Source organism: Pithys albifrons, chromosome Z, assembly GCF_047495875.1.
Source record: "Pithys albifrons albifrons isolate INPA30051 chromosome Z, PitAlb_v1, whole genome shotgun sequence".
Classification (NCBI taxonomy): domain Eukaryota; kingdom Metazoa; phylum Chordata; class Aves; order Passeriformes; family Thamnophilidae; genus Pithys; species Pithys albifrons.
The window spans coordinates 63,154,963-63,443,320 of record NC_092497.1 but is presented as its reverse complement, the minus strand read 5'-3'; the positions used below and the strand labels follow the sequence as shown (position 1 = coordinate 63,443,320).

At 40.1% G+C, this 288,358-nt stretch overlaps 4 protein-coding genes across 5 annotated transcripts; 2 read left to right on the top strand and 2 right to left on the bottom strand.

Annotated features, from left to right (window-relative positions):
• Positions 1 to 62,567: 62,567 nt before the first annotated feature.
• On the top strand, positions 62,568 to 132,359 carry MAP1B (microtubule associated protein 1B). Its single transcript, XM_071580127.1, has 7 exons — positions 62,568 to 62,859; positions 67,483 to 67,584; positions 111,518 to 111,600; positions 114,551 to 114,691; positions 121,470 to 128,004; positions 130,491 to 130,729; positions 131,437 to 132,359. Exons 1-7 carry the CDS (start codon positions 62,682 to 62,684, stop codon positions 131,590 to 131,592), a joined length of 7,434 nt encoding a protein of 2,477 aa, XP_071436228.1. The 5' UTR covers positions 62,568 to 62,681; the 3' UTR covers positions 131,593 to 132,359.
• An 11,079-nt stretch (positions 132,360 to 143,438) lies between these two features.
• On the bottom strand, positions 143,439 to 186,419 carry MRPS27 (mitochondrial ribosomal protein S27). Its single transcript, XM_071581308.1, has 11 exons — positions 186,314 to 186,419; positions 183,950 to 184,027; positions 178,294 to 178,364; positions 176,322 to 176,380; positions 155,669 to 155,783; positions 155,091 to 155,169; positions 153,729 to 153,844; positions 151,448 to 151,550; positions 149,274 to 149,416; positions 148,027 to 148,182; positions 143,439 to 143,858 (listed from the first exon to the last, which is right to left on the bottom strand). Exons 1-11 carry the CDS (start codon positions 186,375 to 186,377, stop codon positions 143,619 to 143,621), a joined length of 1,224 nt encoding a protein of 407 aa, XP_071437409.1. The 5' UTR covers positions 186,378 to 186,419; the 3' UTR covers positions 143,439 to 143,618.
• Positions 186,420 to 213,843: 27,424 nt separating this feature from the next.
• LOC139684882 (cyclin-H-like) lies at positions 213,844 to 224,153 on the top strand. 2 transcript variants are annotated; one of them, XM_071581267.1, is made up of 9 exons: positions 213,844 to 214,119; positions 214,188 to 214,310; positions 215,836 to 215,909; positions 216,161 to 216,371; positions 216,676 to 216,839; positions 219,182 to 219,252; positions 221,412 to 221,523; positions 222,092 to 222,152; positions 223,932 to 224,153. In XM_071581267.1, the coding sequence occupies exons 1-9, from the start codon at positions 214,003 to 214,005 to the stop codon at positions 223,959 to 223,961; spliced, it is 963 nt and encodes a 320-aa protein (XP_071437368.1). In that variant the 5' UTR covers positions 213,844 to 214,002; the 3' UTR covers positions 223,962 to 224,153. The 2 variants fall into 2 exon arrangements, 1 of the variants encoding a protein (XP_071437368.1); XR_011699992.1 differs by lacking the exons at positions 222,092 to 222,152; positions 223,932 to 224,153 and adding an exon at positions 219,675 to 219,809 and having other exon boundaries at positions 221,412 to 221,503.
• A 1,086-nt stretch (positions 224,154 to 225,239) lies between these two features.
• Positions 225,240 to 278,808, bottom strand: RASA1 (RAS p21 protein activator 1). Its single transcript, XM_071580269.1, has 25 exons — positions 278,219 to 278,808; positions 263,790 to 263,939; positions 259,719 to 259,854; positions 258,948 to 259,018; positions 256,722 to 256,839; positions 255,821 to 255,852; positions 253,562 to 253,614; positions 252,163 to 252,313; positions 248,846 to 248,924; positions 246,038 to 246,158; positions 243,771 to 243,927; positions 242,065 to 242,152; positions 239,655 to 239,732; positions 238,447 to 238,604; positions 238,071 to 238,147; positions 235,851 to 236,023; positions 235,503 to 235,662; positions 235,194 to 235,336; positions 234,318 to 234,433; positions 233,069 to 233,155; positions 230,294 to 230,361; positions 228,950 to 229,038; positions 228,085 to 228,162; positions 226,783 to 226,917; positions 225,240 to 226,114 (listed from the first exon to the last, which is right to left on the bottom strand). The coding sequence occupies exons 1-25, from the start codon at positions 278,584 to 278,586 to the stop codon at positions 226,031 to 226,033; spliced, it is 2,970 nt and encodes a 989-aa protein (XP_071436370.1). The 5' UTR covers positions 278,587 to 278,808; the 3' UTR covers positions 225,240 to 226,030.
• Positions 278,809 to 288,358: the final 9,550 nt, after the last annotated feature.

Here is a 288,358-nt window from a genome sequence, read left to right as displayed (position 1 = left end):
TGTTTTCATTCAGAACTGCGTGTGCATGCAAAACTCTTAGTTTTGCTTTTAAAGCCCAGAGACCATTAGCAGTGTAAAGTCAGGTTTTATTTCTATAGGTAACTGTAATGAGTATGGAGTTATTGATGAACCTCAAGATCTCCTTACATTCTTGGTATTTGCTGTTGTCAGCTCACAACTAGGGCCTAGTAAGTTAGTAGGTGACCTGTAGAATTGCTGTGTCTCCCAAATCTGCAAATAGCACTTAGCATTTCATAAGCCATCCACCTCTTGCTGACACATTTGGCACCTTTGCAGCGCGGAGCATTCAGTATTCAGTTTTCTGGAGTCAAATGAAAGAAAATACTCCGTATGCTATTTTCCATCAAAAAGCGTCAAATATTATGCTGCCAATCACAGAAACAGGTATGAAAACGGAAAATCATCAGTACTGGAGTTACCAAGAAGGATCTTCCTCATCACACTGTCTATTCCCTGCCCCACAAAGTCCAGGGGCCAGACGGGTGTAACTCTACATCACTTTTCCTGTACTGTTTCCAAACAAGCTCCCTTCAACACAAAATGGCATTTCTCATTCCTGTTTTCCTTCTAACTGGTTGTGCTGTTTGGATGCTGAACAGGCATTTCTGCTTAATTTCTTTAGGTTTGCATAGTGAATATATCTATTGATTTGCTTACTTATTTTGTTCCTCTTTGGTGTCTCCTAGCACTGTCATCTGATGTCAGAGACCTCGTTTGTACATTTAAACATTTCTTTTATAAACGCTGCAGGTTTCATTCTTATACAAAGTTTACATAAAATATAATGTGAAATACCTGAGGGTGAATTTGGGCAGCTGCTGTATTGCATAGTTCATATCTTAACAGGGAGGCTTCCTCTGGGACCCTGACCAAACACACTGGGAAGAAACTTTTCATGGGAACATTTCTGTTCAGGTTGAAAGATCATTTCTGAAGCATACCTAAAGCACCCTGACTGCAAAGTATACTTATGTGGTTAAGGCCTTTTTCCATCCTCATGAAGGCCTCTGAACGCCTACTGCCATCAATGAGTCTGCTTATCTATACTGTAGTAAAGCTTGAACCAGTGATGGCAGTCTTGGTAATCTTTTCCAAAATTGCACTAATTCAAAGTCAACACTGACATGTAGCCCCAAAGGACCTTGGTCTTATGGGCTGACAGGTGGGTTGTCAGCAGCATTGCTTTCCCTCTCTCCTTTTGATGATGTCTCCTCCAAAATGTATTACTTTGTTCAACAGGTAAAGCTGAGAACAATCTTTCTTGCTAATGTCATGCTACAGGTCAATGTAATTATCTACAAAAGAAGCAGAATCAATCACTTGTCTGCCTCCCGTCACAAGTTGCTTAAAGAAAGATGATAAATGATCTGACTCCATCTGGTGTAGATGTTACTTCTCTTTTTCATTCAGGTTCATCATGTAAGTGCAGAAAATAAACTATTTCAAAGTAATTTTGCAGTTTAGCTTGACTATATGAGATGTGAAGAAGTTCCTTTGGATCCAAGATGAAGCTATCTCTTACAAAATTGTCAGTTTGCCAGGTCCTGTTTTAATGTTCTGTATACTAATTTCCTTCAGCATTACTGCTTTGCCATGCCTGATCTGTTGCACTGATGTGTGTCAGGAAGAATTTTACTTACTGGTGTTACTATTATTAATTCATAATTGTGTTCTAGAAGCAGTAGGCATTTCCAGACATCTACCAGGGACCACCTCTGCTCTAGAAAATCTGACAGGTTAAGGGAAGAAAGTCAAGTCTGTGATACTAGGTGAATGATGTCAGCAGATCATATACAGTGTATAAGTTGGCACATTTCATGAATGTGTTCAGCTGTGTAGAAATACCTGTGTGTGCTGAACAGCATATACCCATTGGCATAGGCACAGCAGCTAACACTACCAAAGTGTGCATTTCAATGAGTCTTAAAATTCACAGTCAGGGAGGTCTTGCTGAAAAATAATCATACATTTCAGTCTGGGTTCAGTAAATAAAGCATCACTCTGGGAGAAATTTAGCAATGATGAGTAGACTTCCTATTAAAAAAAGGGTATATTCAGTGAAGTACATATTAAACATACCAGCTTATGGGATAAATATTGAAATATCAATCCTTTTGGACCCACAAGGGAAAGAAAGATATTGCTGTCTGCTCCTGTAGAATAGTTTGGACAAAGGTGACAAATCAGAAAAAATACATGTATCAGAAGTGTATGTACTACACAAATGCATAAGAATTGCTAGAATTTTATGTTCAATCTTCATGATATGTACTTAATTATTAAACTATGCATTTTGTATCTGACACAGCATGTTGCAGAAATGTGTTTAGACATGTCAACTTACCTGTGCAAAGTGGATCACATTCATGATGCACATCAATATAAACACAGACACAGAGCTAAGGAGACAAATATAATATGGCAGAATGACCGCAATGACAGACTATTACAGAAATATCCAAAGCATTATAAAAAACAAAGCAAAAATGTAAGTAAGACATTACAGGAAAGTCATAATTGCCTTTTATTTCTGCCTTTGGAAGCTGAATGCTGCCTTGCTCTGGGTCTGTTTTTCCCAAAGGCCAGTGAAGTGCTAATTACAAAGTGTGAGAAGCAATCAATTTCCTAACAGATTTTATTTTGAAACCATTTTTAATCTAAGCTTCCTATCTAATGTCTCTACAATTTACCATCTTCAGTGTTATTCCTTCTTTTTTTTTTTTTTTGAAACAGGTTTTCAAGGACCAAGAAAGCTCCAGCAAAAGAAACTTACTCAGAGGAAGGGTATTTCTGAAGTACAAAGAAACAAAACATTTCTGCTCAAAGAAACAATCAATTAATGGGTATGAAAACCATGGTAAAAATAGCCTCAAAATAATTGTGTTTTAAAAGAAACTTTCAGGAATTGAACCAATCCTTGTTCATTTAGGTAGCAGATTTTGGTGACTGAAATAGGAGCAGAAACAAAATCAAACCACAACAGTGAATGAAGGAAATATCTATTTCTACTGATCATAGGAGACACATTTTTAGCCTTGAATGAATGTTCTAGTCTAGAAAAGCTCTCCTTCAAAATCTACAAATTTAAATAAAGTGACAATATTTTGCAAGCAGACTAATAAACCTTTTTAGGTTTTTTGTTTGTTTGGGGTATTTTTTTGTTTTGTTTTTGTGTGTGTGTTTTGGTTTTGTTTGGTTCTGGTTTTTAATAGGTCATAGAATATAAAGTGAGGTTGGTGAATCAGAGGCAGTCTGGTCTCACGAACAATGTTACCTGTATTGTGTGTCACCTAGGGAAGTGATGCTCTGTGGCACCCAGAGAGGCAGGTGGAATTCTCCAGGGACAGCAAGTATGCACTCAGTAAAAGGAAGGAAGAAACTGTGGTCTTAAATACCAATCCTAATTAAACACTGAATGCTGTAATCATGTTATTTATTATTGCTAACAACAGTAACTAGAGACAGTTGACGTGGTGATTCACATATGATGTGGAAAATGATGAGTATGGGATGAACAACAATGAATAAGCATGTGTAGAGCAAATGATGTTATCCCAAGGTTAATTGGGAATACTGTGGAAATTATTGAAAATATGGAACAAGCACTTACAGAAAAAAATCATTCAATTATTGAAGACGTGTTAAAAGAAGACAGGATAATATCAAAAAGCTTTCAATTATATACACTTTACTGCACTGAATCTGTAAGCAATGTGCCGTGCTTTGTTTCATACTCGGGCTACGTAGAGAGAGCAACCACCAGAATAACACTCTCAGAAATTTGTCTGCCGTAAAATTTATGGTTATATATATATATCCCATTCCTCATTTACAAATGAGATTTCCCACAGGAACACCTTACTGAGAAGTCACCTGCTGGGAAAATCTGAGTATGCATAGGCACAGCAGGCCGCTGAAAGAGTGTTATTCAGAAATATCCTCAATTATTTAAAGCAAATGAGTTTAATGAAATCTTTATCATTGTGAAAAATGGTATTATTTATCTGACTTTTAATTTTTAAGTAGTATTCTGATATCTTGTTAGGCATACTTCATTCTGTTGAATTGAGCTATGATTTATTGGACTAGGACAAAATGTCTAATTTTTTCCACAGATAGTTCTTACCCATATTCTTTCCCCTCCTCCCCCCATCAACTGAGAGGTAAAACCTACAAAACTACAGCATGGCAGTGATGTTTGGCTTTGCATAGGGAATGGCATATTTCATTTGTGTTTCAGAGATTTTACCCACTTTAATCATCTGCATTTTACTGATATATTTATATGTGTGTATAGATTAGACTAGAGAGCATAGTTTATTCATTATAGGGAAATCAGAGCTCAGGTGTGATATTTCAGTTCTTGCCTGGAGTCATGGTGTGTCTCTTGGCTATTTGCTTCTAGTAAGGTGGATGCTAGCCTGGGGGAATACCAGCCAAAAAGTCAGCACCTAGTAGTATTCCTCCTCCAGTCCTTTCTTTACTCTTTACCAGATCTCAGGCCCCAGTTCTTTCATACCCTGAAAATATTTTGGGGATCATGTGGCTTCACTGTTCTGATGGAGGCAACAAAAAGGTACTAGTAATACAAAATTTAAATCACAGTTCTAGCAAAATTTAAAATATGTTTAACAGTCTATTAACTAATGCTTGGCAATGCATGGGGGGTTGGACCTTATGGCTGTCTGAGCATACACACTGTTGCACTTTTATGAGTCCATCAGCAAGCTGCCTGACAGCATAATGCCTGTCACAGAAGATGAAAGGCTGTTATTATCCATATAGATTGGTAAAGATGATTTCTGAGAGGTAACCTGCAGGTTATAGAGCCCATAACTGATACACAAATTATGCCCATAACAGTCTGAGTATCAACTTATTATGTACTAGTATGTTGCACCTTGTAACTTGAAAATATTGTGAACTCAGAATGAAGGTTTTATAAAAACAGTGAGTGTCTAAGTGGAATTCTCTTTTCAAGAAAGCACGAATACTCTGATTTTTTTTTCCTTTTATCATATCAGAATCACAAAATTTTACATGCCCTTGTCTATTTCCTCTGAGTCACAAAAAATCCCAGCTTAGAACTAATTTTAAAAGCCTCAAGATATTTCACTCTAAACATACATTTCATTCAAGCAAATAATCACTTTCTTCCATGCAGTGGAGAACAGAGATTCAGCTGTCTGGACTCACTACCTTTTGCAAGCAGCTCTAGGTGTGCCTGCAGAAAGGCAAACACCTACTACCATCAGATGTTTCCTATTTCCCTCAACAGGTGACAGTGGAACATCCTGATCACTGGCCATGACTTGTGGGTATGCCTTCCTCATTGCTGTCCCCAATTTTTCTTTTATTTTCTCTTCTTTTCTCTCCTTTTCTCTTCTTTTCTCTTCTTTTCTCTCATTTGCCTTGCCTTGCCTTGCCTTTCTTTCCTTTGCTTTGCTTTGCCTTTCCTTACTTTGCTGTCTTGCCTTGCTTTATTTCCATTTGTCTTGCCTTGCCTTGCTTTGCTTTGCCTTGCTTTGCCTTGCTTTGCTTTGCCTTGCCTTGCCTTTCTTTCCTTTGCTTTACCTTGCTTTGCTTTGCTTTGCCTTGCTTTGCTTTGCATTGCTTTGCTTTGCCTTGTCTTGCTTTGCCTTGCCTTGCTTTGCTTTGCCTTGCTTTGCTTTGCCTTGCCTTGCTTTGCCTTGCCTTGCCTTGCCTTGCCTTGCCTTGCTTTGCCTTGCCTTGTTTTGCCTTGCCTTGTTTTGCCTTGCCTTGTTTTGCCTTGCCTTGCTTTGCCTTGCTTTGCTTTGCCTTGCTTTGCTTTGCTTTGCCTTGCTTTGCTTTGCTTTGCCTTGCCTTGCTTTGCTTTGCCTTGCCTTGCTTTGCTTTGCCTTGCCTTATTTGCTTTGCTTTGCCTTGCCTTGCCTTGCTTTGCCTTGCCTTGCTTTGCTTTGCCTTGCCTTGCTTTACTTTGCCTTGCCTTACTTTGCTTTGCCTTACTTTGCTTTGCCTTGCTTTGCTTTGCCTTGCCTTGCTTTGCTTTGCCTTGCCTTGCCTTGCCTTGCCTTGCTTTGCCTTGCTTTGCTTTGTTTTGCCTTGTTTTCCCTTGCCTCGCTTTGCCTTGCCTTGCTTTGCCTTGCTTCGCCTTGCCTTGCCTTGCCTTTTCCCTAATTCATCCTCAGTGACGAAGGTACTTTTAGAAAGGAAGTGACAATCTAAATCAGTAGGAAAAATCATCTGAAGAGACTTCTTAAATTGTGCAAATTCATTTTCTGAACTGTGTGAAATCTTACTGACATGTCTGAGGAAAAAGAAACCACAGATATGAAATTCTGAATGTGAAACAATCACAAAATTACATTTCATTCAAAAAGAGGTAAACACATGAAGACGAGGGTTTCAAGTGAAAGTGACTTTCTTTCTTCCCCGGAAACATTTCTGGTGGACCTATAAACTTGATGTGTGCATGTATCCAGCAAAAGTTTGCATATGTGTACATACACATGCACCACACACATCCCTGCACAAATCAGTAGCTGAGAGCCTTTCATTTCTGACAGGTAATATCAGACTGAATACAGAGCAATTGTGACATGCTCACATCTGGCATGCAGGTCTGGGCAGCTGACATGATCTCCACATTCTGTTGGAATGAGGAATGAAAGAAGAGATTTTTTGTTCCTGTCTTGAGGAATTATTTTTTGGGGGGAGGCTTTTCTTGTGTGTGCTTACTGTATGTATGTATGGCCAAACTTCACAAACGAAGGTTTGGGAAGGGCTCTCCCCAGGTGGGGTGTGCCTTTCGAGCCTGTGCAGTGGATTTTTTAGGTGAGGCACAGCGTGCTTACTGTAACTCTTAGCATAAGCTCATACCTGAAAAATACTACAAAATGTTTTATAACTTGCTGCTGGTGCTCAGGTTTTCCATAAATTCAAGTCCTGTGATTATATCACATTTGAACAGCACCTGTACATCAATCATGGCTGCTGTTCTGCCAAGTAAACACAAAGGTCAATCAGCAATGCACAGGAATAACAGAATTATCATAGAAATCTTCATGAAATATTGTTGAAAATAATGATACACCATGATCTTTTCCTATCATGTGTGTCATATTAGTTGGAGAGATGTTGGGACTTCACAAAGTTGTAAGTATGTCTAAGGCTGACACATGCATGAGATAGCCAAGTTCTGACTTTGAGAACAACCTTCTGCACTTTCAACAGCCCTGTGGCTATGCATTTCAAACTGCTTTCCAATCTCCCTTTATTCATTTCGAAAGCTCACAGTTTCTGCAGCTGAAGTAATTCATCAGCTAGGGATCATTCACTAGTAAAAATACTTTGCCATACCAAATCTTTTAAAACAATTGTAATGCAGTATTTTTGCTTCAGCTGTGCTCATAATTCCCATGCCCTTGAAATTTGGACTCTCCTGAGCCCTGCCTGGTTTAAGAATTTTGCTTTTTCAAAGTCAGGTCAACACTCAATGATGGTTTAAAAATACAACAGAAAGATAGCTGTGAATGGCTTTATCTGTGTTCTCACTAGTCTTAGAGGACTGTGTACATTCCCACACTCCTATTTACTTCTGTAAAAGCAGTTTGTTGTCTTTGTCCTGTGTCTGGTGAACGTTGGGAAGAAAGTAAGAAACAGCAGCAGAAAACATACTTGTCAGCAAGTAGTGCTTGCATGAAAAAAACTCTTAATCCTGCCAAATAAATCCATTCTCTCAGATTTTTCCTACTGCATATTTCCAGTGGCACTAAATGATGAAAGCACATCATGTACTGGGTATTATGGCCAATTATGCATGATGGGGAGTTGTGAACTCCATCTCCATGGCCCTGGGTGAGTCTGCATTTGGGGTGCTGTGCAAGGAGCTTAGTCTGTAGCACAATCTAAGAGTTGTCTGCAGTTGTGCAAGGGATGACTGCCAAGATGGTAGAGTTGAGACCATCTGGGTAGCACCAAACAGTGAGATGAGGCTGCAGGACTGCAGCTTGCAAGTTCAGAACAGCCATCTCACTGCATAGGAGGTGTTGAAGAACCACACAGAGGGGTCTCCAACTTTAGACACTTTAAAGTTTTGGCGCAAATCCCAGTCAAACTGTCAGAGGGATGGAGAAAGTCCTGCCTAAAATGGGAGGGCAGAGGAAAGATCTCCAGGGTGTCATCTCAGCCAACAGTTCTGTGATTCTCTATTTGAACCTATGAACCGCAACATGGTGTTTCAGACTTAAATGCACAATATATTTCACTTTCTTATTTAAAAGTTAAATTCACTCATGCTTTCTGCTTAAATTCACAAATGTTTTCTACAGTCCTTAGTGCAGGAGGTGTACAGTAAACTGATCCTTCTGCCCCCTCCCAGAATTGTGTGTGTTCCAATTCCCCTGACGGAGGCTTCCTGGGGGTGAGGTTTTCTGTCCATTCAAAGTTCTTCCTCTCTCTCTCATTTTTCAGCTCAAAATTGTGGATCTGGATTTTAACAGTTTGAATGCAGCTGAAGACAAATCATGATACAGTGTAGGTGCAATTTTTGCTTCAGAGTAATAAGATACCTGCAGCAGCTAGATGCCTCAGAAGCAGAATTCAATCTGATAGTTCATGGGGCTGTGACACAAGGGTGATGAGACTGAGTTTCTAAAGCAGGAATGAATCATTTATGTGTACTAAGGAAGAAGATTTCTTCATTAGAGTAAGGAAAGAAGATTACAAAACCATGTTTGCAAAAGTTTTCTGAGATGTAGAAATAAATTTACAGGGAAAGTGAGGAAGCAAGGTCACACTGACCACAGATGAAAATACCACAAATAATAGCACAGAAAGAGTATGTCTCTTTATATTTATTTATCTATCAATCATATAACCATAATACTTTCATGACAACATCAGAATTACATCTGAAATCAGCCTACTTAATGCCTCCTGCACCTTGGCTGCTAAACATCACTCTCACTTAATCAATCAGCCCTTGGAACTACCACTGGCATGAATCACATAATGAACACAAGCCATCATGGTTGTCCACATGTGAATTTCTCCATCTGACTATACACTTACTTTTTTAAAAAAATTTTTCTTTTTTTCTTTTTTTTTTTTTTTATCATGGTAGAGTCCTCTGTGAAGACATATTAGCTAAGGTCACAGCAGAGAGAGGAAAAGTGAAAATAATAACTAATGGGCAATATTTCAGTTTCTGTTGTAGAAAGGTATTAATTCAATTACATTAAATATATGGCATACAAAAATAGGGGTCAGGGTCAGTGGAAGGAAAAAAGCGATGTGCGATGATCTCTCGTTAGCATAGCAGGGGTGACAGAGAGAAGAAAAACCTACTAGCAAAGGCACAGGAAATAAAAAGTCTCCCTTCAGGGAAGTGTTTGGGTCTGACCTACCTTTGGCATTGTCACTGTGTAACCTTCTAATTTTTAATAACTTAAGGATCTCCCACCTTTGTTATCTTCTATTGTTGGTGCTGTTCTTCAGCTACCTCCTAAACTGATTGTTACCCTTCTTGTTTGGTACTGTTTCCAGTTTATATCTTCTTTATCATAACTTCTTTTCTTAATAATTGTTAGTAAACACAAAGGTTTCAAATTAGATCCATGTAGCCTATTGATTTCCATCCTTTCCAGTAACAGTAAATTTAAGTCCATAACTTCTTCTCTTAAAACCTACAAGTACCTCACAATGGAAGGTAAAAATAACCCACTGTGATTAATATCTGTGCACTTTTCATGCATGATATATATGAACTTAAGCAACTCCACCTACATTTTAAATAGGTAACTGTCATCGCAAATTTTAGCCAGTTCTGCAGGAAACTCCAGAAGAAAGAAACAAAGTTCTTTCTGTTGTTACAGTAAAATCAAAAGTGAGCAGCAAGGAGCTCAGCTGCTGCTGGCTGGTAGGGAGATGGTTTGCTCCCCAAGAATTCACATAGTAGGAATTCACAAGACTGCAGGTGCACGAAAATAGCCAGGATGAAACAATATAAACATGGGACTCATGAGAGATAGGTCCTAACCAATTGAAGTATCTAGCGTGGTGGTGTGTAACTCTTTTAGCCAATAAGCTGTAGTCCTAACCCGATATAAACTGTGTGCTTTGTGTAATAAAATGTCTTCACTATGAATGTCATAGATTGGTGTGAAGGCCAGATCCTCTGCTGTTTATTTTTAGTTTACTTTACCTTTCCCCCATAGTTTACCTCTGCTAACTTCTCTTGCCTTTTTCTTCCTTGTTATTAGCTCTGACACAAAGTGTTATAAAACTCTAGACTGTTGCTTAGAACTCACACCTTTCTCAGAAAAATCATCCTATTACCTTTCACAGACTAAGACATGTGGATTCACAGCATCAGGCTTTTGCTACAAAATTTACTGTAGCAATCTTTTTCTAGAGAAGAAATATCCCAGATAAGGCATAAATCCACCTTAACTTCAACCTTGGTTTTACCTGAAGTTACTCTCCATTCACCAGATAGTTTTCTCTCCAGCTTTGGGTTACACTTCTTGTCCACCCCTCTCTTTAAAGCAGGAGTCATCACATTCTTTACAGGGATGTGATTGTAATGAGACACCTGCATTTTCTGCATAGCGTGTGGCCTTGAGATGAAATTTCAATATGTGCAAAAACCACTGTATCAGTTGAGGGGTATGGAAAAATCTCCCTTACTTTTAAGTGCATGGCTATTTTAGCTCTGGCTGCTGTCACTAAAAGGGTTGAGCAAATGTGTCTCTAAAAATACAGAGATTATTTTTCAGCTATAAATAGATGCTTTGAGAAATGAATACAAACCCCAGAGAAATTTCAACCATTGCAGACACATGTAATGGCTTGCTTGTGGTAGATGTAAGCCACCTTGCACTTAGAGCAAGCAGTAAAAATGTGCAGCTGGGTGATGGATAACCACTGATGAGCTGCATACTCAGCCCTTTTGCTCAGTATCATTTGTCTGTGTGTCCGGCCTGAGTCTTTTCAATAAAATAGAGCTACAAGCTTCCAGTTAAAGATGGTACATTAGCCCACTTGGTGAGCTGGTGAGGGTTAACTCCACCAGGCCAGGAGGGTTCAGGCCCAGGGTTTCAAAAACTACATGGAAGTCTGGAGAAAGCACAAGGCCAGTGCTTGTTGCCTGTTCTGTCATGACTCCTTTATAGAAGAGGTCAAATAAATCACCCAATCATAACCTGAGCTGTATTTGTCATCTCTACTGTGGTTTAGAAACACACACAAACTTTCATAAGCATATATATCCAAGGTAATAAGCAGTGTTATCTCTTGAGCATGAGAGATCTCAAATGGCAGCTTAGTATTTGTTCATTCTGTTTTCATTTCTCTAACAAAAAGAAAACTGAAAAGAAAACTAATAATGCTTCTCTTTATAGGAATTGAAATAACTAAAATTCAAAAAATGACGATGGTCTGCCATCTTAACACAAAAATGAAGATGAGGCAGAAACTCCTGAAAGAGCATGCAGAATTTTGCTAAGACTTGTTGATTTATGTAGAAAGCAACAAAATGGTAAGGCCTTGAAAATGTGTCAGATCAATACCAAGCTTGGCTTGCTGAACTCACATGATACTGAGGCTAGAAATCAAGAGCTGCTAACTCCTCTGTCTGTTGCTAAACTGTTAGCTCATGTCTTTCTATTACCATCAGTGGTATTTTTAGTAATGTTTCATGTTACTCTTTTCACTCACCCATTCAAATACATTTGTTTTCTCTTGACTGAACTGTAGTTACTGTTTTCCCCTTTTACAGAAAAAATTATTGACTTGTGGAGATACTGCAGCTTTCCTCTTGATATCTGCTGGCTGTAAACTAAGGGCTTGCTACCATAAAAATGGCATCTGCTGTCATTCTTCTGATTATCATGGTTTCTTAATCCCTAACTTTCACTGGGCCAATTAATTTTCTGTGTCTTGTTTGGTGTAGTGTACTAAGAGAGAATGCTTTATGTTTATAAATATTTTAATTACAGGTTAACTCAAATATCAGGGTTTAACAACCTCTAGAACTCAATTTACAGTATGTTGATCTACCTGACCTGACTAATCATGCTGTCAGCTAATTAGCACCATGATAGGCACAGTGCTAGTTGGGGGCATGATCAGAGAGACAGACGCTGCAGTCTGTCTAGGGAACCCATTTTGCTCGGTGATACTGGGGAGAAGCACAGCTTTGTGTGGGGTAGAAGGTACTGTTGCAAAAGATCAGATGACAGCAAATCTCATACCTTAGTCTGATGCCTGTGAAAGTTTCTTCCCTGAACCACCTGAGATTTTTTTCAGCAAAGCTTCTACTATTTTTATGAATATCTGTTGGATTGACAAAAATCTAAACATTTCATAGGGAATGGACTGGTTTCCTTAGTTTCTGGACTGAAGACACTACTGCTATATCCACTTAGAAATGAGACAGTGATATTGTACTAGATCAGTGAAAACAAAAAAATGCAGAAGCAATCCAGAAAACAAATTTAATTACTAGGAAGGATGATAGGAGATATTGACTTCTGATAATGTGTAACTCCCTGGTGTGCCCATGTGCAGGACAGTCTGTGGAATTCTGTTTCCATGTCTCAAAAGGATGTCGCAGAAGTCAGAAAAGCCCAGCCTTGGGCAGGTGATGACAAGAGGCAAAGCACAGTCTCTGTCCAAGGAATGAAAGGGTTTTACCTTGCAGAGGAGCTGACAGAGTGAAAGGGCTCTGTACACTCCTGAAAGTTGCAGATTTGTGGTTAGAGGAAAAATGTCTCAATGCCTTTTTCATCAGATGCGGTGCTACAGGAACATAGACCTTCATGTGACATGCAGCTGAGTATGGGAGCTCCTGGGCACAGATATAGCAGCAGGCTGGTGCTAAAATTCCACCATAATGTAAAAGGCACTGAGCTGCTCAAAGCAAAAGTCACTGAAAGCTGCTAATGAGAAACCCAGGTGCCCTGGCTGAGGTCATCCTCATTTGACAGCTTCTACCGGGACAGTTCAGGGTCAGCTTCACAACACACTTGCTCTGCCCTTCCCCAAGGACTGGCTTTTGGCAGCTGCCAGTGATAGGACACAACATGGGACGAAGATTTGATGTAACCTGATACAGCACTTCTTATGCAATAACTTCTTGAAATTCTTTACCTGCTTTGTTTTGATGCTTTCTCAGCATCTTTCTGGAGAGATTTTGTTTCAAAGAATAAGACAATTTCAAAGGACAAAAACAAATAATAGCTGAAACCTCAATGAAAGATTTAGACTTTATTCTTTGCAGGCTTTCCTCTCCTCCATCAGGGAGATGCTTTGTAACCCAGTTGAGCAGGGCTGGCATTGTGAGAGCCCTCATTACGTGATCAGTTAAGCAAGCTGGAGGTTTTTCAGTTCCTAAACACTTACATTTTACAAGCCTATTAAAAACTGTTCTAACATTTCTTAGTAAGAAAGGTTTCTGCACCAAGGACTGTAGTTTGTTTCAACAGAAATTGGAAACAAACAATTCCTCAAAAGAGCTTTTTCAATGCACTTTTTTCTACATGCACAGTTCCAATGGCTACTAGCTGAATTGCCCCTTAGCCATACAAGTGTAAAACACAAGAAGCATTATATCAACAGTTGTGTAAACTACAGAATACAAGGTCTGTATTTTTCTCAAAAATTTGAACTTATAGGATAGACAGTCACAAAGTTTGCACTGACTGTAAAAAGAAAGATAGAAACCTGCCAAAATGGGAAATCCTATATTAGTCATGGTATCAAATCCTTTTCTTGAATCCAGCATACACAGAGAGGGTAAGGCTCTAGTCTGCTGTTAGAGTGGGGTGAAGAGAGTTTACTATAAAGGATGCTAACAAAGCTATCAAAGGTGCAGCCTCATAAAGCCACATCAGGCTACTTTTTTGGCAATGGGCACAGCTCGGGATCTGACATGACGTGCAGCCAGGTAAGGCTGTTGGAAGCAGCTGTTGGAAGCTACCTATAAAATGCAACTTGCTAGATTTAGCTAAAACATCGCTCAGATTAATAGGAAAAGAGAGAAGAGATGGAACCAAATGCTCATATCCACATCAACATGTTGTCTACTGGCCTGGTTCCAGGAGGCTGCTGTTTTCCTTTTGGAAAATTCCTAAGGGAGGGTGAGTATGGTAAACAGCACCTGCTTCACCAGAGGGAAAGGCAAAGCAATCCCTATGGACTACAGCCTGCAATTAAAAGCCTGTGTGACTGGTGAAGGGGAATCTAAATTGCACTATCACGTGCCTCCTGTCATCTGTCTGTACCGTGTACCCTGCTTCCACAGACTAAAAGAAGCAGGACCACTCATCTTTTCATGGTTGAAGGATACTGCATGGCTTTTAGCTTCAGGATGCAAACAGCTGAGGTTGTTGATTGTCACTCACATGAGGTAGGCTCTGGTGGCACATTCTGACAGCAGCACAGTAGCTGAATAGAGAAGCATTAGGCTATAGTCTGCTCACTGAGATTAATGGTCTTAACAAGATGTGCTTCTGAGCCAAAGATAGATATCTGCCAATTGCAAAGGGGAGGTGAAATGCCCTCCTTCCTAATGGAGGTGGAGTTTTCTTCTGATAATGTTTTGCAAGAATAAATGACAGTTCCTGTAGACGAACCTCTGGTGCAGGTACCTGCTCTTTTGTGACCTGTACAGAACATTTTGTTACTCAATTAAATGAATGTCCTGATAGTGTTTCAGCTTTACATGCACGGAATGTTTGCTTAGAAGAGCTAAGGTTTATATATGGAAAATGTAAACCTTTAGCTTTCCTTGTGAAGGAGGACATTCAACTATAATGTTTCCCAGGTATGTTGTGTGACCACATCTGTAATCCTAGTAACTGCTAAATGTTGTTATCTACAAGATCTGTTTTTCCTTAATGGTAAATCCCTCTTCCCCATTTTGCTGGCTTGTCAAATGTTATATTTTTTCTAACATAGCACTTGTTGTGAAACTTCTTTTTTTCCCACATGAATTTATTTTTACAGCACTGGATAATTTCAAGTTTCTTAGCCCAGGAATTGACTATACTTTTTATGTATTTCTATGACATTTTTTATGTTAGAATTTTGGAAGTGCTGTGCTAAATTTTGACTTTTGCCAAAAACCCCTGCTGAGAAGACTCTAGTTGGAAACACTCCAGCTTCTTGAAAGAATATGACTTTTTCCAACAGGGATCTACCCACTTCTGGTGGCCACAAAACAGGGACAAGTTGTTCTTAAGGATTTGCATACTGGAGCCTTCATCACATTGCACATTGCTAAGAGGAGTGGGGAAATGAGAAAAAACTGGGGAAAGGGACAGTGATAATCAGCAGGAGGAGGTTTAATGAAGGAGAGCTGATAGGTGATAATGGCTGGTATTATTAGAGCATCAATCAAGAGATTCAGGAATTGTTGAAGAGAACTGCTCATCAAGCACACCTTGCTCAGCCATCTTGCCATGCAAGAAAAGCTGCCTTTCATCTTGCATGCAGTAAGCTCCAACAGAAACTTTGAAACATCCAGAACAAATAGTGGATCAACCTAGCAGAAAAGACCCAATTATGCACAGATTTGGGTGACCACACAGGATTCTGTGAGGCACAGAAAGCAGTGTACGGACCCACACACCAGGTTCAAAGCCCCCTACTCAGTGCAGCTGGCCAAATGCTTCTCACAGGTAAAGCCTCCATCCTGAACCAATGGTCTAAACATTTTCAGACTCTCTTCAGTGCCAGCTGTGTAGTCCAAGGCTCAGCAATTCAGCACATTACACAAGAACTGGAGAAAAATAGGTTGGATACTACCCCTACTATGGGAGAGACACTTAGAGCCATACAGCAGGTGAAAACTGGCAAGGTAGCTGGGGTTGATGCAATTCCACTTGAAGTCTGGAAGCATGGAGGTCAAACACTCCATGCCAAATTTCACAAACTTGTTGTGTGTTGCTGTGAACGTGGTGAACTACCACCAGATCTCCGTGGCACAGTCATCATCACCCTGTACAAGAAGAAAGGAGAAAAATCAGACTGCTCAAATTACCAAGGTATTACTTTGCTCTCTATTGCTGGTAAAATCCTTGCAAGAATATGTCTGAACAGATTAGTACCTGCTATTGCAGGACTTCTACCTGAAAAGCCAGAGTGGTTTCAGAGCCAATAGGAATACCACAGACATGGTATTTGTTCTCAGACAACTGCAAGAGAAGTGTAAGGAACAGAACAAAGGGCCTCACCTAAGCTTTTGACACTGTGAGCAGAAAAGGCCTGTGGCAGATCTTGGAATGTTTAGGATGTCCTCAAAATGATCATCCTGCTACATGAGGTTCCTCAAAATGATCATCCTGCTACATGAGGATCAATGTTGACAAGTCAGATATGGCAATGCACTCTCTGAGCCCTTTCCAATAACCAGTGGTGTGAAACAAGGTTGTGTTCTTGCACCAACTCTATTCACAATCTTCTTCAGCATGATGCTCCAAAGAGCCACAGCAGACCTTGATGAAGAAAACGGCATCCGCATCCAATATCGTACTGATGGAAGCCTATTCAACCTAAGGCGACTGAAGGCCCACACCAAGACCCTGAATCACCTTGTCCGTGAGCTGCTTTTTGCTGATGATGCCGCCCTCATTGCTCACACAGAAGCAGCTCTGCAGTGCTTAACATCCTGCTTTGCAGAGGCTGCTGAGCTTTTTGGGCTGGAAGTCAGCCTGAAGAAGACAGAAGTTCTCTACCAACCTGCACTTCAGGAAGTCTTCCATCATCCGCACATCACCATAGGTGAATCAGAGCTTAAGTCAGTTCAGCAGTTCACCTGTCTGGGAAGTATCATTTTCTCAGATGGTGAGATTGACAAAGAGATAGACAACAGGCTAGCAAAGGCATACAAAGCCTTCGGAAAACTCCATAAAAGAGTCCGGTGCAATAAACACTTGAAGAAAAGTACAAAGATCAGTGTCTACAGAGCCATTGTACTGTCTACTCATTTATATGGGTCTGAATCCTGGGTTGTCTACTGCCACCACCTGCGGCTTCTTGAACGCTTCCATCACTGCTGCCTCCATACAAATCCTAAACATCCACTGGACTGATTAGGTCACTAATGTGTCTGTTCTTGAACAGGCAGCAGTCAGCAGTATGGAGGCCATGCTGATGAGAACGCAGCTGCACTGGGCAGTGCACATCTCCAAGATGGAGGATCTCCGCCTCCCGAAGATTGTGCTCTGTGGAGAACTTTCCACTGGCTGCTGCAAGAGAGGAGCCCCGAAGAAGAGATACAAGGACTCCCTGAAACAGCACCTCAGCCTTGGCCATATTGACTGCCATCAATGGTCCACTCTGGCCTCCAGTCGGGATTCATGGAGACACACCATTCACGACGCTGCTGCTTCCTGCTGCTTCCTTTGAGAACACACATAGAGTCAGTCTCAAGGAGAAAAGACAACGCAGAAAGAACCGTTCCTCACAAATATCGCCTAAGGAGACGTTCTGCTGTGCCTTTTGTGACTGGACTTGCCTATCCTGCATCAACCTTTTTAGCCACCAGAACGCTTGCAGCAAGCATGAGTAGACCCCTTCCTAAATCTTCGTTTGCAAAGCCTAGCCATGATGAGGATTAGCGCATGAATGAGGGAAGAGCAAAGAAATGAGGGAGCATCTGGAGACTGTCTAATATCTTTGCAGCAGCTGGGTGGCTGGAGTGATGCTAGTGTGGTGCATAGAGGCTAAAATCTTGCTCCGCTCTCTTAGTCCAGCTCTCTTCAGGCTGGTTCCTGACACTGTCAAGAAAGGAGTCTGTGGAGGTCGTCCTGTGGAAGCACTGTGCTGTGCTCAGTCCCTCTCACAGCCTTTCCTGGTTACTTGCACTGGCCCCTCTTGGAGAGAGATGTGTTACTTGGACCTGGAAGTCAGATTTTCAGCTGTTGTTGTCATGGTTTGTAACTAGGCCATAGGAATTAACTGACTTATTCCTACCTCAAGGGCTTAACTCCTGACATATCTTTGGTAAAAAAACAAGGAGTTTTGATATAAAACATCTAAGGGAGAACATTGGCCTAGAAAATTTCTTTATTGGTTACTGTTTTTTTAACAGTAGGGTTGTTTTTTTTTGCCATGAATTCAGCTAGCTTCTGCCTTTAGCCATTTGATCTTGTTAAGCCCCTGCCTGCTGAAGAGTTTTCTCCTAGTAGTAATTACCTGCCCATGCAGCTACTCCTGGACAGGGAGCAAGTCAGAGTCACCTCTTAACCTTTCCTTTGTTAAACTGACTAGACTGTGCTTCTTTGTCAATAGCTTTTCCTGGACTTCTTGTCATTCTTCTTGTTCTCCTCTGAGTTCTTTTCAGTGCTGCATTGTATCTATCACAGTGATACCCAGCAGTGGTGTGGGATTCCATGGTGGGCATATAAATACCACATATAGCTATGGAGTAGCAATTCCTTCTTTCATCTGCTCATAGTTGTATGCCTATTATTTGTTTTATTAAGCATGCTTTATTTGTTTTATTAGGCATGCTTTATTATTTGTTTTATTTGGGTAGGGTCAGTGGGTTCACTAGAACCTTTTTGTATCTTGGGTTTCCAAAGTATGAATGTATTTGTGTGTCCTATACCCCTCACTCCTACATGTACAGGTACAGACACATTGCAATATGTTAATATGAAGTTGTCTTACCACTGGGATACAGACCTGACAGTAGTCATAACCTGATCTATTCAGCAGTCCACCAGTTCTGCCTCATCTTACAACTTTTCCAGTTGTATATTTTTCATCTAAATGAAAATATACCAAATAGCACTGGACTGTGAACAGACTCCTTTGCCCCATCAGAAATGCTTGCATTTATTATCCATCTTTTTACCTTTGAGATCTAGCAGCAGGCAGACATCTCAAAATGAATCTGTCAAGCTGACACACAAATGTATCAAATGGCCAAGTTTATGCTGGTGGACAGATTTTATCCACTGACTTGTTCAAAACTGGCCTGAAAACTCACTGAAATAATGCTTGGCAGAGATCCAGGATCTGTGTACTTCATGATTCATTCCAGAATTCAGACTATGGCCAGTCCCCTGTGGTGGATTAACAGCAATTTTCCAGGAGTTAGACTTTTAAATACGTTATGAAAGCATTATATATTTAAAAAAAAAAAAAAAAAGAAAAAAGAAAAAAGAAAAAAAAAGAGAGAGAGAGGAGGAGAAAGAAATCAAAAGAGCCCTTTATGGGTTTGGTAACAGTGAAGTGAGAGCTGTGGTGGCTCTAAGGAAGGCATGAAAATAGAAATGCAAGTTTGCTAGACTTGCGTCTCTGTACAGGACAGAGACACATTTTAGGCCAGTTGGTCAGATCCTCTACAGATCTGAGCTCCTGGCTCAGCTCCTGAGACTGTTGCCACTCAGGTAGCTGGAGTCAATTGTGGTAGTTAGTTTTGTCCCTGCTGTGCTTCAGCCCCACAATGTGGGTATGAAGCACTCAGTCTGGCCCCAGGAATGCTTCTCCCTCTGCCTGCTGCTGTCTGTACCAGGCACAGAGGGTGCAGATAGTGACCTGCAGACTTGGATGACAGTAAAGGCTTGGTTACTCTGGCAGAACTAAGCAGGTAAAAGCCTCCTCTGAGGCAAGAAGAACAGCTGGTATTCCTGGAGAATTTCAGGTTAGAGAGGGGCTGGAAAACATAAAAAGGTAGCAATAAACATGGTGACAGTGACCCTCTGAAGATGAGCAAGGATGCTGTGTGTTGGCGCAGGAAGACACAGGGCTGAGGGAGCAGGCTGGAATTGGTGCAATAGGAAGTTTTGAGCTGGAGGCTGTGCTGAAAGAGTGGAAAACACCCAAAGCATCTCATGAAATAATCCCCCATCTCTGAATACGTAATTATTTATTCATGCAAATGTCCCAAGAAACATTTCAAAAAAAAAGAGGCTTTCACTCTGGGAAAAGAGAGAGCCCAGGCAGCACATCACAAACTTCAGACAAAAGTACTCCATTCCTTTCAGCATGGAGAAGTAAAAGAAAAGCTAGACCTGGGAACTGAAAGGTGAGAATTTGAACAAAGGGGAAGTTCAGTGGGTTTGAGCCATTGAATGACTGACAACTTCTCAGCTCTGCCATGGTGAAGATAACAATTTAGAAATAGGTCACCATATATTACAGGTAAATGATCATTAGGGGTTTACATGTACTCTGTTTTTCCTAATGTATTTACAGAGAATTTCACTGACTCAAGGTATTTTGCACATATCAGTGGTTTTTGTGAGTTTTGCCTTTCATGTGACAGCTCAATTATCTAAAAAGTCAGCGTAAAGAGCTAGTGCCTTTTTTTCCATAGAAACTTAATTTTGAATTACTGACCATCAAACTGGACCTGCTGGACTTTTGTGCTTAAGATCTCTTCACCTCTCCTTCCCAAAGAGCTGTGGATTGACTGCTATTTTTGTCTTCAGTTTTACTACACCTATTTGTCAGTCAGATCTTTCACATTAGTAAGAACTCATGTTGCTACTTAAATGAAGCTCAGACAGTCTGAAATGACTGATAATTTATCACTTGTGGAAATGAATTCCCAAATAAACCCTTTTATATTGTATTCCATTCAATGGTGAAGAAGCAAACCTGAATAAATAATAATAACTAAAAAACCCACACACACCTACACACAAGAAAGCCCACCTATTTATTGTAGAGTGTTTTCTAAAGACAGAAAAAGTACAAATGTCATATTTAAAAATATTCCACATCTCAGAAGCAACATAAACAACAATATGTTGTGGCAGTTTCTATAGTGACTCCTCGCTTTCCTTTGGAAGTTCACTGAGCAGTCAGACAAAACCAGAGTGACTGGCTGTAGTGCTGTGTATATTTCCCTTCATCCTTCCCCCTAAAATACTGAATACACAGATTTTCTACCCTTGAATGAAAATGACCCTCCTTGTAAGACAGCCTTTGTTGCATGAGAGAAAGGAGGGTGGGGTGTCAGAAACAGCTCAGCAGTGGTGTGGAGTGCAGGAAATTAGTCGTCTAGATGATGTGGCTTCTGGATTGTGGTCTGGCATATGGCTGGCTCCAGCAGGACCTTCTGTGGGACTGCTGCCTGTCAGGCAAACTGTCCCTGTCCACGAGGAACCATTGCCATCTCAGCCTCTTTGTCATTGGAGGCATATCACCAAGCAGAGAAACATCAACAGAAGCACAGTGTTACACTTGGGCTTCCTGAAAATCTCTGGTCTGTGCTGAGGAGTGGCACAGAGCACAGTTTACAGACCTTGAGAGAGAGATACATGCTGGTAGTTTCAAGGAAAATAAAAGCAGTGCTGGCGTATTTTTCATTTTTGTCTTTTTCTTTTTCCCCTAAGCCCTTTGTTCACTTCCAGCATCTTTGTCCTACTTTTATTTGATAGGCATTTAACAGCAACACTTTTCTGCTTTGTGTTATGAGCACTTTTATGGTAGAGAACTAAGTGAAATCACACACTTGACTCCTCCTCTAAGTTTTCATCTGACTTTCATGAATGCCTGATGGAGCACTAATTGCTAAGGAACAGAGAATCAGAGGTGGGCTCAGCAGAAGTTTAATTTTTTTCCCCAATGGCTGGTCCTGCTGTATAAGTAGAGTTCCCCTTGATGTTGTCACTCAACACTTTGAGACCTGACAGACAATCCCCTGTGGTTGATTGACAAGAAGGCAATATAAGCACTTTAGTTGTGGGGGAAAAAAACCCAAACCAATTGGTGTCCAAAGAAATATGACACACCTGACAGCACAGAATACAGTAACGTTGAGTTTAACTTCATGTCTAAAGCAACACTGTTACAAGTATGTCCTGGCTAGCTCTGAGTAAATAATTCAGTGGTGTTGATTTATTTGATTCATTTCAATTCTCACTCTTCTTGGAGAATGGTAGTGAGACAATCTTGATTCCTTATCTTTGAGTTTCTCTGCAAAATTTTTCACTTTTTCCTGAACTCTGGATTTATGGCAAACATTTTACTATGAGAATTCAGTGTTAAGACCCAGACATGTTGACTAGACAATCAGATGGCCCTCCTCTGTTGTGTTTAGAGTTTCCTGCCTTTTCTAGATGGATATAGTTTGTGATATAATACTAACAGTGTATTCCAAGGAATAGTCAGAGCAGAATATGTGCACACCTTTGGCTAGTGGTACTTTGAAAAATAGGTTGGCACACTTACCATGAACTGTTCTTAATTAGTTTCATTGTTACTGAATGATGTTCTGGTGCTACAATGGAGTACAGTTATGCTCTGACTTTGGAAGGACAATCTTGGTTTTGATGTATTAATTTTCTAATACAGATTAAGACAAAACCTTTGAAAAGGAAAAACAATTATTGCAGGGTGAGTTTGTGGCAAGAGAAGCGTCACTAAAATTGTTGTTTTTCTTAACATAAAATGAACTCAGATAACATTTTAATTAGAAGAAAAATAGTGTGCTATCAGAGTAGATCTTACCTCCCTTTAAACTGAGGAAAAGGAGTTGTGAATGATATGAAGTCATTAATCCATTTTCAGCCTGATGCAGCATTTTACTTTTGCCCCTGTAACAAACCCATCTTTTTTTAGATGCACCTCATAAAGAGACACCATAATTTAACATGTTGTCCACATTTAAATACTGAAGACTGGGTGACAAGCTGGTAAAAATGGGAGTTGCAGCAGTGCTCCAGAAATTAGGAAAGCCACTTTTAGCATCTGACTCTGCTACAGAGTTTCTTTTAAACCTTCAACAGACCCTTGAAGCCAGGTCAACATAATGCAGTCTGTGGTGCATGGTCTGAGCTGCCATACTTTCACTGATGTAGCCATCCATAGCACAGGGTCCGGAGTTAATCTGACATAAGGTGATTTATATTTGAATGGCTTATTGCCTTCCCAGAGGGTAAGATACTTTGAAGGTACAAATAATAGTGTTTGTGACTTGGATTCTCAGTATTTTTCAGAGCTGACCTCATTTTCTTCTGTGGAACACAAATCAAGGTAATGCAACCCAGCTTTGAAAATCTAGCCTTACAATGTCTTTTGAACATTATTGATAGCTTCAACTGATTTGTTTGCAGCAACAACAGAAAATGACACCCACATTATCTCTGTGATTTCTGTATTGTCATTTTAAGGGTGTTGGAAGAATAGAAATAAATCATTTCATAGCAAAGTTAGTTGGTTTACTACCTGCTAGGGTTTGTTAATAGATCATGAGTTTATATGATAAAAGAGAAGTCAGCCATGTGATTTATTGAAACATTCACCACCTTAGCTGATTTTGCTTGAGCACAGATATGTTTGTGGGATTTCCATGCAGGCTGGAGAGGAGCTTGGAGAAACCTCAATTTTTTCTTTTTTTCCAAGATGCACGTGCAGGCTTTTGTGTGAAATACCATGTTTATTTCAGAGGTCACCTTCCTGATACATATCCAGTCTTCTCAGGAGACAAGAGCAGTGACAGACCTTGCTGCTATGACTCATGTGACAGCTCTGTAACCCCATGCTTTCCACAGCCTGTGAGTGAGCTGTCACTTTAGCGTTTTCTGCAATTGTAAGAAGTTGGATTTCCTGGCTTCTTCCCTCCCAGGTCTCAACCTGAATCCCTGTCACTCAGTGAAGTACTCCGTCACCCACCAGGCCCAGGCAAACAGCAGACTGGATTAGTTTTCCTCTTGCTATTTGACCCTGGCTGTGCTGATGACAAAGGTGTCTACATATTTCTAACATGTAAGGGATGAGCATCTCCCAAGGTCTGGCGTCTGCTTTGTTCCACCCCAGGATGACTCGCCCATTACCTTTGCACATCATGCACATTTCATTTTGCACAAACGCTTGCTTTCAATAAAAGCTCAGTTATTTCCCTCTTGCAGAAACGGGTTTTGAATCACTGGCAAGATTTTGTTATCATCTGAAACCAGAAAAAGGATAACAGAATTTTTCAACATACGAAATGCACCTTTGCAGGTTCCGCTTTGCAGGTATGGCCTTTCACAGGGGGTAAGACTTTTGCAGTGACCTTACAGGAAGATCAGATAGGATGCAAAACAGACAGCACTTGTTTCAGGCAAGGGCAAATGAAGGTTGTATATACTGTCTTGACTGATGTATGTCTGGCAAGGGGGAGGAGGATTCATTATAAGAGCACTTTCCTCAGATGGAGGTGAGCAGTTGGGGCCACTCTGGGGTAATTTCTGTGCCATGTTGTACATCACAAAAAGGAGCCTGGGGCCTGAGAGTCATCAAATGATAAACTGGTAAGAAACAGAAGGCACACCCACTGCTATGAAAGTTCCCACCTCATGCTGCCCTGCTTTGGATGCTCTCTAATAGCTTAATATCTTCCTTATATTGTAGTACCCAAAACTGCATGCAGTTTTCAAGGTGAGGCCACCCCAATGCTAAGCAGAGCAGGACAATCCCCTCTCTCGACTAGCTGTTCACAGAATAAATTACTTTTTAGTAAAATAGGAAAGCAGAAATATTTTTCTTGGATTAGAGGGAAAGATGCATCTGAAAATATTCTTCTAACAAAAGAGGAAGTTCCCAAATTGTTAATGAGATATCATGTCTCAGACAATAAAACTGCCAAAAATATTTATACACTGAATTAGTAATATAGATAACTCTGGTTCTCTGTAGATACTTTAATTTTCCTTGCAATGAAACAGTATTATTCTGTACTGTTGGAGATATTGAAAGCTTGACTGAACATGGTCCAGGGCAACCTGCTGCCCTTGAGCCAGCTGGGGCATGGGGTGGGACTAGGGGATCCACAGAGGTGTCAGCCAGTCCCTAGAATTTTGTGTTTCTATTTTGCCTAATGTTAAAGATGTTATTAAATATCCCAGTCTTCCATCCATCTCTGCGCCCTCCCACTCTGCAACATATTCGACTGGTGCATCTGTCATCTCTTTTTAGTGAGCTATTATTAAATAGAAAAATTGAGAAGGGATAAATTGCATTTTTAACTTAAAAATACAGGATCTAGAAAGAAAACCAAGGCTGAGAACGGGTTAAAGTAAAAAGACCCAAAATGACGCTATTTATTCAAGGGTTGGACTTGATGATCTCGGAGGTCTTTTCCAACCCAATTGATTCTATGATTCTATGATTCTTTGAAAACCCCATTGGAACATTTGAACAGTAAGTCAGGGGAGACTGAGACAGTGCAAGATGGGCCCAGTTGGTAAAGCTGAGGCCAGAGGTCTGTTTTTCAAAAAAAGGCAACATCCTCACATGGACACAGGGCATCCTACTGATCCCCAGTCATCTGCTTTGACTGTCATCATCTGAATTTTTGAGATAATCACCTAACTGTCTGGTTTGCTGTCTTTCATCAGCTTGTCAGATTGGCCACACCCATATGTGGAGGAAAACCCTAATGTCATATCATGACTGGAAGTCCACAACAGGTGAACCTTGAAGTGACAAAGCCGCTGTTGGTTGCAGGGATCTTTCCTCCAGTAGAGGCATCAGTGGGATAGCTGGAGGAAGGGAGGATGAGTCCCACCAGGCCATCAGTTAATGAAGTTAATTGTGTTTTTGCTTTGCTCAGCTGCTGCTAATGCTCAACTAGCATTTGTTGGGACTGTACTATGCCAGATCTTAGCCCAGATGGTAAAGGCAACCAAAAGTAGAATCAGACATTGCTTTTAATTCAGCATTTTCTGCTGTCAAAAGAAATGTTTAATAATTCTTCATGAGTAGATGCTGTTTACAGGACTTGCAAAGGAAAAAATGGTGCAAGATTTCTAAGTAATTTTCCTGATCGTTAGAGAGGCACATTCTCACAGAAACACTTCTGAAGTCACTGGGACCAAGGATCAGAGATTAAATATGTAACTTGTCTTACTAACGGCACTGGTGGAACATAAGATCTTTCGTGTTCCTTGTGGTATGAATAAAAGACAACAGGCCTTGACAGTCTGATTAAAATCCCACCCTGAAGGAAGAAGGTAGGATTCAGACACTTGAATGTGTGATTTCATCCTGTCCAGTCTGCCTGAAAGGCCATCAGTTCTTTTATAATTTCTGTTATTCAGAATATGTTGGCTGTGTTGGCCACATTAGAAATGTCTTTCCATGCATCTTCTGTATAGTGAAAAGATGCAAAACTGAAGTAGTTGTGGTAACTGTAGTGAAACTTCATCTCCAATTGCTGGAAACAGATCCATGACCTGGAATAAAGGCTGCCCAGGATAAAACTTCTGTGACCAGTTGTCCCTGGTAAAACAGCTAGAAAAGTCTAATACAGTAACATGTCTTGCAATGAGATTTTGTCGTGACCAGGGGTCCATGGTAGTGATTTTACAATGAAAATGCATGAAAAGAACAAAAATCTAAATGGCACTCTGTTGTTCTTTGTATTTAAAGGGCATTTGCAAGAAAAAAAATACTTCGTGGGAATTAAAATAGGAAACAGTGACAAGCATCACTAAATTTTAACAATCAACCCTAATAAAAAACAGAATACTAAAAGGGATTGCGCAAGTGATTGATGCAGGCCTAACACATCCCAATTATATTAAGACAGCAAGATGCCTGCTAAGTCTTATGTGGTCTTTCAATACTACTTCAATTTAACTTGCCAACTCCAGCCCTTCTCTTGCTCTGGCATCCAGAGCCTATTCTAGTAACCAGAGTCCAGAGTGGTGATGCTGCTGCCATCAGAAGAACAATATTGGTGAGTAGTGTGAAGACTTGGTTCATGACTATTCCTGTTGCACACCCAGATGTTCTGCTTCTCTCTGAAGAGGTGGGTGGGAAGAGGAGGGGAGGCAGCAAAAACTCTCATCCGTTCTGATAGCAAGATTTATTGGTTCTTGAGAATATTACATTTTACAGTGGTCTACCTTTTCCAGTTAATGCAACTTGAATCTGAACCTGGAAAATTTATGATGACTTTATAGATCTATACAAGCCTGCCCAGAAGTACATTATTTATTCAGTGATGATAAAAGGGAAAAAAGACATGGTTAGGTGTTTCAGCTGCAGAGCAAGGAATAATAAATAGACTTTAAAGATGAAGCCTAATTTTGCTATGAAGCCATCCAGGTGTCTGACACATGAAGAGATCACAAAATATCCCATAGCCTACAAATAATCTTGTTTTACTGTAAACAAAAATTTTGAGTGAGGACAACATTGACATAACACCCTCTTTCATGCAGTGCCAGAAAAAAATCTGCATTGCTTTCTAAAGAAAGACAAGCATTGGCCCTTAATAGTACAGCTGATTTCTGAGAATGAAGTTTCCACATAAACATGCAGTTTACACATTTTAGAAACTCTTGTCTGCTATTTAGACCTCAATCCTTCTTTGCTAATGGGCCAGTCTAGGTGACTTGCATAGGACTCTGCCAGATGTCCCTTTATATTCAAGGCTGTAGCTCAGGATCTGAGAGGTAAGGGTACATGTACCTTTAGGGCAAGTTATATCATAGCTGTCTATTATCTTTTGTGGTGTGTTCTTTTTTTAGGGCATGGGCCTTTAGATCAGAATGTTGCCTGAGGTAGCCTGCTGAGGCAAGTGAGAACTCATATGAACAGCTAGAAGAGTTGTAGATGCAGCCTTTTAGTAGTTAAAAGGATCATATAAAAAAGATAGAGAGCACTTTTTTTAACATGGGCAGAGAGTGATAGGACAAGGAAGAATGGTTTTAAACTAAAAGAAAGGAGATTTATATTTTAGGGGAAACATCTTTACTGTGAGTGTGGTGAAGCATAGTAATAGGTTGCCTAGGGAAGCTGTGAATGCTCCATCCCTGGAAATGTGCAAGGCCAAGCTGGATGAAGCTCTGACCAACCTGGTCTAGTGGAAGGTGCCCTTGACTATGGCAGGAATGTTGAAACTACTTTTAAAGTCCTTTCCAACCCAAGTCATTCTAAGAGTTCCAAGGGCTCCATACGCTTTTTAGGTTCAATTCCCTTTTTTCAACAGGGTTTTCTGTCTCCCCAGCCCAGCTTAACCTTGATCAGGCAAGTTTCTCTGAGCCTCCAATAAACTCTGGTAAGCATGGATTGTAGGTTTTACTAGGATGCCAACATAACTCTCAGTTGTATGGACCACACATAAATACCACTGTCATCTTTTTCATTGTGGTTCTTCTTGTTTGTTTGTTTGTTTTCCCGAGAAATGTGTTCCAAACATACTATCACAGAACATCAAAGCCTCTGACTTATGACTTCCAGGTTTCAAAAAAGGTACTGTTTTTGTTCTGACCAGTGCCAGGGTCATTAGAACTCGTATAAGTTGTCAATACTTGGCATGTAGCTAGCAGGACAGCCTAAGCCCCTGTTCAGTAGTCACATAGATAAATGAAAGCCTGCGCCACTGACCTTTGGTCCATGCCCTTTGCCACTCTCAGAGGCTGTATCAATTTAGGGGAAGTCACCACAAGACATCCATTTTGCTGCATCCAGAGGAATGAAGATATCCACCTGTGGTCTGAGATGGGGGCAACTGCACATGGCTGTGCCACTACATACTTTCAGACCATTACCAGTAGGGTGGTGGGCAGCAGGCAGATCTGTTTAGCCTGTGGTAGCCTTCTACAAATTACTTAATCCAGTGTCAGCTTCCACCTAAAACCCAAGAAAAATTGTGCAATCTCCTGAATGGTGCTCTCAGCTAAAACTTCCTTAGCTCCAAGGCAATATCATCAGTAACAGCACACAGGTACAGAAGTAGTCTCATGACCATCTTCTCCTGCTAAATCCCTTCCCTTGTCGGGACACTCATGCAGAGCTCACTCTGCTCCTCTCTGAAGACAAGATGCACATATTTTTTAAATGGAGAGCATCCTTTAGGCTGCTTGGAAACAATGCAGATGTAAGATCCTGAGTGGCTGGTGTTTAATCAGTTGTTGAAACAAAATCAAAATGGCTTTTTGCCTCTGTTTTGTAACATGCCATGTCTCAGCACTGCAGTTTGGACTTTGTTGCCACAAACACTGCTGAGTTCTGGAATTCACCCAGTCCCCATTTGGCTTCTGAAGGAGTTCACGCAAGCAAGCACTCAGGATCCACTGAGGAGGACTGTGAAATGTGAGCAGTAAAGATATAAAGAAAAACACAGAAATTCTCTTAAAAGATTAAAAAAAAAAAAAGTGCTAGGTAAACATCAAGTAGGCCATTCCGAACAGGTTTTTCTTTTTATTTTGCTAAGTGAAATGTGCTTGGCAATCCAAAGGAAAGTTAGGGTCCTCCAGAATAAGCTAATCTTACGCAGTTTATAATTTTCCATCACTACTTCCCCAATACAGCTGCAGTGGATTGCAAAGCATTTCACAGATGCCAAGCCCCTGTGGTTCAACCCTTTTGCCTGGCAGTCTGCAAACAAATGCACTCATTTTCAATAAAGGTCATAAGTTAAAGGGAAGCAGGAGAGCTATAAAATGAAAATGTATGCTATCTGAAACACTGTGACAGAAACAATTTAGAGCAGATATTGGTAATGCAGTGTAAACATTGGATGCAAGCCCAGTAACAAAGATAGAAAAACAGCCTCTCAGCTAACAAAACCCTGAAAGAAGAACTGGAACTACAAAAAAGGGTTTTAAGCTTGTCAGTCTCTGTTTTGCCCCAATGGTTTGAAATTGCAGCAGCAGGGGTACTTGTTTACAAAGGACATCTTTCATCTCCATGCTTCCAGGGACACTAAAAGGCACCACGCACTCATTTTTTTTCCATGGCCATTTTGAACAGTGAGGCAAATCAGAAGGGAAGGTGTAGCAAGGGCCTTTGTGAAAGTAAGGATTAAATGATGGGGGATAATAGATAGTGAGCTGAAAATGAGCTTGCAAGCCACTCCCTACAGAGCCAGACCTGCTGCATTTGTTGCTGCTTTGTGCTGGAGGGGCAATTCCCCAGGGAAATGTCACACGTATGTGTGTGTGTGTCCTTGCTTTTCTTATTCAACTTTCTCAGGAGCAGCCCGCAGATGACAGCTGAAGCCCCTGATGAAAAACCTGATTAGTGGACCCTATTTTAATTGGGGACACTCACTCACCAAGTTTCAAGTTTCTTTAAAATTTTATCTAGAGATTATTTGCTTTCCATTAGAAGTTATTTGTGGGTTATTACAGGTTAGACCCTATGAAGTGAGCTTTTTGACTCAGCTGCAAAAGTTTTATGTAGAATTCTTAATTGCCCTTGGTTTGTAAAAGAATGTTGGCAAATCTTCAATTTTACTTCTCCAAATGAATGGTAATTGTGTTTGCTCTGTTTCATTTGGGATTAGTAACAGTGCTTTCATCCAAAATCAATCTGAATTAGCTTCATTCTCTTGGTGACTAAATGATTGCCCAATTTCAGTCATGTCACTTACTGCTCATATATTGGATGAAAACAGAGCTCCCGCTTCTTCTTTTTTTCCCTCATTTCTGAGTTTGAGCTGGTGAGTGAAAAAGGACAAAATGCCAGCGAGATACAAACTGATATTTGAGATCATGTGTACATATTCTGAATCTTCTTTAATATCTGCTTTCAGAATTAGCATTTCTGTCCATATGCAAAGGCCAGCTTGGAAGTATCTAACAATAAATACATGAATTCGAATGAATGAATGAATGAATGAATGAATGAATGAATGAATGAATGAATGAATGAATACCCACTTTCATGTCTATATGTTTCACATACAGTTTTAGAGGTGGGACTTTAAAAACTAGTACTGCAAAAAGAACCCTAGGGTAGGCAGAAGTGGCAAGAGAATAAAGAAACTTAATGTGATGACTATAAAGAACTGCAGAGCTGTCATGAAGCATCATCTATGGTACCAAAGCTCACTTGCATCAGGGTGAGTGATAGCAAAATTACTATGAGTGGTTCAGTGTGTAGTGAATTCAAGTTTTTAGTGCTGTGTCAGTGATGGAATATACTATTACATGGCCAAAGGGGGCTGATATGAACAGTGATTAAATCTCATGACCCTTTAAGCAAATTCAATATTAGATTTGCAATGTGCCAAATCTGTCACTGAGTGTTATGTTAATCTCCCATTGACTTCTGCAGCAGTTCCCCTTTCAAAGTGATGGCGAATGGCCAGGGGCTCTGAGGCAGGTGCCAGTGTCCCAGAAAACATTACAAATGGAAAAATAAGAAAATTTTCTTATCAAGCAACTTTGGGCATGTTGGGATTTGAATTGTGCTGTTATCTTTTAATGAGTCTTTGTGAGGGATGATCTGGGAAGTACTTCAGCTTTAAGACTTTATAGCATTAGGAAGTCAGAAAATAAAAGATTCTGGGAGATGACACTAAATACTTTGATGGAAAAAGAGACCAGGACATCAAAAGTTAAGTACAGTGCTTCTGAAATGAGAGGAAGTGGCATTTGAGAAAACTTCAGAGGTCAAGGCAGGCAATAAGAATAATTCTCCTGTCACTGCATCCAGGCACGTTGTGAAAGCTGCCTGGGCAGTGTCTGCTCTGAAGCCCTACAATATGAAGGCCCGTAGGTCGGAAAATACTGCAGCAACACACTTAAGATCCTCCCTTTTTATTATTTTGGTTTTTAAGCTTGCCCTGAGATCCTATTTATGTATTGATTTTGTTTCATCCAAGTAGGGCTTCCATCGCCTTAATTAGCTGATTTAGTAGAGCTCAGGTGCTTCTCTCACACAGCATGCTAGGGTGGAGGGTCTTGTTTCACTACAAATCCACTGTGACTCACAGTTTCCTGTTTTCTTGCATTGCTCCTGAGGGCTGTATAGATAATTATTTAAGTGCCCTCTTATTAGCAAACATTCTCTTGAATTGAGCAAACAGATATAAGCTTTACTAAACATGAAATCCTCTGTTTTTGTAATTAGAAAGCCATTAGAAATCATAGACAGCAAAAAGTAAGTTAAAAAGCTCATTTAGCAAAATGGGAATATTATGGTAATGATTATGAAATAAAAAGGAAAAATTTGATCAATTTTGAAAGTCACTGATTGACTGAAAACAAATGTTTTTGTGCTCAAATTCTCCCCACAATAAAAATGTAAGGAAATAGAGGTTGGAAATTACAGTAAAGACACTTTGAAGTGTCTAGTTAGGAAAGAGAAAAGGGAGGGAGAGAGGAAAATGGCATTGAGAGGATATGAAAGATGGAGTGAACAAAATTAAAAAATCCAAGGCAGCCAGCCAGAAGAAACCAGCAGAGATGAGAAAGGTAGCATGTGAGGCTTTTCTCCAGGCAGAGGCCATCTAGTTGGCTGCTGCAATAGAGGGGTTCATCCCTGATATCTACCACAGAGCTCACCTACTTATATGCAAGTGATGAATTCTGCTCCTCTCCTGTTGTTAAGTGATGAACAAGAGGACCAGCCCCTAACTCCCTGAAATCCACACAGGCCTGTGTGGGTATTGTGTTCCCTTAAGTCTTTCAGATCTTGATATTTTTTCCCATGCTGGATTTTAAATGAAATCTTTTTGGACATGGAAGAATAGCTTGGAGAGTCTAGTGTCAGGGGCAGGACATCCTCAATTGCTTGTAACAGTAAAACTGGAAGTAGCATCTTTGTGACCTTACATTTTGTGTGACCTTTGTGAAGCCAAAAGCGTTCTTTGAAGTCTAAATCAGCAGCAAAAAATATAGATGGGGCCATTTCTGAAATGTAATAATAAACATATGGGACCTGAATTATTCAGCTCTGTGTTTTGCCTTCAAAACTCACAGCAAATCAGCATGTTTACTTACAAAAACCCTAAAGCTATGAGAGTGCAAATGAGGAGCTGGGGTATCATGCACTCTTGAAGACAATTCATTTTCACTGCTGCTCAGCCCATACAATTGAAAGCAAACCTGGGCTACTAAGTTTGGTATCTGCAGAATGGGGGAACCCTAATATGCCCTTTCAGTTTATTCATGTTTTAGAGGTTAGAGGATGCTTCTCTGTGCTTGGAAAAGTATAGCCATTATAAAAGCTTTGTGAGCTGGTAGAGATGTGTGGGTGGAAAAGAGAGAACTGGCTCTTCAGGGTAGGAAAAGAGCAGTTCTGGTCCTTGTCTGCCTTTTATCTCCTGCCTTCCAAGTTACCAGGATGCTCCACTCCAGGGACCAACTTTTCCAACAAGTTTTGAGATGGATGGGGACAGTGTTCTTCAGATCCAGTTCAGATGGGTGTGGTCCCCACCCGAAATTACATGGTAGTATAAAATATTCATCACTGAAAATCCTTCCCATTTAACTAAAACTACAACAATCATGCAGGTTAGGAGGAGGCAAGTGGTGAGTTAAACTGTGCATAGCTAATCTACATGAATGCCCTCTCAGGTTACACTTGCTTTATTCCTCTCCTCATACATGTATTTGTTTGGGCAATCGTTGAATTTCTATTATTGGTGGGAAAATGTTGCCCTTGAATACTGCATAGTTCATTCTTTTGCAGGAAGAGCCATGGCAGAGGCAGAGATTTCTGCAATATTGCGCTGGTTTAAAGGTGAACCAGCAGGGGAAATGAACTCACCATGAGAGAGATTATAAGTCAGAGGCTAAAATTTAATAATGATATTACAATAAATACACTGACACAAAGGGAAATTGCTTTCAACTCACAAAACCCAGCAGTATAACCCAGTGTCCTGGGGCACAAACCCAAAGGGGTTTGTTAGCCCTTGTGATGAGACCCGCGTGGTTCCCCCAAGTCCAAAGCAAAAGAAAGTGAAAAACCTGCCGGTGCAGGTGATGGCTGTAGCCTGGTCGAGAGTGGCGGTCGTAGTCTGGTGAGAGTGGTTGTCTCCTCCTGTCGAGGTCCTGCTGCTCCTCTGGATCCAACAAGAAGTTCCTGAGGTCTTCTTACTCACCACTTATGTACCCTCAAGGAGCACCCAGTCCCTCCCCCTGGGGGGGGGACTCACACAATGGGTGATTAACTCTGGGAGTCATGGGGTATTGTTGAACTGTTGATGGCCCTTAGCAGCCATGCCCCCTCAGGCTGGGTGTGAAGGGGCCAATGACTCCCTGGGCAGCTGCTGCTAATGGTCCATTGTCCTTGGGGAATGAATAGAGGGGGTAGAATACACAGCTTTGATCACCCCCACACAGTGTTAACTGGTCCCACCTGTTAAACTAGGACAAATACTCACCACAAAACTGTTCATCCTGGAATTGAGCTAGTGGGTAATGTAAAATGAATAATGATAGTAATGATAAAGTACATCTGAGTGCAGAAGCAAAACTGAATAATTCAACCAGAAAATATTTTTTCCCAAGGAAACTTGGAAACTTTTTCCAAAGAAGCTTTGAGCCAGGTAAATAAGGGCTTGTGACCTCTGTGTGAATGTGTCTCAGCTATGTATAGCACAATATGCTCTTTTCTTCCATTACTAATCTGTATCTTCTTTATCCTGGCAGACTTTCATGAAGTGATGCCTTCAGACCCTGTACTCCTGTGAACAGAGACACACTGAAGACAAGTTAATGGAGAAAGATATAGGGTTTTATTACTGGAAGCTTCCAGGGTTCAAACCCAGAGGGTTGGACCCCAAGAACAGGAATTTTGCAGGTTTTACACTCTTTATTAACATCCAATCAGTATTCTTATTTCTCTTGAATGCCCACCCAAAAGGCCTGTCCCTCTGCCCCCTTCTTCATGGGGGCCAGTTGGGCCTTCTCCTGTTGTTTGTCTTCTGTTACTTTGCAGGTGGCTGCTCAAAAACATTGTGGCTTTGATAGGGCCTGAAAACAGCTCCCAAACTCGTGAGAAAGGCACTTAATATGCACACTTAAAATCAGAGTAACTCAGCAAAGCAAAACTAATTCTAAAACCTTCTAAAATTACATTATATTCTTAGGCATCAGAAGAATGGGAAATTAGGAGTTTTGTGACTTTGGCATGCCTGAACTTCACTGGGAAATTTTATTCTCAGTCCTTTTGCAGTATTTTGGGTGGATGGATTCTCTGAGATTTCCCAGAAACACTGAATGGGCGGCACCCACACACATATACACATAAGACTGGGAACTGCCTTCAAGCCCCCAAAATACTCCAGGAAAACACTGCTCCTTGACATGTGTGGTGTTAGTGGGCATGGACTGCTTGGACGTTCAGTAACTCAGAGAGCGTTTCTACATCTCCCCCTCCACAGCCCGTGCAACAAAGGACACGCCTGACTTTAGACACATAGCAACCCAGAGAGTGGGAAAAAAGGATATTCTTAAAAGGATGTGGAATAAAACATGTCTAATACAGAAAATCAATGTGCAGTGGGAAAAAGGTGCATATAGAACTGCTATTTTTCTTATCTTTGGAGCCACACAACCTATTGTAAGTTAGTATACTGCATATAAGATCTAGACAAATGACTTTGCTCTTTTTTTTTTGTTGTTGTTGTTGTAAATGAGATGGTTTCTATGCTATGGAAAGCACTTTGAAGTTAATCATACTGTATATAAAAGGCTGGCAAGTGTATAGTTTTAATATGTTATGCTATTCTATAATTACAATACTTCACATACAGGAGGCAGGATGGTGATCTCATTTCTACCAGTATAAATCCAAAATAACTTCATCAGCTTTGATGTCAACATATGGCACTGAAAGTCTGACAGTGCACTGTACTCATTTATTAACCAGCCATCACCTATTATTTGTTGGTCACACACTTTGTAAAACGCTGCTTAGCCTTAGGAGCAGCAAGGCCATTCTAGTCAATCCTATGTCCTTGGGCCCAGGTTATGCACATTGCGATGTCCCATACATGCAGCAGTAGCTCTGATGGAACGTCTGTGCCTACGCAGAGCTGCTCTGTCAGCTTCTCTGCGACAGCTGGTTCTGGGTAGCACATCAGACTGAGCTGCTCCACCCATACCAGGCTCACCAGCTCTGTCTGCTGTGGAGGTGCAACCATCATCAGAGCAAAAGCTAGGTGATTGCTGCAATCCAGCCTTCAGACTGTTGGGTGGGGGCTTTTGGTCAGACTGTGCACAGAGATAAGATGGCATAGAGTAGAAAAGGCTCCTTACCAAAGAAGAAGACATTTAAACAGAGAAGACAAATTGATGTATATTTTTTGGGTTCCAAAGGGCATTCTTGTCCGAAGTCCTTTAATTTTGAACAGCAGAGATCAGTCAAATCTTCAGAATCTCAAAGTCAGTTCAGAGCCCTTGAGACCTGCTCTTTAAAGATCCCAGCAGATAGATTTTCTCTGCCCTGTATCCTGAACTTTTCTGAACCACTTTTGGCAGCTCAGTATAGTCTCAGAATAGCATTACAAAGTGGAAATTCAGCACTGTTTCTTGTTTCATGAATAAGGATTTGACAAATGATGCAGATACTAGGATCAAATCCAGTCACATCATGATTCTTTCATGAATTTTCTGACCTGACTGCTAGTAAACTTTGTCTGAGTGTGCAAACAAATAATGCCTGCTCAGGGGATGTGATTAATAAATTAGCATAGAGCACTGCAATGTCTTTTGAAAGCAGTGCCCAGTCTTATACTAATGCAATTGGCTCTGGATAATAAAACAGTGGGAATATTTTTTTCTGACAGAATCACAGAACCACAGAATATGCAGAACTGGAAGGAATCCAGAAGGATCAACAAGTCCAACCCTTAGCCCTACACAGGGCCATCCCCAAGAGTCACACCATGTGCCCGAGTCACACCATGTGCATCCTCCAAATGCTTCTTGAATTCTGTCAGACTTGGTGCTGTGACACTTTCCTGGGGAGCCTGTTCCAGTGCCCAACCACCCTCTGGGTGAAAACATTTTCCCGCTATCCAACCTAAACCTACCCTGACACAACTTCATGCCAGTCCCTCAGGTCCTGTCCCAGGTCACCACACAGAAGAGATCAGTGCTTGCCCCTTCTCTTCCCCTCACAAGGAAGTTGTAACTGCAATGTGGTCTCCCCTCAGTCTCCTCTTCTCCAGGCTGAACAGACCAAGTGCCCTCAGCCGCTCCTTACACGGCTTCCCCTCAAGGCCCTTCATCATCTTCATTGCCCTCCTTTGGACATTCACTAAGAGCTTAATATCTTCCTTATATTGTGGTTCCAAAAACTGCACACAATATTCAAGGTGAGGCCGCCCCAGTGCAGAGCAGAACAGGACAATCCCCTCCCTCGACCAGCTGGTAATGCTGTGCCTGATGCCCCCCATGACATGATTGGCCCTCCTGTCTGCCAAGGCACTGCTGATTTATTTTCAGCTTGCCATCGAGCAGGACCCCCAGGTCCCTTTCTGTGGCACTGTTTTCCAGCATCTCATTTTCCAGTCTATACATACAACCAGGGTTGCCCCATCCCAAGTGCAGAATGCAGCACATGTCCTTGTTGAACTTCATATGGTTGGTGATTGCCCAGCCCTCTAATTTGTCAAGGTCTCTCTGAAAGGCCTTCCTGGTTTTGAGGGAGCCAACAGCTTCTCTTAGTTCTGTGTCATCTGCAAACTTGCTTAATATCCCTTCCAGTCCTGTGTCCAAGTCATTTATGAAGACTTTGAAGTGCACAGAGTCCAAGATAGAGGCCTGTGGGACCCCACTAGTGACAGGTCACCATTCTGATGTTACTCCATTCACTATTACCCTCTGTGCTCAACCCGTGAGCCAATTGCTCACCCACCACATGATGTGTTTATCCAGCTGTGCTGGACATTTGGTCCAGAAGGATCCTGTGAGAGACAGTATTGAAAGCTTTACTGAAATCCAAAGAGATTACATCAGCTGGCTTCCCTTGATGAACTAGGTGAGTTATCTTGTAAAAGGAAATCAGGTTTGATAAGCAGGAATTTCCTCTCATGAAACCATGCTGGCTGTGACCAGTGACTGCATTGGCCTTCAGGTGTTTTTCAATACCTCCCAGAATAATCTTCTCCATAACTTTACCAGGCACTGAAGTAAGACTGACACACCTTTAGTTTACAGGGTTCTGTTCCTTGCCCCTCTTGAAAACTGGGACAATTTTCACCAGCTTTCAGTCAGCTGAGACCTCTCCAGATTCCCAGACTGCTCAAAAATCACAGAGAGAGGTTTTGTTATGACCTCTTTTGTGATGATTCTGGGATGAATCCCATCAGGGCCCACAGCTTTATAGTGATCCAGCTGGAGCAGCAAATCCCTCACAATTTCAGTGTCAGCTGGGAGTTCATCATTCTTGCAGTCATGGTCCTCCAGCTCAGGGCACTGAGACCCCTTTGTTCTGTCATCTGTGTTGAAGACAGAGGCAAAGAAAGCATTAGTCACCTTTGGAAGAAAGACTGTTCTGTGACTTTGCCCCCTGTGTTTCATACTAGTGAATCCTATGTTCCCTGTCTCCTGCATCCACTGAAAAACAGGGGTTTTTTACATAACTCAACAAATAAAATATTTGGTCAATACTTTGGAACCCAAACATTTTCCTTATTTTCTATTCCTTTAATCAAGAAGCATGGTACAGGAGCTGTACCAGCTGTGCATCACTCTGTTATTACTGAGATATGAAGCATATGTGTCTGTGCTTTGAATGAAAGCACACTTCTTTGTAATGTTTTCCTTTCGTGAGTTAAAGTATTAAAAGAATATTTTTAATGCATTTAAATATGAAAGATAAACACTATGTATCAGTGAAACACAGTATGATCATCCATTCTGACACCCAAATGATGTATCTTATTTATGGGAAGTTCTCTGTATGCATCCAACTTACTTTATTATTGCATTTCCATCATGCCAGCTGAGGCAGGAATGTGAACCACAGGGAAATGAAGATGTCTGGGTTCTGACAAATCCCATGGAAGACTTTACTACATTGATGCTGAATAAAGAATGATACCACTGAAGAGTCTGTGTTAATAGGCTCCTTTTCAGTGAAGGTAAAAAAAGTCTGTAAGAAAAGAAATAAGGAAAAAGAACAAATACTTTGGTCTTCTCATCATTCAAAAATACCATGAAAAATGGACAAATAGTCTGTCTTCTTTCTTAAAAGGAAAGAAAAAAAGACACTCATAAAGGGAGGAGCATGCAAATGTTCCTTTCCAGGACCTTAAATCATAAGATCATGACTGCATGGTATAAAAATCAAAACTGCAAGGAGTGCCATGCCACAAACATAAGAAATTCTAGCATAGCCTCCAGGGATATTGTAACACTGATGGTGGACAAGATCAAAATGATCTGATAGTCTTTTTCAGAGTTGTACTGATGACATCCATTCCACCATCTTCATCATCACCCAGGTTGCATATTAAAAAGGAGCTGTCAAAAAACATCTTATGAAATCTTGAAAGATTGTTTTGTGTTAAAAGCCTATATTTATACGTAGTAAACTGTATGTCAGTTTATGATGAGTGCAGTTGTACACATATATCAAGCATGCAGACAACATTAAACCGTACTTAGCTCATCAATCCCTAACAATTCCTATTTTTTTAATTTCAGTGGAAGAGAAAGAATAATGAATATGAAGGATTTAAGTGAAAGCAAAATTATACCCATGGCATATGCCCCTTATTTGGCAAATGCACTCTTAACAAAAGAAGGAATAGAGTATTTCTTCTATATTTATATTGCTACTGTAAAATAAATTCTATAGTATATGATCTCTAAACATATTAAGAACAAAAGGAGGCTAAGAAGAATTTCCATCTTTATTGAATGTGGGGAGAAACAATCACACTTCAAATCCTGTGTTAAGGTTTGGGCCACTCACTACAAGAAATATATTGAGATGCTGGAGCATGTCCAGAAAAGGGCAGTGAAGCTTGTGAAGGATCTGGATCACAAATCTTTTGAGGAGCAGCTGAGGGAGCTGTTTTAGCCTGGAAGAAAGGAGGCTCAGAGCTGAGGTGAGGGGTGGAGGGTGGCTTATCTCATTCTATAACTACCTTAAACAACATTGTATCAAGGTAGGTGCCTACAGCTTCTCCCAAGTAACAAGTGATAGAACAAGAGGAAATGGCCTCAACTTGCACTAGGCAAGGTTTAGATTGGATATTAGGAAAAATTTATCTACTGAAAGGGTTGTCAAGCATTTGAACAGGCTGTCCACCACAGGGTGGTGGCTGAGTCACCATCCCTGGAGGTATATAAGATTTGTAGGTGTGGCACTTAGGGAGGGACATAGTTCAGCTGTGGACTTTGTAGTATTGGATTAACAGTTGGATTTAAAAATCTTAAAGATCTTTTTTCAACCTATCAATTCTATGATTCTATGATAATTCTATTTTTCAGCTTCAGGTGTATTTTCCAGCAATTAAATGTAGACTACTGAATCACTATTCTGGATATCATGTGTCCTGATTTCCAAATAGCGTGCTTGGGCAAATGATTATAAAGGTAGATGCTGGGTATCACACAGGAAAGTATTAAAACAATACAGAAACCATCTTGGTCATTTATCTAATAAAAAACCATTTCAGTTATGTCCCTCTGTAATGTTCCTGCCAAGCCATTTCCATCTGAAGCAAAATAATTGCATTGATCACCATGGCATCACTCTTGTTCTCACTAATGGACCTGGAAATAGCTCTGGTCCTCATATGCAGTTGTGCTTTAATAAGCCTGCAAAACTATTTCAGAAACTCAAATCTATTACTTTGTCAAAGCTAATTCTTAGCAGAAAGTAAATTCATGAGAGAGACTGCTGTGCTTTGATTAGAAAAAAATAACAACCAATAACTGAAATAATCCAGGATAAGAGATTAGAGTTAAAAACCTTTTTGGGAATGAAGAGTCCATGATAACACAAAAAAAAGTTTCCTTTCTTTATATCTAGTCTCATTCTCCTGTTTATTTTGGTGGAATTTAGTAGGTAGTTATCCTTTAAGTTCAAGATGCCACAGGAGCATTAACAGATATCTGGACCCAAACAGATGGAATATTCTCAAGTGACTTTATGCACATATATTTTGGATGGGGGTGCATAGATTTGAGATTTTTTTAGAATACTGGGTAATTGCACATAATCTTTGCTTCATCTGGAGTATTCATGATCATAGAAGGGTTGAGGCTGGAAAGGACATTAAAGATCAAGTCTAGTTCCAACTCTTCTGCCCTGGGCAGGGACACTTTTCAGTAGGACAGGTTGCTCAAAGCCCCATCTAGCCTGGCCTTGAACAATTCCCTCAGCACATATTCTTTATTGCTGCTGAGTAGCATATGGCATCATGCAATGTGAAAGCTGTGCAGTGTCTCCTTAGGTACAGAGTGACGGTCACATTCTGTTGTGGGGCTATTCCATATGGGACAGTCCCAGAACAATTATACTGTTGTGTGCATTGTACAGGATTTCTGCTTCATCACAGAGGTGTTATAGTGACTCTTTCTATTCTAGCTGCAATAATGAAAATAAAACCACTCAACCTAAAAGCATGTGTGAGCTGTGAAGATGCATAACACTGGGTTTCAGGGGATAATATAACAATGTTGGGCTGAGATTTCTAACACAGCTGGGGACTATTGAAAATCAGAAAATAAACTATTTTCAGTGAAGTAGTGCAATAAATCATGGGAATTGTTCTAGCTATAGAGCAAACAAGGAACAAACTTTACTATCAGGTGGTGTGAATGTTCTTTGACAAAAAAACATAGCTTGAATTAGAAAGCAAGCCTCTTTTTATGGTAAGCCTGATGTCAGGATTTCTTTGATTTTTCTCATCTGTTGAAATAAACTCAAAATCTTCCTTTCTGCTAGTGACTGTGAGGGAGCTATAAGCTCCTCATGTAAGTCTTCTCAAAAAGTCCTTTGTCCAAATTCTGCCATAGAAAATGACATCGAATTTAAAAATTTAATTAAAAAATTCACTGTTTCATTTGGTAGTCTTTAATCTTTCCCCAAAATTTTGCTAATTGTTTGGCTTTTATTATTTCTGCATTACTCTGAATGTACTATTTCTGTTCTTGAACTTATTGGCCACCTTACTCTTAAAGTCATTCTGACTTCTATTTTGCCAGATTGACCCTCTGCTATGTTCAGAAGTAATTGGGGGCTGCTCATTCAATTTCAGATCAACATTGGTGGAGGTGGTAAAATTTACCACTATTGTAGCACTTCTAAGAGTTTTTTAATCAATGTTGAATTAAACTGATAGCACTGTAAATTTATGACATTTGAAAAACCAAAGAGAAAGGGCTAAAAAAATTGGTTCTTTCAGGAGAAAATCTGTAATTCATGGCAATTTTTTTTTCATTCAAAGTATAGGATAATAGGGCTTAAGTTATCATCTAGGATGCACCTAATGCATTTACCTTCACAATTAATTTCACGGGGTGGGTATGTTATCTTTGTATGGAGATGGATTTTAAATTGGTTCCTGTGTGACAAATACTATACAGGAAAGGGAGTTGGGAGACAAAGATAAACTGTAGTTCATCAACTATTTATACTTTTAAAGACTACACAATCAGTGATTCACTATTGTACCTCGGAGAAGGGCTGAGGATTGGCTTTCTATTACACCTTCCAGGTCATAAGTGGATGCTGACAATAATCAGCAGTCAGTGGGTGTAGTTTCTGAGCATGCCTAGTGGAGAGACTTGTTTATTTCAAAGCACAGTTTCTATCTTGAGAGAAGGAGGAAGTTGAGTTGTGCTGCATCACTCTCCTTGCAATCTGTTCTGGCACAACTCCCTGTACTTTGCGAGGGAGTTCAGCCATTCTCCAGCATTGCCTTTGGGTAAGAGACAGGACTAATGAAGACTGAGGAATCAAAGAACTATAGCAGAAAAAGATTAAAATATTGACATGGGTTTAGGAGGTGAAGGATAGAAAATTTGAAATATATAGCCTCCTGTTTTGTATGAGACTGATGCTGGAACACAATACTAACCTACTTTCATAACAAGGTATACGTCAGAAGTCTCAAGGCTCCCCATTTCTCTAATCCAGATAAAATAGAAGAAAAGCAGACAATGCAAAGAAAATCTTTAATGCAGCTGTTTGAGACAAGCAACCTTCCTCGACTACATCAAAGAGACTACTCACTGTCTAGCTTAGCTGATTGTTAGCTTTGCTTCATCATCACTGCTGAGCCTTCAGTTGGATGAGGTCCTAGAGCTAAAAGCCTGAAGCTTCCAGAGAAGGAGCACATTTGGCAGCAGTTGCTGATGGTGTAGCACCTTTAAGAGCTACTTGCTTCTAAGCAATCAAATTGGAAATTTCTTCAGAGGCAGGTACAGACTGTGTTTGCCTTCTGTAGCCACCTGCAGAGCTCTGGTTTTAAATCAGCTTTTGAGCCTATCACACCACCAAGGAGAGCAGCACAGAGGAAAAATCTTCACTCGTCTTCTTTTTTTCCCAACACATTCCCCATTTATGTTTCATAGAAAACTTCATGGATAGCATTTTCCCTTGGGCTTACAATAGCAAACTAAAACTTGAAGTACAGGTTTTGCTGTGTTTGTCTGTGCTCTCCATTGATACACATTGTGAGGAACATTTTGATAACAAAGAGAAGTTTTGTTGGGCTGGCAGCAGTACAGTCACAGGCTGCATTTCTTTTAAGCTGTCATGGAAGCAAGAAGCAGCATAGCTATTCATGGCAGGGTTAAAGCTGGGAAAAGAAGTGCTGTGATAGCTCCAGTTATCTGTACAGCTCTGCTCTTGGAAATATGGTTCATAAACCTCTAGTGATGGTGTTACCACAGAGATGATGCTCTGTGTCACTCGCCCTTTCACTGCTGTCATCAACTTGCATGAATGAAGTTTGCCAAAAGATTTCTGCTAAGTCTTTTCTCTACGATGGAGGGTTTATATGACATGTAAATATATATTAGACACTCTACTCCTTACTTGTTACACAAAAGTTATTTAGATTCCTGATTTCCTAAACCACTTCCATAATTTTTCTCTTTCCCAAAGTTACTTAAATGATAGGATAACACTGCATACCGCCAAGCTGTGTATGGGCTCACAAATCTCCATGCCTGCAGTACTTACCTGTTTTTTCTGGCAGTCCAGATACTGACCAGTTATGCCCATTTTTTCCTATTTTTTTTTTAATGACAGACCATATGGTCACAGATGAGAATTCAAACAGCATTTTCTGTCCACAGGTGGTTCCTCTGCTTTAATCCTCCCGACCAGAGCATGTGCAAGTGCAAGCCATTGTTAGACACCACCTAAACCAGTCTGCCACTCAGCCAGGCAAACGAAATTACCATTAGATGTTACAAATTTCCTTCTGTTTTACAGCAAATTGCAAAGACATGTGAAATTTGAGCTGTGTTGAGATAGGTTTTGAAGGGCATGGGATTATCATGATCACACTGTCTGTCTGTCTGTCTCTTTGTCTGTCTGTTGATAGACTTCCCTTCCCTGTGGGGACTTATGGATTGGTTTTAACCAAGCTGGAGAGAGTGGATGGTGTCACATGGACAATTAGGGATAAATTAATGCCCTGTTTCAGAGAAAGGCAGTAAAATGTGACAGTATATGGTGTTTGGCAGGGATCTGTGATATTATATGGTGTTTGGCAGTAGCCTGTGGCAAGCCTTTGGCTGTATCAGTTCAGCTGTTTGTGTAACACTTGGCTATACTCAGTAAGTGTACTCAGGTGCCAGTACTGTAGAAAACAAAGGAAGGGAAAGCCACTCTCAGTGTAGCGGTATTGAAATAAAAAAGGAAAGACACCACCAGGGGCTGAAATCACCTTTCTTGGAATATTTAGCATCCTGTAAAGAAAAGTCCCCATTTCTGCAATTCTGTAAACAAGAGACTCCACTTTCATTTAACAACAGTTTCTACCTTACCTGTTTTTTGAGGAAATCTTATAAATAAAATATCAGCCTGATAATTATGGTTACCAAATACTACATATAGATGTAATAATTAACTAAAAGACTAGCAATTTCAGCTTTTAAGACAGAAAGAATATTCTACAATATTTTAGCTTCATTTTCTTAGATGTAGGCTGCTTTTGAGCTAGAAATTATAAAACTGAGTTACAATAGTGTGTTAAATAAAAACAGAAGGTGCTGAGAAGTGTATGTCTTCTTTATAATTTTAACTATGCTTAGAAATAGAAAGCTATAAAAGTAAAATACAGGAAAGTTCAGAATCAGCGAAAAAATATAATTTTAATATTCTTATTGAAATGTGAGATTCTTATCAGTATATTGAAGATGTGTGAATTTGATTCACAAATCACTGCAGGTGCACAAACCCCAAAGACGCAAACTGGTTGCCACATTGTTCACTGCTGTTCCGTTCACAGCTATGGTTGTGCAGAGCTTTGTCAGTGACTGCCCACACTACATGGTGGGTTTCCCCCTTTAGCTTACTAACAACACAGACAGTAAAGCACACTGAGAATGTATTAGAAGACTAGGGCTTCAGGCAGCAACATAGAACTTTCATAAGTTTTCATATTATCGGTTAAACATCAGGAGGGTATACCCCAATGATGACAAGTGCAAAGATGCTCTGATGTTTGGGTTGAATATATGGCCAAGAAATTTCTGGGACCTGTGAGGGTTAAAAATTTGCTGTGCACATTAGTTGCATTGGATTATGTTTCTCTACTATCTATCTGGGAATTATATCAGAACCATACAACCATTCAGATTGGAAAAGACCTTTAAGACCACGGAGTCCAAATGTTAACCTGAAACTGCAAAGTCCACAGATAAAGCATGTCCATAATCACCACATGTAGGGGTCTTCTAAATTCCTCCAGGGATGGTGACTTTAACCACTTGCCTGGGCAGCCTGTTCCAATGCTTGGCAACCCTTTGCAAGGAAAGTTTTCCTAATATCCAACCTGAACCTCCCCTGAGGTTCACATTCAAGGGCATTTCCTCTTGTTCTATTGCTTGTTACTTGGAAGAGGAGACCAACGCGTACCTTGCTACGACCTCCCTTGAGGTAGTTGTAGAGAGTGAGAAGGACTTCCCTCAGTCTCCTTTTCCTCAGGCTAAACAACACCAGCTCCCTCAGGTGCTCCTCATAGAGTTGTGCTCTGGACTCTTCAACAGCTTCATTGCCCTTCTCTGAACACACTCCAGCACCTCAATGTCTTTCTTGGAGTGAAGGGCCCAGAACTGAACACAGGATTCAAGGTGTGGCTTATCAGTGCCAAGAAAAGGGGGATGATCACTTCCCTGGTCCTGCTGGCCACATTATTTGTGGCACAAGCCATGATGTCCTGGGCCTTCGGGCCACCTGGGCACACCTCTGGCTCATGTTCAGCTGCTGTTGACCAGCATCCCCTGTTTCTTCTCCATTGGGCAGCTTTCCAGCCACTCTATCCCAAGTCTGTAGGACTGCCTGTTAATGTTGTGACCCAAGAACAGTTCCCAACATTTTACCTTTTCCGGCCTCACACCACTGGCCTTGGCCCATCAATCCAGCCTGTCCAGACCCCTCTGCAGAGCCTTCCTACCCTCCAGCAGCTCAACGCTCCTGCCAAAGTTGATGTACTCTGCAAATCCAATACCCTCATCCAGATCATCAATAACAACATTAAACAGTACTGAGCCCTGGGGAACACCACTGGGCACTGGCTGCTAGTTAGATGTAATTCCATTCACCACCACTCTCTGGGCTGGACCATCCTAACAGTTTTTTGCCCAGTGCACAGTGTAGTGTGCCTGTCCATGCTATGAGCAGCCAGGAGAATGCTGTGGGAAATGTTTTCAAGAAAAAGTCTTGATTTACTACACATTCAACTGTGGATCCATGGCATACCTATTATTGGTCAGTTACTTCATCTGTGCTCCTTTAAATCTCAGTAGCATATTTACACAACTACAGGAACAAAAGAGATTTGGGACTATAAAGCAGGGAAACAACAGCATTGTCGGCTGGAATTATTAAATGAAGCATCTTTTCTGCTTTTAGTGTCTATAACTTAAATATGTGTTGGCATATGTACAGACAGCAATTTTTTTTTCATATAGATGTCTCCAGTAAGATTCCTTTGCCTACAGGAAGCCAGTAGGAAAACTCCACTTAAAAACAGATTATGCCCTTAAATACAGGTATGGGTCTCTGGTTTCAGGGGCACATCTCTCAACATGTGTTCTCATGCTTCTGGAGTTAGACACAGGCATGACTTGCATCAGTTTATAGCAGTATTTTCAGAAATGGTACTTTTTATGCTGACACAAAAGCACAGTAAAACCCCTTGGCACAAATATATCTATGGGTGTTCACACACATACTTGGGTTTGCAGATACTCAGCATTTTTTGGGGACATTGTGCCGGGAACCAAAAACCTTACATAAAGCAGGTGAAACGTTCCCAGGAAGAACAAATGCATTATTTGGGTGTTTGTGACCGTGCCTGAATACCAACCCCATTAGCCTGAAACTGGATATAAATGAAACTTTGTACACTTTGTCTGAAATTGACTACTTCAGTATTTTGACCTTACAATATAACACTATATTAGGACTAGCCAGCAGGACTGTCAGGATTAGAAATAATGAAGAAAAATGATGCAATGAGTTTTAAAGACTTTCCCACAAACTCTTGGGATACTTTTTAAAGATGGTTTAGTGAACTGCTGATCTAAAGGGCTTGGCTTGATGTTCTGTGAAGTTCAGGAAATAGGTGATGAACCTACACTGCATAAGGAGCAGAAAACTGACAAGACAAAAGTTTACCATGTAAAAAGTGACTAATTGGCAAGAGTAGTTTTGAAGCTCTTTCAGGAATTAGACAGCTTGTCTAAAGGCTTTTCTCTTCTTTTATATCCTGCTCTGCTCTTATCATCAGACTGATCAATACATTGTTTTACAGAATCTACCATATCCAACCTCACCTACAGACTCACAAAGGGAATAACGTCAATATGGGACACAGTCAGGCCTCCTGGGTGAGAACACTCACTGCTCTCATTTAGCACTTAGCATAAAAATGGGAAAAGAGCAAGACGGGTTTTCTGAAAGGGGTAACATTGTCAAGAGGATGACAAGCTGAACTGCGGCTATTTGCATAAGCATGAACACAATTTATAAAATATTTCCATTCTAAATTTAGTTAGAAACATTTTTAAGGAAAATAAATCTCATTTGTAAGTGGTGCATAGAAATTTATGTTATTGCATTTTCTGAATTTGCATTCTGAAATGTTGAAAAAGTAGTACAAAATGATGTTCCAGAGCCAGAACTCAAGGCAAAACTGTTTAAAGGTCCTTAACTTAAAAAGAACAGAAAGTCAATTTTCCTTCAAACACCTTATTGGACAGTTGAGTTTAGATGAAACTCAGCAATAAAACCTCTGAACAAATGGCAAACCATTCACTCTCTTCAGCTGGGTTTCCTTTATGTGTCCTAATTTTGGCCAGGACATGGCCAGGACCTGGAGGTTATTCTATACCACCTCAAGAGAATCTCTTCCAGGGAGAAGGGATTCCTCTTGGTTGAGTAAGTGTGGCAGAGAGGGTGATGGGGTAATGCTGGTTCCAAGCCACAGAGAGCAGTCAGGTTAATGCCACTTCCGAGCTGAAGAGAGCAGTTGAAGTAGCATGGCTGTGGTTGGGGTCAGGCTCTGTGGTGAGGATTTTGCATGACAGTTACTCTCTTCTTTCTACTGTTGCTGTTACTGTGCATTTTCTTATGTTGTTTCTGTCACTATTCTTTTTCTTATCTCACTGCTGTTTCCAGTAAATTGTTCATATCCCAACCCATAATCTTTACCTTTTGTGCCTCCAGTTCTCATCTCCAGCCCACCACAGGGGGGATGGAGTGATCAAGTGGCAGTGCGGTTTGGAGAGTTTCAGTGGGAGCACTAAATTGAGGAGTACCATTAATAAACCACAACACATTACCACTGATGGATATGCAGTATCTTCAAAGAAACAGAGATGTTATCAGCTAAGCAACCAAAATTACTTTAGCATTCATGCAAAAACTATTAACTGAGTTACTTTCATACACAATACAAAATTTTAACATGATAAGCTTAAGTTATTGTTGTTACGGTAAAATCAAAAGTGAGCAATTCAGATCTATAGAAAAACCCTGTGAGACTTAGCTGTCAGCCAGAAGCAGCAAGGAGCTCAGCTGCTGCTGGCTGGTAGGGAGGTAGTTTGCTCCCCAAGAATTCACATAAGTAGGAATTCACAAGACTGCAGGTGCACAAAAATAGCCAGGCTGAAATAATATAAACATGGGACTCATGAGAGATAGGTCCTAACCAATTGAAGTGTCTAGTGTGGTGGTGTGTGTAACTCTTTTAGCCAATAAACTGTAGTCCTAACCCGATATAAACTGTGTGCTTTGTGTAATAAAATGTCTTCAGTATGAATCTCATAGATTGTGTGGAGTCCAGTTCCTCCACCGTTTATTTTTAGTTTACTTTAAGTTATCATATTTTAAGTTATATTTTTAGGCATCTAATCTAGTGTCCTGAATGGTTCAGCTTTCTCAGTCCCTGCTGCAACAAGCAGACAAAATGAGCTCTAACAGAGTACTTCTCACTGTACCAAGTTAGGGTTTTGCTCTGAACACCACTTCATTCCCTCCTGACAACCACACAATTCTCATTCCATGAAAAAACTGAGATTTTTGCTGTGACTTCATTATGACCCAGGTTAGACCCACTGTGAGCAAAGGCTTGGAAAGGTACACAAACAAATTTGAAAATAAAGGCAATAATTGATTAAATTGGACACCAGAGGATGAGGTGTCTCATTTTCTGGTAATGCAACCTTTTGAGACAGGTTAAGCCATTCGACTGGAAAAATTTTAAGCAATTAAAAAAAAAAGAAAAAGACTAGAAGCTACTCAGATTAATTTACATATATTTATAGCTATGAAATATTAAGCACACATTTATAACTGTGGCTTATGTACACCATAATCATTACGCATACCCTGTGCTTAGCCAAGGATGCTGGCTTTTCTTGCCCTTCCTCCAAACCTGAAACACGTGCAATCAGTCTCAGCTTATAATAACATCCACAGCTGCAGTTGGGGCTCTGCCTGGTGACTAAGGTCCTGTTGTTTTGCCTTGGGCCATGTATTTAGCCTGATCAGTCATCAAACCAGCAGCAATATTCATCCCCGACCATTATCACTTAAGCCAGTATCGGTCTAGTTTTACTGAGGAGATGAAATCTTACCAGTATGTTATGAGTGTGATAACTGCAGATTTGCAAGCCCATCAGATCATTCCCTACCATCCACAGTATGTGTAAAAATAATTCTTCCAGGTGGTTCAAAGCAGTTGGCCATGTGCCTAACAACTCACCAAGGCATTCTGGGATTGCATAATAAAACACTACTTGTCATGTAGTATTTTAATTATTGTTATCAGTTTCCAGAATTTCAGTAAACTGGGCATACTGCATAATGAGTTTATACTAAGCCAGAGGCATTGTACGACAAGTAGAAAGAGAGCTATGCTACTGTATTGTACCAGATATACTACTACTCCAACATAGTAAGCTTTTCAGTCTCTCTGGGGGAAAAAAAATCAATTTACTGTAGACTTTTCTTCAAAACACCTGGATCTTAAACTCTGTGAGAATGATAAACTCTTGATACGATACACTCCTTTTGTTAATATTATCACAGCATGCTTAAAGTGTATCTGGAGAGTAGATGAGAAAGCCCCTCCAGCTAGGAGACTGCAAAAGGAGAACAGTCATCCTCTCATACTATGTAAACTCACCTTCACTTCCTTGCATATGGACACTTCCCTGCTTTTGGAATCAATGACATCAAGAGCATAAATGCTTGAGGTGAAAAAACCCAAACAACTGAGTCACATTAGCAGAAGATTTCTTAAAATCAAAATATATATGTGCATTGAGCAGAAGAAAATGAATGTGAACAAAAATCCAGAGAAGAAATATTTCTTACTTTGCTGTTCTCTAGGAACTTACATCTACCTTTTTCTCCTGTGTATTTCAAACAGATTTCCAAAGCCAAGCAAACCTGTGGTTTATAAATGAGAAAACAGAATAACAATGAAGGTCAACTACATGATTTAATATAAAGACATGTATGTGACAAGACAAGTAAGTAAAATACATGGTTTCCCCGGGCAGGTGGGTTTCTCTCCTTCTTTCAGAATTATCTAAGATTACTCTGCACACTAAAATAATATTTATTTTTACTATCATTAGCAGTAGAGAAAAAATTCAGCTCTTGGAAGATGAGGTGGATTTTATTTGGCTTTATTTATCATCCAAAGAACTGTTAATTAAATTCTCAGTGCAAAATATCAGTGTAGATTCATCTACACAAAATAATCCAGTGTGAATTTCAGCATTTATTAGATTTTTGTGAATGTTTTCCTGCTCATGATCAGGAAAAAACAAACAAATAAACAAACAAAAAACCCCACCAACCAAAAAACCCAACAAACCCCCCCCAAACAACCTCCCAAAAACATACAAAAAAATCCCCTCCAAAACCAACCAACCAATCAAAACCCAGCAAAACAGAACAAAACTCCTAAAATAAGCTTTTAAATGGAAATTTATGTAGAAGACACTGGAAAACAAATCTTATGGAATGAAAATGCTAGTGGTTACCCTTGTCAGACAGCAAGGCAGCACCAATCTGGAAATGTGTTAGATGGTTCTTATTAGTCCTTCTGTACTTGCTGCTGCTACAATAGTGGATGGACTGGTCAAGCCACCAGTGGCACAATATAGAAATAAAAGGAGGAAGGGGTCTGCAAGCAATCCTGAGAAACTTCTCCCCGAAGATGTGCAGTTCAGGGAGATCATAGGGAACTCAGTCCAGGAAATGCTTACTCATGAGAGCATCCCATTAGCTTTTGGACTTGGAGTCAGAGCATGTTGGCACTGCTTGAAAAGAATTGAGCAGCAGCATGATGTACAGCAATCCTGTGACATGGTGCTGTGTGCTCTTTTTTTGGACAAACAGTTTTGCCCTCTGTATGTGCATGAGAATCTTCAGATGCCCTCTGAGGAGCTGCACAAGGGCAACTTGGAAAATCTATTCTGTTGTCAATAGGTCGAAATTCTCACTATGGTAATCTGCAACTACACGGCATAGCCCATGTATTTGAAAAAGTCGAAAATTGTATTAAAATAATGAATTGTTCCGCTGAATCTTAAAAATCCTGGAGGCAGTTGGGGAGTGTAATCAGTATTGTTCATAAGTGCCCAGAGGAAAAAATGAGAGTTGTTGCAGGTATCCTGATAGTCAGGAGACACCAGATGTGCCTACTGCATGTCCACTGTTATATTCTATGAGGAAAGTAGACAACCATTCCTGTAAGAAATCACTCTGCTTGTCTGAGGGAATGAGGGGACTCTTTTGGCCAGTGTGTACCTTGACTTACCCTTTGTGAAATGCCTTGGGTTTTGCAGGGTTAAGACTGAAGGGGAATTGTGCCAGAACCAACCCTCTCCCTTTTCTTCCCCAAATCATGAACTCCCATGCTGATACTTCCAAGGAGAATGCATGGTAAGAGAAGTGATCCTGTTTAAAGTTTGTTTCAATTCCTACTGTATCTGTCCAAATCTCCCTCTACATATGCTCATCCTTTATTTATTTAATTACTTTCCAATTTCAATTCACAATACCATGAGCCTCTCGCTCATCACCTCTTTGCTCTTACTCTACTTTCCCTGCAGTGCCAACAGCCTGAAACAGGTACAAGTATGTATTTTAACAGGAAGTTGCACAGTATCTGGGGCATCTTTTCCAGACAAAATAAACATGACTCTTTCTTGATTCCACGTTGTATTTATTCAGAAACTTTTTACCTTAAAAATATTTCACAGTCCTTTTTTGTGCTGCATGCTACCAGAATATGCCAACCAGCAATTCCCTTTGGAGCCAGACCATCTTGCTAGCCACTTAATTGGACTTTCTGAAATGGCTTATCATCAAACCCGACAACCCTTGGAGCATAAAACTAAAACCTACACTTCAGAGAATATTTCTGAGAGAGAAAATAACTCCTTCTCCATTTTTTTAATAACTTCATCAATGTCCTTTGCATTTCATCTCTATCATGGTTTCATCCTGGCCAGTAACTGAGCCCAACACACCTGCTGACTCACTCCCTCATCAGCAGGATGGAGGAGAGAATCAGAATGGTAAAAGTGAGAAAACTCATGCATTGAGTGTAAAACAATTTAACAGGTAAAGCAAAAGACTCATGAACAAGCAAAGTGAAGCAAGGAATTCACTGCTTCCCATGGGCAGGCTGCCTCCAGGAAAGCAGGGCTTCATCGTGCGTAACAGTGATTTGGGAAGACAAACACCGTAATTCCAAACTCTTTCCCCAGTTTTATGTGCTGAGCATGAAGCCATATGGTCTGGGATATCCTTGTAGTCAGCTGTGTCCCCTTCCAACTGCTTGTCCCTTCCCAGCCTCCTTGCAGGCAGGGTGGTGAGAGGGGTAGAAAAGGCATTGGCAGTAAGCACTGCTCAGCAATAATGAAAACATCCCTATATGATCAACACTGTTTTCAGCACAAATCCAAAATACGTCCTCATACTAGCTACTCTATAGAAAATTAACACTATCCCTTCCAAAACTGGCACAGTCTCTCAATCTTTTCTATTTATTCCTCTTCTCAGCACTTTACTCCATAAGGTGGTTTTAGCAGTTTTCTTCTAGATACGGTTTTACTGGTCCTTCTACCACAGTCTTAATTTAGTTTTCTATAAAAGAGGCCATGGACAGCTGCTTTACACTCCCTATTGAATTTGTTACTCTCACATGAGATTGAGACACTAATTGAGCCCAAGGAAAATGCTGTGGCCAAACTGAAAGACTGAGCCTACAGCCTTGAGATGTCCAAAAATTAAAAGGTTATCAGAGAATTCTCTGAAGATAAGAAAATATTTTCATTGCATGAATCATCTATAATGACTTTTTTTGCTGTTAAAAATACAATGTATAAATGCTGGAATATAGCAATGAACATTTTTATGACCCAGAGGTCATAAGGAATTGTTCGAGTGCTTTCTCTCAATGATAACAATATTTACTGTGACTCAGTGCAAATCCTCCAGAGAAAACATGCATAGCTTGTGGTAAGGATGCCCAGATAAATAAAACTGCTTTCTCAATTTATTAGGAATCATATTTCCTATTACAAATTTGATACATTATGGTTTGTGGAACTGGGATTTTCTCAGGGAAACATGAAAAAAAAGGTCTGACCATGTGTTGCTAAAATCCAGTGCCTTTGCATTACCCAAAAATAGAGACTACATTCTATCTATGCAATGTATTTCCATGACTTTGCTTGGGAAGGATATACTCACTCACACCTTTTCAAAAAAACTGAGTGTAATCGTGCTTTGTGTTATCTCAGAAATAGCAGCATTTCAGTACTGAAAAAAATATTCCTGTAAGCAAAAGACAGTAGTTGCAGAATTGCATAGAGGAGAAAGAGGTTTTTCCTATATCATTTACATGATATACACAAATACATACTATTGATACACAGAAAAGCAATATAATAGCTGCTATCTCAAAAGTATGTATGCAGCGTGACTGCAGCAAAATATGTCAGATCAGTTTAACACAAATCTTGCCTCCCTGGAGTTTTGAAGACTAAACCATAACCTTCAAAATTTGGAATTCAAGAAGTGTTGGGAACCAGAATAAAGAGAAGTTGGAAAAAGCCCCACAATCAAAGAAGTTCAAGCTATCTTGAGTAAAACTGAATGGAATATTTAAGCGAATTATGGAATACCTGACTTGGAAGGATCTCACATGAATCACTGAATCCAACTCCTGGCCCTGTACAGAACAACACCAAAAATCAGACCATGAATATTTAGAAAAGCACATTTTAAAAAAGCTCTTTCCTGCATTTTCTAATGTGCTTGATCTATATTTTTTCATTGGAAATCATGCTTTTCGGCAATGGCTTTACTGCCTTTGCAAGTACTGAAAAAGAACAAAATTTCTCCGTATTTCAGAAATTTGATAACACCATTCTAGCATTACCCGAAGAGGTTATAATGCAACTTCTGGCAAGCAGGATATGCAAGCAGGGCAATTATTAGGAGGAAGTCATGGCAGACTTTGTCATGTTGCATGGCAAGTCATTGTCAGTCGCATGGCATGGTTCCACAAGGACTCCGGGGGCACTGTCATGTCAGGACTAGAAGGCACTCCCATGGGCACAAGACAAACACTGACAGTGATCCCTTATCTATCAGCATGCACAGTGGTGGCAGGCTCTGCCCACTCCCCAGATAGGGGCCATTTAGCAAAATGCTTGGCTTACCACCCTTTTTGGACACCCCTGTTGCACCCTCTCCACTCAGGTCATTCACTAAATTCTGCAGTGCAACTCCTAGTCAGCATATCCCAACCCACTGCAAAACACCAATGACCAGGAATGACTTACTAAATTAAAGAGCATATAAAGTAGAAAAAAGACCAGAGGAAAAACATCCTTAAATTATCTTTACTTTGTGTCAGCCTATTATAGTGCATGGGACAGACAAACAAATAGCAGACAGAAAACACAGGGAAAACCAAGAAAGCCAAAATGATGCTGCAAAATTGCACAAGTAGTAATGTTACTATTAAGCCAAAATAATAGAGTAAACAAAAGGGGAAAGGAACCAGATGGCCAATCTTGTAGGTGGTCTGAATGAGCAACTCTGCAATTTGTTTTGAGAGACATATAAAATGAAGTTAACCATTCCTACTGTTTATGCTGTTTAAGTATCAAGTACCATACAAAAAGCACGAGATTTTGTGGTAGCTGAAAGAGCTAAAGGATGGAATGACTGCAGCAATAAGACTAAAGGTAACATCAGTAGAATGGCTAAACCCTTTTTATGCAATATCAGAGTCATAAACTATTCTCTCAGGAATAGGATGCACTGTAACTTTCTGCATAGCAAGAGAAATAGAATGAAAGGACCCATTAAGATCCTTGCAGGAATACAGTTTTCTTGCACAAAAAATCCTGGGCAAGGGTGCAAAATGATGCACTGCCCTAGCTGCAGCTATGAAATACATGAAATAGCTATAGTCTTGAAGACTTGTGATGTTCCCAGTGCAGAACTAGGGTCTGTTGGACCTTTGCAGTAGGAAGATGGAACAGTCTGCCAGATTCTGTGTTCAGAAGCCTGTCATTGCACTGTATGAGTAATACTTGTCTGGATTTCTTGCTTCCTATTCTCTAAGCAATTGCAGTAGCAATATGCTATTCCTATTGTACTGTGCTCAAGAGAACAGAGAATGGACCCTTGTAAAATAATAAGCAATTTTAAATCCTACAGAAATAGAAGATCTAGCAGGCAACCTCAGCAAAGTGTTTTAAGGCATGTCTTAAGACTAGATGAGACTATCATGTGAAATATCTGCTTGCTGTTGGGTTCCCAGAAGCAGCTTTAGACAATTCAATTTGGAGAGAAAACAAAGAAAAAAACACCAAACCAAAACTGGTTTTGCTTTAGAGCACCTCAATGTGCTTTTGTCACCTGAGTAGCTAGGTATGAGTAGCCACATGTGGCCAATAGCCCAACAATATTTTTCTCCTCTGTGCTTGCAGAGTTACAAGACACAGTTACTTGGCATACAAGGCGGCTGATGGTCTGCCAGCAGGGCCATTGTCAGCGTGTGACGCCAGGGCAGACAGACTTGAGGCAGCCTGTGGCTGAACATGTGTGTCATGGCAGCCAACAGCATGGTACAGGAACTCTCAGCTTTCTGCTGCCCCCCAAATTAAGCAGATGATGATGATGTACATAGAGTTATTCTTCAGAATACATGGCTTCATTTGCTGCCTGTTTTAAATCAAGAGTGAGCTCTATAGCCAGCTTGAAAGGAGGCATATGTGGAGACTCTGGACCACAGGACTGCTCAGGTTGGTGTGTTAGGACATGTATTTTACCCCAGTGAAGTTCTGTAACTTGCAGTTGTTCACTAAGAATTAAAAACTTGCCAAACCCACCTCCTGAAACCTAAACTATATCCCACACCAAGAGACCATTCTCTCTATTCTTCAGAAGGGTTCAAAACTGAACCCTGAGCTCAAAGAAAGCTCAAAACTACTGCCTGATGCCAATTACTTTCTCTCATCAATAGTTTTGCATCTGGTAATGTTTTATTTATCCATCCAGCTTTGTGGTACAATGTGGTACAACGTGGTACATTGCCTTCAATGTTTTTATAATAATTTATTATTGAATTTTAAGTTTCATTCTATTTAGTAAATATAAGTATTTAAAAGCTCTCTATTTTGCCTTCAAGAGTGGACAAGCAATCACTTTATTGTCATGTAAAGCTATGTGTTCTTTTCATAGCAAATTTCAGGATAAAATTATGCAAAAACCACTATTTTCTAATTTATCTCTTTTTAATAGTCAAGAGGATTTTTTCAATTAATTCTCATTGCAGTTAAATAAAGTTTTTTTTTCCTTTTTTACATCTAACTTCTTTTTCCACAAAACAGAAGGAAATTACTCTGATAAAAAATAATTAACTTTTTCAACTAGGAACTAAAGCAAAATGTTACTTGGTGTTATTTTTCCCTCACTTCAAGACAGAAAGCTGAAAGTGACAGAAAATGCTATTTTTAGAAGCAATGGTGTTGCTTTCTTCACTTCTTTTAAAAAAAATTTAACTTCACTTTTTCTGTGGGGAAAGTGGGAAGAGTAGGAAACAGATGAAATACCAATTGAAATGGATATTTCAACATGAGCAAATAAAAATTTTCTTTCCTTTGCAATTTAAAAAGTAATCATTAAAATTGAAGTAATATAATTTAAAATGCGTGAATGATGAGCAATTTTTATTTTCTATGTAGTTCAAAATAAAGCCCGCCATCTTAAAACATAAAGTATTTCCCCTCTTAAAGAGTGTCTCATGGAGTCCAAATCTCTGGCTGCTCATTCAGGTACAGCTCTCTCAGCGATCCTGGCTTTTGCCATATCACTGCTGCACGAGAAGCTCACCCTCCAATGCCTGCTTGAGGATATTAGAGATGAGGATGCTTCTCTGCCTGAAAAAAATGGGGGAAGGCAAGAGCAATTGCCTTCATGAACCACATATCCAGACGTCTGACGGGACATGAAGGGTTCATGACTAATCATATCATGGACAGCGGCTGCAAGGTAACACTTCTGCTGTGGTAGGGTCACGGTGACATCCTGACTGTCCCTCTGCACCTGTGCTGCTACTGCATACTGAGTTGCCCTAAAAGAGCATCATGTGGAAGAGACTCTGGGAGGTAAAGGCTGGACCATATGGGGAGGGTAGAGCTGCTGATGGCAGGAAATAGGGAATGTGGGGTCACACATTGGAGAATGGGACTATTGAGAGTTATGGCCACGTTGGGAAGGCATGATGTAAGGAACAGAATGTTATAGGTTTTATCTGCTGTAATGCTAGTGGCATATTCTTGACTTCATCAGGCATCAGGAAACACAGTGAGAGTGATGGAGCACTGGCACAGGTTGCCAGGAGTGGTGGTGGAGTTACCATCCATGGAGATACTCAAACCCCACTAAACACAGCTCTCAGAAATCTACTGTAAGTGGGTCTGCTTGGGCAGGATTAGACAAGATGACCTCCACAGGTCCCTTACGCTGCCAGCTCTTCTGTGATTCTGTTACCTTTGTTGTAGGCTGGCAAAGCTCCATCTCTAGAAGTTAGGCCTTCCTCCCTAACCCTATGAAATTCTACCCACTTTAGGAAAGCACTTTATGACACAGTGTGCAGTCTTCATACTGGAAATTTTCTCAGTGAAGACAGCCTTCTGACACTTATTCTTACATTCAAAGAATCATAGAATATCCTGAGTTGGAAGAGACCTGCAATGATCATGGAGTCCACCTCCTGGCCCTGCACAGAACCACTCCCTTCAAGGGTCACATCATGTAGCTGAGAGTATCATCCAAATGCTTCTTGCACTGTCAGGCTTGGTGCTGCGACCACTTCCCCAGGGAGCCTGTTCCAAGGCCCAACCACCCTCTGGGGGAAGAACCTTTTCCCACTATCCAACCTAAGCCTCCCCTGACACAGTTTCATGCTGTTCCCTCAGGTCCTGACACTGGTCACCAGAGAGGAGAGATCAGTGTCTGCCCCTCCTCTTCTCCTCCTCACAAAGACGTTTTAACTGCAATGAGGTCTTCTCTCAGCCTCATCTTCTCCAGCCTAAACAGAACAAGTTCCCTCAGCTGCTCCTCTTATGGTTTCCCCTTAAGGCCCTTCACCATCTTCATTGCCCTCCTTTGGACACTCTCTAAGAGCTTAGTATCCTTCTTATATTGAACTGCCCAAAACTGCACACAATAGTCAAGGTGAGGCCACCCCAGTGCAGAGCAGAGCAGGACAATCCCCTCCCTCAACCAGATGGAAATGCTTTACCTGATGCTCCCCAGGACACTTCTGGCTGCCAGGGCCCTGCTGACTCTTGTTCACCCCCAGTCCTTTTCTGCAGCACTGCTTTTCACCCTTCCATTCCCCAATCTGAATGTCAATTGGTCTGAAGTAATCCTTATGGGTATGTAATTCTTTTATGCTAGTACTAATATTTGGCCTCAGACAAATGGCTAGCCTAAGGGTTTGTATATCACTGAAACCTCATTTAAAATTTGAAGACAGGACTTGAATGAAACCTGAATATTAGTCAGTAACAAATGGCACATACACCCAAGAATAAAGTTTTAGACTTCAAGCACTTTATTTAAAACTGCCTCTTTGCTTTAAAAAACACTAGATCTAAAAAATACAGCTCTGCATGTAATGTTTGAACATATTCAATGGTGCGACTTCAATTTGAACATACTAAAACAATAAAACCAATCTTAACAGAAGTCAAATAGGTGACAGTCTCAATCATTGTCTCTTTGAAACAGCAAGACATATTCCATTATCTACAAATTTTGCTGTTACTTCTATTGAAGGGGAGTATTTGTGTGATTTAGCTGCAGCAAGTCAGCTGGTATCGCTTTCAAACAGCAATGGTCACATCACAGGATACTAAGTCAGCTTTATGCAGCACATCTCCACATTTCACCCAGTAGCAGACCAGATGTTATACTCCATACCACATAATATAAATGGGCTTCCAGATAAGGAAAGATGATGACAAACAAATTTACCTGACTGAGATACCAACAGGGCAAGTCACTGTATGAACACGGGCCATGAAACTGGGACACTACAGCTTCCTCAAGGACATTTTCTTGTCTACCCTCCATCTGAGATGATGTGGCATATGGTTGTGAATAGACAAGGGCAGAGGTCTGCATCCCTTGAAGAGTTTAGCACAAGGCCATTGTCTTCCAAAGAAAATCTCTTGTCTTTAGTATTTTAATGTGTGACACATCTCCTATCACTAGACAGTTTGACTGTAACAGTTCACCTGTTTTCATACTGTGTTCTAGCTGCATAATATTTTACAGTCCCGTAAAAAATGGAGGACTAGTTGAGCAGGCTACTTCAAGCATAACTGTATTACCTACCTGTATGTAAGCATTTTCTTCCCTGATAAAATACGTTCTTTTCACCTCTTACTTTCCAAGTTCAGAGGCATCTTTTCAGTTATGGATGTCTTCATTTTTCCTTAAAATAAGAAAGTGCTTAAAAGCACATACAATGCCTTCTGAGTACTGGTGTGAATTTCTCAGAGGTTCACATTCAACCTGCTATGCTTTGTGAGGCAAGTAATCACTTTACCTTCCTGTCCAGAAACCATTATCAGTCTGCTCTGCAACCAGTTGGCAAGTCTCCTTGGCTGGCAAGCCTTTTCCATCTTCAGAGACTAGTTGCTCTTGTTGGTGATGGAAATAAAGGCATATGCCAAAGCTACGTATTGCAGTAGGAGTAGTCTGAAGCTGGTATTCTCCAGTGGGCACCATGTGGCAAGTCTTGAGGGTATCTATAATTAGAATAGATTATTAGGAAGGGGGTCATATAGGACGTGGTCACTGCGGGTGGACATTATTTCTAAGTAGGCACCTTTACCACCCCATGGAAACTGACAGGATCAGAAAGGAAATAGTAAAGTCCCAGTGGGGCTCAGATGAACAAGGGTATTCAAAATGCAGAATGCTGTTCTTTTGAATACCTTGCAAACTTTAAAACTGCTGCTACTTCTTCTGCATCTCTGTCATTGCATTTGTTCTATCAGCAGTGTTAGCCGTAAATGAGCTCCGATGCTCTTTACTACTGTGTCATCTCAGCCACCTGACGTGGCTATGAAAATGTTTGTCCATACTCTATAACCTTCAAACTAATGGCAGTTCAGAAAAACAGTCTACTTCGGACGCAACATCCAAAGGATTATGCCATATAAACCAAGGCTCTCAGTTCTGTAGTTACACAGAGGAAGTAGTCATACTAAAAACACCAGGTGCTATAGACAGATACAATGTTATGGACCAGAAACTCTAACCTGGGTGTTTCAACCTTTGTGGTTTGAAAGGTTAGCCTCTAGGCTAGTAAGAAAAAAACACAACTTAGTTGTGACAACCTGAAATGCATGTTAATGAGTCCACTGTGTCCTGGAACTAAGTACAAATTAAACAGGGCTGATATACTGGTTCACCAGGCAAGCACTGTTTCTGAACAGCAGCCAGTGAATTTGAGCACCCAGTACTGGAAGGAGCTTCACACAGAGGAAGCTTCTTCTCAGTCAGGCACCAGAGGCCACCTTAAAACTCAGGCTGTAAAAGTTTATATCCTTTCCTAGGTCACAATGAAATTTGTCCCATATCACTTCAGCCATATAAACAACAGGCTTAGTGTAAACCAGCACCTTGCTTACGTCAGTAAAGTGAAAGGAACATCTCAGAGAAGATGATATATTTGACTGCTCTAACCCATTTCAAGAGAGGCTAAAACACTTTTAGGAGATGAGTATCTCTTCAGTGGGTCTTGAGTTTCGGGAAGCAGATATGTAACATCCATGTGAAGAGGAATGAAACCTTCGGTTGTGTTGTTGTAGAGGTTTTCCGCTACCATGGCTCCCTGTAGTTGCTTGAGCCTGATTAAAATTAGTTACCCAAACCCCTTTGAACTTCTGGAGCTTTAAGAATATGGGTTTCAGCAGCTTGTCCAAAACCAGGTTTTTTTCTGCTGTCTGTCATGTATCTATGGGTATTGAGTATGTACAGAAAGGCTATGTTTGAAATATTTTACTAAGTGAACTGCTTTCAAACGGCAAAGTTAGCAAGAATATTTATATTGCTGGAGGGGTGTGTGTGTTTAAGCATTATTCAAATTTTGCTGCAGTCCTACTGCAAGATGCAAGACAGGACCTCTGGCCTTGGGCAGAGGCACTGATTTTCATCTGGAGTCCCGATGCTGACCTTCCCAGATGAGCTCCCCAGGTCTGCCAGGGCATCACCTGCGGCTCCTAACCTCTCTCCTAGAAGGCTGGGACCCCCGACGGGCCTCGGGGTGAGCGTCCCGGCGGGGAGACGCCCCAGAAGGGCACGGGAAGCCAGGGACGCGAGGGGCGCGGTCCCGGGGCCGGCCGGGGCTGTGCGGGTTCGGGGTCCCATCGGGCGCGGGGAGCAGCTCTTGGCGTCCCCTCGGGGCGTTATTCGCCCCCCACGTCCTTCCTGCTTCCGGGGGCCGCCACGGGGAGGATTTGCCGCAGATGACATCAGCTGTGGATGCTGGCAACGCGGCGGCGACGGCGCGGAGGATGCGCCGGCTCCCCCCCTTCCTCCTCCTTCTCCTCCTCCTCCTTCTCCTTACCAGGTCCCTGCCCTGCACAGTCTCCGTATAAAAGCGCCGCCGTCTCCCCGCCCGCCTTCACTCCCTCCCTGCCGCCTGCGGAGCCGTCGCCGAGCGGCCCCTCTCCAGAGCCTCAGCGCCCCGGAGCCGCGGGGCGGAGGCGATGGCCACCGTAGTGGTGGAAGCGGACTCGGAGCCCTCCTGCAGCATCCCCAACCCCACCTCCACCTCGCCTAGCCTCTCCCACCGCTTCCTGGACAGCAAGTTTTACCTGCTGGTGGTCATCGGTGAGCTGGTGACCGAGGAGCACCTGCGGCGGGCCATCGCCAACATCGAGCGAGGTGAGGCGGCGGGAGCCGGGGCGCCGCAAGCAGCGCCGCGACGTCCCTCGCCGGCACCCAGCCCCTCCCTGGGCGCGGCCGACATCGCCCCCGGCCACCCATCCCACGCCGGGGTCTCCGGCTCTTCATTCCCGGGGGTCCCGCCACAGTACCCCACCTCACATCGTTCCTAGGTGGGGTGCGGGGGCTGCGGAGCGAGAAGCCGCAGCGAGCCCCCGCCCGCCATCGCGGGGCGCAGGGGCCGGGGCGCGAGCGCAGCGCTGCCGCCCAGCCCGTCTGCCCGGAGACACCGGCGGGTGGGCGTGGCGCGGTCCGCACTGCGGTCCCGATGGCAGCCCGGGGCGGACAAAGGGCGGCTGGGGATGCGGTGGATGGGCTGGGTTGGGCTGGAGCTGCGGCGCTGCTGCCGTCCGCAGTCCCCCGTTCCCCGCAGCTAGACCAAACCGGCGGGGATCAGGGCGTTTTCCCCCTCGGCGGAGGCTGCGCGGGCAGGAGCGCAGCCGCGCCTTTGTGTCTAACTTTGGGCGGTGGGACTTTTCTCTCGTCTGGAGAATTTTTCAGGACCCAAGTTCTATATACACAAATATATATTTCAATAAAGAAAACTCATGAGTAACAAGGCTGTTACCTGAGTGCTCAGCCTTATTGTCTGGCTGCGGGCTGCTCTGTTCCCGCATTTGTTTGTCCTTTTCTTTTAAACAGCCATGCAAGATGGTATCACAAGTGAAATAACAGTTTTATAAGTTTTCTTTGTGGTTTCTGATACAACCGATTGCAGTGTATATGCAGATAGGGGACCCACCCCACGCCCGTTGCAGTGTTAGTGGAATGAAGCACAAAGAAAATTGTTGCCAGACCCTACAGTCTGTTAAACTCAGTTGATACCTGATTTTATATCCTGTATTTTTTGTTCTAGGCTGGAGAAATCAAAGATTTCAGAAACCTGCCATTGTTAGAGGGGAGAAAGAGACCCCGAAACGGGGAATTGTAGCTGCCTTGTCATGTAGGTGTGGTTCAGCAGTACAGCCAGGACTTCATCTGTCTCTATTGTTGCTTTCTCGACCATTGTTGCTTTAGTTCGCCTTTTCTCTGGATTCTTTTTCACGACTGCTTGTGGTAAAGGGCTTACTCATCTCAGCTAATTAGTTTCTTCCATGACCTGTTCATCTTTACTGCTGCCATTGTCTCCTAGGGAGAGCTACTGAGGCAGTTGCTTTGTCACTCAGAGCCTCTTCAGCTTTGCACTTTCTTAATTCTATCTAATTTTCAGTTGTATCAGAAGTGAATTTGCTGCATTTTAATTAAATTATTAATTATAGAGAAAATGGTTAAAATTTCTTCCTTCAAAACAGCTGATACTCTTCCTCTGAAGAAATACTCTTCAATCTCTTCTTGAATCTTCTATTGTACAGTTCCTGCTGCATAGCTCAGTTACTGCTACCTCCTGCCACTAAGTGCAACGCCCACTTACAGGTTTAGCTGTTCAGAGGGAACATTTTTGCCTTTTAAGTAAAAATTTTGGATTAGAAGTCACCTCACTGCTTCTACTATCAGACCAGCTGATTGAGATTTTTGTCTTCTAGAAGAAATCCTCTATGAAATTTTGAAATACATTATTCTGAATGAATGCACTGAGAGTCTCAAGCTCTGTCTACGTGAGGCAAATATGAGCTCAGCTAATATCTTTCTCTCTGAATAGTCTTCTGTAGTCTGGAAAAAACCACCTCTTTCAACCTTTGTGCTCAACAGAGCTTTAAATACATTTTAGTTCTTGATAACTCTGCCTCACTGTCTTCTCTTGTACATCTCCTGAGCACCATCCTTGAAAATTGTGGATTCATGCGCCAAACTGCAGAGCAACGTGTCAAAGAAAACATCTGCTGATAACACATCAGTGGCGTGATGCTACGCAACCTGGTGGAATGCAGAGTCATTTCTTAATATATCATGAGAAGGGAATGGCATGGCAAGATGCATTTTCATTAATTGCATTTGGGATGTGACTGTCATAAGGGGACAATACTCCAACCTGCTGTCCACCAGAAGAGAAGAAGGGAGTGAAGAGAAAGCTTCAAGATTTTTCTACTGATTTAGTGATGCTACTGGGTGTGCCCTGCCTGCTGTCTGATTAATCCTGTATCTAGTGGCATTGCACCCTTAAAACTGCAGAAAGAAAGAAATGGCTCCAGTTCAGCCATGTTTACAGCAATTATGTCCATGATGTTAATGATCTACATCATTGGATTGACCTTGGATTTTAGTTCCAGATTTACCTTCATTCTACTCCAAACCTTATTTTGTTATATCATGTATTTAATCCATTATACTACTCTGTAATGTATGTGCATGATTTTTGCGTCCAGACTGCTGAATCATGCAATTGCAAATTTGGAATATCCTATCCAAATTACAGCTTTGGCTTCTGAGATTTGGTGTTCTGAGATTTTTTGGACTTCTGTGTGCATAGGGCATATAGGCTTTTTTTTCCCCCTCCTTTTCTTTTTTTCCCCTCCTGTATGAGTCCCGTTTTTGAACGTTGCCTGACACAGCATTTTTGACTACATCTAGTCAGAATCTTGTCCCTACAGCAAATCTGAATTCACAACAAAAGCACCTAGGGATGGTGGACAGGTCCTATCATTAGCAGCATTGCTGAATCATAGTGCGTATTGCTTAACTGACCTCCAGAAAGCTTTGTAGTCTCTCCACACAAGCTTGGTGTCATAGGCCAGCAAGCTGTTTATCTTCAAGCTTCTTGAAGTTCAGAACTCATTCATTCAGCGTACTTCAGCTTTGTGATCAATGTTGGTTTAATAGGTTTAGTTTTCATATGCAATTTCTGTATGGGATTATATCATCTTTGTAATCTCAGATACTCCAACAACTGGAAAATATTAAAGTCCGTTGAGCCGTACTAATCCGCCAGAACTTGCCTCAAAAATGCACCATATGGTCAAGAGTTTTTTGATAAAAGAAAATATGGAGACTCGCAGAAGCAGCTTGCTTATGCCTTGGAACAACGATGCATCAGTCTGAAAGTGGAGGTGGCTCGTTATAGCTGAGTTATTTTTCTCAAGTGGTTATGAAACACACCAGACTGTATTTTCAAATTGTTTTAGATAGTTCAAATGGCAGCTCCTTAATAGCTAGTAGCACAATACAGTAGTGACATGATTCTACCTGGACTTGGATACTGACAAGGAAAAGCCCTGAATGCATTCTCCTTGAAGAGACTTCAGGCTGTTGAAATGTAAATGTTCATATTTGCATGGAGAACCTACTCAGAGCTGCAGTGGGAAACTGGCATTGTAGATCTGGTTTCTCTGCTATTTCTCCTCTTTCTTTACCTCAACATGGGTTCTGCCATCTAAGCCCCGATGTTTCTACTGCCTTGAAACAGAATATATGGCATGGGGAGTAGCATTGACAGCAACATCCTGAAACCCTGACAGAGTTACCAGCAGTGTTAGTGCTAGACTGATGGTGAGGAATTGTCCACACACCTCTCCAGGCATCCCCTTGTGAAACCCCAAAGTGGTTTAACTCAACAATTTCTTGCAAAGGCATGGTCAAGAATGTGGGAAGGGGCCACCACGCACTTCCTCACCAGCAATCCCTTTTAGGTTTTCCAGTCAATTTGTGAAAATTTAATGATGTTCCTTTACAACAAAAGAAAATCAGTAATTTTGGTTTTCAAAGTTGAAACAGTGTCTGGACTTACATGTAGTGCTACTGCCTTATCCTTTTTTAAGATGAGAAGATTTTTCAGAGTGATTTCAAAACAAGAAAATTCTAGAAAAATCTCAAGTGTGTTGTGAGATTTTTTTGATTTTTGTTTGCTTTTTTTTCCTTTTTTTTTAAATTAGTCATCAAAATCTTACAGAGGGAAACTAGAAACTTGTCTTTTTAAAATTTGTCTTTTTGCTGCAATGACATTTTTTTCCTGGTCACATTTCAATCCTTAAAAATATATTTTAGAATAATACTTTTTTTTGTCATATATGTGTCAAATGTCTCACTTTTTAAGTAGTTGGGAGGAAAAAGCAGTAGTGATCAGAGGTGTGCTGTTTAGTTTTTAAAAGAAAAAGATCAAGCATAGCATTTTTAAATCTCAAAACTAGAGTTTTGACACTTCATAAATAAAAGATCACATAAATTTTATTTTAAAATATGAGATGCTTCAAAGCTTTTGAATGAAGAAAGCAGAAATTTAATACTTAATATTTAAATATTAGTAACATGCTAGGTGATACTGTTTTTTGTTTTTTGGTTTTTTTTAACTGCATTGTGACTAAAGTGTTCCCTGAGTGATTCACTCTTTCACTTCTGTAACCCTGTGTATTTCTATTTTAAAGTCAAGTCAGGGACATCAATAACTTCTTGTAAAGTGACTACTAGGATATGGGAGCCACAGTCCTAAAGGTGGGGTCTTAGAGGGTGGTGACCCTTTGGAAAGGCAGATTTGCTCTTCCTGAGCACTCGCCATGTTCTAAAACATAGGAAGTCAGGCTGGGTTTGGCATTTAGAAATATGCAAACAGCATGAATACAAATGGGAGATACTCAATTAAAACTTCCAATGTTTGTGTTTCAAGATAGATATGTTTTTTATTTTGAATTTTAGGAATCCGATCATGGGACACAAACTTGGTCGAATGCAACTTGGATCAAGAACTCAAACTTTTTGTGTCTCGCCATTCAGCTCGATTCTCTCCTGATGTTCGAGGTGAGTTTTAGAGCAGAAGTAAGAAATTAAACTTTGAAAATGCCTGACCCATTTGTTTTAGGGCCTTATTAAAATTTAGAACTCACCTTTTTGACTGAACAGTTTCTTTATGTCACACCAACTCTTTATATAGCCCTGGAGACTGAAGCTTATTGTAGTAGGTAGAGTACATACAAAAAATAATCTGAAAGGTTTGCTCTGCATTTTGATAGAGCCAGAACTGATGTCACAGCTGTTACACAAGTACAGCTCAAGCCTCATATTTCTTCACAAAAGGCATGGACTTTTCCTTGGTAGGAAAAGCTGAGTTGAGGTGGGTCTGCCTTCACTCACAGGAACTTTCTTTGGCTTGTATGAGCAAATCAGAAATTTGTAGGGCTCATAAGATGAAAACTCCTTGGCTGCCTTTTTTTCAAGCCTGTCCTTTGTGTAGATGATTCATACAATAAAGTGAAACATTTGTTTTCCAATTTTGTGAAGTATAAAATTTGGTTTTGTTCTGGTTATATTGGAATCAAGTGTTTGCTAAGTTTTATGATCTCATTACTCTAACACAAATGCTGAGTGAAGATGGATGAAATTAATCAGGGTTCTCAGGTAAAAATATATGACCTTCAAAGAGTAGAAAATCTTGCGCTTGGTGAAATCATTGTGGCCATATTGGCTTATAGAACTTAGTACTGATGAGTTTTACCAATTCCAGCTTCAGAGGTATCTCTTCAGTGGTGAAAAATGGTTATGAAATGTTATATCTTTCTACTACATCACATTCCAAAAGTCATTCATTGTACGTTGTTGACAAAGAGGTCCTAATGCCATGCTAGTAGGACAGCATTGACCTGATGGCTTTGAATAATGCGCGAAAATGTCTTGTGTAACTAATTTTTCTTCTTGCAGCACAAGTTAAATCATTCTTTGCTGTATCTCCCCATATCTATAGAGAGTAAAACATTGCTAGTGTTAAGAAAGCAATTGCATACTGTTATGATTCTTCCTCTGGTTTGAAAACCCACTGAACTAATACAACAATACACAACATGAAGATTTTCAGCCAAGGGATGTAGTTCCTTATTTATATGGAAATAAACTGGGGCCTAGGATACATGTCTTGTATTTCAGTTTAAATGTCATGAAGCCATTCATTTGCTCGGTCACTCTAGCTGCTTTGTTTTTACAGAGAGGAAATCTATTTTCAAGGAATGCAAAATGCAATGCATCCCATTTTTGGCATGTATATGTTTTACTTTAAAACTTCAGAGAGACAAAAAAATCCTGTGTAAGTCCTGTAGCGAAAATATTACAATATGTCTAATATTTTTACCATGTTGTTTAGATGACATGTTCTGATACCACCGCATGAATTAAAATAAAGCAAATACTTTGCTTTCATTTAATAAAAGATTATGTATCTCCTTTTCAACAGAAAGAAGGTAGAATTGTTTTGGATTTTTTTCTCTAGGAATTGTATTTTGGTTGATTTTTTTCCCTCTGTTTGTCTAGACTTGGCTGTTTAGTCCATCATTGTGTTGAATTACAGCTTAATTGCATGTGACTGGAATTCATCAGCATCTCTGACAAGCAGAAACTAATGTGTTTCATCACTGCTCAATCTTTAAACAATAAACTGCCAAAATCTGTGTTTAATGAGCATTGAGGGAGCCTGAAACTTGAATAAAGGCAATATCCAGGCATAAAGCTATCCCTCTTGACTGACTTTGTGTCTAAAGTTTTGTGGAGAAGCCCCTCCTCCAAAATCTCACTGTTCAGATCAGAGGGTCATTTATTTTAGTTTCTCTCTGTTCTCTTATGTTGAGTTAGAGAAGCATGAGTCTCCTTTGTATCCTCTCTGCTGTTTGTCAGAGAGAAAGTCTTTTTGTTGCCATTTTTTAGTAATGTTTCAGAATATGTGATTTCTGTTATACCAGCCAAATGTTGAATTCAGTGTGTTCAACTGCTGAAATGGTGAACTTTCATACTAAAGAGATAATTGTAAGTATGTATTCCTTTATAGTCTCAAACTTAGAAATTCTGTTAAATTTAGTTAACTAGGTGACCTTTTGTCCAAGGAAAGTGTTCATCCAAGGTGATGGGGTTGTCTGTGGAATGTAATTAAACAGCCTTTTTTCCAGCCCTTTGAGGCTGAAGTCTTTGTGTGACTCACACATAGGGACAGTTTACTCTTGAGGAAGGCTTCTCATGTAGTCAGGTCTGACTGCTGACTGATGCCTGTTTAATTATCATGTTTAATTATGGTAGTTGCAGTGCCAGCTCAACACATGCTTATATGCTTTTTAGAAACCCAAGGATACGCACAGAAGCATGTGAAGGGTAGGACTCATTCATCAAAAGGAAGCTTGGAGGAAATGTGGCCAATTCTGTCTTCACGTTATATGCTTGTGTTGCTAAAGGAGAGACATCCCAGAGATTGTCTCTGTCAAAGCATTCATGTGTTTTCACATAAAGAATTTAGGGTCTAATCCTTCTCCCAGTTTAATGAATAGCAATATATATACTGATACTGCAGGGAGCATGACTGGATCCAAATATCTTTTTATGTTCTTTTTCAGGGAGCAGGTTGTCACAGTGGTGTCTGTGCACATTGTATTCAGCTGTTGGGCAATTTATGGATGATTTATGATTCCTGAAAAGTAGGATTCAGATTGGAAATGCCAGCAGATCTTTTCTACAATCTTGTAAAGCAGCTGAGTTAGCAGATTCCTTAATAATAGCAAGTCTTGGAGAGATGATGTCAGGTTCTGGTGAAAAATGAGTAGCACAACTAATTAAGTGGTTGCCAAGACAACAGGCAACATGACTTTAAATGGGGTACCCCAGTGGTGCCTCTGTTTTCTCTGTCATATAATGATAACTTCCATCTTATGTTAATATCAAAAGGATAAAAAATGCAAACAATGAATTGTAACATGTATAAGTTGAAGAAGGAACTGTGCATCTGGTAGTGGGGCAGAGCAAGTGAAGTGTCTTAGAAAGAGCTCCATTGAAATTGCAGCTGTACCTACCAATCTTTTCTTAATTCATGAGAAAATTTCCACTGCATAAAGCAGCTTCACAAAAGACTAACTAAGTGGGCTCAGGGGTGGGGGATCATGAAGCCATTGTGGGCCCTTCTCTAAGACTTCCACACTGCCGTTTTGTCTCTCAGTTTCTGCCTGAGGATATTTGACTGTTGGTTTGGTGCATGTTCAAACCCTTGTCTAGATGAAATCCATTTAATTTAAATGACTGTTCAGTAGCTAGTCACCCCTAGCCTTCTAAAAATACTGCTCAAGCCTTGAGCTTTGTACTTTGTACTTTGTCCTGTGGTTACCAAAAATATGTATGTTTCCTATCTGAACAGTACCAGAAGGCCTCCTGTTACCCACATATCAGTGCAGACACCAACTGCTGACTTAAGTGAGTCCTTCCTTACCTGTGCCTAGGACTTTATTACTGGCAGCTTGCCTGCGACCCGAGGGGACCTTAGCAAAGTGCAAGACGTGTTCAATTTTCCTTTTGGCAGCCACAGCAGCAGCAGCAGCAGAAGCAGTGTGCTTGCTTTCTTCAGGCTTCCTAAAGAAAGGTCATGATTCTCTGAAATCATCATTATCCCAAAAAGCCTTGACAAGTTCCATTCTGAAAGTTATAAGTTCAAAAGTTACTGTTTAGGACTGCTAGTAACCTGTAGAAGATAACCTGTGGAGAATTTTTGGATCTGGGAATTTTGGTCATTAATGCCCACAGCTCCATACTTGGTCAAAGTGGTGCATCATTCCATTGCCTTTGTGAAAGCCGATCTACACCCAGTCAACACCACACCTAGTATCTTGCAATGTGAGCTCATGGAGTCACTGATAAAATCCTAAAGGGCATGGATTTAATGCTGATTTACTGAAAACTGCAGTTTGCCTAAATTCATCAAATCATCAAAAGGACATGCGTACTTGAGCAAAACCTATCACTTAAAATGAAAGAAAGAGAAAAAAGACAAGAAGTCAAGACCAGATTTCTCAGGTGGTATCAGAGTATCATCACTGAGTGTCTAGGACTTAGTTTTGCTTGAGATCTCAAGTAGTCTGGTATGTATTTTTAGGGATATGATATAAATATGCTTCAGGTATTAGAGAGAGATTGGGATAGCTGAAATAAATATGGAGTGGAGTAATTTTAGCTCATTATGTGTTTGGAGAGGGTAATTTTAGTTGACTAGTAGACTTGTTTTGTGTCTCTTTAGGATTTGCATCTTAGAAGAAAGAAAATGGAGGCAGACTAGGACATGAAAAGTGAATTGAGCTGACTCATGCTGCAGTGGCTGTGAATGGTATCCCTGCAGGGTGACCTGCAGCTGCCAGTGGTCCAGGGCTGCAGCAGTCGAGCTGCCCAGTGGGACCAGGTTAGGGAGCCCCTGGGTCCTTATTGAGGCTTTCAGCTGGGGAGCACATGCGGTGCTCTGGACTACCAGTGAGCTTTTTTGGAGGTGATACTAGGACTCTAGTGGTTTAGGAGAGGATTACAATGTAACAGCCTATGTGTTTGGATACAAGAATTGATAAAACCTTGTTCTCTTAGTAGAAATAAAAAATCAAGAGAAGGGCTAATAAGTGACTTCATCATCTTTTTTCCGGTGAGTAAGTTGTTGCACTTATGTGACAAGCATTCTGGCACTGACTTCCATTTCTACTTTTTTTAGGCACTATCTCAAAGAAAATTAGCATGAATTTATATTGCTGCCAAAACACAAGTACCTGCCAATGCTAAGCTGAGTCAGCAAAATTACCGAGATGTTATTTTTAAATGCCTTGTATCACGAGTGTATACCATGAGTTCAGAGGTCTTAGAATAGCGCAGGCTTTATGGGAACAGGTTTTTGACCTGTGTGAGGCAGCTACTGGAAGCATGGGCTTAAGTCAGTTATGAGTAGTGATAGCATTTTAAGCACATTATGAAATTTGAATTCCCATTCCTTTTTATCAGAATGATAATTAAGCATACCTAATGGTATATTCACAAAGGTAATTTTATTAAGGCTTATCTTACAGAATTATAATTCTTAATTTGTCCCTTTTGAGGTTCCTCAATCTTCCTTTCCTAACATTTTGTCTATGTGGGATTTCTGAAACTGTAAACTTCAGCATGATCTTATTTTTGATTCCTGCACAGCATCACTTAGGTGACCTACCTCTCATCTCTTCCATCATGGATTTATATTAAATGTATAATCAGAATATCATTACCACTTTGTAAATCTTATTTATGTCATGTGCAACATTTTTCTCAGATGTCTGTTTTTCTTAATTTTTTTAAGACTTTTTTTGTTTTAATTGTCTGGTCTTTTTTGTTACTTTCTCAGAGTTACTTTCTCATAGTTATTGAGAGAAACATTAAATGTTTTAATTGGACTTTATAATGAGAAAATACTTGATCCAAAGGCCACTGGAATAATTGGATCAGATTTTGGATTAGAGAAAATACTGTCTAGTGTTTTGAAGGTAGAACAAGGACCAAATTATCACAAGATGAGGAAGAAAGAAAACATTTTAACTTCTTTATTGCCATACAAAAGTATTACTTTATTTGCAGTGAATTGCATACCACTTTATTCAGAAATACGACTAACCTCAGGTAACAGCTTTGAGACACTCCTTTTCTCTGGACTAAGTGGAATGGGAAGCATATCATTATCCCCACTGCCAGTTGTAGAATGAGAGTTGTTGCTGTGGCTGCTGCTATCAGCCTTGCAGCAGCATGAAGAGTTCCAGCTGTCATTTGCTTTTTAGAGACAGGTGCCAGAGATGCATTAGTGTGATGCCTTGAGAGACCGCAGAAAACTGGACACTGAGCCAAGTTAGTGTGGGATAAGATAAAATGGTAGATTCTTTAATGTCTAGGCTTAGGGCCTTCAGGAATACATGATGATGTGTGCTCTCCTGAACCCTGGTTTCCATGGTTTTTATAATGTTGTTCACCCAGTCTTTTCATTACACATCTCTTTGGTCCAGCCCATCCTGCCCCCAGCACACTTCATCAGGATTTGAGTCTGGGGGACAGTGGGACCCTCTTTTCATCATCTTCATCTTCCTCAGCACACGTTTGAGGTTTTCCAGTGTTCTGATGTTGAGATCACTCTGCCTCTGTTTGTGTCTCATGGAGCAGGGTTTAAGATGTTATTCAGCCTTCTATCTTGAAAAGAAGTCTGCATGACTAATCGAATTTTAGGCATTGATACGGGATAGGGGTTAGAACATTGAACTTAAGCTGTTAAAGATATTAACATGCTAGATCTGCATTTTCACTACAGTTATGAGTACTTCTAAAATCTATAAAAATGAAAAAATCAAAAATCCAAAAACCCTGAGGCATCAGTGCTGGCTGCAAATCCAGGTGATTCTGACTGTAGACTGCTGTGAATATCCCATAGTATCTCACAGTCCCTATGAGGGTAGGGAAGTTAAGCACTTTGATTAGTAAAAGTCACAAATAGAAAGCTGAATAATTCTATAACAAAGGTTCATGCTTTTGCTTCAAACTCTTAGATGGCCCTACCAATTAGACAAGATGGTTAGTTTTGGCTTGTAGTTGTTGGTGGCAATCTGTTCCTAGAGTTGAGAAGAAAAGCAGTGCTCCTGGTGCCTTGGATTTACAGCACAGATTGGATTTACACTCCTATGTGTAAGGACGTGACTTCTAGTTCCTGGCTTTCAACTGTTTGGAATTAGTCTGATTCAAAACTATTTGCTGATACAAGAGAAAATGAAGTGTAAAAAAAAAAATTGAAATAATAACCAGTTCAGAAACAAATTTATGTGAATTTCGGTATTAATTCGATGTTGCAATTTTATGTATTTCAGTACTTGAACACGTGTCTGTAGTGGTGAGATGAGTCACTGTCCTGTATCCCTATGTCCCTGTCCCCTGCATTGCTGTGTGTGGGACATTCTGCCTGTCAGAACTCTGGAAAGCTTGCGGTTTTATTTAAAACAAAAAATCCTTCACAACCCCCCCTGAAAACCAAGCAAAAAACCCTATTCTGAAGAGATTAACCATATTCTTAGGCTGTGTAGTCTCTGATTTATTCCAGTGAGATACGGAAACTTTCATTTGGAAGTCAACTCCTCAGTGCCAAAGGCAGCTTTTGGAAGTTGAACCAGTTTTATGGCGGTTTTGTATCTCTTCTGGAGAAAAGACTGATCCCTGCTTTGGCTCCCATGTCCTGAGACACAAACAAGCTTTTCTAGGTCTTATAAGCTCTTTATGGTGGATTGAGTATCCTCCTCACCCCTGAAAGACTGGATAGAGCAAAAGTAATAAAACTCATGCATCCAAATAAAGGTGAATTAACAGGTGATGAAAAAATAAGATATAAACGAAAAACAGCAAAAGCCAAAACAAAATCAACAGGTAAAGTGAAGGAAATTGTTCAGCACCTCACCCAGGCAGACCAATGCCCTGCCAGTCTTTGAACAGCCACCACCTTGCTAACTAAAAACCCCACCTTCTTCCTCTACTCCAACTTTTCTTGCTAAGCATGGTATCATATAGTATGGAATATGCTTTTTGCCAACTTATGTTATGTCCCAGCTTTGTCTCCTCTGAAATTCTTGTCCACTCCAGCCTACTCACTCGTGGATGGAGTGGAGCAAAAGAAAGGTTTGATGCTATGTGGGCGCTGCTCAGCGGTAGCCAAAACACTGGGATGTTATCAACACTCTTCTGGACTCAAATCCGAAATCTGGCATTTTACTGACTGCTGTGAAGAAAGTTTTTCCATCCCAATCAGAAACACTAAACTCTGCTATAAAAGGTTGTTTATTAACATTCATGTCTGTATCCATTAACTGGATTAGTATTCCAGTCCTTGATGAGTCCTTTCAAAAGACCATCAGGAGGAGACTGAAGTTTCCTGGATCACAGTAAGTGTGCAGAAATTGGCTTAATGAAAACTGTCCCAGACACAGGGACTGACAAGACAGACTAGAAAAAGTTTAAAACAGGAAGGAGGGAAGCCTTGGTTTCATCTTTTTTAATGTATGTTCATGTCATGCGTTTTTGCTGACATCAGTGTTGAACCTCTGGGAAATAAATGGGATGAAGTTTGACAGAGCCCTAAAAGAACACAAGCTAGAGGGGTCTTTCTTCTGATCCTAAGGCTTTGGGACATCCAGTGCACATCCTGTCATGAGTATTGTGGCCATCTAGCATGCTTTCTTAACCTCAGGCTATGTCTGAAGTTTTTCTGGTCTTCCAGAACTTGCATAGCACTTAGACAAACTTAAAAAAAATTAATATAAAGTTATTTTCAATATGGACAGTACTTTAAATAGTTATAGAAGGCAAGCCTTCAAGGATATCTCAGGATAGGATTTAATGCTTGTCTCAAACTAATAATTTAATGACATTATTCATAATAATTTGTATAGTCCTATTGATTTTTTTCAAACTTATTATTACTAGCTGCAAAGCTCAAATTCTAAAAGTTCATTAGACATGGAAGATTTAAATATTTTTCAATACAAATTAGGCTTTCATATATTTAACATTTTCAAGAAACTTCATAAGTTTTAATCTTCCTGTCCACTGTTTAAATAATTCCACTTTTATTACATTTCAATCCACTCTATATTAGAAAAAAAACCCAATTTGAAATGGTATTTCATTTGGTTTTTTATTATGTCCTAAAATGTGAATTGCTGAATCAGATGAAAACATGTGACCTTTCAACGTAACATATGAAAGACATTGAAGTCACCAAAAAGAAATTTGTCTGGAGATGGTGTATTATTTAAGAACTCTTTAAAAAGTAGGGATTGGCTTCTTTGATTGTTGCACCATCTGTCCAAATAGTCTGACTGCACCAGTTATATTCCTGAAGAGTCCCTAGCAGGACTAGTTGCTCTGCCCCTAACAACTCTTGTATCTGTTAAAGCCTGTAATTATAACAAGAATCACGTTTTGTGTTCAGCTTTGATGGGATAATGTCATTGTATATCAAGTAGGGAATTATCATGTGTAAAGAGACCTTGCCAACATTCTCATTTTGTGTTGAATAGGAGGATCTGATAGTATTAATCTGTTATGAGCCATTGAGTGGAGGACACCTGTTTACTGTGCTGTGCTGATCAGCGTGGGTTGTGGGTTCTCCATAACCATTTATAGACAGTAATCACGGAAAAGAGGTAATGCAAAGAATTCAGAATTCCTCAATCATTATAGACTTACTATTCAGTCCATTGAAAAGTATAACACAATCATGTGTTAGAGTTGTACTTACCTAAAGAGGTATTGTTATGACTTCTGTACTGCTTGAAGTCTTGTGTGCTCCCTTTGAAATTAAATTGCATTAAACTCAAAGCAAATTCAGGGCCAGGGAATTGAGTTCTTTTGCAAAGAAACTGGAAAAAAATTAGAGAATTACTTTCATTTATGGTCTCTACTTTTTTGAGTTTCACACGGCATGTCATATATTGGCAGAGCTGATGCTTCTCCAACTTTCAGTCTATTCCCAAGTGGAGTCTGTTTTCCTGCTGGTCTTGGAGACAGCCGGGCATCTCTGAAATTACTTGTGTCCTCATGTATCTTTCAGGTGTTCCTAGAGTACTCTGAGAATCAAATGAGTTTTTAACGCAGTGCCTGCAGCTCTACAGGGGAGCTGTATAGTAGTGTGGTATATTCAGCACCGGGCAGTATTCCAGTCCTGACAGAATTAATGCTTTCTCTCTTCTTGTCTTGACTCATAGTCACAAAATGTTAAAAGGGCCACCCTAAAAGCTTTCCTTCACTATAGGAAATGAATGAGTGGTGGTACGAGGCAGCCCTTTGTACGCTACCCTGGCAGCTGCAGATGAGCTCGTACCTCTACCCAGTGTAGTGCAGCCCAGTGCAGGTGCAGCCCCAGACTTCAGTCCCTTGGACATTGCTGAGTGATCTCAGCAATGATGGGCCTCTCAGAAGACCATCAGGAGGGACTCACCACATCAGTATTTAGCTTTGCCACATCTGAGTTAAGCAGGGCTTTGCTGCCATGTTTCAGAGACAGCTTTGGTGACCCTGCAAGGGTAGTTTTTGCATGGACAAAGCATAGATCAGAGACTTTTTTTTTTCTGTGACACTAACGTCTGTAACTATTTTTCCCGTTTTCCTGATGTTTTATTTCTTGAGCTTACCTTAACCATTGTATGCCATTCCCTTCTGTTTTCCTGAAGTGAGTGAAATGCTGAGTTTTCAAATTAGCAAGCAAATTAACAGATGTTTTCAAGATTTCAGAGAAGCTTATGTTGATCCTAGGTGACACTTTTCTTTCTTTACTCATGCCATTCCTGCTGGAGTCTTCCTATATCTCATGGTAATTCAGTGGTAAAATGTGAATAGCTTCATGTCAATATTGGTTCTTCCAGGTTTGCTGCCTTTCTTGTAGCCGCACCACAGCTGACAACAATTAAATATTTGCTTTTTAAGAGATGAGTTTAAGAAGAGCTGTGGTCAGAGATGACTCTGCTCACTAATGATGCTTTGTAATTTTTCTTTTTACTTCTAGCTTCCCTCTGTTATTAAATATGTTGGAGACAAATTCTGTCACTTCCAGTTTTTTTGTTCTTCTTGCTTTTGAGCAGATTGATATCTCTTTGTCAGTCTTTGTTAACTTAACCTAAGCTATATTCAAATTATATTTAGACCAAAATCCTTGCTGAACCCCACCAAATGTTACTCCCTGTACTATCCTATGTTTGTTACTCACTTGTACAGATGGGACACTCTTAAAAAGTATTACAGCAATATTAGACCAATTGTTTTTTGTTAGATGGCTGTGGACTGGACACAATAAAACATTTCATCAATAGTAATTGAGGGTGAAAAAAGGGAACATATTTTCAAACAATGTTTTCTTCAGAAACCAGCAGAGATATAGCTTCTGTGGATCTGCCTTGCTAGAGTACTATGGCAACAGTCATTATTTTTTAAAGTGGAGTTGACAGAACAGATATTGTCCACTATTTGTGGTCAAATGACAAATGGCTGCATAAAGCTTGGAATCACAGTTGCTGGAGCTGATGGCACAATAACAGAGTCTGATTTTTTTTCAATTTTTAGTGTCAGAGGTATTCTTACCAAATATTTAAAAAATCCTGATAGTAATTTTTGAAACAGAAGACTCATAGAATGTGCCGAATTGGAAGTGACCCATGAGGATCATTTAGTGCAACTCTCAGACCTATGCAGGACACCCCAAGAATCACACCATATGCCTGGGATTGTTTTCCAAATGCATTTTGAGCTCTGTCAGGCTTCGTGCTGTGACTACTTTTCTGGGGAGCCTGATCCAGTACCCCATCATCCTCTCTGGGTGAAGAAGCTTTTCCTGATATCCAGCCTGAACCTCCCCTGACTCAGCTTCATCCCCGTTCCTTTGAGTCCTGTAACTGGTCACCACAGAGGAGAGATCAGTGCCTGCCTCTCCTCTTCCCGTCCCAAGGAAGATGTAACTACAAGGAGGTTTCCTCTCAGTCTCCTCTCCTCCAGGCTGAACAAATCAAGTGACTTCAGCTGCTCCTCAGAAGGCTTACCCTTCAAAAAATAGGAAAGTACAGGAAACCTTAGTCTTGCAGCTCTATTCATATTTATTTGTTATTCCTGGTGTCTTTTAAATTATTATTTTCAAATGTTAGCCTTTTTCAATACAAAATTAAGGTGTAATAATATTGTTCCCATTCAAAATCCATTCCCAACAAAGTTTCTGCATAAAATTCAGCATTGTAGCATGCATAGCTACTGTATTGAAAAACTTTGAATGAGCTATTAAGAAAAAAACCCAAACAACCAAACACACTAAAAATCCACATCATGTTTCTTACCCTTTCCTTATTTTGGAAGTTACTCTCACTTGTCTTTTTTTTTTTTGCTAGTAGATGGCATTCACAATGCCCATGTTCACTGCTGTGCAGTAAATGACCACACACTAAAGTCAGGATGAATACTTCTGTAATGGTTTTAGGTCTTATTTCTTAATGTTGGACATAAGTTTCTATTTTGCTTTAAGATCTTCCTTGGAGTTTAAATTTCAGGGACTTCTCTGTTGACTGAGAGATGAATCCCTCAACATGAAATGAACTCAGCAATCTTCAGATCTTTCACTGTCAGTGGAGGATAAGCAGAGTATACTTCATGCAGGGCAGGAGTTTTCTTAGTTTGAAGACCACTGATAGTGATCATTTTATGAAAATGATTAACAATGCATTAACTCTACAGAACCAGTAGGATGACAAGCAAGATCATTACCCACACAGCTGTATTTTGCATAAATTAATGCATCTGTAGGGATAAGAAAATTTGCTTTACAGATTACACATTCTTTGTATTTTCAGGATGTCTCTAACAGACCTGAGCTTCCCCTATTTTGAAGCTGCCATGTAAACCACAGCAAGACCTACGGTAGGGCCTCTCTCCCATGCTGAATTTAGAGCACAGCATGAAATAAAAGACCTGAGACCTAAGCAAGTAGAATCTGACTCACTTGTCAAGTGTACTCTATCTCAGTTTTTTTCCCTTGTCTCAGTCTATGATTTGACTGTCTGTTAGGAATACAGGAGTACAGTAGCAGGTACCTTGACAAAGCAGTTCAGTACTGTCTATTTAAAAATACTTGCTCATGCAAATGAAATCACAGTGTGGTATTTTGCATTTCTTAGAGATGGGAAAAAACCCCAATCATGTCTTTTTAAGTGACTATAAGGCACATGATATATCATAAATCAAGAGATCTAAATTTTACTTCTTAACTTTGCCCCTCAACTTTGGAAAGACTCTCTGTGGCAGTCACACTCAGATGCTGTGGACAACCCATAGTCTGGATTATTCAATGCAGTAATGTAATGGGATTTAATTCTTTTTGTCTTGCCTCAGCTTCTCGTTGAGGACTGCTCTGCCAAGTGTGCCAGTAGGGAATCTAACAACAGTGATTTATGCTGCGTGGTCTTCATTAAAATTCAAAATGAAGCCACTAACTCTCTTCAAGAAAGCTACTAGCCAGATGTTAGAAAGTAAACACTGCAGGAATCACTCAAATTGATTTGAAAATAAGAGCAAAGATGAAAAGCTGAGATTAGCTGTTCACAAAATTCTGTAACTCCAGATTCCTAAGCTGTATTAAAAAACCCCCGCAAACACGTGTGGACCTTTCTATGAAAGGGAACACCTGCATACATCTTCATGGGCAAAATCTCTTCAAATATGCAAATACTGGTAAATAGACAATCAAATACTTTTCAGTAGATTTAATTGTGGAGTAGCGGGCTTTGGATGTTCGCTGGGACCAGCTGTCTGTTACCACTTATTTAAAAAAACAAAAAAAACAAAACACAAACAACAAAGAAAAAACCCCACAGCCAGCAGTTTATTTTACACTGTGATTAACAAAACATTTTGACAAATTCTGCTTTGAACAAGTGTAAGGTATTAGGAATTTTACTGAACACAGGAGGGTCTCTCCAGATCTACCCAGTTACATATTAGGGCAGCATTGGAGTGCTATTGAAGGATTGCAATTTGTAGATACCATCTCTAGACAGATCAAGGGAAATGCCAACTATTGTTTGTAACAGGTTTCCACTATAATAATGTGCAACACTGCTGGGTTGCTGTGGCACCACTTGAAATAAAACTTAGCAATTCTCTCCTGTGGTTTCCATCCAAATCTGCTCACTGCTAGAGTTGGCAATAAGTCGTCTGACTTCCATTACACTTAAACCTCTGTAGGAAGCTGAGTGTCTGTCCACAGCATAAGCCAAGGTGGTGAAATACTGCCTGCCACCTCTAACAAAGCCCCATGTCAAGTGGGAGTGAAATGCTTTTAAGTGTTGCCACATGCTTGTGGAAATGTGTGTTTTGTGATTGCTAAAACATTGTTACCAGTCCTAAATCCATGAAGGCTTACCAGATAAAAGTCAAAATGCCATGGGGAAGTGAAATAAATGACATTTTGATTACCCCTTCAAATTTGGCTTCGTGACTGATGCAACCTTCAAATCCTAGGGGAAGTGAGCTGGCCTTTTGTCACCTCTGTAGTGCCATCCCCACCTCTGCATGACTGCTTATCTCATGGCTGAAGGTCAGTTAGAACAATCTGAGGCTGAAGATGTGGAAAGAAATTTAAATTACGTTTGTATGGATTGTGATCTGGTGGCATTCATCAGCATGCAGCACAGTTTCTGTGCCTTTCTGCCTCTCTTCCCAGACCTCACAGCTTCCAGGCACTTACACACTCCCTCAGATCTGTTGTGCCTTATGGGCTTGGCCCACGTTTTCATATTAGTGCAGTTTAATTAGGCAAGGAGAGAGTGCTGTGACTCCAGAATGATCTATGACTATGATAGATCAATATTTATTACAAGGATTTTTTCAAATAAACGTCTGCTCTGTTAGGTTTGCTCATTCAGATGCCTTAGAGCCTTTTAAGAAACAATTAAATCCTCTCTGGTAGGAAGTGGAATATTAAAAAGGATTAACACTGACATGGCAGACCATATATTTTCATTTGCATTCCTATGCCTTGCTATTCTTGTCTGATACTTAAGTTGGATAGAGGGAGTTGGGTTCAGGGACTACTGCCCTGCCCTTGCAGCAGTGTAGAGCCTAAGGGAGGATGTAAAATGGGTCAAGGCATCAGTGAAAAACTATCAAACCCAAATGTAAATATGTAGCTATGCTAGGGATAACTTTCAAGAGCTTAATTCCATCAAATTTATCCTGGCTAACCAAATATGTTGTGAAAGGCCAGTGTGAAGTGATCTAGTCTTCTAAACATTTACCCGGGTGTCCAGGCTTACAGAGGCCATGCAGTAAATGTCACATGAGGAGAGCTTGCATGATCAGGTCATTGTTGATTTTCTTTTCATGATTTTTCTTTTCAAATTAATTTTAGTATTCTCTGCAAAGGAGGTGTTTTTCCCCTTAGAGAGCATGTTAGAATAGTATGTAAAACATGCTCATTTGTGAGCATTCACAAAGATCTTAAAACAGAAGCCATAAATCAAAACTTTTTAACAGAAAAAATCAAAGTAAAGGACTTACATTTAGTTCATTTTCCTTATAGCTGGCTTTATTTAATGCATGTTTATAATACTATATAGTATAAATATTTTTATTTTAAAATATACATTTTTTAGGTTAATTTCCCATGAACTACCCAGTAATCTAATGTAACTTTGTAGAAATGTGGCCACCTCCAAAACATAAAGACCACAATCACAAAGTTAAAAAGTATGCTCAAACTGGCAAATACAGCTGATTTGACTAGTTCAGCATAATTGAACCTCATTTTTCTTTGCTGGGGTCTTCAAATATAAAGTGAATTTGTAGCAAGTTTTGTGTATGAAATTGTCCATTTGGAAATTAGTCAGTATTTTGCCCTTGATCCCAGAGAAAGTAGGATCAATCCCTTCGTTATTTATTATTTCTATTCTTCTCCATGGGTAAATAGTTTTTTTCTTAAGAAAAAATACTTGTGCACTTGTGCAGCTTAGAACTGTCATCAATCATAGGTTAGTTCATCAACATCTAGCAAGAGTTGTCCTGTTAGTGTAATATCTGTAGACTTGCAGTTCGTATGGAGAAAAGGAAAAGTGCTGTAACTCTGCCTATCATAGAAGACAGCAGAAGCTTCCAGTGGAACTCTAATGGCAATCTTCATATTTCTTTGTCAAGAAAATATTAAAAGTCATGGAATTTCTATTCCCCAAAAAGGAGAAAATAAATTAAATGCTGTGTTGTTTTAGCCTTTGGGGGGGGAAAAATGCAACTATATTGTTATCATGTTCCTTAAGCATCCCTGTGTTGTTTTCTTCAAATTACGATGATTCTAAAAGTGTACTTGAGTTGTGTTCATTTAATACTGACAGGATTAAATGTCTCACCAGTGCCGATGCTTTGTCATTATAATGAAATACAGTTCACCAGTGTCTGTAATTACACAGCCTGTGTGCAATCAGCAAGATTTCTAAAGGGAATCTATCACATCTAAAATAGCATTTTCTTCATTGCACAGTCTAATTTCACCTGACATTTTGCCAGCCAGGCCACAAACTTTCTGCATGAAACAGCAGAGTATCCTTGGTCTCCTTTACAGAAAAGAAGATGGAAAGTTAAGTTATCATAAATCTGCTTCTGATTATGTTAATAAATATTACATTGTGTAGATGGACCTGCTGTAGATCTTAGAATTTTTTTTATTGTTTAATAATTTGCTCCATTTGTTATGCATGAAAAATGTTTTTGATAACCCATGTTGATCATACTTGCTAATGAACCAATGCCTATAATTACTGCATTTAAGGATATATCTTCAGAACATGCAATGTTTGAAGGTTACTATTGAACATAACAGTAGTTGAAGACACTAATTAATTTAATCAGGGTTATTTTGCCTGCCAAAGTACAGGAGGATAAATTATGTGACTGGAAAATGCTGAAGCATTTAACCTGTGGCTGTGTATTTAAGGGGGAAAATCAGTCAGTGTGTTCCAGAAGCATTGGCAATACAAAATGTTTTCTCAGTTATAAAGGCAATAGATATTTACTACCTTATTCATATTAATTTATTATGAAGCAGCATGGCATTTTGTACTGTGAATCCTAATAATGCCCAGAGACCTTCACATGGAAACTGCTCATTTAATTTTCACTGGATTACTTTTCTTATTTAAACAACAATAATGTAAAGTTAAGTGTAGAGCTCCAATAACTTGGAAGGGTGCTTTCTAAATATTGTTAGCCTAATTTTAAAATCCTGATCTTTTAAAATGCAGCTTCAGATTTCAAAGGTCAATTTAGTTTTATTTTTTGTTGGCATGTGGAAAGCCGAATATAGTTATTAGTTCTCTTAATTCAGCCAAAGCAGTGTGCTTATCACCAAAGCATACAGGATGTTTTTTGAGGCAAAACTTCTGTCAATCCTGCTGCTTGAAGGAAGGTAGGCAATAAAGACAACTTGCACTAGGTCAGTGATTTTCATTGCCAGGAAAAGGAAGCCAGAATAATACTTAGATCTATGTGGTTTGAGACCAGACATGTAAAAGATGTACTTTTCCTTGAGATGGATATTGGTAACAGAATTGCCTTGTCTGCCAGATGAGGAATAGATCAGCACTAGCACAGCTTCTCAGAGGCTGCAGATCTGTCCTCTAAGGCAGAGGAGGAATGATGTGTTGGTGCCAGCAGTTCTCAGGGGAGGAATGATAGAGACTGAGGAATATATCAAGGGGAAGAGCAGTGGTAGACAGACTGGATGGCTTTTACTCACCTTCTATGCAATCTTTTGATGTGCCTGATGGTTATGAAAGAGTAAAATGGCAGAAATTTAGTATCCTTCACTTTTACATGGGCTGCAAGAATGTCTTTCAATTCCTTTGGATTTACTTATGTCCAGTTTTTCAATATTTTCACATCTAAACACCATCACAAGGTTTGGTTTTTTCTTGTGGCTCAGCAAAAAGAAACCCTGAAGAGGGAGAGCAGCATTTTTTCCCTATTTTTCCCCTTTCGTTTTCTGCTCTTTAGTGTGCTCTTTCAAGCAAAACATCCTCAGTCACCTGTCCAGGGGTTTGGGGCTGTGATCCACTAAGAACTTTTGTGGTACCTGTTCACATGTCATCTGACAGGCTCAAGCATTGAATGAGAATGGCCAAACAAACTAAGATGTAGTTGGCCAGAGACAGCCTCAGTTCCCACAGCTGCCAGGTACTTTATTGCCATGTCAGTGATAAGTACAGAACACAGAAGCCAAAGTCAACACAGGCATTGAGAGCCAAGTTTGCCCACTATTTTTATGCATTCTTTTCATTGAAAGTAATCCAGGCAAGTCTGCAAGATCAGAGCTCCAGAATCACTCAGGATGTTTCAGAAAAGGTGTGGATTTGTTTCTGATGCAGGGTTTTTTTGAGATAGCTTTTAAAGTAAGACCTCCGCAAAGTTCTAGACTTTGGACATCCATCCGTGCTGCAGCCAGCCCTAGAAGAGAATTGGTCTAATGCTAACTGAGAGGAAGAGAAGCAAGTAATGCGGGAGACTCGAAGAAACTTTCTTTTCCCTAGTGTTACTCAGAGGCTCACTGAGTGGGTTTCATTAATTACTAGTGAAAATGTTTTGTTGGTTATATCAAAGTGCAGTGTGCCTAGTGTTGCCTTAATTTTCTTTTTTTTTTTTTTTTTAAAAAAAGCTAGTTAAAAAAAAAATCTAGACCTTTAAAAAGCCTATAATTTCCCATATCAGCTCAAGGGAAATCTTGCTATTTCCAAAGTAATACATTTTTTCCCCTGGAGGCAATACTTATTAATAGCCTATACTGAAATTCAAACCTGGAAGTTTATTTTGTGTTCCCATGAAAAAAAATGCAGTATACACTTGGTGTTATATGTGCTCTTCAAACATCATTTCCATGTTAATCAGTGCTAAAGGAGAAGTCTTGGAAAGCTTAAACCTTTAAAATTTTACCATATGAGGGACACTTCATTCACCAGATGACCAGTTCAGATTAGTCATCAGCATAAAAATAATTGAGGGTAGGAATTCACCATTATTGTGTTTCTTTCTAGTTTCGGGGGTTTTTTTTATCTTACTCCTTTGCTAACAGCTCTATTTTACTGTACATAGCTGATAATTGAGGATAAATTGCAGCAAATCTTGACATGGTCATATAATTCAGAACTTTAAATGGTCAGTTTAATTATAAGGAAAATCTGCATTTTTTAACAAAGGAATAAAATGCAGAAATATGGAATCAATCCCCAAGTGAGAGACATGTGCACAGGAATGCTTACTCTGCATAAGTAGTCAGTAGTTTATTTGTGTATGTATAATTTGTATAAACAACTTAGAAGTTGCCACATCACCCTTTGAAAAATTATTTTAGAATTAAAATTTCTTTCCCTTTCTCTTTATGGAAACATAAGAGATGGGAAGCCAAATCCTTCCTTTGTGCCTTATTTAAACAGATTTCCATTTTGAATTTCTGTAGAAAGAAGGATGAGAAAATTGTCATTAATATCAGAGGAATCTGATATAGTCCATGCATTATCAAATGCAACTAGTCAGTGATGCTACAAACTATTACATATACAGATAATTGTGCTGATGCCACATCAGTTAAATGGCCCTTATGGTTGTGTGGACCACAGCATAGTGCACAATAACAGAAATGAAGGTATAACATGAGAGCTGACTCCTTCCATGGAGCATCCAGGTGTACCCTTGTTCTGGATGCAAGAGTCGAGGAACCCGAGAGCCTGTGATGTGTGCTTGACATCTTGGAAACCCTTGGTACTCTCAGACTGTTGGATCATTCTCCGGACAGCTGCCAACCCAGTTCCTTTTCTGAGGATAAGGAACCCCAGTCCAGAGTGCTGTCTCTCTGTTTCCTCTCTCACTCTTCCTTTGACTTGCTCGTGTGTTTCTTATGCTACTCTGCTTTTTTGGGTTTCCCATCTAGTTAGACTTGAAGCCCATCAGCGTAGGAAATATATAATTTTCATGAAAGAAAAGACTACTGGATTGCTGTAAAGGTCAGAACTAGATGATTCACAGGAAATTCTTAAGCTGAGGGAGGCAATTTTAAATGAGGGTTTGTATTTTTCTGTATTTATAGAAGAAACAAAAACAATTTGATCAGAGAAATGTAACTGAAACTGAATGTTTTTGTGAACTTTCATTACTCAGTTCAGAATGGTACAGTAGACTTTTAGCTTCCCATGCTTTTTTCTAAGGGAAGAAAATTACAATAGTCACATTATAAAGCAGTCAAAACAAGTAGCTAAAGTCTTGAAAATGTCTTATTTGTGTCTGTACTCTTGGGCCATTCTGGTGACACGGTTACAACCTAGATTTGACTGGTATACTACATATGGTCTTATACTGTCAGATAAATTCTGAGTAGAAATCTAGCCAGATCCCAGAAAGAAATACAAGAAAACAATTTTTTGGTCAGGAAATTACATTATGGTTGTATCTTGCTCTACTGATTTCCTTTGCTAGACCACTTCACATATATTGCCATGGATCCAGATGTTATCTTACAGTTGTTCCTGCTTCACACAGAAAGCAGAGATGGTGGTTCTATATAGGTCTACATTCAAGTCTGAAACTGTTTAATATGTTATTATAAAAGGTAGCCAGAATTTGTTAGAAGAATCATGGAGTAATGTGACACAAGTAAACATGAGATAGCAGTGCAGGAAACTCCTCTTCAGATTTGTGCTCCAGGCATTTTACCTGCTCTGTTGCCCTTCTCTGTACTTGCTCCACCATGTCAATGTGTTTCTTGGAGGGAGGAGCCCAGCACTGAATACAGGACTCAAGGTGCAGCCTCATCAGTGCTGAGGACAGCAGGATGATCACTTCCATGGTCCTGCTGTTCACACTATTTCTGGCACAAGCCAGGATTCTGTTGGCCTTGGCTACCTGGGCACACTGCTGTCTTGTGTTCCTGTCGACCAACACCCCCAGCTCCTTTTTCGCTGAGCAGCTTTCCAATCACTCCTCCCCCAGCCTGTAGCAGTGCCTGGAGTTGTGACCCAAGAACAGGATCTGACAACTGGTCTTGTTGAATCTCACCCTGTTTGCTTCAGCCCATCTATCCAACCTGGCCAGATCCTGTTGTAGAGTCTTCCAACCCTTCAGTAGACTGACACTCTCACCAAACCTGGTGTTGTCCACGAACTTACCGAGGGTGCGCTAAATCTCCTTCCAATACGAAAAAAAGAACTGGTCACAGTACGGACTCCCTGGGGAACACTGCTCTTAGTGCATCCATCCAAGCCATGAGCAGCCTTTCCCTAGAAGAATGCTGTAAAAAACTGTGTCAAAATCTTTACTGCCATCCAGGCAGATAACTTTGTTTGTTTGTAAACAACAAACAACCTTTCTGTCATTCACTAAGTGGGGTGCTTTTTCATAGAAGGAGGTCATGTTGGTCAAGCAGGGCTTGCCTTTCACAAACCCATGTTGGCAGAGCCTGATACTCTGGTTGTCATGTATGTGACATATGATGGCACTTGAGATGATCTGCTCCATGATCCTTCTTGGCACCAAGAGGCCTGTAATTCCCTGACTACTCCTTCCTTCATGTAGATGGGTGTCACATTTGTCAAACTCCAGTCAACTGAGTCCTTCACGGTTATGCAGGTGTCCTGGGTTGAGCTGGCAAAACACCAAGTGTCCAGGACAGAGAGAAAAGGGTTCCTCCTCCCCCCAACCAGCTAAGGGAAAAAGAAGAGGGAGAGGAAAAAAAACCTCTAAACCAGGTTTATGCTGAAACTAACTACATGTATTTATACAGAAAAGAGAAAATTAAAACTGTAATATAACACACACACAAGTTATGTATAGTATAACAAGAAATAACTTCCCACTCTCCAGTTAATACAAAGTGTATTACTCTAAATCTATAAGTACTCTAAAAGACACCCTGCAAGACAGAGAAAGTATAACAACAAAATATTTCTACTTCCCTGAATTCAAACAAAATATGAGCAGCAGCAGCCAGAGCAGGAGCATAGTAGAGGGGCTGCCAGATGTCCTCCTCTTAGTGCAGTCATGATGGAACTGACCAAGCCACTCCCACACACTGGATTTTACACCCTTTGAGATGATGTAGTATGGTATGGAATAACATATTATTGGCTAGAAGAAGTCAGCTGTTAGTTAGCTCAGCCCAGCTCAAATCAGCTGACAATCCCAGGCCTAGCTGAACTTTAAAACCTAAATTTAGGCCCATCTGGCCAAACCCATAACATCAGGACTGCCAATAAATGATGGAAAGTGACTCAGTGAGCACTTACACCAGCTCCCATTGAGTGGATCCCATCCACCCACATAGACTTGTGCAGGTCTGAGTGGTCTAGCAGATTGCTGACCATTCCCCTTGGGTTAACGGGGTTTCACTCTGTTCCCTGTGTCTGTCTTTTAACTCAGGAGTCTGAGTAGCTGGAGCACATCTGAACTTCTTGTTAAAGACTGAGGCAAAGAAGCATTGAGTACCTCAGTCTTTTCCTCGCCATTTGTCATGATGTTTCCTCCTATATGCAATAAGGGATGGAGATTTTCCTTAGCGCTACTTTTGTTGCTTCGGTATTTATAGGTTCATTTTTACATTAGTAGACAAATTAGGTTCTAGCTGGGCTTTTCTCCTCTAATTTTCTTCCTTCATAACTTCACAACATCCTTGTAGTCATTCTGAGTTGCCTGTCCCTTCTTCTAAAGGTCATAAACTTTTTTTCCTGAGTTGCAGCCAAAACTCTGTTCAGACAGGATGGCCTTTTCCCCCACCATATTGTCTTTCGGCACATGTGGACTACCTGCTCCTTTGCCTGTAGGATTTCCTTCTTGAAGAACGTCAAGCCATATGGAGTCCTTGGACCTTCAGTACTGACTCCCAAGGGACTCTGTGAAGCAGTGTCCTAAATGGGCCAAAGTCTGCCCTCTCTAAGTCCAAGGTACTGTGCCAGTTTTGATACTCCTCCTTACTTCTCCAAGTCAGAAACTTATTTCATGAGTGTTGTGCTCTAGACAGCCTCCGACCATCATATCACCTACCAATCTGTATCCATTCACAAGCAACAGGTCCAGCTGGGCGCATTCCCTGGCTGGCTCCCTCATCGGATCTGATGGGACAATTATCTTCCACACACTACAGGAACCTCCTAGGCTGTTTCATCTCTGCTTTGTTCCATTTCCAGCAGACATCCATTAATTTGAAGTTCCCCACATCAACAATGGCCAACAATCATGATACTTCTTCCAACTGCTTTCATTTCCTTATCATATTCATTGAGTGATCTGTAACAGACTCTTACCAGAATATGTACTCTGTTGGCCTTCCCCTTGATTATTACTCATAACCAGTAAACCTTATTATGACCATGATTAAGGTATAGATAATCAAAAGCCCCTAACATGCAGGGCTACCCAAAAACATCTATTTCCTTGCCTATCCCTTCAGAAGAGTTTATAGCCTTCCACTGGTCACTCCAGCTGTACAAGTTGATTTTAAGGTTATCTGTGTAGGAATTGATGCCTTTTTTAATCTATTGACCTTCAAGGCGTCTGAGAACTAGACTGATTACTAGTTGCTAGAAGTGCTTGAGACGGTGCTGCAAAGAACTTGAGAGATGTCATAAGCAACAGTAGTTATCCTCAGGGAAGAGGGTAGAAGTCTGACCAGGCAGTTTCTTTATATTTAGTAAATCCCTCTGTCTGGTCTTGTAGAATATTTGTTATACATTTATTTTTGTGTCAGTTGATAAGCCGTGTGTGGTACGAAAGGAGATCACAAAAGACAGGCATGATTAAAATCAGACTTGCTAAGAGGTAAGAGAGGGCAGTGAAGTAACTTTCCTTTTCATCTTTCACTTGTTCTTAAGTTGTCACTGGAAGAGTATCTGATATGATAGGATTTATCTTCAACAGCAGAAAAAACCATAAACTAGAAGGTACTGTTCATGGACCAAAGAATGGTGGCAATCTGCATGCTGATTTGCACATAGGCTTAGAGAAATAAACACCTATGAGAGTTTAAAGGTAATGGTTTAAAATAATTTGCACCTTCACAAACATATTTCCTAAAAATGCATTTTCAACATTAACCTAAGTCACAACAAAAAGCTAATATATGCAATGAATAGATATGAAATCAAGAGATTGATATTTTTATAATAACTTTAGTATCACAAAACTCCAAAACTGTACTACTACATGGCTACTTCTGAACTTCTCACTCAGGTGACTCATTCAATGCACTTATAGATTTGACTGAATCCTATCCTTCTAACATTTAAACACTTGCTTGTATTTTTATGTTTTGGGGTTTTAACAGAGATGTGAAAAATAGCTCTTTCAAATGTGGAGTTTTTTAAACTTTCCCTTTGTCTTCCAGTTGTCTCCTTAGTCTGATTTTGCTGAGAAGAGCTTGAATGAGATGGTAAAAAAGGGACACACATATCTACAGATCCCTGGACCTAAATTAATGAAACTGGACCAAGGCTTTCAACTTAAATTGGTTTTAAGCATTTTACTGAGATACTGTTTTTGTCTGTTTACCGTTTACTACAGTTCACTACTGTTTACTACAGTTTTTAATCCATCTGGTAGTTGAACCAGAGAGTTTATGCTGGGATCACTGCTGTACACATATGTTATAAAACTCAGTCCACAGGAGCTCTTTACTTCCTGAATACATTCTGAAGTAAAATTTCTTAGGTCTCTTCCTAAGTGCATGCTAAACATAGGGTAACTGTGAATCCACTGTTGCCGTGCCAATTTACGCTAGATGGAATCTGCGCTGGAAGTGGCAGTGGGAGGTAATTTCCATGTAACTTGGAAGATGGGATATAGAAGTATATGAGAGAGGATGGATAATTTACATCTGAACTCACAATATTACACTGACAACCAGCTCACAATTGACTTATTCTTGAAGTCACAGGAAAATTTACATTGTGGTGCATGGTGAATGTATTAAGTCATTAAAAATCTGTCACCATTAAGTTTCCTTGGGATTGCTAATTAGCACATTAGAATTCTTTTGGCAGTGTGAAAAAATCCTGTATTTTTGTCTTGTAAAACACATTTTCTACACTGTTGTTTTTAATTGATCTGGTGATTTTGTCCAACTCCCACTGAAGTTGGTGGAAAAAGATCTATTGTCCGAAGGCTGGTTGGATCTGCCATTAGTCGGTAACTTAGAATGTTTCTTCTGTTTCCAGCATTTGTGATAGATGGTGCATGAGAAATATACAGTCAAATTATTTCTGTACAGAGAAATAATATTGAAGGAGGTGATTCTGCCCCTCTACTCTGCTAGAGTACTGTGTCCAGCTCTGGGATCCTCAGCACAAGAAAGACATGGACCTCTTGGAGTGAGTCCAGAGAAGGGCCACCTAAAGTGATGGATCACCTACCGTACTAGGAAAGGCTGAGAGAATTGGGTTTGTTCAGCCTGCAAAAGAGAACGCTTTGGGATGGCCTAATTGTAGCTTTCCATTTGCTCCTGAAGGAACCCTTCAAGAAGGATGGAGAGGAACATTTTACGAGAGCATGTAGTGACAATACAAGGGGGAATATATTCAAACTAAAGGAGATTACATTTAGATGAAGTATTAGAAGGAGGTTCTTTGCTGTGAGGGTGGAACAGGATGCCCATAGAAACTGTGGATGCCCCATGCTTGGAGGTGTTCAGGGCCAGGCTGGATGGAGCTCTGAACAAGCTGGTGTGGCGAAAGGTGTCCTTTCCCGTGATAGGGGGTCTGGAGTACTTCTGTTCTTTCTATTGCAAGTCATGTACAATAGTCATAACTAAAACAAAGATCCTTCTGCACATCAAGTTATAAAATGCAAGTATTTCCAAAGTGTTCATTAAACAACTTTACAAACAGAAATGCAAACACTAATAAACAGATGTTGCCTTATTTGAAGTGGAACAACTTTTTGCACAGTACCCAGAAAATTATAACAAAAACTAGCAAATATATTATCCAGGGAGATACTACCGAGACAGAAAACAAACTGCTTTTGAGTGGGAATTCAGTTGTGACACACAGACTATTCAGCAATATCCAAAGAGACACCTGTGGACAGAACCTTGATTTTGTGTCTAGCTGAGTCACCACAGCTCTAAGTGCATCCAGACATCTACAAAGACATGAGATGAGTGCCTGCAGGATCTGGCTATCCTTTGAACATTTTTCTCATCAAGCACAGGAAGGTAAAAGAGTAACCTTGATTCTGCCACTTTTTTGCAAACATTATTTATCTAGCACTATCTCAACTCTGAAGAGGAAAAAAACCGGAAAGAGGCCAGAGAAGGACTATGCCTCTTTGTACTGAGAATGCACTGAACAACCTCAGATGTCCATTAAGAAACAAAGTACTCTCTAGCTATTAGTGTCAGCCATCAGCTTAAGAGGCCTGATGTCATAGCCACAGGATCAGTATAGCCAATTCAAATTCTAATACTCCCTCACTGCCCTGCTCCCCAGGGAATAGTTGTGGGGGTTCTTTTTTTTTGCCAGAAATGTTCTCCAGTATTCAGATGCAATGATAGGTATCATTTGGAGGTACAACATGGATGAAAATGCGATTTGGAAGTAGAGGAGAATGAACAGGGTTAGAAGACAACTCAAGACAGCTACAAGGTATAGGATTGAATGCTGCCTTTATGGCTGGAGTGGCTGAAGTGGTTAGTTGTTGTGAAGACGGGAGGGTGCTCTTCATTCTGCTCACTACAAACGTGCTAGTGCAGTAGGAACATGTTGCAGAAGTGCTGCCATACCACATTGAAGCATATAAACTGGGTTGTGTTTGACTATTGTTATAGACAACATCCATCAAGTTTGGATAGGGATTTTACAGCTTCTTTCCTGTCTTTCTTGCCTTTTCTACTTCCCTCCAGAATGTGGATTTATAACTGCCTTCAGTTGCTCTGTTATATCTGACACCAGCCTTCAAAGCAAGTTTTCAAATTTTGCACCAATGCAAATGAAAAATGACCTAAAGGACACAGCAATAGGGCTGAGATAGGTATTTAATCTGTGAATTGCAAATCGAAATTCCAGGCAGGAAATGTGGACTTCTATAGCACGTGAAACATTTGGTAGAGCAGCATAAGATACTTGGGGAAGAAAAGGGGAAGACTTATTAAGCCTCAATTTGTCTTCTATTACACTACTTTTGGAGCTGTATTTTAATGTAATTTAGCTGGGTTTTATTCACATAAGTGATTATCTACTGAAAACTAGGTTACCACCAGCTGTAGAAGAAGTTTCCTTTTTAAATTACAGTTTTGGACATGTAAGTACTGCTGGTCTCACCTGAAATGGTACTCATCATTAGGGATTTTGCAGTCTTACCAAGTTTATTGTCTTTCAGGACTCCAGCAGCTGAGTCAGAGTAAAGAAAAGACATTTATTTTCTCTGCAGAACTTCAATTTGTTTTGTAGTTCATTGATTCAATTGATTCTGTTTGAAATGCAAATAATGACAGAAGCGATAGGACAGCAGATGCAACTGTGAGACGCAGCACTCCAAATGTAAATGTAGCATACACAGGACTAACCTCCTGTCCTTGTGGCCTGAAGGAGTTTTGTCAGGAATAAAGCAAGCAAATTCTCCCAGAAGCTCAGGAAGTGAGCTGAAAGGAATGTTGAAAGGAAACCAAAAGTAGAATTTTGAACTTCTTCACTAAAAAATAAAGATTGCAAAGCTGGTCAAAGGTTTTAGCTAAGAAAATTTTTATTGAAAATGCCCTTTCAGTAGAATTCACATTCTGCTAAACTGTCTAATTTTTCCTTATATGAAGGATTTTTCAGATACAAATAGAATGTGTCAAAGCTTATCTTCCTTTTGCTGCCCCCAGAGTTTCCAAATCAAATATGTAATAAAAAATGAGAACAATTTAAAAACTATTAAAGGCATTGTTTCCCAGACTGGCATTATGAGGGCCATTGTTACAAAGGTTTACTTCAGCTCAGTCTGTTCAGCAGTGGGGTGAAGGAGAGAGGTCTCCACAGCTGAGGCACAGGCACATATTCTGATTGTAAGTAGTAGCAACAGCTGTGGCCTGATGTGCTGATAGTGCCCACATTCACTCTGCTGGGGGATTGCAGGCAGAGAATGTCCCACATGTCTCCTTTGCCTCAACACATCTAATACATGCTGGGCTCATGGGCACCACATGTGCCTTTCGTGTTACTTGTTTATACTGCACATTTAAGTCAGTTCACATACTTCTCATGTGAATTTTTGCCCCTGGAAATTAAATTTAGACAGAAAGGAGACAACATGAAGAGAAAGGAATGAGTGCAGAAATTATGGTGGTTTTGTAATTAATCAGCAAAAACATATTCAAAATCTTGCAATGCTGGTGGTCCAAAGGAAATTAAAGTTAGTGGTGTAAAGTAGGGAGAGCACACCTCATCCTCATCATACAGTCAGAAAACCAAACCCTTCCAGTGGATCTTGTTTCTTACTGCTTTCCTATTTACTTCCCAGTTGCCAGGAACTGCAGGTAGCCAGTAGTGGATTTGGCCAAGTGAAGACATCCTTGCAAGCTGATAGACTGTACCTCAGTGGTGCAGTTCATCTGGCTAGAGTGTCCAGATCTTGGCTTTACAAACAGGAAAGAGGCAAACACTGGAACTAAGTTTTTCAGAGCCAGAATTAAGACCTTTTTGTGATTCAGAAAGGTTTAGAATTTACTGCCATACAAACTGTGATTATGCACTGCAATCTGTAAATTAAATGAGCCTATTGTATAATGTATTATCTAATGCTAAAATCAGCAATGAATGTTTTCCTTGAAGATTAAAATCACAGAAAGGAGGGCACTGTAGAAACTGTGAGTATGTATGTGGATGAAGAATGGCATATTCAGTAAGTCTGATAATAGCAGGGTGATAAGTTCTCAAATATTTAGTATAGATTGGGTAAATGTGGGCATATGAAAGTTGGCATAGATCAACATTCAGACAAATGAGACTGAAGCACCATCTCATGGGTATGGTAATACATAGGAGTGTTAATACACATAAGTCAAGTGAGGGAAGAGAGAACTATGTTGGTGTAATTAGAACTTCAGGTCAGACCTGCTAATTAATTTTATGCTCCTGAATATCCTTTCCACACACAGTGTGCATACACAACTGATGTGGCTTGAAAACTGACATATGCTCTGAAAATATAAATGAACCCTTAAGAGTCCAGGAATTTTCTTATCTAACTTGAATGTTGTGTTTTCTGCATTAAATTAAATGTTACAATGCTAGTTGAATTCTCAGAATCCCTAAGTAGATCATGAATGCAATTTATTGCAGTCAAAGGAAAACTACATGGGACGTTTTACAAATATTTTGAAATGAGAGCAAACATACTGTGTCTTGATGATACAAAATATAAGCCCACATGCTTTTACCTGGGGGAGCAGCAAAAATGTGTTCGCAGTTGCAGATCAAGATCTAATATTCAGTAACTGCAAATAGATTAAATCTCTATGCAATAAGAGTTATGCCAAGGAACTTGTGGGTTTGTTTTATAGCAATCAATCTAAGGAGAATTTATAAATAATTGTGGCAATTTTCTTGAGATTCCCTCATATTTTTTTGGTCTTTGGCATATGAAAGAGAAACCTTTTCCCTCAATTGTAACTATCTTTATGAGGATTTTATGGATGAACAGATCAAATATTAGTGTCAGGGACTAATACTAAATACCAGACAATATCTCTGCTTACAATTTGATTGGACTCTACTCCATGTTTCATTGTCATCTAAATTAAAAACAGAAGCACAGATACTGTTTCACATTATTTGGAGGAAAAAGGCCAAAGAAGACTTGTTGAAAATCCATGAATCTTGTTGAGACCTTAAATCTGGGAGTCAAGGGGTGCTAGAGATGGGGTCAAAGGCATTGTTTTGAAGTATAAATCTAATTTATTCCTATCCTGTTAGTGATTACTTAAAGCACTAGAGAGCATGGGTCTCCCACCAGATTTTTTCTGAAAGTGTTGGGGAAGTAAATTCACCTCAGCAAATCTGCCCATCATTGCAGAGAATGGTTCCTAAAACTGGGATACAATCTCCCTGTGGATTTCTGATGTGAACTATCCTGAGGGAGTGACAAGGCCCTTTCATGTCCGGGTGGTACCTGTTCGCCTTGAGGGTAATCTTGAAGTGTTTCTAAAATTGTCATGCCTTGCAGATGAGTAAATGGGTCTTCTTCAGGTTCTCTCCTTTAACCGAGTTTATACAAGCTGGTTTAGGATTAGTGCTAAATGTTTCCAGTAGTGCAGTCAATGATAAACATACATAGTTTTTTTCATTTCATCTCTCATACCTACATGCAAAGAATATATAAACCTCTATATGGAAATATACACTCTCTTACCCCATGTCTACCAGCAGTCATATTAAGTTTTAACTTTAGCCTTCATTAAAAATGAATGAAATTTTGCCTAATGACCTATTAAAAATTGAGTAGCAGCACGAGGGATATAGCCACACTGTTAGGCTTATGCGGGAAGGCCACTGTAAAGCAACAGCTCTCTTTATAATCACTGGGGATTTTTTTTTCCAGGAGTCTAAAAATCAGCTATTTTGGTGCCCATTCTTTTCAAATGAGGAAGGTACAGGGTCTCTGGGCTGGCTGAGGTTTTCATCAGTCTAGGTAGGACTGTGTACCTATGAGGAAAGTGGGATATGGAGCGAGTCTTGTTGAACTCTGTGAGCTAGAAGCTGAATGAAAGTACTTTTATATATCAGCTGTGGAGGTGTGGGGGAAACCAAAACCAAAAACCTGTGCACTCACTGTACTTTGAAGAAGAGGTCTCCAGAAATTACATTTAAGTTAAGAAATGCAGGCAATATAGAATACTCTTTTTCTTAGGAGAACACAGTGAAATCTCACCCTTTGTGCAAAGGTGATGTTTCCTTGCTTCCTGCCGCCTGTGCAGACCTAAGGCATACTGTTCACTGTAAGACAGATGTGGCTTAATGCTCATTCATTCTGAATTTGTACAGTGCTTGACTGCCCTAATGCTCCTTTTAGACTTCATTTACCCTGTACATTTCTGTTCTTAGAAAACATGGAACATTACACCATCATATATGAATCAGGAAGATGTTTTTCTTTTGCTTTTTCTAGAGGTCTCCTTCAAAGTACCTTGGAATGGGCTTCCTTTTGTGTGTGGCTGTCTAAAGGCACACTGTTAAAGCTTACTAATGTTCTTGGGCAGTCTTGCCAAATGCTATAAAATTCCCACTTTTGTCACATTAAATTTTGCAGAATTTTTGAGGGGAAACCCTGCAGGAACAGAAAAATCAAAATGAAGATATTGGTTCTTGATAGATTGTTTATCCTTAAAAATTTTCAACAAAACTTCTCTTTATCTACTGAATTTACCACACTTTCTCATTCTCAACTATATGAGAGCTGAGATTTTTTCTCTGTTACCTGGATCTTCTTTAAGAAACTCCCAAGACCTGTTCTTTTTTCTAGCTCCTGTGTTCCCCAGTTGTCTTACCTGGGGAAATACAGGCTTAAGATAATTTCAGCAATATGACCCTTGCAGCTAAAGGTGAGAGCCTCCAGACTTCAAGACTCCTGGAACGCATTTGCAAGGGCAATCCATGCACAAAAGTAAAGGCAAAGCCTGAGCTTGCTGGGGGGAGTGGCCTGGGACTGGGAGGAACCATCTTTATAAATGAGGCTCTCTTTAAAAATCTGAGGAGTTCTAGATCCCCTGATTTTAACAGAATCTTTATATCTCTAGGATCCACCATGTTATTGCTTAAGAGCTACCGCTGAAATAAACTTTCAGTGTTATGAAATCCCTACATGGAATTTGGACATCTTTTAAAACGTATGACATGAAAGTACTGTATTTTAATTGCAGACCTCTTTGCTGTATATCTGTATCAACACATGAGGTCCATTAAAAATATTGTCCCAACTCATCTATAGATTTTACTTTTGACACTTACAAATGTGTAATCTTAGCAATCCATTGCTGGAGGCTACTTGGTGTCAATTGACAGAAGTAATAAGGAAATGAAATTTCTTTAAAAGGTTGATGATTACTGTTCTTTGTGCTTCTACCCTAAAGCACCCCAACAGGATGCAAGCCAAAGGAATTACTTGTCATATAGAGCCTAGTGTGAACAAGTTTCTTTTTTTCAGCTTTCCAGATTCAAATAGAGAAGGAGGGGTTGCCAGAGGGGTATTTTTTTTCACAGCATGATGTGTTATCTGTACGATAAAACCAGCTTTAATTATTCACTTGGTGCCTGCGAACATTTGCTTAGTGATGGTGCACTTTCTGTTCAAATGTGAAGTAAAACTCATTTGATTGCTAGATTATTAGCTGGTTTAAATCAGCATGACTGATTTAATTGGTATGCACTAAGAAAACCTAGTAAAAAAAACCTTCTATAATACTTATATGGGCATAACAATGCTGACCAATACAAGAGATATCTCATTTGGTTTTCAGTGTACTGGTTTCTCGTTTATGGATGTCTTTATTTTCACTGATGGCTGTCCTGAAGAGTATTTAAACCCGGTCTTGCAGCAACTTTACTTTTGGAAAGTACTTGGTGAAGCTAATCAAGTGGTAACTCAAGAAGACTGACCTGTGTGAAGTTTGCACTGAAAAGCATTCACAGTATATTCATGCCTAACTAAACATCTTTTCTTTTTCAAGGATTTGTGTAGTTAAAAATTACTTTTAAGAGCTCTGCCATTTACTTAAAAATATTCAAACTGAAAATACAAAACACATGTTGTTCTCAGTAGGAGAGAAAGTGTCAGGAGAATAAATCCATAGCAGCTTACAGATTAGTCTCCCAAGCAGAGCCTGGTCTGTGCATGTGTTGTGGAAGCAAATTTCTAGTTATAGGGCACCAGGTGGTCGCCTATGGTTGATTTAAGAAGCAAACACTGCCACAAATGCTATTAGTAGTGTGTAATGAGATTAATTCCATATAGTACTTGCAATATCCTTGAGGGTTTTTTTCCCTAAAGCAGCAGAGGGGTGATGGTGCCCCTTAAACAATGCAGTTTAGTCTTTCATTGTTGTATATGTATAACTCTCATCAGCATTAATAGGAGTTAAGCATTCACAAAAGGGGAAGAATAGACCTTGAAGTTTAAGCAATCATAGTATGCTAGAGGTTTCCAACAATTTCACAATGGACCAGACCAAAATTGTACTATTCCCACTGGGTGGCTTTAAGTGTTTCCAGAGATTTGTATTCTTGAGGCATAAAGGGGTGGTTAGGAGTTCCAAAATAACAATGAAGATTGTCAAAGGTAAGAAGGCTTAGCTGTGGGAGACACAATCCGAGGCAGAGCTTATATTTAATTAAATGTTTTGCTTTCTGTGACAGGGTGAACTTTTGCTTTCTTTTCCCTTTTAAAGTAAATAATTTTGATATGTACTGAGCATTGCTGTGGGCTTTCTGGGAGTTTGGTGGATATTTATTCAGTTAGAGATGACACAGCTCTCCAGAGTAGTTCTTGAATGTGCAGTAAACTGTTTCACTAGGTGTGGGTTCTGCTCCATCCTGTAAAAGCAGAAAGGATCCTCCTATTACGAGTCTGCAAGAGTAGCCCCCTGCTTCTCAGCTTGGAGGCTGCCTGGACTATTTCTAGGGTCATCTGCTTCTTCCTGAGAAGAATAACTTAACAACGTAAACACTTGAAGATTAAAACAGATGTTTTCAGAACTATATCTATTCCTCACTCAGTTTCCCATACAGAAGTTGGTGCAGGGAGAGGGGACAGAGACAATAAAGAAATGAAATAATCCAAGCTAGACTCTTGACTGGCCTCTGAAATCTGCCCACTTTGTCATTCAGAGGGCAGGGATTTGCTTTTTTTTCACACTTGCTGGTTCAGTGATTTCTGATTTCTAAGACTTTTGACTTCTGTTTTGGTTTTTTTGTTTTTGGGGTTTTTTTGTATCAGCAGATATGAGGTACCACTATTTGTTTTTCATATATTGCTTTTTCTTACAGCAATTTCAACCACCGACAAGGGTGATTGCTTTGTGAAATTTTAGAGTATACGTATTAAAAGACACTGCCTTTGAAACACAATATTTAGATATGGGTTTGTATTTCCCGAAGATACTTTCTGTTTTTTTCTTCCCTCATGCTTTTGGTGTTCCAGTTACAGGATAGTATTGACTTTTTCAGTTTTACAATATAGTCGAATTGTTAATACTTGCAAACATTATCAGAAAATTAATGGCCAAAGAATGGAGGAACTTCTTTATAGCTTGTTTTAATTCCAGAAATGAAACCTGAAAGAGCTTTCCCTTAGTGCTGAAACAGGTGTGCCTGCTTATTTTCTTCTTTGTAAAACCTGGAATTAATTAATAGTACTTGCTTGTACTGTCCACAGAGGCATATGATTTTGGCAAATGACATGAGGGTTGTCTTATACATAATAAATATTACAGGGCAAATATCAAGGGCAGATCATGAACTATGGGGGGGTTTTCCCAACAAAATACACTGAGTGCCAGGCTGTAAGAAGATTCAACCACAAATAGTTTTATATACTGCAAAATAAATTGTCTGATCTGCAGCACCAGGCTTCCTGCAACAGCCTTAGTGCTTGCAAACAGATCTGTCATTCATTAATCATGGGCTGCCAAAGTGAGGAAATCCTTTCAGATTTAAATTAGGATAAATGATAGAAATTATATCTAAACTGTAAAACTTTAATAAATACATGGCAAAGAAGATGTGCTCTAGGGAAAGAATTGATCCCCTATGCATGAAGCCCTTACAGGGTGTATTGACTTGTCAGATTTTCAACAGTGATGGCAGATGAACTTAAAACTCAGTTGCATATGCAGTAATGGCACCAAGACCAGGAATATCCTCCAGAGGATTTTAATTGATGCTTTGGGTTTGGCTTCAGCTGCAGTAGTGACGAAAGCCCATTAGTAAGAAGGCTGTGGCAATTTAGAAACATTAACAGAAACCCTCTGAAGTGATTAAAATTCAGATGCTGGTCCCTAAAGAGACATAAAAGGCTGAAAATGTATCCAGGTGGAGATGTCTGGGAGGAGAAAAGACAGTCTTCTGAATTTTTTTTTCTGAAATATTCATTTCAGTATTTATATCTTTGCTTCACATCCTAAATTTACATCAGCTTTTCCCTGATACTACTGTGCTCCATTTTCCTTATGAAGGTGGGAGTTTCAGTGAAGTGCAAGGAAGCATCTGCAGAGTGTGCTGCAGAAAAAAAGATAAAAATTACAAGCAAGCTTCCCTTCCCTGCCAGTCGGGATGGTGGGGGCAGAACAGCACAGGCAGGCACTGCAGCACAGGAAGGTAAAGTAAAAGTATGTAGAAAAGAGGTTTTAGCAATAGCAATAGCATTTAAAAGGAAGCAAAATAAATTTAATTGAGGTTATTGCATATTCTTTTAAATACAGGGAGGATCTTGGATATTTGGTTAAATACCACATAATGCTGACATTCCCTATCTTGTTTTCAACAACAGATATTTGTAATCGGAGAACCTCTTCCATTCCTCACTGAGCTCAGTGGCAATTTTCCTATTGGTTAAATTTATATTTGAGTTAGATGCTATGCTATGGATGCTATGGATATGGGCACAATTCTATTTTGTTTTAAGAAGTAATTAAAATAAATCTGGTAGGGGTTTTTTATCATAAAATCAGCCCTTGCAGGACTTTGATGCACAAATTTGCTTCACACCTTTAACAGCCCAATAAATGGTTTTGTTTGTAATGTGAATATACTGGTTTCTTGATATAACAAAAGAACACTTAAGCTACCAGTGCTGTGACTTAGGATATATAAGTGTTCAATAAACAGTGAAGTATGAGGTAATGTGCCACAGAGGTATTGAGAAAGAAGTAGCATTTTTTTCTAAATAAGATTTTATTTGGCTATATGACGGTTGGGGTATGAGAAATTGCTGAGTAAAGTTAAAATATCACATCGAAGGAACTATTGTAAATAAATTATCATGGGAAGTGTTCTGATCTGTCCAGCATTATTTTAGTTTCTGAGTGTGAGATGTTTTCCAGAGGTAAAAGAAGAAATTTCCTTCTTTCTAGATAGAAAATGTTGTTTGTGGAATACATCTGATGTTGCACAGCTCTCCTTCTTTCCCTTGTTAGTAACGCTCTCAAATGAAGGTCCAGATGACGACTTTTACTGACCTTCAGGACTGATGAGTCAGCTCTGTATCACTGCAGTCTCCCATCATGGCATGTGTTGGCTGCCAGGGCAATGTGCTGTGCTGCTGAAAACTAAATCTTCAGGTTCTCAAATTAGTTCTGCAGAGCAACCTAGAGCAGTCCATGCCATTTTCTATGTAATCAAGATTTAAGGGTAGAAGAGAGATTAATGAGAGACAATGAAAGGGATTACATCCTAAAAATGTCAGACTGACCATGGTATAGATGCCATTAATTAGCTCTTTTGCTTTTAAAAGCTTTTTAAGAATATTACTTGTAATGAAGATGTGTAACTCAAGATAACTGGTTAACAGAGAACCTCATATTTACCTACCTACCTGCCTTGAGTTTATGGCATACAAAATCTAACAGAGGAAAAGATGAAATTCCTTGGCTTTTGCCTAGATAGTCCCAGAGAAATTTCTCACAAATTTCAGTTGGTGTATTGGTTTCTGTTTTTGTTGGCATTTGAAGCTAGAGTATCAAGGTCTGCAGTGATAACATTGTTATTGCTAAGTAATATTGATATCTTAACAGTCAGGCAATTTGTTTATGGAAGAATTTCAGCTCTGGGAACTAACTACAGATGACTTAGGGAGTCCATTAAAAAATCCATTATACATAGCGTAGTTTTTTAAGTATTTAGTATTTTCTAAAACACAAGATAGTGATGTACTTGCAGAACCAAAAGGATTTTGCAGCTGCAGTGCTCTGCTTGGCTTCTGAAGATTCATGTTTCTGTTTTCATATGACCTTGGAAATTGTTTCCCTGTCTGTATTTTATGGGATTAAAATTCTTTCACACCTATGAGACATGTTCTAAAGATAAAATAAATGGTAAAAGTAGTTGTTCAGAGATCATAGTGTCTACGGAGTTTAAATCTACAAACCAACCTGTGGAGTTACTACCAAACAATATTAAGGTACACATTTCAGGAAGCCACTCTGAATTGTGACTATTTTGGAGGAAGATCCTGAGTTTTAATTATATGGAGCATTAATAAGTGCTATATATTGCCTTGAAAATAATGGAAAATACTCTATCATTCATATAAAAGGGATCTAACAGCAGACAAATTGATGAGTGCATCAGTCTTCTAGGTATCTCTTTTTCAATGTTGGAAGGGTGATTCATGAGAGAGAAAGCCCATGCCAGACACTTGGGTTGGAAAGAGATGTCTTCTCAAAGATACAAGGACTACAGCCATGCTGTTGAACATGGCAGTTCTCATGACTGGGGGCATTGCATGGCCCTCTAGTGAACAGCCATCCCTCTTCCCTTGCTTTCTGACCAGGTTGCTCAGCTATCTAAGCACTCCGGCCTTCCTTCCTTCCTTCCTTCCTTCCTTCCTTCCTTCCTTCCTTCCTTCCTTCCTTCCTTCCTTCCTTCCTTCCTTCCTTCCTTCCTTCCTTCCTTCCTTCCTTCCTTCCTTCCTTCCTTCCTTCCTTCCTTCCTTCCTTCCTTCCTTCCTTCCTTCCTTCCTTCCTTCCTTCCTTCCTTCCTTCCTTCCTTCCTTCCTTCCTTCCTTCCTTCCTTCCTTCCTTCCTTCCTTCCTTCCTTCCTTCCTTCCTTCCCTCCCTTCCCTCCTTCCCTCCCTTCCCTCCCTTCCCTCCCTTCCCTCCCTTCCCTCCCTTCCCTCCCTCCCCTCCCTTCCCTCCCTTCCCTCCCTTCCCTCACTCCCTCCCTTCCTTCCATTCATTACAGGAGATCACTTCTTGAAGTAGGATCAGAAAGCTTGCGACTGAAAAACATTGTCTTGTGACTGGAAAGCATTCCAGCTGTGCAAGTGCAGATTTATGTCCTTTGCTTCCCATTCTCTCACTGAAATCACAGTGCTGCTAAATAGTGGTGGACAAGGTTTCTGAGATTTCAGCTTTACCCACCGTATGGATTGTAGATGAGACAGGTCAATGGAAGAACAGAATGGTAGAGTTCAGAGGCAGCCATGCCCCTAACCATGGCGTCAAATGAGAAAGCAAAGACTGCTGCCAGAGATCTGCTATCTCTACAACAACTGGTTTGGATATTGTGTAGCTTCTTCAGAAAGATGAAATCTTAGGTATTGGAAACAATTGGTTGTCATGGGATGGATCAGGAATGTTTGATTTCCTGGTCAAAGAAGTCCTCCAACAATTAAAGACTACGGCTCGCTTCACAGAGTCTTGTCTGTTGATGATCAAAGTGTGTAAAAAGATGATATAATGCCTTGAATTTACTTTCGGATATTTCAGTGGGAATGGTTGCAGAGCAGTGAGGTTCCCTGTAATCACAGAATCACAGAATCAGAGTATCCTGAGTTGGAAGGATACCAAGGATCATTGACTCCAACTCCTGGCCCTGCACATGACCATTGCCAAGAGTCACACCATGTGCCTGAGAGAATCATCCAAATGCTTCTTGAACTCTGTCAGGCTTGGTGCTGTGACCACTTCCCTGGGGAACCTGTTCCAGTGCCCAGCCACACCCTGGGTGAAGAACCTCTTTCTACTATCCAACCTAAACCTCCCCTCACATAACTTCAAGTCATTCCCTTGGGTCCTGTCCCAGGTCACCACAGAGAAGAGATCAGTGCCTGCCCCTCCTCTTCCTCTCACAAGGAAGTTGTAACTGCAATGAGGTCTCCCCTCAGAATCCTCTTCTTCAGGTTGAAGAGGAAAAGTACCCTCCACTGCTCCTCACACGGCTTCCCCTCAAGGCCCTTCACTATCTTCATTGTCCTGCTTTGGATGTTGTCTAAGAACTGAATATCTTTCTTACATTGTGCTGCCCAAAACTGCACACACTATTCAAGGTGAGGCCTCCCCAGTGCAGAGCAGAGCTGCACAATCCCCTCCACCTGTAGTTCTTCCACAGCTCCTAGCACAGCTCAGTTCATAAGTCTGCAGGTATAAGAGATTAAAGTTACAGGCAGAAAATATGAATCCAGCTATGAGAATTATTGCAAACAGATCAGCTTGCTTTCCATCACTGCTTTTTAAGTGTCCTGAGCAAGGATTGGTGAACTGGCACTATGGAGGTGGCATCACTTTTCAGACTGCATAATCATCTTCTGTCTAGCCCTCCACTTTCAGAGCTCTGTTATTACCTGGAGGTATGCACTCCAGTGAGATCTGACACATAAGGACTTACCCAAGAACAAAAATGAAATTACATGCAATTAGCTTTATCTCATTAAGTAAATGTGAGCTTGAAAATCACAAAATACAATCTGGTGCAGGACATTGCCTCTCAGGACTTGTAGTTAATAAATTGTTGAAAGCCAGATGTGGATGGGAAAAATGTTTACCTATCACCAGGCTGCAGCTGAACCATATGAAACTTAAATATGAATTACATTTATTAAGGGAAAGGAAGAAAAAAACCCAGGGTTTTATGCTTTGTACCCATTGATCTTTGTATTAAAAACAAGGAAAAATAGATTTATTGAGTTAGTATAAGGCACAGCAATCATCAGATGACCAGTCATCCAGACTTTGAGTACTTTGCTGATAATATAGAACAACCATGATGAGCACAAGGTTAACACGTCTGGTTTTGGAGGACATATTTGATGTCCTAAAAATAGAAGAAATAGTGAGCAGTTTAAAGTTATATAAAAAGTATGAGTTATTGAATTACTGTTGGCTAGGCAAAAAGCTCCTTTTTTCAGAGGAATTTATTCTTCTAAATGTATCATATGCAAGGGGTGTGATAACCTTCCAAAAACCTTCATCAGACATGGTAAATCTGAAATAGATTTTAGTTGAGATTCTTCAACATCAGTTATTGCTTCCCAGCACAGTGACTGACAAGTACCAATACTGTCTTTCAGAGCCTTAGCAGTCCAAAGACTGTGCTCCATATGACCTCTTGTTTAGTGGTGAAGACCTCTGTTGTGTTCCACAGGCTATTTATTACTTCTGGTTTTGATGAAGGTGTATTTTCTTCTACTAATTTAATTGAATGTAAAAAACTTTCTGATTTGTCCGTGCCCTGACCTTTAGCTCGTGGGTGCGTAGAAATGGAGTGTAAAACCCCTCTTCCCTTCCCCCACTTCTCCAAGCCCCCTATATACTAGTGAATTTGATACGATTTAGCTAGCAATATTTTTCGGTCATCCAAGTCTTGCTCACCATGGATGTAAAGGCACAAGGACAAAAGCTTTAAAGTCCTACTGTGTGTGGACATCAATAAACAGGGTTTGTTCTGAGTAGGAATTAAAATACACCAAGCCTTTTTTGCCATCTGTACCTGGAAAAAGTTTGCATGTTGCTGCTTGTCAATGCAGCTTTGCCCTATTGGGAAAATACCTTCTCTTGAGTGAGTGTATTTGTCTCCTAAAAATGTCTTCTCAGAGTTTAAGAAAGAACTCTAGGAATGGATGTTTTATGGTTCATTTTGCAGGATTTTTCTCCCCTCAGTGTTCTCCTCTCAATGTCCTCCCCAAGACAGGGGCAGCTGGGGGGACTCGGCATTGGAGTTACTTAAAGTGCAGAGCTCTGAATGTTTCTGGCTGCAGAGAGTTCATTGCTTATTCATGGCTTGTGGGAAGTTTCATTAGCCAGCCTTGCCAGCTGTGCTATCCATCTGTTAATACCACCCAGCACAGTGACTGATGTAACACACCAGTCAGTAACACAGCAGTCATGTCTTCTGGTGGTGCAGTGATGCTTAAAAGTTCCATACAATGAAAAACAAGATGTGTTTAAAGTTGCCAAAGAGATATGTTTGAATGCTAGCTCAGGTGTCAAACCATCTTTAGGGGGAAGGGATATGTTCGTCCTTTTTACCAAGAATCAGCATAGGAGAGATTTACCTGCTTCCTCTGTGTTTGTGCAGGAACATCATTGATGAGGAGCAGGTGAGTGTTCATGTCCACCTGGAGTGGCAGGAGAAGCTTATGAGAACCCTTCTGTTGAGTAGCTTATTGCCTACAGCATGCAAACCCATGGGCTAGGATTGCATAGGCATGCCCAGTAAAAAGTGTGTCAGTAGTGATCCTTGGTTAAACAAGACTTGAAGGAGGACTTGATTTCTTTTCCTTACCATTCATTTGCATTTTGAGTTTGCACAAATTTAACATAGCTAAAAGTGGGCCTCATGTTCGCCTCATGTTCACATTGCTTAACTGGCCTGGAGAGATCAACTTGTAAATTAAGGAATTTGTTCAGTCACTTTTCTACAAATGTTACTGATCCCCATCTCAGTAATCCCACGATAAATGCTGTTGATACTTGGCTGAGTAGGGGAGCAGTAGCATCCTTATGGCCATAGGATTTGGTATGATGGATACAGAAATCACCTTTTAAGCAACTGTCACATGTTCTCTCTTCTGATTCTGAATTAAACAGCTACCAAGAATCTTTACTCATACCGGTTTTTAATTTGGAGCTTTACTTAATAAAATCAAAAGATATTTCTTCCAAACATGAATAATATTTATATATTAAAATCTTTAGATAGGGTTATGACTTGCTTCCTGCTAACTGTGAGTAGGTAAATTATATCCACCCAACCACTTCTGTGCAACCTGGAAGTTCCTTCCTTTCCTTCTGGTCTCATCACAGAAATGATCTGTCGCATATGTAGAGAGAGGCTGCAGAAATCCAGTAGAGTTAAAACAACCCCAGATCTTCCACATAAGTCTCAGATTCTCCCACTCCATCTGTGATTTAGTAATTCACAGTCTCTTGCTAGTTTGTGAAATGCCATTGCTGAGCTTTCTGCTCCCATGCTGTGATAATTAATTTCTGGCTGATAAAACTGTTCCCATGGGAGACTTTCCTTCATTCCAGCTGAACATCTCAGAGTATCAACCTGGCCAGCAAGTCTGTGCTGGTCTCACAAAATTTCAAATAGTTTTAACAAGTCTTTTTTTTTTTTTTTCTTCTGAAGCAGTGACATGAGACCATGTTACTGATGCCAGAAAGTAAATGAAAACCTCCTGGGTGTTCTGTGGGATGGGAGCCCTTGCAGTGACTCACACCCTGCCAGTGCTGGGCCCCCACCCTGTATGATATGCAGTAACCCTTGCTGATGCCAAGGAGTTGAAAAGGGAGACAGTTACACCTGCATCTGTGCACAGTGTACATGGTTCAGACCAACATGGTTGCCTCTAGAAATCAGTCTCAAGGCCCATGAACCCATGCAAGCACTAGAGCTGAGTGTCTGGCCCATGGGAGCATGGGATGTAAGTCACTGTTGGTGTTGGCCAGCAAGAGTTGTGACTGCTCAGGTTAAATCCCTCCCAGCTACACAGACATATGACTTGGAGCAGCTTCAGTCAAGTCCAAAATGTGTCTTTGAACCAGGTGAACACAGTGCATGTTGGTCTAACTTAGCATGTGGCTAATTGATTTTCTTTTCTACCTGTGTTTAAGGTGATATATGAAGCTTAGTCTGGCCTGAAGCAAAGTATGTCCTTCTTGTCACCATCTATTAAGCAAAAACTTGTGTCAGCTAAAGGGTGATTTCTTTTGTTTCCTTAGCAGACTAGGTTCAATAAACCCCACCTAATCTCTTAATTTAAAGGAAATCTGAAGAACAACTAAAATTCGGGAGCATAGAGCATCTTCTGCAGGAGTCTGCTGTAAAAGAGCCATCTGGATGTGTTATCGAATATAGCTTTATATGTGCATTCCTGTTAGGCAAGGAAGCAAAGCTATAAAAATAAATTGATTTGCAAAGGGTACTGCCAGAACTGGGTGTTGCTGAGAGAGAGAGACCTGCCCTCCTCCTCTCTTGTAATATATAATCTGTCTCCTTCTTTCCAGGAAGTATAACAAAAAGGATATATGTTAAGAAAACTAGGTTTGTTCAGACTAATTAATCTGAGTCTCTAGGTGCTGTACTACACAAGAGAATAGACTACAACCCCATCTCACATTTTAGTTGAGAACACTAATTTTTATTCCTTCTCCTTCATTTTCTGTTATTTGATTGTAAGCTCACATGCTTAGAGAGATTCCCCAGAGCAACAGCACCAGACTCAGCACAGTGGGAGCTCGGTGGGCAAGCAGGAGGAAAGCAGGAGGGATGCAGGCTGGTCAGTGAGAAGGAGGAGGGCATTACTGGGGTGGGGAGGGCTTGAGGCCGGCAGGGGTAGATTTGCCCAGGGCAAGGCCGGAGGCAGCACTGAGCCTGCCAAAGCCAGGGTCAGTGTGGAAATGGGTGGCTGCACATCCCCTTGTGCGATGCCCTCAGGCACGTGGAGCTCCTTTCAGCCTGACCATCCTCAGCATCGTTAATTTACTTCTCTTGACAGGGGAGTTTTTCTGAGCGGACAAAGAGGTGGCTTGTTTTATGTCCCTCATACTCTGTTTTATTTTAATTATTTAATTCTGTGTCAAGCAGCCAAGCAGTTTGCTCAGAGGGGACTGCTCTTCTGATTTTTAGACTAATTACCAGTCTGAATTTCTGAATGACAATATGGCTGCTGATTAATCTCACTGCAGTTCTCACAGAAAGATACCGAGATAAGAACTTGTCAATTAACATAAGGAAGAAAATCCCAACAATCCCGTTGTGTTTTTCTGTCATCCACTCCCGGTCAGATGAAAATCACTCCTAAATACAGAGAGAGACTAAGTATGAAAGACAGTGGGCAGTGAGAATGTTCTAAACTTCCACAGACTTTATTAATTCAGGATCTAGATATTATTTGTATGCCCTTCACTCTTGTTGCCTGACATCTTTTGCCACAGTTTTTGTAAGCAGAAGGAAGACAAAGCAGGGCAACACAAGTGTCCAACACAGGGAACTTTGCACAGTGTCCCAGTGTTACTCAATACCAGTGGAAGGCTGAAAGGGGAGTTTTAGCAGGGTGGACTCCAGTGTTCACTTGGTTTGTCAATGAGAATATATAGCCAAATGCTCAGCTGCTGATGATTACTCAGTCCCTTATCTGCACCTTCTCTGTGAGACCAAGCTAAGTTAGGGGTACTCTACCAACCAGGGGGAAAGGGCAGGACCTAGTGCTGTTGTCACTTAGCTTTCATTACCTTGAATTTTCCAGAGTGGTGTTTCTGGCCCACACGACCAGATGCCACAGGTGTTTCTGAAGAGATAAGCAGTGCAGCACTTGCTGTGGCCAGTACACTGCTCTGGGTAACCAGTGAGACATACAACAAACTTGTGGAAACTACTGGTTTACACCATGATGGTTGAATTTAATTTCTTACCATTTTTTTTTCTCTGTGTGCTTGCAGGTCAGAAGATTCTTCACCACAGAAGTGATATCTTAGAAACTGTAGTCCTCATCAATCCCTCAGATGAAGCAGTTAGTACTGAGGTAAGCCAGAAATACTTCACTGGACATGTCATAAAAGCTCCATTAAGTGGAGATGGTGGGAGTATCGAAGCAGATGTAGTTGAGATGATTTACAAAGAGTCGGTCACTACCTTCCAGCTTGGTTACTGACAAATTCCAATACTGTTATTCAGAGCTGTGGCAGACTTAGAGCAGGTCCTAACTGTGAATGAAAGGTCATATTAGGAGCAAATATGAAAAACATCAACCATCCCTAGATTTTCTCCCTGGATTCCCAGACTCCTGACAAATTTTCAGAGGCATAGTAGAGAAACACACTTCTAATCTCAGGAATCCTTTTCTCATAATGCACCAAATTCTTTTCGTGATGTACTGAAGGCAGCTGTGGTAAAACTGCATCTGCTTTTCTTCTGCTTCTCTATTGTTTGTTAGCTCTGGATGCCTATTTTACTTATGAAGAAAGTGCCTAAAGATGCCCAGCAACAAATTTGGGTCTTTGAGATTAATTATCAGCTATGTGGTAGACATTCTAGCGTGATCTATCTGTCCTTCAAAAAGCATGTACATGATTAATGGACTCTGTAGGGTGCCCACAAGAAGACTGCCAATTCCTTATGAACTCAGTAGAGTAAAAAAATTGATTGTGTAGCTCAAAGACAAAATTGATATATTTAGCTAGTGATACTGAAAGTTGAAATAATAGGGATAATTGCATTGCTGGCCTACGCTGGGAAGCACTGCCACAATATCATTTCTTTTGGGAAATGAAGCAGCTCTGCTTGTGGTACGTTGTGAAAAATTTATTCCGTTACCAGCTTTAAGTAATGCCCAATGCAAACAAATGAAAGGATTCCAAAACAAATGAAATTTCTGAAGCTGTAAAGGTTTAAAAGTCATTTTAGTTAATAGCAGGTCATTCACTAAAAACCAGTGTATGAAAATCTCTTACAAGCCATTAGAGGTGCTCGGTACAGGCAGGGAGGTCACCTGGGTAGCAGCTCTAAGTACATTCATTCAGAGTATAAACCTATAATGTGTGTGCCTGTGTGGAAGAGTAGAAGAGCCAAAGAAACTGCCAAAATCAGGGAAGTGCTATTCCTGTCTGTGTTGCTTTTCCTTCTTTTGATGGATGACCACATGGAAGAATGTGATCTGAGGCCCATTAATGACTTCTGAACCCTGGCATTACTTCTTTGGATCTGGAAGATGTTTGTCTACGTTACTGTTAATTTCATCTCACTGGACTGTGAGAGGCAATCTTTTCTTTGATTTTATCTTGCCAAACTGGTCACAATCAGAAGGTACAAGCTGAGATTTGAACTTTCCTGGCTAAGCAAGGCTCTTACTGGACACAATCCAGAGAAAGAGTCAGAAGAATGAAATCAGAGGTTGAAGTAGACAGGCTCTGCCCTGTATGGCAAATGGAAAACTTAGTTTCACATATCAAGAAGTTTCCGGGTTGCATCTGTGGACACTGTGATATACCATGAAGCTCTGACTTCAGCAGAAGCAGAACTTGAAATTATTCATTCAGAAAAAAAACCAAACCAAATCAACCAAACAAACAAAACCAAAACAGCAACAAACCCCCAAAAGCCTCAAAGAAAATAATACAAAAACCCAGAAGTTTTATATTCTGACTAATCTGGCCATACCTAGTGGTAATCAAAGCATGCTTCTACCTGCAGTTCCTGTCTTGTTCTATCAAATGCCAAAGTATCTTCCAGAAGAGAGAGGCCCAAAGGCAAAGAACTTGAAGTTTCCCATGGAAAACAAGTTTTTGAAAGCCCATGAATTTACTCCCTTCTTAGGAAGTCCCCTCTCTGTTGCTCCTGTGACTGTACTGTAAGTCTGGGAAAGCACTGATCTTCCATTTCAGTCAGAAGGCTGTGCACTTCTTTCAAACTGCTTTGGACTTCAACCGATGGTTAAACTCAACAGAATCATCACCTTGCATTATTTCTTCTGAAACTGAGTGGTCTTGAAATCAGGAGACAAATTTCTGATAGTTCTTCAGGAAGTCTTGCTTGTACCCAGACATAGAATTTATGTTTATCTTTAAGGTCTTCCATGCATATCATACATTATGCTCTGTAATCTGCAAGCATTTATTGACTTTTTTCCTTGCTGTATTTTGGTAGCTCTGTAGAATGTACTTTAATTAATAGGCTGAAGGGGAATTATGTGACAGTCACATATCAATGATTCATAAGTGAGGAAATAGTTTTGCTGTTGGAAAATGTGAGTTTATGCAAAAGCTGCCAGAGTGATGAGTACTGCTGCCAGCAACAGCAGAAAGCACAGAAGAGGAAACCAGTTCTGATATAGTTTTAAAACATATAAAACAGAAGATCTGAGCAATGCATATCAGATAGATAGCTGCACTTATCTGTATGTTTATCTAAAATAGAAATAGATGCACTCAATCCATCAAGGATATATTTGCTTATTTAGTTTAGTGTGTGGATAGCCTTTTTCTAGAATCACTGTTCAGGTTTAATTTAATTCCTCCTTAACAGAGGAGTTAGTACACTTGAAATTCGTACCTTACCATAGCCTGAATTGATTTTTCAGTTTTCACTAAGATTTCTGGAGTATTCACAAAATATTTATTCAATGGTACAGAATTTTACACAGAGGGGTTCTTTTAGTTTTGTTCTGAAGTTGAATTCAGCCAGTAGAAGTATTTTTTCATTCAAATTGTATTCTGTTCTTCTCCATGCTGTTTTTGCCATGTCATAGTTGGGTTTATTCTTCAGACCTCCTTTCTAACTGCATCTTACCCCTCCTTTTTTTGACTTTTTCACCTTTCTCTCTGCCTTTTTTAAACAGCACTGTAAGTTGATAATGTTTTGACAGTCCTGCTCCAGATACTGGTTTTGCATTAGGAGAGATAAACTGTATGCTCTCAATGGAATACAAAAACACAAAGTAACTCCTCTTATTGATGTATTTCTCTCCTTCACTCCAGGTACGCTTAATGATCACAGATGCTGCAAGGCACAAACTCTTAGTTCTAACTGGACAGTGCTTTGAAAATACAGGAGAACTCATTCTTCAATCAGGGTCCTTCTCCTTCCAGAACTTCATTGAGATTTTCACAGATCAAGAGGTGAGTTTAGGAAAGTGTTTCCCATACATCATCATATGATGGCAGAGGTTTCTAGAATACTAAAAATGGCTCTCTGGTAGAGTTAGCTTAGGCAGCCTGATGCTGCTGCTCTTCACTCTTCATTGCAGGCTTTATTTCAAAACATTTATTTATTTTACTTTATATTTCATATAAATTTCTTAACAAAAGCATTAAGTTTTAATTTGGGGAATTAAATTATCACTTTCAGAAAGAAAAATCAAGGAACCTTTGACAATGTAAGGAGATTGTGCTGTGTTTAAAGAATACGGGTTGTTCATCTAAGGTGCACATACAAAGCAGTCAAGTTGAACTTGATGCCAGGTTCTTGCTTGGTTGCAGCTAAATAATAGGTGGCATTAATAAGAGAGAAGGTGGCTGTCAGAATAGTTCTACTTTTTTGCATCATCCACCTGCTTAACTTCTTTATAATAGTGTTTTAAATTTGGCCAGTGTGTCCATAAAACTTGTGACTTTTACATACCAAAAAGATAAGCATGAAGTAAACCAGTATTTAATGCTATTTGTTTCATGACTTGTTATTGTGCTGTCTTCCTTAATGTATTGTGTCTGAAAGCTCCCATAGGGCAGGAATCCATAATAAACAAGCTGTCACACTTAATTTGGCTGCTGTGTAAAGTATATATTTAAATAAACTGTATGGCTGCATGTCTAGGAATTTAGTTTCCAGTATTAATTAGTAGCATATCAGTGGACTAAAATTTGAAAGTTCAGCAATGAGAATGCAAAGTTTGCTTGAGCTCCAGTGTGAACTTATTGTATCCATGTGATCTATTCCCAAAGCTTCTTTGTTCAGCATGTGCTTGTAGGTTGGGGAAAAAGCTGGATTCCTACTCTCCAAAACATGCATGACACCTAAAACTCACTGGCACTGCTCAGAGTTACTTTTCTATGAAATTATAAACCAAAGCTCCTTAGATCTTTGTATAATTAGCAACACAGTTACTGTGACTCCACTGCTTGGAACTGAATGATCTCAGAAGTCTTTTCCAACTTAGTTGGTCCTGTGATTCTGTGATACGTGAAAAACTAGAGGCAAATGCTACCATTACGATTAGGAAACAGAACTGTTGTTAGGAAAGCAGAGGGGTGCCAGCTGGCCATGAGTTACAGTTGCTGAGGGATTGCCACAGTAGTGAGCGTGCAGGGCATACTCCCATGGGCTGTGAGTAAGGCTCATTTGCCTCGTCACTGCCACTGGCAGTGTGCTCACCAGCCAACTGGTGTGGCATTTGGCAAGTGTTGGCTTGCAGTCTGTTGTTTCTGAAGCCTCGGGGTCTCACTGTTTCTATAAGTTTTCACAAAACCAAGGAAAGATCACGTTTGCCATACTGCAGTTTGTGTGTGTGACATTTTTTAAAAACTGGAAAGAAAGAATAGGAAAAAGGTCCTACCACAAAAAAGTGGTTAGTGTTTTTCTAAGTGGCCATGAGATGAAAGAATTCATATGCTCTCCTAATCCTGGTGGTTTGGCAGTGTCAAGGGTCTTTTGGAACCTAAACTATTCTATGATTCTGTAAGCATGTAAGGTTTGATGAGCACTGCATAGAGTTGGTGTTTCTGGATTCTGCCCATTTTTACTTCACTGGGCCAAATCTGAATTATGGTCAAAGAATATACTTACAAATAAGTAAAAACCCTTGGGAGATACTTGTATAAAGTCTTATTCAGAAATCCATCTTTAATATGCAAAACTACCTTCAGTCAAAGCCTAAAAGTAGAAGTTTCAATTGCTCCCATGCTGGAATGTTGAAACTGTCAAAGTCCCGTCCTTCTTCCACAACAGCTAGATTAGGAAAACCTCTGTGGTTCTGGACAGGAAACTATGTTGTGTTTTCTCTGAGCAGCCAGCTTGCTGTTTGTCTTCACCAGCTGTGACACCTTTAAAACTTAAGAATTCTGCAACATATGTTTCTCGATGTTTGGAAAGACAACCAGGTTCAGAGGTACATTTCTTTGGTCCCAGAATTACTTTGAATTTGGAGAGGAGGAGGGGTTACATCTTGGTGTTACCAAATGAGTGCAACTGTTGATCTGCCTGGTGTCACCATAAGAAACACAAATCCATTGAAGCTGTTTCTGAGACATTTCTGAACTTGCTATTCCTAACAGTTATGATTTATGTCTGGAATAATCCTACTTCAACTTTCCATTGGTCTAGACTACCAGTCTAACTGTTTGCTTTATGCATGCCAACTTTTAGGAGCAAAGAGTCAGAATTAAGAAGTACAGAGCATAAATTCAGATATGGTGTAATATAAACTGGAGAAGACTAACCCCAAACCTTGGTGCAGTATATTCATTGGTACAGTGTAGTCATTATCCCGCAATATTACCATATGATTTTTTAATTTAGACAGAAAATTGGCTCTATGTGAGAAATAGTCTGTACTCAAGTTATCTCCGTATGTATGAAACAGACTTGGGTTTATTTAGTCAGAGGAAGTGATTTTTTTACTACATTTCACTCTCCTGAACAATGTGTTTTCAACCCTGATTGAAGACATATCATAAATCTGTTTCAGAACTTTAATCTGCACTGCCTCTCTTTTCTTACTTGTCCAGTAGACAAGAGCAATGCTTACCTTATTGTCCTTATCTTTCATCCTCTTCAGCCTTTTCTCTGTTTATTATTTTGGGTTTGTTTTTTTAATTTGCTCCCTTTCCGATAGGGCCATGTCTGATATAGGGTGAGATTTATTTATACTCCTGACAAATGGTTTGGATACTCAGCAAAGGATGACAAAGGAAAGTAGAAAATATTTCTTTTCAGCTTTATTTATCTCTTGGTTGGACTACTTTTTTAAACAGCCACTGCATCTTTGTTGAGTCCTGTTTTGGGTAAATGTTGAAAATAAGTTATGTAACACAAAGAAAAGAAGTGAGACTTACACATAGAGAGGCCCAAAATTATCTAATACATTCAAACATCTTTAGTCTTTTATGTATTAATTTATTTTGTTGATACAGCTTGTGGTCCAAGAATTTACAGTTATTCAGTGGTAGTATTATCCTTATGAAACTGTTCTTAGAGCTTAAACTGACAATTGAGACTCTGCAAAGAAGGTTTTGGTATTCTCCATGATGATTTGCTGGCAAGTTTTCCACTGACATTTTATATCTAAATTACTTCTTTAAAGACGTTTGATGGTCTCTTTGTTAAGCACAAATAGAACAAAAAAGGTCTACATTTAACTGAGTTATTGGTTAAAAAAAGTCAAATGAAAGTATCTGTGAAACTGGGATAAAGTATAAAATATGTAATACTTTTTATATTAGTCTACTTATCTAGGACCATTAAATACTGGGTTTTTTAGTTAAAACTGGAAAAGAAAACAGCTCTTCATACTGTGGCATGAACTTCTTATTTTCTATGCCTTTATTGCAGTAGTTGGTGTTGGTACTAGGATGTTAACAAATACTGTCAAAATTAATGAAGTTCTTCTAGATTTCAAATTCTGTGATCCATGAATTTCAATCAAACTAATGATAAGAGTATTTTAACCCTTTTGTGGGTTTTTTCATGTTTTTCTCTTAAGTCTCAGAAATACAAAACTTAAAATCATAGATTCATAGAATTGTTAAGGTTGAAAAAGACAGATTTACAGAATTTGGGTTGAAAGAGACATCTAAGATCAGCAAGTGCAAGCCTTTCCCAGCACTGCCAAGTCTACCACTAAACCATGTCCACAAGCACCACATCTACATGCCTTTTAAATCCCTCCAGGGATGGTGACTGCACCACTTCCCTGGGCAGCCTGGTGCAGTGTTTGACAACCCATTTTCTGTAATACCCAATCTAAACTTTCTCTGGTTCCACTTGAGACCATATACTCTCATCTTGTCACTTCTTACTTGAGAGAACAACCCCCGCCTGTCTGCAATGTCCTTTCAGGTAGTCATAGAGAGTGATAAATTCCCCACTTCAGCCTCCTTTTCTCAAGGCTAAACAACCCCAGCTTCCTCAGCTGCTCCTGCACCCAACCTTTCACCAGTTTTGTTCCCCTTCTCTGGACACACTCCAGCATCTCCAATGTCTTTCTTAGAGTGAGCGGCCCAAAAACTTGTAGTTGTTTCCCTTTCTGAAGTAATAACTCATTTTTTAATCACGGAATTGTTAGGGCTGGAAGGAGCCTCTGGAGATCATCTAATCCAACACCCCTGCAAAAGCTAGGTCATCTAGAGCAGGTTATGCAGAAACACAGCTAGCTGGCTTTTTAATGTCTCTGGAGAGGGAGACTCCATGACATACCTAGACAGGCTGTTAGAATGCCCTGCTACCCTCCACAGAAAGTTTCTCCTCATGTTGAGGTGGACCTTGTTCTGTTTCAGTTTATGGCCATGCTCCTCATCCCATTGCTTGACACCACTGAAAAGAGTCTGGCAGCATCCTCTTGGCACCTGTCTTTGAGGTACTTTTATGCAATATTGAGATCTCCTCCTAGTTTTCCCTGAACTGCACAGGCCCAGCTCCCACAGTCTGTCATCATAAGAAAGATGCTCTAGACCGCTCATCATCTTTGTTGCCTCTGCTGGACCTTCTCCAATAGCTCCTTGTCTTTCATGAACTGTGGAGACCAGAATTAAACAGAATACTTGAGATGAGGCCTTACTAGGTCCAAATAGCAGGGAGGATCACCTGCCTCAACCTGCTGACCATGCTCTTTCCAATGCACTCTAGGATACCCCTTCTGGCCACAGGGACGCACTGCTGACTATAGTCAGTGTATCATCCAACAGGACTCCCAGGTCCTTCTCTGCAGAGCTGTTGTTAGCAGTTCAGCCCCCAACCTCTCCTGGTACTTGGGGTTATTCCACCCTAGGTGCAGGACCCTACACTTGCCTTTGCTGAATGTCATTCTCTCCACCCAGCTCTCCAGCCTACTAAGGTTCCACTGCATGGCAGCACAGCCTTTGAGTGCATCAGCCACTACCCCCAGTTTCATATCATCAAACTTGATGACGGTACATTCTAGCACTTCATCCGTGTTGTTGATAAATCAAATAAAACAGGATCCAGTATTGATTCCTGGGGAATGTGACTGACCACAGGCCTCCAACTCACATGTCCTGAGCTTACCTATGAAGATGTTGTGGGAGGCGGTGTTGAAGCCATGCTGAAGCTGAGGTAGACAACATCCACTGTTCTTCCCTCACTGACCCACCCTGCCGTGCCATCATAGATGGCTATCAGATTGGTCAAAAATGATCTTGCCTTGGTGAATCAATGATGACAACTCCTGATGACCTTCTTTTCTTTTACATGCTTCGTGATGTCCTCCACAATGACTGTTCCATCACCTTTCCAGTGATAGAAGGGAAGTTGACTGGCTGGTAGTTTCTTGGGTCCTCCCTTTTGCCCTATTTGAAGAAAGGAGTAACACTGAATTTCCTTCAGTCCTCAGCCACCTCTCCTGTTCTGCATGATTTTTCTAACATGATGGAGAGTAGCTTAGCAACAATGTCTGCCAGCTCTCTCAGCACCCACGCCTGCATCCCATCAGAGCCCTTGGATTTATAGCTATTTGGTCTGTCTAGCTGATCTCTAACCCAATCTTCTATGACCAAGATAAAGTCTTCCTTTCTCCAGCCTTCCCGTCTTACCTCCAAGGTGCGAAATTCCTGACGGCCACTCTCAGCAGTAAAGACTGAGCTAAAAAAGGCATTCATTCTCTGTGTCTTCCATGACCCATTGATTCAGCAGTGGCTTCACATTTTTTCTAATCTTCTTTTTGCTGCTGATATACTAGTAGAAGCCCTTCTTGTTGTCCTTGATATCCTTTGCCAAACTCAATTGCCAGAGGCCTTCTTCATCACATCCCTTCTTCATACTTTGACAATGTTCCTGTAGTCCTCCCATGTGGCTGTCCCTTTTCCACATCCCATAAATTTATTACTTCTGTTTGAGATTTGCTAGAAGCTCCTTTTGCTCATTCATACAGGTCTCTTACCCCTTTGCTTCATTTCTTGCTCATGGGAAGACATTGGTCTTGAGCTTGGAGGAAATGATGCTTGAATGTTGACCCTGTGTCTTTTAGAGCCTTAAGGCCAGGGATTCCTCTCAGTAGGTCTTTGAAGAGGTCAACATTCAGGATTCTAGTCCTGCTTACTGCTTTGCTTTCTCACACAGGATCCTGACTTCCACTATCTCATGGTCAATGTGCTGAAAAACTCTCCTGCAGCCAGTCTGGATAAATCTGGGAGCAGTACTGGCTTTTCAGGAGCCATCCTGCAAAAAGACCTGCAGTAATTATGGTGTGGTACAATATAGCCCATGAGAAAAGGAGAAAGGATAGGCTCTGTCCCTGGGAGGATGCTGACCTCCTCCATGTTGCAGTTACTCTCTGAATGTTAAGGCGTGCTTTGTTCTGTAGATGTGAGCTAATGGTAGAGCTACAATGGCAGCTCAGTCTACATTACTCTCATGATCCTCATACCCTCTTAATGTAAAAGTTTGTACCATCCTTCTATGAAGCATGGATGGGGAAACCTTGGGTACTATTGCTCTTTGGGCAGTAGTGACCAGGAATAAGGTCTTCCTTTGTGTTTTAAATAATAGAGCAATACACTAATTGTGGTGACAGGTTACTTTGTCTTCTGGGATGGGTACTCACCCGTGCACTAAAAAATGGAAAAGGTATTATCTAACTGATCAGGAAGTATTGTGTTCTGACATTAATTGTCGTTTTAAAAAGTGAATTTGTGTGCATCTTCTTGTGTTTTTGTTTTACAACTCTAGATTGGTGAATTATTGAGCACCACACACCCTGCCAACAAAGCCAGCCTAACTCTTTTCTGCCCTGAGGAAGGGGACTGGAAGAATTCTAACCTTGACAGACACAACTTGCAAGATTTTATAAACATTAAACTCAACTCATCTTCCATATTGCCTGAAATGGAAGGACTCTCTGAATTCACTGAGTATCTGTCAGAATCAGTAGAAGTGCCATCACCTTTTGACATTTTGGAACCTCCAACCTCGGGAGGATTCTTGAAACTCTCCAAACCCTGCTGCTATATTTTCCCAGGGGGAAGAGGAGACTCTGCATTGTTTGCAGTGAATGGATTCAATATGCTTATCAATGGAGGATCCGAAAGAAAATCTTGTTTCTGGAAACTTATCCGGCACTTAGACAGGGTAGATTCCATTCTGCTTACTCACATCGGAGATGACAATCTGCCAGGAATCAATAGCATGCTTCAGCGAAAGATAGCTGAACTTGAAGAAGAACAGTCCCAAGGGTCTACTACCAACAGTGACTGGATGAAAAATCTGATTTCACCTGATTTAGGAGTTGTGTTTCTTAATGTACCTGAGAACCTGAAGAACCTGGATCCTAATTTTAGAGTAAAAAGGAGCGTGGAAGAAGCTTGTTTTACTCTCCAGTATTTAAACAAATTGTCTATGAAACCCGAACCTCTTGTCAGAAATACAGGAAATACCATTGACCCCATAATTTTATTTCAGAAAATGGGAGTCGGCAAACTTGAGATGTATGTGCTTAATCCTGTCAAAAGCAGCAAAGAGATGCAATATTTTATGCAGCAGTGGAGTGGTACTAACAGAGATAAAGCTGAATTCCTACTACCAAATGGCCAAGAACTAGATATTCCATTATCCTATTTCACGTCTGTCTCATCCCTGATCGTGTGGCATCCAGCTAATCCTGCAGAAAAAATAATCCGAGTTCTGTTTCCTGGAAACAGCACCCAATATAATATTCTAGAAGGACTAGAAAAACTCAAACACTTAGACTTCCTTAAACAACCAGTGGTTACACAAAAAGACCTAACTGGGAACATTGCTAGTCCAGCTGTGAAACAAGCAAAGTTGAAGCAACGAACAGACAGCAAGGAGAGTCTCAAGCCTGCTGCAAAGACACCACCAAATAAGCCCATCAGAAAGGAATCTAAGGAGGAAACACCAGAGCCTGTGAAGCCTGGTCCAGTACCAGAAAAGTCTCAGAAGTTGGAAAGCAAAGAAAAAGTTCCAGTTAAAAAAGAAAAAACTGCAAAAGTAGAGACCAAACCAATAGTGGTGGAAAAAGACATACCAAGTAAAGAAGAACAGTTAGTAAAATCCGAAACTTCTGAAAAACAAAGTACAGATGTGAAACCAAAAGTGTCAAAGGAGAAGACAGTGAAAAAGGAAGTCAAACCAAAACCTGAAGAAAAGAAAGAGGAAAAAGAAAAACCAAAGAAAGAGGTTTCTAAAAGGGAAGAGAAAACACCCATCAAAAAAGAAGAAAAACCCAAAAAAGAAGAGATCAAGAAAGAAGTTAAAAAAGAGGTGAAAAAGGAAGAGAAGAAGGAAACTAAGAAGGAAGTAAAGAAAGAAGCATCACCAAAAGAAGTTAAAAAAGAAACTAAAAAAGAAGAGAAGAAGGAAATCAAGAAGGAAGACAAAGAAGCCAAAAAGGACATGAAAAAGATTCCTAAAGAAACAAAAAAGACTGCTACTCCTTCTAGTGAATCCAAAAAGCCAGCAGCAAAACCTAAACCACAAAAGAAGGAGGAACCTGCTAAAAAAGAAGCAATACCTGCTGGAAAGCCAAAAGAAAAAGGAAAAGTTAAAACGGTGAAGAAGGACCTCAAAGTCAGTGGAACACAAGCTGCTCTTGCAGCAGTTGGAGCAGCAACTGTAGCAGCTGCAGAAATTATGGCTGGTGGAAAGGAGCTTGAAGCAGAGAGATCCCTTATGTCTTCACCAGAGGATTTAACAAAGGACTTTGAGGAATTAAAAGCTGAAGAAGTAGAAACAATAAAAGAAACAAAAAGTCAAGTTGCACTTATAAAAGATGAATTGAAACTCAATGGCACAGTACAAAAAGAGGCCTTTGAAGTACACAAAGAAAAACTGGATAATGAAGGGCCTACTGAGTCCTCTGATGAAGGCATAACTACCACAGAGGCTGAGGGTGAGTGTGAACAGACACCTGAAGAATTGGAACCTGTGGAAAAGCACAGGGTTGATGACAATGAGAAGTTTGAAGATGAGGGAACTGGCTTGGAGGAATCCTCTGAAGCAGGAGATTATGAAGAAAAGGCAGAGACAGAAGAAGCTGAAGAACGAGATGAAGAAGAAAAGACATGTGTGGGTGCCACAAAGCCATATACAGAAGAGTCAAGAAAAGTTACAGGTGGCTCAGAACAAATGATGACTGAAGTACATGCCAACACTAAAGATGAAAAATATATTGAAAAGGCAGATTACGAGACATCTGATGAACGTGCTGAAGAAGACAGGGAAGAAGCAATAGAAAAGGCAGAAACTGAAGAGACTGAAGAAGATGAGGAGGACAAAGCAGAAGACATCAGAGATGAAGAGGAAAATGAAAAAATAGAAGCTGAAGATGATTATGTGATGGCTGTAGTAGACAAAGCTGCAGAATCTGGTGAAGCTGAAGATAAATACGGCTTACTCATAATTACACCAACTAAACACTCAGAGTCTCAGTCTCCAGTAATTGAACCAGCCTCTTCTATCCATGATGAGACACTGCCAGGTGGTTCAGAAAGTGAAGCCACTGTTTCTGATGAGGAAAATAGAGAAGATCAACCTGAGGAATTCACTGCTACTTCAGGTTACACACAGTCCACCATTGAAATATCCAGTGAACCAACTCCAATGGATGAAATGTCAACACCCCGAGATGTCATGAGTGATGAAACTAACAATGAGGAAAGTGAGTCACCTTCTCAGGAGTATGTGAACATCACCAAGTATGAGACATCACTGTACTCTCAAGAGTTTGGCAGACCTAAACTTTCTCCACTTCCAGATCCTTTTAATGGATTATCTGAAGGATCCAAAACAGAGGCCACAGAAGGTAAGGATTATAATGCCTCAGCCTCCACCATCTCACCACCTTCTTCATTAGAGGAAGACAAATTCTGCAAATCTGCATTCCAAGAAGTATACCGGCAAAATGAAAGTGAAATCCATGGCACTGCCAAATTAGAAATCAAAGAACCCTATCAAGAGGATGTAGGTGGAAAATGTAGTTCAGCCAAGAGTCCAGCTGACAGTTTGTCCCCTCCATCACCTGTTGCCAAAACACCACTGGGTGAACGTAGTGTGAACTTTTCACTTACTCCCAATGAGATCAAGGTCCCTTCTGAGTCTGTTACCACTAGATTGCCTGATGTACATCAGGAAATTGCTGAGGAGCACTGTGCAAGCCCTGAAGATAAAACATTAGAAGTAGCATCTCCATCACAGTCTGCTGCCGGTAGTGCTGGCCACACTCCTTATTATCAGTCTCCCACTGATGAAAAGTCCAGTCAGCTTCCCTCTGAAACTAGTGAAAAATCAACAGAAGCACCTGTTAGCTTTGAGTTCAGTGAAGACAAAGATGAGACTGAAAAATGCAGAATAAGCCCTATGGATGAGCCTGTGCCAGATTCAGAATCTCCCATTGAAAAGGTTCTCTCGCCTCTGCGGAGTCCACCACTGATAGGTTCAGAGACCACTTATGATGCGTTTTTGAGTGCTGATTTAAAGTCTGCTACCAGAGATTATGGAAGTCCTTCTGAGGGGAAACCTGAAAAAGAAAAATCACCTGGTCAGATGAGCCCAGCTTCAGAAGCCAGCTCTGTGGGCCTTTTTCAAGAAAAACAAGATGAGAAAAGCATGGAGTTTATGGTAATTAAGGAAAGCTTCAGCCTGGAAAGGAAAATGGAGGATACAGAACCTAGCAGCTCTCAATCTTCTCTGGTCTTGGATGAGCGGAAGTTAGCAGGTGATCTCTCACCGAGTCAAGTAGATATCAGTCAGTTTGGCTCTTTAAAAGAAGACACCAAAATGTCAATTTCTGAAGGCACTGTTTCTGACAAGTCTGCAACTCCCGTTGATGAGGTTGTTGCAGAAGACACCTATTCCCATATAGAAGGAGTAGCTTCTGTCTCTACAGCATCGGTTGCCACTAGTTCATTTCCAGAACCAACTACTGATGATGTATCTCCATCTTTGCATGCTGAGGTTGGTTCTCCCCATTCTACTGAAGTTGATGACTCCCTTTCAGTATCAGTTGTACAAACACCAACAACTTTTCAGGAAACAGAAATGTCTCCATCTAAAGAAGAGTGCCCAAGGCCCATGTCAATTTCTCCACCAGATTTCTCACCTAAAACTGCAAAATCAAGAACACCAGTGCATGATCACAGGTCTCCTGAGCAGTCAGCTATGTCTGTAGGATATGGTCGAGAGTCCCCTGATCAGTCTTTAGCAATGGACTTTAGTAGGCAGTCACCAGAATATCCTGCTGTAGGCACCAGTGTACACCATATATCTGAAAATGGACCAACAGAAGTAGATTATAGCCCTTCAGATATGCAGGAGCCTCCTTTTGCACAGAAGATTTCCCCTGTGGAGCAGTCATCTTGCTCTCAAGAGAAAGATATTTCAGAAATTATCTCAGTTTCTCAAATTGAAGCTTCATCCTCAACTTCATCAGCTCACACACCTTCTCAGGTAGCTTCACCACTGCCAGAGGAAACTTTTGCAGGTGCTGTTCCACACAGAGATATGTCACTATATTCTTCTCTTACCTCAGATAAAGTGCAGAGCCTAGGAGAAAAGCCGTCACCAAAATCTGACCTATCTCCATTAACTCCAAGGGAATCTTCTCCTCTGTATTCTCCTACTTTTCCAGATTCACCTCCTGCAATCAAAGAAATGGTGTCAGCTAGTCACACACATTTGTTGTCACAGCAAGTGTCCGCTGTCAAAGCCTTTGGTTATGAGGAACCCCTAACAAAACACAGTCCAGAACCCTTACTCAGCCCAGAGAAAGAAGATTCAGAGAAAAGCAGCAGGTCACCTGAAGAACTTAGTTATTCATATGAGGCTGGAGAGAAAATGACCAGGTCACCAGAGGGTATTAGCTATTCCTATGAGGCAGTTAGAAAATCAACTAGATCACCTCAAGCCATGGATTATTCTTATGAAACAACCAGAAAAACTACTAGATCGCCTGAAGGGACAGATTATTCCTATGAGATAACCAGGAACACTACTGGGTCACCTGAGGGTACAGATTATTCCTATGAGATAATTGCAAAAAATATGAGGTCATCTGAGGCCACAGATTATTCTTACCAGATAACGGGAAAAACTACCAGGTCACCAGAGGCCCCAGATTATTCCTATGAGACAGTTGGGAAAACCACCAAGTCACCTGAAACCACAGATTATTCCTATGAGGTAACTGGGAAAGCTACCAGATCACCTGATACTATGGATTACTCCTATGAGACAACAAGGAAAACCTCTAAGTCACCAGAAGCCGTTGGCTACTGCTATGAGACAACTGGGAGAACCACCAGGTCATCAGAGGCCATGGCTTACTCCTATGAGACAACTGGAAAGGCCTCAAGTTCACCTGAAGCCACAGATTACTCATTTGAGACAACTGGGAGAGCCACTAGGTCACCTGAAGCTACTAGCTGTTCCTATGAAGCAAGTGCACATTTCACTCCAAGTAAATCATTAGCAGAATCCCGTCAAGATGTTGACTTATGCCTTGTGTCGTCTTGTGAATATAAGCATCCCAAAACTGAACTTTCACCCTCATTTATCAACCCAAACCCTCTTGAGTGGTTTGCAAGTGAAGAACAGTCTCAAGATCAAGAGAAGGCTCTAACTCAGTCTGGAGGAGCTCAGCCACCTTCTGGGGGAAAGCAACAAGGGCGACAGTGTGATGAAACCCCTCCCACATCTGTGAGCGAGTCTGCCCCATCTCAGACTGATTCAGATGTTCCTCCAGAGACTGAGGAATGTCCTTCCATCACTGCAGATGCTAACATTGACTCAGAAGATGAGTCAGAAACCATTCCAACAGACAAGACAATTACATACAAACACATTGACCCACCCCCTGTCCCAATGCAGGATCGCAGCCCTTCTCCTAGACACCCTGATGTTACCATGGTTGATCCAGAAGCTCTGCCAGTTGATCAGAATTTAGGTAAGCCTTTGAAGAAGGACCTCAAAGAAAAGACAAAGACAAAAAAGCAGGGTACAAAGGCCAAGTCATCTTCTCCTGTTAAAAAAAGTGATGGTAAATCAAAACAAGTGGCTTCACCAAAGCCAGCTATAAAAGAATCTTTAGACAAAATTTCCAGAACAGCTTCTCCAAAAAAGAAGGAGTCTGTGGAGAAGGCAACTAAAAATCTCTCTAATCCAGAGGTAAAGTCTCGAGTGGAAGAGAAAGACAAAGACACCAAGAATGCAGCAAATACAACATCCAAGTCAGGAAAGACTGCAACCACAGGTAAGGACACAGCAATTCTTTGGTGTTACAGGTTTTCTAGTTGTTGCAGTGTAGTTTAGCTTGGCATCAGCTGAGAATGTCATTTGTAGCAAATCCTCAAAGAAAGTGCAGGTTTTAAGTATAAATCCAGTGCATGAAGACCACATTTAAATGCGTGAAATTCACTAGTTTTACTTTTGTAATCAGAGAAAATTGATGTGTCAGTTTGCTGAGAGAGTACATAAAATAGAAATAATTTAATACTAGCTGTCTTAATGGTTAAGCACCTAATAGAATTAAAAGCGCCACTTTTGTAGGTGAAATGAAATCTGTATCAAAGTGAACCCCTTTATTAATTGTGAGGAATAGGTAGGCAGAATTCTCTTTAACAGAAATTATTGCAGTTTAATATTGTGGAAGAGAATGTCACCATCAGCCTTTAGATGCTCTTATTGCTTTACTGGATTGATTTTAAAAGGAGCATTTTAATGAAAGTATAACATAAGTAAAAGCACTTTTGGTAAACTAAGCATGTACAGCCCATAATCCAATTAATGTCTTATGCCATCAGGGATTTCTAAACATACAGAAAGGTAAAGTAATTTTGAATGGCTGTTGTATATTCTAAGTAGCAATAAAATATGAATTAGATAACTGTTTTCCAGCAGATCTTGTTAGGGAGTGTTTGGAGGATACTTTGATTTTGCTGCTCTGAGGACTGATGTTCTGTTGAAAGCTGTTTTACAAGTAGCAGGTCTATGCTTCAGTACAAACAAAGCAGCATTCAACTGTCTTTAGCTTCCCAATTTTTAGTAGTCCACTCTTCCTCTCTTACACCATTATTTGCATATCTCTGTTAGTAAATATGTATGTATGGCCAGACTTCACGAATGCAGATTTGGGCAGGGCTCTCCCCACGTGCCCTTCCAGCCTGCACAGTGGATTTTTTAGGTGAGGCTCAGCGTGCGCAGAACTGACCCCACCCTTTAACTCCTAAGGTTCATCTGCCATGGCCGAGTGAGCTTGGACAGTGACAGTGAAGTCCTCGGAACTGTCACAGCACCCGGTACTAACTGGGGCTGACCCTGCTGAGCATCCAAGATCTGATGGGATGGGATGGCAGGGAGGCATTGAACTGCCAGGGGATGGTCTCCACTGAGACTCGAACTCAGGTCCTTGGGATTCAGAGTCCAGAGTGCTCTCCTTTACACCACGGGACCGCCCTAACTCTGTTAGTAGGTACATTTCAAAGCAACAGTATCATTTCTCATGCTGTACATTTCTCCAGCACTTCAGCTCTACATGAGTCTTCTTCCTTAAGGCATACTTCTCAGGTACAAGCTGGAATAAGACAGGGCTCTATAGGTAATGACATTTAAGTGTAAAGTGTAACAACTAGTATCTTATTCAGGGTTGGTATGCACAATTCAAAAAGAAATATCACAGATTTTTTTATCATCAAAAGTGATAAAATGTTTTGTAATGAAGCCCAGCAGTAAAACTCGCAAATTCAGGAAATCTTACCATGCCATTTGACATACTACCCTATGATGAATGGCAAGACATGTTAGACTACTGTAATGGACTTAGCTGACCTTGCAGTGTGTGACCCTAAATAGAATGTATTGCTCAGATAATTGTTTACCAAGTCTCATCAACATCAGAAGGCTAATAGACCTAAGTGGTGATCATCTGGATAAAATTACTGGTTGAATCCCAACTTTCAGCTGACACCAAGATCTAGTTTGTAGCAAAAGACACCTTTTTTGGTAGTATTTTCAATGTGTTTAAACATGGTACTTCCTTTTGACTGAAGTTCTTCTTAGAACAAGTACTATATATGCTATGTACAGCAGCAGACACACTTCCCCCTACCTTTTGTGGTAAGTAGTTAATTTGTGTATGCAAATTAGGATACAGCCAACAAACAAGCACTTGACTCTGTTCCCTGAATTGCTTTACATTTTTCTCCATCTTTTCAAGTTCCTCCTGTCCTCTGCTCATGTGTAGCAGCCTCCTAAAGCACCTGTAAGGCAGTTTGAGCATATCAGTAGCTGTGACGTCTTGCTATCTGCCTCGAATTTCAGGACTGCTTCAAATCTGCATGGTTCCCTGTGTGACCCTAGGTTTTATAATCCTGTATACCTGAGACTTTCAAAAAGCTGCACTTCTTCACCTGGAAAATAATACCACCATTTACTGAATGATAATTCAGTAATCACAGCCCTGCATAGCAATTGCCGGGTAATAGCAGTATTTCACTGGGAAAGGTTTAGCTGAGTTTGCGTTTGTAGTAGTGATTTGTTATTGTATTATATAGTTAGAGTTATCCAGGTTTTTCTCTCATTACAATCATAATTGGGGTATGACAAACCTGCAACATGTTATTATATGTAGGATGGTAATGCCATAATGATACATCTCACCTCAGTGGTTATAACTGTAATTAATAAGTGCATGTTTTTAAACAGCCTGTGATAAAGACTTTTGTTGTTTGGTTTCCAAAGGACCTGGGAATACTAAGGTGACAAAATCTACCGCAGTGCCTCCAGGACCTCCAGTGTATTTGGATCTGGTATACATTCCCAATCATAGCAATAGCAAGAACGTTGACGTCGAGTTTTTCAAGAGGGTGCGGTCATCCTACTATGTAGTGAGCGGGAATGATTCTGCAGCTGAGGAGCCAAGCAGGGCTGTTCTGGACTCCCTGCTGGAGGGCAAGGCACAGTGGGAGAGTAATATGCAGGTAGGCTTTTCACTCATATCTCTACCTGGAAATTTAATCTTCTCTGGGAAACAGCTATGAGAAGCTAGAGCACCGCTGGAGTACATGGGGGCTGCCAGGGAATGTGGTCCTTGTTTTGCTGTTGTGGGCATCTTATTTTGCTGTTGGTAAGACAGACTGCATGAGTGAAGCACAGAGCTGAACTGCACTCAGCTGCTCCCACATTTCTGGCCCTTCAGACCTATTCCTGGTGAATAAAACAGTTCAGAACTGGCTTATAGGGCCAGCTGGCTGTTTCATGTATATATGATCCAAGTTTGGAAACATTGCCATTTGTAAGTAGGGAAGAAAACTGTATGTTTCACACTTTATACAGTTATTAAATGCATTTGGAAACTTCATGTGCCTTTCCATCACAATGAATAAGTAAATAAAATATTTGCCCATAATCTAAAGAGTATCAATGCAGATTATAACCTGGTACTTCTTTGGAAAGCTGCCTCTCAGCATGTTTTATTTTGATAAACTACTTCCTTGTCGTCATTTTACCTTACCTACATGTTCATTTATTTCCTTTTATTTGTCTATTTATTCAAGTATTTATTGCATAAAGACCCACTCTTTCCAAAGGAGAAACATACTTTTTTGGCTGGGGCTTCTTGCAAAGAGATTTGGCTTATCAACTATTTCTATTGTCCATTCATCAGAACTTCTGTTTTGTGTTGCAGGTGACCTTAATCCCAACCCATGACTCAGAAGTGATGCGGGAATGGTACCAAGAGACCCATGAGAAGCAGCAGGATCTGAACATCATGGTTTTGGCAAGCAGCAGCACTGTTGTTATGCAAGATGAATCTTTTCCTGCATGCAAGATCGAACTGTAAGAACAAGACAACGCACCAGAAGATTAAACTTTGCTTTCAGAAATTCTTCAATTTGAAAACAACTTTTCTAAAAATTCGACTCATCTCTTTCAACTGCTGAACTATATATCTGCCAAATGCTATACTGTGTCACAGTGATGCAAATCACTAATATTTTTCAGTCTTTGTTGATTGCTAAGGGAAATAACAGTCTTCCCATAGTAGAGTACAAATTACTGCAAAAATACAGATCCAGTTGCATCTCTACTGAACATTTGGAAACCATGCACTTGCAACCCCAACTGACTTCTGCCAGGTAGAGGCATTTGCCCTCTAAAGAAACACAAAGAGAGAAAGAGAGAGAGGGGTAGGAGGAGAAAGTAGTAAATAATTAGGTCTGCATTAGTCTCATGGCAATAGATGTATCGCTTACTGCAGTCTGTTTCTGTTCTTACATGAGAAGGACATTTCAAATTTGAATGAATATGAGCTATCACTATGGGGATCCTTTTTTTAAAGAATTATGTTAGCTCAACAATAAAAAGAAACAGGATGTGCCTAGGAAGGGATGTACAGCCTAATCACTCATCAGCAGTTTTCCACTTTAATTTGAACTCTGCATACTGACATACCATAACAATCACAGGCCAAATATGCATGTAGTCTGCACCCCATCCAGAAGGGTAGAACCTTTCTTTTTCAACATGCAGAATTTTGGTCCAAGGCATGATTCCAGTGAAAGCCCACTCACTTCAGCCAGAACTGACCAGTCCACATGCTTGAACACCCATGTCCACTGTTGATTAACTGAAGCAAAATACCAAAGCAGTCGGGAGTACATACAGTAGACAATTTGCCTTAGAAAGTGACTTGAATGTACAAAGAAACTTGATGCACTTATTTTTTAATGCTGAGACAGCAAATTTATAAAACATCTGTGTAGGATCATAGTTACACCAGTAAAGAAGTGTGAGTGTGCATGTGTGGTATTAGAAACATATCTGACTGGTCGAACGGTTTGGTGCTATGAATTACATATGTTAATTATGTGAACACTTCATTGATGCACTTGGACAGCTCAGCAAGGCAAGATGAGCACTTTTTTTAAGTTTCTTTTTGTACTGTGGAAGCAAGATTGAAGTGATGTCCAGTATCAGAGTTACAAAACTTAGTGAAATATTCAGAATGATGAAAAAGGTTACTTGCAAACCTATACAGTATTCAATCTTCCTTTGTCTCACCTTATTTTATTTGTTTAATTTAAGAGCGAACATGGGAACAAATGTACAGAAACCCTTTTTTTTAGTGCTGCATGAACTTTTAATACATGATTTTTTAACAAACATTTTCATTTGCAGGTAAATGCAAAAGAAAAATTTTTCAGGTGAAGGCAATTTTTTTGTAGTTTTGTAGGATAAATGAATAATGTTTAAGATTCTAGTGAGAATGGATATTGAGGTACAATTTTATGAAAACAGTCAACTGCCAGTACATTTTTGGGGGTGGGGAGTAGAAGGACACCCTGGTTGTAAAATTATTCTATTTATGATGACAGAAAATGGAATTTGAAGAGTTGATTGGCCAGTCCTTAAAAGGGTGTAACCTACATTCTCAACCCTCACAAGATCTTGAAAAAAGATAGAAAAAGCAATAAGCTAAAATAAGTACCTTCCCTTCCTCTTTGCCTTCCTTTCCTCTTTTCCTTGCTTTCTTCTTTCCTTTCATCTTTCCTTTCCTCCTCTGTCCTTCCTTCCTTCTTCCTTCCTTCCTTCCTTCCTTCCTTCCTTCCTTCCTTCCTTCCTTCCTTCCTTCCTTCCTTCCTTCCTTCCTTCCTTCCTTCCTTCCTTCCTTCCTTCCTTCCTTCCTTCCTTCCTTCCTTCCTTCCTTCCTTCCTTCCTTCCTTCCTTCCTTCCTTCCTTCCTTCCTTCCTTCCTTCCTTCCTTCCTTCCTTCCTTCCTTCCTTCCTTCCTTCCTTCCTTCCTTCCTCTCCATTCCTTTACTTCTCTAGACTACTTGCAGAGGAACAGCACCACTGCTCTGTGATTTAAGACAGTTTGAATTTTTCAGTCTCAGAAATTTTACCCCAATTTAAAAAATGTTGCATCGCAGAAGATCTGCAACTATGACTTTAAAGAAGGTGTAAAGGCCTCCAGCATGGAAATAGGTGCTGGTCTGTAGGATTAACCTTATGGTTGATACTAAGTTTCATAATGTAGTGACCTATGACCTCATTTTATTTTCTTTACTTATAATTTATTTCAGTTTTACATTGTTAGGGTATTTTTGTTTAATAGATGTATGTTTGCACTCCTAATTTTTATGAGGGTTTTTTAATACTGCTTTAGGGTCTTCTAAATGTGGGCTCCTGAGGCCCATTTAATGCTGTGAATTACTGTTTGTCAGTTCTTGGTGGTTTGATTTATTTTTAATGTCTACTCTTTTTTTAGGTGTCCCTAGCAAGGCTGTATTATTTATTGCTATACCTTTTAAGAAGTTAAGAATAATTCAGAATGACTATGGCACAAAAGGCAGATGGAACTGTATTGTGAAAACACACATGTTTGCTGGGCTCATATTATTCACTTAAAACTGCTTTTCTAATATATAATCTACAAAGATATGGGCAAAATGTTTGGCAGAATATTTAAACTATTTCTACAGTTCTTTCAGATTTGTCTACTTTATTATATAGGTCAGAATTCAAACTTTTTGAGTGGGTGGGAACAGATTTTCTGACAATACCTGAAATGGTTTGTATCACTGCATTGGCAGAAAATCTGTTTTAAATACAGCAGTGGTCTTGTGACTAATCTCACTTATACCACTTACTCCTGTGAATTAGGAGCAATTTCACTACTGTCAGGGAAGTTACAGTCATCTGGTCCTACTGTACACTAAATTGGAATCAAGCCTTAAATATCCCCATGTACGTTTATGATGGCTGAAGCATTTGATTTACTTCTGAAATAATAATGATAATTAGATAGTTACAGATTACCTTAACATGTGCATTTGCTTTTTTTGCTGCTAAGAATATTAAAACCTTGGTCTGGCTATTTTGAGATATTGCAATGCCTGTTCCATCCATTCCCTTCCAAATGGCAATGGCACCTAGATTCAACACAGCGATAAGCCTCCTCCATTAGCTCCTCTTGCCCTTAATGTCTTTTCTGCCTGTGGAACTAATCTACCTGTGCTAATCCTAGTACTACACAACTAGTTTAGTGTAACAGTCATCAAAATGTACTGTGTACATTAACGATGAGTGCTGTTGATCAGCATAGATTTCTAGGAGCATGGTTTATTATTGATTACTCTAATTGTAAAGACTCAATATCTGAGTGTAAAGGACACTCAATTTCAATGATGGTATTACCCATAACAGCATTCCCAGTCATGATCTTTATGCTATTAATATACTACTTCATATAATTCAATGAAGAATTAACTTTGGGGATCCCATCCCACTCCTGAACTTGGACAGGGCTTCTCTTGCATGCCTTTTCAAAGTCCTGTGGTGGGTTTGACTTCATTGACCTCTATTTTCACTCCATCTTTCATAGAAGTCACTTCGTTTTTTTTTTACTTACCTTACATACTGTGGTGAATGGAGATAACTGTGTATATGAATGTTGAGGTTTTTTTAATTGTCTATGATAGCTTATGCATTTTAGGAGAGTTCTCTCTTTTACTAAGATTTAATAAATTTGTTAATTGAATTTTCAAACCCTCCCACTATAAGCAAATGAGCTCCAAAGAGAGCTTAGTGTGCATTTAGGACATTGCTGTCATATGCTTCTCTTTGTTCATCTGTCGCCAGAGGTTCTTGCTCAGTAATGATGTTTTTGAGAGAAATAGTAATTTTATTGGTCTGGATTTACTAGAAGATGAAAAAATATAATGTTTACACTTGAAAGAAACTGTAAGCTTTCATCTTTTCACCTAATAATTGGAAAAACACTAAAAGCATCTAGGTAAACCTTTCTTAGAATGCAATTATATTATTCACCTGATTTAAAAATGTTTGCTATTTAAAATTTAAAAAAAAAGTCTGTTTGTTGTGACTTTACAGAAAAAAAATCTTAAAAAAATGAAGTAACTAAATAAAACAGTGCCGTAAAATATAGAAAGAAAAAAAATCTTGAAAGCAGCTTCTCTCTACTACACTAACTAAGAGCTCCAGATGGCAGGAGCTACCTCTTCAAGACTGGGCTGTAATCACAACTGTAGAAGACTAAATCTGAAATATGCTTTCACGCATTTGCATGCAGCCATTATCTTCCAGCTATGGAAAGAAAGTCTTGTTGCTGGCTGAGAAGCACCTCACACACCTCCTCTCTTGTTCTGAATGGTGTTTGTGTCAGTCTGCAGCTGTGTATGGTATTATGTCTTATAATCCTGCATCACTTCTATTCTATCCAGTCATATCTAATGTAGAAAATTAGTTTCCAGTGAAAGTAATATGTAGTGCTTTTATGATATTTGTGTGCAATATCCCCTCTTCCATTGAGGATATTTGATGTAAAGGAAAAAACTCAGTTCCACAATAAAATACAAAAGTGGTAAAGTGGTGTTGACATGTTTCTTGTCTTTGTGTATCAGTGTAGTTTTAAGTTTTCTCTTTCCTTTAGTCATTATCACCTACTACACATGATGTTTTCTCTAAAGATCAGGGACTATTTAAATGCCAGAAAAATGGCAATCTCTCTTTACAAATTTAAAAGTAAATGTGGAAGATTACTTTTATCTCTTGTGGTGTAAAACATTACCATGATGTACCATGACATCGCCTCTCTTTGTTGTTCTCATTTCTGTATTCCTCAGCAGAATGAGAAAACACCTCATTTTCAGTAAGTACATGTTCAAGGGGCTGTGTCAGAGATGATAACCAATAAAATGACATCAAAATGACCCCACCTTGGTTTGGAAAACAGGTCTTTTCCAAAGTTGAAGCACTTAAATAGGAGTGCGCAGCTTGTCTCCAGTAGATGGGGACCCTTCCCGATCATCACTGCCCAGTTATCTCTGTAAGAGTGGATAGAGCTTTTGGGGAAGCTGGGCTCTCAATTTAGGGTTTTATTCTATAAACATCAGACTTCCTCTACTGCTGAGGTCAGGCTTTCTGCCTTTGTAGTTTTGCTTGCTGCTGTGATGCCTGCTGTGGTGAGGTGCAGCAGTCAACATTTTTCTCTCAGGAAGATGGTAATGACATAAAAGCAGGTAAAGGCTGGGGCAACAAGGTGTAAAGGATGCTCACTCCCAGGAGAAGCAGAGGCCCTATGAGATTTCCTTCATTCAGAGAGAGCAGTGTCTTTTTGTGGGTCTTTAACTATCTCAAACATCCAAGGTTTCACTTGTAACTTCTTATGACATTAATGAGAAATACTGTACTTGGCTTGTATTGGGCTAAGGGTGGTGAAGTAGAGGAAAATGATGACTAGACGAGAGGAGTTGAGTGCTGCAAATCTTACATTGTAAGTACAATTCTGCCTATGTATACATCGAAGTTTTCTGAGCTGTTGTGGTAGAGTAGCCTGACACTACTTCAAATATATTAAAGTGATTGCTAAATGGGCCAGGTTAGGCTTCAATCCCAATTATTTACCTGTAGTTGCAGAGCGAAGTTCTGAATTTGTACAGGTAGGACCACCCATGGTACCTGTAGGCAGAGACAGGCCAGCTTGGCCTGTGTGTGACTTGCTGCTTCTAGATGCTAAATGAAAGCTCCTTCCTGCAACACAGCTGCTGACTAGAAATTTTATTTCCAGTAGTGTTAATGAACAAATTCAATCAGTTTATTAGGAGTTTTAGGTCATATGGGAACATGATGGTCGCTCAGATCTTTTCAGTCTATCTAAAATGAAGGATCTGTTGTGGAATCCAAGGTCTGTAGACTGTTTAATACTGATTTCTAGTGTTTCATGGATGGGAGGAAATTGTAGCACTTAGCTGTTCATTGATGGGGCAAAAAAAGAGACATTGAAGGGTCACTTGACTGACAGCTACAGTGACACATCATAGATCCAGCTCATGCCCAGCACTGCAAGCAAAGCTCCTTGGCTTTCTAAAACATATCTCTGAGCACATGACCATTGCCCATGTCCTTCACTCAGCCAACAGGCTTTGGACACTGCCTACTGGTGTAGACGTGTTTTCACCTCCCACAGACTAGCATGCACTGTCTTCTGTTGTGCTTGTGTGTGCCTTCTTCAGATTCACCCCAAAACTACCAGAGGCTGAGTAATGCTGAGTGCCCTAATCATTCCAGGGGACTTGCAGTTGTTGGGACTGTTACCTTCAGCATGATTTCCACCAGAAAAGAAATCCAGAGAACTAATCAGCAGGCACTATAATTCTGCTTCTCACAGATCCTTATCACCTGATGTGGCTGCCAACAGCTCCAGCATTACCAGACCCAGTGTAAATGGCTGGCATGGTGGAATTTCACTTCTGATATCAGCTTCACTGCCAAAACACTGCCCTGATTTACACATTGTACTGCAGCTCAGCCCATCACCTGTGCTTGTGAATCACACAGAAAAGATAACTCAAATAGCTGGAACTTATGAATACAAACAAGATAAATACACATAACAATGCTTGTATGCACTAAAGTTACATCCTCGATACCTGTTAAGGTCCAGAAATTAATTTTGATTTAGCTGTTAGAAACCTCATATTATGTTCCCTCAGCCCACTGTGTTATATTATTAGCTTAAAGAGGTGAAGGTAAACTGAATAACTGAGCAACTTAAATACTTACTATGAATCCAGCTCCAGAGTGCAAGTCAGTATTTCCACAAAAAGTTTACAATTTCCAAAGATGAAATTATAGCAGCAGTTACCATGTGTAAGGACCAGAACAGGCCTGAAAATTTCTTCACCTAAATCCATTAAGGGAAGAATTGTCAGAATTTGCAATAAACAAGATATATTGAAAGCTGAATTTTGTCCTGATAATCTAATGATCTTGTCAATGGGTCTCTAATGCTGTTGCTGTGCATGGAGCATCTGCAATTTTGAGTGGGTTGAGTGGGCTTCAGTTTATTAGAATAAGGTTTAACAGTAGCAACAGAGTTAGTACTATGCAATTGCTAGCTGAGTTCAGTGACAACTTTGATTTCCATGGGGACTTTGATCTAGAGTAGGTTCGACAATTTACTATCCCATTTAGCATCTTAAGTTACTCTTGAATTAATGTTTTGTAACTAATACTTGACCTATACTTCATTCTGCACAGTTTTATTTTGAAAGAGTCACTGTCCCAAGTTCAGGTTATTAGCAGTAGTTTCTCTTCTGCAGTCAAAAAAGCTTTTCCTTGTCTCAGTGTTTCATATAATTAAAATTCTGGAAAGGTAAATTTAACCTTTCCACAGACATGCTCAAATACCCAAATATATTTTACAAGGTTGAATTGTAGTTTGTATATAAGCTGATTCAGCAAAACCCGGCAAAGTAGCATGCTGTTCAGTGCACCCCTTCTTGCACTCCTCAAAGTCAGTGGTGCAATTCCCTTTTCTAACTATTGATTCCAGCTTCCTGAGGAGGCAGGGCAAGAGAGAACACTTACTAACCTGTGCCCCAGGCTGTTTGCTGCCTATCTCAGCAGTAATTATTGCTTAGGTCAGAAACCACCTACCACCTGCCACTCCTCAACTGAAGCTGGGGAATATCATCCTTCTGGTCCTACAGTTTTAGGGTGACCAGAGAGCTCTGGGATGGACAGGAAAGCAGTTGGGAGAGCCCACTTATTGAGGGAGGGGTTTCTTGAAGCTGCAGCTTGATACCAGCACTGTGTATAGGACACAGCATCTGACCAGGTCTGAAAGTATCTTGTAACCTTATCTTGGCAAATGTTATCATAAATAGGGCCCATCTGCACAAGGCTTCTGGCAACATTTATTTTAGCTCCAAGAGAATAAATATGTCATTTTCCTTGTGAAAAATTAATAATGACCTTCAGCGTTTCGCTGGAAGTGTTTTGCCAGTAACACTTTTGGGAAGAAAAGTCACATATTTGGTAGCCTCAGCAGCAGCCTGTTTGACGTCTGCCATGGATTTGAATTGGGGTGCTGCTTTCTGAATTAAAGTGCTGCTTTTTTATTTTTTCTCTCTCCTAAGAGCAGCCAAATTCTTACCAGCATACCAAGCAGGCTTTGCATTTATACTGGTTTCTGTTCCTTTTGGCCAGTATTGCTGTAGGGTCTCTCCCACGTTTGGGAAAACAAGGGAGAGCAGTTAACACTGTCTGGCATGTTCTTTACCACATGTGTTACTGCAATCAGGTATTATTTGGGCTGCTTGTCACAGCTCAGTGACTGTGCATGCTAATGTATTGCTTATAGCAATGGGAGATTTTCCCCTGCCTTTAGCTATACAGACACCAGGACAATGAGTAGGGAAATTATTAAAAAACTTGCATGAAGATGCATTCCTGTAATTTAGAAATATACTGACAAAGGAGAAATGGCAATAGCTCTAATCCAAATCACAGGTGTGTTTTCTAATGAAAACAGGATGTGAAGGAACATTTCAGGGAGAGGTGATCCAAAAAAATGACAGTGTTACTACCAAGAAAGATTTTGGTTGGTCCCCTCCAAGAAATATTCAGCCACTCCCACTCACATAGAGAAAGGTCTAGACAGCTGTCTGAAACAGTACAGCAAGAACCAAAAACATTTAAAAAAGCTTGAGGATGTCTTAGTGAGGAAGTGCTTTCTGGGTTGTGAGTTTGCATCAAATCAAGTGCCAGGGAGTAGGGCTGTATGAACTCAGAGCTTTTTGTGTTTGTAGAGCGCAAAATTTTTTTTTATATATCCATATATACACAACCACATTCTTTAGCATCAGAGCTCACATTTAAGCAGTAGATCTAAAGTGGGTGTATGATTTCTCTGCCCTCCCCCTTCTAAATGTGGACAGCGGCATAACAGCAGGTGATGGCTACCATAGCAGTGCACACAGCCTTAGGCGTCTGGACAGAAGGGCCCAGTTTCAGCATAATTCAGCAAGCAAGTGAAAAATTGCTTGCATGTGCAACAAAATTTATGCAAGGGGGCAAATAGTATCTTAGTTTTCCTGGAGTGGGAAGGAGAAAAGCAGGTGAGTCAACACATGTTAGTTGATACTGTGGATTTTTCGTGCTACTGTGTTTGGCACACAGCTACTGTCCGTCTTCCTTAGAAGACAAGCATATGACTGAAGAGCACTAGTCTCTGATTAGCCTCTCAAAATTTGTCTATTTTATTGTTAATCCTGCTCAAAACCAGCAGGTAGGAAAGAGCACCAGAGAGTACCTTTCTCACTTCCCTCAAGCTTCAATTGCTAATTCATGTTTCCAGCATCTGGATACTCAGCTGTGTTCCAGTCTCTTGGAGAAGGGGAAGAAATAAGTGTCAGATGATTTATAGGAGGAATTTCAAAGGGATTAATAGTGACATCAGAAAAGGAAGCAGAGATGAGAATTGCTGGAGAATTCAAGAGGGTGCAAGTACACTTACTGAAAATGTGAGGATTTGCTAGGTGTGAAAACAGTTTGGGTAGATAGAATATTGGAAACTGGTTGCTGTTGAGACCATGATGAAACCCGGGGTGGGGAAGGGCAAGACAATAGCTACTGGAACATGTAGACATACTTGGCTGGGGCATGAGAAGAGAGGTGCTGGTGTGCAGCTGATCCAGCCGGAAGAAATGTCAGAAGGGGTTTCTCACGCAGAATGAAACCAAGAGGACAGACAAATGAGAGGGCTTGGCAAAAAATCTGACTAGTGACCTTAAGTTACAGTCTGGACCCTCTGCTGCAAGTCTTGTGTTTGGTGTCCTTCATCCATTCCCAGGAATCTGCTTTGCAGCCTGCAAAAATTTGACAAGGAAATCCCCTTCTTCCAAGAGTGGAGTGGGATATGGGAGGAGATGGGGGAAAAGGCAGAGAAAGGTTGTATCTGCACTGTTTAAAGTTCAGGCTTTGAGCTGTGCTCAGAGCATTCCAACCCACAGCGCCTGGAGTAAAACAAGAAGGCAACCTGTAATATTTATTAAACAGCCACTCAAAGCACTCCGGGTTTTTTTTTTGTATTGCTCTAACAGTTATGTCTAAAAAAAAGGAAAGGGGGTTAGTTCTGGGGGAAGTGAAATGTTCTCGGTGAGACAGCAGGGACACAGCAGCTGGCAGCTTGCTGGAACTCAATTAGCATTAGCAGCCTGGTGGATCTACCAGCGGAGCGGGGGAGGGTGGAGGTTGGGACAGAAACAGGCTTCTTGGGTTGCCAAGAAACAGAGGCCATGGAAAACCAAGGGGAAGTATGTCCCTGCCTGTTCTGACCTAGCCAGAATGGTGTCTCACAAGCAACAGCATCAGCTGCTGCAGTGGCGACAGGCCATGTCAGTAAGTAGGGTCTTAAAACCGTGGTGGTGTAGAGAAGATCCCAAAAGGTAATGTCAGTAGAGAGCAGCACTAGAGGAATCTGGATACAGGAGTGATTGTGAACTTTTGGAGTTACAATCCATGTTCTGATAATGAAGAACTGAAATACATGCTCAGGGAAGGGACACTACATTCTTCTGTGGCACCAGCTTTAACGAAATTGTTCTTAGAGGCTTTGACCTTCTACTCTCCCTTAAGGCTCCCTAACTTGTCCTAGTAATCAGAAAGCATTTAGATCCAGAAAGGAGACTTTTCACAAGCTGCCCAGGCAAGTCCACTGCTGGCCAAGCTACTGTATCATCCACTTACCTGGCTGAAGACAGTACTCTCTTACGGCAGTATGGGAGAAACTATGGGACTTGCTGACAGGATGGGGTGGAGGACCTTAGTGCCAAGTTGCCAAGTTCTTGGATGTGAAACAGCAATCAGGCTCTGAATGTGTTTCCTGGGAGTAATAAAGGTATCTGGTGTATATCGATGCTTACCCACAGTTAAATTCATGGATTTGCAGCAAGTTCTCACTGGATTTACAGTGAGTTTGTGAAGTGAGTTTGATCACTGCAAAACCAGACAGATGTATGATAAAACTGGAAATGCTTATGAGACCCTCTGGTAAAGCACAATGAGACAACAGTGCTGTTGCCATAACAAGCTGCAATTACAGCAGGGCTGTTACTCAGGTCTCCCTGTTTTAAAGAACCTTGTCCCACCCTGCACTGCACATGCTGCCTGCAGCTAACAAGATTCAGTGGTGACAGGGAATGTAAGCAGGGATGGATGCTGATGCATCACAACCAACACACTATGATTGTTTCCTCCCCTGCTATTTCCTTGTGCTCTTGTGAATAGCTGCATTGTTTTATGGATCTGAAGAATGGGGCACGGGACTGTGAAAGGAATTAGGTCAAAAACCTCATGAAACAGTGCTCAGAATATAAAAGGAAAACTGCACTGCAGTATGAGGTTCCTTGGTGTGTGCCGAGGTGATTGTGCATGTTTCTCTAGTGACCTTAGAAATGGAGCAAAGCAGCACTAGTGAGGTCAGAAATTTTTAACAACCTTGCAGGAAAGGCACATCTAAATGCACATACAAGTGCTAACTCACTAGGCTGAAACTCTTCAAGAGTAGTTTGAAAAACAGCCTGAAATTAGGCTTCCAGCTCCATGCATGAATTTTCCAGATCGGTTCGGAAAAAGAAAAAGCGCAATCAATATATGTTAATCCTCTTAGTGTTTGAAGTTCAGAGTAGCCAAAGCATTCTTTCCTGTGAGAAACCCCTACTGAAACAATTTGTGTTGGAAATTCTTCCTCTTCTTTTGTTCCTCCCACTCTCTAGACCCTTCATGACAGGCAAGCTACTACTCATCCCTTTGTTTCTTTGTGTTTTCTCTATCCCATCCCTTGACTGGCTGACACTGGGAGCAAAACACATCATATACAGGCTGAAGATTTCTAAACTACATGTGCTTTATTTCAGGAAACAGACAAAATGGGATGTTTAATTTGCATATAACAGTCACATATGGTAACATTTGCAGCATGATTGAAGTGAAATATTAATAATGGTGAGCATACTTCAGTTCACTGACAGAGGAACACAACACTGCATTCCTAGTTCCAATACTAAGCGGATGCTTTAGCTAGCTTCCTAGCTTCCATTTCCTGCTTAGCCTTTTCTCTAAACTCTCTTTCTCTCTCAGTGAGAAGCACTTGCTCTTCTTCCCACTCTTTCAGCTTCTGCTCATGTTTTGCAATGTCCTCCACTTCACATGCTGGCAGCTTTTCCTTGACAAGTTGGGTGGTCAGGCTTAACAGGCTTTCAGATTCAACCTTGCCAAGTGAATGCAGCTTGGAGTACAGCTCCTGTCATAAAAAGATTTGGTAGAAAGTGTGAAGGAGAGAGCGAGTGAATCACAAAATAATCACCTACAAAATACTTCTCTATAACCAATAAATCACTGTTTGCATTATTATTATTATTATTATTATTATTATTATTATTATTGTTATTATTATTATTATTATTATTATTATTATTATTATTATTATTATTATTATTATTTAGGCTATACAGGCCAGATAACTATTTATCACAGGAAAGTGTCTGAACTGTGGTAATTGGTACCATTTCTTTAAATGCTAACCTCAAGAAGAATATTTTTTGAGCAACAAAACTGAACCAATGAAGTTTCATTTTCATTAACTACTGAAATTCTCTTCTTTTCCAAGTTCAGTTACTTCATACTAACAAAGATCGGCTGACCAGTCAATCACAATAAATATAATCTAAAGACTTTGGTTTTGTGTTTTACCTCAAAACCAATGACATTATTTGGTCCATACTGTCTGCTATACATCCCTTTCAACAGATGAATGTCACTTTAAATGTTCTAACAGCATACTAAGTGACTTCCACAGGTTTTCTTCCCAAGTTACTGTGATCCAAGGAGATGACCACACTTATACAGACTACTCAACACTGTTAAAGCAAGAGACATTTTTCCAGGGTTATTACTAAGAATACTGAAATAATATTGAAACTAATAGCAGAGTAACTCAGAGTAACTCAGTAAGAAACTGCAGATTTTCTTTATTGAGCTTTACTTATCTATATTTCATGCAGCATAAAAACATTAATTCATTTAACATGATGAATCATCTCATCCAGTGATACTGTTTCTAGTTTTCTGGAATTTTTAGCCTAATGGCTCACTAACTCTCTGATTAATTGCCTTAGAAGTGCAGATATACAACCAAAGAGGAGATGACATAGCACTGGAAGATTCTTTATCCCTTGTTCACTCATTAGATACAAACATATTTTCAAGACTGTTGTTTTACTGAGCCCAGCACTTGCAGAAATTATTAAAGTAAGCACGTCTTCTAAAGGACATCCATATTTCTTCCATTTGTATAAAACTTCTTGTTTTGCATTGCAGGATAATGGAAACATGGGAATCATCCAAACAAAATGGCAGTTCTAGAGCGATGCAGATATCCAGACTTCCAGTTCCAGTTATCACTGAAACCATATGTGCTGTGCTGCTGGCCCACAGTGTTCTTCTTACCCGAGCTCATACTGGCAGTATCTGCAAAAGCACTTCCTCTCAGCTCCTGGCTGGAGGTTCTGCCTTGATCTTAGGCAGGAAACTATCATGTCCCTTCAGTCCCTCCACTTCTCTCTCCCTTGGCCAGCACAACTGCAGGCTTTTGTAGTGTTTTATCAGGCCCTTGAAGGTTTGAACTGGACACAGAAAAGATTAAAGATCTTTAAAATGCACATCAGAGGGGCTTGGGTATTTGTCTCTGTCCGTTTTTTGATTTTACGATAAAGAATGAAAACGAAGTCAGTGTCTTCAAAACTAATGGACGAAAACCAAACTCGATAAACTTACTTCCAGGTATTAGTCTCTACTTTGTCAGAGCTATCAGTGAAGTATACAAGGCATCAGTGAGAAAACTGAAGAGACATACAGCTTGCATTTGGGGAAGGAAGTTGAGAACTATGCTTGTGTTTACATATTAGGTATGCAGTTTACATGTAACTGGTTTAGATACCTAAGACTCACTGCTAAACCCTATCAAGGATGTGCTGAAAATGGTCTTTATGCATGGAACTTTAATAGTACGAAAATGAACTACAAAAAGGCAACGAACTGGAAACTAGCAGGTCTTGCCTCCTAAGCCATTATTGGTATCACTGAAGGTCTGAAATATTCCCTGTTCTTCTGTGATACGTCAGTAAAACTAAATTAGGAAAGCAGCAGGCTGTATGTCCTGCAGGTAGCAAAGGGCACATTCTTAAGTGGCTAAATCACTGATTTTTTTAAGCAGTCTCCAGGGCTCCTCATGCGGACAGTCAGAGAAAGTGTTCACAGCATTTATGTGACGAAATGTTTGCCCACTGATCATTGACACAGATGGGAGGAATTGCCTGACGAACACTTTACTGAGTAGTGAGTCTCAGCATATGGGATCTGAAAACAGGTAATTACAACACAAAAGACAGTATCAGAGTCTAGATTAGAGCTCTAAAGGCTTTATCTGGAAAGAGCCAAATATCCTCCAGTTCTCCTTGTTTTAGTGGAAGTGAAGGACATATATCCATATCTTTTAGGTTGCCATGGGTTTAGGTACTTCCACAAATGGCTGTCCTGAAGGTTGGTATGAGACACCGAGTCCATTTCATGGAATATCACGGAGGAATAAGTGCATGTCTGGAGCAAATTCATATGATTTTCCTTGCATTCTGAAGTGTATGATTTGTGAAAGAGAACTGGGCATGCAGGAGGCAGAAGCAATTGGTTTTGATATCAAGGAGAAAGACTGGGACATGCTGACTAATGTAGGGGTGGACAAAGTGCAACTGAATTGTCTTCAGCAGCAGAAGTCCAAACTCTGTGCTGAGGTTACACAGAAGGGGCAGATGATCTGTGCTGGGACATTAGTTGTCAATGCACACAACACCAGATTGCTTCCGAGCTGACACTTTCCCTCACACTTGCATGGAGTTCTAATGCACCACTCTGCCCTGTGAACTACATCTGTAAGTGTCGCAGGACTCAGCTGGGGAGAGTGACTACTGCTGGCCTAATGGATTTGAGAACAGTCAGAGAACTCACTTCAGGCTTGGCTGAAATGGCATTGTGACTTGAGAGCTCCTCTTCTCATTCAGAAAATCTGAAAATGTGGCTTATTGACATGTAATTACTGCTGGGTGCTTAGACTTCACATGAGAGCAGTGCCTTTCTCACATTCAGACTTTCCTGAAAAGACCTCAACAGTTAAGCTTTGGGACTGTAGTTTTTTGGGTCAAAGTCAGCACACTCACCACCACACCAGGGAATGCCTGAAAGGAGGATTCATTGTGGGAAGGTTGAAGTGAGAAGGAAACCACCCTCTTGACACTAGTCTGTCCCTAGTTTGATATTTCGGCCTCATGTTGACCACTTTGCATTATTTTCTTCAAGACTAGACAATGAGAGACACATAAAATTATCTCACTCTCTTCTTCAAACAGCACTTGTGTTTACCTAATTCACTGTAATCCATCCAGGCATTAATAACCACATGCTGAGCACCCAATGATTCCAAAACACGCTAATTAAAAGGTTCTAACTGCCTTCAAAGTACATTTAATATCCAAAGATTAGTGTCAAAGTTGCAAAAATGAAAACTAAAGAAAGGAAAAAGTCTGTGTGTGTTTGAGATAAAACCACAGGATACAGGTCTTTTAACTTTTGAAATTTCTTCAGAACAGTCTGTATCCAGAACAACTGTCCAAGGTCATAGCCGTCCAGGTGACAACAACAAGGAAAACTCATGGGCTATAAAAAGAGTACTGCTCCTGAAACTCTAAATCAGATGAGTTTCAATCTGGGGTATTTGACGTTTTCCACAGCACAAATCAGAGATGATAAAATAAAATGAGCTCATTATATAGCTGTGAGATGACCAAATAAAATGCACTCATTATACAGATGTGCCCTAATGAACAGCTGTTTTTCTTACTGTTACCATCAGCATGACAATCTAAAGATTAAAAAAAAGGTGATATAGCCTGACTTAATTCCCCAGACTGAAAGTACAGGATGCAACACTTCTACATAATTATAATGTACAAAAAAGGACAAAAAATTCAGGATGGTCTCGTGGCTATTACAACTTATTTTAACAAGCAAGAACCCACATAAGGTCAGATAATGGGTCTCTAATGACATAACAGTTTTGTGAACAGGAATTTTCATGAACAGGATTTATCATTTTGATGTATGAAAAGTGAAGATAAAATCCCAGCAGACAGACAAAAGATGAATGGCCTTGAGCATTTGCATCTTTGTAGGCTGCTGCTTCCTGTTTCAGTAAGTGAAAATGTAAGGTGACATCAGTTTCAAAAATGTCAAGTAGGACTCCTGATGCACTGAGGGGGTGTCAGTCTATGAGCCCACACTAAAGTCAGCATATAAATTTTCTAGTAAGTATCAGACAGATCTACTACAGCTTAGAATATTCAAACATATGAAACTCTTACTTTGAATCGATTATAGTACTCAGGTGCTTTAGACTGCTCTGTTTCTTCTGCTTCTGTGCACTGCGACTTCTGCTCTAATCCCTTGACTTCTTCACCAGCTTCTGGATTAGGTTTGGCTTCAAGGACAGACTGCAAAATGGTCTCCAGGGAATCAATCTGAACAATCACATTTGTCACAGTAAGCATATACAGTTTGGAAATACGATCTAAGTAACACAAATGTCATGTATTCAAACAACTTTATGAATTCCTTAATTTGTCCAGGGTTTGTAAACAGAAAAAATTACTTGCTTTAGTGTATTAAGCTGAGTTCTTTCAACTTGGAGTAAGAAAGTACCTTCAAAATTATATACCAAAAGAGGTAACTCAAAATGGTGGAAGTTGCAGATGTGACCCATCCTTGTACTGCCAGGTATTACAAAGATGCTTCAGAAAATAGAGCAATAGACAGCAGAACCTGATGAGCAGTGCCCTGACCTTTTGTTTGCCAAGGAAAATGGCACGCCATAGTACAGATGAGCAAAACAGAGGGTCCCATCACCAGGGACACCTTCTGGAAAAAGTACTAAGCAGAGGAAGTGAAATCTCAGTGATGTGTCTATGTTGTGGTCCATGGTGTGGTAGTCCATGGTTCTTAAGTCAGTCCTAAACTGTCTGAGTCCAGGATCAGTCTGATGGCCCCACAGTTCTCCTAAGCCTTAAGTCCCTTAGTGCTGACTTCATAAATGAACAGAATCTATCCATCCTCCCTGATGGAGGGCAGTACAAACCTAGAAATCACTCTGTTGTCTTTTTGGACCAGTACCACTCAGAATATCATCTCAGAGGGCACAGAATATAGAGAATTAGCCTTGAGAGTAAGATGATGGGGTATTTCATTGTCACTGCTAAGAAGCATGTCTCTGAGTGAGTTCAAATACTTGAGAAACAAAGGTGCCTTCCCATTTCCACAGACACGTCCTCCCTGCAACACAGAGCCAGGTGTCTCTGTAGGGAGGGGAAAGAGAACATACTCAAATGGTCTGTGGCAGTAACATACACTCATGGCCAAGGACATGCCAGTAGACATTATCACTGGCTCATCAACTGAAGCAGGGATTCTGCTACAAACAATACTTTTCCTGTCTTACCAAGGTCTCTGAAGTTTGCTGGGCATCTTCTCATTAGCAAAGCCAGAATTCACAGGTTTTACTGGATTTGACTTATGTGAAATTCTCTTGTTCAGTGGGTTATAGCCTCATACTTACAGCTTCTTTGCAGATTTTGCTGTCATCTGACAAGGAAGCCACATTCTCCATCACTTGCAAGGCTCTATTCAAATACCCAGGAGTCCACATCAGTGGCATCAGATTGTACACAGCTCTTAGTCCTTTATTCAACTCCACTTTTCCTGTAATAAAAACATACTTTAGTGTTACCACTTCAACACCTGAGTCTTGACAGAATCTACATGGGTTGGCTCTGGTTTTCAGACGTGAGAGCAAATGTCTTGGCCTTTGCAGCAGAAATAACACCCTTCTACAAAGTTGCTCTGATAGAAATGCTATTACCTTATTTTATTAAGGTGCCTTCTTTTTGCTCAACTTCATGGTTATTATGTGCTCATTTCTCATTCCTCTCCATTCCACCTCATCTAGAAATTTTATCCAGATGGAAATGAGACTAAGTGGCCAGATTTTCTGGTTGTCTGGCTTTGTAGTCACAGCTCTGAGAAGGATGTCTGAAGATCACAGACACATGTCTCCTTAGATTTCAGGGACTGACTATGGAGCATGTATAGTCTCAATTCCACTCTGTCACCTTTAGGCTTTACTCACTCGTTAGAGCACATGTTCTGGCTAAGTATACAGCTTAGTGTATCTGTTTCTGCTGGAGCTTCCTGAGAGAAAGCATGGGAGTCCTGCCAAAATGAAACTTTGGTTCTTGTTTCAGGACAATCTGTGCAGCAAGGTGTTCACTGACTTTAGCAAGACCTGTAATGTACTGTACTACTGACAATGTGGCTTTTCTTCTGACAGTAATTACTAGAGAACATGAAACTCCTGCATAACAGAGGAAACGCACATCATGTTGCAATTGATGCAATTTACAATGATTGTCACTCTACAGCTTTGATTTTGTCATTGCTGATGTAATAAATAATACCACTTTAAGTGTAGCTTATAGGAGTTATGTCCAAGTTTTAACCTAATTCGCACTCTGTCACAACACAAAACTATGAAACACATCTTACACTTCTTTACATGTAAGAGAACAATTTAGGAAAAGAAAGGTAGTAAGTGCACAGACAAAGTCTAATGGACCATGGCTAAACTAAAATAGCCGAGGTGCTTGAGGCCACTCTGTGCCCATAGACATCTTTCACTGTCTCAGAGGTTGGTTCCATTAGTGTTGGCAAGACTTTGGAATATGTGACATAACAGTAAATAGCTTTTGATCTACTGAATGTCAATGTCATGAAACAAGCACTACTGCTCACAGACAAGAGTGAAGTGCATCTTTGAAATCCATCCACTACCCGACCAATCAATATGACATCAAAAACCATCCAAGCTGAATGCCAACTGGACAGCAAAGTCCCTATTTGTATCAGCATCTCTACTGGACTAGAAACTACAGCTCTGTAGAAAATAATTTTCACACTTATCTCCCTTTTTGACTGAATATATGTTTTTTGTTTAGTAGTCATGATACACATGAATCAATATCCTAACTCTATCACTACATATCATATTTTGAAGCCACATTTAAGATTTACCCTCAACAATGCTCTAAGGGAACAACAATTTCCAATACATTGTAAATTAATTAATCATTTTGTAGGGAAGGCCAAAACCTATCTGCACTACATTCTTTGAAAGATTTAGAGGAAATTCAAGAATTACTTGCCCATTCCCCTTCCCTCCAATTCTGAATACATTCTGATGTAACTTCTGATTAATAACCCAACATTACCTATACAGTGAGTAGTAAATGTTCTAAAATAGTGTTTTTCAGTGCTCTCTGAACTTCCTAAGGTTTAAAGATTATTTTAAGACACTTAGTAACTAGAAAAATAGTCTATTGTCCATAACTTTGTGTCATGCAAATCTGTACTTTTGGGGTATTTTTTAAAATTAGTTTGTCAACCAACAAAAAATTCCTATGTTCTTTAAGAATCCCCTCTTTCTTTCAGCTGCCAATCCAAACCTGTAGGGAGCCCTAAAATTGGTTGTGAGGTTGCCTGATGAAGGGCATGCTACTCGAATCAGTACTACCCTCCAGGCTTACAAAACAGATTCACTCATAACTCTGGAATTGTTCTTCCACTATTTTTTTAGCTTTGTATTCTTCTTGATCACATCTGAATAAAGCAAAGATGGCAATTTAATTCAGCCACTGAAGACAAGAGGGAAAGATGACTGAGTGAGGTGAAACTTACCAAGGAACGCATAGCCATACAGCTGGGAGCTAAAACCCACAGTGCTACTTTGCTTTAGACCCGTAAGCACCAGCGATGCTCCAAGATTTCTCTCCTCTTCCCACTGCAAATAATGCAAACTAAGTAAGCATTCCTTAACAAAGAGAAACATAAATGCCAGTAGTCAAAGACAGCATGTGGCTTTCACCAGATGTCTTAGCAATAAAGTAAAGAATCATTAAATATGTCTTGTGTTCAGTTGCATGAAAAATAGAAATTACACCAAGGAACATCTCTCTTTCCAGAAGACTCTAAAATGTGAGGGGTTGACATTTTGCATGGAAGTCAACCTCTTTCAGGATAGTGGGATACACTGATTTGCACTGGCCAAGCTCTGTCTCTGTCCTGTATGTTCTACCACTTGTTTCAGGTTAATGTTGCAGGAGAAAAGTATTACATGGCTTCTGTACTAGAGCAGCCTCTTCTTTAAAGTATGTGCCAAGATACACACTCCACTATCCCTCACTAGAATGTGAAAATGCTGAAAGAAGAATACGCAGCTAGTGGCTACTTTGACGGCAAAATCTGCTCTGGGAAAAGAGCATATGCAACTCACCAAGATCCCTCTACGTCACAGGATTAGAAGTACAGCTTCTTTCCAGTTAGAGAGATGTACTGGCTGTCTGAGCCACACTACCAGTGATCGCTAAAGAGGGACGTAAGTATGTTAAAACCATGAGAGTAATGTGAATTTTCTTCAGCCATGGGATAGTACAGCGCATTTTTGTTGACCAGAGAAGCAAGTGAAAGGAGGTTACTGCAAGTGAAAGGAGTTGAATAACTCCCATGGCTAAGAAAATGAGGAAAAGGAAGCTATAAAAAGAAACAGATTGGAGGAAGTCTGATTCTCTTAACACATGGTTTTTGAGACAGGGTACTTGTCTTGCTGATTACTTTAAGAACTGAAAGAAATACCCTTGGTGAAGGGAAGAAGCTTTCTGAAAAAATCCTTGAAGCACACTGAGTCTTAAAATACACAAAAATTAAATATTCTGGTTTCATACACAGTTCAGAAATGTCTTTTCAAGTTGTGACTTTTTTGTGTGTCTCCATTCAAGTGCTACAAAAATTTGCATGTTATCATATGACACAAAAAACCACCACATGACAGCCAGGCAAGGTATTTGCCTGGCTCAGAAAAAAGATACAAGGGAACAGGGCTGTTTTGTGCTGAATTCAGCAGTCCAGGTGAGTGTTACAAGAAAATCAGATGCCACTGGAAAAATAGGGCTTTTAGCAGTCTAGGTTCTATAGGAAGCCAGCACATTTAGCTCCAGGAGCCAGAGAAACTGCAAGAACTTTATGTAAACACCACTGTAGTGGAAGGCAGCAACCATACTGATTATTTGCAACAGTCAAGGAGTAAATTTTCTGGTGAGAGCCAAGACCAGTCAAGCTTTCAGTGGTATGTACAAAGGCAGACAAATGGAAGCTCCCTATCACCACTTTGAGACATGCTAATGCCTAATACAGTCAGATTGCCCAAAATATAATTCTCAAAGTTTATAAATATTTCATCGGGCTGCTGGACCCCAAGACAGAGTCAAGAATCTATCTACAACAGGACATTGGGTGACCTATCTCACACCTTGGAAAAGGAGAATGGGATCTTCAGGAGTAGCTGAGCACTTCTGCTTATGCTACCTCTACTTTCCAAGTCAAACACAGAAAATTCGTACTGAGCATTGTGAGGAGTTGAGTGGTACTTTGAATGGTGTATACAACTAAAATACGATTTCACTGCTGTCTTTGGATGGGGTTATTTCAAAATGTGTATTAAGTAAGTCACAGTTATATAAATATGCTTGCCTTCAACATGTTTTAAGTTCACACCACCCTTGCTTGCACATTCAGCTTTCATGAAACTCTACATGTACTGACAAATACTTGTCTCTGCAGCAAGGATATGCAAACAACATGGATGAACAAAACAGAAAAAATCAGGTTTTCATCCCTCTGCTTTTCATATACTACCAGTGACCAAACATACTTGATTTCTGGGGAATGAAAGAGAATATCCAACACAGCAAATGCGCATCTCTTTTCTTCGGTGAAAACTGAAATTACAACCCAGTTGGGTAAAACCTTAAGGCACCTGTAGTATGCATTTTGAAAGATGCTTCATGTAAGACTAATGGAGGCTTTAAGCATTTTTCTTACAGTGCTATTGAATGCTTGTGCCAACCCACTGCACCAGGACACTCGGAAGCAGAGGCTTTGTGGCCAAGTGTGGTCAGCTTACCGTATGTTCAGACTTGCTTGCCAGGTACTGGTATAAAACATAGAGAGAAAGAAGCTGTGTTGATAACTCATCAAAACTTTCTTGGAGCATGATCTCTGTTACTACTGACATAGCATCTATGGAGAAAAACAATATATATTCAGCAGAGCTCCAAATACATAACTCCCTTTTGCACCCACTCATATTTACTCATGTTTTATTGCTGTATTGTGCTTTGAAATACTTAGGAAGAAAGCTTAACATTCCTTACAACCAGAATACTACTACAGAATTAGTCTTATTCATTTGGATTATTCAAACACACTGCAAGAAGGAAAAATGGCTTGAATAGCATGAAACTACACCAAAGGAGCTCCCAAAATCATCTTAGCTCTACCCTCTTCAACTGGCTCTTCTTTGCTCAGCCCTTCAATCATTAACATTTCAAAAAATTAAAGATCATTCTCTGTTCTTGTGTTTTGATTACAAACAAGAAAAGACTGGCTTAACTTCACAACCCTTAGGGGAAGAAATAATATCACAGATCACCCACAGCAGTCTCTGTATGCGGCAAACAATGCTCTGGAGGAGCTCCCCAGGGAGTTCCAGTAATACCCCCAGCCAGAAAAAATAGTTTGTTAAACAAAAGGCCTTGAGCCTCACACAGAAAAGAAGTATGGATGAAATAAGGGGGAATTCAAAGATGGGGCTGTGCTTCAAAATAAGATAAATACAGGTATAGATTTGCCACTTAGAAAACCTTCAAGATGAAAGCTTTCGTACCTTTCTGTTATTTGTTTTCACAGAGCTTTATGCAAAAGAAAGCTTACTGTAAGTCTACAGCACAAGAAAACCTGAAGTGAAATTAAAATCTTAAATATCTGTCATCAAATACAAGAGGTTTATTCATTTTGGTGTTTAAACAGTCAGTAGTGAAAGGTACTCCCAACATGTCAATTCAGTATATCCAGCTTCCTCCAGTGACAGACAGAAAGCCCAGACAAAGTTTATACACATACCTTTTTGAACAGCTAAATGTATGGAAGACAAACTCTAACAACATGCATTTTGATTCTAATAACACTTTTATTAGTTGTCACTAATAACTCCTAAAAGGCCATTAGCATGTAAGTCAGACTCGTAAAAATCGAGGAAAATGGTTTACATTTGGAACAGGATTAATCACAGTAGACACTGTGAACTGTACATATTTCAAAATTCTATGAGTAAAAACGTAACAGAAATGAGACATAAAAATGTAGAAAAATAGTTTAAAGGAAGTAGAAGGCATGTTTTACTGTGATTTCAGAAAAAATACGGCCAGTAGTTTTTGTTTCAAAGAGCATACAGCACAGGATGCACCACTAGTACAAATTTTCTTACCTTCATATTTCTTCTGCTTTATAAAATAATCCAATAAAATATTGAATGTAAAATTATCTGGAAAAATTCCATACTGAACCTGAAGAGAAGAATAAAAAAGTTCAGTGTGCAAATGTGCTGCTTAAATCTTCCCAAGCACAGTGCTAGAGGTATCAGAAAGACAGGACCACAGCACTCCACACTACTGCAGTGCATGGGCAAACAACAAGGAGATTAGCACAACACTGTGATGTCGGCCTTCTAACTTCTGATGGACTGGACTAGTTTCGGCATTTTATCTGAGTCTTTGGGACGAGGAATGGCATTGCCTGTCATGTTTTTATGCCTCTCCTCCATCTAGCATGTTTTAGACACCTATACTATTCAAAACCAAAAAGCTTCCCGGGAAAGAAGTGTACTCAGAAGATCTAGAGAGCTGAAAAATTCAAATACAACATCAATTTTTATTTTGACAAAGAAGTATCTGAACTTAAAACCACAATCTACAGGACCTGGCTGCAACAGGAATTCCAGTCTGGCCACACTGGTCTCAAAAAGCTGATCACATATATTCATGGTTTTTCCTTGGTAAAACTTACCTTGTTTTTTAACGTGTACAAGGCTTTGTCTTGAGCACCATATTTTAAACACTGTCTGATCCAGCTGTGGATGGTCCAGTCTCTCAAGTACCAGCAATTTGGACTATGCCGAAACCTAAAGCATGATAAATAGTTCAGGTAACGACTCTGTTATCACAGAAACAAATTCTGTCATCAAAAAACTGAGTTTCAAAACCCGACCATTCAAGAACTCAGATATCAATCTGTGTTTGCCTTTGCAGTCCATCATTGTTCTCTAAAGAGCTCCAGACAGCCCTTTCAAGTAAGAGAAACAAAACTCTGACACACTAATAGTATGTACAAAGGGGAATCTGATATTTTCACAAATGCGTAATATTTCAAACTTCTCACTTTTCAGAAAGTCTGTTTTTCTCCTGAGAAGGTGAATACCATAAAATAGCAGCTTGGTATATATAAGAAGGTCAGCTGAGATTGCTATAAATACTATAGTATTTTTTAACCTTGTCCTTGTGATTCTACAGCATCGTACTGTTGCTGGTCTTGTCAAAGAGACATGGCTGATGATACCAGCAAATAACAGAATTACATCAAAATATAACTGAGTCTGAAACTTCAGAGTTTGTGCAATCTGGTTTCTCCCACACTCTCTAACTCATGCCTCATTTCGCCACTTAAGAATTCTTTATGCCTCAGCACAGGTCATCCCTGGGCTGCCGCATGCTCCACTGGGCTTAGAAATCTTTGCTAGTGAGACAAACCTCATCCAAGGGAAAACTGCTGGAGAGTTCTTCCCCACCCCTCTTCACTGGTTTTACCTACTGTGACACACCTTATGTCATGGCTTCAGCAGTCTTCCCAGGCAACCTATTCCAATACTCGACCAATTAGCACGATTGAATACTTTTAAGTTCAGCCTCTTTTATTTCATCCTTATTCAGATATATGCACTTTGGTCTGTATTTGGTGAAGTGGTGACAAAAAGCACATGGAGCTTTAACTTTGGCAAACACTCAAACACCAATTAAGAGTTCGGTGTTAGGAGCTGCTGCCTTGGTCCTAGGCTGAATTTCACACCCCAGTGTGAAAAGATGCATGCAGTCTTTTTCTCAATTCAATCTGTATGCATGAAAAATGAGCTCAGTCCTCAGCACAGGACTGCCGCTTCCCGCAGAAAACGCCAGTGACTGAGCTGTGTTCATGTGCAGATGCTTGCAGCCCCAAGCCAAGCTGCAGCACCATTTAGAGGCAGGGTTGACTCTTCCATCTGAGTGAGCATGCTTTCCAGAACGTTTATCAGATTAACATGGCCACCAACTCTCTTCCCCCTCAGTAAATCTCTTGTCTGTTGCTGAGGGCTACACAGATGACCAAGCCTGGAAAAGTACTGCAGCCCAGAGAGCCTTCAGAATGAAGCAGACATCTGTGTCAAAAGTGGAGCTAAAAAACTACAGTCTAAATATATGGGTTTGTAAGTGGCACATGAAATCTCTCCATTAAATTAGAATTTAATAAAAAAAGGAAAAGCATGCTTTGAATATTAAATTACAAGCATCCATTTTGTTGCTGTAATTGCTTACCATTTTCTTCACTCTGGAGTTCAAATATTGGGAGCAACAAAAACATACATTTGCTTATAGGAAACATCAACTATGGGAATTTGGATTTAATCACATTTTGATGAAAAAAATTATGCAATTGCTACAGACTGTTTTACAAACACTTAAGAAGGGTCACTGGAACACCAGCACCCAGCAATGAAGCCACAAGCCTATTTTAAAGTTTCATTAAATAGTTAATATTGTTTAATGAGGGGAAAACAACAGACTTGTCTTTCAAAGAACATGACCCCGATGCTCTCAAATACTTAGGCCTTTCTTTTGATACAATCTTTGCAGAAGGAAAACAAGTATTAAAAAAACTAACCAACCAACCAACGACAACAAAAACCCCAATACCAAACCAAAACAATGTATGAGAAAAAAACACAACCAAAGGTTTTAAATGGTTTTGAATATTCATCTCTTTGCAGAGCTCTATTTAGTCTCTTGAATACTGCATAGTAAGAGAGCATTCCAATACCTCCAGCACCTTGGGATTGCTGTAGTATATATTACTGTATATATTACAGTACATATTACTATAATGATGAAAAGCTTCTACGTTTCAAAGTCAAATTGTGCTTGGACAGCAAAAGACCTAACAGGGATGCAATGCATTCTGGAAATGGAATGAAACTGATTCCCAACAATATTCATTGCTGGAATCAATATGCACAAAATTCAGAGGCATATGATAAAACCTCTTAAAAATCTGCACAACATTTGCAGGGCTGGGAGTGATTTGAGCGTGCATGTGTATACAAACCCACAGGATTTTTCATATATAATTACTGTATGTATGTATGTATGTTTCAGAGCAGGTCTCCACTGTACTAAATGCAAATCAAACAGCTTCTCAGACAAGCAGTTTTCTAGTTAACTCTAACAATTAACTACAAATCAGTTGCATGAGAAAGAAGAAAGGGGATTGGTGCAAGAATTCAATATATATGCATGCATAAGACCCCTCGACACTAGACACTTCCAGTAATCCATGATGTGATAGAATTGGAAGTGAAAGACAAACAACTATGCCACAATCTTTAATTGTTTCTGATCCATCTAAGGCCAAGATAAGCTCTGTCAATTTTACTAGCTGAGAAGCCAACAAAGTGTTTTTAAAGTAGACAAACCAACCAAATGTTGTGGCAGACATTTATATTTGAAATGGAATCCGGGAAAAGAGAAGGTTGCTCATCATTTTGACAAGCATTAACATCTTTCTCCTTCCCTTTGTCCACAATAACAGGATATAATTAAGCAAAGCAGTATGTCCAGGGACAGATGAAAAGACAAAAGCGAGTTAAAACTACAGAAAGCAGAGGATGCAGAATTAATTAAATAAAGGAGGTCTCTAGCAATTGCTGTGTATTTAATGGAAAAAACAAGGTTATCTTGCAAATGCCCGATGCTGAAATTCCTTTTTCTGAGAACTCATAAAAACCTGAGAAGCACAAGATTCTTTAATGTGTTCAGAAAAGACAAGCAAAATCAACTCTAACAGTATTAGGGAAGTTCTCTGTTGGTACACTTTAATGTTAATGGCTAAAGAATCAATACAGTCATCCTTCCAGTCATTGAACTGAGAACATCTGCCCTCACAGGAAACAAGAGGAATATCTGTAACACAAGAACTTCCTGAAATATCAAGGTCATGCTGAATCTAACAGCATACAATGCAGTGGTCTGGAATTCTCCTTATTTTTGAAAAGTTGTTCAACTGATGCAGTCCAGAGACTCAATTTTCACCAACAGTTGCTTTGTACTTGCAAAATGATTATAACTTGGAAAAATACAGGGAGTCTACAGCCTTACTACAAAGAAACCAGAACATTTTTAGCCAAGTGAGTACACTCTCTTGCTCACAAACTGGCCAGCACCTTGGGCTAAGAATGCATTGTCAGTTTACTATGTACGTATATATGTATGGCCTGGCTTCGTGAATGCAGATTTGGGAAGGGCTGTCCCCATGTGGGTGTGCCCCTTCAGCCTGCACAGTGGATTTTTTAGGTGAGGCACAGCGTTTGCAGAATTGGCCCCACCCTTTAACTCCTAAGGTCCACCTGCCACGGCCGAGTGAGCTTGGACAGTGACAGTGAAGTCCTTAGGACTAGAACCAGCAGTCCCTGGTATTGCCAGGAGGTCTTCCATGCAAATACTAACTGGGCCTGACCCTGCTCAGCTTCCGAGATCTGGTGTCAGGGTGGCATTGAACTGCCTGCATAAAGCCCTATTGCTCATTATTTACAACAGTGCTGAGGTACTCATGCTGAGTGAAAGAAATGGAATAATGGAAAAGTTTAATAGATGCTCAGAGTGCTTCATGAAGTGCTGTACTACCACAGCAAGCCTGACACTGCGGAAAAGCTCAGTTCCTTCCCTATTTATTTCAAAGGGCTTTCCAATCTTGTTTGGTTCCATCAAGTGGTGATGCACTCTTGTGCTGCTTTCACACACCTTGTATTCTTCTCAAGGGAAGTAATGCAGCAACCCTGAGAGCAAACAGAAGCACCTCTTGCTGGACCGTGTTCTGTTCTCTAGGTTTTCTTGGAGGGGAGTTCATTGCTTTGAGGACAGTCACAAATGAAGACAGTGAAGGAAAACTTGCTGGATTACAGAGGCTATCTTTGTGCAAGACAGTGTTTTCCCTCCTCCCTTTCCCTCATCACCTGTGAGAGAGAGTCCCTTTCCTTTTCCCACTTTTATCTGACCTAATGAGAAAGTACCTTGTAATGATCCACACATCCTACATTTCCCATTTCTCTTACTTCTTTTAGAACTAGAGAGAAATATGGGTCTGCATGTTCATGTGCTTTAATCAGGAGCAGAATGTGCCAGAGTTTTTCTCACTCAAAATTCTAAAAAGTCCTGAAGAAATGTAATGAGACTTAAAATGAATAAGTATAGTAACAAATACCTCTGCAAGACAGGAAGAAGCTCTCTCAAGGGAATGAATCCAGAGCAACACCACATTTTCTGTAAGTCACACAGGGCTGAGAAGCATCTTCGCAATGCCATGGCTTTTTCTTCTCAGGCACATTTTTTAAACTAAAGCACATAATGATCAAATGGATTCCAAGCAGGCTTAGCTTGGAAACTGGAAGGCTGTCACCCCAAACTCTCCTTTTGTTTGTCATTTCAAGCCACAGGACTTGGGGAAAATCATCTGCATTTCAAACAGACCCAGAGGCATTGCTCACATGTCAGTGTGAAAGGCAACAGCCCTGAAAAAACAATCATTATTGGACTGAAATTTGCTTTTAATCATGAACAGAAGTATTTTTCCATCTCTTCTTTGCCTGCATCCTAGCCTTCACCTTTCTTTGTATACACCCTTTCTAAAATTTCACATATAAACTTACCAGTCCAACAGGAAATACCTCAAGCATTAACTGTCTACACTCAAAAACAAAGGGAGCACTTTGCTTTTCTGTTAAAATAAACAACTCAAGTAGCATGCATACTATAAGAAATCAATTATCAAAAGCAGAAATAGGACAGGCTAAAAAATTCCATACGTCAAGTATAACAGAGGATAGTCTAATGCTGAGGCAGAATCTTACACACGTAGAGAAATGGTTTGCAGACTCCCTGGAAAAAAGCCCACAGAGTACCTATTCTATTTTAATTTTTATTGACTTTCCCTCATCTTTTATTTTGAACTAATTTAACTCAATTGCTTTGATGCTAAAATTAGTTCTTCTGAATTAGGTTCCCTCCATCTGCACAAGAAATGCATATTTCATGCACAGCATTTTTTGTTCAGAACTTGCACAGAGCTCTAACACCCCTGACGAATGCCTGACAATGGCCCCAAAAGAGACCTAAAATGACCATAAAAAACAGACCTAAATGATCAGATATGGAGAAATTACAGTACAGAAGGACAGTCAAACATCAAGGCTGAACAGGAGACTTAAATGATCTTTTTAGTTTTAGGTCTCGTTTCATATTATACCATATTTAGGTTATATTTCTGTTCACTCCAGTGTTACATGTTTACCTTTTCCTTAACCCTTAGACTTGGAACTAGAACTAGACTAGACTAGAACTGGAAGAGGAGTTATTTTGGGTCAAAGTACATACTACACAGCTATTTAGGAAGACTCAGGGTATCACCCTGGTAACCACACTCTCCCAGCAACTGACGGGAGAAAATTAACCATTCCCTAGTCTCAGAGTAGCCATTGCATTGCTCAAAACCACACTCGTGCACAGAGAGCTCAGCTTTGCAAAGTCCCTTTCTAGCATTAACTATCACATAGCAATCAACCATATGGCAGCTAGGATGTAGTTCATCCTTTACTGACCTAGTTACTTTGACAGTTTTTACTGTTGCTTTAATAAATGACATGCTGAATTTCTGATACAAAAAGCATTTCTGCCCACTGCTGTCAATCTCATCTATCACTAAATGCTCTTCCTCCTTTTGATGAATGTCAGGCACTTTTGTGAATAAAACATAAGGAACGGCCTTGTTATGCTACAAGAAAAACAGTATCATCAAACAGTTGCACAATCCTAGACAGATGTTAAAAATTTCAAAGTAATGTATAAACGGACAAGTAGGTTACAGCATCATGAAAGAAATGTGTTGTTTATACCTAAATGGATGCAAGAACCACCACAAAATAGTAACACAACACTTAAGGAGCCTAAAGTAAGGTTTGAAGCAAATTACTGGTATTCCTGGTATTCCAATAATTTGAAGCAACTTCTAGTATTCCTGAAAAATACTTCCAGTCCTTCCATCTAGAGGCAGTGAACAAAGCAGAACTGCAGTGGATCTGCTCTTCCAGCCTTTTGCTAGCAGGCTACACCAAGCAGCCTTGAACTCCTCTAGAATCGTTTGCCAAGCACAGAGGAGAAATACACCAAACTACTCAATCAACTTCAGCATCCCATGGGGTCTTGTTAAATGTTTAAAACCTTTATTCTAATTAGTTTATAATCAGACTGAAGAAGCAAAGCCAAGGCTCAAGCAACACATAGTCTGTACACTCTTTGTCCCTGGGAAAATGGTTCCAGGCTGTGTTTCCTAAAAAGCTTACACTCCAGAACTATGCACTCTCAGGAAGCACATGATTGGAAGTTCACTCCTAAGAATACAGGTTAAGATTTCTTCTATGTCACCTTGGTTGACCACACTCTGCATGCCTCAACCTGAGGTTTCTAGCTAGAAAATAAAGGCCTTAACATTTAAAAATTCAGTATCAACACAGTTCCTTGCTCACTAAAACTGGCCATTTGGATGTCCACAGCACAAGCAGTAGATAAAACAACATTGCTACCAAGAAAAGGTGGTGATGCCTGGTTTAGTTTCATGCAGAAAATAAGTTTCTTGACATTCAGATGTTTTATTTCAAATGCAAACTGTAAAAAAAGCACTCCCCTTTTTTTGCTTAACAGAATGATGAGGTGAATTGCAATGAAGGAAATCAAATAAACAACTCTTTGATCCAGTGTTTTTATTTTTCTCCTCTTCCTAGGATAACAGAATTACCCACCACCCTTCAGGTCTCCCACTCCTTTTAAAAGACAGAAAAAAAATCCAATTTTCTTGTCACACGCATGAAGAATCCATACTACTTTCACCACAACAATGAAATTCACTCAAAGAGCAACAGTTAATGAAAAAGAAAAAGTTGTGTCATAATAATAACAATAATAAAAAGCCCAACATCTCCTTAAACTATTGACTGACAAGGACATAGCTGTTTGTGACAAATACTTCTGGACTTACAGGTTAAATGACTGGTTTTCAATATAAATGCCATTAATATCTAGTGATTGTATACAGAATATTATAGGCTGAGACAAACACAAGGAACGATGAAGTGAGCTGCTGCCATAGTGGTTCTGGTAAGATACTCTCTAGTGCCCTTCTTGCCCCCATGCAACTACAATAAAGCCTGATTCGAAACCAACTTAATTATGTCTTTTCCTGATATCCTGGCATACAAACCCATGGAGAATTAGGAACCATACAACACACTACATTTCTTGCTTCAGGTAAATTTTTTTAATCACAGCAATTTCTAAGCGTGTCAGGACAAAATTTGCTGCTTAAAAGCTCGAGAAAGGGTCAGTTCCGCTGGATTCTTTTACTTAGGTCTCTGAGAACTGGTTAACACAAGGCTGTAAAAAAATAGCATATAGATAGGTAAAACACTAATTTGATTGTGTAATGGTTTGACCCAGGGCTTCCTCAGTTACCATTGTATCTAAGAAAGTTACAAGTATTCCACACGTGTCTTCCACGTAGCAGGGAGGAGCGGTTTTGGCTTTCCTTCCTCGGACGGGGAGCTCGAGGGTGTTGGAGCCTGATCCCTCCGGTTGTCGGTGGTTCTCCTGTCCTGGGTGAGATTGTTTCATGCTTGTTCCCCTTCCCTGAGGTTTTTAATTGTGTTTGTGTGATTCATTTGTTTTTTCTTTTAGTTTGGGTTTGCTTTTTCTCAATTTTCTGGTTGATCAGTTCCCTTTTTCCCTTTCCCTTTCCCCTGGGGGATGGGATCCTATGTACTGTGTATACAGTGTGATTGTGAATGTTAGAAAATATAATTTATCCTTTTTATTCAGTTCAGTTTCTTTTGAGTTTGTTTCTTTTCAGTTTTTCTTCCTTGCCTTTGCTGGGAAGTTCTGGGAGGGGGAAGGGGGGCCAGTCCAGGGTTGGTAACAGCTAGGCCAAACCTGCGACAGATTGTTACCATTTCAGTGACCGATCTATGCTTGTCATCACTTCCATTAACTCTCCACTTGTCCAAAAAGCAAGTACACAAGTTATCAACTAATTTCTCAAAATGAAAAAGAAATGTTGGTGAAAGCCTGCTTGTACTTTCTACTTACTGAAATCACCTTTGTATCTCGTTCACTTTGCCAAATGAGAGATCCCTCACTAAAAAAGTCAGTTTCTAGCAGGAAGGTAGCTCTCACTAGCTGCATTTTAGAAGTAAGTTTAAAACCTTTTGCATACCAAATAGTAACTCAGTCACGGACTTTCTCCAACTACAGATAACTGTAAGCTTACGTGATTTTAGGGACTAAATTGCTTCAAAGCTCATAGAGGTTTCATTTTTTAAAAATAAAATACACAGATGCATCAGAAAATCTCCATCTCTTAACCATCACCTACTGCAGGGATTCCACAGTGAAGTTTGCTTTCCAGTAAACCATTAATCAAACTGGACACAGATGTAGCAACAAAGGCTTTTCCATGATGACAAGACAGCGACTCTTTTGCAATAGTTCAAACAATCTCAGAGGGAACTGAATCACACATTTAGGTGCTTCTGTCTTTTACCACTAGGTTCAAACTATGACAGAACACTGCTTTCACATTGTATTGAATAGGCACAACTTATAGGCACACATAAAAACTGTCAACAAAAGCCAATAGTATCTTAATTTTAAGGGCAGGAAAAACCCTCAGCCTACAACTAGGCATTGCTATTATAGTATTTGCATGCAGCAACTTTTCAATCATGCCTAATGCACAACCTAAATTTAACATGAGGTAAAAATAATTTTGTCAGAGACATAATTGACTGAGATCTGGAGTCTACATTGTAACAGTGTTGCATTTTCCAGTTATTTTACTCAAATTCTTTATGCTTCACAGAATAGCTCCCAGAAACACATCACACACTAGCTTCAAACTACTGTAACATTACATCCACTGACACAACCCTTGACACTTTTCAGTTTATCACAGTTGAACTTGCACAATTTTAAACAGTGTATTTCTGTCTTGAGTATCTCAAAGGCTGTGACACAGAAGTGTATAAGCCAAACTGTTTATTCAGCTTCTCACCACATGTGACCTGAGCAAAAAGGAGGTGCTGGCAAGACAGTGCTGCAGGAATATGAACACCGAATGGATCTCAGTGACCAAACTAAGCAAGAGAAGAGCAAACCTTGCATTTGCTGCCAAACACTTAAAAAACTGGTTTAACACATCTTAGGTTTCACCTTTTCAGCTTTGCTGACACAGAGACAATTCAAGTTAACCTAATTTTGACCTACTACCTACGCCCTTTTCATTCTTCACTGCTACAGTCTGATGTTCTTGTTCATTGCTCTCCTTCTGTATCTCACAAACAAAGGGGAGGCAGAGTTATGTTGTCAAGTTAAAAAAATAAGGTTTTCATGTTAAACACCTGCACCAAAGAACACAAAACACCTGACATCTGTAGTTTCAGCCACAGCCACTGTCAAAAAGACAACCAATACCAAAAGGTCAACCACTGGTGCATAGCCAGGCCTTGGCTACCTGGCAGTTCACCATTAAACTGGTTACTTTTTACGTCATGTCTCAGTGAGCAACAACATACTGGTTTTTTTTTTGTTCTTCCAAGCATGTATTTTCCTACTAAAATACTTTAGCAATGACTAACAAAAAATGCTCAATTCCTTCTTGATACATTTTTATTAGTTCCCTAACCACAGTAAGCTACCCAGTGACAGAACTTCAGAGACTTCTATTTAGCATCTCTTAGTAGTTAACTTCCTCTAAGACCAGGGATACAGACATGTCCTTTATCCATACTGTATATCACATCAATCACATGGACCCGTTAAATGAATCAAGGATAAACATGGCAACACAGAATCAAGGATTTAGTCAGGCAGTTTGAAATCTGTGGGCTCTCAGCAGCTTTGTGATTGTTTCACTCTCTTCAGAAAAAGACTGTGCCATCAGATCTGTTATTTAAAGAGAGAGACAGCAGGTATCCCTTTATGTACTGCAGGACGAAAATGTTCCCTTGGGTAGCTAGTTACAAGCTGCACAGTAAAATAAGTTTGTGCTACCCAAAACAGGCAGATGATTTCATAATGCAAAGGGATCGTTTGTACAGTTTCCCCCCTTCTGAGACAGGTATCCAGCCAAGGCTGCTAGATATAAATACGGACGTCATAGCACCAAGCCTGTCTGAGTTCAAGAAGTGTTTAGACAACATTCTCAGGCACATGGTGTGATTTTTGGGGTGTCCTGTGCAGGGCCAGAAGTTTTGACTCAATGATTCTGATGCGTCCCTTCCAAATCAGCATATTCTGTGATTCTATGATAATCCACTACTGGTTTTGGTTCTGCTGATGATTGGTCCATAATGCAAGGCCAGGATGTCCTGCTACTTTGTCTTGCTGCAGTGGCCTACTCAGATCTTGTATTCAGACTTCAAACTGACATTTATAAGCATGCAGTTCCCCAAGGCATGGTATAGGGCCATTACACATAACATGTTACCCACTGTACAGGACTAAAATATGGAAGAGAGGAAAAAAACTCACTAAGGCCGTGTGTATGTATGTACCCCATTCATTTCAGTCCAGCTTTGTTTTATTTCTCCAATGAATCATGACTTTCAAAACAACACAGTAGTATCTTATGCAAGATGAACATGCCACTTTACTATTTAATCTGGGCAAGAGAAACTGCAAAAAGTGATCACTGCAGGACAGTAACTTCAATGAAGACAGAAAAAGAGACACCTTTGCCAATAAAGTGGACTGAACTACTCCTGCTGCAAATGCTCTTCTGTCATGTTCTCACAATAGCTGCTATACCTTGTCCACCCACAGTTACACACACCAGCAGCCAGTCTGGCTTGTCAGAAATTTGGCACAGGCAACATAGACAAAGGGAAGGGTGATGGTGTCCATTTTATTTCCAGCTGTCTGCTGCCAGAGACCATCTATTTTGCTTGTAGCTTGATTTAGTCCAGCTCTGCTCACTCCCTAATGGAACTCTGACTGAAGAAAGGAGTATTTTTTCTCTTTGTTAAATGAAAACAGTAGTGACAGAGGAGCGATCAGAACTAGTTGACTTTTAGAGATTAAAGCCAGCTTTATATCCACGCTAATTCTTGAAAAAAAGTATTATTCATAAAGGTGAAAGTCAGTTGCCAAAATCTGTATGCTCCCAGCCTGACAGGCCCTAGAGTGAAGTGAGTGGGGTGGGGGAGAGAAATAAACTAAATCTCTGTTCACTTTTTAGCAGGAGGAAGAAGGAATGTTTATTGTGTCTACATTTACAGTTGAGCAAACAGCAGTTTCTACCAGCTGCTCTCTTGTATATATCCCTTTCCAATTTTAACAACAAATCCAAGAAAGCATTCTTTGTTGGCTGATTAAATGTTCCCTGAACTAGATCCTGGGTCAAATCCTCACCTGGTCAAAAGAGACAACACATGGTCCCTCACAGCTGCCTAAATCGGCTGAGGACCTGGCACACCACACATGCACGTGATCATTAATTAGACTAAAACTGGGAGGCAAGGACAATCTCAGCACCTTTCAAGGATGGGCTGCCCAGCACCCCATATGGGTGCATCAAGATGGTGAAGATGGAAACCAAATGCTGAGAGCTGCCAGTGTTATTTCTGAAATGACCAACTCCACATATGTCAAGCTCCCTCAGGCTTTCAAACTGATGTAGCAAAGGGGAGACAAGAGAAGGAGCTGGAAAGCCTGGAGATATTCTCCTTCAGGGACAGGGGACATGTCAGGATTTTAGGAAACAGGTAAGAGAATGTGATCAGCTGACAAAAGAGGCTTGGACTTTTGTCCAAGCTTTCCTCAAACCCCATACTGTTCTTCCCCTCCACAAAAAAAACCCCAACCAACTAACCAACCAAAAAACCCAAACCACAACAACAAAAATCCAACCAACCAACCAAAAAACCAAAGCCCAAACAAACAAACAAAAAATAAGGGATTGCTCTCCCTAGGAACCAATGACCAAGTAAAGGTCAGAATTAGAAAGCAGTAACAGAGACTGTGGCAGAAGAAACAGTTGCGGGTAGCTGAGTCGAGCAACTCAAGTGCTTGCTACAGAGAAACACCAAAACCAGAATTGGACTCATTCCAGGAGACAATATAGATTAACTGGAGAATACAGCTTCAAAAATAGCTCAATATTAAAGCACCATGAAAACAACGAAAACCCCTCAACCAACCAAAAAAAGAGAGTAAACACCCTGAATAACCAATTTTTTTCACTTTGCTACTGGGCATCTTACGTTCAGAAATTCTCACTTTAATTTTCTATTTCTAGAAAACAGTGAGAAAGAGTAATAACCTCAGAAATCACCGCAGGAGGATGTTAAACCAATCCCTGCTTATCTAGTGATTCAATACTACTCTATTCCATTATAGGAAAACATTGTTTAGGAACTCTGTTTACAATCAAGCTTTCTATGCCCTGAGGGAGTAGAACACTGTTTCACAGGCACAAATGTATATGCAGAAATAATAAGATATACAAGCTAAATGAACGTACCTACTTACTTTCATTTTTGTTCTGCACACTAATATTTGTGGACATTTCTGAAGAAGATAGGCGTTTTTAGAAAAAAATATACCAGTGGAACAGGCAACATAAGTTGGGGTTTTTTTATTGCTGGTGCCAGAAAGAAATCTATGGTCTGTTGGATATAATCAGATAATTTTCTAAATGTCTTGGCAACCAGTTGTTGGCCAAATATTTTCAGTCCCACAAAAGTATAAAGGTCAATCTTTGTAAATAAAAAAGGTGAGAGGGCTTATGCTCTTGGCGTTGGTGGTTTTTTTCCCCGAAAAGAAAGCTGGAGTCCCTGCTGTCTGCCAAGGCCTAGAATATGTAGCCCCTGCTCGGGGGAGTGTTATGAGTTGGTAAGACAACCTTATGTGAATAACTCTTTGGTGACTGGGGTGCTTACATGTTTGGGCTTATTGCTTTAGTCTCTCTTCTTCTTCTTTCTCCCTTCTCTTTGGGTTCCTGCTATTGGGTCACTCCTGTTCATAAAGACACTGTTTTCTGAAGTCTCAGAGGTGTTCAGCCTCACTTTTCCAGCAACCGTAGAACCCACCCTGTTACAGCTACCACAAAGTCCAGTAAGATGGTGTAGCCCCTTTTATATGCTTAATCAGGCCATGTTCATCTTAAAAGCCCTGTGCAACACAGCAAGCTTATATGTACCAATGATTTTCATTCTATACTGTAAAATGAAAGTAAGGTCTCATTAAGCTCCATGCAGCCCTACAGGTTGGGCACAGAGTGGCTGGAGAGCAGCCAGGTGGAAAGGGACCTTGGGGTACTAATTGACAGGAAGGTCAACATGAGCCAACAGTGTGCCAATGGAATCCTGTCCTGTATCAAAAATAGCGTGGCCAGTAGGACCAGGGAAGTGATCCTTCCCCTGTAGTCTGCCTTGGTGAGGCCACACCTTGAGTACTGTGTTCAGTTCTGGGCCCCTCAGTTCAGGAAAGATATTGAGGTGCTGGAGCAGGTGCAGAGAAGAGCAATGAGGCTGGAGAAGGGACTGGAGCACAAGTGCTGTGGGGAGAGACTGAGGGAGCTGGGGCTGTTTAGCCTGGAGAAGAGGAGGCTCAGAGGTGACCTCATCACTGCCTATAACTACCTGAAGGGAAGTTCTAGCCAGGTGGGTGCTGGTCTCTTCTCCCAGGCACTCAGCAATAGGACGAGGGGTCACGGGCTCAAGCTCTGCCAGGGGAAATTTAAGTTGGAGATCAGAAAAAAATTCTTTCCAGAGAGAGTAATCAGGCATTGGAATGGGCTGCCCAGAGAGGTGGTGGATTCACCATCCCTGGGGGTTTTTAAACTGAGATTGGCCATGGCTCTGAGTGCCATGATCTGGTAAAGGGACTGGAGTTGGACCAAGGGTTGGACTTGATGACCTTGGAGGTCTTTTCTGACCCAATCGATTCTATGATTGTATGATTCTATGATTCTAAAACAGTGTATAAGCCTTTTATTTCATGTAGCGGCCAAGTTACAATAGAAAAAAAAATTTAATGTCTTTGCCCTCTCTCCACCAGTCTACCCTATAAATTGGCACATGACTTGCCATCATTTAACCACATTGAATGTATGTGTTCTTACTTTTCTTAGCAAATGTGGTGCAGAACAGGAATTCTCGGGCAGTGGAATGTCAGAGCAATTTTTGGTTCCAGCTCTGCTTCCCTGCACCCTGCAAGAGAAGATACTGCTTCCACTACAGAAAACCAACAGTAACATGAAACGTCGGTCTTACTAGCACTCATATTAGCCTCCTGGCAAAATTTTTCTTCAAACAATGTAAAGGAAAACAAAACAAAAGACAGGTAGATACAAATTCCTTTCCCTGATAACCTACAGTGTAATATGCCCCTGAATGTTTCAAAACATTTCATATTCTTTGTGGATGTCAAATCACAAGTTCTTATAAGCCTTACTTTAGTTACAAAAAAGAGAAAACAATTGTAGGAGAAAACACAAAGTAAATCCTGGTAAGTGGACCAGCTTTACAACATGTACATTTAACCCAAGATATATTTTCAACATAACAGCTGTGGCAAGGTATGCAACTCCTATTCCCAGAATCAGGACATTGAAACCCAACACTTGCTGTTGGCAAGATCCTGGGTGAAAGACAGGAAAATTCTGCTAATATCCTTTTCTTGCAAGAATTGTAATGAAAGCCTGTCTCCCAATACTAAATGAAAAATGTATCCCCACGGAGTGTGGATTAAGTCAGTGCTTTCGATTTCTGACTCTGACTGCCTTTCTCTCTCTACTGACTCCAGAAATATTGCAGAGCAGGAGGAGGGAACTACCCCCTTGATACTGCATTCTGTTTGTAGCAGAATCCTTCTTTTCCCCTTGTTTTAAATACAAAGCTGTTAAAATCCAAATGGTTATCCCTTTAGCGTTGGCTATACAAAAAAAACCAAACCCAAATATTAGCGTTGAAGGGAAGTCTTCCAACATTTTATGCTTTAGTATGCAATGCTTAGAAAATTTTTGTCCAGTTTCTGACAAGCTTAAAGGAAAGTCTATAAAAAAGGACAGAAGAACTATGAAAAGCAGATGACTGAAAAAGCATGTATTACAGGAAGAAATATTTCTGAATGCTTTCCAGTGTTATATCTTTATTGACAGTTCTCCTGCACTACACAACACCATTACACTGAGCATACCCTACTTGAATTAGATGTGGTTACGGGATAAGCCTTGCTGAAATTTGGTTCTGGGTTCTGAAATCTAGTTACCAGTTGTTTTTTCCAAAGATTCCTACAGCTCATACTGTGACAAACCACACAGAGACAATGACAACAATGAAACTGTGCAAGATGACAGGGAGAGTAAGAACATGTGCCCCTCTGTGCAGAAATGAGTGAAGGCTGCTGGAGCCAGGAAAGTGGTGAAGTCTATACAGCTAGAATACTTATATCTGACAGCACTGGCTTGGATAGCGGCCAATATTTCTTCACATAAAGCAGCATCACACACTGGCAACCACAGCGGAACAGCTCTAAACACTAGTATTTCTGTCATTCATATGAAAATGAGTAAACATTCTAATAAGGTAAATCTCTCTTGTGCTTCCCTTCCTTCTGTCTCCCAACCTGCCCAAGAGCAGCCCAAATCTTTTGCAAATGGACTTACTTTAAATTGGTCAGCTAAGGGAGGTGTCCAAACTGGTAAAACATATCATTCTGCCTACAAAAGTGTATTCTTCTCTTCCACTGCTTCTGCGTATCATTTCAAAACATAACTGCTGCATAACTTGAATAGTAGGCAGATATTTCTGACGCATTTATTTTTATATCTCTTTTTTAACACTTGTATTTCTCTGGAGGCACCAAAAACCAAGACCTGATCAACTAATGAAGTCTATTTTGGCTACAGCCTTAGAAGAATGAAAATGACTCTAAGGAAGAGTTAAATATATTATAGGACTGTATCTATGTCTCTTCTTTTTATATTTGTGCTGGAACAGGTTAACGGTATTCATTACATATTGTAGATTTATATAGAGAAACAGAAGATCATGCTAGTTGGAATGAATGCCATGTTAAATATAATTCAGGAATACCTTTTTTTTGGTCAATTTTGCTAATTTATTATAAACAATACTTTATAGTAATAACATTTTCAGACACTAAACTGATTGTTGGCATAAAAGTACCAAAACTTGCAACTCCTACACACACAAAACAGACATGCAAATACAGTGAAGGTGAAACTTAGCACATAACGTTTCACTAATTACTGATATGCTGGCATTATAAGAAATAAGCATAATTTCCTATATATGGAGACCATTTTAGTTCCAAAATGATTTAAAGACTGAAATCAAGCTTCAAATCTACAGCTTACTACCATCCCAACCAAAACAATTTTATGAAGATATGAATATATATATGTATGTGTGTGTGCGTGCGTGTGTGTGTGTATGTACATATACATCTGTATGTGTGTGTACAAGAATAGCTTCTAATAGTTTGCTATTGTCCCAATTTGTACTTACAATCAAGTATGAACCCCAGGTAATAAATTCTGAAATCTGCAGAAAGAACTCTATTTACAAAAAAGCAATTACTAATCACAGAAAAGTAATAAAAATATCTAGGTAGATTGTGCAAGAATTTAGAGAGCATATGCACACACAGATAGTGTGTATCCTTTTTTCTACAGAGTGGGTCATGGGTTTAATGTAATTAAAAATTCTCCTGAGGAATCTCAACATAGAACTTCACCAATTGCTTTCACATCCATTGAAAATCTTTGTTGGCATAAAACCTACAAACAGAATCAGCATTACCTCACCACAAAACCTCTCTTCATTATGCTAATGTATCCATCATATGAAAAACACCCTGATGTGTGAAATAGTGACATCTCAGTGAGAGAGGACAAAGTAAGGCAAACTGCAGATCTTTGATCTCACTGAAAGTGCTCTGCATTTTGATTAGAATTTTTGCTGGGATCCTAGGAGATGAAAGGATTTTTTTAAGTCTGATGGTTAACAAAGGGGGGAGGTATTCAGAAGAGAACAAAAAGAGAAGTACTGAAAATAGGTGATGTCATGCCTCAAACTGGCCTTTACCATCTTACTGACATGTTTCACAATGTAGCATAGCAGTTTCCACAGTTATTCTTGAGAGCTCAAGTTCCTATGTGGAGACAGTATGGCTGGATATCCACAACTTTAAAAGGGCAGAATATTGAAATAGGTCTAAATATAACAAGCATATTGTATTTCAGAACCCTAAATGCATTACAGCCATGTTACAGAATACTACTTTTTGAAACTACGTTCTATCTGACATAACAGAAAGAAAGTCTCCAGTCTACAAAGCTCACAGTTAGAAGTTCTGTCACTCCTATCCTCAGGAAAACCCCAGAGAGAGAGCAGGGAAATGCCACTACCTTCCTCTGATTCTTCCCACAGTTTGTCTTTTGCACCAGGCACATCTTCCAGCCTTCTAGGGGCCTTGGAACAGACTCCCCTTCATCTCAGATTCCAAACACTGTTAAGAGACATCAAATTCCCTTTATACTCTACAAGCAGTTAAGGGGCAAAAGACAGGACTCTGGAGGCATTCTGCTTATTTATGTTCAGGCATATGCACATACAGTCAACTTCCCAGGCCAGGTACACAACATATGCAATGAATTTGTATATCTCAAATGACATAAAAACAGCTTTTCTTTTATGCTGCCTTTCTCCTTTTTAAAAGCTTATTCTCCTTACATAAAGTACAAAAATTTTGCTTGGAACTGATTGTCATAGGGCAGAAAAAGCAATTCCTTGTCAAATCTTCTCTGCTTCTTAACTCTCCCTCTCTACCTCCCTCACTTATGTCTCCTGGTATGGCCACTTTTGCAGGACTTTTTCTGTGTCAAACTCCCTTCCACTTACAAAGACCCATCTTTATAAATCTGTCCTTCATTTGAAGTGCAAAACATAAAGACCAGTTAAAGGGGTCTTGTGAATACCAACTACATCTCCTATATCCTGAAGCTAGAACACTTATTTTCACTTGAAAAGTTGCTGTTATAATGAGAAATTTTACATTTTACATTGAATTATAGATCTCTCAATGCTGTCTCACTACCTGTGTATTTGTGGAGTTTTGAGAATAAACACTGGAATGAAGTCTTGTTGAAAAATGAAGCTAACATCACCAAAAGACTAAGCATTTTGCAACACCAAAACAAAGCAGCATTGCAGAGACACACAAGAAAAACACCAGCCAAAGCAAGTCTGGCAAGCCATGTGACACATCAATACTTCTCTATTCTCTCTACACAGATAAGAATTATTGTATTTAATGTGCACATAACTATAGTCTCACTAGCCACAGGAGAATTATTTCTTAGAGAAACGGTAAATAACTGTAATTATTTTTGAACTGTAACTCTCTACACAAGAATGTGTTCTTAAGGATAAAACCCCCTGTATTTTAAACTGATGTATTAACCAGGCAGAGATGATGAGTAAAAAGGATATTTACACGTTAGAGATTCCCATACTATTCTGTCTTCACTATGGACCACTTTCTAAGCTTCTAATTTTTGTCACTCGGATTTCTTTTTTCAAGAAGAACACGAAAGAAGAAAGAACCTGAAAGGTACATTATATATGGACACTTCACTATCTGGATTTTATATGTACCATTTGCAGACTTAGTAATTAAAGTACCACACCTTACTCTGCATGTCAGGGAAGACAAAGGTCTCTTGGCATCCCTGATCCTAGAGGGCTTGACTCAATCAGAGAGGACATAAGTACATGTGGCATAAGATGCATATCAGTCTTTAAGAATAAAAGGTATCAGAAGGCTTGCATTAAACTAGTTCGACCTTCTCCTGATTTCATTTCTGCTGTTGCTGGATGGACAACTAATTTCTTACTACAGATCCCGAGAGGACTAATGAAAAGTTGATCAAAAGGAGTGACAGCTCCACTAACCTCCCTTTTGTGAGAGATTCTTCTTCCTACTTTTATTTTTTCACTACAGAATATTGTTAGTATCAGCAAACTGGTTTTGCTTGTTTCCAACTTGAAACTGAGGTCTAGATACTGCCCCAGTAGTACCAGAGAATCATGGAGATCTGAAGTCTAATCATAGAATCGATTGGGTTGGGAAAGATCTGTGAGATCCTCAAGTCCAACCCTTGGGCCAACTCCAGTCCCTTTACCAGATCACAGCACTCAGTGCCACGGCCAATCTCAGTTTAAAAACCTCCAGGGATGGGGAATCCACCCCCTCTCTGGGCAGCCCATTCCAATGCCTGATTACTCTCTCTGCAAAGATTTTTTTTCTGATCTCCAACTTAAATTTCCCCTGGCAGAGCTTGAGCCCGTGCCCCCTTGTCCTACTGCTGAGTGCCTGGGGGAATGCAATCATGTACTTCAAACTATCCATTACTTAAAACAGTCATGCAGCAAATATCTTTATTAAAATAATAATCATTACTACTTACAAATAACAACCTGACATTATTTGTAAGGATGCTTTCTCACACACTTTGACAGGATGAGTTGTTTTCTCCAACAGAAAACTTTGTTCTCAATGTATGAGACTATCCATAAAAGAATTAATTTATTCTAGTGATCAACAAGAATTTTGCCCTCTTAAAGTCAATATGGAGAGGTAAGTGACTTGAAGCAAACCAGCATTCAACCTGACACTAGCAGAAAAGGTACTCTACACTTCACACAACAGTGTTCAAGAAGAGTTGCAGAAAACCCTAACAACTCATGTAAAGGTGAAACACACAGCTTACCTGGGAAGCATGAAAGTACTAAGGGGATAAAAACTACACTTCATGCAGCCTTCACTTGATCATTACCACAGGATGCCCATTCTTCTTTCTCCTTGTTCCAAGGAAACAACCTTTTTTGAGTCCTATACTTATGCATGCAAATATGCACGTAGCCAATTTAGATAAATAATGACATAGTAATAAAAAGTACCAGAAGAAAAAACTGAACAAACATAACTCTTTACAATTTCAGTATCTCTAATGTAAACCATAGCTGGAGGTTGCATTAGCTGTTCAGTAGCTCAGACTAACATGCTTCACAGGAGCCAATGCCAGGGGTCCAGAGAAGAGCAGTCATAAAAATGGAGAAGTTATCAAGAAAGCCTTTAGGTGTGAGTTGCATGACAAGTAGATATGCATACTATGCAAGAGAGAAATCAAAACCAGTAAGTTAGAAAGGGTCACTCCTCAAAGGACAAGACTTCCAAGTCTTTACTTGTATGACTCGAAGTTCATATTGAGGGAAAAAGATGCTTACTTGTAAAGGTAGTATTCGGCTTGATCCACTTCTTCCCGTGAAGAAATGTTGTCAACAAACTGAATAAAACATAAGAAATAAAAGCTTAAAGAGGAAGCACTCACAAAGTATATTAAAAGAAAATGCAATAACCAAATACATTTGTCTGGAATATGTAGCTGTCTGATAAGTACTGAAATTCTCACATCTTTGCTTTCTCCTAACTGTCGTTTCTTCTAAACTGCTAGAAGTCAAATCTTTTTAAACTGAGACAACTCCCTTCCTCAGCTCTGACAAACTTTATGCACCTTGAAGGCCATCTGAGGACTAAGTCCCTAGAGTTCAGCACTGTGTATTTTGCTGCTTCTCTGAATTTTTTGCTGTTAATCACATCCTGTATCTTAGGAATAAATTCAGTTCCTTAGTCTTTTTGCCGTAATTTTGAGTGAGTCTTGACATGCCTTATTTCCCTTTGAAAAAATTCTTCTTCTCTAAAGTTTGACTGTTGTGCCTGTTCATACTATACATTCTGAAGTACAGGTACAAAAGCATTTTGTATTTCACTATAAACACCGGTAAGAAAAATAACCCCCACGGTGTAAAGCACAATTTTCTCCTAATTTGCAACCCTGTCTTCTCCAGGCAATCTTACAAAATGCTCAGTGCTATCAACTAAATACAAGCCAAGTTTTCAACCAGACTTTGTCTTACGGTAACAGTGCAGCTTGCTTTTCTGTACCTTTTACTCACACAAGCATAAAGATGATGGTACACTACAGAGTCTTCCCAATATAATACTCTTAGCTGAGAAAATAAAAACATTCTCAAGGTCAGTACTTCTCTTCATCCTAAGCCTAAGCTAAAAATAATAGCTTCAGCTGACTGGTACTTGATGTCCCATTTCTTAATTCTCCTTATGTGCTGTACATATATAGGTCTCATCTTTTGAGTGTGGCAATAGAATGCCTGGGTGCTTCACCTACATTTTGGAAAGTAAATATCTGATGTGAGCTCCAGGTATTGGAAAGTGGGGCTGTTTGCCAATCTGGAAAATGCAATTTCCCCGCAGAAAAGGTCAGCCCAAAGCAGAAACATGCAGGAAACAAATTAAGTTAATTTAATAAAAGGAAGAGTCATTTTCCTCATGGACACTGTCTGAGAAGCAATGATCATGAATTCTTGATCTGTAAAAATCCCTGCTCTTATAACTCAACAAAGCATTCTGTGACTCCTCAGTCAGTGGTGTAAATAATACTAATTAAGGATATTAATGAGGTACAAGGGTGGTAACTCAGCTTTTTGGGGTAATTTTGAAGACTGAAATTTGTTTGTTTTTTTAAACAAGTGATGTATTTATTCTACTTCTTCAGTGCAAACACTCACAACAGTAACTTAACAACACATTTCTCATCTCTGCTTTCATGGCCATTTTCCAGATTAACCCATGCAGAAGATGGAAATGGTTACTAATCCAAGTAAAAATAATAGCTTTGGTTAACCCATGTCAGCATTTGTTCTGCCTCAGTCTGCTGCAAGGAAATAGAACTACTGAAGCAAAGTATGCCCACCTCTGTCTCACTGAAAGAAGCCTGGAAGTGGAGGAAGACAGACAGTGCAGTGTTCTAATTCACTGCATTCCCTTAGCAGCCTGGGTTCTTATACAATGCCTGAGGAGGCATTAAAGCTCTCACAAAGACAGAAACCACGGGAAGGTAGGGAACATTTATTAGGGAAATACACAGCCCATTAGCAGTGAGGCCTGATTTTACTGAGGAAAAAAAATCTGTTTTGAAGACTATATTCCAGGTACTAAAGAATGAGTAAAAAGTAAAAATAAAACAGCTTTATACAGCAATTTAACAGTATAGCAAGACATTTATGATCCCAGAACTCCCAAGAGAGGTGATATCATTTATCCCTTCTAAGCACACTTGATTACATGAGCATTTCACTGTCATTTCTATCACTTTATGATTGGGATTTATTTCCTTACCCGGCCTATTGTCAAAGAGCTGACAGGCAGCTTTCTTTCATAGGTTCTGTCCATTAAGTGGGCTAAGTCAGCTGCAGAAAGCAGAAGAAGAGTATGTTTAATAATTGGCATAACAGGAAAATCTGCAGAGCCGTCACATAACCTTGAGTAGAACCCATGTACATGAAATCAAATTCTGGTTCCTTGTTAACATCTCAGTTTGAAGTCGCATGAAAACAATACATTCAATTATTGTTAAATATTTCAATAGAAAATAGGAAGTGAAAAGGTGCTTAATATGATGATAGTAACTATAACTAAAAAAGGGGGGGGCAAACTACCCTATGACATGCTGGATGAAATTACTGTAACTACTGTAACTCATTGAAAAATAAAAAAAACCTGAGCAGATGTCCTTAAAATTCCTACTTGCTTTCAAGCCTAGCACATGCTGGACAATGTTTTGGCATGGATTTTTATTTTATGGTAAAACAATGACAAACAGAAACAAGCAGTACCATACTGACAAAATCCTTCAGACACAAACAGCAATCCCAAGAAATCCTGTTAAACAAACTGAGCACTGTGCCAGTACCTTATTAACTTTACAGCACTCTGGTTCAGCAGTCATATAATAATAGTAATTCAATCATACAGGAACTTGAAGCTTCTGACTGTTGAACAGGTAGCCAGCCACTGCATTTAATGGATTTAATTGCAAATTAAATTAATGTGATTTGGAGTTTTGATTTTGTACTGTTCCTGGAAAATAAGGATGACTCAGAAATAGTAAGCTGCTCAATGTAAGCTTAATGTCACCTGTTCGATTCTTTATTGAGACAAGAACTGATGACATCAAACTTATAAAATTTAGAGACTTCAATCATATTCTTTCCATTCTCCTCCATCTTCCAGGGCCAGGAATCTAAGGTATTCTGTCTGCATCACTTGCACCTTGCTTCATCCTTTCCAACTGCTACAAAATGAGCCACTCCTTTGACACTTTCCCTTAGTGCCACTGGCCATCGTCAAAGAGCTGACAGGTTAGATCGTTTCACAATTCATTTTCCAAAAAAGGTTATTCTATCTCCCCACCTCTCAGTGAAATGTGAGGTAAGCAGAAATTGCAGCACCACATCAGAACTGATTAAGCCTTCTATTCCTGTAACGTTGTCAGGGGCAAGAAGTGGCACTACACCACTTTGTGTCTCTGAGGGATGCTGCCCACAAAACAAGTGATATCACTATTTATCACTTTAAAAACACACCTGAGAGGTACACAGTTCTGATAGAACAAATGGCATTCAGTGCTACTCAGACCTTACAGGACTCTGTCACATTACAGCACATGTACAAAGTTTTTTCTTCAGTAAAATTATAAGAGCCTTGATTTGAAATGAAGCGTTTGATTCTCAGTCTGTACAATGCTGCTGTCTTCCATGTAGCAGTATTCCATATTTACATAACACTTTTCTTCCTGAGGCACTTTAAGGTGTACTTCAAAACAAAAAAGAGCATTAGTCTCTGGCTGAGGGAAGGCAAACTTTTCATGGCCATGAAAGAAAAGGGAAATCGGTGGCAAAGTTCCAAAGGCGAGTACCGGCTCCTACAAAAGACAACAAGAATGCTGAGCTGATGTGGGCCACCAAGACCTTTCTATACTAGATAACCACTAAAAAGTAGATCAACTTTTTTAATGGTGATTTATGAAAGAATATCCTTCCATGAAGTGTCGGTATTTGACTCTATTATCCATCTCTCTAGCAGTCACAAAGAGAGAAGGGAAGCTGCAGCCAACTCAGCTTATCCAGAACAAAGACTGCCCAGGTCTTTGCCTAAACGTACACAGCCAATTGCCATCCACCATCCTTCATCTCCATTTCAAGACAGCTGGAAAGGAGTATTTGCTTCAAAATCTGGTATGCTTGACACAGCAACGCAGACCTGAGATGGACATATTGGGAGGTCATTTATCTATTCCAGAACTAGCTGTTATGCATTACCCTTTGAAAACTAGAAGGTGATCCGTATGACCATTCTGGGGGCCAGACCCAAGCTCAGAGCTTGGCATTTCTTCTGTCTAGGTGCTCATGAAGATGAACAGGCCACTTCAGGAAACACTGATTACTTAAGCAGCATATAAACCCAATGAATAAAATGCCATCAATGCAAGATCACAAGACTGTTAGCCATTATACACCAGCATCCTCTGGGAGACTTCAGACACAGAATTTTAATGACTGACCTTTAATGCTGTCTACAAAGCTGGAACTCTCCACCAGAACTACAGCATGGAAAGCAACATGAAGCACTCACCTATCAACTCCAGTGTAAGAGTCACAATAAAATGAAAGCTGATTAATGTAAAAGAATAGCAGACAGATTAAGATAATGGTAAATTTAGCTTTGTTACCAGACAAACTGCTGTTTCTGCAGTAGTTACTAGATAGGAATAATTCGCAATGAGTAATTCTTTCCTGATTTGCTTCCTCTGAAGAGCACCTAAAACCAGACTTTTCTCTCCCTCACATTCACAATTTTAAATAATAGAGCTACCTTTTATAAAGCAAGTTTGCTCCCTAAGTTGATATTCAACAAATCAAAATTAAAGCTTCTTAGTTAAAAATATCTCAGCAGCAGTACTAGAATGCAAGCATGTGATTGCTCAAGTCTCACGCCACTTTTGGTAGTAAAACTTGAGTGCTAACATTGGTGTATAACCAAAGCAAACTCTATGTACATTTTAACACATATATGTTGCAAGTGCTTTTATTTGATTCACTACCAAAGAGGACACTAGTGTATATAATCTCTCACATATGCTGCCTAAATGTTAATACTTTTCTACAAGATTAACTCCTTCAAAACTTTATCTAAAAACCATATTTCTGCATATTGAAAAACATAATGGATTTAAACAAACCAATAAAACAAACTATAAATATGACTTGAGGACAATTAACTTCTGGGCATGTGGACTCTAGAAGATTAGTATTTGAGACTCCACACAGCTTTATTTTCATGGGTTCACAGAAACCCAGTGTCTTGCTGCCTGCAACAGGGTGATAAAGGAGAGTGACTAGGAAAATACTGATCATCACCTTCCAAGTCCGTGGTTATGACCTCCAACACCAGTTTGGCCACCTAGGCAATCATCAGTTTCAATTTGATTCACAGCATGTACCTATCCACAAAATGCAGCCACATCCACAAGCAGTACATTATCAACAAGTGGTACATCTGACCACTATGGAAGGTCACTTTTATTAGGTTTATATCCTTATATTCTTAGAAGTGGTTCATCCAGGACAAGGCTCTGACCCAGTGATGGGGAAAGACGATATGACCACAGTGCAAAATTTACTTATCCTGGGAATGATGAGCAGAGCTAATACTTTAATTCGCAGGCTAACCATTTAATAAAAAGAAAGCCTCAATTTATTTTGAAGATCCGATTAAAATATAAAGGAAGGACGAGGCAAATATTTTCCCTTACAATCTATATGTTCCACATTTCTCTCCCTTTCCACATAGCTAGCAACTTCTAGAAAGAACAACAGCTCTGTACTGAACAAGGCTTTGAATGGAAATTATTCAATTCTCTAAGGGCAGCACTGCCACCTGGTGTCGCAGATAAGCCTTTTTATGTACTGTGAATCTAACAAAAAAAGAAATTTCCTACCTCACCTAGATTCTGCCATCCTCTGGGATTCTGCTAATTGCTTTTCTTTTCATCAAGGTGCTTACTGAAGGACTGGAGGATTTAAGCTCAGCCATGCCTTGTTTCCTTGATACTTCATTTTTAGTAAGTGGAGTCCAAATTACTTCTAGGCAGGTATCTTCCTACCAGCACAAAGCTGTAAATTCCAAATTAACATGTTTTCCATTTCTATCTTCTTGAACAAATGTGCCTCTGTACACAAAATACAGTCTTGTTCTTTCCCACACATATTTTAGTACTGATGTTTGCTAAACTCTTTCATGCCTGGAATGCTAAACTGAGATTATGCAAAAGACAATGAAGCGTATCTCGCATGGACACAGTAAGTGAGTTTGATTCTGGGATGGCACATCACTGCGGCAGAGAAATGGAACTGACTTTAAATCAAAAAATACTTCATTTTTCTTTAAAAGTATTCTCAAAACACAGTTTTGAAGAACGGCAGTTCTGAAACAATGTTTGAAAGACAAATAAAAGAGCATCTCAACACAAGGAATTCGCTCCAGCTATGATCAGGAGTTACTACACACAATTGTGTGTGCAGCCACACAACTGACAGCCACAGAGCAGACGTCTGCAGGGCTGTCTCCTCTTTGAAAATGCTAATGCAGCTGACACCCTGTTAACTTGTTTTCTCTTTTCTTTGAATACATAATGAAAATGCAAAGCAGTTCTCTGAAAACCATGGAACAGACATCTGCTTTGGATCAAGATCATCGTCAGAGGAGCAGCAAGAACTGTGCCTGCCAAATAGTCACAAAAGGTCTTGCCAGGCCCGGGGAAAGCCAAACATGGACTGAACCAGCACTTGCACAACAGTGTTTTCTTTTACAGTGGATTTCTATGGCTCTAACATTTGCCAAAATAAGAAGCCATTTTCACCTGAAGGTGACTAGTTCAAATACATTCCAGGGCACAAGTCTGTGGCTCCAGCCCAAAAAACACTGCATGAGCAGTCCAATTGACAGTAAAGGGTAACAAGGTATTAACAGCCTTTGCAGGATCCAAGCTACAGTAAAATGAGAACACACCAGCTATTTCTGATCCAGGTACAGTACAACATGCTGACAATCCCAACCTATACACTCGTGGGCAAATACAAGAAACAAATCAGTGCATAAAAATTATCACTCTGACGATTTTGTCTGGCTTCCTGTGTGAGAAAAGCCCTGGAATTTCACCTGCTGATTCTTCTTTCAGCCTCAGTCTGTGCTGCAAGTAACAGTAACAGCTCAGGGGCCCAGGAACAAAACACAAGACAAGGATTATGTTTTAAGGAGTCTCCAAAACACTTGCAGTACAAAATACTGCATATCTATCTTTAGCATGGAAAAATGTTTTGCAAGATGCTTTCTATTTAACATAGTCACCAAAAAGTCGGGGGAACGTAATTTCAAATGTAACACAAATAATTATCAAATAATTTAGATACAGAATTTGCACAAGAGATCTCAGTTCCATATGTATTTTAATGTACAGCTTCTTGAAAATAAAACTTTTAGTTTCATTTTTCCCAAAAAGAAAAATCTGTAATTCAACAAGAAACTGCAAAATTCTGAGAAAAATGTTCCTTTAAAAAAATGTCTTTGAACAGGATTGTCCTGTAATACTTAGAGAACAGCTTTTCTTTTGCACTGCAGTACAATTAAAACAATGTCAATGAAGAGGACACTTGGATACAGTAACAAAACTCTGGATTTTGTGAATGAGAAAAATTATCTTGTAGAAACCAAACATTAATTAAATGGGCAAATTCTAAGCTGTTTCTGCATTACAGCTTTGAATACATATGACAAATTTTTAACATGTTGAGCACTTTCTGACATGGAAACTCAGAAGCGCATTGCTTCACACACTTTCTTATCTTGAAGTATTTACAGATGATGAGCTAGTCAAAAATTAGTTCAGAATGCAATTCATTTGACAAAGTGAAGACAAGAAACAAACTTTACTCACCCAGGCTATGCTCCTCTTTTAGTCTCTTTTCCCATTTTGAGTTATCCACATAGGCCGCAGAAAGAAGAGATCTTCTACCTAAAGAAAAAGAAATCATTATGTAAGCCAGTTTGCTCAGACAACTCTAAACAAACACTTTATTAGATATTACCTCTTTCTGTCCCATTTACTGAGAGGGATGCATTAGAATGTCTTTATTATACACCAGTCAGCAAGTACAACCATAATAATTCTGTTTCTAATTATTATTATTTTAATTTATTATTATTATTTTATTACTTATTTTTATTATTTCCTTGTAATATTTAAAACAGACAAGCTTCCCCAGCAAATTTTTTTCAGCATGAAACAAGTACTTCCAAACCTGAACTGTGTATTGTATTTACAAATTTATAAAGATAGAAAAGAACCCAAAGAATAATAAAAGCATCTTCTTTATGCACACAGGCCTCTTCCATCAAATGATAGCAATTAGCTAAATGCAGAGTTAAAAGCATTAAGAAAAAACACAACTAAACACAAAAAGGCTTTTCTCCTGTTGCTGAATGGCTTTTTTTTCCATCTGGAAAGACCTGTCCCACTGGACATGAGTTAAGATGCTCATCTGGAAATATTTTTCTTTTTATATTCTCCATTTTTTCCATTTCTTATGAACTGTGAATTCATTGAAACACTTTCTGAAGTTTTTTTCAAATACTCTTTGTACCACCTTTGAAATCCGCTCAAGATACTGTACTGGCTTATGAAACAAAACAGAAAATGCTTCAGCTGGAAAAATTTGTACATCAGTCACAGATGATGAGCCCTTGAAAATGCGTGAGGAACACCTGGATAAAATTTATTAAAGGAAAATGCAGAAATACATGTAGAAGGTTGCAGAAAGCAATGTTAAGAAATATGAAGCATTTTAAAAATAGACATTACAATGCAACACAGAAGTCTCAACAACTACTTTAAAGCCTGTATCAGAAAATCTGCTACCACTAAACGTTTGATTTTGGTTGTGAAAGAATTTTTCTCCTTATCACTCTTGTGACACACAATTATACAGACATATCCAGCTCTGAGCATCTTTGCAAACTTTTGTCAAAAAGACCCAGAACATGGAATTCAACAGTGAGAATATGAGAATATGTACAACACTTCACCGAACAGCTACAAGGTAAGGTATTTTGTTTGGTTGGTGGGGTTTCTTTTAGTGCTATTTCGTGTTACATTGCCAAAAGAGATACACAAAGATCGAGGGGGTTTGGTGTGGATTTCACAGAATCATAGAATCGATTGGGTCAGAAAAGACCTCCAAGATCATCAAGTCCAACCCTTGGTTCAACTCCAGCCCCTTTACCAGATCATGGCACTCAGTGCCACAGCTAATCTCAGGTTAAAAACCTCCAGGGATGGGGAATCCACCACCTCTCTGGGCAGCCCATTCCAATGCCTGATTACTCTATCTGGAATTTTTTTCTGATCTCCAACTTAAATTTCCCCTGGCAGAGCTTGAGCCTGGGCCCCTTGTCCTATTGCTGAGTGCCTGGGAGAAGAGACCAATCCCCACCTGGCTAGAACGTCCCTTCAGGTAAATGAAATGAAATTGAAATGAAATTAAATGAAATTATGAAATGAAATGAAATGAAATTAAAGCCTTTGTTTCGTGGGGGTCGTCTTTGGTTGCGGGTTTTTTTAGGATAAACTACTGTATACTCATCCACAGCTAAGGATGCCACTAGCAAGCATAAGCTTTAAAATAGTACTTTCCGTAGCAGGAGCAGCTGTGTGACACCTGCGTGACAGCGCCGTGCTCAGGAAAGCTGCGGTCAGGTCTGAGCCTCCCGCGCCAGAGGAAAGGGCGGCGCGGTCAGCCTTGAGCGTCCGGAAGCAGCGCGGGGCAAAGCGTGCTCGGGGAAGGTGAGAAAACACAACAGAGACGTCCATCGCCGCCAAGCTTTGAGCCAAACGTTACTGAGCTCAGTTCTTCCCAAAGGTCGGATTTTTGGCTTTTCCAAGACATTACCCCTGGGCCACTGGCGTTGCCGGTCTTTGCGAACACTCCCTGCCGCGGGCCTGGCGATTCCGCACGCCTTCCCCTGACCCAAGAAGGCAGGTCCTGGGATGTCGAGCTATGAAATCGGCACGGAGGAACATCTACTAAAATACAAATTGCGAGCACTAAACGGCATGCTAGCGATAAGACGTCCACAGAGCCGTCTCCAATTTCAGACACACACACAGAGTAAAGGGGGAAGATGAGGAGAGTCCCGGTGCAGCACCCCGTCCCTGCTCACGCCTCCCGCCGCAGTGTGCGGCAGCCGCGGCCCCGCTGCCGTGCCCTGGCCCCCCCGGCCCGCCCCGCCGCAGCGGACCGACCTGTGACCGTGGCGAGGGCCGTCCGGCCGCAGAGCAGGGCTCGCCGTAGCGCGGGGGCCGCCATGCTGCCGAGGCGCGGGAGCAGCCGCGGGCAGGCCCCGCCCCGCAGGCCCCGCCCCGGGACATGGCGGCCGTGGCGGAGGGCGGCGCTCGGCGGGCGGTGCGGGAGGCGATGCGGTGCTCGGCGGCTCGCCCGCTCGCCCGCCCCGGGCGCCTGGGGCTTGCCGCCCGCAGGTATCGCGGGGGCGCGGCGGGGCGGGGGCGGGATAACCGGGCGGGGAGCGAGGCTGCCCACCGGCTGGCGCGGCCTGCCGCGGGACTGCAACCCCCAGCAGCCCCGGTGGCCGCCGCTAGCCGCGTGCCTGACGGGAGCTGTAATTCCTGCCGGAATGCCCCTCCCAGCGCGGAGTGCTGTGGCGGGGGGCGCCGAGCGGCTCCCGGAGGCAGGCCAAGCAGGGAGCGTGGGCAGTGCCCCGTAGGGAGGGGCGGCGGTATAGGATGGCAGAATTAATCATAGAATGTCCTGCGTTGGAAGGGACCTTAAAGGTCATTCAGTTCCACCCCCCTGCCATTGGGACACCTCCCACTGGATGAGGTTGTTGGGAGCCCCATTTAGCTTGGCCCTGAGTATTTCCAGGGATGGGGTATCCACAGCTTCTCGGGGCAACCCACTCCAGTGCCTCATCACCCTCACAGTAAAGAATTTCTTTGTAATATCTGATCTGAACCTACCCTCGTTTAGTCAAAAGTCATTCCCCCGTGTCCTAGCACTACATGCACTTGTGAAAGTCCCCATCCACCTTTCCTTTAGGGCCCCTTCAGGCACTGAAAGGCCGCAGTAAGGTCACCCTGGAGATCAGTGTTAGTTACCCTATCTCCTGCTTGCTGCTGTCAGGATATGACATTAAAAAGAAAAGAACCAAACCAACTACTGTGCAGCCTCATAAATGTATTTATTCTGGGAGGATGATAGCGTTATCCAGACCCTGGACTTCAGAGGCCTTCCAACTGAATTCCCTCACCCAGAGAAGGAAAAGGTGGCACATGGAATAGAGGTGTATGGCAGAGGGCTCCCCAGCCTAGGCCATGGCTGGATTCCTGGCCACTGTGCCAGCAGCAGTGGAGATTCTGCTCAGGTTACAGCTCTGTCAGACCCCTTGGAGAGAGGGAGCCCCCTGTTCTGTGTGGTGCTCTGCCCACCCCTCCTCACTGGTGTTATAAACAACCACCAAAATAGCCAATTATTCAGTATAAAAGGTAGTTTAATTTTATAAGTATTGAAAGCTACAGAGTAAACAGCACAGCGCTGGGTGCACTGGGAGACTCCGCTCCATCAGTGACACACATTCGAGCTCTCAGGCTCCCTTTTTATCCAGTCCAATGATAAATTATTTTCTTTTCTCTCCACCTTGAGATCCTTTCATCTGATTCTGCGTGTTGCTTCTTGGTGGTCGTGGGTGCTGGGGTCTTCTTGAGGAGGATTGTCATCTTCTTTGGTGCGATTCTTAACTTAAAATTTGACTAGAGACAATCTTGTTAGTTAAGCCCTATCTGTTGTCTTGAGGTACTTCTTCCTTTCTTAATTGTGTTTACCTCTCTATTGTATTTATGTATTCATTCTCAGTTATCTTTGGTCTGCACTGTATCTAACTTCAAAAGGCTGCTTAGTTATTAACCATAGTTCTTTTCTTTTTCTACTTTTTATACATTATTTGATAAGCTCATAGACATTCTGTTGCTAAATCTTTACCACATCAAGCTACACAGAATGTCTCATTGTGTTCTTGACACACATTAAGTCTATATTCATCACACTGGCTGCCTGATGGAGCGTTGTGGTGTGCCTGAGACAGAGCAGGTTGGTTGAGTTCTCTGGGACAGCCTGCACCAGCTGCACATTCCAACCATCATATCTGTTTCCATGCTTTTTCATTGGAGGTCCCTTTGATTGGTTTTGTATCACTGTAAGGTATGAATCCAAGGAAAAAGTAGAATTTATCAAATTGAATTCAAGAAGGGTAAAACTGTGTTGCTCCACCCTCTCGGCTGACCCTACCTGTGATCACTGAATCTGTGACCTGTGGTGTGCAGGTCCCACCCCAGGAGCTGGTACGGTTCCTGTTCTAGCTCTGGAGAGGCCTGGAACTGGCCTCTGAATGAGCTTTCAGTGCTAGACCAGCTGAGGTCTGTGGAAAATAAATGGTGGCAAAATACAGGTCAATTTCATGCTGGATAAAGTGTATTTGTTTACCCATTGGAACTGTTTCCATTCAATTTAATGGATGACTGTGCCTTTTAATGGATTTTTTGCTTCAGGTTTTATGAAGTGTGTAATTAGCATGCTTCACTTGCATAGAAGACAAGTGTTTTTATTTGCATGGCCTGTTATGTTTATCCGGGGAAATGCTGAAGGAGAATAAACAACATAACTCAGTTCAATATTTTCTCTTGTCCCTTTATGATTATTCTAATTCTTTAAGAAACCAAAATCTTAAAATATTAGGTTTTAACAATGTAAGCTATTACAGTGGCTCTCTGTTACAAAGTCATTAATTGCAAATAAAAGTCTACTGGACATGCAGGTTTGTGACAGCAAATACTTGTCAAAGAGCTTTTGCATGATGCTTTTATTAAAGACGTTTTTAGTCTTTCCTCTCTTCATGGAATCCTTCTGTAAATTCTTAAATCCTGACCATAAAAAGCACAGCACACTACATGCACACATTGCCCAAGATACTGTGTTTTTCCCACCCATTAGGAAGAGTGGACTGATGATCCTGTGGAGTCGGACTTGCCTTGAAGGAAGATGGACTCCCTACCACTGCAGGAATTAGTTTGGTGTCAGATGTGACTCTGCCTGCCACAGGATTCTTACTCTGTGTCATGGTGGCTTCTACATTGTTATTTTACTACAAAAACAACCATTTCTGGCAATCAGAAAATCTGCCTGCAGAAGGAATTAAATTAAAAGTAGTCGTTTAAGATTGATTTGTAATTTTTGATATTTACAGTATAGTGAGTCAAATGTCCATCACTGAATTACTGAGTAATGTTTCCTCCAAATCACATCAATGCCTCCCATCACTTCACTGTACACTCTGAATCCACATCCAAGACTTTAACTAGTGCCATAGATTTGCTGGGTTAACCTTGGGAGAATTTACAAAGAATGAGTAACTCACATAGACTTCAAAATACTGGTAAAAAATTTGTTATTTAGAGCAGACTCTCTGTCTCTTCCTTACTCTAATTCTGGAGGGATTTTGTCACGTTTTTATAACAATAACAGAAATTAGAGCAGAGTCCCAAACGCTTTGCAACAGTATGTCCTAGTTTGAGATGCTGCCAGTTGTCTTCCCATCATGCTTCTATATTGCTTCAGTATTGTAGGAAATCTAATGGGTTTTTTTCACCCATATGAATTCTTGGTTGAAATTCTGAAGTTGATTTCACACTCTTGACAGTTTAATTAGAGAATGGTTTACCCTCCTTTAGCTTTTTAACAATCATAGAAATCACTAATGAAAAAGACATGATGATTACAATTATCTGTCAGTGTTCAGCAATGTCTCTACACTGAAGGAGAGACTTTCTGTACTAGAAAGAATGTCTGATTTAAACTGGGACTGCAAGGTTCAGATACACTATTACATTGGAAAGCCAGGAATATTTCAAAATAAGTTCTTATTCAAAACATGGATTATTATAAAAAGAGCTGGTTTTGAGCACAGGGTTTTAAGATGGGAAGTTAATGCAATGATACACAGAACATCACTTTTCCAGTGTTGTTTATGGATGCTTTCTGCTCAGCGTTTCCCACAAAGAATGAAGCATGAACAGGATGTAGCAGCACTCCAAGTTCCCAAGCTCCACTGCACTTCAGCAGTGCCTCCTGGCTAAAATGAGACGATGCATTCCCGTTTCCTGCCTGAAGAGGAGGCTGCCCAGAGAGGGATTGGTGGATTCCTTCTCTCTTAAAGCCTGTCAGTCTTTGAATCTGCCATGAAACCAGATGATGGTTCACCAGATCTGTGAAACATCACCCCTTTCTGGAGCATGAGCCCAGATGGTCACTGCAGTGCAAGATCAGCTGCAGATCTGCTCTCCAGGTGGACTGATACCCAAACTCCAGACATGGCTAAGAGTCCTTCAGTCCCAAACCTCCCAGCTCTTTAAACTCTGCTTTTCTTTTTTTTTGCCTTTTTTTTTTCTCTCCAATGTTCATTGAAAATGTTACCTGGAGCACACACCTCTGAACACACTGAATACCCTCCATGCCTATGGACATCAATGGGGAGTCATAGATGCATCTTAGTTTTTCAGTCTATTCTTCAAATGAAACTAAGAAGACATATTTTGTAGAAATGGTCATAATCATTTGTGTTCAATAGATATAATTATGTATAATCTGTATTAATCTGTGTGATAATGACATAATGATGAATTCTCTCCAAGATGTAGCTATGCAGTATCTGAAGAAGTTAGTAAAATGTGGCTAAAAGAAATAAATGCCTTGGATATAGTTAAACAGTTCACACACTCATTCATAACCCATTAGAGTGATCAACAAGCTTATATATACTATGAGTTACATTAGCCATATTTCACAATTCTATGCATTGTAATTTTGAAATAAATTTAAATAGAAATACCTAGCTGTGAAAATCCCTCCATAAATGACAGTTTGCCATGGAAATCTCCGTAGCTGAAATTTTCTTCTAAGCTGTTGCACCTGACCAGTTGCATGGTTTAATTGCTGTTAACATAGGGCTGACATTTCAGCACAAAACAAATTGTGCCTGAAGCTGAGACTGTTGAATTATACAGTGCAATGACAAAATCAAAAGTGATAATGCAAAGATGTAGAAATAACAAAAAATAAAATCACATTAAATCTGATGCTGTGGCACAGCTAACATATTGAGGCTCCAAGAAGATGTTCATGTTGCTTTGTCAGCCTACAACTTATATTGGCCCAGGCTGGAATATGTTTGCAGCACAATACAGACAAAGATTTCTTACGAACTGGTATTTTTCAATGGCAAGGTTTGCACTATTCTTTTTCAGCTTTGGAGGCATTTATAAACAATTCAGCTAGATCAAAGTTAGAAAGAACTCCCCCTCTTCAAAACTTCTCCTCAGTTTGGTAGATGTGACCTGCAGGTTGTGGCTGTTTCTCAACACACAGATTTTCTGCCAGCACATTTCAGGCCAGATTTCACTGACCTGAAGCAGGGGTAATGCTACTATCCTACCTCCCACTAATAAAGGAAGGAGAAATGCCTTGTCAGCACAGAAAGTCAAAGGCAAGGAAAAGGTGGTTGGGGATTTCTGCCATCTTAAATCTTCCTCCTATCATTATATCTCAGTGTGCAGTTTTTATTAATAAAATAATATTCCTTCACAAGGAAGCTTTCTGCAAAAAATTTCATGTGATTCACTGCTGTTAAAATCTGAGTATTGAGAGATGCTTCTGCCTGAAAGAAGGTACACATGAGACCATAGACAATGTCAATAGTGTGGATTTTATTTAACAAGGAATGTCAGGTAGAGATAAAATGAAATAGGAAGGTGACAGGGAGAGAGAAAGAGAATGAAAGAGGGACAGATTGAATACAAGTATATCATCACTCATGGATCAAAGAGCATCCCATTAGTCCTTCTTCTGGTTCTCTTAGTGGTGAGAGTCCCCACGTCATTATTCTGGGGTATCATCCTTACACATGCCAAGATCTGGGTACCCACAGGGCACAGATACTGTTCCCATAACTTGAGATGTTATAAGTAGTTTCTTCTTTTCCCAGTCTGTCACAGTGAGAATTTTTTTCTGGATGCATTAACCAAGATTGTGCTAAACAAACCTCACCTCCACTATGCCTGGAATTAGCACCTTCCTGTTGCAAGATCCTCTCTCCTGTGCTTATCTCAAGTTCCTGATGTGATAGCTTATCTTACAGCAAGTTTCTTCTGTGGTCTTGGCAGTGTTTAATGCAATTGTGATCTTTAAGTCTCTTACAAATGTCTAGTGCAGACATCCTTCGGAACACATCCCTCTCAAAGATGGGCATACACATCTCTATTATAAAAAAGAGATCACATCACATTCAAGTCAGACTTTGAAAAAGATTCAGTTACAATTTTATCTCCTAAAGGAGTGTGAGATATTCAAAAGACCTCAGTGTGCAACAGCTCAGCTCTCACTGTCACACACATGGCCCAAAACCTCAAGAGAAAGAAATACTATATTATAGCAAACTGTCGAAGTTACAAGCCTGAGGTTGTACTTAATATGGAAAATATTCTACAAAGTTGAAAAATAATTGAAGTCTACAGGACATAGCTGCATCTGTTCTTTGGTATTTTTGGCACATGCACTTTATAGATTTGTAAATCAAACACGTGCATAGATGCAAACACTGATGTGTACATGCACACACAAAGACAAAACCCACTAGTTTACCATCCAGAACTCACACAAACACTTCTACCATGCCAAGCTGCCCCAATTCCTTCCCAGACATCCATGAGTTAATATATTAAAAAGTTTCTATATTGCAAAATTTGTTAGTCACATTCATCAGTCATCACAACTCTGAATTCATAAAGTCTGTAGAAGTCTGGTTATTGATTTATGGGGGAGTTAATAAGTGTCCTCTAATACCCTTACTACCCAACTACAAAAACAACAATATTCAAGTTTCTAGAATCAGGAAAAGATTTGACTTCCTATTAAAAGCTTGTTAACTTATGCAATCAAATAGAAATCTGAGTAAATCAAACTCATTTAAAAGGCATGCACACATATATTCTCCTGAATGTATTTCTATGGTAAAAGCAAAAAAAGAAATGGAGTTGAAACAATTTTCTATTCAGTTATTCTGCTTAATCCTAAGGAATTAAAAATACCAAGAGTTGAGTTATTTTGGGGGATAAGGAGGAAGGCTTTTACTCCCATTATGTTATATAGTTATTTCAATAGAAATATCAGCGAAGGACTCTTGCTTTCAAATGCAACTTGATGTTGTTATAATATTATCTATTTTGTGCCACCAGCATCCTTTAAAGGTTCATTATTTCAAGCAGAAAAAATGTCTAACTACCTTGATTTTATATTAAAACTAAAAATAAAATATATAAACTGCTAACAAAGTCTCTGGCTAAGATTGGATCCAACCTGGACTCTTCAGCCAGGGGATCCTCTCTGCACCTTGCGATTCAATGGGAGAGCTTCTCTAACAAACTTTTTCTGGGGCTCTCACTCTCACCATAACAGCCACCTTCCTGAAATCTTGCCTATCTCGTACCCACTGAGGAAAGAAATTGCATTTTTGTATAAGACAAGAGACAGTAACAAGACAGAAATGTTTTTCTAGAATGGCAGACCTGGAGTCAATATGGTACAAACACTGGTGAAGCAGGTGCAGGTCCCAGCCAATGGCACAACACACACACAGCAAGTCCTCACCTAGGAATGTGCCAGGAAAGTACCACTCATTTTCATGACATTTTACATGTAATGCGAAAATTATTCACAGCTGCATTCACAGGCTCAATTTTTCAGCAAAGGACAAGGAACTGCTAGCACTGAGTCCTGGTAGTCTGTTTCGACATTGAGTATCAAGTGGAAAATATGATTTTTCAGCCCAAGTCCTCTTTCACTTCATTTACACAGAACTGAACTGAAGGAAAGGATGTAGAAAAATAAGCAAGTAAAAACCAGCAAAAATAGCAAAGGCAGGCAGGGAAACAACTTTATCTTCAAATAATGAGGCTAAATTTACAAGGTAGGTTGCTGAGATTTAAGAGGAAGCAATGACTGTGAATAAAGGAATTTTTTTAGTATTTGACTTACAAGGAGAGGTCTCAGAGAAGGGACAGCTCCTTGGTCATGTATAGTAAACACCAAGAACTGCCTGGATGTCTAAGGCACCTGCCAGAGAAAGATAAAATATGAAGAAAATATATTCCTCTTCCCATTCTTTTGCAAATGGTGGGGAAATGAGGTACAAATATTGGAAACCACAGCAGAGGCCAACACAGACTTGATTTAACATATAATCTTTCAGCTTTTTTTTTGCTGCATTGCATAATTCTCAGATTAATACCAACAAAGTCAGGCTCCACCAAGGAAAATGCTTGTCAGTGCCTCAGATTAGCAGAAAGACAGATGAAATCCATGGAGATGGCTGGGACAAACCCATTCTATCCACTGCAAGAGGTAAAAGAGATATAAGCTTTTCTCTGTAATGTAGTTTAAAAGCTGTCACAAGCCAAATAGAAGCAGTGGGCAAAGCCCGAGCTAAAACAACACTTCAAAAAGTGAAAAGAGTGTAAGCGGTTCTTCATTCACAGTCATCCTTCTGACTACAGGGACAATGAAAACCTTGTATTTATTCAACCACACAGTTATTGATATGATAGATGGAAATCTGATGTACAGGGATCATCAAAGAGAGCTCAGTTTTGATCTCTCTTTCTTAGGTGACATTCATGTTTTTTGTTTCAGATCTAAATGTGAAACCCCAAAAAATTAGGTGAAAGAGAGAAAAAATGCAAATCCAAGTTATACTTTCCTGCACATAGAGGTTCTGGGGATTTGAGAATTTATCCAAATTTCTTTCTAAAGCAGCAGTAGCGAATGTCAGGAAATAATTGATATTAGAAAATATATCATCTATCACTTGACATACACATGGCATACACATGGCCATCAAGAAATGTCTCTTACACTAAGGTTCTGAAAGTATTTACAAAGTAGAGTTTATTCACTGTGACACATCTAAGAAAATGCCAACTTTTCCCACTGAAGTCTCTTTGATGACTAACCAAGATGTTATAGTATGAAAACCTTCTTGGAAAGAAAAGGAAGAGAAAAAGTTGAACTCTCAAAAAGCTGAGGCAACTCAGGTTTAGTTGACCTAATATGGGAATTTTAATTGGAGGATGGATAAACGTGTAAGGACACCCTCTCTTGAATGCAGACATAACTCCTCATTTACTTAGGTTTTGGCCAGCAAGACAAGGGGGGAAATCTAGGATGTCATATCTTTCCAAATGAATGTAAGAATGAATTAGCAGAAAATTTTCATACTTTTTCAATAAAACTAAGGGTATAAAATCAGTAAAGGTAAAAAACCAGGTCCATTAAAATCAGATTCACCAAATGGATTCATATCAACTAAACATCTGTTGCCCATCATTCTGAAAAACAGCTAGAAAAATTTCATGTACCATAATATATAAAGGTGGGTGGGATTTTTTTCCCCAATAGGAGAGAAAAGAGTAGCATATGAGAACACATAGCAGACTCTGTAAAGGAAACTTTCCTGTCTGCTCATCCAGGGACCACTCTAGACTTCACACTCCTACCACCCGAGACTGTCACTGCTGGAAACAAAGCTCCTTCACAGTGGGCAACTCCAGTGAGTTGATGGTCATCCTGCTTGGGTCCCACACACCTCATGCACAGTCAGACAAGGCTTCCCTATCAGTTCAGGCCCAGGTTTCCCACAGCAAAGTCACTGAATCACAGAATGCACCAAGTTGGAAGGGACTCACAAGGACCATTGAGTCCAACTCTTGGCCCTGCAAAGGAGTCACACCATTTGCCAAAATTTATCATCCAAATGCTTCTTGAACTCTGTCAGGCTTGGTGCTGTGATCACTTCCTTGAGGAGCACGATGCAGAGTCCAACCATTCTCTGGGTGAAGAACCTTTTTCTAATATCCAAACTAAACCTCTTCTGACACAACTTTAGGCCGTTCCCTCGGGTTCTGTCACTGGTCCCCACAGACAAGAGATCAGTGACTGCCTCTCCTCTTCCCCTCACAAGGAAGTTGTAACTGCAACGAGGTTTCCCCTCAGTCTACTCTTCTCCAGCTGAACAGACCAAGTGCCCTCAGCTGCTCCTCATAAGGCTTTCCCTCTAGACCCTTCACCATCTTTTTTGCATTCCTTTGGATGCTCTGTAATGGCTTATTTCTTACACTGCTGTGACCAAAACTGCACACACTATTCCAGGTAAGACTGCACCAGTGCAGAGAAAAGCCTCAAGTGTCTGTATCCTTAAAGAAATTTATTCACAGTGCAGCAACAAGGAAATAGCTTGAGCTGGTGCCTCCAAGGAGAGACCCCCAACTGAGGAACCCCTGGGCTTTTATTCCCTCATAGTACTCTGCTGCCACGTCTCTGAGTGTCATGCCACAACTCCCTTTGTACATTGAGCTACCTGCACTAAATGTGTTCCTCAACAACTCAATACTGGAAATTACTGTCATGCCAGCCTTTCCTGCAGATCAGGGAAATCCTAATCAGCCTGCAGTGAAAGTGTTGACTGACTAAGTATTGCATCAGGGCTTAAGAACTCAGCCCCAGAAAACTAAAATTGAGATTGTTAGGAACAATTTTCCAAATATTAAAGCTCTGCTTCGCTTCCAGTAAGGACAGGAGTCTGAAAAAATATTAATCAAGATCATCATCATCATCATCATCATCATCATCATCATCATCATCAAGCTAAAGATGAGAATAAAAATAATCAAGTTCTTCTCAAGCTGAAAGAGGGGAAATGACTAAAGTGGTTGTAGTAGCTACTGCTTTATAACTAAATTATGTTTTCCCCCTACTACTAACATAAAAAATAAAGGGTATAAGGAAAATAAGACAGAGATATAGGCTAAAAGGCATCAGAGTGGTCAAATGCCTTGATTTGCTCAGACATCTCAGAATCTTTCACTAAGATTTACATCATGATGCTGGCCTAGGAGGCAAACCAATTTTTCATAGTAGAAGAAAGGAGACAGTGCTCTCTGGTGGAGTCAAGTAATCTTTATTGTGCTCACAGCAAGTAAAGCCTCCTAGTGTGAACAGGATGACCACTGGGTGCATCTTCTTCAACTAATTTGAAGCAGAGTGTCTTTCATGTAAACACTGCCCCTGTTTATAGTTGAACAAGCAGTACCTCAATTTATCCATTTTTCTTCATGACACAGACTAGGCAGAAAACAATACCTCAGTTTACAACCCCTGCTCATACTAACCTGAACTTAAACTGAACATCAAACGGAATCTCACATACTGTAGTACTTGAGTAGCTCAGCTCCCAAATAGAAATTATAATGTTGAAGAGTGTCTGAAGTATGACATCAGATCAGACTTTCTGGGGTATTTGCTTTCCTGAATCTAATCCAGACCACCATGTAATTTGATTTAAGTGTGGGAAAGGTATGCATGAATGCACACACTGCAAAAACAGTTGCCATCACTTCTACTGACACTGAAATTGTGGTAAATATAGGAAGTCAAACTATTTACAAGGAAACCAGGAGAAAAACTCAGAAATTATGAGCACCACATGCCCCTCATGGGGAATTGCCATGAAAGAAATGGCTGCACAGCAGCACTGAACCATCAGCAAAATTCATAGAGGACTTCATAAAACTTATTACATCTCTTATACATTGAGAATTAGCACTTGATTTTTGTGACCTAACTTTCCTTCAATGTAAGTAATCTTAGAGTTTTACTGAGTCAGATTGCAACCTGTGTCCTCCTGAAAAGACCTTTCTGAGGGGGTGGTTTTGCAACAGCATGAGTTTTCTCAGCCTCTGGAAGCTTGGATGTATCTTGTTCCTCTGCACAGAAAATTCTTCAGCCTGGTTCCTCTACCCTGCATCCCAACACAGAATATCACAGAGTTGTTCAGAATTCAGGGCTGCTCCACATCCAACAGCCCCCAGGTCTGGAACTAGTGTTAATGGCAAGGAAGTGCTTTGCCACCAGAATGCCATGCCAACAATGGAAATAATTACACAGCTGCTGAAATGACACCCACAGAACAGTCTACTCAGAAACTAAGGGACCACAAGAATCAAAATTCTGGCAATTATGGAAAAAGAGGAAAAGTAGTATCAGATACTAAACATAAATAGGAGACATTTTCAGGTTTTTTGTTTCATGACTGTTTCTATCTTGACAGGATGGAGCTGAAATATGACTGGTCAGTACCAAGTATACAAAACATAGATGTGATGAGGTTATGATCCACTTCTATCACTGTTTTTAAAGGAAAGCTGTTTTACTAAGGTGGTTTATCTCTACTGTATCATATCTGTTTTTAATGACAAAAGAATAAGTTTAAATGAAATCCTTATTCTCAGCAGTCACTGTGAAATAAGATAACTGCTCTCCATATCAGGGGTGTGACCTAATAACAGTGGAATATGTGAGGTTTCGGTGTCCCCATACTTCACAAATTCCTTTTGATGATTTCTTGAGGAATGTTTTCATTCACTGACTAGTCTTTGGTGCACAATGAGTCCAACATTCATTCCTGCATCTCAGTGGCCTGTTTCAATTCAGCCACACATCACAGGTTACCACGGCAGGTATCTCACAGCCACCCTGGGTAACCTGATTTAGTTACTCTTAGAACCATGACTTGGCAAATGATTTGACGAACCACTTGCAGCTCAGTGCACCAGTATCATCCAGGTGCCCAAATCCCTTTGAGGACTGCTGTCCTGTTTGTGCTCAGATATGCTGGTTTTAAACTGTGGGAAGCACAACCACAGGCTTGGACATTTCTGCTGGCTCCAGTCCCTTTTGACTTGCACCCACTGAGGAATTGGCTTGAGAGCTTCTCAGTGGTTTGATGGGCAGTATAAGTTCTCAAAGAAATTGTTATTCAAGTTACCTCTTCAGTTAATCAAGTATTCTTCTTAATAGAGACAAAGGACCATCTGTCAGAGGATCTTCATTAGGATTCCACTGTATTAAGTTTACAGTAGTTGTGGAAAGATAGAGGCAAATGAACCAAAATAAGTTTACTTGTTTTGAGGGTTTGTTGTTTTTTGGTTTTGTTTGGTTTGGGGGTGGTGTTTTTGTTTGTTTGTTTTCGGGGGTTTTTTGTGTGTGTTTTTTTTTTAATTTAGAATTATTCAATGCACAGGAATTGCCCTCCTGGCTCCTCAGCCACAAAAAAAAATTAAAAACACTACCACCACCACCAAAAAACCACAAAACACAAACAAGTCCCCCCAAAAAACCTCCAACCAACAACAAAATAAAACAAGGAACAACAGAAAAAACCAACAAAACAACAAAAAAATCCCCAACATATTCCTCTCCATATCCCACATCTCTAACTTTCTGTCTTCCACCAAGTTTAATCACAAAAAGAAGAATCTCATCAAAAGTTGATTTAGTGCACTGTTTACTAAAAAGAGAGCCTGAGTTTGTGAATGAAAGAGAAAACTATCTGGATATACGAGCTGTAGAGAACCATGTGATCTGGCAGTTTCATTGACTTGGGATTTCTGTCCAGACATTTGCATGTCTCAGGGAAAAAAGATTCTCCCCTGTGATGATTACCAGCATGAAAGGTGCTTTACATTTTAGCAGCTGAGTAAATAGTTTCTACAGGCATTTGTTTATGTTTATGGCAGAACTGATAGTACCACAGAATTAAAACAAGACCCTGCACAAGGATTTTGCAGAGAAATACACAGGAAATTACTTTTAAATATTTCCAATTTTGTATTAGGAACGTTTTGGAATTGGTTTTCAACATAGCAGAGTGCAGGCGCATATACAGAAAACATACTTGTTTAAGTCAGTGCTTCCCTTGCAGAGTGGGGAGTTCAGAAATTGTGTTCGTTCATTCATTCATTCATTCATTCATTCATTCATTCATTCATTCATTCATTCATTTGTCTTGGTCCATACAGGAGTAAGAAAAAAAAAAGTTTTGCTCAGGTAACCTATCAGAAACGAGCTGTCACAGACTTGAAATACTAAGTGCTTGACAAAGTTCATTTGTTGATGTTTATAGGGAAAATAAGACTTGTTTTGACTGTGATGTGCTATCAGCAGCTAAAACCAATTAATTTACAGATTTACTAATATAAGGAACAGATGGTTAATTGACAATATCATCAGCTATTAAAAATACTAATCAAACTTAAATGTGAGAAATTGTACAGGACCTAATCATCTACAGCTCCAGTTATGCATGTGGTGAAATTGTTTGTTATACTAACCTTAGTCACCCTGCCAGTACTGAAAGAAATCAGGAAAAAATTTCAAGTATTTTACAGATACAAAAATTTTTAAAACAAACCCTTTTATTGCATCTGTCTGAAAGTAAATGATGATTATGGGTGCACAGTCAAGCTGGAACACTGACCTTTATTTTACTTCAGAAAAAATATTATTTACTTTTATGAACTTGCCTGGAAAACCTGAAAAATTACTGTTCAAATCATAAAGAGCAGCAGCATCCCCCAACGTTTTTAATAGATGTAGTTCTTTGAGGGGAGAGGGAAAAATTACTTTCTTTCTGAATAAGCATAAAAACATGACTCAGATATTGCTAAAATAAAAGGAAAACCTTTGTGAATCTTGGTTAATTAATAGCGTGCTTTTGTTCTCTATTAAAAACACATATTTAAGTAGGAATTACGTACATGCTATAACAGCATGAGCTAACTAGCACAAAAATAATGAACGTACATTTTAGAAGTAATTTCATTCTCCTGGGGAAAAAATAATAAAAAAATAAAAACAACATAAAAACAAACCTAAAATTATATAAAATATCTGTATTTTAACTTCTTTAACTCAAGAAATTTTAACTTCTTCAAGTGTTTCTTATCATTGCCTTGTTACTTTAACAGAGAAACCTTAAGAAATCTCATAATTCTTTATGTATTTATAGCTAATGCTCACGTTTATGCAAATAGGGAAAAAAATCCAGCTGTATCCTAAAAAAAAAAATCCAAACAAGAGTTCTGACTCAATCTGCAAAAGATCCGTCACAGACCATTTACTGCATTCTTCCCAGAGAAAAAAACAAATCAAGGAACAACAATTGCACACAAAACTTTATCATAAAACTGCCTTGAAAAGGCTACAAATATTTCTCACAAAATAAATACTGCCCATTCCTGTCAGCCTTTTCAATCTCTATTGTGCTCCCAGAAACTGCCAGTAATGAGAAGAGAGCAGAGCCAATCAAATTGTTGTATACACTACTGCACTGTGGGAGCTGTAAGCCTTGCATTTAAAATGTTTATGCATTATTCATATCTATCTATGCTTATGTAAATTACCAAAAGGTGGAAGTGTATACTAAAGCAGAAAACAGTGATGTTAAAAATACTCTGCTCAAGTGTACCTTAGCAGGGATATATCTCCATGCCTCTTCTAGACCGCCTATTTAAAATGAGTGTCATCACATGCCATATCCTGTAAGGAAAACAAATATACCTTCTGTCTTCTAGGATAGACATATTTTTCAACATTTACACTGGAGCAAATATAAAAATACAAATCAAAGTATGTACGCCTTTCAGTAATTCAGAAAGGCACTGGGAAGATTTGGTAGTGCTCCTTTTACAGAAGTTAAACATTGAAACTACTGAGGGATATATGCAGGAACAGTCAGCTGAAAACTTACAAAAATAGCAAGAAAAATCCTAAACTTACTCTTTCCCATAAACCAGCACACTCCTAGGTCAAAGCTGCTCTTTCTATCTATCTTCACTAGCTATTATCAAGGGACATTTACCATCTTCTGAAAGGAAGAATTTTAGAGAGAATCACATTCACTACACAAATGCAGGCAAGGATTAAAATGTTAAATTCATTCAGGCATCATGACTGACAAGTGGAGGAGGAACATTTATGTAAAAGAGCTATCTACCTCAAAGTTGACTGTGTAACCCTCTGCAGTTAAGTAGCACAAATCGTACAAATATACTGATGGTCTTATATTCAAATCTCTGAGTACAAAATTTAGTAACTTCCTTCTAATGTGTTTAGATTTCACATTATGTTATTTCAAAATATATATCTTACTTACATGCTCTATATTACACAAACTATGCAATATTAATGAATATAACACATAATATATTAAATAAATGTTACATTATGTGAAATCATTCTCCTTTTCATTCTTTAAATAAAACTGCTGCATGACCTAAGGTCGGAATATAATTTACTGAGTGATTACAGATGCATATAAGCAGGGTCAGCCCCGGATTAGTACTTGGATGGGAGACCTCCTGGGAAATGCCGGGTGCTGTAGGTTCTAGTCCTGAGGACTTCACTGTCACTGTCCAAGCTCGCTCGGCCGTGGCAGATGGACCTCAGGACTTAAACGGTGGGGCCAGTTCTGTGCACGCTGAGCCTCACCTAAAATCCACTGCGCAGGCTGGAAGGGCACATCCACGTGGGGACAGCCCTTCCCAAATCTTCGTTCGTGAAGTTTGGCCATACATACATACATACAGATGCATAATTACAGTTTTAGTGTGAGCAGGAAATTGTTTTCCTCATCTGTATTGCAATTTTCCCTTAGTACATGATAGCCAACACCTTTTGGAATACTGCAGATCTGCAACTTGCAACTCAAATATTCTGTGTGCCTTCAAAAACACGGATATTTTGAGTAATGAGGTATTCCACACAAACATGAGGCCAGAAACAGAGGAAACTTGGGCTCAAGATGACTGGTAGGAAAAGAGAGTTTTGAAAGACATTTTTCCACTCTAACAGAGTGCTGATTTTTGAAAATTAATAGCAAGATTATAATGTGAAAACATCTCAGAAACTCCATTGCTGAGCTTGTTTTAGGGTGCAGAAAATACTGTGGGAGGCTATTGGGCCCATAATCCTACGTGGCCAAACAACACTCAGCAAATGACTGACTTCTGATACCAAACATTTCCCTCGAATCCACTTATTCTTACTTTAATTTTCCTACATGTACTTAGAGATGAAGAACCTCTCCATCACCATCTTCCCACAAGTGTAGCACAGAGAATGCCCATAAAGAAATAAGGGATTTGAGTTGTTGTATCTGCACAATCAACATAAAAAGTCCCTCAGGCCAAGAAGCTGAGGACCTATATCACTATGTCAATTTTCATGTCTCAAGGCTGTAGTCAGAAACACTCAATGACCACGAAGTCTGAGAATAGAACACTGTAATTAGTTTTTACTGTTAACTCAGTGATAAGCACCATCCACTCAAAACTCTTCCAGAGAAGAACCTTCTGCATTCAGACATCTCTGAAAAGACTTTGTGTTTTCGAGGAATATGCTGTACCAAACAAGTCTGTAAATCTCAGACACCAACTGTCTGATACAAGCATCTTACAGTGATGCAGAACTCAACTTCTCTGGTGACGTGGAATGGAATGGTTGGTTACATTTACTAAACCTGTACAAGGCTTGCCTGGTATTTTCTGTATGTGTAGATATATAGATACACAAACACACATATATCAAATATATCTGTATCAGATAAATGTGTAATATCAGAAAGATTAACATATATACCTTTCTGATAATACTGTGACCATGAAGGGACTGAGTGAGATACTACTAAATATGGAGATCAAACTACATTATGGATTTTTAGGTAGCAACATTGAGATTTAATCCCCTGCCGAGACTGAACTAAGGAAAAGAAACACATTAAAGGTTTTGTTTTGATTAGAGTGTACAAAGTTTTTTTTGAGAAAAATTATCAGTCTAATCCTTAAGAGGTTTAAAATCAATACCTATGTCCTAGATTTTTTCAGCATTTGTTTTTCTTGCTTAAGCATTTTAGTTAATGATTTTGTTACTTGTATGTTACTGAAAATAATTTCTTGAGCAGCAGCATTAGCATACTCATCATGGTTCAAGAGGGCAGCTGGCACTCTTCAAACATAACACCCTTCCTAGTGCTGAATGCCATTGCTGAAAAGTACTATGACCTGTCAAATTAGAAGTTCTGTTCTTTCAGAAAGGTCTCATTTGTATTCAATCTGTAGCTTGGAAAAATTGCAATACTTAACTACAAAGCAGAGAAATTTAAATTAATGACATTTAGTACAGAAATACTTCAACACCTACTATGCAATGGTCCTCTTTCAGTTTATGGTGAGTACAGTTCCAGTGAATGCCCTTCAGAGGCAGACATGCCATAGGATGGTTATTAGTACAAGGCAGATTCTGGGGCTGTATGGAGCTCATCAATTCACCAGTAAATGACATCCATACTCATTAGGGACTGTTGCAATCTAAAAGTACCTGGGCAGGTATAGTGTGCACAGTTTCATATCCTCATTTTCAAAAAGTTTGTAGAAATACCAGTATTAGAGGGTTTACTTGGACCACTCAAAGATATTATGTTGATGCAGAATGATGGTGGACTCTCCAGAGGTCCTCATTCAGGTAGGCAGATAGGGTAGCAAAGAAACACGCTGAAAAATACAAATGCCAGACAATAGGACAGCACTTGGCACCCATGAGGTAAGACTGTTGATGTCTCAGCCACATCAAGCAAAATTAATTGCCACCTCCAAGATTTTCTGTACAGACATAATCCAAATAATGCAGAAACCATGGATTGCAACTTAAGTTTGAGTTGCAGACAGTAAATAATTGGTGAGACAGCAGCTGAAAGACTGACTGCAGCTCATATTCCAAGTCCTACCATAAGACTTGAGAGAGGTAGATCCAGATATTGTAGCTTAGTCAAAATTGGAGGATATAGGTAGGTCAAATCACATGTGCAATGGCATTCCAAGGCACTCCACTTGCTGAACAGCCATTCAGTGAAAGAATAATAAAACAACAGAAAGGTGTTTCTAAACACAGAGAAAGACAAAAATGCCAAAAATTACTAGGGTGATGAGAGATGATTTGTGGAAATTTTGCTTATGAATACCTCTCCCTCAGATATATATTAAGCGGTAATGCAAAAACAGAATTATTGCAAAATGCCAGCAAATATTGTGCCAATTCTGTTTCCATGGGCATGAAGCTGCAGCTGATTTACATACAGCATAAGTGAAAATGAAACAATGTGACACACAGGACTTCACAAACATCAGGCATTCCTGCTAAAAATTCTGCTGTCTCCCACAAATAAATGCTGCCACTTAGAGATTAAAGGTTGTAGCAGGATGCTCTGCCTGGAATGGGGTCAAACAACTCAAACAGTGCTCTACTTTGCAAAGCTGTCAATGGTGGACTGAGAGGGATTGTTCTGCTGCTTTTGGTATTGAATAAGGCTAAAATCAGTTTGACTCACAAACCTCAGAGTTAAACCTCATAAAAAAAGACACAAAAAAACTCTCATTCACCAGCAGACAAGATGTGGAGCATCAAAAATGAGAAGACAAATGATTACCTTGCCTCTGAATATCATGCAGCCTTCCTCTACCCTGCTCTGTATAAAAAGAAGAGTGCTCAGCCAGATGAGGGATGTGATTCTCCCTGTCTAGCTCAGCAAACTGTACATTTTTCCCTAAGGCATTGGGCAGAAATGGTGTGAGGCATTACCAGGGCTTTCCTTTTCTTGCTAAGGAACACCTGCTCAGCCTTTCATTCATAATTCCTGTCTAAGCATCACCCCACTGCTTTCTCAGAAGCTCTTCTATCATCATGGCTGCAGCAGCATTTCCAACATGAAAATGTTGGAGGCAGCATTACCAACGTGGCCCTGGGGCCTTAGGGGCCCTTGACTGACACATACCAGGAGAAAGGGGAGTAAGCAGCACCCAGAGACTGTGTCATGCAAATAGTCATTTATTTTCTTTTCCTTGCATAAAGATTTGCAGCAGCCCTGCTACTGCTGATCAGTGCGTGGCCTCTTTCTGGAATGCGTGCCACCATCTGGGGAGCATGGGGTCTTCCTCTTCCGCAGCCACCGGGATGTCACAGGTGAGTCATCTCTGCCCTGGTCAGGAATGGATGGGCTCTGGCTGCTGTCCCAGGCAGAGGGACTTGTGGCTGCTGTTGTTTCCCCCTGCTCTGCAGGAATGGACACAGATGAGGGGTGGCTGGCATGGCCCTGGAGGGTGGCATCCAATGTGCTGGCTTCCTCCTCCGTACTGGAGTCTGCAATGCCACTGGATGGGGCCTGGCTGAGGGTGGAAGTACCATCCTGAGTGGCAGTGGAGCTGGATGTGGCTGCAGAGATCTCATATTCCTCAATGTCAGCACGGGAGTGCCGCAGTCTCCGGACCTCCTCAATGCACCGGGTCTCAATGATATTGAGGATGCCATGGACCAGTGGTACAGTGTATTGTTGGAAGCGGGGCTCCAGTCTTTGGATCAAGACCTCTCTATTTGGACCATAGACACAGAGGGCGAGCAGGATACCACTCTCTGCACTCTTCACCTGCCACCACTCGCCCCCATATATCATCTCCAGGCCCTGGCACAGCCAGGGGCGCACAGGAGCCAGGAGGTTCTGTCGCCTTCGGAAAAGCTCTGCCCAGAGCTCAGGCAGTATGCCACCCACAGCCTCTGGCCCTGCAGCCTCCTCCTCAGTGGGGACTCTAATCTCCTGTGGAGAAGAGGCAGGTGATATTGGAGGGCCACGGGAGTTGTTTTCAGTCCAGCCTCCACCAAAAGTTTCTCCTGCCTGGTTGTTGTTTGCTGGTGACTCTGTGGGAGGTGTGATGACACAGTGTAGATAGTCATCCCCACCACGGTCAGAAAACCTGACAGTCAAAATGGGTCTTCTGCAGAGTGGACAGGCAGGACTTTTTTCTGCCCAACGCAGGATGCAGCCCAGGCAGAACTGGTGGCCACAGGGCATCGCATGAGCCAGATCATCTGGAGCATCACAGCAGATGGGGCAGCTCCACTTCTTCCCTGCAGCCATGTCTGCCAGTTCCCACAGGCTGCCCTGAGCCCTGACAGCACCCAAATTTATAGAGCAAGGGATAGGAGGTCACAATACATCCCCCAGCAACATCACAATCTATTGCCAGGGTTATGATTATTACTAGGATTATTATGATTACTATCACCTCCACCACGCAGTGATGTCACAGGGGTGTGTCCAACCCTTGTGGCTCTTGGAAAAACACTGCCAGGTGAGGCTGTCCTCTGAAGGACTCCCTGTGGTCCCCACAGAGAGAAAGGTACCACCAAACTATGAGATCTGAGTTAGTAGACTCATAGCTGTGAAAAAAAAAAAGCTAGGTTCAAGGTTGGTTCATCCCCGAACATCAGAACTTCAGCACATGCAGGTGAAGGAAACCAGGAAAAATTTCAGACAACACTGTGAGGAATGGTTGGATTTCACAACCTGTGATGAAGAGTTTTTCTGAGGAGGGAGGGGTAGCAGAAGGTATTTTTCAGATTTGTTGTACTTGTCATTATCCTGCTGTGATTTTGACTGGTAATAAATGCAATTCATTTTCCCAAGTCAAATCTGTTTTGCTCATTGTAGTAATCAGTTTGTGATATCTCCCTGTCCTTCCCTCAATACATGAACCTTTCAGTGTATTTTCTCATCCCTGTGTGCTTGTAGAGGGGGTTTTCCCTTCCAATTCTCCTGAACCTCCTAGATGATATATGGACACACATGAAAGACGGGGAAGTGGTTAAAGACAGTCAACACACCTCCAACATTGGCTAATCACACACGATTAATTTAATGGCCTTCAGTGACAGAAGAGTGCCAGCATCAACAGAAAGGAAAAGGCTAAAGGCATCATGTACCTGGACATCTGTAAGGGTGTTGACACAGTCCCCCACACTATTCTTCCACCTAATTTGGAATGAGATGAGTTAGGTGGATGGATGAGGAAGTGGCTAGGTGGCTACCTTGAAAGCATCACCTCAGTGCCCAAGTGGAAATCAGTAACATGATCAATGGTTCTATGAGAAAGAAATAAAAAATAAGGAGCTCTCAGGATATATTGGAAGGGGTGAGAAGGAATAACTCTCTTAAAGCATGAAACATTGATTTAGGAACCAATCTATGATTTTGTCATTATGTAATAATTTTTGAAATAATTAAAATAATTTCATTGCTCCTGGTTTAATAATACAAGAGTAAACACAGGCAATGCCAAGTAGTAAGCCAGCTTGCCATGACAAAGTATTCCTATGTCACAAGTCAGGCCTATTTTCAAGAAATGGCACAACTAATTGGACATTGTCTTCTCTGAACTCATGATATATGTTTGATGTTTTTGTAGAAACAATTCTGAAACTGTTAATTATTTGATATTGAGGAGAAAATACTTAAGAGATTAATGTAATGACCATCAGAATGCCCTGTTAGCAATTCAGGGCCCTTCAGACACACAGAGTCACAGACAACTTACCTCTTTCCCCACAGCCAAAAGAAAACTGTAAATCTTTTTGTGAACCACTTATATTTCTGATGATATTTCTTCTCCATCAGTCTGTTGGGACTGATGGGATTTCTTTCCTATGAAAACTCTGGGTTGAGGAGAATCTCTTCCACAATATTCATTGCAAACCAAGGGTTCTCTAGGAATGTCACAGTCCAAGCTGCTGAAGACCTGTGCCCTGCTTGCCTCTCTAAACTTTTCCTCCTCCTTGTTGCCAAGGAAGTGTTTTGCTGTACAAAAGGTGACAGTGAACATGAGGCAGCACAGTTAAAGTTTCAAATTTGCAAAAGCACTTTCATAAGGTTCTCACCCCATTTCTGCAACCCAAGCCCTCTTTCCAGCATGAAAGATGTTTTTGAGTAAGAGAAGGAACATCTATTCCATTTCTTGCAGCCTCCTGCGTTCTAAGGGCAGTGGTTAGGTCAGCAAATTTTACATGCACAGTTAGTAGTTATTTAGCCATCAGAAAATTACTCCCTGATGGGCATAACTTAATAGTGTATTTTGAGTAATAGATTAGAACCATCCTTTGTGTAAGAGGTTTCATATCATCCAATTTGCCTGACAATTTTGGTGCATCTGTTTCTCAGATTCCTCATTCATTTTCTACATATCTTTCCAAGGAAGTCATACAAGCATTTGCCAGCCTTCATCAGACTCCCTCATGTTACAGTTATTTCAGGCACTTTAGTTTAACAGAGATCCGGTTCCTTCATTTCACCATATCCTACAGACAAGAAAGAAGAAAATATTGTCTTGCAAAATTTAATGCAATGAAGAAGTTTAAGTGTAAGAAACCCCCCCCCATAACTAAATACACTTATACAACACTGAACTCTGAAGAGCTACTTCCACAAATCCAGCAAAGAACAACTTCCACAATGCCACGGAGCAGAATAGAAATTATGAATTCCCACACAACACAGAGATGATGCAGGTAATAAGGAACTATGTAAAAAGAGTAGAGTAAGCTTCACAAACTCCATAATACAAACTGCCAAACTGTATTAATTTAAAAAAGGAGTTTCGATTCTCTCAGTTCCACTGTCAGCACAGAGAAGTTCCTCATTTGGATATAATTTTATTTCATTTATTTAAAGATACAAAGAATCACTTTCCTCTGTAATAATGCTAGTGGAAGAGATGATGAATTCCTATCCCAGTCTCTAAGTCCACTTTGTCCCACAACAAAGTGAAAGCAGCAACTTCTTCATAGGAAAAACACCTTTCCTTATTATGGTCTAAGAATCATTTTTCAATTTTCAGATGTTTCCAATTGCCATGGCTTGCTGCAATTCCATCAGGTACTAAAGATTCAGAATCAGATGCATAGCATCAAACTCCACTACCTGCAGCATTTAGAGGAGAGGGCAAAAACTCTCATGAGTGGAAGGATGTGACTCGCACATCACACTTTCATATATGAGATACTCACATGTAAAGGCTTCTTAGAATACCCTGAACAAAAGCACATAAAATAGTCATATAAAGTAACTTCAACTTTCAGTATTTTTATGTCTTAGGACAGGAGAGACTGCTCATGGATCTCTGCAGGCTGTACATGCAGTCAATGTGACTGACATATGTTTAGCAAATGCAACTCACCTTTGAACTTTCCAATCACTGTCCAATGACATAGCAATTTGTAGTAAGGTCTCAGAAAGAACTGCAGCTGGAAATAAACCTGAAATTTAGGGGAGCTCACATCAAACCTTATCTTTGCAAGAACTTTTTCCCTTTATGTAAAAGTGAACCAAAGTCCCAGCTCTGAGCACTACATTCTGACACAAGTCAGGTCCAGACCTGCATCTCAAATTTACTTACATATTATTTTGGCTTTTCATGATCATAACCTTTTTGTAAGACACTTAAAAAATCAATATTGTCTTAACTGTCAAAATCACTGGAAGACTTTGCCCACTCTGGAAAACTGTATAAAGAAGCTGCTGAGAATCTTAAAGTTTATGCCCCTCTATTGCATATTCAATATAAGAAGTGGATTATAGCTATATATGCATACATTTTTTGTACTGCTTTGAAGAAAAAAAAGACATTTTAGGAATAGCGAATAAGGCTTCTTAGATGAAATAATCTCACTGATATCAGTGAGATCAAATAAAAAAAAAGTACCACTTCGTACCAGCAACAAAGGTAAGAATCTGATTTTAACTAGTTTCAGTGTTAGGACAATCGATAGCCAAGCACTGCAAAATCAAGAAGTCCCTACAATATTAATATAATCAAAAAGTGAGATTACTACTTAAAACATTAAATTTAGGACTACTGATAAATCCTCAGTAGTATTAAATGTAGAAAATATGAACACCAAGTGTTACTCAGTTTATATGTTTCCCCTTGAAACCTTTTAATTCTCTCCAGGACCCTGAAAAAGGTTGACCCCATGTAAGGGGAGTGCTTTTAATTGACGTGATCAATGGAGCATAGAGGAGTGAGAAAGTACAAAAGTAGGTGCTGGGAAACTAAGCAAAGTAGTATACAAAGTAACTGTATAACGCTAGATGTTCTCCATTATCGAGGCTGTGTTCCTCTCTGACTTGGCTGCATGCATGAGAACACAGTGATGAAGGTCAGTACAGGGGGATGAGGAAGCTGATGATGGGAGGAAGAATAGGTGGGCAGGGGTCCTATGACCACTATCCAACAGGCGAGCATGTGCAGACTGTTGCCACTTATCTAATTAATAGGCAGCGTTTGGCTGCCTCCCAGGCAGCACCTTATACTGTGTACTGGCCCTACGTAGTGTAATGAGTAGTCGATATATAAGGACACAGGAGTGGGGGAGCTGAGCAACACCCATCCTTCCACCGAGTCCATGTTAGCTCCACGGGGACGCCTGCTAAGCATGGATGCCGTCCAACTTCTGCCATCCTGGTAGTCCTGGCCTGTCTGCTCGAGTAAGCATCAGGGATAGGAAGTAACTGCTGCAGCATCAACTATTCTCAACAATACAGTATCCTTTTGTATCCTTTATGAGTATTAAGAATTTTGGTTCTTCTAGTCTCTCTTTGCTAACCTGTCTTAACAAATATTAAGAAATTTACTCTTGTTTTACTTCCACGAACTGGTATCATAATAAAAAAAACAATTTATAATTGTTATTGTGTGTATTTATCTTTATTCCGGGCATGTATCCAAAACAAACTGTTACACGCCATCTTTGAGTATATCACCAACACATTTTAGGCTAGTTTGAATCTGCAGTTAGGCTTAATATTAAAGCTAGTAATTATAATAATAATAAAAATTATGAAATTAATTATGTTGATTTAGCTGTATTATGACAACTCAACTGAATGGCTGTGAACTTGTGTTTACAATCCTCTTTCTCCCATATTCTTTTAGAGGACACTACCAACATCAAAGTTGAATGGTTTTATGAGTGTTTATTTTCAACATTAAACTTTACAGGGCAAGCCTCTGGGCTTTAGGTATCTTTCCCTTTTTAGGTGGTGTGTTTAGTGCTTCTTCATCCTTCTTAGTCCCTTCCAGATGTTCCAAGAGATTCTGGATCCCTGTATTCCCCAAAGAGAGAAAAAAAGAAAATTTACAGCAGCCATGGCTGTCGTAAAAACATCAGGAACAATACCTTTGTGGCACACGTTGATACAACCAGGCAAATCATGCTCTGTTGATCATATTTAGGCAGTGGATATTATTTACACTTTCGGGCAATTTTTCTGAAAAATGGCTAAGGACATTTTAAAATGCCAACTGGATTGCCCTTAATAGCTCATAAGTTTTGCTCTGTTACCTTGTTATTTGCATAATTCTGAACAAATATCCCTGCACATGTCATGTTTACAACCAGAACAAAACACAGAGTGCAAACATTTATATTTGACCAAACTGAGCCACCAACTTTTCATTCATGCAGCTACCTTAGGTGACTGTCTCTCTAAGTTCATGGCTGGCTATGGATATTTCACCTAACACAGTTCTGGATTTCACAATTAGGTTGATGTATTTTAAAGCTTTAGACTTCAGTTTTCAAAAAAATCAGTTCTTGTAGTTATCTTTCAAAAAATATTCTATACTTATTCTGCACCTTATTAGTGTATTCTTGCCTCAGTTTAAAAAAACAAAACAAAACAAGATGTCTGTCAAAGAAAGTGAGGAATTCTCCTGGCCTAGGAAAAGGGCCTCCCTCTCCTCAAGCCACCACAACCTTTGAAAGTAAGAGGCTTTAGGCAGAAAATGTAGAAAATAGGAAAATTCAAGCAAGAGTTTTTTAGTACCCATGACAATTCTATACCATTCTTTGCAGACCTTGTTATTTGCACAAAAATCACACTGCAGTATTTCTGTATTAACTGCTTTGGTGATAATATATTCAAATTGTGTTGTGAGTACAGAAAAGGGCTTTAGTGAAAAAAAAGTATCCTCCGTGTAGTTCAGGAAAAGGATCTTTGATATGTCAGCCTGTGAGGAACATTTTAACCACAAATCTCTGACAGCCACATGTGCTCCACACACTCTCCTCACACAGCTCAGTAACATGTAAAGTTTGTCAATTGAAGCAAAGTTAGTCGATTCCTCTTCCAGAGAGGAGCAACGAGTCTGGTGAAGGGACTGGAGCACAAGTCCTATGGGGAGAGGCTGAAGGAGCTGGGACTGTTTAGCCTGGAGAAGAGGAGGCTCAGAGGTGACCTCAGCACTGTTTAGAACTCCCTGAAGGGAAGTTCTGGCCAGGTGGGGGTTGGTCTCTTCTCCCAGGCACTCAGCAATAGGACAAGGGGGCACGATGGGCTCAAGCTCTGCCAGGGGAAATTGAAGTTGGAGAGCAGAAAAAACTTCTTTGCAGAGAGAGTGCTCAGGCATTGGAATGGGCTGCCTAGAGAGGAGGTAGATTCCCCATCCCTGGAGGTTTTTAAACTGAGATTGGACATGGCACTGAGTGCCATGATCTGGTAAATGGACTGGAGTTGGACCAAGGGTTGGACTTGATGATCTTGGAGGTCTTTTCCAGCCCAATCGATTCTATGATTCTGTGATTCTATGATAAGCGTGGATAATGTGAAACGCTGCTTTCTGAAATCAGCCGGATCTTACATGCGAAGGGTCTTTGGGCGGAGCCAGAGCACGGAGGGAATCCGAGGCACCTGGAACTCCGCAGGCACAGCCGAGGGAAAGCGGAGAGAAAGCGCTTCCCTCCCGCCGCAGCCCGTCCGTGCCCGGGGACGGCTCTGCTGTGTCTGGGGCATGTGCTGTGCTTTGTATCTGGGGGCAGCTGTGCCGCGATCTGCATCTGGGGGCGTGTCTTGTGCTCTGTGTCCGCGGGTCTGTGTCGTGCTTTGTGTCGCCAGAGCTCCCGTCATTACAGCGGGAGCGTTTCCGGCTCCGCCTCCCGGCGCTGGGCGGCTCACGGCGGGCCCCGCGCGGGGTGGCCGTTTAGGGGCGTTCCGCGGGCGCGTCCCACCGGATCGGAGTGTTCCAGAGCCTGTTCAACCGGACCGGGGTGTTCCACCGGAGCGTTCCACAGGCGGGTTCTGCGGCCGCGCGGGTTCCCAGCCATGTTCCACAGCAGCACCCAGCGGCGCCACTGGACGTTCGGCAGCGAGGAGGAGCTGTCCCGACGCCGGGCCGATGCCAACCGCCGGGTCAGGGCCAAGGCCGCGGCCTCGGGCAAGGTGAGCGGGCCGGGCCGGGCCGGGGCTGCCGGGCAGGGGCAGCCCGTGATCCGCGCTGTGCCCCGCAGGTGCCGGAGGGCGAGGCGGTGGTGCTGGAGCCGCAGGAGGAACTGGCCATATGCAAGTACTACGAGAAGCGGCTGCTGGACTTCTGCGCCGTGTTCAAGCCCGCGATGCCGCGCTCCGTGGTGGTGAGTGAGCGGCGCTGCTGCCTTCGCCTGCTGCTGCTCGCTTGGCTTGTTCCTGAGAACGCTGATATCCTTGAAGCCTTTTTCTGTCCTCCAGCACTGCCCTCTGTAGTCACTTTTTATCTTTGCTTGTTTGTTTTCTGAGCGGCGTGGCCGCTCCAAACAGAGTTATTTCTCAACGTGGTCATCTGCTTTTGTGGGCAGTCCCGTGGTGTGAAGGAGAGCACTCTGGACTCTGAATCCCAAGGACCTGAATTTGAGTCTCAGTGGGACAGTCCCCTGGCAGTAAATGCCTCCCTGCCATCCCATCGCATCAGATCTCGGATGCTCAGCAGGGTCAGCCCCGGTCAGTACCGGGGCCTGTGACAGTCCCGAGGACTTCCCTGTCACTGTCCAAGCTCACTCGGCTGTGGCAAATGGACCTTAGGACTGAAACGGTGGGGCCAGTTCTGGGCACGCTGAGCCTCACCTGAAAAAGTCACTACGCAGGCTGGAAGGGCACGTGGGGAGAGCCCTGCCCAAATCTTGGTTCGCGAGGTCTGGCCATACATACATGCATACATACATACATCTGCTTGTGGCTCTTTCGTGGCGAACTGAGCTGTTTTGACTGAACTGTTGTGTACTACCCTTTAGCAGAGAGTAGAAAAAGCAAGTAGATGTCTGATGGTTACGGCTGATATTACAAGAAAGTGATGATGGTACAATACAGCAGTCTCACTGAAGGAGGCACACCCACATTTGAGCTGTCCTTCAGTTATTTCTCAAGTGCTAGTGTTTGCCTGACCAAAGAAAAAGCTGGATCAAGCGTTTGTACTGGCAGTAAACTAAACTACTAAAGAAAAAGAAATTTACCTTGAACTGACTTGTCTTGAACGCAGACGAGTGTTTCATAAGGGAGTGAGTGGGGACCGGCAGCCGAAGCAGAGAGTGAAAATGTGCTTCTCTTTCACTCAGCCACTAAGAGCAATGGCTTGTACTGCGCCCTGTCAGTCCTCTCTTCTGGCAAGTGTGGTGAGGAGTGCCCCACTTGAGGATGCTTTTGAAAAGGTGGCAGTAGCTGCCATGGCATGTTCTGTGAAGCCAGACTCAGGTTTGAGAAGTGGCCCCTGTGGAGCCTTGGTCAGGCAGTGGTTTTCAAAAACACTTGCTTTCATGCCTGTAAACACGTTGCAAAATTTACTGATCTAGGAAGTCAAGTGGTTGGTATTGCTCACAACTTTCAGGATATTTTTTTTTAGTCTTCAGTTTTTAAATTTTGTTTAAATACCAGCTTTTTCTCATGTAGGCTTTTTGAGCATTGTCTTCCAAAATATGTCTAAAAATAGAGGAAAAGATTTTGTAAGGCTTTCATAGCCTAAGGCTCTTGGAGGCATACATGTAGTCTTTGTGTGTGTCTTGGTGTCTTAGTGTATCCTGTATGTCTGTAGTATATATTTAAACTTGCCTGATCTGTGATTTCTTAAAATGTATTTTTTTTTCTTAATCCATTTTTATTTCTTCCCTCTCCTATTTTTTTTCCATTTAGGGAACAGCTTGCATGTATTTCAAACGCTTTTACCTCAATAACTCAGTGATGGAGTATCATCCTCGGATAATAATGTGAGTTATCAAGACTTCTTCAGTTACTCTGTCTTTATATTTGTAAAGATCTGGAAAACAAAAAGAGAATGGAAATCCAAGAGCTTAAACAGGAGTAAAGACAAAAATGGTCTGTTTCTGCTTGGACAAGTTTGTTGTGCTCAGAACATGGTGTTTTGAAGATACAAATTTTTTGAGCAGAACTCTTGATAGAAGAATGGATGCTGCATATGCCAATTGTTTGCTTTTTTGTTTTTTTTCCCCTCCTGAAGGCTAACATGTGCATTTTTGGCCTGTAAAGTAGATGAATTTAATGTATCCAGTGCACAGTTTGTTGGTAACCTTCAAGAAAGCCCTGTTGAACAGGGGGAAGCTCTTGAACAAATACTGGACTATGAACTTCTGCTTATTCAGCAACTGAACTTCCATCTCATCGTCCACAATCCATACAGGCCATTTGAGGGATTTCTAATTGATTTGAAGGTAATACTGTTTTGATGTTCTACGTACTTTGTGTTGTAAAGTCATACAAGTCTGTGATGTGTTGTGTTAAAAACTTTATTTTCTTTTGTGCCTGTGGTCTTCTAAGATCTAATTACTAAAGTAATAGACAAATATCTTAAAGGTAGTTGTTTATTTGTGGTCTTTAAGCTTTTTAGGTTATTTTTGGAAAAAGAGGAAGGCATGCTGCTTTTTGGCTTTATAAGATATTGTTGCTTTGTGTGTTCTGAGCTCATGAACAGGAAGGAGGAGCAGCCACTAACTGTGCTAAATACTTACCTTTTAGACTCGCTACCCAGTGCTGGAAAATCCTGAAGTTTTGAGGAAAACAGCTGATGACTTCCTGAATCGAGTGGCTCTGACAGATGCATATCTGCTTTTTACTCCTTCACAAATAGTGCTCACTGCCCTATTATCTAGTGGTTCAAGAGCAGGAATTAACATGGAAAGGTAGTATTTTCTTTTTTATAGGTATGGTTTAAGCAGTTTATTTACTTCTTGTACAAAATTATTTTGCTCTAGATATTCCTAAGTAGTAGAATAGGTTTGTTTAAGAGTTGTGGTACTGTTTGTTTGTTTCATTTTCAAAGAGTAGGTGATAAATGCAATTAGTTGGTGGCTGGTTTTTGTATTCCTTTCGAAGAAGCTAAAAAAAAGAAGCCTGATGACTTTGCCTCAGCTAGAACAGCATAGGATTTTCAGACTTACCTTGAAGATCACAGTGAAGAAAGTGGAAATACAGAAGGAGAGTATGAAACACCCAAGAATCACATAAAGAAAAAAGTAAGGTATTTAAGGTTCCAGAGTCAACTGAAATTACACTGAACTGACAGCTAGTAGGCCATGCTGAAACTAAGTGCTGTATTTGGCTGGTACAACTGTTCAGTTTCCGTGGAAATTGATTTAAAACAGCACCTTAGCATGTTAGTCCTTTCTTTCCTTTCTGTGCCCCAGGCAATACTGTTTGCACAGGCATCATCAAAGGCTTCAATACCTTTGCTGAAATGTGTAGTTTGTTTTTGCTTTTCTTCAGGAAAACAGCTGGGGTAGTTCCTGTAAGGAGTTATACCTGGCATGTTTTAATGACATGCCATTGCCTGTGAGCATTTTGCATCTGGAGTGGAACACCTGCACAGGCACAAGGGTGGAGGCAAAATACAGACAGGTCTTTTAAAACAAACTCTTTACAGCTGCTCTAAATTGAAAAGAAAGAATATTCTGTACAGGGTTCCCTGTCCTTTCAGAATAGTGAAAAACATTCAGATGCTTACTTTAACCTGAAATGTGATCTCATTCCTACATCTATATTCTGTATTGCTTGTGCCGAAATTCAGAAAAGCATGCTTGTAAAAGGTACTAAAATAATTTGTAGATACCTTGGGAAATGAGGCATCTGAAGTTTGTTTGTATGTTCACAAAGAACTCAAGCCTTTGTCACCTGCCTGCACCATGCAGTTATTACAACCTTATTATTTATTGCTTTACCTGAGTTTTTGCTGCTGGACATGAGAGAAGGAAATGCTGAGTCTGTGGGCCTGTGAGCAGGTGCACTTGCAGAGGTGGGACAGGACATGGGGTGGGTGTCTGAAAACCTCTCTCTTCCATGATGTAAGGGGTAAAACTACTTGGTTGTTGTGGGTCTTGGTGAGGAGTGTTGCTCATGTATGTTGGGGTTTTACCCAGGCAGTGTGCATTTATTGGTGTTCTTGCTAAAAAGAAGTTTGAATTTCAGTGGGAAGAAAGGACCCACAGGCTCTTACAAGACAGTATTTAGGAGTGGATTTCAGCTGCCAAGAGAAGCAGACCTGTCTTGCCAGCTCTGTGTTCTGTTGGTCAGTCTTAAAACTACCGTTCTGTAGTTTTGGCTTGTCCCATGGTCTCATCCTGTGCAGTACTGTGATGTTTTCACAGAATCTTGAACCTAATTTGTCTTTGCTCTGTGAGGCTTACTCAGAAATGTTGAATTCTGCAGTGCTGGAACTTCAGGATTTTACATTGTAGTGGTTTTAGCTAGGCCTCAAATTGTCAGGCTCAGAGAATCTATGAGGACTGGGAGACAGCTCTCACCTGACTGAGTAACCAAGGAAATATTTCATACCAGATGACACAAATGTAAGATATGTGTGCAGCAGTGGGAGGTGTTGGTTCAGTTCCACCATGGCTGGAGTGCAGAGAAGACTTCTGCAGTTGTTCTCTTCTGTTTGGCCCTGCCCCTGCTACCGCTGCTTGCATTTCGTTTGCATTCAGGGAAGTAGAAACATTTTTGTTGTTACTCTTTCTGTTTTTTTGCTAGGAGTCTTTTAAAAGAGTGCTTATGAACCTAGAGTAATGGGCTTTGTATTAACTGAGGAGTGGGAAGTTATTTTTTGTTATACATAACTTGTGTGTGTTATATTGTAGTTTTCTCTTAATTTTCTCTTTTCTGTATAAATACATGTAGTTAGTTTCAGCATAAACCTGGTTTGGAGTGGTTTTTTCCCCTCTCTCCCTCTTCTTTTTCCCTTGGCTGGTTGAAGGGAGGAGGAACCCTTTCTCTCTGTCTGGACAGTTGGCATTTTGCCAGCTCACCCCAAGACAACATGGCTGGGGAATACTGTTGTCAAGCTCTTACAGTGACAGACTTGCTTTTTTATCATTTTATAGCACTTACATAACTAAAGTGTTCTTACTTTGTCTAATCATAAAGCTCTAGCAAACATAAATAATAAATAATACACTATTTGTTAACACATTGTAACTGCCACAAATACTTGTGACACTTGAGGAATTTATTCTTCCATATCTCTTTGCAGCTATTTATCAGAAAGTCTTATGCTGAAAGAAAACAGATCAACTTTATCCACTCTACAGGATGACATGAAATGTAAGCAAACATTTGAAAGTATAATATAGAATATCTCCAAAGAAGGAAAAAACCATCTTTTTCCAAATGACAAAAGATTCAGGCAGAAGGGTGTGTTTTAAATGGTTTTCTTCACCTTAGGGCATGCGTAGGGTAAGCAAAACCTGGGCGGTGGAATAAACTGCCCACCATGTGGATGGAAGGGGAGAAATGAGACACAATGAACAAATGAAACAAATTAAACAAATGATAATGAAAAAGGGAATGGGCCTGCCTGATGCTTTCAGAGTAAGTGTCAATAAAAAATATTCAAAAATAAGAATCAATTAAGTCCTAGCAGCTGACTCAAAATTGAGAAATCTATTTTGGGAACTAAATAATGGATTTTTAAAGACAGGATTAAATGATTTTTTGTCATTATGTCTTAAAAATTGCTGCTTCAGGCAAAACCTGCACATACCCACTACTACCACCAGAGGGTACCTTTTGTAAGCTAAAGGATTAATGTGAAGTGGATTTCTGGGCAGTTCCGTTTTGCAGCTATGAAGATGTTTCAAAAGATGCTTGGCTTCACTAGTGTGAGTATAGATGTGTATGTGTATAAATAACAAATATCAGGAATACTACCATGGTTTAGCTGCACTAATAGGGAACACTTGTTATTACCTTAATTAAGTGAAAAGGCTGGGATATGAAATTTCTAGTAAGCAGTTATTTGATGCTTTAAGCTAATGCATAGCTTTAAAATGAGAGTGGTAGCATTAAAACTGCAGTCTTTAGCAAGGCTGACTTGAGTAGTGAATGTGCCAAACGAGTCACCAGGGTCTACAAATTGAATGTAAATTGAATTCATAAAACGTAAAATGCCCTTCCCTTTCTCTTCTTCTAACAAATCTAGTCTTCAGGTTCCTATTGCTAAGATCAAAGGGGTCACTTACTCTTCTCTTCCATTATTGAGGGAGGTCGCTTTTAGCCCAAAGGCAGCTCTTCTGTAAACATATGATGGTTGGAAGGAAATTTTTGAAGCATGTGTAAATTACTTTTACAGAGTCTTGGTAGAGAAAAAAAATCTTGTTCTTGAAAGGTAACTGTAAATTTAATTTGCATTATTAACAAGACTGAAACCAGTCCTTTTTAAAGACAGGGGTACAGTGCTAAATGCAGAAAAATCCTGTGTATTTTGAAGTTTGAACTCTACATTATTAGAGTTCATTTTGAGGAAATTCAGAGTGAAGTGATGCTAATCCCGTGTTTCAGTGGAGTCATAATGAGAGAAGGATGGATAAACTGCTGGCTGAAGCCTGATGATGACAGATGAACAGTAGTAGCAGCCATGGTGCTAATTGATAAGCTTTTTTAATTCACAGTTGTCGTGGGCTGACCCTGGCTGGGCACCAGGTGCCTACCGAAGCCACTCTTATCACTGACCTCCACAGCTGGGCAGGGGAGAGAAAATACAGTAAAAAGCTTGTGGGCTGAGATAAGGGCAGAGAGAGGTCACACCACTCATTGTTACAGGCAAAATAGACACAAATGGGGGAAATCAGTTTAATTAACTGCCAGTCAAATCAGAGCAGGGTAATGAAAAATAAAAACCAAATCTTCAAAGACATTTTCCCCAGTATTCCTTTCTTTCTGGGCTTGGCTTCACTGCTGAAATTCTCCCCCTCCAGCACAGGAGGGCTGTAATCAGCTTGTCTCGTGTTGTTTGTGCCACTCCTGCACAGGCTGTGGGTGGATCTCTGCTCGCCATTGACTTCCATAAGCTGCAGGGACACAGCTGCTCACTATGGTCTTTATCAGGAGTTGCAGGGAAATCTCTGTGGTGCCTGAAGCACTTCCTCTCCCTTGCTGACCCTAATGTCTCCAGGGCTGTTCTTCTCACATACTCTTATTCCTCTTTCCAGGGCACTCACTGTTGCAGAAGCTGGTTTCCCCCCCACCCCGCCCTTCAATCTGTTGCCCTGTTGCTGATGGGCTCAGCCTTGGCCAGTTTCAGGTTGCTCCTGGAGCCGGCTGGCACTGGCTCTGTCAGACATGGGGCTTCCAGCAGCTTCTCACAGAAAAGCCATCCCTGTGGCCCCCCCACTACCTACACCTTGCCATGCAGACCCAACACAACAAGGCAGAGCAGAAATTACTAATTACTAATGCTTAGAGCTGTGTTGTTGCCGTTCTAGGCATCGAAAATCTCATAAAAAAATACGAACTGCCAAGGCCTGAAGAAGTTGCTGCTCTAAAACAGAAATTAGAGAAGTGTCACAGCTTGGAGCTTGCATGCAACACAAATCTGTAAGTAGATCTTTGATGTGTTAAAATTCTGTCCTTTTTATTGGTTTAGGAACATTAATTTTTTCTTACCTCTGTGAATGATTGCAAATGAACACCACTAAATGTGCATACAATGTTCACATGCTTGCTTTAAGAGTGTCTACTGGAAGCTGAGAGCCAAGACTCAACATAGTGCTTTCACTAATACATAAATGCAGTCTTGTGTGCTGATTTGCACTGCAGGCTGATTATTTTGTAACTCAGAACTGGAATCCTGGGTGGCTTCCATGGTCTGGCCACTTAATGTTGTATGCAGTGAGAACTAAGGCCTTTAAAACCGCATGATTAAAACAAGAACTGTGTAAAGGGTAAATCGTTTTTAAGAACTAAGTGGAGGGCAAGTGGTTTGCTGAATTTTCTTTTCTGCCCTTTTCACTTCCAGCACACACTGTGAACTTGCTGCAAGCTGCTTGTTGAGGCTTTGGTAGTTTTTAATGTGATAATTATGTCCATAATCTAATCCTGTGGTCAAATAACAAGAGTCTAACTTATAAAAATACCTGAATATTTCACTTCTTGTCTGGATTAGGAAGAAGAGGAAAGGTTATGAAGATGATGAATATGTTTCAAAGAAATCTAAAATGGATGAGGTCAGTAAACCTATTGTACAGGTTCTCGTTTTTCCTCCCCCAACTGCCAGGACAAAAGCGATACAGCTCCTGAGATAAACTTACACATCTATAGTATTCTTTTACTTGTTGCTCAGACTGAATCTTTTTCAACTTATTTTTCCTTTTTTTAGAAATGAGCCAGATCTGCTACTAGCATGTGCTTGGAAGTATTCTTAAACACCTGTCTTTTATGGGGAGGGGGAAGAACACACAAGCCACCCTTCCTGTTGTTTCTTCTCTTCATTTACTTTGTTTGGCTTCTTGCTCAAAGCAGAAATCAGGTGCTGGACTAAATCTCTACCATCAGACAGTTTTCAGGCAAGACTTGTGTCAATTACAGATGGGTAGCTAGTACCTTGGGTTATAAGATCAAGTATAAATAACGTGGAGATAAACTGATGAGGGTGACTCAGCAAATGAAAACAGAATTAAGGTAATCCTTCCAGAGCTGTTGTTTGTAACACAGACTGAAAGGTGTAGAGTCTGCTCTAGCAGTGGTGAAGAATCCTGTTTAAATGGACTCCTCTTGTTACTAAGGGCACTACATCCTGATAGTCAAAGACACTTTTAAGTACGGCATTTAGAAAAATGTGTCTTTCTGTCAAAATGTCAGGATAAAATACAAGACTTGTGTCTTTCTACAATTAAGGGTGTCTTGCTGTTATAGATTATCATAGTAGATTGGTGCTGTAATGTCAGAATAGAATTAAAAAATTATTTAATCAAGATTATAATAAAACCAGCATTGAAAGTATGCTCTAACAAAATGTGAAACCTTGAATATATTTGGTAACTATTTAATGCTGTAAAAACGTTTGCTAGTGTTTGCTCCAAATGCCAGTGTTAAAAGCATATTGAAACAGGCACTTTGAAAACTTCACTTTCTGATCAAAAGACTTAGGGAACAGCTCCAAGTGAGCTCTGGAGATTTCACTTCTTCCCTGCCCCAGTTTAATTGGAATTAGTTACACTGCTGTGGTTTGAAAGAGTTTTGATTTCTGGAGCTCCTTATTAATTCATCATTCTTTTTCCGAAGGAATAACCTAATTTAATTCACATAGCCTACAGCATTTCCTGATAGGCTCTTGCATAGTTCTAACAGGTCCAAAACACAGGACTTTTCATTACTGATGTATCTGAACTGCCAAGGGTTTCTACTTGTGTAGTTTAAGTTCTGACAGTAACTGTCACATGCACGAGCAGACCTGAGCAGGCCATGACATAACAGAGAACGTTTGCTGAACACTTTGAAAGCATATGGTGTGTGCAAACTGCTCCAACCTCGAGGCTTCATTACTCCTGTAGCTTAGCTCATTAACTGGACTCCACACACAAGTGGGCAGTCAGTTCTAAACTATTTCTAAGCTGTTTGAAATGACTGTTTAGTTTGACATGATAGAAGAAACATAGAAGGTAATGCTTGAGCAAGTGTCTCAGCTTCCAAGATGATGAAGCCATAAAAAAGCACAAGATATTAGTGGAAGGTTGCAGTATGGGCTGTTGTGGAAATATTGACATAATTCTTTAGAATAAACCTCAGACTGGTGCTAAAAGGGGCTCTCTCCATGACTGTAAGAGTAGGTATAGCTAACTAGCTTTCAGGTTAAAGGGCTGGCGTGTCACAAGGTAAAAGACATTTTTAGTCTTTCCTCTCTTCATGGAATCCTTCTGTAAATTCTTAAATCCTGACCATAAAGAGCACAGCACACTACATGCACACATTGCCCAAGATAATACTGTGTTTTTCCCACCCATTAGGAAGAGTGGACTGATGATCCTGTGGAGTAGGACTTGCCTTGAAGGAAGATGGACTCCCTACCACTGCAGGAATTAGTTTGGTGTCAGATGTGACTCTGCCTGCCATAGGATTCTTACTCTGTGTCATGGTGGCTTTTACGTTGTTATTTTTTATCTTCTCAATAAACCCACTTATTTTACTAAAAGACTGAGTTGTTCTATTAAACTCTCATCCATTAAAGGTCAAATATTAACAAGAAATACTTGCTCTTAGAAATCTGCATTTGTTTCTCGTTTGGGAACAGTTTGCTGTAGGTGAAGTGTAAGGACAGAGCAGGGCATCCACTAATTTATTTTCTTTTCCCTATTCAAACACAAATGATGCCACAGTGCACACCCCTAAATGCAGCAGCATTGCCCAGTTCCATTCCCTTTGCTGCATTTTGTATGTAACAGGTAGATGAGCCAGGCACATCTGTTCTCCAGTTTGTATTCCTGCCATGTTACACTGCCTACACCCAGCCACCTCACTCCACAAAATAACCCATTTTGTACACTCTGGAGTTCTCAGCTGCAGCACTGGGCTCCTTTCCAGGGAGCTGTTCCAGCTGCTGACCAGGCAGCACAGCAAGAGCCACTATAATAAGTACAGCAAAGACCTAAAAGTAAAGTCTGATTTCATGTGACAGTTAATTGAAACAGCAGTTCTGATGGACAGGAGAAGCAGTGAGATGTTCTAAGGGTGTAACAACAGTGTTCATATGATAAAATCAGTTAAGTGTTTATCTCATTAGTCTTGTTAGTAAATCTCAGCATCCTTTTATTCCCTATTACTAGATCACTGCCTAGAAAAGTCACACATGCTGGAAATATCCTCTGACTCAACAGCACATTTTACTTTTCAGTTTTTCAAATAGTTTGTGGCAATGCCAGGGGCAGGGACACTTGCCACCAGATCAGGTTCGTCCAAGCCCCATCCAACCTGGCCTTGAAGGCTTCCATGAATAGGGGATCCCCAGCTTCTGGCAGTGAAAGAAAGAATTTCTTTTTATTACATCTCAGCCTACCCAAGATGTTTTAAAATCTACTTTCTCACCCTGTGGTGTACAAAGTAAGGCGTATGGACAAGGTAATGCTGTTCTGAGGATGACACTGTGAACATTCTAAAGTACACCCCAGGTGCAGACACTAAAAAATTTCCACAGCAGCCAAAGTTAGCAAGTTTTCATAGAGTTGATATGCAGCTTGATTTATTTTAAAAAACTTATTTTTCACTTATAAAAATAATATTTATGCTAGACTTACAGTACACAAAAGACCAAACAATACCTATTTTATAAAATGGTTTAATGAATGCATGCATGTCTGATACAATGATCAATAAATTTACTGAATTCAAATTATTTACTGTTGTAAACATTTTACAAAAGCATTGTGATTTATCTGCATATACAGTTCTTGATGGAAGAACTATTCAGACTGAATCAGTGGCACGTCAAAAAAATAAAGCTGACAAGACCCATTCTGCATATTCTCTTTCAATGTAATTCCAGCCAGAGAAACAGCATGGTATAAAAAGTGTTCAGTAAAGATTGTTGCTACCATAACATCAAATTCTGGAAACTGTAAATACAAGTTAAAAGTGGTTGAAACAGTCAAAAGTCATAATTATTCTAACCAGTCAGAAATTACAGTAAGAAATGTTATCCAGTTATAGGTGGTTGTCAGAACAACACATTTCTTCTCATGTCAGTTGATAATTGTTTTCCAACCAGACAGCAAAAACTTTGGCAATCAGAGGTGCTGAAAATAATTTTCAAAGTCCAAGACAGTCACAGCATTTTCACTGCAGAAGGTGAACTGTACACCAAGGCTCAGAGGTTGTGAAAACTGTTTCCAAGTGGAAAAAAAAAGTGCAAATGTCCTGCACAGATAGCTTAAAAAAGCTGCTGGTACAATCATTCACCAACAGGATCTTTGTTTTCTTTTTGCATAGTTCACACATCACTGGGAACGTGACAAGGGTGTGCTATTTTTGGCAAGAGCAAGAAGAAAGTGATACTGGTTTGAGTTGCCATGTTGGGCATGCGGGATCCATGCAGAGTTCAGGTAGAGGGCTGCTACCTGATGTTGTTAGACACTGAATACTGATTTTGTTTTTGTTGTAGCAGTTCAGTAATGGCCAAGAGCTTCTTAAGAACATGCTATAGAGAGAAAGTCAGTAAAATCACACATTAGCTACTGGAAACAAAACAGTCCTCCCTTTAGCAGTATTTTCAGCATCAGCCCATCTCACCTGGGACTAGGTAGTTTAAATATATTAAAAAAACACCAACCCCCCCCCCCCTCAAACAAGCAGCATCTCATTGCCTAGACAGTAAGAGAAGTCTAAAACAGTGCTACAAACTTTGCCTCTCTGCCCATGGATCTTACTGCTTCTTCGTGGTTTAACAGAGAAAGCATACAGCTAACACACTGCTGGGGTTTGCCAGCAGAATTTGCCAAGTTTACAGGCAAACTAACAATGATAAATGAGGTAATAAAGGGAATTTAGTTCTCAACTGAAAAACCCCAAGATATGAAAACTAATGACCCAGCAGAAAGCCTCTCAGGAGAAAGTAATTTTGTAGGTTTAAGGCTTCATCTAGAAAGTAAAACTGGAAACTCAAAAAAATACCCCTACGTAGTTTTGTTGCATGAATAAACAAAACGATGGACAGCTGACCACTTCCTGGTGAAAAGCAAGTATTATAAAATGTTTTACCAGTCACACTGCTACAGAAATACTACAAAAGAATCTCAGTATGGGGCAGTAACTCAGGACATGCCACCTGTACCTGTACTGTGCTCATTAACCCCTGTGGTACCTTACCTGCATCACACCTCGCTCGTTGCTGAGCGTCCGGAGCTCATCCGAGTGTGCCACGCAGATCTCGTGCAGGGCTGCCAGGTCACGGGAGAGGTCAGTACGAGAGTGCTCTGTAGTGTCTGGGAGCTCAGGAACATTCTTCAACAAAACCACAGACAGCAGATTTAGGTTGCCAAGACCAATTCTGGTCTTTCCAGCTACATCTCCAGTCCATCCTTCTATTTCCTCCTCTCCTCAGGCATGTGTTTTTCGAGCATAATGCAATTTCTACTGCAATTTCTACTGCTAGTGGGGTTCTGCTACAAGACCTGGTATTGCTGTATTTTCACTGAGCCGACCAGAAAGCTACAGCAGATGGCGCTACTCAAACCCTTCCCCTAAATGAGGAGCAAACCCATCCGTTAGGAGCTTTTTTAAAAATCTAAATGCAAGAACAGGAGCAACAAAATTCAGGAAAATCTGTATCTATCACGTAACTTATTAAGCTGGTCACAAACCAATAATGCTGCAATTAAAACAGCAGATTAATCCAACAGCTATTTTCAAACCAACAGTGACCTCATGCAAAATCTGTCATTTAAAGAAGACTGATGTGTCATAATATGCAGAAGTTGCAATTTAACCAGAGAAAAGACAACACACGGAAAGTACCCAAATGCCACACTCATTTTTACATCTGATCAAAATATTCTGAAATGTCTTCTAAGTCCCTTTTAAGGGCACATATTTTTCATCTTGTTTTTTAAAATGAATTATTGGCTTTAAAATACATATATATAACATGAGGACCTAACTCCTGTTATATAAATATCACAAACTCCAAAGAGTCACAGTTAAAAGAATACACAGACTGCAGTTCATTGTCAAACTACCACATATAGAATACATGCAGTGACACTTTTGGCAATGCTAACCAAAATTCAACCTAGTATTTTTTAAACTGAAAATTAATTTACATCTCTAGTCAAAACCATGTGACAACTTACACAAAAATTTTTGGTTAAAACATGTTTTTATAGGATTGTATTGTTGGCCAAAATTTCTAATCTCGTAGCTATAAAATCTATTTTGAGCTTCTTGCATTTACAGAGGCCTAAATTACTAAAGTCTAAGAAGATATTTGATGGTTTTAATTCGCTATGACAGACCACCAATCTGTACTTTCTAACCACGTGTAAAAATGCATTCAAGCATTCAAAACTGTATGGGAGCTGATGCATTTTTGAGCTGATTAAAAAGAAGTGTAAAGAATTTTAATTTATAATGCTGCTATATAACTTCAGTAAGTATTTTTTAACCACTTACCCCAAGTTCATCCAAGAACATGATCATGCGATGTTTGTTGCTCTTGATGAATGGATTTACCCCTTCCATATATGGCTCCTGATAATTTTAAAGAGCATTCATTAACAAATCAATGCCAAGATAACTGTCACAACCTGAAGTGAACACAGCACAGCTGGGCAAATGATACTGCTGAGCAAGTATGTTAACTGGAATAATGGGATCTTTTTTCAAGTGAATTTCTAATGTCTGGTGAGCAGCCAGTCAAAAGACTACAGAATTTGGTTATTTTCTTTTATTCAGAAGATTGAGAATCTCTAATTCAGAATTTTTCTTACACATGCAAACCAGTATGAATGTGCATTGAGTGTCTCTCGATACCTGGCTGCGATGAACAGATGCTCTGCTTTCAGAGGTATGATCAGCAGATAGTGTCCTCTTCCCTGTTTTTTTCATTGACTCTTACATTCCAAGTTCTGTGTGTCAGAGAAATAACTTAATAATGCCAGCCTGAAGTCATGTTCATTGTGCTTACATCAACAGATTTATTTTTGGCAATGTTTCAGCCTGAGAACTGAGACAGACCAGTTACTGCTGGCATTCTCTTAGCATTATAACAGAAACTTTATTGAAAGGTTGGGCTTTTTAGTGCAATATGTACACTTGACTTACACTTTGTCTAGCGGTATGATAGTGAGTACAAATAGTTTTGAAGTGCTCTTCCACAGAAAACACCAGTTTGAGAAGGGATACAAGGGGTAGAAAAGAGTCAGAGGTTCTGCATGAGAAAACAGCAGAAGATTTTTGCCTGCATTACACAGGCACATGTGAAACTGTACTGGAAACGTAGTTCTAAGTTATCCTCTGTGTGTAAAATTATATTCACCTTAGCTCCAAATTCAACCAGATTTGCTAAATTCTGCACAGACTTGGCGACCAGCGTCAGCGTTCTTGCAGCAGTGGGGGAAGGAGAATCTGGCAGCAATACAAAGTAGAGAGTTACTGGCCATTCGATTTGAAATAACAGCAGTCACATGAAAAAAAACTTCTTCCATTTGTATTTTAATAAAGTATTTCTAATATTATATAAAGTAATTTTAATATCCTAACATCATATGAAAGATGATACTTGATGAAATAAAACATGTTGCTTTAGTAATATAAAAAAAACCCATGTTAATCTGAACTTTTTACACCTGCAGTCATAGTGCAATCCAGAGTAGGAGGTACCTAACTTAAAAACTACCCAAAGATAATAAAATGCTGAAGAAAGGATCACTGGTTCCAGACCATGTTTCTCAAACACTTTCCCGAAATATGTATAGAAATGATTACTGTGTGAAAGAAAGGAACTTTCTGTTCAACTTAGTCCTTCTCATTTAGACCTGAGATTAGTTCAGTTGGTTAAAACTTGGTTGTAATAATGCCAAGGTCATGTGTGTTCAATCCCGTGTGGGCCATTGACTTGAGAGTTGGACTCGATGATCCTTGTGGGCCCCTTCCAACTCAGAACAGCCTGTGATTCAGTACAGCTTAAAGATTAATGACAGAAACATGCTTATTGTCTTAAAAACTGTATATGAATAAAGCAAAAAAGCTTTTCTGAACCAGATTTTTTTATTTTCTTCTGCATTTTCTCCTGTTTTTCTCCCTTTCTGAATGTGTGTCTCTCTCTCATCATTAAGACTCTGTACTTGAGACTGACGGTATTTAACGATTCAAAAGACCTCTGCAGTGGCTGAAGCCATTCAAGCAGGACATTCAATACAGTTGTTCAAGAAAAATTTTCTAGGTGCACAAATGTATTCCAGGCTCTGCAGGCACATATCAACATTATAAATCTTGTTCATTTCAGAGATACCATTGAATTCAGCCATTAACTCTGGCTCTGCACTGCACTGAAAGTGACATCTGAACATTGCAAAATTACATTTATCCCACTGCTCAAATACATTAAACAATGCTACACTTTAACTCAAAATTTCATTATTAAATATAACAGTGCATGTTTTTCTGGACTTTAAAATTACATGGGGGATAACCACAATCAAGCCTTTAAGGATGAAAAGCATGGGCTGGGCACCGTAAAGAAAAGTAAGTCAAGTCATGTGGGTGACATGACTTTGAACACTGTATTCAAAAAACATCGTATTTTGCTACATTAGACAACACAGTGATTTCATGCCTCCTGCTTTATAAAGAATGGATTCAGTCTGAAGCATATAGTCACCTGAGATGATATTAAACATCCGTGGGTTCAGGATAGCAGGACAAATCAGTCGAAGAAAAACAAAGCCACTGAAATGAAAAGAAAACTGTATTTTGTTTAATAGCATTTGAGAATTAATGATAAAATTGAGTAGCCTTCAAGGACTTAAGTTAGCATGGAATCTTGTTGAGACAAACACCAAGCAACCAGCCTGTACCTGTGAAAATATTAACAAGTTAAGATCATCATGCTATGATTTTATGAACTACAATGAAAGCTGAAAAAACAGGCCCACTGATTTCCCACTGTTGGAGTCACATGGGAAGAACTTAAATGCAAAGTGATAATGAAGCCAATACCAGACACTGCTGGCTTGAAAAAGGAGCCTCTAGTCTCTGACCTCCCAAAAGCTCTCCACTGCCTGCTACTGCAAGTCATCCATCCCACAACCACTCACCCACCCAAGCCATCTTAAGGAGGAGCACAGGAACGGGCAGGCAAAGGGAACCTCTCTTTTGGCTGAACACAGCCTTAAGTCAGCTTAAGCTGGTCCATATCCTGATGACAGTTTACTCCAGCAGAAAAATAATGAGGGATTTGTTACTTTCCTATCTAGAAAGCTGTGAAAAAGTGCTGTTTTAACTGTTGAACTAGGAGTTCATTCAACAGGAAACCAGAATCACCTTCAGCAGCATGAGCAAAATCTTTCTGCTAATAGCAAAAGTAAAAACTAACTCAGTAAAAACTAAAAAAGTAAAAAGTAACTCAGGTTACAGCTCCAGCTAACTGCTGTAAAATGAAGTGACACGGAGACCAGCTAAATCAATTTAAAAAATTGGTAATTTTGTCCTTGGACCACCAGCAGGCTGGTTTTCTCTACAGCAATACTGTAAAACCTGACTGCTTATGAAAGGAGAAAGGAGACCTTACACTACCTTGCCTGTTCACAAGTACATAGTCATGAAAATGTCCACAGTACTTGAAAACGACAAACACAGTAGCGAGGTTAACACACTTTCTGTATGTTCAAGACACCTAATATATTGTGTTAAAGATGTTTCTTAAATCTCTAAGAAACACAACTTGTGGGCTGGTAAGAAAACAGTTACTGGCCATAGGTTAAGGTAAAATATTTCCTACAGTGTGAATCTAAAGCTATGAGGAAGGAATTAATTTTGAAGTCACAGCATATACACCAATTCCTCTTTTAAAGTGCCCAAAAGCTGAAGGCCAGCAAGGTACCAGCCTAGCAGGGACTCTGGTGATAAGAAACATCTGGTGATTATTACCTTGGTCAACCTGTGTAAGTTACAAATAAGCAAATATCTACATGGGAATTTTACAACCAGAGAGAAATATCAGCACCTTTTGACTGATACAATAGGGAATATACCCAGACATAAAAAAACCTGCCTCTGAATATTTAGTCTTTCTTAACCCCAAAGCAGTGCAATAAAAGGTAATAAAATCACCAAAAGGCTCTATACTCTAAAGAGAAATCCCTAGTATCCACCAAAAAAACCAGAGCACCACAGCAAGTGATCCAGTATTTTTAGCATCCAGTGGAGATCTCTGGGAATACCCTGAATGTGAGCTGCATGTCCACTAAGAAAAGCCACATGATCCTCTTTGTTGCTGGGGAGAAAGAAAAAAGAGCTATGGAATTCACTGCTGAGCTTTACAGCCTTCCAGCAGGGTATCCCTTCAAATCACAACGGGATCTCACAGTAAGGGCGGTCTCCATTCAAAGGAAATGCCACTTAGCACTAAGGAACACAGAAGGCTTCTGGTGTCAAAATGATAAATACAAGCCAAAGACAAATCCTCTCAAAGATCCCTCCGTGTGAGATTAACCTCTGCCAATCATTCAACTGCCTGACATCACAAAAAGGAAAGCTGTGGCCCTGATACCCCTAAAACCTCGACTACATTTAGAAAAACAGTGTCAAAATCACACCTTTGTCAAAGGTTTTTTGTTTGACCTGCCCTGGCAATGAACAGAGAAGAATCTGTATTGCCCTGATTTAATAATGTAGACAGGAGTTTCCAAGCCTCTGTGAGTTCAGAAGAGCCAGGTTCAGTCACCTCCTGCGACATTTTTAAGTGAGCTATGGAACATTGCAACATGACTGGACAGCAGCACACTAAATTCAAACTTAAAACCAGTAAGTAAAGCTATGTATGTAGGTATGTCCAGACCTCACGAACACTGATTTGGACAGGGCTCTCCCCATGTGCCCTTCCAGCCTGCGCAGTGGATTGTTGAGGTGAGGCTCACTGTGCCCAGAACTGGCCCCACCGTTTCAGTCCTGAGGTCCATTTGCCACGGCCGAGCGAGCTTGGACAGTGACAGTGAAGTCCTCGGGACTGTCACAGCCCCCGGTACTGACCGGGGCTGACCCTGCTGAGCATCCCAGATCTGATGGGAAGGGATGGCAGGGAGGCATTTACTGCCAGGGGGACAGTCCCACTGAGACTCGAACTCAGGTCCTTGGGATTCAGAGTCCAGAGTACTCTCCTTTATACCACAGGAACGCCCCTAAGTAAGGCTATACTGACCTCTAAACTACATCATTTTATTCTGGCAAGGCTCTAAGGACATGACCAAGAATCTAGCAAGCTCATAATCCTTAACTGGGATATCCTGCCTCAGTATCATGATTATCTTAAATACTACTGTAACCTGTGCGAGTGTACACAGTTCTGTCACTGAAAGAAACAGATAAGCACATTGCAGTGTGTCTTTGACAGGGCTTGAAAGGATTATGTTCAAAATAAAGCTGACAAGTAACTTACCTAACAACTCTGGTTCTCATGGTGGTATTAGCTGGCCACTTGTTTTGAACAGACTTTTGCAGGCACCCATAAATATACCTCAATGTCCTGAAACAGTAGACAATTAGTCCTTCCATTAAACTTATGGAATCAAAAAAGCTGTTCAGAAAGGACCTAGACCAATCTCCTGCTTGATGCAGGACTTTACATTAATAACTTAGACATAAGCCTTAAATTAACTTTAACTAAGAATTACTTTATAAGTTAATAAATTTATAAGATTTCTATTTCTAAAGTTTATATTAAAAAGTGAATTTATAAATGAAAAAGAAAACCCATTCTATATGCAATTCAGTGATCATTCAGACATGCACCGAAGTTTTATAATCAGCTGTTTCCTGTTTCTTAGGTAGTACTTTGTTTTTTAAAAAAGACAATTATGATGGTTTAATTTTTTTCTCTTAACTAAATAACCATAATTTCCATAAATGAGGGATAATGTTCAGAAGTTAACCAGCCACAGCAACAATCCTCTCCCATTAAAAAAAATGTGAAAATTTGTGGTGTATTTCAGAAAATGTCGAGTGCTGCATCATATACTTAAAAGCAGTGCACCTTTCAATGCTAACCTTGCCAGCACTAACACACAAGCAACTTTGTGCTTCTCTGATAACTCAAAAGTAAGGATTTTTTATACTTTAAAAGCTAATAACACACTGAATGAAAATCCTGTATACCACCCACTTTTAATAGATAATTCGAATCTGAGCTATGAAAACAAGTTACTTTAGCAATTAAAAAAAGTGTGGGGAAAAAATAATCTCTGCAACAAAAGCAAACATTGTATATTATCACTCTATTACTACCTGACTGTATTTTTAATGTGCAGTTAACAATTCCATCTCTTTCTCAGAGGAGGAGTACTGGAAAGAATTTGTGATCAACTTACATATACGTACTTGTCTGCTAGCTACTACAGTTCTTCCACCTTTTTATGAAAATATGAGACTGATTATCTTTGTTATTCTTTTTTTTCCCTGACCTCTTGGATCTAGTAGCTTTTTCTTTAAAAAAAGTGAGAAAAAGAAAAGCCAGAGGCTTTTGTAAAAAACACTATTAAGTCTTGAAAGTGTTATTTTTTATTTCCATTTATATTCCTCTGTGTCCATACAGCAATCCTAAGAAAAATCAGTAAGAACACCATTTTAAGTCCAAAGTAATTCACAGAAACAGGAATTTTCAAATATAAATATGACAAGCCCAAACTTACGGGGGCAGTATCTCTGCAGCCATGAATATTTTCTCCACCAATTCTGAAAGTATACTGAGTAGATGTGCCAAATTAGTGTTTACATCTTCATTTTTTTCTAACTTTGAAGGATTTAACTAAAACAGAAAGAGAAGAGGATTAGGCTTCTTCTCCTAATTAGAACAACATTATTAGTTTCATATTATTATGCACTGAATTTTACTTCAAAGTAAATTAAATATTTGCTGCCAAAAACGTCTTTTACAGAACTCACAAGTCTGTTTCAATGGCTAGTCAGGAAACATGAAGAAACAAGAGTTTTAATTTCTAATACACATATCTGGTTTTTATCAGCTTGAATATTCACCACTACTCATCTGCGTGGATTTTTGTCTCCCTCAGTCCAAATTTCTGAAATTCCTATCCTTTTCACCATGAAGCTAAAGTGAAACACAGAAGTTTTAGGGTCATTTTGAAAAAACTTTCAGGATAATTAACAATTATTTAATATCAAGAATTTTTAAGTTAGATTAAAAGCTCAGACCCTGACCTCTGCAATATCTTGAGTTTAATAAAAGTTCCTTAGATTAGCACATTCAGTAAGAGCTGTAGAACAGCCTACAACTCTCAAATAATTGAAGGAAATTTTAATTAAAATAACTTAAAAAAGTTCTACCTATAAATGTTGCTTGAAGCGAAAATCCAGGAAGGTGGGGAAATATCAAAAATTTCTTAATAAATTCAGTTCCTGTATTTCTGATGTAAACCAACTTTAGTTCTGAGAGATTAAGAATTGTCTCTAAAACTAGAGACTAAAACTAATATTTAACACTTAATAACCAGTAGATAATTGTATCAACAAACTAAACTGTTTAAAAACACAGTTCAAGGTATCACCTCACAGGACTGCTTGCTTTCCATTATCTTTAATATGGAGTCTTTCAGTGCATGATGAACAAAACTCGTTGCTGTGGCTTTCATATACTGTTCCATAAGTGTGCTTGCCAACGTGGTGGCACGGAACAAGGTAGTAGCTTCATCTGAAAAAAAGAGACAGGAAAGAAAAAGCTGAGAAAGGAGGTAACAGAAAAGTGTGTTAACTCTTCAATACAAGTTGTAAAGGAGGAGAGAAAGGAAGACACTGGAGCTCTTCCCTCCCCACCTGCCCAGAATTCCAGTAGACTTTAGCGTGATTTAGTGCAGTACCTTCCATGCTTATCTCCCTGTCATTTAGAGTTCGTAGCAACAAGGATTCAAGCTTTTCATGAAGAAAAATCTTCAGTAAAATGCCAGCCAACAGTGTTCTATCCTGTCCACAAACATGTGATAAGGCATAGACTACATGAAGTTCTTTCTGGAGTATAAGCTGAAAGAAAAACAATTTTAAAATATTCAGAAGCTTCTCCTAACATTGGAAAAAATGGTATCATACATGTATAGATGTGACTGTAAATAATACATAATTATGTCAACCAGTGTTCCTGAGATCCATCAGCATCAATGAACAAAATGAATTTTGACAGATAAACCAAGGAAAGTGAAACAAATTCATACCTCTTTAAACTCATTGTACTCCTCTTCTGGCATGATCTTCTCCATGGAATATCGTGCTCGAACACGCAAAGATCCTGGCTCAATGCCCTTTAATGGTACATGGGAACTGAGTTGAAACCACTCATCTGTTGCATGTCCTTTTTGTAATCGGCTTAATTGGCAACGCATAAACACTTAAGGAAAAAAAGCATTGTTCAAGTATGTTATCTCCACCAAAACAGTGCTAGTATTGAACACAAAACCCATTTCATTTTCAGCATATGTCATCTCATTTCATAAAAAAAGTATTAAACAAGAAGTTTGCCATCAATATATGTTAACATATTCTCTCTTCAGTGGCTTTACAGAGGCTATAAACTAATGCAGAAATAAGAAATTCTGTAAAAAATGCATAAATTCAAAAATTCTACATGAATATTGACATGGCTTTCCTTGTAACACCCAAGTAAGTAGGTAAAAAAGTGCCACCTTGCAATCTAGGTAGCAGTCCGAAAATAAAATAGGTGACATCTTTAGAATTCACTATTCCCTGCCCAGCCTTTGGCAGACACCACCATCAGGTCTGCTCCTCCACCACTTTGTTACTTCTTACTATTTATTATTGCACAGTTGCTAAGGTCTTCCCAAACACTGACCTATGTATCTCTTACATATTAACTCGCACGCTATGCTACAGTTTACGGATATCAGATGACAGAGTTCCCAAGCACTTGCTTCCTGACAAAGTCAACTCAAGAATGGCCGAATCAGTACCTGGGCTTTCAGTGGTGTTGTTGAGTTGCGATTGCCAAGCACGGTAAAGCAGCTGGGAGCACAGACCCACCCAGAGCAGGTATGTGTTCCTGAATGCAGGGCTGTTTTCACAGAGGAGCCCAGGCCCTTTCAGAGGCAACACTGCCTGTGGAACAGCCACCACACTCCAAGAGGAGCCCACGGCTGGTTTCACTAACAGTTTAGCCTGACACTCTGATCTCTCAAGCAAACACCTCCTCTCTTCCATGCCTCTCAATGAGATCTGCTTTTACTTTCCTCACACGAAAACAAACAAAAAAACTCCCCACAAATTGAATCAGGCTCTGCAAGACCATCTAAATGAGCTGTAAATCATTTGTCAAGGTCTCCCTACAGATCTTACAAAAAAAATTTAAAAAAAAAATTCAATAAATTAGCACTGAGGCACAGGTTTAGGCCAGTAACAAAATACACTCAAACTGAAAACAACTCTGACAGGCTTTAGAACAGACATCCTTGAACAGGAGAGAAAAGAAAAAATCTTGGAATGAATCTGAAGGGGGCAGGAAGAGCCATCCTGCCCTCAAGCAGCAAAGGAGAGACACAGCACTGAAGCTGCCCAAGAACAGGTATGGTGGGAAACAAGATACCTGGAAGAACAGGAAAAACCCCAAAACTAGAACTCCATTGTGTGGAAGAGACTAAACTGAAGTTATTTTTTCTACCTAAGAGCTGCAAATTCACATTGTTCAAACTTCTTCTTTTCTAGGAAGCTGACATATTTTACCACCTGGCTGTTAATTTGCTGAAACAGAAACAAAACCACAGTTAAAGGAAGCAGCTGTCTGGGTAAATTGTGGAAAAAAAATACTGGAAAACTGTGTAAAAGGCAAAATTAAATACAGATCCTTTCCCATTAAAGGAGATATGGAGGTAACTTTAGGTTTAAGCCTAAGAGTGGTAATAAGGAAAGCAGATATCTGAAGTAAAATGAAAACACAGCAAATTTTCTTCAGAAACAACCAGGATTTTTTTTATTATATTTTTTTAATAAAGAATTGCATCTTTCCCTTTCTCACTGGAAGCAACCAAAAAGCCTGAAAAGGAATTCCATGTAGTCAGACTTAAAACTGCACAAACTGGAACTCCATTTTATGGAGCAGACTACTATGGAAAGTTTCCCTTTCCTCTTTTTTGAGGCAAGCACAGTCATTGTCTGACAATGGTTAATCTCCAGCAGAGGTAGGAAAAGTGCCAGATATATAGGACTGGATTATTGTGCATTTTATTACCAAAACCACACGGGTTCTAGTTATAAAAACATTAATGGAAAGCTTCTTCAACTTTCCAAATATACAAAGACAGCAGTATGGGGAGCATAAAGAACCAACTTAATTCTCATGTGACAGTGCTTGACAAAAGTAATGAAAAACACACAAAGTATCCACTGCTGTAATATATAAGTATCTTTTACAAAAAAATACTTACATATATCTGGATCTTTACTTTTCTTTGTTTTGTTACTAAGACTTATCTCAAATCTATTAATGTCAGATGAAAGATCACTAGGAAAAAAAAATGAGAGAACCTCAGTTAGTACCATACTTGGCTGGCATTTACACTTTTCCAAATTTCATTTCAATCCTCAGTTATCCCTATCAGCCAAAGACACATTAACAAAGACAGTCCAGTTAGGTGCCTATAGAAAACTCTGCCCATGCAGAATTTGGCTGAAAGGTTGCTGCTGTCTAAACACATAGACAGTATTTTTTAAAATACAGAAAAACAATACACAGTGTTAAGAATTTTAAATGCAATGCAAATTACAAGTGAAATTCATTAATTCAAGAAGATTAAAACTTACTCAAAGACAAATTCTTCAGACCACACAGGATTCTGCCCTTCCCTGATGTGTGTTTTTGCTACCTGGACACTGTTCAGGTAGATGTTACAATACGGATTTGTAAAATGCTTTACTGGGAGCGTATGAGCTTCTTCTACATGCAAAATGAGACTGCTGACCTGAAACAAGTAAACAGAATTTATTTTTATTGCTAAAATACAAATAAGAAGCATATCAATGAATTTTTTATGCTCTGTGAAGAGATAATAATGTTAATATGTGAATACTGAATATAAAACCTCCTAACTAGAGCAGCAAGGAACAGAAGTAATGGAACGACACTTTTAAGCGGTACAAGAACCAAATTAAGAGTAACTCAAAATCAAAAATCTAGACCTATTTTTAAGGCATCTTGTGTTCTTTTAAAATTATTTTGAGGCATTAGGATTTGCAAACAGCAACTTTTCTAGGCAAAAATTTTACTGAAATCAGACTGGCACTTTGAGTAAGAGACATGGACAATTCCAAACACAAGTTTATTATTTCGTGATTTCCCAACAAATTATGCATAATTCTTTCGTGCAACACTTTACATTGTATTCCTTTATGTAGATGAGCATTGTCTTTGTGTTTTAAAGTAAAGAATTCTGCTCTGCTTCTGCAGCCTGAAGCTCCCAATTGCACCTGCCACTTCATCTGTGAATTCACCTCAATTAGTTCATTTATGCAGAAGTATCCAAACATCTGTAACATTCACAACCAAATGGCTGGTTTTTATTCCTATTTATTCCTCATTTTATTCCTTTCTCTACTACCCATAAAAACCAACTACATCCAATGTTCCTAAGATCCAAAATTATCAAAAATTCTTGAAGTATTTCCCCATTCTTCTTCAATCATTATAGATTTAACCATTTAATATTGTCTGTCCTCTGTGTCTGAGGAAATTCCAGTATTCACTTTCAAGAGACCAAGAGAAATCAGGGCTCAAGCAGAGTTTGACATGTGTGTGTAAATGAAAATTAATATTGTTAGAAGAGAATTTCATTTATATGTCAGATAAATTTAAGGTTTCCCATATGAGACACATTTTAGAAGTTGCTGGCATCTTTACACTTTCTTTCAGGACTTCTGCAGGAAGAAGATTCTGAGATTTATCAGTATCATTTTGCAGCAAAGGGACAAACACCCCTCCATATGCAGCACCAACCCCACAGTATCAGCTTTACCTGACGGAGACGTTTATTTGATGTTCCTGGACTGGTTTTTCTTAAACTGCAAAACATCTGCAGAGCTTTCATCCAGTCCTAAGAGAGAAGGCTACACAATCATGAACTGAAAACAAGTCAAATACAGTTTCTTGCAGTGGAACAGACACTTCTCAAAAGTGTATCTGAAATTTCACTTTAGCTTGGTAAAACCTAATTCTTTTGTAATTCCAAAATACAAGTGCAAGTTGGAATATTAAAGCAACTCTTTTATCTTTACTGAGCAAAACCTCATAAAGGATTTGCAAATCTGAACCATTTTCTCTTCTATAACTTATCAAGCATTACTGATGGATATACAAGGTGACCTTTGCCAATTTTCCAGTCTAGTGATAGTAGAAGTTGTTACAAATTGTGTATAAAATTTAGCAAAACTTGTTTGCTTCTGAGAACATTACATTCAACACAAACTGGTCTGATTATTCTCTCCAGTCCTCCTAATGGCACCATTAACACTGTGCATACTTCAAACAAAAACTAAAACATTAACAGAGAAACAGAGTGTATATCCAACATTTCCCAGTTGGCTCACAAATGCATTCAACAGCAGAGTGAATGGATAGGTTGATTTCTGGTTTGGGTTTATTTTGGAAATAAACAGGCTGTTTAAAACCAAACTGCCTGTAGAACCTTTTTCCATTTTTGTGGTTTATTTTAACAAATAAGCTGCTAAGACGCACTCTCAGCTTTCCAGACCACTTTTGGAAATGCATCCCAGCATGAGGAAGGTGCTAAGAGGGAAGCTTTGCACGGGGCCTTTGGAGGGTAGAAGATACATTATAGCCTCATTCTCTAGTTTTTGCCCCCCGGACATCAAATTTTGTTTATCTCTTGAAAGTACAAAATTCTGGTTTTGACCAACAGCCTTCGTAAAGTCTGTATCTGAAAGATCTGCCATACACTCTCAAAGTACAATCTGACAATGTCATTAAAACCCTCATAACGCTGCCTCAGTTTTACTCTTCATACTATATTCCACATTTTGAAAATATGCACTGCAGCCATTCTCAGCTAAACCAGTTCGCAAGTTGGGCTTCGGCTTTCAAATCCTTTCACAGAAGGAAAAGCTTTCAGCTACACACCACCAAGTTTCTATTCTTCTATGAATTGTTACAGAGTAAAGAAAGCTGAGCTTTCTCCAAAGAGACATGTCAGTAAACTTTTCTGGGCCAAGGCCATACTACAAAGAAACCTGGAAAGTGCATTCTGTATAAATACAGAGTGAAACAGCCTGCTGGGAAGATCAAAACCAAACACGGATTATGCCAAATGTTCAGGAAGCAAGACTGGATGTTCTGTCGTCTACATATTCTTAATTCTTACACATTTTAGAATGCAGATCATTTTACAGATGTGACAAAACTAATGCACAGTAAGGGGCATGGAAATTAATTTATATATTCTCAATGACTCTACAGCACGCTGCTCCTCAAAGACAGTACAGTGACAGCTGTGTGATAAATGTCACCACACCATTCTGATGTCATCTCAGCTAATTCCACAAATATGCACTAATTTAACAGGAAAATTTGTGCTTTCCTTTATACATAGTACAAGAAAAATACTGTATTTTTATAACTTCATGCTCTCGTGAATAGCAGTTTATTAAGACTGCTTTAAACACTTTTAGTTCCATTCAAGTAAAATCAAATGCAAAGGTTAACTTCTGATGCAGCAGGTATTAACTCCAGTTCTGAGGACCTTCAGAGCTTAAAATGTAGTAAGAACACTGTGTCACTTTAGACACTGGTGAATGAGTTTCAGAGAGGCAGGCTCTTATCCCACAATTCTTAAATCAGTGAAACAACTGTTAACAGAGCAAGTAACTGAGGGATATCATATAAAACCAGAAAAACCTTGTGTTTTATGTACCACCAGGGCTAAAGACTGTGAGTAACCACCAATTCATGAACAGGACAAACAACTGCAAAAGACAGCTGTTCAATAATACTTTGGTCACTGGGCACACACACATGGCATTAGCATTTTATTTACTTCACACCGAAGTAAAACTGTCACTTACTATGCTGCACTTTATAGCATGGAAAAGTCACAGAGAGTAAATTTTTGTTCTGAATTGAAGTATGTCATAAAATGGATATTCTTCACAAAAAGAGAGGAAAATAATGGAAGTTCAGCCCATGGGATCTGACTGGAATTTGCCCAAATTAAAGCCCTGAAGCGCAGGTAGTGTAGATGCTGGACTATCAGCACCAACCTCTACCCTTACACACCTGCTGCTACTCCATTATAGCACCCACTAATACAACCACTAACTATTTGTGATACTCTTGTCTCCTGTTTCAGAAGGGCAACATCATTAAACAAGACAGAAAGTTACTTCTTTACACTTAGCAACAAAAGCTCTCACCTGTGCTTGTTCTGGAGTTTCGCCTGCAAAGTAAAAGATGTAATGCTCTTCACTAAAGTGCTGAACTACTATCTGAAAACAGTTTGGCCTTAAAAATAAACAAAACAAAAACGTAAGTTTTATTAATTTTCACATATTAATGGACACCTTCACTTGATCTGTGCCAAAACAAAGTTTACACTGAACTAACAGATTTCTGCTGCTTGTCTGTAAGGAACACTGAATATTGCATCAATTTTTGTTTGTCTACATGTAATCATCATACATGGAAAGAGGAAGAGCTCCAAGCAAAAAATTTCTTAGGTACCTCAAAACAGCATAAGTATTATGTCATTTTAAGAAAACCACACTTCAGTACAAGCAGCTTCCTTCAGAGAAGTAAATTTTTAGAATGGTCTGCACTGAACAGGCATGTTGCACTGACTTACAGTCAAGGCAAAAAACAGCCATCTGAAAAGACTTGTCAACAAGGACTATTCCCAGAGAGTTCAAAAGCAGAAGAGGTTCAGCATTACTTCACAAGCAGTTAATCATACATTAAGGATTTGTTCTTCCAGGAAACAGTATTAACCAAGGAAATGCCCTATCTGAATGTGTCCCATAGAAGACCAGTGAAATGTGTACTGGATCACACACCAAACATTAAGTGTGTGACACAAACCTCTACAACCTTAAATGCTGTGACATACAGACTTCACTGGAATTCTGAGGAAAGGGCAGTTTTTTACCAGTTACCCAAAGTGTAGAAGAACTTTGTCTCAGCTGCAGTTTCTCACTAACAGCTTTCTGAGCTGCTCAACCACAGATCTCCTCCTACACACCTGCAGTGCCACCCAGTGCCCAATTACAGTCTGACCCACAGCACTGGGTTTATTAAAGGCTGCTTAAGAAACATAACCTGAATGTTCCTGTATTACAATATACACCAAAACTTCCTGCATAATTGTCAGCTTACATGAGGAACATACTGGTCATTTTTTTGGGGACTCTTTATCTATATATATGCTCCTCATTCCAGTTGTTAGATGGGGGCCTCTTTCAGAATTATTGAAAAGATTTTAGAAGAACTCAAACAGAGAAAACAAAACACCAGTATTTGCAGATTAAGAAATGCCACTAATTTTAAGGATGTCTTTAATTTTTTTTCACGAAAATAACTGTAAGTTGACTATATGTCTAATTTTTAATAAATACCAAGATCCTTAGGATAACCAGAATTTTCAATTTCTATCATTTACTATAAAGTAAATGTACTTATTTCTTCCATAAAACATTATGGTACAGGCTAGTGGAGTTGTTTTTCTAACTAGCAATGAACAAATATGTAAGCACTTTCTTGTTAATTACTAATAATATATGAAAGATGTTTGAGTCTCAGCTTCCTCAGAGATAATCACATCCCTTGGGATTAGCAATATTTTGAATATTAAAATATTACAGTGAATAATTTTCACATCCAATCTCTGAATATATTAGTTATGCAAAAATAGTTTTCTGAGGATGTTTACTTACATAAACTAGTTTACTATTAGGTTGGTCAAATGTAACAAAAGTATTTGTTCTTAAATAGAAAGGCACTTACAGATTTCATCTAGCCAAGTTAGCTTTCAAATATCTATGAAAAGAATGTAAAACTTTCTGAACTGACAGAATTCTTTATCTTTTAAACTCTTAGTTTGAGAGGATGAAATAAGCCAGTGTCCTACCTGCCAAACAAACTGTCATGTACTCCATAGACGGAACACACGCTAAGGTCTATTAGTCCTTTGGGTTTTGTGGCTCGTTTTTCACTTTCAAAATAAATAAGATGGGCATCATTTCCCTCTAATATAAAGTACAGGTTTTTCCATCTTTTTCCTTTACCTGTATAGGAGTCAAGCAAAAAGTCACAAAACTGTTTAAAACATGTAAATTTTGTACATGAAGAAAACAGAAGAGGGCAGTAAAGTTTTTGTCAAACTGCAAACAGAAGAACAATGTAATCACACAGGTCATAATACCTGTATATACATTCTCAATTTTACACGTGACAAAAGGCAGACCCTTTTTGCAAATGCAGATAGACTTGCAAAAGGTTCCTTACACATTTTCAGTAATCTCAACAGGATTAAGCAAGTGCATATAAATTGTCTGAACTGTGAGTTCCTGCCACTGTTATGACTGTATCTACAAAGACTGCAAATAATGACAGTGCGGATCCCATTCATCCCATTTTTATTAAGAAACAGACTCAACATGATAAAGTAACTCCCCCTCTCTGATCAATGTTTAACAGATTGCATTACAGGAGCTTAAAACAGTATGACTGAAGAACAGAAATGAGAATGTATTGTATGCAAATTAGAATTAAGCTCCGAACACAACCATATTTAAGAATCTGGCCAGTTCCACTTGCCTCAGGGAAAGGATTCTCTGAATCACAATGGATTAGGAACTTCCTGCAACTAATTAATGTGTAAATCAGATAACATTTAGAAAAAAACATTCAGTCTTTATTTGTGTACTTTATCCATCATAAATCCACTGGGGCCTTCTCAATAAACAAGTATGAAACTAACTTTCAAAACACAAATGTAACATCCACTTAGTTACCACACTACAACACCTAGATGAGACTGATTTTATTGCATTTATTCCATGAACACTTCGTGCCTCTCTCTATAGGTACTCAGTATTCCGATCTGCACATTTAATGTATCTCCCTCCCTCTCATTGAGCCATAAGTTTCCAATTCATTCTTATTTTATTCCTTACTCCACAACATCTCTCTACACCTTCTCTCACAATCACTCTTCCCATAGAAAAGAAGCTTTCTTTATTCTGTACAAACAGTTTAGTTTGGGATGGTTTGGGTGTTTTTAATGTGTCTCTTATATTTGGCTATATGTAAAATCATACCTTCTTTGTCACGTTTGTCACTGTCCACATCATTATCTGTAATAATCTTATCCTTCTTGTGATTTGTGGACATTTTGTTATTAATAGTTTTTCTGCCTCCAATAATGTTGACTTTTTTTAAAAAGTGGAAATAGAACACTTGGTAAGGGACCAGTTTCCTCAGTACTTCCAAGACTTGCTCAATGGCAATGCTTTAGGGTTATACTAAGGTAGCCAAACTGTCAGTTTTTAATGTATTTATTCATGTTATGTTGAAGCTGCCAGTGTTAAAGCCCTAAAAAGTCACTATCTCCTTTGTATGGCAGACTGTGCATTTTGAATTTAAGATATAAAACATATGGCCTTACAACAAGAGTCAAGCAGTTGTGCTCTGCAGTGAACATACAGATTCACACTATTCTAGCTCTCTCAAACTTGCTCTATCAGCTAGAATTTAATGAGTTCATATAAATACAAACACTTCATAAAAATACACTTCATTTAATGAGTTGGAATGGCACCACGATGAGGATTGCCTAGTTTTTGTGCTGTGCTCTGATATTTTTCAGGACAACTGCCAACCAACATTTGCACAGTGCATGTAATTTCAGCTATCATGTTCTTCTATTCACATACTGCTTAATGAAAGGATTTTTCATGTTCCTCACACACTTTCTAGAACCTTTTGCCCACTCCAGTTCTGCTCCTTCTAATAGCACTGCTATACTAACCTCACTAGGCATGCATGCTCAGCTAGGAGGAGCTGATCTCCACCCTCTGGTGACCAGCGATAAGGCACAACCAAATGGAATGAAGTTGCACCAGGGGAAGTTCAGGCTGGACCTTAGGAAAAATGTCTTTGCTAAGAAGGTGGCTCATCCTTGGAACAGGCTCCCCAGGGAAATGCTGGCAGCAACAAGCCTGTCAGGGTTTAAGGAGCACCTCCATGATGTACTTAGTCATGTGGTTTCACTTTTGGTAGACCCATGAGAAGCATGATCATTATAGGTCCCCTTCCCACTTAAAATACTTCTTGATTTTGTGATCCTTATCTGCTTTTTTTAAGGAAAAAATAACAGAAGCAAACATAACTCACTTTTTTTCAAAAGATAACCTTTTTTGACAATATTTTTATAAAAAGCATCCTTTGTTTTCCGCCGAATTGTATTGTAGATTTCTCTTCCCTCCACTGTATCATTAAGCACTTGTTCTTGGTGCTGGGGAACAAGAAAGAAAAACATACTTTAAGTTCAGAAACTGCCATCAAAAAATGCATACTATGAAGTTGCAACCAGGATCATCTTACTGAATGCTACCAACTCACTACTATTGTTCTCTCAAGTATTTTAATAAAACAATGTAATTTTTCATACAATACACTTGATAGAAATGTAATGTAATGTAACTATTTCCGTATTAGCAGAATTGACAGAAAAAAGCAGGATCTTACACTGTGATTTCTGTTAAATCTATGCAAGTCTTAAAAGATTTAGCTAGCTGCTGTCTTCTACCAAAGCTCATGGGCCCAAGCAAACATGTGTAAACTCTGAAGCAGCAAAAATGGTGCAGATCACAACGAAAACAAACTCACTCCAAGTGGCACAGTCCTTCATTAATCTCATTAGAACTCACATGTCCTAATTGAGTAGAACTTAACAGAAGAAAGCAGAAACGGGAAAGAGAAAAAGGATAAATTCACACAGAAAAATTGTAGGATCCGGAAACTCAAGAAATAAACAAGAATGGCCAAAACCAAAGCCAAGTCTGACCTTATTGAGTAAGCTGGTCAGCAAAGTTCTTTGTCCATAAGAAAACATGAAAAGACAGACTGTCAAGCAGTGAGAACAGCACTGAGATGAAAACAGACATATGAACTGATTTTTAGATATGTACATTCTACTTTTCTTCCTGCCCATGTGTGTACAAGAACTGATTTTGAACAAAACAACAGAAGCAAGGTGAAAAAGTTTAGTGGTACTAACAGGAATTACAGGACCTACAATGGAAGCAACATCCAAATGTTATGAGCTCAAGATAATGTCCATAACATAATTACACAAGGAGCAGTGCACCAAACAACATATATTTTAAATTTCATATTAGACATGGTAAGTCAATCAGACAAACCCTAAAGAATGCAAAACTTCAGAAGTTGTTTTTACCCCTTAAAAACAGAGCATGGTGGATGTGGAAGGGAGATAAAGCTGAACATTAACTGCACCTGTGATCACTAAATTTTTAAACAAAGTCAGAAGTGCATCTGGATAGTTTAAAAGGATCTGATTAACGGTCACATAGAAAATTAGTCAATACAAAGTTTATTAATACAGGAACCCCAACTGCAAAAAGCTAAAATGAAGAGTTACTGCCATGATTTAAGAGGAATGATGGAGTGTAAAGTTACTAGTAAAGTTTTCCAAGAAGCAATCTCGAAATTTGTATTTGCCTTCTGTCCCAACCACATTTCCCTGCGTGGTTTAAAAACAGTAGACAAGGGGGAAGCACTGAGGACACAACACAGCACTACAGGAAAGACTGGAATAGCAAAGTGTACATCTACTAGTAAACACGCAATTTACACCTCTTGACTTATTTATGCTAGAATACAGAAAGTGTGCCACTTGAGCAGCTGAGTCATGCACTGGAGGACTGGGCCATGATACAAAGTGGCTGTGCCAATATACGGGTCTTACTTGGATGGACTTAACTTTTGTCATGGCAGCCCCTGAGATGCTGTGTTTTGTTTTTGTGACTGAAACAGTGTTGGTAACACACGAGTGTTCTGGCTCTTCTTGACCAGTTCCTGCACAGCCTCAAGGCCTTCTCCATTTCCCTCTCTGCTTCCCCCTGGCAAGGTGGCTTGAGTGGAAAAGATGCTGGCAGAGACAGCCAGGACAGATGATGACAACTGAGCAGAAGAATATTCCCTATCACATAACATCATGATCAGCAATAAAACTGCATGTGTGTGTGGGGAGGTGCCTGAGTGACCACTGCTCAGAGACTGGCTGGGCACCAGTCTGCCTGTGGGAGGTGGTGAGTCACGGCCCATACCCACCCCTTTCTTTGTTAATTAAACTGTATGATGTACCTCAACCCAGGAGTTATTTTGCTTTTGTCCCATCCCACAGGAACAGGGCGTGAGCAAACACAGGTGTAGGTCCTTAGTAGCTCATCAGGGTCAACCCACCACATGTATTCTAGGATATTTGTAAGTGCTTTCCAGAAAGAGAATTACCCTTGACACAGTACTCTAAACTATTCTGGTCCACTGTGTTGAAGAAAGATGAGTTCACACTGAAATTGTAGCAGGGCAGCTACAAAATCACTACAAAGTGACAGGATCAGCTTTGGTGTGCTTTGCTTGGTGAAGGAATAATGTATGCATGTAAATGTTACAATTATAAGTTCATGAAAAGCTACATGATGTGATGTGCATTTTATTTGTGGCCTCTTAGAATGAACTTCTGCAATGGGGAAAGTGCACTCCAGAACAAGTGCTGAAATCATCCCTGAGGCTTTTCTGTGTGTTCAGGTTTCCTCTGACAGGACAAAAACCCTGGACACAGAAGAGAGGAGGGCAGCCTGGTGCCCTCAGTCCCCAGCACAGGACTGTCACAGTAAGGCTGAGCCAGGGGCCAGAGTAAAGGGCACAGAACAGAGGCTGAACACCTCACAGGACAGAGTGAGCTTACCACAACTTTTGTTGATTACAAGCCAACCTTTCATAAGTGAATGCATTCGAGGATAAAACAAAAAGAAACAGACCAGCTGAAAATATTAAAACTGGAGATATTGCTGTTTAACTACCACTGGAATCTCTGCTGTAATGCAGTTCATAAATTGATTTGATAATGATTCAGTCTGTGACTTCAACATTAAACACTCAGAGATGAAATCTTACCTGTGTTGGAACAGGATCTTTTAGGTAATATCCTTCAACGATCTGTTCTTTTCTATAGTGCTCAATGATGTCAGCAATACTATTTCAACAAGAAAAAGAAAATTAAAATGTTAAACTCGTTAATTTTTCCTCTGCTCAAGAACCTGCTTTTCCATACAACCACAGAGAAAACTTTCTCACGAAGTTTTAATAAAATCAAGTGTTAATCACCATAATCTTATTTGCAGCAATGAGAATTTGCTAATATACCGAAGTCAAGAAAGTTCACAAAACTGTATTCAGAATGTACTAATTCTAAACTCCGCAAAGTATTTTAATGAGTTGCTTAAAATGCCAAACAAGGCCACTGCACTTTCCACACTCAAGTAGCACATGTGCATTACCCACTTTCCAACCAGTGTGAAACTTCCTATTTCATTGGCAATAATTTTCCAAGCCCTAAAGTAACTAGGAAAAGAGAATGAGAGATATTCCAAGTGAAGTGTAATCTCTTTCTAAGAGGATAGGAACAGAAAACAGGAAAGGTTTGTAGCAGAGATTATACTTGGAAATCCCTGAGCTATCCTGTTCAATTAAATACTCAGACAGTAGCACTCCTCTACAGGGAAGTATTCATTCCAATCACCAGACTCAGATTACAGTTGCACTTGGAAGGCTCAGGAGAGAAGTCATGACAGATACAAACTGAAATTCAAGGCATGTGAGTTGCTCTAGTTTTTGCAGTTACTGAAATTTACATTGTAATAAAGAACAGCAACATGCACATCAATAAAAATAATAATTTTTATGCAAAGTATCAATCTAAAAAAAAAGCTAAATAATTAAGTAGATAAAAATTACTAACTGGCCTTCATGCATACTCATCCGAGTGTGCAAAGATAATGAACAAGGCCTGTGTTCAGCACAGGACAATAGCTGATACAGTAAAAATAATCTCAAAAATTTCTAAATAAAGCTATATCAAGGGTTTTTAGTTCACTCTTCTCTCCCTCTCATTCTGAAGCTATGAACTAGTGCAAGCATGATATAACAATCTTCCCACAAGTATTATTTTTAGTTTTTAAGTATGTAGCGTGACATGAATTTCTCTTCCAGTTTCAGTGAAATCAAATAATTAATTTCAACTGTATCTGAGATGTATGTGCTGTTTTCTGCATAAGAATTTGAATTTCAATGTCATGCTACAGAAAATAATGACTTGGTCATTCTTTTTAACAGGTTGAATAGCTGTTAGTGCCAACCTTCTGTCATCAATAACACAGCATTGCATAATTTTTCCCACTCATTAAATCAGGAATACCTTGACTGTCAATGACTCCTCTCCTGTCTGAGGAAATGTCAAGGTTTCCTCACTAAGGAGTTCAGTGGACTTTTTCATATGACTTCACATGGACAGTGGTTTGGTAAACAATAAGACCCCTGTGAACCTGTGCCTGTGCCACACTCAGGCTGCTGGAACACCTTCATTAATCAGTCTGGCCTCTGACATCCTCACTGAAAACCAGTGTCACCTTTCCTTGAAGGTGAATGCTCTTTTAATCAAGTATTAAAAATGCCAGCAGGAGTTCCTCAATGTAAGGAGCAGGTCGCTAATTTCTTCCAACTTTGTAATATGGGCTGAAGAATAAACTCAGTTGTATTTAAAAACTCCTGCTGTAATCAAGAGTACTATTTCGACTCAAACTTCATGCCATGATGGAGCAACTAAGTGCTTGGCTCTGCAGACTCTGATCCCACTCGATTCAGATGGTCACCTGTGTATTGCCTTACCACCACAGCAGCTCAAATGCCTGAACACCGAAACACAAAGGCTACAGGTATCTCCAGACATGAACACTACAGAATGTGAATCTGCAAGGCATCAGTTATCTAACACGTGAAACATCAAGGACAAAATCATACCAATCACAGACTTTTTCTAGGGGACAGGAAAATGGATCACAGCCTTCCTCAGTGTTTGCCAGGAACAGAAATCTTACACAAACCACATCAAGAAAGGTATAAATGACTATGGATTAAAAAACCAAACTGCTAGTCTTGGTTTGAATGGAGAGAAACTTGAGACTAATAAGAGTTCCACTAACTTTCTGACTAATTTGACATCACCTAGGGGACTCCTGGCCTACCACCCTCCTAATAAGCCATGTAAAACTAGAGAATGTGCCAAAGAGCATCCACCTTCAAGGAACGGCTGACACTGGTTTTCAGTGAGGATCACAGAATCAATTGGGCTGGAAAAGACCTCCGAGATCATCAAGTCCAACTTTTGATCCAACTCCAGTCCCTTCACCTGATCATGGCACTCAGTGCCACGTCTGATCTCAGTTTAAAAACCTCCAGATGTCAGAGGCCAGACTGATTAATGAAGGTATTCCAGCAGCCTGGGTGTGGCACAGGCACAGGTTCACTGGGGTCCTATTGTTTACCAAACCATTGTATATGTGAAGTCATATAAAAAAGTCCACTGAACTCCTTAGTGAGAAAACCTTGACATTTCCTCAGACACACCAGCTCCTGGATCTCTACCCACTCAGAAGCCAAGTTGGAATTTATCTCAATTCCATACTGGGATGGAGAATGCCCTAGTTTTACATGAACAAGACTGGAAAAGCACTGATATTTTTAGACAGGCAACAACCTCCATTAATATGGGAAGTCAAGTTTTCACTACTGAGAAGTCTTACAGCAACTCTAAAAAAAACAAGAGTACCAAGGATGGAGGTGCACTGATAGCCTCTTCCTCAAAAGGTGACACTTACCTCATTATTTCTTTTTCTTTTTGTACAAATTACTATATTTTTGCCCCAATGGCAAAAAAAATCCTCAAGTTTGCTGTCTCTAAATGAACTCATCTGGATTTCTCTTCCAGGTATAACACATATTACAGTGATTTTGTTCCAGCAATGGAGATTTTTTTCCCCATTTCTATAATTTGAAAACTCTACTGACTGTCCCAGATAAAATTAACACACTTCTTTTCCATTTTAAATGGACAAGAACACACCAAGTAGCTTCCAAGCTCCTTCCAACAGAGCATTCTTTTAATTACAGATCCACAAATTATAGATCCTACATGGCCCTTTCAATCCACAATTTACAGTGTGAATCAACTAGTTTGCAGAAGGACTCATAATTCAAGAGAAAAAAAAATTAAACTTAGGCTTTTTAAGCTGTTAAGAATCTGCTCAGTTACAAGTAATTACTAAGGAGGTTAGGGTAAATGGTTAGTATAACAAAAACTACAGTCTTAAAATCGTATCATTAAATACTTACACAAATATAAAATACACACAATTCCTTTTCCCATCAAAACTTACCTATTATAGTATCTGCCTCCCATCATAAATTGATTGTTTGATGTTGGGCATATTTTAAAACGCTGAATATTTTCACTGGTCCGAAAATAAAGTGAATAATCACCAGGGGTATTATCTGAAGGCCTCACAAGAAAACTGCACACCTGACCAACTGAAAATATACCATAATAATGTTAATTTCCTTAGTGTTATATATAACCCCCTATTAAATCTATTTCCACATAAATTAGGAAGAACTGTACACTTAAAGAAATGCAAAGCCTACAAGGTAAATTTCAGCAGTGATCTCCAACTAGGTGAACTAGTACTAAACCACCAAAACTGTTTAAAAATGGTTCGGTTGTAGCTTGCAACCTATCCACATTTTCCCTACTTCTTTAAAAAAGCATTACAAAAAAGGTTGATAAAGTTTTCAAAACATAATTTGTTCCAATATTTAAAGTAAGCTATTAAACAATATGGGTTTGAAATACTGATGTTTTAAAGAAATACTTGCTTTAAGAAAGTGCAAGATATATTTATTATATATTTTCCTTTAGATATACAAAAGCATGGTCTCCACAGCCCTTTGAAGAAGACATCAGTAAATGAAATAATTGATTACACATGTATTAGTTTAAAAATTATTAAATTAACTAGACTTAAGAACATACTCAGTACTCACAGGCTGTAGTGGTTTTAGCTAGGCCTCAAATTGGCAGGCTCAGAGAATCTATGTGGATTGGGAGACAGCTCTCACCTGACTGGGTAACCAAGGAAATATTTCATACCCGATGATGCAAACCTAAGATATGTTTGCAGCAGTGGGAGGTGTTAGGTCAGTTCCACCATAGCTGAGGTACTGACAGGACGTAGTGCAACTCCTGTCTTGCTAGAGTAGGCCTTGCTCCTGAAGCTCCCACTGCTTGCATTGTTTGAGGTCAGGGAACATTTTGTTGTTACTCTTTCTGTTTCGTGCTATGTGTCTTTTAGAGTACTTACAGATCTAGAGTAACAGACTTTACTTTGTATTAACTGGGGAGTAAGAAGTTATTTCTTGTTACATATAACTTGTGTAAGTGTGTGTTATATTGTAGTTTTCTCTTAATTTTCCCTTTTCTGTATAAATACATGTGGTTAGTTTCAGCATAAACCTGGTTTAGAGGTTTTTTTCCCTCTACCCCTTCTTCCCTTTTCACTCTGTCTTGGACAGTTGGCGTTTTGCAGCTCAACCCAAGACACAGGCACAGCAGCTCTGCTCCAGTGGTGTATTCTACTGAGGTTGACACCACAGGGGTTGGGGACTGTAAGACACGCACGTATGTTCAGACATAAAAGGAAGTTTTGCTACACTCTAATGTTAATGGGATTGCTTTGTGCCATTTCACTGCTACCGTACTTCAATCAGAAATACATGTACCTGTCATCAGCAAATTGTAAGCTTCTTGTTTGGAGATCTTCCCATGGAACCATCTTAACAAAGATGAAGAGAAAAATTAGAAAGCAAGACTACCAGCTCTCTTTTTTGGTTATGGTTATATCGAGGTTCTGGAACTTATGAATCAACCTTTATGTAAAAAGGCCTAGTATATACAGATGAGATAACGATTATGCTACTTAATGATTCTGGTCTACCAGCAGCATGGAAAAAGTAGCAATTACAGGCATATAAATAAAATAATTTCAATAAAAATATCCAACATGTGGAGCTGATGTTCAAATTCAATTGCATTTAGAGATTAAAATGTCTAAAGAGTAGATAATTTGATGGCATTATCTTGTCAGTATCATAGAGCAATTTACTTGAATCATGAAATCCAAAGTTAAAAGAAGAAGAATCCAAGGACGTTAAACACTGTACAGAAAACCTCAAATTTGCCAGAGCTGTGGAAATAAAATGTAGCTTTAAGTTAATGCATACAAACTGCTTTGATCTCACACCCTGTACCTTCCCAGAGTCCTGTGTCAGAGCAGTATCCTATGAAAGTTCAGCAGCCTCTGCCTGGTCTCAGCCTGCCACCACTATTCAGTTGCTACAGCTACTACATGCTACCTCAAATAAAAGCTAAAAATATGGCTTCTTTATGTATCAGAGAAAAGCCCAATTTCTTTCTTTCTATACTACTTTTGGAGGGTATGCTCAAAGCAATCTTCTCTAGATTCCTCTGGGCAAACAAATGTTGAAAGACAGTATCAAAGCTCCAGACATCTGCTACAAGTTACTTTGCAAAAAAAAAAAATAAAAAATTCTGTATTTGAAGGGATCCCTACTGCCAAATTAACTAGCAGAACTCAGTACACAACAAACACACCAGTGAAATGCCTCCTGCAGCCACTGGCCTCTTGGAGATTAAAAAGTGGGCAACAGAGAAAAGGCAGCAAGTGTAAATATGACAACAGACAAATGCGGACACCAGATTAAATAATCAAACCACTACTAATTTTTTATTTGTCACTCATCTTCACTTTTTATGATCATAGAATCCTTCATGTTGGAACAGACCTTTAAGATCATCGAGTCCAACACTTAACCCAGCACTGTCAAGTCCATTACTAAACCCTGTCCCCACACCTACACACCAAATCCCTCCAATGACAGAGATTCCACCGCTGTCCTGGCAGCCTCTTCCAGGGCCTGACAACCTTTTCAGTGAAGACATTTTCCCTGATATCCCATCTAATCCTCCCCTGGTGCAACTTGAGGCTGTTTCCTCTTGTCCTATCACTTGTTAGCTGGAAAAGAGACAGATATCCATGTGGCTACAACCACCTTTCAGGTAGTTGTACAGTGGGTAAGGTCCAACCCCTCAGCTTCCTCTTCTCCAGGCTGACACCCCCAGCTCCCTCAGCTGGTCCTCACCAGACCTGTGCTCCAGACCCTTCACCAGCTTCACTGCCCTTCTCTGAACTTGCTCCAGCTCCTCAATGTCCTTCTTGCCATGAGGGGCCAAAGACTGATCCCAGAATTTGGGGTGTGGCCTCACCAGTGCCCAGTACTGAGGAACAATCACTGTCCTGGTGCTGCTGCCCATGCTATCATTGATCCAAGCCAGGATGTCACTGGCGTTGGCTATCTGGGCACCTGCTGGCTCATGTTCAGTCACCATCAACCAGCACCCTCAGGTCCTTTTCCACCAAGCAACTTTCCAGCCACTCTTACCCACAACCTGTAGTGCTGCCAGGGGTTGTTGTGACCCAAGGGCAGGAACCATCACTTGACCTTGTCGAATCTCATACCATTGGCCTCTACCCACCCACCCAGACTGCCCAGATCACTCTGCAGAGCCCTTTTATCCTCCACTACATCAACACTACCACCCACGAGGCTTACAGACACCTCTCCCATACTACTTGGCTCTCTTTCCAGTACTTAAAAGAGCTTTTATCTCTCAGGCAACTGTGTTCAAGAAATACTCCATTGTGCATATTTTGGCTGAAAGTGATCATACATGGACTCATCTAAGATTTTGACACTGCAATATCCATTAGCAGTAGGCAAACCTATCACAGGACACTTTCATGTTAATTATCTCTGCATCTTCAGCAGCTAGTACATAAAAAAGTCTGAGATGAAAAAAAAATAAATCTCTTTGGTCACTTTCTCAAAAGCTTGGAAATCTCATAGTCGAAGTTTACAAACATTTATGATTGCTTTTAATAACAAAACAAAAATCCTTACATTTTGCCTTCATGGGGATCTTCTTCTCTTCCCTGTGAGAAAATTAACACATTAAGTGCACGTCAACATGAAGACAGCTCAATTCAAAAAATAAACTTCGTAAGTTAAGACCTTCTGTAGAAAAACCCCAAACACTTGTAAGTCTGAGGCATTTTTGAATTAAGGGCTTACTGCAGTTCTGTGAAAAGTTTTCTTCTTTGTTCATTAAGTGGAAATTCAGCCAAAATATGTTATTTCTGTGAATTGTTTCTATCATGTTTCCAGTCCTTCTTTAGAGGTGGTAACCTTCTAAAATCCCAACTTTCCTAAGCTAAAATTAGCCACTGACCTATCAATGTACAGATCAATAGTCTGCCACTTCAATTTAGCCATTCACATCCTGACACAGGTCTGCGAGAAGCACCTCAGGGAACACTGCTACTAGCAAAACACATGCATTGTGCACAAAAAATAGCATAAAAAATACAGTTTTTCTTTTTTTCTTTTCATCAATAGATTTTTAAGCCAAATTTCATCCTTGTAAAAAGAGAAAGACCTACCACAATGCAAGATTTGTAGATTTTGTGAACATTTCATGGCAATTGTAAGAGAGAAATGCTATTAAAATGAATAGCAGATTCTTCACCAGGACAGTCAAGGTCAGGGAAGAGTTTAGCAAACTTACAGTACCCTTCATTTCTACTTATCTTTGGACAACACATGAATGAGCATTTTTGATACTGAATTAAGCTTAAAGATTTGTTATGGTATTTAAGAACTACTAGGCCAAATTACTAGGTTTAGAAAAGCACATAATTAGAAAACAGGCAGTTAAATGTCACTACGTTTCATTCACTCAAATATTATCTAACCAAAAAAAAAATCTCGTTCATTTAAGACATTTGAATACAAAATTACTTACCACTTCTTCTACCAGGTCTTCTACAATAAGACCTTGTTCATCTGTCCGTAGGTTTGTAACCCACATCCAACCATCTTCCAATTCATTATGGACAATGAACATGTCTCCTTTAAGGAAACTGAAGAGGGTCACAGCAAGACTTAAGTCAGAATACAATCATAACATCAAGTTTAATGAACACAATTAATTTCTGAGTATAATTTCCACAAAATATTCATGATCTGATACCCCCAAGCATATCATGTGTATTTTCCCCATAGTAAGAGGCTACTATATATAAGCTTTCATATTTTTGATTTATGTTTAGTAGCTAATATATACTTCAGTGCTGTCAACTTCAAAGCATGCTAAGGATGTATAAAACAAAAAGAACACCATAACAATATTAAAAAGAGTAATACTGTTCTTTTACCTAGAGAGATCAAATACTAAATACAAGTAAAACAACACTCTATGAAGTCTGTCAGAAAATAATATTCCTTTCATTGAAAAATAATCTTGCATAACAGAAGATGTGGAATATCTATTCTTTATGTTCTCACATATGAAGACAAATGATACAAAGAGAGCACAGAACAGTCACCCGAGAAGCCACACGAGCTACAAGAAACGTGTAAGAAACACTAACATAGAGAATCACAGAATCAGCTGGGTTGGAAAAGACCTCTGAGATCATCAAGTCCAACCCATGACTGAACACCACCTTGTCAACCAGACCATGGCACTGAGTGCTACATCTAGTGTTTCCCTAAAGACATCCAGGGATGGTGACTCCACCTTGGGTAGTCCATTCCAATGTCTAATCAACCTTTCTATAAAGAAAATCCTCCTAACATTCAACCTACAGCTCCCCTGCCATCCTGTCATTCACTGCCTGTACAAAAGGTTGATGCCCACCTGACCACACCCTCCTTTCAGGGAGTTTTGTGTCACCCCTGTGCCTCCTTTCCTCCGGGCTGAGGTCCCCCTCTCTTTTTATTTTCACACACAGTAGCAAGCTGTGTTTGCAATATACCATTAGAGAGGCTCCTCATATCTTATCATCCTCTTCAAAAGCATAATTACAGTAACGAATATCCTCACATCATCCTTTAAAGGATCAGAATGGAGTGGACTGCAAGCCTTGGAACACATTTCCATCCCACTAGGATACCTTTCACTACAATTGAGACTAATAGTCCCAAACCCAAGCCAATTCCCAATCCAACTGGTGTGTTACATCAAGTTATGAAACCAGGATTGTCATCTTAGTGACATTACAAATCTCTTTCAAATACTTCTACTTTTCCATCTGAAAAAAAATTCATCCCAAAAAAGCAGTGTCATTTACAAGCAAACAGAAAATGCTCTTCTATTGACAGACTCTTTTTTCTTATTCTTAAATTTATGAGTAGTCATGGCTCACTTTCTCTTTCTAGTGGTCTGAATTGTTTGCCTTAAACTAGATATCTACAAGTAGGTAGTTCTGTGGCAGTTCAGGAAAAAAGCTAGCTCATTTCTTTCACACACTCATGTAAGGCATTTCCACACAGAATACTTTCACACAAATTTATTCCTTTGGTAAATATCTAGGCCTTTTCAAAACTGTAACATTATTAACTTTACTTCCATAAACCTAATGTACCTTCCCTTACAATTAATACAAACAAATATACTGAGAATAGGAAGTCTTACTGTTATTTCCAAAAACAGAATAGAGAGGCATCATCCTTTAATCTGTGTTAAGTTAAAAGGGGTGTAGGGGTGAGCATAAGTGCATTAGAGTTCTGCCTTAAAGAGAAGAGAGCTATGTGGAGTGTGTGTGGTGGCCTGTAGGCAATGGCAGGCTGTGTTGTGTAAGCTGAATTGGATAACCAGTAATGTAATGGTATGTTGGATGTGAGAGAACATTAAAGGTGTGGATGTTACTGAGTGAGTCAGATGATCTAATAGGAATTTCTAGGAAGTACTTCTTCTGTACTACTACTATGAGCTATGAGGATCTGTCTCTTATCTATCTTGAGTAAAGTCTTGTAAGCCTTCTGACCAAGCCTTCTGATGTCTGCTGTGCCTGAGCTCTTCTGACTGTCATCCATGGCGCCCGCCTGCTTGGGACTAAGAGGCTGACCCCTATACTTGGCTACCCCAATACATGGTGACCCCAATACATATCGACATCTACTTAAATCCTCAGTATTTATAAATACTTTTGAGAATTTCTCACATACTACTCTTATTCAAACATACCTTATTTCATCAGTTTCTGGCACTTTGGTGTAAGGTAGAATTGCTCGAACTCTCCTTCTGTCCTCCACAGGCTACAATTTAGAAGAAGAGAACAAAGATAATACTTTTGCTTTTTATAGTGTAGAATCCTTCTTTCCAGCATTATGTTATTCTGGGGCCAAGGACTGGTAACATCACTTGCCAGTTTTAGGTTTTCCAAGCTCAAATGCTTAGCTAAGAGAGCTCTCATTTTCTACTTAAGAGTAGAAGTGTCCATAAGTTTAACATCCAGAAACATCTTTATTTAGGTTTTGGGTTTGGTTGTAGGGGACATTATGTTTTGTTTCATTTTAATTACTTATATTGTTTTAAGGATGGGCATGTGAAAGAAACCTTGATTATCTCCAGGTTGCATATTTTGAAAGCACTGTTTGATACACAATATACCACAGACCTGTGAAAGTTACATTACAATGGTGCTCTTTATTAGCCAAGAACTGCTGTTTTTCTTGTTCATTTCTGTCTACTCAAAAGGCTGTTACTACACATGGAGATAACTGCAACATCTCCAGCTTCCTCATTATGTATTTCCATTAAATAGCAGGGGTTTTTAATCATTACTTTGCACCAGTAAATAGGTAAATATTCCTTGGAATTTCACACATGCCTTTGCAGAACTACAGGAAAATTCCTCAAATGTTTTTCTCCAAAAGAACTATGAGTAGTGATTAAAGTAATGAGTGTATAAGTAAGTTGCACTTCAAAATTTTACTGTAAAATTTTACCACTTGCCTCTGGAGGTGCTACTGGAAATAACAGCTTCTCCCCTTTCAGTAAACAGGACACGTGACTGTAGTAACCGATCAGGTCTGAGAGAGACGCAAAGCGACGCCCACCAATGTAATAGTCCCCACACATGGCAATAATCCTGTTAATGAAAAGCTTGACATCAGAATATTTTTGCTACTTATTTTTCTAAAAGAAAAGGACATTAGGATCACATTTAACTCTGTGGTAGTTTGGAATTACTATGTAAATTCTCTCCCCTGCCACTAACTGCCCATGCCATTAGTTAACAAAGAGAGGTAGTTAACTGCTACCATCTTCTTCTTATCGGTTGGGTGGAGGCAGGTTGTCTCTTTTGGTTTTGGGGACATTTTTTTTGACTTCTAGCTCGGCTGAACGAGGAGCGGGGTGTGTGCTGCTGAGGAGGGAAGCCGTTCTTCTCCTGCTCCTCGTTGCTGCTGGCTGCTGCTGCTGCTTCTTGCTGAGCCTCTTCTTTTCTCCTCGCCACGGCTGTTCTGGTTTCTGCATTTGGAGGTCCCAGTCTCTGCTCCAGTCTCACCGCCACCTGCAGCGTCACGGCCTGCCCGCCCCGGCTGGGGCAGCGACCTGGGAGAGAGAAGTTGCAGCTGCTTTCCAGGACACGCAGCAGTTCCCCACTTCCAGTTTTCCTTCTTCATTTGGGACAAGAGACACAGAGGGAGAGACAGAATTCAACTGGGAACTCACCCTACAGCCAGCCGGGTTGTGACACGGACACTGCCTATAACTTTTCTTCAGGAAGAAACTTACTGGTTTGGTGGTTGTTGTTTTTTTTTATTGTGGTGTTGGGGGAAGCAGTTTGGTCTGGTCTGTTTACAGTTATATCTATACCTACAGATAGATATATATATATATATCAGTTAAGAACAGTTATCCTTCTTGTATCCATTGTCTGATTAAAGTTCCTTTTCTTAAATTTGATAAAGAGTGGCGTGATTATTGTGGAGGAAACCCCCTCCTCCGCTTGTGGGTAAACATTTTGGGTTTTGCCCCTCAAACTGAGACAAACTCTTAAAACAGTGCCTACATTCAGCTAAATTAAGTACCACAGGCCCTCTGAAAGCACTTAACTAAACCTTAACTAATTAGAGTAAACAATTTTCAGCGGAGAGAAAGGACTTCACACAACAAGCCTTGAGGTTTATAGTGAAGACCCTTCTATTACAGACAGCACACAGTTTATGTAGGGTTAGAACTACATCTTATTGGCTAAATAAGGTCTCAGACCACCACGTTAAAACTTTTAATTGGTTAAAACCCGTATCTCAAAAGTTCCACGTTGATAGTATTATTTTAACCTGGCTGTTTTCACGCACCTGCAGAGTCCTGTGAGAACCTACTCTGTGAATCTTTGGGGAGTAACCTCCTGCCTACCAGCCAGCAGCAGCTGAGCTCCTTGCTGCTTCTAGCTGATAGCTAAGTCTGACAGGGTTTGTGCAGGCTGGTTTCAGTCTTACAGAATCTTATACAGATCTGAATTGCTCACTTGTGACTTTTCTGTTGCTACATCTACTGAATATTTCACCCAGAATTACAGATATTGCACGATACACCAGTCTTATCTAAAGAAGTGTTGATTCACAGTAGACAGTGCATTTGTCAGAACTAAGTGAAACTAAAAGGAAAGAAAATGTGTGAGTGTCCTGGAAATCTGAAGTAATGCACGAGTAGACACAACAGTATCATTATTTGTATCTTGCAGAACATATACCTTTTATGATCACAAGCATAAACTTAACCAAGGAGCAAAGTATTTTAACAAAAAGTTACTACACTTGATTATATAATGCATAAAACTTAACACCTCAAAAATTACTCATTCTGAAATGATCTCCCTATACACAATTTAAAAATTTGATAACTAATGGAAAAAACCTTACACAATCATTTCAGTAGTTCAACACAACAAAAAGTCCTTCCCTGACTGCTTATTTTAGTATCTAGGAGTGGTGTTTTTTCTTAAAATAAAGAGTCTTTAATGCATATTTTGAACTAAATTATTTTTCCCAAACTTAGACACAAAATGTAGACAAAGATGAATCTTCAGATATCAGAGTTTAAAAGCACATAGCACTGTAAGTAGAGTCAGAAAATAATGCAACTCTAGTGACACAGGCTAGATATTCTGGCATATTTTCTCCCAGATTCCTTGGCAAATTAATTCAACAGGGATTAAGGTTCTAAATGAAGTTTAGTGTTTCGGATTATTATGTCATCAAGCTTAAGTGAAACCTTTCTTCAGAACCCTGAGTTAGCAAATACAAAAAGACATCTGTAACTACAGAAAACTCCAAAGAAATAGAGTAAATATAAGTATTTTCCATCAAAATACATTGTATCACTCTGACTTACCAAAAAAGGTAACACTTTAGTAAAAAATGTTTGCTTTTGACACAATCATATGTTGCATGAGAGTATCCATGACTGTATACAACTTTCAAGGGACATCAAAGGAATTAAGACAAAGATTCTTTAAGGCTTGAAAATAATTTTCTTAGGGAATCAGAAACCATTAGATTATTTTCTACCTGAGAGGCCAGAAACACTTTTATGGTGCACATGAATCAATAGCCAATTTCCTGACAGTGACTTCAAAAAAAGGTCTTATAAATAATCCAAGACTCCAAAACAGCACTAGAAAGCAAGCATGGGCACAGTTTATTTTTCTTCTACTGCTACACAGGAACCAGTTCCCAAATGAGTATCAGCACAGCCAAGAAGCTCAAACTGATAGCTCAGATGGCAAGACGCAAACCTGAGGTATTGCTTTTGTGTCACACTATCTGTACTTAAAAGAGAATTATGCTTTCATGTCAAGGGTACATCAGCACCTCTGAATCACAGTTCATCACACGGCAGATGCAACCAAAACCTCCCTGCATTTGCAAGCCATGCACATAGTGGCTCATAAACTGGCATTCTGGCTAATTCCCATTTTCAGAAGTATGAGTATTTGCTTTGGACTTCTTTGTTATCACGGAGGTAGTCCCGTGGTGTAAAGGAGAGCACTCTGGACTCTGAATCCCAAGGTCCTGAGTTCAAGTCTCAGTGGAACCGTCCCCTGGCAGTTCAAGCCTCCCTGCCATCCCCTCCTGTCAGATCTCAGATGCTCAGCAGGGTCAGCCCCGGTCAGTACCAGGAGCTGTGACAGTCCCGAGGACTTCCCTGTCATTATCCAAGCTCGCTCGGCCGTGGCAGATGGACCTCTGGACGCAAACAGTGGGGCCAGTTCTGTGCACGCTGAGCCTCACCTCAACAATCCACTGTGCAGGCTGGAAGGGCACGTGGGGAGAGCCCTGCCCAAATCTTGGTTCCCGAAGTCTGGCCATACACACTTTTGTTATCAGACAAATGCTTCTTTTACTGCTGAAGAAATGTCTGTGTTCCTATTTTTGAAGAGGAACATTACACTGCAGCACTCCACTTGCTGACTAATTTTCAAGCTCTTCTTGGAATACACCTCATTTACAGCAAAGATTAAGTGACCTTATTAATGCACACTGTTTGACAATGGCAAAGTAATCCTAGTTACAAGTTTGGATAGAGTTACTTGTATTAAGAACAACTAATTCTTACACATGCTGAAAGCTGTTTCCAGCAATCCTTTTGATTATTAAACATAACTTTTTTTGGTGGTTCTTTTTTGTTTGTCTGTTTCCCCCCCCCCAAAATTGAGGAAGCAACCAGAGATGCCAGCACTTTAACTATGCCATGAGAGCTACAATGGCTGCCGTGGAACAGACTCAATCTCCTTGACTGACTAATGAAACCAACATGTTGCTTTAAGTCTGTTCAGAACCACTTCAGACTACCTTGTCTATCCAAATATTGTTGGTTTCCTCACACTTTTGTTCTTTATCTTCTAATTTTTAAGCACATATTTTGAAACAAACACAACTAAAGAGCTGCACCACGTACGTAAAAAGAGTCAAAATACTGAATTATAATATAATGGCCACTTTCTGCTTGTACCTTATTGAGTTCTGAAACAAAAGATAAATGGATCACAGTATTAAAAATAAAACACTTAATGCTCACCTAAAATGATTGACATTTGCTTTACTAAGGAATGAAAGCACAAATGAGCCTGGTCTCCGATCACTCTCTCGAATGAGGTAACTTCCAGGTTTTCCCGCTTGTCGAAGACGTTCTTCTGCAATTGTTCGGTCAAGTTTTCCATGATACCACCTGAAAAAGAGTAACAATTACTGCCCTTAGAATGTAAGGGGTTTGTTTATTCTCACAGAACAGACGTATGAAACTAACAAGATGTGAGGCAAAACTGATGTAACTCCAAAGTTCCGTTTCAAAGTTATTACATTGTTACAAGTCCAACCTCCCAGTTTATTTATTTCCAATAAACAGTATTTTTAAGGTGGTGGAGTTTTTCAGACAACCTGCTTCTTCCAAGGAAGCACCCTAAGAGGTGGAGGCTCTACATGTATCCTCAGTTTTTCTCTCCTCCCTAATTTACTTATTTTAACCAGAAACAGAGGTGACTGTTCTGACTTGGAAGGCTCCTGCATTTTAAGCCTACACAGGGTTCAGGTCAGGCCGGACATTCCAAAAGCACAAACTGGAAGTACATTGTACCAGTCTGTTTCTCAGCTGGCGCAGATACTGCGGCTGCAAGGCCTGTACTGAACTGGACAGCAGTCACCACACCCCTATCCAGCCCCAAATCCACTTTTCCTAATCACAATGTGGACCCAAACCCTGGCAATTACAAGCGAATGCTGATGGATGGCCAACCACAGACTGCAAAGTATGACAGGGCAACACTTGAACCTAATGTGACCAATCAAGCATTCTCTCACCTTACCTCAGTTTGTTTACACAGAAACAGAACACTCATTCTTGCCAAAATGATTGATCATTCTTCTTTTTTTTTTACAGGCAGCAATGGAGAACACTTTTCAAACCACCCAACAATTGCTCTCACCACCTTCATCAAGCCAGCACGTTCCAGAGCAATAAACTACAATAATTCATTAGCTCCAATGACTAACTATGCTTAATTCAAGCTTCAAATTTTACACTCAAAAACATCAGCTGTCAAACACTGTTTTAGAAAATTTAAATCCTTCACCACTTCCGATCATGTGCATTTTACTTCTAACACTTCATATATGCCTTGCAAGAGTCACAAAAACGCAATTTGGAAGAGATATGTAAATGACCTTTTGAACTAATATTTACAAGAATACCAAATATATCATAGATTACTTCAAAAAAATTAATAGCTGGGCTGTTGATAAACTCTGACCAGACGCATTTTCTTCCCTACAAAACAGAAGCAAAAGCTTTGAGAGCTTTTATCAAAAGAAAAATCAGATAGACTTGAACCAGCAAATACCATTTTAGCAGTAGAAGCAGCACCAGCAGACACTGTTTACCCCGGCAAAGCCATGTGCTTCCCAGGATAGCTCTCCTTTGCCTCCCTTCCTCATCCTGATCAGAACAAGTTAAACCAGAAAAAGCACTGCTGTGTCTGTACAACACACAGCACTCCAGGGCGCTGCAGGCCAAGTTAGGCTGGCAGGTTCCTGTGCCATCCCACTCCAGAGCAGAGCAGACTCATGAACACAGATCTGTAGGTCAAAGACAGTCCACAAAAAAGGGGATCACACTTCGCCCCTGGAGAGGAGTCTGCTTAGGAAATGAACAAAATCAAGACTGTCAATTGGTTGGTCTCTTCTCCCAGGCACTTAGCAATAGGACAAGGGGGCACGGGCTTAAGCTCTGCCAGGGAAAATTTAAGTTGGAGATCAGAAAAAAGTTCTTTCCAGAGAGAGTAATCAGGCATTGGAATGGACTGCCCAGAGAGGGGGTGGATTCACCATCCCTGGAGGTTTTTAAACTGAGCTTGGCCGTGGCACTGAATGCCATGATCTGCTAAATGGACTGGAGTTGGACCAAGGGTTGGACTTGATGATCTCGGAGGTCTTTTCCAACCCAATCCACTCTATGATTCCATGAATTTTTAAGTACTTAGGATGAAATATTGTCAGTATGCACAGCAAAACTTCGAGTGAGTTTGTTGCCAGCACACGGCACAACTGGGCTCTGCCTTCCTGGACAGACCTACTTTAATGAAGTATGAAACCCTCCAGAGACTCTAGAAACTTTCCTGATCAAGAAATTCACTGAAACAAACATTCCATGAAGCCTATTTTAAACTAACAAGAAGTTTACTGAGCTTTTGTTTGTTCCTATTTATCACTCACTTCAGAAACACAATCGTAACTCCATTGAGAGACACACTGCATTACAATGCCACACTCCTCAAAGGCACAAATTCAAAATGGCAAAGGTGGGAGTCTTAGTAAGAACAAAAACTACCAATAGAGATCTACTGAAAAAAGGCAGCACCACGAGCCAACAATCAACTTTTTTGTAGGGGACTGAGACTTGTAACAATGATAGCACAAACTTGGGTGCTCCAATTGTCAGTCCAGAAGCTTTGAATCAAGAGGAAACCTCCTCACTGGTGACAGTAATGTATCTATTGGCATATCCCACACACTGCAGGTCACATTCTCCAACACTGAACAGGCCACATATACTCTGCCCCATTTAACAGTTTTATATCAAGCCTACCAAAATACATTTATTACCTGGTATAGCAGGGTTAAAACTTACTTGCTCCCCCATTTAAGGAAAGGTTTGTTTTCTGAAACAGAAATATCAAGTTAACTTCTGAGAGCAATTAAATTCAGCATCACTGAGTCCATATTTGAAATACCAACTTCTGATGGAAAAGACACTGTATTTCACTGCTCACTATGTATCAGTGTAATGCACAAATTGCTCTATAGCACCAGTCATAGCATTAAAATTAATATAAACTGCAGCAAAACAGCCAATGTTCAGCAATGATAGCAGAAAACAACCTCAGGAAGCCTCTCCAGGTACCACACATCTTTAACAAACAGGATACACACTTAGCTGGAGGCTTGTATGATACCATTAGAGTATACAAAATGCTTGTTAAGAAATAATTGCATTTTTGCAGACAGCAGAGTTTCATCACTAGACAAAATCAGTTTATTCAAGCAATATACAACCCAAGAGTGTTAGAAGACTTCACAGTCAGAAATGCATGTCTTATAATTCAGTCACCTATCACCTGTTTTCAGTATTACACAAAGATGCACCCTGCAGCTTTGCATAATTATCTTCAAGGAATTTGACAGTAAAGACTGTTCTACAAAACTGCAGTACTTTATCCGACTCAAGGAGATAAGGAGTGGCATTATATGTGTTCCTAATACTTCTGCTAAACTGGTATGGGGATTTTTTTGCTTTGAAATACATCCACAGAACATTTTTTCTGTGAATACTGATGAATGTCCCAAGTGCTAGTGAAGAATGTTAAGACCACTCATGTTGTCTCATCAGTTACAAAGCAAGATCCATCCAGTAATCAATGCTATCCAAAGAAAGTCCAACAGAAATGAGTAAATTTGTAATTTCATCAGAGAACAGAGCACAAACACTATGAAGGGTATGTCCAGGCTACCTTTATTTCTGAAATGAAGTAAGACCCAGATCCTTTGGCTTTAACCTTCAATCAAGTATCTTAGTGAAGCTTGAGCTCAGCATTTCTGCAAACAGACATTGCAAGAAACCACTTCTTCCTCTGAGTTTTGTAAGCCAAGACCAACAACTTCAGTATTTTTCAACCAAAATAGCTTCAAGTTTAACGTTTTTAGTGAGCAGCAGTGCTTAACCATACAGGTTCTTAACAGACACAAAAGGAAGTGCTGTGTATAGTGCACCATGAGCCTCATGGGAAGGTAACACTTAAAAAACCTGCCTTGCCGTTCTTAAATTACGAAGTTGCCACACAGCTCTGACTGATCAAATGCCTGCACTCAAACTCAGAACTCACTACACCACTTCAATGTATAATCTCCATCACTGACAAAGACAAGGTCCCTCTAATTTCCAGTCACCTCTGCTTGTTTGTCTCATCCTACCTAGGAACACTTGTGTATTTCTAAAATTAGATTTGCAATTTTTTGCATGCTGACAATCCACTACTTCCACTGTGTTTGGAGCAAACAATTCAATGACATTCTGAATCACAGCTCCTGCTCAACAATACAGTTGCTGTTACAACACACATTGAAAGAGAAGACCATAAGTAGCCTTGCAAGAGAATGTCATGGAACAATTCAACTATAAAATGTCCTACTGTCTACAGATCGCAATTCAGGTGGTTGCTTCTGTGACCTCCTGTTTAACTGTGTGCTTTAACAAACTCGTATAAGTGTTTTTTGTTTTGCTTCTAAGTGAATACCAATAATAGCCTTCCATGTTTCACAAACCAGACAAAAAGTCTGCATGAAAATTCTCCCATTTGCCGATTTAAAATGAAAGCTCCATGTTCCAAACTCCAACCCTACATGTCAGGATGTGAATTACAGCAAGCAGAGAGAATGCAGACACAACATCACAAACAGCTTATGCATCCAGACAAGAAACACAGGGCTGCACACGAGAACAGTCCCTACACTGCAGCCACAGCCACAGCCATGTCATGAGCCCTGTGGAATGGGCTGCACTGCAGTGAGAGCTGTTACTTCTGGTCTGCTGCAAACAGGAGAACCTTAAACTTTACTGAGCTCCAAGGGAGATGCTGACTCCCTCAAGGGAAGTTCTGGCCAGGTGGCGGTTGGTTTCTTCTCCCAGGCACTCAGCAATAGGACAAGGGGGCACGGGCTTAAGCTCTGCCAGGGAAAATTTAAGTTGGAGATCAGAAAAAAGTTCTTTCCAGAGAGAGTAATCAGGCATTGGAATGGACTGCCCAGAGAGGGGGTGGATTCACCATCCCTGGAGGTTTTTAAACTGAGCTTGGCCATAGCACTGAGTGCCATGATCTGGTAAATGGACTGGAGTTGGATCAAGGGTTGGACTTGATGATCTCAGAGGTCTTCTCCAACCCAACTGATCCTAGGATACCACACACCCACCCACACCAGTCCCATCCAGCCCAGCCTGCAGAGAGCAGGACTGCAGCTACACTGCTGCCCTTCAGCCAGTTCACTATACAGCAACAGCACTTCTGGTCCATGCAGACACACAGCAAGGCACAGGCTGCTCACAAAGAGGCAGCAGATGGTGAATTTGTCATGTGGAAAGAGGCAGTTGCTACTGTGTGTGGAAGGATATCACATTGTACAACCAAATCCTTTTATTTACATATTTCCTTTTTTTCATGTGGGAAAAGCAAATATGAAGCTTTGCTGTTCCAATAAAGGATTATGCTGTTACAGTATGCTGCAAGTTTTACTTGAGACCACAGCAGGTTAGGGAGGTGACAATGAAAGAGAAATTGGTAAGTAAAAGTGGATTTCAGCAACTTGGTACAAAAATAGATGCTGACAACAGCTGCTGACCTCTTTATTTCCATCTAGAAAAAGCAATGGCAAACAGGATAAACAGCCACCAAATGCCATATCCACTTTACTCACAACAGCTCTTCCCAGCCATACCTTGCTGCTTCAAGAAAACTTGTAAGAACAATGGAGAACTTGCAGGAGTCATGGCCAGTCCCACTTCTACTAATTCGAGACATTGCCTTAGTGCCTTTCACATGTCACAGATTCTTGTTACCACTTCCTCAGAGTATGATCTCTGTTCCAATTAAAAGGAAAAGAGAGTAAAGATTACTTTCAACTGGGAAAACTCTCAATTTCAAAAGGCACATGAAAGTATCAAGTACAGTTTCATGAAAACAAAGGAGAAAAATTACAGAACAAAATATCCTGAATTATTATTTATGTCTCATTCAGTTAAACATGAATCATCCTCCACTCAAGCCTTCCACCTGAAGATTCAAGGCTCCTATTCATTGTTCAAGTTTCATTTCAGTCTTACAGCTTCTCTCAGCCTAAAATGCATTCTTAGTTTCACCATTTTTTTCCAGATTCTGTCTTTCAGCATTTATACCCCACCTCCACCAGACTTGTGAGGCTGCATTACTGCCTTTATGCACGTGACGGGTAGAGATTAAATTAAACTAAATTTCAGTCAAACTACTAAATTTACCTCCTCCTTCTGTCTTCTTACTCACTACGCAGTAGTTATCAATCTTTGCAGCTCTCCACATCACAAAAAACTTGCTACCAGAAGATGTGCAAACAGACTAAAATGGATGCACCTCTAAGATAAACAAGAATTGAAATTAACTTCAAGCCACGTAAGTGTTCTTTGTCCAATGTGTATGACATCGAGTGTTACATTCTGTTCAGGAAAATTAGAGGGCATTTTAATCCCTTTTGCTTTCCCATGCATTTTTCTAAGAGGTGGCACAGTGCCTTTAAGCATAATCATGAATGCCTAAAAAAGAGTAATTCTGCTTTTCTCATTTGACTGTTCCCACATCCCTCAAAAATAGCATAGGGAGAACTGAACTGTGCTGCACTTCAAGACTGGGAACCAGCCAACTAATGTGGCAAGTCACCACCCCATGCACTCCTTGAAACACCCGTGGTGGCAGACTGTGAACAGCAGGACTTGCACACAACTCCAACCTGCACCACCTCAAAAAAAAAAAAGTCATTAAAACACTTTCAGCAGAGTTCACATCAGCTCTGAGCTAGAACAAAAAAGATCAACCAAAAAGCTCAGAATGTCTTAACAAAGACTGTGCAAAGATGAAAGAGCAAGATAAGCATACAGCAGAATATACTTAAGCAACCCCACAAAGGGCAGAAAGGTTTTATACGTTTCATTTGCTGTAGCAAACAACGTTACAACTTTAAAAAAGACAGAGGTGTGACAACAGTTTAATATTTAACACTGAACAGAAGACTGACTGCCTATCTCATTTTTGCAGGAGGAATCTGTAAGCAAGAGAAATACAGCCAAACTTGATGTAAAACAGCTCTTGAAAGAGCTTACATTCTTCCTACCGAAGGATTCAATTAGAAAATTAATTCTGGAATTCATCAAGGTTTTAGCTAGAAACTCTCCAGTTTTTCAATGCTACATTATCTGTTCCTTCAGGTCAAAAACAGACCCTTCTGCTGTTTGAACGAAGAGTATCTACTAGAGAAATAATGTTAATACTGCTGTACAACTAAGCAGATACTTTCTGACAGTAATTAAGGAATTTCTAAGATGTTGCTGAACTTAACAACCATTACACTTAATAAATGCACAAGACACCCCTGCACCTTCCTGCTCCTCATTCCACCTCACTCTCAGTAACAAAGCACAGGTTTTGGTTTGTGTCCCACTCCCATCTTCTCCTCCAGTTGGCCTGGATTGCTTTATTAGAGAGGTGTCTCACGTTCACAGACAGAAAAATGTTTCTACAATGAGAAAATCCTGACAGATAACACCAAAAATCAAAGATCGGTGCAATGCCTGAAATGAAAATGTCCCAAACTTCCCTCATGCACCAGAAACAACAGTGGGGGAACATAACCCAGAGAGCAGAGCCTATACACAACAAATCTAATGGAATGGCATAAAGGAAATCTGTGTACTACTAAGAAGAGAAAAAACCTTGTTTCCAGATGTGAGTATGGATTGAGAGGATTACTGCAGACACTTGGCAACATTTTATTTTTAGAGGAATAAAGACATTTCTCTAGTATCCCTTTTTTTGTCAAGAAATGAAAAAGGCAACAAAATAAACCTCCTCCACAAATGCTTAAAAGGCACAAAAATCTATGCAAGAAAAAAACTGAGGAAAGGATGCGGTTTGAATAAGATAATGCAAGCAATTTCTTGATCATCTGTGTTATGCAAGTATTCAAGCTCCAATCTTGTAACATTCCTGGTACTAACTCTACTAACAGAGAGCAATATCAAGAAGAAATTAATTGATTTATGGTTACTCTTAAATTTTTGTATATAGAAAATATGATGCTGTTTATCCCAAAAATAACCACACAAAATCTAATGGGCCACAGACAGAACATCCTTTGTGCATGTACTACACACGGCTGGACATTTACATGTATGTGCATAATTCCATGGAAAGCAAGACATGGGCTCAAAATAGGAGCAATAAAGAAGGAGATAAAAATTTCAGAGAAACATCTTACACAAATCTACCCATAATTGCCATACGATTCCTAAACTGATTATGAAAGGCTGGCTAAACACCCAGATAGTGATCACCCCACTCCATCCAGCTGTGAGGCTGCAGCTGCAGGACTGTGTCCAGGTCTGGTCCACATAACTGAAGAAAGGGGTGAACATACGAGAGAGGGCCCAAAGGAGGGACACAAAGATGAACAAAGGGCTGGAGAACCTGCACTGTAAGGAAAGCCCTCTTGGCCTCTTCCCTCTGAACAAGAGAGGGCTCAGAGGCATCTCATCACTGTTCCAGTAGTTAAAATCATTCACTTCAACAAACTCCCTTGGGGGGGAAGGGAAATCTCCCTGGAGGTTTTCAAGATGCAACTGGTCACCTTGACAGACAAACTCAGCTATACTCCCTTTCCCACAGAAGGTCGAGACATGATCTTCCAAGCTCTCTCCCAATCTGGGCTATTTTATGGTTCCATGACTCTTACATATTCCAACCCTGATGAATCCTTATGCTCACAAAAAACCCCAAACAATTACCACTTGAGGATGAACAAATACTGCTAAGTCAGTTTAGCAAAACAACACAACACTTACAAATATAATTGATTTGTTGTGAAGTTGGTCAGAGAAGTAGCTGAAAATGCTGAATTTGGATATGACTTTTTAGGATCTGATCATGGTAACAATCAGGCTGCTAATGTACCATAGCACTCACTGGGATACACCAAGTGTCCTGGAGACCTCAATACTCTGTTCCTAAAACACAACCAGAGCTCTGAAATTAACTCAGCAACATTAGTTTCTATACAGTAATTTGTACATGTTAGTAATTGTAATAAAAACATACCTTAGAAGGAAAAGGGAAGTATTTGAAGCAGAATATTTAATACTGAAATAGCACTGGTAGGTACCTTAGAAAAAAACTTTATTAATGGCAAATTCTTGAATTTTACTGCAGAAATTCAGATGTGTCTCTATAGAAAGTAATGAAATATTATTTTTGTGGATCTAGAAAATCCTTGTACTTTCATTATAGATTTTCCCTCTTACCTACTGTCCTGATTTTATTCCTGACAATTTGCTGCAAACAGGTCTGTAACATGGATCCTCAACTACAAACAGCATCTTTAAGCATATAGATAGAACACCACGGGTGACTACCAGGGATCATCTCATTCAGCCTTTCCTCCCTTGCCCTGCTCAGGCAGTATCAGCTACATCTGGTTGCTCAGGACCGTGTTCCATTGGGTCATGAACATCTCCAGTGACAGAGACTCCACGACCACTCTAGACGGTCTCTGTCACTGTTTGACCACCTTCACCACAAAAAGAAAAAAAACGAAAAACAAACCCACAAAACCCACACCAAAACATTTCTTGGTATTTAGATGGAAATTCAAGTTTCTTACTCTGTTACCCCTTGTCCTGTCATAGCACAACACTGAGGTCAGTCTGGCTCTCTCATCTCACCCACTCCCATAAGACATCTACACTTTTGTTCAAGACCCACTCAAGACTCCCCCAAACAGTCACAGCTCTCAGCCCCTCTTAATCCAACAGATGATTCAGTCTGTTCAGCAGCGTCACAGCCCTGCACTGAACTCTCTCCAGGAAGTCCACGTCTCTCTCTTGTACTGGGAGCCCAGTACTGGACACAGCACCCCAGATGTGTCTCACCAGTGCTGAGCACAGGGAAAAGGATCGTCCCACAAGCTGCTGACAACGCTCCTCCCAGTGCAGGCCAAGACACTGTCGGCCTTCTTTGCCACTGCTGCCTGTTCCTGTCCTAACGCCGACGTCCTTCTCTGCAGAGCTGCTTTCCAGATGCTCAACCCCAGTTACTGCTTCCCAGTGCCAGAACTCTCCGTTTCCTTTTTTTAACTTCACAAGATCCCTTGCAGCCCAATTCTCCAGCACAACCACATCATTCTGTCAGTACAACAACCTGATGCTTCAGCTACTTCTGTTTTGAATTGCCTGTGAAGTTGTTAAGGGTGTGTGCCCTCTGTCCCAGCATCCAGGTCATTAATCAGAATGTTCAGCAGTACTGGGCCCTGTTTGCACCCTGGGGAGCACCACCAGTGACTTGCCTTCACCTGGACCTTGTGCTGCTCATCACCACCCTCTGTTCCCAGCCACTCAAGCAGTTTTCAGTGCACTCCACTGTCCCTCTACCTACCCATACACTGCCAGCTTGTCTGTGAGGAGGCTACAGCAGAAGCTGCCAAAAAACCTTATCAAAGTTAAGGTACTCTGTCCCTTTCTCCAAAGGAAATGACCTCATCACAGAAGGCTCTTAGGCTGGTTAAGCACAATTTTCTCCTCATAAATCCATGCTGACTGTTCCTCACCACCTTCAGCACGAAGCATAATTTAAAGGTAAGACTCACATAATAACAGAAACTTTTTTATGCTCTATCACTATCCAGAGTGATCGAGCAGGTATTTTACATAAAAATAAAAAATACTAATAACCACCTTCAGTCCTTATACAGGATCCCACAGTATATAAAGCAGGTCAAGTACACAGACCTTGTCAAGCACCAGCACCATTGGACTGGTACTGCCCGTACTGCCGACGGACACTGAGGAACCCACAGTGCAAAACCCTCAGTGCAGCACAAAGACCATGTCAGAACAAGATCTCTTCTCCTCCCTCCTCGTTCTGTATCTACCAGGAAGACAAATATCAAGATTTTTTCTTGGTGGGGGGCTTGTTAAGGGAGAAAGATAGGTATGTGAGAAATTTTAAAAAATTAAGGGAGTCACAAGAATTTATGGGTGAATCAACAGACAGAGCCCTGCACTGAAGAGACTCACGCCCCCACTGCAACATTTGTGTTCCTCCTCCCTCCACAGTCACAAAACATTCAGACAAAAAGAGGCCAAGAAATACAGCACAATATGATGCTTCTCAAGAGTGCAGGCCAGTTGATGAAGTGTAGAAGTCCCACACTGATGTTCTGGGAGTCAATAGGACACAAAACAAAAACTAAATAAAGAGCAGGTCAAGAGACCCTAGTCATTGTTTAAACAAAATTACATCATCTGATTTAACTAGAATACCGACTACACTACTGAAAAATCCCCCTCAGACTTTTTCTGGCTTCCAGTGGTGTCCCTCTTCTGGTTTTCTTTGTCTGAAGCTCTTTCATTTACCGATGTAACCAACACAGTGAGTTCACTCACTGCTTCACTTCCTGTGTCGGCCTAGGTACGCTGTCGCTCCCCTGTGTTCAACCACTCACTGAAGACAGAACTTCTAACACCACACATTCAGCCACAACTAGAACCAGATTTTGATTCAGCTCTGTTCTGTAACTGGTCCAAAGAGCACACTATCCACCAGCTTTAGAAAAGTAAAGGGTTTCCCTTATGCACAGCACAGGAATTAATAGAAATTCACTACCTAAAAAGGAAAATATTCACTGTTAACTACATTAACTGCTCAACAGAGAAGAAACCTCATACACTAAAATCAATTTACATCACATTTCTTTTTTTTTTAATATAGTACCTAACTTAACATGCCAACATTATTTCCCTTCAGTTTCCAGGGAACAGATTCATTCATCAGTCTAGAAAAGGGCCTTCCAATGTCACACACAACAAAGTTCCTTACTGTGATCTTCTGAAACACATAGTGCTGCAGAACTCTGAGCTGACATCTTCGACACACACGTGAAGATACTAAAATGATGTTCAGCCAGAAAAATGTTTCTGTGCAACCCATGGTTACTTAATATTCATCTACCCATTTCTATCTTCAGCTCTTTTTCTCATTATGTTGCCTCAACAAGCACCAAGAGTGACTGTAAGAAAACATCTGCTTTAGGAAGATTTGTTTTAACCAGATGGCATTTTGACAGACTCTTTTGTTTTGTGTTGTTGAATACTTTCAGATTTTGACTGATTTCCATTTCAAACTGTGTGTAAAAAACATCGTATGAAAGCGCCAGTTTTGCTGGAATTCTGGAACTGCTCCTGCCACCTTAATGCAACAGTAGGATCTACAGCAGTTCTGCCAACTAAGATTTTAAATCAAATAGATAAATAAGTGAACTAGCTTTCATTCACTGAATCCAAAGGCGTTTCCTTACAACATTTCAGCCTCTGACACTCATTTGCAAATGGGGTAGAAAAAGCACAGGAGAAAAAGACCTAAACAAACACAGAGTTGCTCACTTTACTTCCTTGCATACTGTGCCTCCCACCCAGCATTAATCTGCAACATAAACACCCCACTGCTGGGCTCCAGAAAAATGAAAAAAAATGAAAAAACACACACAGAAGAGACAAGTCCTAAGTCAGTTTCACTGATCACAGAAAAACAAAAGCAACCCTACTAGGAGATTTTGAGTTCATGACTAAAGAGAACGTGTCACATGCTCGGAGTCTCCTCCCACTGATCAAAAATTAAAGAAAACACTAACAGAGATACATTCTCTTTTTCCTTAGGTATACAGAAAAGACAAGAGGAAATTAAGTACATTAGATGCTTCCTAGAAAGATGGGTATATCCTGACCCCCCAGAACAAACTATATTTACAGCATCCTAATGAGAAGTGCAAACCTTGCATCTGCTTCACCTCCCATTTCTTCAGGTTTGTTACTGTGAAAGCAAGAATGTCAACTATACTATTTAAAAGCTTATTCATGTTTAAAAAAGTGTTTGTCTACAACATCTTTATGGCCTAAAACTTGGAGACAGGGAATTCGTATTTTATTTGTTTTGTGTTTGGGCTTTTTCCTTGCTTTGGGTTTGTTTTTTTAAACTGTAAAATAAGCCAGGAGATGAACATGTGACTGTGTCTAAATTTATGCAGAATACTTTTTTAATTTTATACTTAAAAGTCTAATTAAGACTGGAGCATGAACCTGGAAAAAGCAGCAGCAACATTTACTAGATACATCTCTCTGGAGCCAGGAACCATCCAGCAAAATCCTGAAATGTGATGCATGTCCATGGGAAGGAAAAGCAGCCTAGTGAGTCCTCGCTGTTACAGTAATTTTGTATCATACAGAGCAAGGCCAGCAGTGAAGAGCACTCTCAGTTTCTGAAGCAGACTTAACACACTGTGAGCTACTAAGACAAAACCATGTGACAGCACTGTGGAATTATCCATCAAGCCACCCTGCATTCCTCCCATAAAAACTGAATGAATTAGGAGGAAGTGGGAAAGGGTGGAGCTGCCAGTCCTATTTAAATAAATGGGACAGCAGTTCGCAATCACATCCAACTGGAGAAATTTAAAACAAGTTTAAACTGCAAGATCAGTTACTGTTCCTAAAGACTTATACTGGACCCTTCCTTGTACACAGTAATGGATAACACTGATCTTTGGTTTTGGTAATAAATCAGAAGTTCAACTCTAGAGAAGCAGATGGTATAACTACAAAGAAACAGCACTTCCAAAATAAAAAACAGGATTGAAAGGATGGAATTTACTACTGGCATAAACCAATTGAATGATTTAACTGAAAATAGTAAAAACTGACGCTGAATAGAATAAAAAAAAGAGATGAAAGCTTCTAAATAATCAGCCAATGTAATTCTTTTATCAAAAAGTCACACATCAAGGATAAAAATTACAAAGGAAAAGCCTAAGTATTGGGAGGCACAAACTTCGGAATCAACTTTTTTAATGTATTTACTTCTCTGTTTCTGCATTTAAGAATCTTCAAGGGAACATCATTTATAAAAATATCTTTCTGTCAAAACTTTAAAATATAAAACTGATTTTAATCCATTCTAATCCATCGCTCCAGACTGCCTGAATTTTTAAAAAGACCAAACCATGTGCACATTAGTTTGGCTGTGTTTGTATATGAAATGGAAAAGGTGTTACTTTTTTATTTAAGTAGAAAGACATACAATACAAAATGATGACATGATATAGGAAGTATTCTATGTCAAGTTTAGCTGTTGTTTTATTTTTAAAAAATGAAGTTTATGGCTCTACTGAGAAGGCACTACCAGAGAGAGGAAAAGTTACCCCAACAGGTAGTTTAAACCCCAACCAGAATGGCTCACTCTTCCTGGCGGCCGGCAGTACCGCAATGAAAACTTGCAAACAACTAACTGGAGCGCCCTTTCCTCTAGGAGAGCTGACCCTAGCCACAACTGGAACACCAGATCCTGGTGAAGGGGAAGGAGCCCGACCTCTGCTGCCGCCGCTCACCCTCTGGGCTGCGGGAGCCCCCGGGCTGGGTCTGCGGTGCCCGGGCCGTGTCCCGGTGGTGCTGCCTTCCTGCTGGAGCGGAACCGGGGAAGGGAGGGAGCGAGCGATGGAAATCGGGGGCAGAACTTCTACAGGACTTCCAGCGGAGTTTGACACACGCTTCCCCCCGGCAGCGATGGGGGCCCAGCGGCTGCCCCAGGCCCGGCGGGGAACGGGGCGGGGAGTACTCACTGGTTGGTGGGGGGCGCGTTGAGCGGGATGGCCACCTCCTCCTCCTCGTACTCCGGCCCGTCCAGCGAGTCCCCTTCGTCCACTGTGCCCAGCCCCCCCGCCAAGGGGGGCGGCGGCGGTGGCGGCGGCAGCGGGGGGAAGGCGGCGGTGCCGGGATCGGCGGCGGGAGGGGCGGGCCCCGCGCCCAGCTCCAGCAGCCCCAGCACGGAGCACAAAGCCGGCCCGCCCGGGGGGCCCTGCGGCCCCGGCGCCCTACCCCGGCACACAGCGGGGCACTGCCCCGGCTCCCCGGCGGCGGCGGCGCCTCCCCCCGTCCCGGCCGCAGCGCCCGGGCCGCTCTCCTCCCCCGCGGCCTCGGCCGCCATCATGGTGCGCCTCGCCCCCCGCGCCGCCGCCGCACGCCGGGGAGGAGGCGACAAAGGGGCCTCGGCCCCCCGCCCCCGCCCCGCCCCGCCCCGCCCCGGTGGGCAGCGGAGCCGGGACGCGGCCGAAACTTCCCGGCGGAGACGGGCCGGGAACAATGCCCGGCTCTGGGCGGGGGCTGCGCCGCTCCCGGCACCGCGCGGTCCCGCGGCCCGCAGCCACACAGCCAAGCCCCGCCCCCGGCGCGCATCGCGCCTGCGCGAACCGCCGCGCCACTCCGCGCCTGCGCGCACAGCCCGGGAGGCGGGAGGCGAGAGGCGGCCCCGGCCTGGGATGGGACGGGATACCTTGGATTGGGGCAGCTCCGGCCGGGATGGGGCAGCTCCGCCTGGGGTGGGGCAGCTCCGCCTGGGGTGGGGCAGCTCCGCCAGGGACACCCTGGAGTGGGGCAGGTCCTCCAGAGGCACCCTGGGATGGGGCAGCTCGACCCGGGACACCCGGGGATGGGGCAGGTCCGACAGGAACATCTTGGGATGGGGCATCTCTGTCAGGGACACCATGGGATGGGGCAGCTCGTCCCGGGATGGGCAGCTCTGCCGGGAACACCCTGGGATGGGGCAGCTCCGCCAGGGACGCCCTGGGATGGGGCAGCTCCGCCAGGGACGCCCTGGGATGGGGCAGCTCCGCCAGGGACGCCCTGGGATGAGGCAGCTTCACCAGGGACACCCTGGGATGAGGCAGCTCGGGCTGGGACACCCTGGGACACCCTGGGATGGGGCAGCTCGGTCTCAGCCCAGCACTGCTGGGGCAGCCCCTTAGCCACAGCACCCAGCGCCACATCCAGTCATCTCCCGAACGCCTCCAGGACTCCAGTCCAGTGCCTAACACAGTGAATTTTACTTTTTTTTTCTGATATCTGAGTCTCAGCTTGAGGCCATTTCCTCCATCCCCTCACTGCAGGCACAGTAGGAGAGACCGGCCCTGCCTCGCTGCAACCTCCGTTCAGGTATCCACGCGATAACAGGCCTCTAGCTGAACCAGGGGAGGATCAGATGGGATGTTAGGGAAAGTTTCGTCATTGAAAGGGTGGTCAAGCACTGGAACAGGCTGCCCAGGGCAATGGTGGAGTGTGGATGTTGTGCCTGTGGACATGTTATAGTACTGGACCTGTCAGGTTATTGGTGGTCTTGGTGGTATTTTCCAACCTTAATGATTCTATGATTCCTTTCTAACAGTACGAATAAAACAATATTGCATCCTGGAATCCACACGGTACTGTTTACCTTGTAAGATTTGTTATTCCATTACTATTAAATGATGCTTACTGTACACTTTCCTAAAATACCTTTTTCATGTTACTCAGTCCTGTAGACTCTCACCACACACTCCCCCAAACCTATCTTCATCATCAATGATTTTTCTGCCTTAAGTGGCTTTACTGATGAGCTTCACCTCACATCTAAGTAACTCTCTGGTCAAGAAGACATCGTGTGATTGCTATTACCAGGCAATACAATATGTAGATAATCTTTTGATTCTTTTTCCCCCACTGTTAAAAAAAACTGGCAAACAGCAGCACGTTGACACTTGCATGTCTCTCTAGAGTTCTCAGAAGGCATCTAAACATTCAGGTTTTCAAAGCTTTGCATTACCCATAAGTATTAAGTGAATTTTTCCTGAGGCCGCTAAAACAAACTACTGCTCCCACTTGCATAGTTCTCCAGCAACCTCTTTTTATCTGCTGAAATTGTTTCATATCTTGCTTTCAAAAGGCAAACTCTGCTTCCAGTTACACTACTGAGATCTGTGGAATTATGCTGGGTTTGTGCCCAGGGTCAGTGGAAGGAGAAGTTGTCTCTAGCCCTAAGTTTACAAAATCGTAACACATCAATTTCCTGCCATTTTTCTGTTTTAAGAAATTGTAATTTCAAAGAATTTGTAGCCTGCTCTCTCTGTGGGCTTCTCTTTACTGCCGTCTGCCTTCCCTCACAGATTTCTAAATAAAGTAATTTTCACACAGCCTTGTCACTGTTGTAGTAGCAATATGCCTAAATATAGAAGTGCAGTATAAATATTTATAAGATCCTCTTTAGGAGGCAAGCTTTTCCAAGTGCCTGCCAGAGAAGCAGCGTGTGTATGGGGGCGTGGGGACTGGAAGGACAACTGTGCTAAGAATTTCATGCAGGAGGGAGTAATGTGGCTGCAGCACTCCTTCGGGAGATTTATTTTGGGGACAACTGTTTTAAATTTGGCAAGGATTCCACAAAAAGAGAGCTCTTACTGAGATCAGCCAAGCTGTTGCCTGTCTGCCCCTGACACACCATTTCTGATCACTTTGCAGGCAGTGTTGCCATCCTGAGTCATTTGGCACTGCAGGTTATGCACATCTCTCTGCACCATCTCTTAAGCCTTGAAAGTTGACTCCCTTTTTAGAATCATGGGATAGCTCGGGTTGGAAGGCAGCTGTAAGGATCATCTATTCCACTCCTTGCTCCTCACAGGGCTATCCAAAGCTACAGCTATAAGCCTTCGTGGGAACTCGTGTACATGAATATATTTGGATGAAGGAAAAGTGTAATGATATTTGTCTTGATGCTTCTTGTGCGTTTCCAGATATGTCTTTTTCTGAAATCCTTGGTGTAAACAACTCCAGGATAGTTAGTCCTTCTGATGCCCAAGGGGTTTTTGGTTTTTGATTTTCACATTTTATAGATTTTAAAAGTACCCGTAGCTGTAGCAAATGTAGATTTAATGTGCTAGTATTCTCACAGCCTAAGTTCATTGTTTATGTATCCTAACCCTTAGCATTTATCAGTAGCTCAAATTCTCTTAGTTATTTAGACTCTCTTCAAGGTAAAGAGCTGAAGGATATCAGAAAGGCCTGCAGAACGAAACATAAACACAGGTCAGAGTGACCCAGAATTCAGAACTGGAAGAACTCCAGAAACTAGAGGAAGAGGAGATGATGAAGACAGAGGGTCTCATTAACCCCCCAGACTCAATTCCTGGAGGTGGGACCAGGGGCAAGACTGGGGCTGGACTGAGAAATGTGTAATGTGATGATTAGAGGGATCATATTATAAAAGCCATGGAAACTAGAACTGGGGGGCACATGCATGTCATGTATTCCTGTGGCCCTTCAGCCTGTTATTAAAGGACCTTTACTTTTTATCTTATCCTACATTAACTTGGCTCAGAGTCCTGCTTTGTGGGGGGCACTCATGGCATCACTTCGTCCCCACTGTGTGAATGGTATCAGGCTGGATTCTCTGCAGTCTATTTGCGTGTTCCCTAGTTTGAGGCTGATTGAATACTACAAACCACAAGAAGGGTGACAGTGGTGAGAGGTTCCAGGCAGATGAATACGTGATTAGGAACTCAAGTTTTCAGGCTGGGTTTGTCACTGACTTGCACGGCCTTAGGCAGGTCATTTGTACAAGGTTACACTTTCTCCATCAGTAAAATAAGAAGGTATTTTGCAGATGTGTCAGAGGATTAATTAGGTTTTTTACAACATTTCAAAGCTGTTAAACATTAATGCCTATTAGGATGAAAAGCCACATGAAGTGTGAGCCAGTATTTCAGTTATTAAATAAGATGTTGCCTGAATTGTGGATACAAGCACCACATAACCTTCCCTTTCAGTCCTGATTTCTGCACAAACCTGCTTTTCTCCTTTACCTGAATGCAGTTTATTTCCACTTTTCCAAAGTGTCAACCTGTCTCAGAAATAAATAGCAACAGAGGAATTTTCAGTCTTTCTCTTCCAGGGTGGAGTAATAAGAAAGCCGCCTTCCTATAATAAAGAACCTAGAATGTTCCAGCTATTCCAGTTCTTCCCCTTGTACTCCCACAGCTAAACAGTTACAGTGAGAGATGTTTCTTCTTTCTACCTGCATAGCTGTCATGCCACGTGTATTGCTGAGGAGGTGGAAGAGTGGGCAGAATTTGGGCAAGAACTTCAATACTATTATTTTTATTTCCTGTGACTTAAATTCTTCCATGATGTTTATATTTTCTTTTTGTTAAAAAACACTGATTGTGTTCCCAGACTGATTATTACGAGCTAATCATTGAACAATCATCATCACTGTCTGCATATTTAATTTGGGGTCTCCTCTGTCAGTTCTCCCGTGCTCATCATATGAATTAGAAACTTTTGTTTGCATTTGTTCGTGTTGGATCTGAATAGATCAGCAACAATAAACTACTTTGAAAGTATTTCCTTTCATTTTAAAAGTTCGACAGTATTCAAATGGTATTTTTGGTTAATGACTTCTTCGTTATTACTGATTTCAAGAGCATTTTTGTCACGTGAGAAATCATCACCTCTCAAACTCCAAACTGGTCCATAACCTTTTGCCCTTACTCAGGTTGCTTCTGCTTTAGTTTGTATCCTTTCAATTAAATGTTTAAGCTGGAGATGAGTTAGGCATAAATAAAAAAAAACTATACAAATAGAAATTATATCCTACCTTGAGAGTCAATATGTTTATGAATTTGAAATTCATTTAGAAAATACTGCTGAATCAGTACCTTTATTTTTGTCTTTCAAGGAGTTGCAAAAATATGTGGTCCTGCACAGCCCTAGGATGGTGCTAACTTGGAGTTGTCAATGCCGTGTTTTAATTTGCAGACAAACCTGAAAATTCAAGATCTAGTCTACAGACTGGATGAAGACAATCAGTAAAGTGGATCCCAAACTGCAGGTCATAGATCTGGCATTCCAGAGGAAGGTACTGTTAGTTGCCACCCATAAGCTTTAAGTGTGTTGTAGATTAAAAAAAAAACAATGAAGAGTTACGTTTCAGTCACAGAGATGGTGGCATATTATTTTCAGACACAGGAGACAAATGGGAGCACACTTAAGAATATTTATTTGCTTTTAAAAACTGTTGTGATTTTCTTATATGGGATTTTTCACAGACAATTTTGTCCTTATCAGTATCTTACCTGACAGATTTGGTACCTTTTTTAGTACATAACTGTTAGTTAAGCAGCCACCATAATTTTTTCTCTTTTATGAGAGGTGAAGTTCATGTCCCTTTGTGCTGGTTTCAGCTGAGGTAGAGTTAATTTTCTTGCCAGTGGCTGGTATGGGGCTATGATTTGCATTTGTGCTGAGCACAGGGTTGATAATACAGAGATGTTTTTGTTATTGCTGAGCAGGGCTTACACAGAGCCAAGGCCCTTTCTGCTTTCCCTATTACCACACTGGCGAGGAAGTTGGGGGTGCATGGGAGACTGGGAGGAGGCACATCCAGGACAGGTGACCCAAACTGACTGAAGGGATATTCCACACCGTATGGCATCTCAGTATATAAATCTGTGGAGAAGGAGGAGAAAGGGAAGGACTTGAAGTGATTGTGCTTGTCTTTCCAAGTAACCCTTAGGTGTGATGGGGCCCTGCTCTCCTGGTGATGGCTGAACACCTGCCTGCCCATGGGAAGCAGTGAATTAATTCCTTGTTTTGCTTTGCTTATGTGCATGGCTTTTGCTTTCCCTGTTACACTGTCTTCATCTCAACCCATGAGTTTTTCAGCTTTTACCCTTCTGATTCTCTCCCCAGCCTTTCTGGTGGGGAGAGAGTGAGCAGCTGAGTGGGGCTTGGCTGGCTGGGGTTGAACCACAACACCCCTTTAACTTCAGGAGTGTGTGATTGCTCTGTCAGTCTTACCTGATGACTGTGGTCCTTGTATTAAAATTCCATATGATTGCCTCTATTTAAATGTGAGAGAAACCTGATTATATCATAGAATCATAGAATCATAGAATTGATTGGGTTGGAAAAGACCTCTGAGATCATCGAGTCCAACCCTTGGTCCAACTCTAGTCCATTTACCAGATCATGGCACTCAGTGCCACGTCCAATCTCAGGTTAAAAACCTCCAGGGATGGTGAATCCACCACCTCTCTGGGCAGCCCATTCCAATGCCTGATTACTCTCTCTGCAAAGAATTTTTTTCTGATCTCCAACTTCAATTTCCCCTGGCAGAGCTTAAGCCTGTGACCCCTTGTCCTATTGCTGACTGCCTGGGAGAAGAGACCAGCACCCACCTTGCTAGAACTTCCCTTCAGGTAGTTCTAGACAGTGATGAGGTCACCTCTGAGCCTCCACTTCTCCAGGCTAAACAGTCCCAGCTCCCTCAGCCTCTCCCCATAGGGCTTGTGCTCCACTCCCTTCACCAGCCTTGTTGCTCTTCTCTGGACTCGCTCCAGCACCTCAATATCCTTTCTGAACTGAGGGGCCCAGAACTGAACACAGTACTCAAGGTGTGGCCTCACCAACGCAGAGTACAGGGGAAGTATCACTTCCCTGGTCCTGCTGGCCACGCTATTTTTGATACAGGACAGGATCCCATTGGCCTTCTTGGCCACCTGGGCACACTGTTGGCTCATTTTGAGCTTCCTGTCAATTAGTACACTTGTCCAAGCCATGGGCTACCAGCTTTTTCAGGAGTATATTATGGGAGACAGTGTCAAAGGCCTTGCTGAAGTCCAGACAGACCACATCCACAGCTTCCCCTCATCCACCAGGTGGGTCACCTGATCGTAAAAAGAGATCAGGTTGGTCAGACAGGACCTGCCCCTCCTAAACCCATGCTGGCTGGGTCTAATCCCTTGTCCACCCTGAAGGTGCTGTGTGATTGCACTCAGGATGATCTGCTCCATAACCCTGCCAGGCACAGAGGTCAGACTGACATTTAGATCCATGTTTATACCTTTACAAAAAGCACTGTTGGATTCTTCCCTGATCTTTTATGTATTGATTCCATGTGTAGATACACTGAAAATTATGTTACTTTTTAAACAGTACTAAGAGTATCCTCCTTTTTAGAAGCTGATTGAGATAGTATTTTACGTAGGAAGAAATGAAAAACTGAGTTACAAAGGGCAAACAACTTTTTTTTTCACTTTTAATTTGAAAATATTTTGCATGTAATAATTCTTCCTTAGTTAATTACAGCTGACTTCCATAAGAATTCTCAGTGATGAAGGACCTTAGGCTTTGGCAGCTGTTGATGGTCGGAAATTTACAGTTTGGCAAACATCTTTGTGTTTTTTAAGCTGTTTTGGTATTTTTTGGATGTCTATATAGGTGCTCTACAGAAGCTAGGGAAAGGAAAAGAGCCTGGTAGGAATGAACAAACAAAAAAATGAGATTACTCCCTTTATACCTTCAGAATTTCCTCTGAGACTCATGATGTAATGTGCAGAATAATCCCAGCCAATGCTTGGAGCTACAGTAATTTTTTATGCTGTTTACTCTGAAATTTTTAAACAAGCAGTTAAACTGTTGAAGAATATATAATTCTCACTGATTGCAATAAAATAATTTCTCAGTTTGTTGTTATTATTTTCAATGACAATATAAGCCACCTAGCTTTATTTTGTATTTAAATAAGTGATATTTCTGTCAGGTGTCACCATAAAATAAACATATAAAAATCCACAAAAATCTATAAAGCATATATCACGGAGCAGGCTCATATTCTGCATTGATAGTAGAAATTGGTGCCGCTTAAAGACTAAAATTTAAATAGAGTATTTATAGATGTAACTGTAATTTAGGTATTAAGTAGGTATATATTGGTTTTTTCAGTGATATTTATATAGTGGACCTCATAAAATAATAGCAAGGGAAATTATTCTGAATTTTTAAATTTCATATAAGTTTCCAGTAACCAGAAAAACATCTTTTGGACCTGTATTTTTATATTAACATCTTCATGGATTAAGCCACTGAAAATGAAAAGTCAAGAAAGAAAATACCCTTTCATATAAGAGATGTTTGTTTATCTAAGATGTAGCTAGAACAAATTCATGAACATCAGATCTGTATGAAGCCAATGATGTTTTAAAATATCTGCTCACACAATGCCAACCAAATTTCCATGTACAGTTACTGACTGTACAGAAACTAGTATTTGTATGTGAGAGATATAAAATATTTTTGCAGAATTAGTAATTGTGTCTGAGGTCATAATTACACATCTACAGTATCTATTCTGTATAAGAAGATTCCTACTTCCTTATGTAAATACTCTCATGGAACAAGTTTGTTCAGCTGTTACACTGGGATAGTTTAGGTATCCTAGTCTCCTACTTACAGGTTAATTCCTATGTGTCCTGCATCCTAGAATGAATTTTTCCTTTAAGATGTTCCTCAATTAGAAAGAAGAAAGAAATTGTTAAAATCCAATATGCTAAAACCAATTCTTAGCCATTTTTGTTCTAGGATTCTGTGACTTAAGACATGGTGAATGACTCTAACTGCAAAATTTAATAGGTGAAGTGCTGTGGTTTATATTGTATAATTGCCCAGACTCCTAAACTCCTTGACCTTATAACATGTTAATTGAAACATACTTCTCAAATAATCCACTTATTATGCTTTCCATTACTAGTAAGTTTATTATTTAGGATAGAATTTACTTATATGAAGCAATTTGTTTAAGTTAGTTGTATCTCTGGTGTTGACTTCAAAATCAGTCCAAAACAAGAAACTACTCTGAGTAGGAACATAGGTAGTCTACAGTTTTAAGGAGGTGCTGTAACGCATCCTGGAAGAGCCTAAGTATACCTACACTGTGGTTACTCAATTTTAACTTATTGTGGATTGAATTCTATGAGGTATTAAACAAGAAATTACTAGCTGTCATCTCCTGATTCTATGTAAGTCAGAGATACATGAGGATTTAATGGTGACAGTGAAAACACTGCTGAACCTAATTGCTTTGAAAGAGATAGAAGTCTGATAGATGTGCTTGAACATGATAGTCAGGATGATTAGGAAAACAAGAGGTTCTAATATTGCATCTGATGTACAGCATCTGCTACATGAGGGCAATCGTTGTAGCAGCAGTTATCAGTTAGCTATAATTATTACCAGTTTCACTTGACATTTAAATGATAAGTTATGCACACAGTTTAAAATTAATCTAATATTTTCCAAGGTGTGCTCTGTGTAGTTAGTTTATTTCCTGCTTTGTGACCTTCACTGGTACAGCACAATTTGTGGGGATATCCATTTCCTCAAAGTCAGCAACGACACACTGATTTTTCTGCTTGTATTTATGTGAAACAATGAAAGGTGAACTGTTTGGTGTGGTATGCCAGTCACAGAGAATATAAGATGAATTCACAAGTCTTTGGCTCTATTCTGGAAGCTGTGTTGTATAAACAGCAGTATCTGCATAGAATTTATGACAGTGGCATACACACAGAGCATGATTACATTTTCTTAGAGAGGAAGGCTAAAAATTAATGCCCTAGAAATTCTATCTGTTAAATGTTATAGATAGTATTATTGTCTTATTACCTGCATGTTTTTAATCATGGAAGGAATTACTTCAATTATTTGCTGTAACTTATCCAAAACATTTTATGTATAAGTAAAAGCTTAGTAAGTTACCTTTCGGTAAAATCAAATTTAGGCTATTTTAATCAACAGAAATTCCCATCTTTGTTTGCTCAGCTTACTAAAAAGCTATTGAAGCAGTATGAAAACTTCATATCAGTGTTGTGTCACATGGAGAATTTTTTATGTTACCAAGTGCTTAAGCTCCAAGACTCATTGAAAAGCAACAATCCTGGTAATACAGACTTTAAGCCAGCCACAGGGTACAAGGTATCATATTTTAGATGTAAAAAAATGCTGTGTTAGAGCTCTAGGAACTGCCTATATCCATCTTCTTAAATAAGCAAATATGCCTTCCAGCAACCCAGACCATAAGCATTCTGTTGGCTGACAGCAATTTGAATGAAGGGCCAAGG

Bases quoted from the DNA above. Each gene is read 5' to 3' on its own strand.
- MAP1B (XM_071580127.1), top strand. From the start codon at position 62,682: ATGGCCACCGTAGTGGTGGAAGCGGACTCGGAGCCCTCCTGCAGCATC. The intron at 67,585-111,517 runs GTGAGTTTTAGA...GTGTGCTTGCAG, and splicing joins ATTCTCTCCTGATGTTCGAG to GTCAGAAGATTCTTCACCAC. The intron at 130,730-131,436 runs GTAGGCTTTTCA...TTTGTGTTGCAG, and splicing joins AGTGGGAGAGTAATATGCAG to GTGACCTTAATCCCAACCCA.
- MRPS27 (XM_071581308.1), bottom strand. From the start codon at position 186,377: ATGGCGGCCCCCGCGCTACGGCGAGCCCTGCTCTGCGGCCGGACGGCC. The intron at 148,183-149,273 runs GTAAGTATGAGG...GTGATTGTTCAG, and splicing joins GCAAAATCTGCAAAGAAGCT to ATTGATTCCCTGGAGACCAT. The intron at 143,859-148,026 runs GTAAGAGTTTCA...TTTTTATGACAG, and splicing joins AGTACTATAATCGATTCAAA to GAGCTGTACTCCAAGCTGCA.
- LOC139684882 (XM_071581267.1), top strand. From the start codon at position 214,003: ATGTTCCACAGCAGCACCCAGCGGCGCCACTGGACGTTCGGCAGCGAG. The intron at 214,120-214,187 runs GTGAGCGGGCCG...TGTGCCCCGCAG, and splicing joins AGGCCGCGGCCTCGGGCAAG to GTGCCGGAGGGCGAGGCGGT. The intron at 221,524-222,091 runs GTAAGTAGATCT...TGTCTGGATTAG, and splicing joins CTTGCATGCAACACAAATCT to GAAGAAGAGGAAAGGTTATG.
- RASA1 (XM_071580269.1), bottom strand. From the start codon at position 278,586: ATGATGGCGGCCGAGGCCGCGGGGGAGGAGAGCGGCCCGGGCGCTGCG. The intron at 246,159-248,845 runs GTAAGATTTCAT...CTTGTTCCCCAG, and splicing joins AAGATCCTGTTCCAACACAG to CACCAAGAACAAGTGCTTAA. The intron at 226,918-228,084 runs GTAAGTGGTTAA...GTTTTGTTGAAG, and splicing joins TGTTCTTGGATGAACTTGGG to AATGTTCCTGAGCTCCCAGA.